At 40.9% G+C, this 268,116-nt stretch overlaps 2 protein-coding genes and 1 long non-coding RNA gene across 8 annotated transcripts; 1 reads left to right on the top strand and 2 right to left on the bottom strand.

Annotated features, from left to right (window-relative positions):
• Positions 1 to 8,640: 8,640 nt before the first annotated feature.
• On the bottom strand, positions 8,641 to 177,939 carry BICD1 (BICD cargo adaptor 1). Of its 6 annotated transcripts, XM_030237855.2 has the most exons (10): positions 177,686 to 177,939; positions 93,180 to 93,392; positions 58,462 to 58,614; positions 54,939 to 55,376; positions 47,613 to 48,707; positions 41,866 to 42,017; positions 34,914 to 35,231; positions 33,752 to 33,942; positions 20,157 to 20,232; positions 14,203 to 14,432 (listed from the first exon to the last, which is right to left on the bottom strand). In XM_030237855.2, the coding sequence occupies exons 1-10, from the start codon at positions 177,896 to 177,898 to the stop codon at positions 14,345 to 14,347; spliced, it is 2,937 nt and encodes a 978-aa protein (XP_030093715.1). In that variant the 5' UTR covers positions 177,899 to 177,939; the 3' UTR covers positions 14,203 to 14,344. The 6 variants fall into 6 exon arrangements, with proteins under 6 accessions (XP_030093714.1, XP_030093715.1, XP_030093717.1 ...); XM_030237854.2 differs by lacking the exon at positions 20,157 to 20,232 and having other exon boundaries at positions 8,641 to 14,432; XM_030237857.2 differs by lacking the exon at positions 33,752 to 33,942 and having other exon boundaries at positions 14,292 to 14,432; positions 35,024 to 35,231.
• Positions 177,940 to 202,864: 24,925 nt separating this feature from the next.
• On the bottom strand, positions 202,865 to 231,931 carry RESF1 (retroelement silencing factor 1). Its single transcript, XM_030237808.2, has 5 exons — positions 231,711 to 231,931; positions 216,254 to 216,338; positions 206,028 to 211,329; positions 205,172 to 205,246; positions 202,865 to 204,047 (listed from the first exon to the last, which is right to left on the bottom strand). The coding sequence occupies exons 3-5, from the start codon at positions 211,288 to 211,290 to the stop codon at positions 203,905 to 203,907; spliced, it is 5,481 nt and encodes a 1,826-aa protein (XP_030093668.2). The 5' UTR covers positions 211,291 to 211,329; positions 216,254 to 216,338; positions 231,711 to 231,931; the 3' UTR covers positions 202,865 to 203,904.
• Positions 227,806 to 239,426, top strand: LOC108962642 (uncharacterized). Its single transcript, XR_001991323.3, has 3 exons — positions 227,806 to 231,363; positions 232,321 to 232,406; positions 239,047 to 239,426. It is a non-coding gene; the product is annotated as an uncharacterized LOC108962642 (long non-coding RNA).
• Positions 239,427 to 268,116: the final 28,690 nt, after the last annotated feature.

Raw genomic sequence — 268,116 nt, forward strand, 5'->3', positions numbered from 1 at the left:
TCACTTCTACAGCAACAGTGACTGAAAGCACCTGTTTACCTGGTTAACCAAAACACGATGTTCAGAGGAAGAACATCACCTGTGCCACTGTGAGAGCAAGCCTGTTAAGAGCTTTGAAGTATGTCAGGGAGGTTGATGTGGTGCAGTTTGGGGCAATCCAGTAGGGAAACAGCGCTCCCACTTCACAGGGATTTCCTCACCTTTGGAAACCCAGGGTTTTAGGGCTTCCCTAAACGTGGCCTCATGTTTAGGAGCATGCTGCCTCATTTGCCATCAGCTGTAGCTGGAGGATTTCCTCACAAAAGAGGAGTGCAGTCAGCTACACTCCAGGAATGGTATCCCTTTGGCAGCAGTCCAACACAACCTTTAGTTACCAGGAAACCATGAATTGCTGGGGTTTGAGAGAATATTCTGGGGAAGTTCCTATCTGTACTTACCCTGCTCATACATCTCTCTTTGACCACTGTCAGAGATGGGAAGTGGGCAGGCAAGACCTTTCATTTGACACATAGAGCCACTCTTAGGCTTTTACATATTCCAAAATGAGATTTTATGGACTGCTCAGGCAAGCTGCTGACTTCACAACTTCCCTGAGTCCCAAGGGACAAGGACACCTTTTGTCAGCACCTACAGAGCCATGTGTACAGTGCAGCCACATCTGCAGTGGGGAGCCACAAGATGGAGCATCAAAGTCCCGTGCTACAGGGTGAGGATCCTGCTGAGTCTTTTCCAGGAGGCTTTCTTGGCATGCAGGACAGTAACACACCACCTGCTGATGTCAGGGGACCACCTGTGGGAAGCACCAGCAGTATCTGACCTCTGAGAGGCACGGCAGGAGAGAGAGGACGTGGTGGTTTTCCCATACCACACATGAAGTAGAGAAGGATCCAAATGAGTGAATCTTCTGCTTTCAGTGTCAGCAGTGAGCAGGGGAAGGAGAGAACCCGTGCAGCTGGGACATCTGCCACCATGTGCCAATGATCTCACTCTTTTGGTCTCTGTAATCATTCTCTGCCAGAAGAGGCTTGATATCTTACAGCCACCCCCTTCAGTTCCCGATAGAAATGAAGCAGCCAGATCACCTCCTGGATCCTCTTTGTCTGCTTGCAAATGCAAACATTAGATTTGACTTCTGCAAACATTCAAAAAAAAGCAGTGGCTCAGAGATAAAAGACTGGTTTATGTCCTGACTTCAGTCACCTGACTAGGGCTGGGCTTATGGACATGCATGTATCACTTATTACTGAACTTTGTACTTACCTCTTTAAACACAGAGCTTTGCTCCTGGGAGGAAAGCAGCTAAGGAAGCAAGGGCAAACACACCCTACAAATCTTATCCAAACGGTAGAACTGTGCTAATTTGCTAATTTTGCTCTCTGAGATGTTATCAGTGACTGGTAGCTTATTACAGTGTGACTCTGGAAAATAAAGGTCACCTCAGAAAAGAGACTCGTGCCAACTCCGTGGAATCGGAAATTTGGTGACAAAAGCTCCTTTTCTTGAGAAAATCCCCCTGAAGCACACTGACATATTAAAAGCAGTGAGGCCTGTGATAGAAGAAATCCAGGCAGACAGCAAATTCACAGTAATTGCAAAGCATTTGTGGTGCAGGGTTCCCAGAGTGGCTTACTGTCTCTCTCCTTTTCAGCTAGTTACACACAGACCTGGAGCAGCTGGTTCAAGCTGGCTCTGAGCTGCTGTACACCAGCAACTGCTCTGTTCTGCCTGCTTTGACAGGGTAAAAACTTCCGCCCCTTTTGGCACGACCTTCCTCCTCTTCTGTACACTCTCAATCCCTCTTGTTCTCCATCTCCGGGCACAGACAGAGTCCTTTGGCAATGTCAGCAAAAGGAAAAACACTCTAAGTGTAAAAGGTCAATCAGAGATAAGTATTATCTTGGAACACATCACACTAAATGATTAAAAGATTAGTGTAATAACTGGAGAAGGGATCTGAGAACAACAAAAAAATAAGTTTACATGTAGACAGTACTGTGAATGCTGCTTAAAATATATCAAGGTCAGAAAATGGCACTGCTTGGCTAAGATCCTTGCAGCACACCTCCCACCCCAGGAAAAGTGCAGGAGGAGTTTCACACCCCTCTGGTACCTGATCACCAGCAAGCCACAGCCAACCCAGCGTGGGCAACAGCAGGGCCATCCAGCTCCAAGGCTGTTGTGGGAGCAGTGAGAAATGCAGTGGTGCAGACTTGATTTAACTGTACTGTATTTGTTGTGGGAGCAACAACAGAAACCCTGCAGAAGCACACAGGGGTGGAGAAGGAGAGCAAGGACAGCTGGCAAGACAGCCTCAAGAATAAGTTGAAAGAGTGCTTCTGGTGTGGGAAAGTCATGGAAGCATTCATCTTGTGCTGCTGGAGACCCAAAGCATTCAGGGAAACAGGACTTTATAGGCAATCTTCTTTTAGTTTGTGAGAAAACAAATGCAGCACTTTGAATGTAAACCATTGTTTTTCCAGTAAACCTCTTTGGATTAATATTTCACTAATGGAAGCAACCTTCAGAAAAATTGATTTTCACTAGGTCCTCAAGAGAGAACATTTCTGTTGTTGCCATCGGTCAAGACTGTTTTTTTTCTGCTGGAATTTAACTTTATTTCTCCATAGTTGCACTATAAATCTGTTCCATGATTCAGTTCAAGGCATCTAGCTTTGATTTCTCTGAGTACTATTTTGTGCTGTACCCCACAGAAAATCTGTGTAGTAACATATTTTTAGAGCGTTAATCCACAGGACCCTGAGAGAGAAGATGTATGAACTCAGCACAAGAAGATTTCTAGAACTTTCTAAACATGAAAAACACCAACTTGTTTATCATTTATTTTGTACTGATTTGGACAGTAACTTCTCAAAGGTCTGAGAGAATGCTGCCTTTCTGTTAGGTATGAAACTCCAAATAAAAACTGAATTAGAATATAGGCTACAATATAGAAAATTCATATTAGATACATAGGTAACGAAGCCAAGTCCTGCCCAAGTTATTCTTTAATTCATCAGACAGTTTGAATTTTCTGTGAACTGCATTTAAGCCAACAAACCAGTTCTGCCAGCAGGGAAGTATAATGAAGAACAAGAACCGGTAGAGCAGAAGATTGAGTAGGATACTAATTAGAGAAGAATTTCACTCATCTCAGACCCTCATGCACATTCCAGATGAAAAGTCTCTTCCAATGGCAGCAGCAGCTACAGTGCACAAAGCCACTGCAGTGTGTGACACTGATACACAGGCCAAGCAAGAGAATTTGAGGCAGATACTTGACCTCCCCCAAAAATTGTGATGCAGGCAAAGGCAGCACCCAGCACCCAAAGCCACAGTGGCACTTTTAGCCTGAGGCTGCAGGCTCTGCTTCTTAGCCTGGGGAGTGGCTCACTCAGAGGAGAGGGACTGAGAGCTGGTGCTTGTTCCCTGCACAGCACCCAATGTGTGCGTGTCAGAACAGGCTGGGGAGCCTCAATGTATGGCATTATGCTGGTTTCCAGCATTAAAAAATGCACTTGGGCTATTTTGTGACTTTCTGCCATATCTTAGGAAGGAGCTGCAGGGTCAACAGCGGGAATTGGGGTCAAACATCAGAAGTAACCCACAACAAGAAATCTAAGAGGGGTCAGACAAATCCCAAGTATTAACTGCTGGAACAAAACTGGATGGGTAGATAGCCCTCAGAAGAAAACCCATGGCAGGCTTCTTTTGTCCAAAGCATGCTTCTAATACAATATAATACAATACAGATCTCTGTACTGCCTTGCTTGACTGGGTAAGAGGGAACAGTATTGTGTTTAATCTCTTTCTCCCTGTTGTCATTTTGGGCCCCATTGAAGATAATGATGGGGACTATCCAGGAGCAGGTTTTGTCCACTTCCAGCTACTGCAATTAAGAATCCTATTTATATCCCCCTCGAGCCAAGATTTCTCCCTCTATCACACAGATGGGTGCTAACATGTAGCTCTGCAAGAACAGCAGTATGATAATTAAAGGAAGAAATATCCCTACTACATATTGCTTTGTTGGTAATTTTGTCTCACCCCTTTTTTGGAGCACAGAAGCATTTGGTATATTGCAAGCAAATTCTTGGAATTTACTGAAAATAGGTTGAGTTAAAGGTATCAAACCCATCCCTTAGTTTTACTGAAGGATTGCTGCTTAGAGGGAGTAATTGCTCCCTCTAATCAGTTTTGTTAGGGAAGTCTTGCAGAGCAGCACTCATTTAACAGAGACTGATTGCTTTTAGAAGTTGGAATATTCTTCATTATCATCGCCAGGGATTAATGAAATGTGTCTCACTGTCCAATTGATGTCAGTCATTTCAATTCCATTAGCCACAGGGCTTTAGCTTTGACTTGCATTAACTACAGGCAAAACCAAACTTCCATAAGGTAAAGTTAGCAGAAAGGAGAGAGAAAGAAAGCTATGCTCCAGAAAATGTTCTACTTTTCTATTTCATCTTTTATTCTGTAGTGACAATCAACAGCCAGGTTGAAAAAGAAAAAAGGGAAAAAAAAACTTAAAAAGACCTGGTCATTTGAGACACTTTAAGTGGGGTTTAGTGGGAAGATGCTCTAGGATTTCCTTGGAGACTTCACTCCTCCAGGGTGAACAACCTCACCTCCCTCTGTCTGTCTCCATAGGAGAGGTGCCTTATTTGAAGAGTCATGTACTGCTAAGGTGCTGGATACATTAAATATTAACCACTGTCCCTCTGTGAATGCTTAACTAAAGAGTAAAGCAAAATGTTTTGGTTCTCTGCTTAACAAATCAACAAAGGTAGAGCATATGGCTGATAAAACATATTGTGAAAATAACTTCCAGCTCTGGAAGAAAATATACCAGTCTCAATATTGCAATACTGCCCTAACTTTGATGTTTTTTTTTCTTGTTGTAAAAACCAAGCTGTCAGGTACTTCGTTTTACTGCTAAAAAGGCATATGGTACAAGCACAGGAGTTTCAGCATACTTCTTAATAATTTATGGTGACTTAAAACAGAAAGACTTCAAAGCTGTTGCTGCATTTGCAGACTCTTCTTAAGTTTTCCTCCCTTGTTTTCCTCCACTCTGTTCTGCATTCCACAGACTCCCTTGGATGTTTCTGGGATAAAATTTTATTATATGACTGTGAAAAGGATATAAATGTTACTCGTATTCAACTTCAACTTGCTGTTTTATCCTGAATCTAAAAAAATAACATTCTATTCATACTTATAATTTTTAACTTATTTTTACCCCCAGTATCTAAGGTTGTCTAATTTTGGAACTTATACTTCAAACTATCTTTATAGTGTATACCTATGCTGGGCTTTATGCACTGCAAATAGCTGTACCTTTCCATAATGAAATCCATGTGTTTATATTCCAGCAGAGATAAACTAAGCACAATTGCACAGATGAGGGGTCTGAAACTCCAGAACCTCTATTTGTGCTTTGTCACAGATTTGTATTCATGGTTTTGAACACCCTTTTAATGGATTATAGTCACTTAAAAGGAAATTCATGTTCTTAACCAGAATGAGATCATCTATATTTTACTGTGCTATCATTGTTGGGGAAAGAAAAGCTTTCCCATGTTCAGGCATTATTTTTGTCTTGGGTCTGGTGAGTCAAATTGCCATTTTGGTTTACAAGCCTGGCAGACAGTCAGAAGGAGGGCATAGGTCTACAGAAATTAAAACCAGCAAGAGGATGTTAAACTCCAGCTATTTATAGTGAATCTCCATCCATACTAAGCACAGCAGAAATAGGAAAAAAAGCTCTGAACCAACTCCAACCCTTGAGCAATGCAGGTTCTGGGGCAGTGTATGTAATAACTCACCTTCCAGCCCACTCTAAAACCACTTTGGTGTTTAGTGTGTGCAGGGTGAGGTATGTGGAGAGGTGAAGGATTGCAGGTAATCACTTCATTGAGTGTTGATGTCTTCCCATCACACGCTCTTAATTTGCCTATCTGCAGGTGAGAGATAACAGCACCCAATTTGCAGAGATGTTTTGGGAAAGAATTAATATGCATAGAGTGCTCTGAAGATAAAAAGAGTTACCCTGCATTTGTCTAAGATAACAAAAACCTTTGAAAGCCATGGTGGCTTCACAGAGGCATTTTCCTTTTCAGAAGTGTAGGAATTTGAGATTGTTGGTATTTTTATGGAGTGTGTTTATGTAAATTCTGATGTTATGGTTTGCAAGGCTGAAGTTGAATCACAAACTGGTCACCAAATATTGGGCTCACATCCTCTACATTTGGAATTTGCTCTTCAAGGAAGCTCTGCACTCAATGTCACTTCCCATAACATGTTTCCAATCTGAGTAAATAGCCTCAGTTTTAATACTTCAACCAATATGACAGGATTGAATAGCAAAAATCAATTTCCTTGAGAGACATAATCAATGTTTAAAAACATTAGAACCCTCCACAGGTAGGAAATCCTATGAAATAACATAAATGGAAACAACTGTCTCATTATTTATTTCCAAAGTTCCCTGATAACTCAGTTAAAGGATATGAAATTCCTTCTTTCCTCCCCTCATATAGAGCTTTCTCACAAATAATATTTTCTCAATCATAAATTGTTATTACAATAAATTAAACTTTTTTTCTCTAAAACCAGCCAAGAAATCATATTCTTGAAGTTAGATACTTCCACTGTGATACAAGAGAATATATAAATAATAATGAAGGAAATATGTGTTTTCTAATATACCACTCTAGTCAAGAAGGAAAGAAAATCCATCTTGCAAAGGTCAATATTTTTTACTGGTTTATTAAGCTTCTGCTGATTTGACAACTGCAGCACTGAGCCTCATTTTTGTGCAAAGTTAAGACTTTCTTCTTCCATCTAGGCAATCACTCAAACCTTCTACTGAAAAGAAAGCAATTGTGCCTGTGCCTTTACCATAAACAAATAGATGAGAATTGGCTTTATTCCAAATAATTTTTCCCAGGATGCACATAATTATGACTATCTATTTTAGCTCCATTTTTCCCTTCCATCTTGTTCTATATAAAAAATCTTCCATGTCTGTCATTCATGGGCTGCTAGAAGATGTGGCTGTCAGGCCCTCTCCATAATTAGTATCTCTGTTCTTATTAATGGTCAAATGAACCCAAGGTTTCAACACTGTTCAAAATTATGGTCTGATCTTTTTCCTGCATACCTCACTTGCCAGTGTCCTGTCAGTGTTTTATAGTGTTAGGAGAGTCAAACCACAGCTCCTGCTGCCCTTAGGTACAGCTGGAAGTGCTCTGCATTTCTTTATGCATAACTGCAGGATTTATTAAGGGAGGTAGCTAGAAACCAAGAACTGCTGCCACAGTCCCTGCAAACTTTAGCTTCAGGATCTTTCCCATTAAAATCTGGTGTGTATGTAGAAGAAAATCAACAGTTCAATGGTCAGAAGTTACCTCCTGCTCCAGAATATGGGGTAATGCTTCTTCCCAAGGCAGAAATTACACAGACATTTTCTTTGGAAACAAAAGTTACATTTTTTGACGGTTTTTTCAGTTTGTTGGGTTTTTTCCCCCCAGTTTATTTCAATGACCTTACTCATACCATTGTCTCTCAGAGCTGAAGGGATGACACAGAAAAAGGAGAAGGAGCAATATGGATTAGAAGTTTCTCAAACCATCTTTGCAAACAGAACATTCCCACAAGGGGTAGTCCTCTGTGAAACTGCATTCAAAACACACTGAAGAAGAGAGGCCTGCTTCAACTCACAGAAACTCTTAACTCAAAATTGAAAAAAAGGAGTAGCCAGTGTAAAAAATTCTAGCAGTCACACTTCTGCTAAATCATAGTGGAGCACTGTTGCCCAAGGCATTTCTGCAATGAGAAAAGGTACTGTGGGAGAACAACCCCTGCTAGGTGAGAAAAAGGAAGAGACAAGGGGGAAGAACCCAGCCAAACATGGCTCTTGGACTCCATTTCTGTCACCATGCACAATCTGTGTTTCTTATCCAAAGCACCTCCCCAGGCAGCCAAAAACCAACCCAGCCGTCCAACAGTTCCCTTTGAGTCAAACACCACAGCAAGCTGGGAGATGCAATCCTTCCTCTATAATCTTCCTGACCCACTTGTAAAAGCTGGACATTTTCTACCCCTCAGGGACCCTAAGGGCAGCAAGGTTCACTGGAGGAGCTGCAGCAGCCACCTTCCTGCCAGGGCTGAGCTCCTGGATCAGTGTGGGGGGATTTTCACCTCTTTGCTTTCAGAGCATGGCTCTTCTGCAAGGGAAAAGGATGTTTCTTACTGTAAAATAGCAGGTATACTACAGCATTCCCAAGCAATATTTATGCTGACTTCAGCTCTTTTGCTCCCACATCCCCTGAGGATGGAGGACTGCATCTTACTGTGCATCCTTGTGCTGAAAGTTTGTGCAGATGTTGCAGCATTTCAGAGATCACTCAAATCTGCTGGAAACACTACATGGGGAAACTGTAATTTAGTATCTGCCTCAAACTCAGAAAACAAAGGAAGCAACTGGCTTTAATTCTGATTCCCTTTTCCTCTAATGTTGATTTCCCTTCTTATCCTCTTTGATACCTTTGATTGATCTCTAAGAATGAAATGATTGTGAAATTCTAAGTCTAAGCACTGCAAACTGCTGTAAGTAGAAGTAGACCAGACAGAACAGTGTTAAATGAACAAAAATGGCCAGTTTATTCACTGGAACAGTTATGCATTACACTGTAATTTTAATTGGAACATAAAGATGTAAGAATCAGTATATCAGGTTCTTTTAATTATTTTCTTCAGCACTAGAGTGTTTTTCCCAACCATTTGACTGCATGATCATATTACACATGTACAAGCACAGACTTTATGAATCCCTCACAAGGTATTAATCTAGGATTGTCTACAAGGACAAGGAAAAGTTAACATGAGAATTACTTCAATTTTAAAAATAAATGATGCATTTTTGGAAACAAGAATTATTTAACTTTTTTGCTTTTAGCATAAAGTAGCAACAAGAAGAGTTTCCAATATTCAGTCTTTAGCAAATGAACATATATACTTTTATATTCTTCACCACCTAGAAACACTTCATCATTTAACCCCAAGAAGGCAGGACAACATAATGTCAATTCAACATAGGAGTAGCTGAGTTAATACAGCAGTAAACATACAGTATACAAATTTGTGTTTGTCACAAACTCCACCAATGCTAAAACTCTTGAAAGGAACACAGCAATCTGTATGGTTCATTAAATACAGAACATCATGCAAATGGAGACATTCAATAGATTACAAAAATCACAAAACATCGGTTTTCTTTTTTTTTTAATTGTTTACAAAGGATCAATTTAATTAACCCTTTAACAGTCAAACCACAGGGCTGAAAATCAATAGGGAAATAAGTAATAAAAAGGACTTAATTTAACCACTGGCATAGCACACATAGCCATATCTGTGAACAGGAGAAATAATAATAAAATAAGCTAGATTACTCTTATTTCTTGTTCATAGCTGATAAAATACTAACTAGCTATCAAGCCAGTCTACTTGAAACTTTTATTAAATTCTTCATTGATTTCCAAAAATTCTTCAAACTTCTCTTCATTGATTTTCCAAAATATTTTTGAAATCAAGCAACCACCTATTCAATAAAAACTCAGATTACTAGCACTGAGAAAAAACATACACTCTTATCCACTCGTTTACAGCAAATCATGATCATCAAAACAAATAGCTTTGTAGAAAGACACTTTTGAAATACAAGGCTCTGTCACCCAGAGTCTGCCCACACATTAACTCCAGTAATGAAATACTGGATTTTTCCTTTACCTTTTGTCACATTGTCACTTGGTTGCCATTACATTTCACAAAGGGGATTTTCAAGAACTCCACAGGAAACAGATTAAAAACCAATACGGATTTAAGCCGTGCACCTCCAAATGAAAGATACAGACTCCCTGTGATAGTTCTCTTGCCCTTCTAGCAAGAGGAATATGCATATCACACAAGAAATAAGAATTTTCTAGCTTAGTTATGGATATGGAGAAGCTACATGATGTTAACAATGTCATGCACACAACTTCCATTGCATATTTTGATGTATTTGTGCCTGAAGGCGAAAGGCAATTGCTTTTTTATTTCTTTTCCACAGGATGCTTAATTACACTAAAAAAACCCCTTAATGGTTAAAAAACGTCTGAATAGTATCTATCCCTTTCAGACTCACTGCACACACAGCAAAGGAAAACTGAAGAAGAAGTGATGACTGGAATTTTTAAAGAGGTAACTCTAGCAATTATCATACTTCAAAGGTAAAACATCAGTCCCTGCCATTCTCAAACGAAGATTTCCGAGGAACGAAAGAAAGAAATTTACTGTCACTTCAGTGGATATGCATCTTCTGCCAAAGAAAGGAACAGACCTCAGAAAGGCTGATGTCATCTATACCTTATGATGATGATGGTCAGTCCAGCCATAAGTGGAGCTGGCAGCACAGCTACTGACTTTGGCAATGCAGGATGAACCATAAGGTTGGAACCAAAATTAGGGCCTGGACTCTGGGTGCTGTTCCCAGTGGGATAAGGACTGGGTCGGATTTTACTAACAGATTACTTAAGTAATTCCAACATAATTATGGTGAGCAGCCTTCATAGGTGAGGTCTACTTCATAAGTGAGGTTATATTTCATAACATAATCTCCTTTATGTACACACATTAATATGGTAAATGGCTTAAACAACTTTGTCATTGTTTTTAAAATAAAAAACAAACTGAAAATCCACTTGGCATTAAAACTTGCAGCATTAACTACAGTTTCATTCTATGAACTCTGCTGTACAGCTATGATTACATTAATTTACTGTGAAAAATGTGGATAGAGAAAGCACAGAGATGCCAACCTGTCAACCAGATCAATCAGAAAGAATATCACTACTGCCCCCATTTAGAAGGCAGAAAATTCTATACAATTAGCATGAAAAACAGGTATGTCTTCTTTCTTTAAAACCTCCATATACGTTCTGACTGATAGAAAATACATTTTTCCATACTATTACATTTTGCAATTTATTTTTCATCTTTTTCTCCTTTTATAATTGTTTTTTTTTTATTTCTTTCATTTTCTTCTTTTCCTCACACATTTTCTAGAAACTGGATTTCCACAAGCAGATCATTTCACTGAACAAGGAATAATTTTTCACTACATCAGAAAATAAAACCCAAAGCAAAATGCTCCTGTTTTGACCTACATAACCCTATTTTGAGTAGGCTATTTCAAATCCAAAGTAACTTCAAGGCCATCATAGAGAACAAAAGCTGTGTTTCAGACACAAAAGTCAGAGCATGATTTGAATTGCCTCCTTACTGAGTAGAACACATAGTAGTGTTTCTAAGTATACTCAACCATTACAAATATATGTATCATTTTTCTTAATCCTTAAAAATCAAAATAGATATCAACACAACATAAATTAATTTTAAATGGGCAAAATGTAGTATTTTGCAACCCTTAAAAAACCCCAGGATTTTGTTTCTGGTTTTGTCTGCACGTAAATATTTCCTACAAAAATCTCTCACAAAGTTTTATATTATCAACCAATATATAACAAATAAGAGGTTTTCATCTTAAGTTCAAGGTATGTATTTTATTTTATTTTATACTGGTTAACTGACAAAAGTTGTCCCAGGGACCTACAGAGTTTTTAAAGTTACAATGCAATAACTACAACCATTTGTACATCAAAGTTGATTTGTTTCTAGTTCTCTCGCATTTCCAACAATTACATTTTATTGTATATTAAAAAATGTAACTTGAAAACTTAGGAATTAAAAATTTAAAACTTAAGAGAATAAAAACATTTATTTCTATAAAACAGGGCCACAACTTCTATACCACTGGATTTTCTTTCATAACTTTTGATCCACATGGACATGCATATGTTTCTAAAGTGTCCTGATACCATTTTTTTTCCAAATAAATTTGTATCTATATAGAAAGGAAATGTATTTCACTGAACTACTGCTTAACTAAAATTCAGGAAAATGCCTTTGATTTGGATATGAAAATAGGAAAAACTATTCCAAGTGCAGTCAGTGGTAACTGCATTCAAAGTGCTATGCAAACTCCTTCTCTTATAGTAGTATACAGTAGCTGTCTTTGTTGGATACAGATATTCTCACACCAGTCAGACAAGGTCAGGAATCTGGAGATGCTTTTTGAAAGCTGAATTTGCCTTGGACAAAATACTGTGGGGATTTTTTAAAAAAATCAAACTAGCAGCTAAACTTAGAGTCAGACATCATGATGGAGCTGAACAAGGTTGCACTTGACCTTTCTATGACAAGACAACAGGCAGTTTAATCATGATACTGAATAGTGATGTAAAGGTACATGAGAAGAATCACATGAACCCCATGGAAACCAAAGTCAAGACACTGCCAAGTGTTATCTGTTTGATCTGATCAGAACTGGGGATCAGTTTGTTCCTATTTTCTCTATCTCTGAGTGTTTTGTTACTATAGCTCAGCTGCTTTGCCAAGGTTACACGACAGACGTTGTTGATGACATAAAATATTTCTATTTACAGCACCTTTGTTCTTGGTACTATGGTAATAATGATTTGTTAGGCACACTGAGTGGTCACTGATTCTTTCCTCTGCTGATGTTTTCTGTATTGTAACATTTGGTAAGCGCTGTTACTAAAAACACTGACTTCATTTTCTCAGATTCAGGCAGAATTTGAAAGAATTGTTCCAGCCACACCTGCAGCAATGTTTTTTCCCCAGCTGCCCCATCCCTTAGGCTGTACTGCGTTTCCCACTTGTTGGTCAAACATGTGCTGCAGAGAAGACATAAAAACATGTGGAAATAACCAAGCCTCTCTTCTGTAAATAAATTAAGGCCACCTAACAAAACAAGGAGCCTGCTAGTTACCAACAAGTAGGCAACACTGCAGACTCATTTCTCCAGCTGATGACCTGATGGGAAACCCACAGATGCTGAACCCTCTGTTTAGCCACTTCCCTTGCTGCCAATATAAATTGGCAAGATAAATTCCTCAATCAAATTTCCCTGTGCAAAATAAATTCCTCAATCCTTCACTGCTTTTAAGAAAAAAACAGGCTTACTCAGCTTTTACAGGAAAGAATCTTTAACTAGGAACACTGTGCACTGTTGCGATAGAGTCTGCGTAGTGTTGATCACCTGAGTATTTGTCATAAACTGACATGAGCTAAGGTTCTGTGTCTGTTGATTTTTGGCAAGGAAAAAATGCACTACAGTAAAGTCCTGCTGACTTTGATCCACCCCATCAACCCTACCTGCAGGAGCTCTTTCTCCACAGAATACTTCACACGAAATGCACACGACTTCCCCACTCAAACTAGCCTTTCCTGGTAAGGCCTCGAGCTAGGATCCTGAATATGGGAGTGGGAGGAAAGAATGTTCTCAATTAGCACACAGCATTTTACTTGTTTTAGATTTTCTTTCTCAGATACCAAATAGAAAGTAATCCCAAAAAACAGCACCAATTCATGATGCGAGAAGTATAATTACAATGCAAGCAAACAACTGAAAACAAATCAGTACATTATCCTTTCATCTCCTTCTTAGGCTTAATAATTATCTTTCAGTGAAGAGCTAGAACAAAACCAGAAGCTAGTGTAATAGGAATTAAAAAAACAAGTGCATAAACAATATCAGTGCAGCAGCAAAATATACAGTCATTGTTAACATTCCAATTCAACCCATTTCCAACATTTTTGTGCAATAAAAATTGGCCATATGCTGGCCAATGCAACAAGCCTTTTTTTAATATTAACACAGTCATTCTTCACCGAAGCTATTTCTGCTTGGATTTAAAAAATAAAATTAGTTAAATACAACTCTCACCAAAAAAAAAAAAAAAAGACTGTATTTTATAAACACAAAATTCTGGTGCAAATAAAGTAAGAAATAAATATCACACCCTTGAAGACAAAAAGAAATTTGAACTGGTTCCTATGGCTGAACTTAGAGGATGTGAGGGTAGGATTTTTGTAACATATTTTTTTAACATTGGCTTAAGTCTCTCATCATTTCAGAGGTAAAGCCAAGCAGCTGGGAGGAACATTTTTGTTGAGATGTTAAATTTCACTACACTTCAGTTGTGATAGCACAGTTGGAGTACAATCTGAGGAACCATAAAAAGTCTTCTTGATAGGTTGGGCTCTGTGCTTTGTGTTCTTCTTCTCAACCTTCCCTCAGTTGCCAGAGCAGGGGATATGAATCCAGACTTGCCAATGGAGCAACAAGGCAGGATTGTCCACCCACTTGCTGGGAACAACCCCAACCTTTGTTGCATGAGCTTCACTCTGTTTGCATTTTCTCTTACGTTGCATATGAAGATTAGGGGTAAGGAGGAGGCTTAGAGAGACAGTTGAGAGGGGCACACTGAGAGCTGGAATGTGGCTGCTCTTCTGGAAGAGCATTAGGACTGAAAATTAAAAAGAAAAGAGAAAAAGTGCTTAAAATACAAGGCAAACTTTTTACAAGCATGTAAATAGTACAGGGCTGGAAATGAACTTCAAAAGGGGATGAAGCCTCATCTCTAAATCCATATCCTCAGACACACAGCAAACATACAGAAAACTCTGAGTGCACAGCAAGTCAGTGAGACCTGGATGTGTTCGTGAGGTGGAGCAGATATCCCACTTCACAATTCCTGTACACAACTGCTGTTTGCATGCTGGGATGACAAAGACTGTGGAGAAAAAAAATGCATCTGTGAAATGGGAGAGCAAATTTGAAGGACAAGATGCAGGTGCCATCTTTACATGAGTATTAAAGATTTTCTATATGCAGCTGATTCCCTTTTTGAAATGAAGGACAGTGCCAGGCTGGAAATCAGGTTTCATAGCTCTGTGAAAATCTGATGTCTTACTGAATTTGACCTATTTACTAGTTCATTTGTACAAATACAGTGTAGCCTTCTTCATCAGGCCCCTCAACCATTACATATTATGTAATTTACACTCCTGAAGTGTGGGGATTTCTTGTGTTTCTTTTTCTTCAGGGTTTTGTGCTGTTCAAATCCTTTTCATTCTGTCATATATTTCTGTAATTTGACTGTTTTTCATGTACAATTTAACTGATAACAGCATTCACTTATTAATTCATCTGTCTAGAGTGCATTTATAGCACTCACTGGCAAACAGTGCAAAGAGGTCTGAACCATCCTTAGAGGGGCTGGAGTAGCAACAAAGAAAAGGGGCAGCTAACACAACCACACCCCACTTCTTGGTGCAGAGCTGTAGAAAAACAAGATATAAAAACAAAATGCAAGAAAATTTCATTTGTAAAGAGAAGGAAAAGGAAAAAAAAGGAGAAAAATACCAAAACTCCAAGTTCAAAGAAAGTGTCCGGGAAGAGTTTTTTCCCCTAATGCTTCAAATGTTCTACAGTGTTGAAGTTATTCCAAGCTCAACACTGTGATGTATGATAAAGCACCATCATTTATGTCTCTGTCTTTAAGAGAATTTGCCTTTTCTGTTTTCCTCCTTTGGAAACTGTGCCTTTACATATTATCTCTGCAGCACAGACTATTGGAGTTCTGGCTGAAGGAATGCTATTAGCCTATTGCTGGAAAGGAATCAATTTGAAATGCCAGAGGTGTTTGGGAAAATGCTACTGGAAGTGCCAGCACTACTGAAAATGTCTTTCGTTTCCACACACAGCATTTACTTAAGAATAAAAAGAGATGACATTGTGTTTGACTGAAGAAAGAAAGAAGTGTGCACTACCACCATTAAGTAACTTGATGGCAATGTCCACATTTTCAAATCAGACAATCTGGGAGGCTTTGACCACAAATACACAGGTATTCTACAGGAGCTACAGTTCTTGCACCTCTGGGCTTATTTGAAGATCATAAAATTGCATGTTTTAAGTTAGATCCTATTTCCCAGTAATGCTCCTGAAGATGAGTTTCCTGATTGCAAAATAGGTGGTGAGAGGGTTAGAGAAGCTCAAGATCCCACAAGCTTTGTTTTATGCTCAGCTGTCTAACAGGTCAGTCCCAAAGTGTGTAGTGTTATGGACTGTGACCTCTCTGAAGAAGCAATTCTTTCCATGGCTACATCCATCCTTTTCTCCTGTCACATTCTGCCACAAGCAGATGCAGCACCCACAGAGAGATCTTATTGAGATCTTCACCTGCTCCACACCAATGACTGTGTCAGGAGTGACTGCAGATTGTCCCAAAAGCTCTGTATTTACTCTCAAACTTATCCACTCATCAAGAGCCAGCTCCTGGCTTCAGCACTTCCTAAGTTTTCAAGATAGGCTTAGGAGAAGCACTGGCCTTAATTCCTTCAGAGACAGAAAACTGAATTAGAACGTTAACATCCCATTTGGGGAAGACAAACAAGGAGGTGATTGCACAACCCTACAAAGACTGGCTTACTCTTCTTCCTTACTGCCTTGTTTCTTTTCAAACAGGACTCCTATAATTGCCAGAGAGGAACAGAAACTCAACACACACATTCCTTGCTCGTTAGCAGAGATGTGTTTGTCTACTGGGGCTTCCTTCCTGACTTTAAAAATAAGCAACAAAAGATGCTCATGCTCCAAGGGAGAGGACTGGTGAGGAAATGGCTGTAGTTGCAACTAGTTATGTACAGCATCAGTGGCCTGAAAGAACCTCCTTGAGACACATAAGATTCTCCTCTACATAAATATAAACAACCATAATAACTTCATGGCATGACCTTCAGTACAAAGCCAGCCATGACTGTAAAAACTGTACTACAGACTATCCCAAGCTATGCTCAGATTAGCAATTCTAAGCACTGTGCTTGGAGTTATATTAATTTTCTTTTCCTGGTAATTCTGCATTGCTTCTTACTTTGAAATATAAGCACACTTTGTGCACAGAAGAAATAGAAAAATTTGTCTCACTATTTCCTTTTCAATCAATAATAAATATTAAGGGCACTAGGAAGAGAAAAAAAATGTCAAGGCTATCAGGCACCTTTATAGCAGCATATATAACCACATCAGCTGCAGTTCCAATAGATTCAAATCTTTTTCTAAAACTCTGCTGTTATACCTTCCTCTCTTCAGAAACACAATTCATCCAGTTCATTAATGCAGACTGCTGTAGCAGCAGATAAACTAAAAATACATCAGAATCAGCAAGTGACACGTGGCATTCAATGTGCTTTTTATGGCAGTAGAGGTGCTGGTGGCAGCAGGTCCTGGAGCTGAGCTATCAGACACACAGAGCAGAGGATGGCAGGGCAGATTAATAACACAAAGCAAGACAGAGACATGGAAGAACTTGAGTTTTTGACTATAAACAGAGAATAAGGAAGAACATTGCTACATTCACCCAATGAGATATGTGTAGTTTTGAAACCATTTGGTTTTTACAGAATTTTCGTGAGCATCTCTTTAAATGATATCATTTGGGATGTATTCATTCAATTGATGAATAAATCTGTGCAATTTTTTTTGTCTGGCTTTATGCAGCTCTTTTGTTTTTTTCCCTGGCACACAAAACACTAATCACATATTTCTAAAATCAACTGGAAAATGGTGTGCAAAGCTCTTCAGTGTTTGTAAGTAGTCTGTTCTGGCTTAGAGATGTCATTCACATGCAACATTGTCTGGCATTGATTGTAACAAATCAGCAAAGGAAAATATAAACAGACCTATGATATTTTCAGAATGCAGAAATTTTGCATGTGTTAAGTTGCATGTTTTACCCTTTTAAAATGTATTTTCTACTTTATATCAATAAAAAGCATTATTTCATATTAAAAGGCAATATTAATTTAATTTGAGGTACTGGGGAGTTGTGGTTTGTTTTTTTAATTAATAGATAATTTGGGCCTAGAGTTTTGGCCTCTGATAATGAAAATGAGGTTTTCAGTGCATTCAACAGAAACCTGAATACAATCTAAACATGGGCATGCTCTTTTTAATATTGGATAATGGCAATATTTAGGTCTTGTCCAATATAGTCCATCAGACAGGTAGTTACAGGTGCTGGGAAGGGGGAACAGCATCCAGTAATTGTCAGGGCAGGCCTGGATTTGGTTGCTTGCCCCATATCCCTAGAAGTAGAAACCGAGGTGATGCATGGAAGGCAGAGTGAGACTTTTGTGCACTGTTGCATCAGTTTAATTTAAAAAAATCTCTTAAGGAAAGTTCTCACAGATCTGCAATCAAGTTTCAATTGAAACATGCAGATTCAAGCAAAAAGACCACTGTAAAGCTAAAATGAATTGACTACATCTGCCCTGGAGTCTCATTTGGCTTGAAACTGCCTTGCTTATCTAGTGAGATTTACTAAAGGCTGTGAGCTGGAATCACAATTACTAAAGATGCCAGAGTTATAAAGTCCTCCTTAAAAACCACAGTATAGCTAATGAATGAGGGAAAGCTCTCTGTGAATCTGCCTGTGCTATGGTCAGGTGTATTAACTGGTTTGAATACAATCAGACATTGCAGGATGTAGAAAATATCTGTGTGAAGCACAAGCCTTAACCAGCTCTTGTTTAGCTCTGGGTGAAATGCCACTCAGAGGTCACATTACTGCAAGGATTGTGTTGGAGACTTTAAAAAACAAGCACAGCTCTCTCTTAAAATGGGTGACTTCAGAGGACAAGGAACAGTGGGACAAGCTCCTGGCTTCCTTCTCTGCTGCATTTAGAAAATCCAAACCTCAGTAAGTCTATTTGATTCTTAAATGCCCTCAAATTTTACTCCAGATTTCAATTACTTTATTTAAACAACTCAACAATTTATGTCATCATGCTGACTTGCATTAATTCTGTTGTTATGCTTCGCTGCTTTACAGAGCTGAGCAGGTGATGTGGCTGAGGCAGGCAAGGCAGCAGTGTGAATATATCAAAATCAGAATTGCTTTGACTTCACCAGACGAGTACAAATCTAGTGGTAAAAAACAACAGCCACCTGAAAGTCAGTTTTTCAGCTAAGTGTGTAATGTGTGTGCTGTTTGTAGGGTGACTGATCTGAAGTTTTTAAAATATTAACCATATTTTTAATTATACCTTAGAACAAGGTAATGTTTGCAGATTTCTGAGAAGAATAATTTTAAAATTACAGAAGCAATTGTTGGTTCACATTTAGAGAGGGATGGTATTTGAGCATATTCATCACTAGGAGAGTAGCTCTGGAAGGAACAGAACAGTCTTTAACTAAATTAAATAGAGTTAAAATAAGACTTGTTGATGTTAACCATCCATGTTTCCAAAGCACCAATTGCTAATCTCAAATTGCTCTAACACCTAAAATACAGCAGCATCATTTTACTGCCATATTAAGGATTTTAAATGTAACTTGTAATTTTTTTCAGTGAGCTGTAAAACTCCAAACTGCAAATCAATAAATTATACTTTCCAGTTATAATGAGTTTACACTAACTTCTCAGTAAAATTTTCATATTCCTTTAACATAGTGAAGAAGATAATAGTACTTCCACTTTGTAGGCAAAAAAAGAGAGGCACTACCTTGGTCACTACAGTTCAGGCAAAGGCCTAAAAACAATGTAAATTATTTCAAATAAGAGCACAGACATAAGTGAATATTAGCACAGAATGTGCCATGAACAGATAAAATTATTGTAATGTCCTTTTGCTTGCTTAGGTTTGGGGTTGTGCCTTGATTAATGCAGCCATCCCAGCAGCATGATGTGGCCTTTGCACCACCTATAAGCAAGGACACTTTTAAAAGCCAGATTAAAAACTGGTTGCCTTAGGTCAGAGTTTCCAAGTCAGGGAGAACTTAGAAGTGTCTGCTAAAATCCCACAAATGCCTTTAAAATCCACCTTACAAAAGAGAAGCCTGCACCTACCCCTGAAATTGAAAGTCCCTCATTTAAGTAAACCTTTCTAGCAACAAAATAAATTCATTACTGCTTTAGCATCATTGAGAAACTGCATCAAAATATCAAACGAGGGCTGCACGATCCAGCTTGGCATTTTTTCCATATTTTTACAGGGAAGCAAGTGCATGAATGCTGTGACTCATGTTGGTACTGTCACTGCAGAAATTACCACTGTTCCTCAAGCTGTTAAAGGTTTGCTGTTAGAGAAAAAGTGAAGAGCTTTTGTCTGAGGAGGAGGAGGAGGAGGAGGGGGTGGCAGGCATGCAGGCAGCTCTGTGCAAAGAGAGGAGAGTTAGTGGAGTTTACCTGACAGTCTGGCAATCTGGCCCCCTGGCTAGTTGTGAGCCGTGTGGCGGTATGGAGGCAGCAGGCTGCTGACAATCTACAAGAAACTGATAAATTAGACATATATACAGAGAGATTACAGAGCAAGGGTTAGTAACAGCACTACACAGGCTAGGCATCTCAGGGAGAGATTTAGTGAGGAATGTGCTCTTGGTGCCTTATCTGACAGAAACACCTTTTTTCTGATAGCAGTGACATTGGCTGTTGCATTTTTCTCCTTTTCAGAAGCACTGGAAACATTTTGGTTTGTTTTCCCTTAGCACTGACAAATTTTTGTTTAGGCAGACAGCAGTGACAGGCTGTATTCAGGATCTGGGTTTAAACCTTGTACTTCTCATTCTTCTGCTCACATCTAACATTAAAAGTGTCAATAAAGCAACTCAAAATTTACCCAAAAAACTCATATCCATATAAGAACAATTATGTCATCTCATTACAACATACAAGAAAGAGCGGTAAGAAAATATTTTTAATTTCTGAACAATGCTTGTGAGATTGGGGTTTTTTGAAGGAAAAAGGGGGAATTTGACACAGTCAGTTTCACTGTTTTTTCTCAATTATTTTATCAATTCCCTGTCAAAGAAGTTGCCACATTAATCACTTGCAAAGCTGTATTGTGGTTCTTAATTTATTAAACAACATTACTGTTGTTTATTAATAATCCAAATAATCCTTTATTGCTATGTTTTCCTGTGACATTCAAAACATGAAGACAGCTTTAGACAGGATAATACTTGTGGGGCTTCATGGAAGTAGTTGAACAAGGCTACCCTGCTTTCTAAGTCAGTAGTGTTCACTGAGATTTCCAGATCTCAAGATTTGCTCTTTTTCCCTGCAGCATTCTGGCCTTTCATTCCACTGTCAGTGTGATTCAGATTGTCACACAACAGAGACATCAGGATCTTTTCAAACATTAGAATCTATGGGTGAAAATCTGACCCTATGAAAAATTACTGGAGATTATTTTTTGTTTCCAGTAGGACTTGCAGACCTATCATCCTTCCTGCCTGCTTCAACCTGATTCTCAACCTGTTTGATGGAACAGGGTTATTTTCCCCTAAACCTTAAAAACAAGACAAGGTAACTCCACATACTTGGAAAGAAATTGATTTTTTCAGCTGGTTGTTACTTAAAGCTCAACACCAATATTAATCTCTTTACAATATAGATGTGTTTCCAAACCCCCTTCTATTTTCTGCCTCGATCAGTGGAAGAACATGCAAGTAATTTGCTGTCAAGAGTGTTGAGATGACATCAGGTACTGCAGAGCAACACATCTTCATAGCACACTGAGCATCATATCCACTGTTAGAACATTTCCCTTCCATACCAGCCCACAGGGCCTCTCCCTAGCTCCTGTGAAGATCTGTGCTGACCTCCAGTGGGTAAGTAGCAAGTGTACCCAAACCACTGGTTTCTTCCTGCTTCAGCACAGAGAAGAAGGGCTTGGACCTATTTTCTAGAAAGGTAAGTGCAGAGTTTGTGCTGGCACCATTGTATGCAGCAGCAGAAATGGAGTAAGAAAGAATACTCTGGCACTCCCATTTACCAGGATTGTCACTACAGTCCTCACTGCATCTTTTAGCAGAGGAGTGCAAGAGTTGGCAATGTATTTGAGTCATGAATAGAAGGGCTATCATTTCAGCACAAAGCTCAATTAAAATAAGAGGTATCTGAGCAACAGAAAGATCAGGCTAACTCCAGACAGAAAATGATGGCAAAAAAAAAATAATTAATGCTTTATTCTAAAATAGTTTGCAGAAGTCCAAAGTAAAGTCATGCCTGACAGGTATACAAGGTCATCAGTGAGGAAAGAAATATAGAATGGAATGCTGTGTGATGAAAAGGTGCAGAAAGGTTTCACCAATACAGAAGAAATTGTTCTGACAGGTTTTTCCAGAACAACACAAATGCCTGATTTATGATCCTGTCCTAATATCTCAAACATGGCGCAAATATTTTATGATGCATCTTGATCTGCTACATTTGGCAGAATGCTTGAATAGTGAGCCAGGTTCTGGGAGGATTATGCAAGCTGGGTAATAACTATTTCAGTGAGCATACTCCCTTGGCTTTGTGTGAAACACTATTCTAGCTGGCATCAGCAAAGCTCTTGCAATCTGGCTCACGTTCACATCAGGACCAGATCTAGTGATCCACATGTCTTAAGATGACTGAATTGTCCTCCCATATCCTCCAGGAGTGAAGTTTCTGAGGATTATGCTGGGAAAGAGCTCAGCAGAATGCACATAGCTTACATAGACACATTTCAAATTCAAAGGAGCTTCTTATCTACTTATGTCCAAGTAGCTGTGCAAGAGCTAACTTTATTCCTTCTATATTTAATCCTTTTAAATATTTTTGAGGATTTATAACACCCTTCTGTAATGTCATGACAACCATAAAATGACTTCTTTCTACTAAGGAATTCCTGCCTGTATTAAGTAAATGTTTGTTTCTTTCTGAAATATTCTGCTGAAGGTTAAAAGTCTCAAAAAAGTCTTTACTAATTCTAATGTCACATCCCAGAAAGACAAGGTAAGAAAGACATGTTCATTTTTACTAAAAAAAAGTAAAAATAAATTTTAAAATCAAATTGAAAGACCCCTGTTACTTGTACTTTTCAAATATCAGGGCCTGTCAGTCAAGCTACAGAGTGAAAGGACAGTCTGTCATTTATGTAGAAGTTACTTGGGGTACAGACACAGATTATACTTTTTGCTGTGTCTTCTGACACTACCACCAAGAAAATCATCAATAAAGTTATTAAATACAAACTATCTTATTTCCCCATCACCTTCACTTGCTGTTAGGAAAGAAACCTCTTTGAAGCAGGGGATGAGTTGGCTGATCTCAAGTCCTTTCAAAATTCCATGAACCTATAACAAAGGAATTCATTTAGTGCTCATTTCAACCAGAGATGGCAAAGAGGAGCTATTGTATACAGAAATTCACATGCCACTTTTCACTGAATTCAGCAGGACCTGTGCCTGCAGAGTCTTGTGACAGTATCCAACAATACCTACCATGGGCTCTATTGGAAATGTGAGCTTTGACTTGTGCTATATGTTAGTCCTGTTTCAATTTTTTCAGTTCCTGACATTTTAGCCACTTGTACAAAGATGATGTAAAGGGCTCAGAGATTTCCTCTCTCACAGATTAGCCACTGCTGATTTTCCTTTGGAGCCTAATGCCTAGTCCTAATCAGGCTAATCAGCTCCTCATGTAAGAGCATTTAAAAAAAAAAATTAGGCTCAGAGAAATTACATCTGCTCACATGACCATTGAATGTGCTGCTATAAATTATCTGCTGAGAGCAAATCTCACCAAAAAGAGAGTATTTTCCTGTGCTTCCCTTTGGCTCAGCCACAAAAACAACACAGCTCCCTGGTGTCACAAGATGTGCTCTGCCCTCCAGTCTGTGAATTGGGTGACTCTAACCAACACAGGTCTGCTTTATTGGGTTATTTGTGTCTGAGATGGGCTTGCCTTCTGTTGACATCAGCAATGTCCTCAGTGAAAAATCTACGTGCAAGCATTTCCAGTCTCACCTGCTCAGAACCAGCTCACTGCAATGAACATTTCAGCACATTTTGACTCTCGGTAAATTCCTAATCTCTACAGTGCTCAAACAGCAAGACCACTCAGAATCCCAAGATTTTAACTGCACTTTGTTTAGTTAATCAATGATTTTTTTTCCCTCTTTTATCTGAAAGGGTAAAATTAAGAGTCAAACAGTAAATCAGTCAACAGGTACTGTTACATATTTTGCATTTCTGATATGAAAACACTGGGAAAAATCTATTCTTGATAAGTGAAAATCTGTCAATAAATGTTTATGACCAAATGTGAAACTGAGGCTTTTTCAGGATGTTAAAACAAACCTTTCCTAGCATTCCACTGATCACTTCAGGCCAACAGAAACTCCTCCTTTCCTAGGTAAAAGTTTTCAGGCTATCTGACTTTGTGTTAGGCTAACCAATGTCAATTAAACTTGCTCCACCAAGTCTGAGGAATTTGATAACATGTCTATGAAGCTCTTATTGAAAATATACTTGCAAAGAGAAGCTGTCTCCATTAATATGGCCACAAATTGTTTTCATCCCTGAAATGTCAATTTAATGGGAAAGAATGAAGGGGTAATAGCATGAGTTGAAAGTACTGGGCAAAGAACAGATCAGCAGCCTTCTAGTTGTGCAGATGTAAAAACGTGTCACATCACAGTGCAAGACCTACAAAGACAATAAATCAATCCTCTCTGCTCAAAGGTGAGAAACAAGGAGAATTTCCAAACCAAAAGACAAATGTGAGATGTCAAGAAGAATGGGGCAGAGAGTATTAAGATGCTTGCCCTCCTTGCTGAGATTTGTAGAGATGCTTTCAAGCTGCAGTCTGACAGGATGAGGAAAGTCCTCAAACTGTTTCTATACAGGAGTGACAAGAACATAAGTTAATACAATTACTTGACAGCTGTTTTCACTTATAATTTATTTTCATTTTTTCTAATGAATGCCAAGAAAACTTTGACCTTCCTCAAGGCCAAGAGGAACTTTAAGAGGCAATAGTTATCACAAAGAACAGCTGGTGAGAAGACAGCTGTGACTTACCTTCAGATAAAGCCACAAACAATGGCACAGGTCAAAGATTAGAAGAGAGTCTCCCTTCTCCTGCTTCCAGGGTCAGTTTGAGTCTCTAAATAACACAGTTACCTCTGCCCTACACACAGCCTCAGCAGATCAGTCTGTCAGCTGAAAACTGGACACAGCTCCATGTTTCTGCAGGCTGCCCTGGAAGGAGAGGGCCCTGGTGGAGCAGCCCCTGGGGTTCCATCTGGAGTCTGGCTGGCCTAACTAACTCCAGCTTGCTCAGAGCAGGATTGACTCAGCTTGTCCTGTGAGCCAAAGGAGCAGTGCAGGAGGACTGGCCCTTGTGCAGAGCCATTCTACCACTCCAAGAGGGCCAGCCCTATCCTGGCACTGCTGCACACTGGCAGCCAACTCAAGTTCACCAGGTGCTGCTTAGTTCCTGCACACTTTCCAGCACCCACATATGTGTGATTTCCCACTGTCTCAATTCTACCTCAGTTCCAATAAACTGAATAATGGATCACTGCTTGGAGATAGAGAAATGTGTCAACCAAGTGTCTTTTTCAGCTTTCTTCATGGTAAAGATAATCTACTATGAAATTCCTGTGTTGAGAGTGCAAATACACAGAAACCCACATCTTAAGCTTGCTATTCAGGAAACATAATATCTTAGATTACTTTTAATCGGAGAAGTTGCAACAACAATTAATTCTTCCACTACTTATTTCTTAGTCTTCTTAAAAACTATTTGAAGAATAGGAGATATGAGTAGGCTGCTGAACTACCAATATCTATACCTTGTCCTAAGATGCAGGAGGATGCATGTAAGACCCTCATCTCCTGTCATCTCCCCATGCCCATCTTCTTTTTCTTGCAAAGCAGGCTCAGGAATGTCCCACTGTTTCTACAATCACAAGCTCCTGACACAGACTCTCCTTCTGCTCCTCCTCTGAGCACTTTAGGACAAGGTCAGGCAGAGTTAACCCAAGAGAGGGCTTGCTGTTAAATACTCTCAAGAGTAAGAGCAGGTAGGGAGTTTCACTGCTATTTTCTTCTGGCATTTAAGGAAATGCTCTCAGTCTTGGTGATTTCCACGGGCAGACTCATGGAGCATCACTGATTTCCACAGGCAGACTCTTGGAGCATCACTAAGCACTTCAGGCCCTGCCTGGCACACAGCACAGACAGCCCTGGTTTAGTAGGTCACTGATTCAGGGGCTTTCCAGAACATGTCAGGCTTCTTGGCTATGTCCTAGTGAGTTCTTTCATCTACACAGCAGCTATGCTATATGGAGTGCTTTTACCCTTCATTTCCTTCTTCTGCTTGACTTCACCTGTATTTTCTTTTTAGACCTGAATTATCCAAAATCTAGAGAGCTGCATCAGTTCACTTGTTTCAGTGGTAATGTGCCTGCTAGCTCAAAGTATAGTGCTAAAGCCATATCCCAGCCTTGCCTTTTCCTGTAGCTCATATTAAGAATAGCTTTTAAAAATGAAATAATTGTTAACAAAATTAGTGAAATGCATTTTTCTCCAGTTACAGGCTCAGAGCATTAAGAGGTTTCTTGTCAGCTCTGTAGCCTTTTTCACACTTTCTATATCACGACGTGCTTATGTTATTTCTCGAATGGTTTCTGTGAATGCTTTAAATAATTCCTCATTAAATCTACTGAGAAGCTAAATAATGGGTTAGTAAAACAGCAGAAATGGAAATGGCACAAGCTGAAAAATATATCTTCAGTTCCTTTCTTTCATATGCAGTTCATAAAAAGCACATTTAAAAAGGTCTGATGATTCATGAAACACTTACTAAAAGACACACATTTTAAACATTTCAAAAGAGGAAAAGAAAGGTCTTAACATTACATAAATCATCACATTTCAATCTTGTTGTTTACCATGGAAACATAAGGACACATTTCAGGTCACAAAATTATCCAGAGCAAAAATACTTGCACTATTATATGGATAAAGAAGGGCCTCATCCAAAGTTTGAAGTCAGTGGGAACAGTAACTTTAGTAGGCTTTGGAAGAAATAACATAAGTTAAGATTATAAGGCTCTTATACCCCTAAGAAATGCAGGCAGGGAGATACTTACAATCAAGGACACTAGTCTAGTTTAAAGAATTTTTTTGTGTGAGCTTCCTCCAAACACCACAACATCCCAAGGAACTGCTCTATTAGAGGGCTAAAATGTCAGCATGTCTAATTTAAACAGAGACTCACTTCCCTTTTGCCTAATTTATGAGGCAAAAGGCACAATATTGAATATTCCTGTGCATTTGATGGCAAAATTCAGGAAGTCATGAAACCACAAATCTTGTCATAAAAGAGATAGAGATGGATGACTTTTGTCACCAACATTATAAGGATATTTAAATCTCTGTTTTAGTTGATTGATAGGACTGGATTCCAAAGCCTAAAATTTTCAGAGAAAGCAACAAATATCTGGTAAAATGCCTTAAAGATCTGATGTGTCATCTGTGTACTTGTTTAGCTAGATAAAAAAAAACAAAAACAAAGAGAAGTCTAAATAAGACTTCACTGGAGAACTTCAACAAATGATGCTAATGGAAATCATTCCATACAGCAATGATGTCATAGTTTAGAGAAAGAGACAGAGAAATGTCAATAACCTTTTAATGAAAATATACAGCAGTAAGGCATGGATTTCACTGCAGTCTTTTATTATTATTATTAATTAATGTCTTGTCAAACAAATTAGGGCTTCTATGAAAAACAGATTTTATTTCAAGATTGCTTTCTTTATAAAGTGAAAAAACATAAATAAAAAATAAACTAAACTTCTAGAACTGCAGTGAATTCATGCCATAATAGCTAAATCATATTGAAGTAGCTAAATTATATTGATCAGCATGAAATGTATGGGTTTGCTCTCACCAGTAGCAACTGGAAAGCTAAATGCAAGAGAGGAAAAGCACAGAGTGAAAAGGTCCTGTTCACAGTGGCACCAAGAGGTAAAAGTACATTTAGCCAGCTGAATTCTTCATCAGTTACAGCCAACCAATGTCCTTGGCAAGGACACTGTTCCTCTAATTCAAAATGGCCTCCACAGGGACAACACACCATGCCTGAAGTGGCATAAATATGCACTGCTCATTAAGCTGAGCTAAATGAGCATATCTGATGCAGGACATGGCCCTGAGAGCAGGAAGATATATACATGATCTGTATATATGCACTGACACTGCTCATCAAACAATGAACACACACAGACACAAATATGGCATGTTCACAGAACCCACAGAAAACAGGACAATGCAGAACAAAAAAGAGAACATAGATAATAAGTAATGATTGAATTATCCCTTTTGTGAAGAGCATCATATTCACGTTTAAAAAAAACCCTTACACATGACTTCTTAAAAAACCTATTAAAAAAAAAACATATAAAATCCATTTTTCATGAAGAGCAGAGACAGATTAAACCAATATTGCATGAGTCTCACAACAGCCAGTGGCCTGTCTGATTGCACAAGCTCAGAGACATCTTGCAGGAACAGGATCATCATCAACACAAGTACATTCCCAGCAGATAAAAATACAACATACTTTCTTAGGAGAATTGTCCATGGACCTCTAATGAAGCAAAGGGCATTTGTACTCAGACTAAATTTATGTTACCAGAATAAAGCTATGGGTTTTTTAAGAAAATAATGGTTCTGAAGAACTTCCATGCTTTGGATTGCTTGGATGAAGGAAATTAAACTTTCCTGAGAGAACAATTCAGAATAGACCAGCCTGACTAGTTAAATATTATATGGCTGCATATCATATATATAAGAGTAGTGGCTTGGTTAACCACCTGTTCTGCTATTCAAGAATAAACTCTTTCTTTTAATGTACAGAAAAATCCACATTATTAAGAGCTCAGTATAAAATTATCTGACTTCAAATCAGCACAGAAAGGAGTATCTAGATCCTAATCATGTTGATTTTCCTCTTCATCAATCTATAAAATTTAAAATTTATTCCCAAAAGAGAAGCAAGAAACTCCTCACTGTGTGACCTGAGCAATCACAAAGATTTACAAAGCACTCCCCTGGCAAAATTCATTTCTGAGCTGACAGTGTTCCTCAAAGGACTTCCTCCAGAAGCATTTATAAGGAAATGTGCTTTCTGTGTTCAGATTTTTGACAGTCCTGCTGTTTCAAAATTGAGACGTGCATAAAAAAGCAAAGTTGAGATATTGGAGCAATGCCTCCAGCAGCAAGGCTTAGAAATCTGTGAGGCACTTTCATTGGTACTTCAGCTCAAAAGCAAAGCTGAAATTGTTTTTGGTAAAATATTCCTAAACAAACAAAAAACGTGCACAGCTAAAGACCTTGAATGTAAACCCTTTTCATCACACAAGGAAAGTAGACACAAACCTGCTATCAAAAATGTATTTCCCTGACCTTTACTCAGGCACACCTCTCCAGACAGCCTCTTCTGTGCAGAGAGGTGTCAGCCTGAAAATCTCTGTTCATTTTCCCAACTCCTGCACCAAACAGGTGAGGGAAAGGGAGCTTCTATTCACAACACACCTTTTGAAGAGGATTTCCCATATCTTCACACTACTCAAACAAGATGAAGCAAGAAGGAGAGGCAAAACCAACAACCTTGCCCCACACGCCAAGTTCCACTTTTAGGTTATTTAAAGAAAAATACAGAAGGAACATGAACTTGTGATTACACAAAGGATAATCATTTATAGAATATTTTGGAAAGTCACACCTAAAACACTGCACTTTAAAAAAGCTCAAGACCCAGAAAGAACAAATATTTTAAAATAGCATGAGAGTGTATTCCTCATCCCTTGAGCCAAGAGGGGGTTACTCAACGCCTCACATGGCCAATCAAAAGCCCTTAATTTCCTATAACACTACGTACCACCCTACTCAGAAGACCCTCTGCTCCTTGTTGTGTTAAATTGTGTTTGTGCTACATCAAACAGATCAATGCATTCCCAGGTTTCTTACCTATTCTTCACAATTTAAACCACTCTCAGTGTAAAGTAGCAAGTAGCAAAGACAACTCTTAAGCAATTTCCATTGAGCTCCAGCTTAAAGATTTCATTATAAGACTTCCAAGGACCTCAACATTTGGGTCATTGAGATTTTTTATTTTAATTTTCCTTGTTAGATTTAAAAAATACTTTCCACCTACAGATGCTGTAAGTTAGTTCTTGGTGACACTCTAAGAATTGCCATTGGGATAGAGTTTTTACAAATGAAGTTAAATTTTATGGTAAGAATGCAAACCAACAAACAAGAGCTAGTTATTTGTATCACATTGTGATTCATAATTGATCTGCTGTAAGTATAGAGCTACGTCAGAAATTAATCTTGGATTATTTTTTCAGTAAGAGTAACTATTATATACTCTTAATTATGTATGGTAGGTGGTGAGCTCAGTGCCTGAGCAGTTGCTATACTATTATGTGGCATTCTTTGTGCTGTCTTTATCTTGTGGGAATTAAATGCCAGGCTGTAAATCACTCTTGAAAGACAGCTGAAAAGCAAGTGTGCTTTCAGGTTTCATGTGCTTTCAGAAATTAGTGACCGTACAAAACCACCTAATTTTACAGATTTGTTCTTTTTTGGGTTTTTTTAAGAGGTTTTTAGAAGAGGCATTTTATGAAATGGTTTGTAACAATGAAGAACAATTAATCTAAACCTACAAAAATACAAAATTTTGACCATAGCAAACTAGCATACTTCTGTTGAAATCCATGTGTCTATCCTGGCTTGGGTCTGACAAATATCTGACCTCAGCTGGGCTTGGAATCTGAGGAAAATGTGTAACAATTAAGGCTGCTACGTTCCTTTTTCTATTGTGATTAAATAAAATGGATATGACCATACAGATTTCTCTAAAAGGAAGGATTGCTCATTTTGATCTCATTAACTGTATTCCTTCAAAATATGAAATACTTTACTTTTTACAGTGTTTTCCTGGGTGGGATTTTAAATACTAAGCATAAACAACAGGGGAAAGAAGCATCCACCACCCTTTGTTTGGAGACGGCTCCAACAAAGGAGATTCTCAGGTGGTTTGTCTGAGTGAGAACTGCAGCCTTTGGTAACTTCTCATAACCTTTTACTTCAGGTACATCTTCTACATAAGGATCTTGAATTAATGTTAAGCTAAAATAGCAGAACTCTATATTCAACTTTTGGAACTGCCATGCTAAAGTGTCTGACAGAGAAAAGAGTGCTGTCAAGGCAGATACTACAGGAGACCTTTTTAGTCTTGTTCTTTCCTTGAAGAGGTTGAGAGAACCATATTTCATATTTGGGACTGTGGCATATTAACAGGCACCTAGTGACTTCATGTTCAAGGAGTTTAAACACAACTGCAAAGGAAAGGTCATTTTTCAGTGTTACACACTGCCAAACTTAGCACTAGGCTTTCTATATGCCCTGACTTTTTAATGTAGTTAGGAAAACAAATACAAACACATCCAAAGGTGGGCTGGAATTGTGCTGGGCACATACTGGCTGTTATCAGAAGAACAAAGACTTGAAAGTGTAAAAATACATGTCAGCAGAACAGAAGCAAAGAAGAAACAAACAACAAAGTTAAATGCATGCCATTACCTAGGAGAAACGGAACATGATACTTTGCAAAAGCACCCAGTGGTATTTTTAGCCCCTGCGGCAGTTAAGAGCCATTAGTTCAATTAGAAAGCCCAGATCAAGTCGTGCTGCCGCAGCTTTGTGTCAGAGGTACCTGCATGCTGATCTAAAGCCGAAGGCATTCAAGTGGAAATGGAGCAGGACGTGACAATCTCTTGCTTAAGAGGTCTTCAATTCAGCTGGTCTTCCTCTGCCAAAAGCATCCTTCCCTCTGCAGGTATCCAGCAGCAGTCAAAGTAAAGGCAGCCTCTTGTGCCAAGCACCGAGTCCAGAAGAAGGAGCAAGAGAAACACAGGCACAGCTCGCTACTGCACGGGGCTCATGGGGCAGAGGAACCTGTCCTGTTTGTCCTGCCACCAACTTCAGGTATTTTGGCTCTTGGTCTCCATCTCCAACCAAACACATTGCCAGTTAAAGCCTCCCAGTCCCCACATCCCTAGAAGCTGACGAAAGGACAGGGAAGCTTTCACATCACACAGGTGAAAAATTCTTGTGAAGGAAATAATTCACAAATTTAGAAGAACAAAACCAAAAGGTTTCTGTTTAATGTAGGTTTGATTAATTCTCACTCTGCTCCTTGGGACTCAGCCTCAAGCCAAACTACACTTTGCTCTACAGCGTTTGAGTTTGCACGCTACTTTTTTGCACCCTCTCTGATGAAGAAGCAGGTGTGGGTTGCTACACTTTTTGCTGCCTTGCTTGACTGCAAAAATCGGCTGAGAACAGAAGCTCTTTGTGAGTGAAGGCTTTTAAACATTCTCAATAAAAGCAGCCGAATAACCTTCTTCACTGTTCCTTACTTTCAGGAAACAGATAATTAGACAGATGGTGAAAAAATCCTACTTGGTGCATCATTCCTTTCATCTGTTAACAACAGTAAGAAATCTTCCAGAAACTGGTAAAAACAATGATGAATTATTCCCTGCCTAATCCTGAACTAACCTTGTCCTGACAACACTGGAATCTGAGTGCTCAGAAAAATCTCAGGTTTGGACCTGCCAGTTTCACAGGCTGAGACTAAAGCATATGATGATATAAAATTCTGACAAATGCATTCAGAAAGCTGAGATTGTTGCAGATTCATAAGGACAACTGTAACATAAATCAGTGACCCTGTCTCAAGACCTTTATACTTTAAATATGTAGAGATGTACCTAAAGTGACAGGTAAGACTCCAGACAAACAATTTTCTGGACAATTCTACCATTCAGGCTGCTTCATCCTTTGGTCTTTGTTACTGGACAAAAAGACTGTGTCAGCATTTCTCAGTCTGTTGTCCATGCATCTGTGATGTTCCATGAGATATCAGATGCTTCTTTCCCCCCACTCCCACGTTTTTCTCCTCATGAGAAAAAACTCAGCTCTTTGATTTATTTACTGCAACACACCCTAGGAGAATGTCTTGTTTAGACTCTCTGCAGTTTTACACTTGTCCTCTGAGTGGGTGTTACTTGCATGGCACTACTCAAAGGCAGCTCTGACACTGATGGCACTAGGTGAGAAATATAACCTAGTAGAGGGTACTGCTCAGCTTCCCAGAATAAACATTTACTCCAGCAGAAACTACTTTTATGGGTTTTAGCTTTCATATTTTCTACTTATGCTTTTTGGTGTATAATATATTATAAAACAAAGAATTAACAAAATTACCACCAGACAAGACTGTGCCCAGTTGAAAGCTAAGGGTTCTGCTCAGGTGCAGAAGATAAGAAATTATTAGCTGTTCTCTCAGGAGAAGAAAGCTATCACACCTTTGAAATGTCATCCCAGTTTGCATTTTCCTTCTATGCCTCATTCGAAGCAGATGCTACATTTTGGCAGGAAATTAAGAGCAAAACCTTCCTGCACAGATTAATTTCATGACTCAATTTGTATAAAATAAGCCTTCTGTGAGTTGAACACCACCCTTTGGAAAAACCTGACTGGATGCTCCAGGGTGAGAAGAGGGGTGCTGTGGAGGCTCCTGCACACTGCCAGCCGCTCCCTCGCTGGCCCTCACACATCTGACTGCTCTGTCCTGTGGGATCTGTGTCTTCCAGGGGGGACTACCAATGCCACCACCAGGCTAAGCTCCACCCAGGAACAGGGGTGCAGCCTCTGTGGATGCCAGTGGGACTGCACCCACTATACCACAGCAGGACTTCCCACACTGCATCTGAAACCACTTTGGGCTGCTGTGGGCAGAATGTCATCTCCTGCCACCTGTGACCCAGGAGGAGACATTTTGCTTTTCAAGGAGGTGCCCAAATTAAATTGCATCTGCAGTGCTGGGAGGGTCCCCTGCTCTAACCACTCAGCACCACATGCACCCAAGGAAAAAATGTTTACCTGGTATGGCCACGGTTAACCTTTTTTCCTTGCTGAGACGGTGCCCATGGATGAATTCACTCATGGAAGGGGGGCCCCTCAGAAGATATGATTCTGTGGAGGCGGGATGAGGGGGGGCTCTTAATAATTTCTGGAGGTAGGTCCCTGAAGTCCTGGGATGGCTCTGATCACAAAGGGAAGGTGAGAATAGTCTTGCAGGAGATCCAAGAAAAATACATATGGAAACAAAAGAGTTTTACTTTAATTACCTTTCAAAGCCTCACGAATGACAATATCATCTTAACTTGCTTAACAGGTAAAAATCAACTATAGTTGACACCCCGTGTCATTTCCAGAGCAGGACACCTTGCCTGCATTGGAAATCCTCCTTCACCTTAGGGAAGGAGGACATGAGGTTGGGTTGTATCTCATCATCCTCAAGCCAGCTTGTACAAGGTTTCCTGATTGTTCTCTTGGTTTTGCATTGTGATTAGAGCATACAAGAGAAGGGGATGATTATCTAGGACTTCTCTACAGAGTCCTCTTTATCTTCAAAACCATGGAGATGCCCACACCTAGAGAGTTTTGGCAGGGGCAGGCACAAGACATGACTTCACTGCTTGAACAGCAAAATATTTGCATTAGGTTATGAATGGCAGCCATCCCTTTGAAAAGGTTTCTTACTCCCATGTAGAAAAATTGATCTCAGTGAACACATTCATATTCTTTTCACACTGATAAAGAACAAGCGAGCACCAGAGCTTAACAAAGAAATGCAGCTTCTTTCATGTTAAGCACTAAAATGCTCATAGAGCACAATCCTTCTTTTATTTCAGATGCTCATTATGGAAAACCATAGGGAAAACTTAAAGAAAACTTGGTAAAGAAAATACATTCACACTTAATATTAAAGACATACAAGATGCACCGAGACACTGACAGAATATAGTTCAAAACACTGCATTCAGAAGGAGGAAATAACAGTGAGTAGGTGGATCAGAACCCCATGTTGCCAGCCTTTGAATTTCATACTCATATCCTCCCCGCCTCCTTCTCCCCAGTCAAAGGACGGAAAGAAAAAAATAAAAGTAAAAAAAAGGAATCATTATGTTTATAATTCAGTGAACGACTTTAATGCAAGTCTGGCTACTGCACTGTACTGTAAAGATCACTGCATGCATACCTTTTCCTCTGAGTGCCACTGCTGACCAGTAAGTTTGGTTGCTGTGGGCCCTGACTATGCAGGAGGAAAGTGTCTATGCTTGGCACGGTGGCTGATGCCTCCTCACTTACTTTAGGGCTGCCGATCTTGCTCTTTCCCAGCTTGCCTTTGCTGCGGCGCGACTGCTCGTGGTCGAACTCTAAATCCTCCAGTCGCTGGGTCAGGGCAAGCTTTTGCTGGATAGCCATGCGCAGCAGAGAGTTCAGGGTCTTCTTCTCATCCTCCGCAGCCGCCAGCTGCCTCTGCATCTCATCCAGCTGTGTGACGTACTCATCACACCTGCAGAGACACAGCGCAGAGATCTGGGGAAATGGCCCAAGAACTGACTCCACCAGTGAGCACGATCCCAGACTTCTGTTACAGAGCCAGACTCAGATCCCAGCTTTTGCTGCCCCTAATCCTGGCAGGCAGCCTGAGTTCTTCTGTTCCCACTCTGAATCAAGGATCTGAATGTCAACGCTTCCCATTCAGCAATGCAACCTGTGCTTATATTAACATTTTCTATGACAATGTAACATGTTTCTGAGGCAGATAAAAAACAATTGGAGGGGAGGTATGGGATTATTTCCAGTTCAGACCATAAATAACTATTTTGGGTGCTGCTTCTACTAGTAAGTAACCATGGACAATAATGCTACCAATTAGAAAATACTATTTTCCACAGGCAGTAATATCCACTTCAAGGGAGTATTACAAAGAAGACTGCAAGTAGTTTGAACACTTGACACATCAGATTTTGTGAAATGAGAAACCTTCCATTATTTACACTTGTTAACCACTTACTACCATGATTACCATTAGTTACCATTGATTAAAAGGATACTGATAGGAAACCCCACACCTGGAAGATATTTCACATTTACTGTTGAATCTCTTGGAGGTGTGTTCATCGCTACTCCATTTTAATCCTCAGCCTTTTTTACCCACATGAAAAATTATCTTTTCATTTGCTTTAGATCTCTGAGAACTAAAACCACCTTTCTTATGATTTTGCTCGATGGAAGACCAAGTTCGAGTTATTTTTGCTTTTAGCAAAACTTCCCAAAGTTAACAGAAAAAGCAAGGCATTTCAAAATGGTCTTAAAACACTTTTTGAAGTGAAATAGCTTTAGCTTGATAGCAATAGACCATCTAATCAATAAGACCCAAGAGCAATAAAAATAAATGTATCCCAGCAGTGAGATGCTTCACAGACAGCAGCACTGCCTGACCATCAGACATTTGTGGAAACGCCCAAGGATTTTTCATGTTGAATGGTGCAGCTTTCACCAGATCTCCTTCCCACAAGGTCTGGATGAATCTAAGTGGCTTTGCTGTGTAATTGCAATTGTGTAATGGATGAGGATGTAATTTTATCAGTATCACTTACAGAAAGAAAGCAAGAAAACTATTTTTAGTCTTCCTTATCAAAACATGTGATGCAATAAACCCTTGAATTATTGTGAACTAAGGGATGAAAGTAATTTCTCTGAAATTTTAATCTTCCCCTTGGGAAACAGAAACAAAGTATATTTTAAAATGGGTAGTTAGTTATTCTTCACACACAAATACTTACATATATATTGCACTTCCCTTTTGAACAATTCAGGCACTGCAAGCAAAATTACAGATACAGCTTCATCTACAACTTCAGTATTATCTTTCTTCTACAGGACCTTAATAAGCATGAATGCTGCTACCCAAGCCTTGAGGAAAAGAGGTACTTATGAAATGCCAGTTGGCTGAAAGCCAACTTGAACACCTATTTCTGCTCCAAGCTGTGAGATGAATGTTGATGCTTAAGTCAGTTTCCTTGACAGAGACATGAAATCAGCATTCTGAATATTATAGTAATTCCTATTTCAAATTAATTTACTTTAATGTCTATGTTATCAGAATTTTAAAGCCTCATTCTTGTAACCAGATGGGGCTTGTATCATTGTCCTTTATTCTCTCCTGCCTTCCTCTTTGTCCAGGAGACCTTATTTGTTTCCAGTCTTGTTTCCTGTTGAAAATTTTTAGATGTAACAACTGCAGCAACACCTGTGGCAAACTGCCCCTAGAGAAATGAATTGTCTTCCATTAATATGCCAATACTTCAATTTTGGGTTTGGAAGAAGATTTTTCTGATTTTTCTCAGGCATCAGAAGGTGGGTTTGGTATTTGCACATCTGATTTGTAAAACATCCCAACTAAACAGTTAAGAAATATGTGCCATGAAAGTGGATATTACTAATGCAGTCTTAGATGAACTTGCTATAAACTGTCTTGAGAAATCTGCATATACTAGATGCTATTAGCTGGTCTCATACTTGAGACAGCACCAATCTCATGAATATATTTTCCAGCTGTTCTGATTAATTACATGTCCTCATGTCCTTCCTAGAAGTGTTCCAATAAGAGCAAGCCCACTTTTTTTTTTTTTTTTTTTTTTTTTTTTGAGAAAGTTTAAAGAAAGGTTAAACCTAAATCATGCAAGTAAAGGCCTCAATTAAGTTTAGAAACTGCTGAATTAACAGCTTCAGATCTCCTGGAATTTTGCAGCAGAGAAGGTTATTCTGTTCAGTGGGAGGTAACAACTGCCTGGAGCCATACCATTTCCCTTCACTGAGATAGTCCCAGTCATGTGCAAGTGTGGGATAAAAGGAGAAGTGTTTCCAATTAAAAAATAAAAAAGCATTGCACACATCTATATTGCCCTTCACCCACACATTTAAAAATCATTCATCAAGTCTTACAGAAGGAAGAAAAAGGTTAAGGGTCTCCTAAGAGAAAAAGGTAAAGAGTTCCTAGGAAAGATGACTTCTGGCATGGCAGAGACCATTGCAGGGCTCCAGGATACTCCAGGGCTCTGAATGGGTGTTTCAGGAGGGTTCAAACAGTGATAGCAAAGTTAGGTTATGTCCTCCTGAGCCAGAACTCTTCCCCAGTTCCCCTCTTGCCCCAGGACAGGTTGTAAGCTGCAAGTGACTGTTAAATAAACAGCACCGTTTTGTTGCTGTCTGCTGGTGTACTTAGAGCAAAAGTCAAGGTTTCACCTATTTTTCATTTCTCTCATCTCAGAAAGGAAGCAGCCAGACACATAAGCCCACTTATTTTTTATGAACTGATCCAAGAAGCTTATATAGGATTTTAAGGGATTTCCGGTTCCATCTATCCCTCTCGTCTAGGAACATAAATCAGGCTTATGTGTAATTTAGGTAACATAAATCATAGCAGAGCTTCAGCTAAAACCCAGTGACACTGACAGTGACAGGTCCCTGCTCTAACTAGATAATCATAATTCTCTTCTGTTCAAAAATGTTTTCTCAGCTCCAGGATCTGTTCAATCTTCCTACTCAGTCTCTTCAGCACACATTTTTCTTTTAAAATTATCATAAGAAAATATTTTGATGGATAAAGAATAAAATCCATGCATGCAGTGTCAGGACTATGGCAATATTTCCTGCTCTCTTACACATCTCTGTTGAGGCTGGGAAAGCAGGCAGTGTAGAGACTCAGTGAAGTTTGCTTCCTGAATAGCTTGAGGATCCTGTTTGAAGGTAATTCCTTCTCTCCTTCAGTTCAGGACTTCCTCTCTCAGGACAACACCTACTCTAGATTGGAAAACTAATGTTTTAAATAATTATTTACTGTTCCTCTGGATGAGTGCTGCTCACTGCTTCACAAACACACACCACTATTACCCTGGGTCAGAACTCAGGGTGAGAGTGAGGGGAAACAACACGAGGGGCAGGAAAGGCTTCTTTGGGAATTCCTCATTTTCTCTGGGAATACCAGAAGCAGCCCATGACAAAATAAGCAGGTTAAAGGCTGCACATGGCACTGGCATCTAACAGAAACTTCAGCTCTGTTTTGCCAACCCCTTCAATCCCTCAAAAGTGGTTTTATGTGCTGTAGTTTTCTCTTTCTAAGAGAGGTGTTCCAGGAAATATTCTTGACAGGTCTGAAGCATATAAATCTCAGAAAGGGATCACAAGGCTAATGAAAAGGGAAGGAGGAAGCTGTAGAGATCAGAATCTCAGAGATTTTTTGGGTCAAATAAGCTGCTCTAGAAGGAAAAAGGGCAAAAGTAGAGGAACAAGCAGGACAAAAAGACTTCTGAGACAAAGAACTGAAAAAAGAGCTTAAGGAATGAAGGATGAATAGGGAAAACAGAAAAAGAAGGTTCCTGCTTTCTGTACAGGGGGGCTTTGGAGGAAAGTGTCAACTTAGCTGTTCAGACCAGAAACAGAAGTGCTGTGCTCTCCTTATGTGTGTGCTATGACCTTTATCTGGTGTATTTGAGGAAGGAAACACACAGCTCCATACAGCACCAGATGAACATCCACTAGGGGAGCAAAATGATGCTTTTTGGAAAGAGAAAGGATATTGTTCTATCAAACAGTATCAGCAACCATTTTCAGATCTATAATACAATTCTACTATCAGAAGGATGATCTCCCTATGGTACAAATCCAGGAGTAAGTACCATGTGATGCACTATAACCATGGAAACCACTGTTTTATTCAACTAAAGACTAAATAATTGCTTTTTTATGCTGAGGGTTGCTACTACATCTAATGTTACTGCACGAAAATCTTACAGCCTTGTATTTTCAAACAGATTTCTCCCCTTCAAAAGACTTGTAGAATGTATCAACTCTCTGTCATTTAAACAAATGCTCTTCCAAATGGACTGTTTGGAATGAGTCAATGATTTGACCATTTAGGAAGATTGATTTAATTATAAAGACCATTAAACTCCATGCTAGGGAAGAAAAATGAATGTTTTACAACAGAAAAATCTATAGGAGTATAATAATGTGGAAGACCTTGTAGTGAATAATTTTTTATAACTGTGCTCAAAGAATACTGGGCAAAACTTAGGATATCAAGGGCAGGGATATGTCTTATAGGCCATACATTGAGTGTTTAATCACTACTACATGGAGTTTACCAACAGCAGTAAATTCTTTGGGATTTATCACTACTAACATTAGAAATTTTTTAACTAAAAATGCGTAACGCAGCAGGTCACACAGACTCCTTTTATAGCTCATAGAAGAGGAAGAGAAGTTTCTTTACATCCTGCACACAAGACATCTAGAAAAGATACCTGGAGGAGTGGCATCACTGAAACCTAATTCTTGTGGAGGGGATGCTGCTGCCTCCCATCAGCTCCAGGATATGCCTCGAACCCAACTGAAGTCTGCACTCAGGATGCCCAAATTGGGTAAGGAGCATTCAGTACACAAACAATCTAACATTCCCTTTACCTTCTAAAGCTTTGCAAGCTACTTTTACCTCATATGTTGATGATGTATGGCCCACTCAAGACCCTTGTTTTGCTTTATGCTCACAATGCCACTCCTCTGCTCTGGAGTTACCTGCCTTCCATGAGCTCTTACAGAGTTAGAACATTTCTGTGTCTCCTAGAGTAAGGAGCTTGCACAGAAAGGTCAACACATGGATTTCCAACACACATACACACACACACACACACACACACACACACACACACCCCTCTCCTTTCTGGAAGAAAACCTTTAGATGCCAATGAAATCAATCAGGCTACCTTGGTTCACACCACCTGCTGAGCTGGGTCTTCATTTCCATTATGTCGCTACACGTGCTCCTCTGACGAAGGACCTATGATGAATTTGCACACAGCACCAATGTCATGACATAGAAATGCCCCTTTTCTCCTTCCTTCCCACTTCTCCCAGCTGCTGCTGCCACTGTCACTAAGCCAAAAAGCACCTTAGAAGGCTGGAAGTGGTGAGATGTCACTGCCAGCAGCACTGAAGAGATGTTGGCAGAAGGCACAAAGATGTCTTATCATTTATGGACTAAAGCACAAACAAGAAATCTGTACTGTGTTTGACCAGAAGTGGGTGGGGGAAGTCTGTGTATTTCCAAAATAAGAACTTATTGATGAAAATGCTGAAGCTTTAAAAAAGAAAGATTTTTAGGTAACCTTTTAAAAAGCAGCTAAGATGAAAAGACACAGGCTTAAGCTGTGCCAGGGGAGGTCTAGGTGGTCATTAGGAAGAATTTCTTCACAAAAGGGCTATTAGACATTGGAGTGAACTGCCCAGGGAGGTGGTGGAGCCACATGCCCCGGGGGTGTTTAAGGAAAGCCTGGACTTGACTCAGTGCCATGGTCTGGATCACAAGGTGGTGTTGGGTCATAGGCTGGACTTATTCCCAGATGTATTTTCCAACCTAGTTGATTCTGTGATTCCATGTAAAACCAAAAGCTCTTCTGAAGAAGATGTGGGAGAAGGAAAGATGAAAGTTGATTAATTATTGTCCTGTCAGCAGGAACTACGTTACAGAAGATAAGTGAAGCTTTTATCCTGTGAAGGAGAAGATAATAAATTGAATATCACAGTAGAAGAAAATAAGAATTTATGCTGGAGTGGGAAATTACAGTGGCCTTAGAATTATTAGCACTGGATTATAGCATAGGCTGGTTGATTAAATAGATTTTACTACTGGTAAGTAATAAATCTCACTGCAAGGAAAATGTGGAGTTCTGAAGATCATCATTAACCATAGGATAGCTTTACATGACAGAATCACTGCGTACTTCTGAATGGGAAAATCAGCCACATAAATCCACTATTTGATTTCCACTTTAAAAAACCCTATAAATGCAAATATTCTGTAGGCATATACGCTCATTTATAACACTTTACTCAAGGTTGTATTGACATTGCTATTCTTCAGCTTTATTTTCCAAGACACACATCTCAGCAGCACTTGAAAGCCTGCAAGTTTTGCACAGTGTGCATTCTAGGACTCATTCACCTTCATCCAAGAAACCCCTGACCATGCAGAAAATAATTTCTCTATCCTCCTAAGCACCCAACAGACACAGCTAAGTGTGCTCTCACTTAGCACACACATGTTTACAGTGCTGGGCCACATGGTGACACCTTTCCCTTACCTGGTTGCAAACATTGCTCTCAAGGATGAGAAGGTTGCTGCATCTTCCTTCAGAGCCTTTAGTTCATTCCGTAGCTTGGTCATGGTCTCAGTCACCATTGCTTTTTCATTTTCATATTTGTTCTTCAAATTGGCCAGTGCCACTTCAGCTGTCTAAAAACACAAACAAGGATAGGTGCTTATGAGACAGAGATCTGAGAACAGCTAAAATCCCATGCCTGATTTTGATTTTGATGTTATTCATTCACACAGTAAAAGAAATTAAAGCTGATCTTCACTGGACTGCACACTTTAACTTCTTCTTTTAAGTTGCACTCCATGAAAGCAGGAAAAGGAGAAAGCAGCTGAAAGGACAAAGCCCATTTCAATGGCAACTGGCAACAACTCAGCACCTCAAGTATCTCTGCAAAACTGTGCAGCTGTATGTGGAGGGCTCAGGCAAGTGAGTAAAGTTACTACCACCTTGTTTGAGCTGCAATAACCAACCAAGTGTGTCCCCTGGTACTTTGCAAACAGGACACAGAGCACATGAGGCTCAGTCTCTGCAGCCAAGTTGTCAATCACCGTGTTTGGCCTCAATCTTCCTGCTGGCTGAGGCTTTCCTTGGGCACAGGGATGGCCAGGACCTGGCAGCCTGATTTATGCCTGAAAACTGGCAATGTTCACTGCTGTGCAAACCAGCATTACTTTAGCAGTTTTAACCACTAAAAAAATAAGTGTAAATTACAGTTTTCATTTGACAGGAAAGCAAATCTTTGCATTTGTCTGATTCCTACATTTTTGCTGCACCCTTCTTTCTGTTTTCAATTTCATCCATTAAATTTCTTTCATTTACTACTGTACTGTTTTTAATTGTTACTTTTGTCTTATATCGGCAGGACTTGAACATTCTGCATTACTTATGAATTTAGTGTCATTTTGAAGTTATTCAAAAGATATAGTTTTATAGAGGCTTTATACCTGCTGCTGCTTGAGACATTTAAAAATATTGCCTTTGAATAAAATGAAGAAAAATATGCTTTCTTTTACATTTATTCAGAGGTTGTTATGGTTGGTTTTTTTTGCACTTCATTTAGTGCATAATAAGTTGCAGCAATTCACACAGGCAATCAATTTCATCTGTTGATCTTATGGGCTCTTGAGCCACCACCAGTGGAGAGAAGGTTAGAAGAACATTAGGTTGAAGCAACTAGCAAGGGAACAGGACAAAAAATGGTTATGACCAAACCTATTTCAAACCCAGTTTTCCAAAACTCAATACATTTCCCACTAACAATGCCTCTTAACAATAGGGCACATTAGAATCTCTTATAAATTAAAACTTTATTCATTTGTGTCTTGTTAAATAACAGCGTTAAAATAATTAATTTTTTAATTGTATACTCACCAATAATATTTTCTTACTTTCCACACTTTTCTCTTTACATTAAGAGAACAGATTTTCAAAGGGCAGTAGCAACCACCTATCATTTTAAATAGATGCATTTTTCCAATCCAGATTTGAAATCATCAGCATTACATGTTAAAATTATCAATCACTTAGGGATCTATTTAAATCGACTCTGCTTTTTTCAACCTTGCTGATATATGCTTTGGTGCAGTGTAGGATGGTGGACACCAGCCTAGGTCTTGGCAGGATAAAGCAGAAATAATCAACTTTTTGTCCGTTTTCAGCTGTGACCAAAAACATGGACTCATAAATTACAATAATTTACACATCACTGAAACTGTGCACAATGATCAGACAGACCATGATCCCCATGTTTTAGTTTGGATGTCTGGGTAAGTTAATGGATGTGCAACACTAGAGATGAAAATATAGTTTGCTTGGAGAATAAAAGTAACAGAGGAAGGACTGGGTCAAATCTTCAAAACATTTTTTCTTCCTATTAAAGTTTCCTATAAAACAACATAGAGAAAACAAAGCATAAGTTTCAAATCCTATGGTAAATACTTCATGTCTCTCCATGCACCAGCCAAGCTGCTCAGGATCTCTCTCCTGAAAGTCTCCTAAGTGAAGAACAAATGGGCACAAGTGCTCTGCTAGAGAAGAAATAAAACTAAAAAAAAGGTGGGTTTAGTAGCAAAAGAAAGAAGGGGAGCACAAGCTGAGGAACCTTCTCTTGGAAATTTGGGGAGCCTGAAGAGACAGGAAACTTGCCTGAATCCTGAGAACACCCTGAAGCCTGAATGTGCAATGGAGAGTGAGAAAGGGGATAGAAGAAGAACTCAGCCTCCATGTATCAGAGACACTTAAGAGTGCCTGGTCACCTCAGCTGGACTGTCACACTGTGCCAAACTAACAGGGACAAAATGAACTGAAGACACAGCTTCATGTTACTCCTCCTCCTGTGCCAGATCTTGTTGAAATTATTTCGATTTGTTCCCCACCTCAGCCAATCACCAAAATTGTACCCATTGAGCCACATATGCCTGGTGATGCCTGGTGCCAGTTCCATAGGATTATCTAGATTTTAGGTAATCTAGGACAGTGTATACAGAGCATTCTCTGGAAGGAAGGATGGGATAAATAAAAGCCTTAATCTCCAAGCAGTGGGTGCCAAGGGAAGCAGACAGCAGGACCTGGCATTTTTTTAAAGCTGCAGTTAAAGAAAAAAAAATTGAATCAGAAAAATCAGAAAATTTTTTTCCACATAAAAATGCAATCTCACAAAACACAAGTAGATGGGGAACACAAGAAAAAAGATGAATGCACAGGAAAAAAAAAAAAAGCATGAATATTCTTCAGTGAAGTAAATAATCCAACAAGACAGCAGAGGTGCTCATGACACTCTCTTGTCAGACCAGTCATGCTGAGGAACTGGGCAAGTGAAGTGCCCAGGCTCTCATCCAGCCACCTGCAGACATGGGATTGATGGCTCACTGTGCATTTACTGCGGAGAAGAAGTCACCTGGAACTGACAGCAATGCCAGGAGGGAGCAGAGAGCTCCAAGGCCTGGACTCCAGCAGGGTGTGAAATAGCAGTGAGAAAAAGAGAGCTGGGGAACACCCAGATCTCAGCTCCCTTCCCAGCCCCAAAGCCCAGCCCTGGAGGTGAATAGGCTGAGGTCAGCACACACCTGAGCCCAGGACCTCTAGCACTGCCAGAACTAACAGGGTCCTTTCCATCCTCCTCTGTATCCTTACAGAAGAGATGTTTGTCCAAACTCAGCCCAAAGGTTGCCATGCTCATCCTGAAATCTGTGAACAAATCTCATTTTCTAAGGCAGCTTTGTATCCCATTTACTTTTTATCAGCAGTGTGAGAAGCAGGCCATCTAAAATAATTGTTAACAAATATTAAATCCTACACTGATAGGATTTTTATGTCACATGTGGAAGCAGAAAACTAGCCTGTATTTTTAGAGCAGAAGTTGTACATGGTACCTTGTCTTTTCATCAAGCCTTTCTTTCACAGTAGAAATTCTACTGTGTTCTGTGCATATAGCATCAGCATTAGTTTATAGATAAAATTCTGTCTGAGGATAAAAATGTCTGAGGTTATCAAGGTATTTTTTCTGAAGGACTTTAATGGGTATTGCAGTTATGGAAGCTGCAGACACCATAGTTAATAGCTAATGCAGACATGAAGTTCCTGCTGACTCGATTCTGTCTCATTGAACTATTTATCTTTGAAAACAACTGATCAGCTTTCCATCAGAACTTCAGGGTATTAAATTCCCCTCATAGGCAACTTTGCTTTCTAATTAGAAATCAAAATCAAACCCATTATTGAACCAGTCCTGAAAGTTACTGCATCATTAATTTGATTTTACTTTCTCATTTATGCTGCTTGTGAATGTTTATTCCAGCAGTCAGGTGCAGACACGGTAATTTGGGCTATGAACAAATGGATACATAAATCAAGACAAGGTAAGAAAGTAAGCCAGCAAGATCTATGTGTCTTGCTTTCTTGGGCTATTGATTTAATAATCCATTTTCATGGACTTAGGTTTGCACCTTCTTACACCAAATCTTTCTCTCTTTCCTGCTAGAGCTTTGTGATAATAAAATAATATTTGTAAATAATATTTATTTATAAAATAAAAATGCTTATTTGCAAATTCTACTGACCAACACTACATACCAACTGTGCTTCCCTAGTTAAGGGTGTTTCTTCACTAAAGCACAGTCCAAATACCAGACCCAAGGAAGAGTCCCATAAGGGAAAAACTTTTGCTGCTTAGAAACTTCCTCTTTTGAAGGGGAAGACCTCAAGAGAATAAATTTTAACTTCTGGTTTTTTGAACATGAGTCAAAACATGAATTTGGGTTCTGGGATACACTTGCAGCTGGCACATAATGAATGACTCTTTCCCTCTCCAACATTAAATTTCTCCTTCCCTTTACATTATTATGTCTTTTAGCTTGAAAGTTTGAGGAAGCTGATATCAGGTTTGCATGAACAAGTATTGCAAGTTTCTGCACCCAGTTGTACAGTTACCAATATCTTTGCTGTTTTCTAATGAATAAAAGATTAGTTAATAGCAGCTCCTTAGTCAGCAAATCTATCTTTTCCATTTCAGTGAGCATGCCTTAGGATAATGCATTATTTCTGACAGCAATAAAAGAGTGAGACTGAGATTAGATCTTCTGGTAGCAGCAAAAAATAAATGATAGCTCTATGCTAATGGGAAAAATCTTTAATTCGGAATCACAGAATGTATACCCACATACATCAATTCCATCTAAATTACATTTTAATTACATGGAAAATTTACATATAATTTCTCAGAGCTATTATTTCTTAGCTAGAGATGGTATTTAATTACTTGAGTTAATATTTAACATGTGTTGTATCGGGGGGGGGATACTATAAAAGACTCAATATGTGTTGAAATATTGCTGCAATTTAAAAATCCCCAGTACCCTATGCAGTTACAGATACACCAATCAATTAAACTTGAAATTGTAACTTCAGAATAGTTGACTATTGGGAATTTTGACACTGAAATCCCACCTCTGTCAGCAGCTAACAGAGTGCCAAGCTGTGAACCAGGATTCATGCCCCCATGTGGTGATCACTGCACTGTTTTCAGATGGGGAATGTGCCAGGCAACCTAGAACAAAACCACTGCCACTGCAGCCTTTTAGCATTCAGATTTAATTCTGGGCAAAAGGAGATGCATCAAAGTAAATAAAACTGTTTGCATGTTTAAATTTAGATTTTTTTACAGTGTTTTCAAATCTGGAATCTAATGGATACCAAGTAGATATACTACACAAAGAAAATTGACAGTACTCTTGAAAAACATAGCAATAAGATGGATTTCTTTTGGGATTTAATATCAAGAGCTATAATTTTTGGCATTTTTTGCTTGGTAAAACATCAAAAATAAAATGGTTGCATGAATTCCTCTTAAGATTTGAAAAAAACCCTCAAAATAATTCCTTGAAGATTTTTATTTTCCTAAATAGAAGAGCAGACCACTGACAGCCTCTCCAGGGACGTTCTATTTTGCTTTCCAACCAAAAGTTTGTGATAACACCAGCAACATGCCTGGGCAGTAGCTGGTCCCTACCTACACCTCTGATGAGTGAATGGTGGGAGCCGAGAAAGGCAGAACCAAAGTGTTTAAAGAGGAGGCTGGGAGGGGAGGGAACAAAGGTGTGTCCTTGGAGTGAGTGAGTGAATGAGTGGCTAAATAACCTGTGACTAAAACCTCTCCACCAAAATACCCTCAGAAGAGCTTTGTAATTGACCTGTATAAATAACAGGCTTTCCTGAGTGCTTTAGGAGCCCCTTACCTGCTTGTTGGCTTTCAGCACCGCCCTCAAGGTCGCGATCTGCTCTCGCTTTGTACTCAGGAGCGACTTGAGCTTCAGGATCTCCTCCATTAAGGCCTCCTTGTCCTTGTCGATCATGGGCGCCAGCTCGCGGGCCGCGGCCCGCTGGCGCGACAGCTGCAGCGACCGGTCCACAGCCTTCTGCAAGTGCTTGATTTGGTCCCTTATTATGGCATTGAGGTTGTAGATGTTCATAGGCTCTTTGCGGATGTCACTGGTGTCAGAGACGGGCGAGGAAGGAGGGGCTGTGATGACAGGAGAAATGGAAGGTGTTTTTGTGGGGCTCTGCTCCTTGCCGGGCTCTGAGGCCTCTTTTGTCACCTGCTCGGTCGGGGTCCTGGCTTCCACGGGCGATGCCACCCCCCGCCTGGCAAGTCGTGGGGAAAGGAGACCTCGAGGGTCATCGGGCCCCTTCAGGCTCCCGCTGCGGGTGACTCTGCTCTGCCTGTAATAGTCCAACATGACCCTGTTGGGCGTCTCGTTGTTGCACAGGCAGACGTGGTGGTAGAGCTGAGCCAGCTCCTCGCTAAACGTCACCAGCTCGTCCTGGGCAGTGTTAAGGGTATTGTGGTTTTCGTTTGCTATGCTTGTCATCCTTTGTAACTCCTTCTCCATGTGGACCACTTTTTCCTGGCTTTCCTTGGTCGACTTCTCCAGGCTTGTCACCTGCTCGTCATACGTCTGGATTCTGCTCTCGTACTTGGCCTTCTCTTCAGTGTAGTTTTCCACATACTTATTATATTTCTCCTTTAAGGCTTTGATTTCTGCTTTAAGATCTATTACCTCAGTAACAGCTACTTTGTATTTACATTCCAGGATCTCCAAGCCATTGATGTCCACTTCGTAGTCGTGTGCCTCCTCGCTGGAATCTCGGCCCTTCTCACAGTCAAGCTCAACTTTCAGCTCCTTGTTGCTCTGCAGGCCCCTCATGGCGTTGACATGCTCCGTGAGCCTGTGAACGCGCTCGTGCTGCTCTGTCAGGGCTCCCTTGGTGTGCTCCAGCTGCGTCTGAGACTCCTGGAGGTTGGCCAGCAGAATGGCCTTCTCCCGCTCCACCTGCAACAGAGCCGGAGTGAGAAACCAGGATCTCATCCTACCCATGCTGAGCACCAAACTCTGCAGTCCCAGTCACCTCTTCCATCCCACCACTGCCTGCAGCTTGAGGGCTTCTGAGAGATTTTAGCCATGTACACCTAAACCATAAAATTAATTTATAGAGCACCGTGTAACTCTCAGAGGGTTAGGAAGTCCCAGCCTCTGTTACAACTTCCAATATCACTTGATCACAACTTTATATGTTGCCCAGTGAAGAATTACCAAGTGCCCAAGCACTGTCTCATCAGCTAGAGTGATGATACAGGATTTATTAGGATATATGTTCCCTGAACACAGAAACTGCATCACTGTCAGCTGTAAGCCATTTCTCAATAGAGTTTGAATTTATATTTCCTTTTAACAGTTCTACCAATCTTTCAAAATACCCATTTATATCTTTGAACTGCTGCACACTTCCATTAATGCAAATGCAGTAAAAAACTAGCTGTGTACATTTCCACAGACTGAATAAAATGGAAATGTAGCACAGATCACACAGTTAATACTGAGCACAGGCAACTCGCAGGACTGCCCTTCCTCAGCACTTATCTTTAAGCAAAATCCATCTACTTAAATACAAGCCAGAAAAATTAGGACTTGTAGTGTAACTAACAACCCACTGGTTGTGACCTAGTAAGTTTCCTTCCAAATATCCACATAGAAAAGTGGACATTGAACAACAGAAGACATCATGAAAGACACCTCTAGAAGTTTTAATACACAGCAATTTTAAAGCAAGTGAACCAGACAAACGTACAAGTTTGATCTGCTCAGGTATTTGCTACTTATCACAACACCCCTGAAAGACTTCCAAGTTCTAAGTGTAATGCTCCAACTTTTTCCTGTGCCTTTGTCCTGTTCTGAGGTGCCAATTGAGAAGCAGAGGAATGCTTGCAGAGATAAGATCCTTCTTCCTGTCGTGACTTCTACAATAAGACCCTGAGCCTACCAAGTTTACTGATCTTCTCTCCCCCTGTTGCAGTATCTCAGCACACGCAGTGAAAATAGCACTTCCCTTCATAAGTGCTGGAATTAATTCTGAGAATTTAAAGTTTTCAGTTATGAATAAACCCTAAAAAAAAAAAAAAGAAGCAAACACAAACTTTCCTTCCCTACCAGTAATATGTGAAGAGAATCAAATTAGCCACCACAAATCTTAGTAAAGGAAAAGAAAAGCCTTTGAGAAACTGAGAAGGCGTTAATACCGTCTCAAAAAATATTCTGAGCAGTGCTTCAAACTCTTGTTTCCTCTTAACCAGGCTTTTGAGCCATGGCTGCTGCTCAGAAGTACTAAGATACTGGAGCACACAGCGATCCCTTGGTTTCACAGACAAGCTCTCAATACGTGGACTCCACTAGGATCTGCAGTCAATTGCAGACAGAAATGTACAAATAAAAATAGAAGCCATGATAAAACATCTAAAAAAATCAGCCTTCTTTTCTTGTATACAGGGGACTGATGCCTTAAGAATTAAAAAAACAGGGCCAAACCTCATTATTATTTTATGATCCAGGAAGAGTTTCTCTCTGTAGATAATGAAGTGTGCCACTTTTGGCACTACATCATCAGTGCAGAAGAGGACAGCCAAGAACTACAAGTATTTTGGCATCCTTCTCCATTTTTCGTTCCCCCAGTATGTCTGCCACCCTCATTGTTGCTCAGCCCCCATTTCAGCCCACTCTTGTTGAGAAAATCCAAAATAGGTTAAACTTCCCTTTTGCCAAGTATATCTTAAAAGTGACCACTTTCTACAGATCTCCTGGTCAGGCCTGTCCTGGGGACCCTCAGAGATTAACCCAGCAGGAGCCTCTTTACCAGCTTTCCTCTTTTTTTCCACCAAGCTGCCTGCCCCAGGACTGCTTTTCCTAGAAACCTTCAGCTGAACTCCAGTTGCTACCACTTGGTATTGCAGGCTTCAGTGTTAGTTACACTGCCCTCAGCAGATAAAGGTATTTATTCCTTCAGGCTGGTTAGGTGAGCTATCCATATGCACAAAAAAATCCGGTTTTTGGCTGATTAAAGGATCTTCTCACCTGATAGTGAGAAATTGTAGTGATAATAAAGAACCACATAATATTACACACCAAGGGCAGTTGGCTTATTAAATTGTATGGGTCCACTGTGGGCACATTCACACCAAAGAAGCCAATTCACTGTAGATTGCACCCATGTAAATATAAATATTTATTCTTAATACTATTTATTATAATAAAGCCTTTCCTTTGAGAAGACACCTGTGTGTTAAAGCAGCACAGTGCTTCAGTGCCTGCTTAAATTAATCAGACAGAATTGATCCTGCAGGACTACTGATCTGAGCTATTATACCCTATCAGGAAGAAAAACTATAGCAGAGCTAATTTGGATCTTGATGATAATTTCTCTTCTGAACATAAATGTGTTCTGGAAACACTAATTTCAAACAGAAAGGATTCTTTCCAAAGAAAACATTTTAAACTTTTAAAACCCATATATCAACTTGCACAGCAAGCAAAAGGAAATACACAGACCTACTCAATTTTATTCATTCTGGACCAGCAGTAATGGATTAATCTAATCCCCTTCTGTTTAAAACCATAAATACATGCTTCTACTGCCAAGGGAAAAACCCCAAAGCTCCAGCTCAGTCCTGAGCACACCTTTTGCATGTTAATGACTCTGCTGTTCCCAAATATGGTAGTAATATTTCCTGTTCTAGACAATACTATACTCTTATTTCCACCACAGCAAACTTATGGCAATTCCAGGTATTTTTCAGCCCAGTTGGTGCAATTTTTTTTGACACTGGAATTGGTAGCTGCAGTAAGGATTTTTATCATCTTAAAATGAAAATAAAAGCAATTCAAAAGTAGCTGTCTCCTATTTTGCGATGCATCCTTCCCTTCAGAGATTTCAGCTTGAGGAGATTTCCTTCCCAATTTGCATCTATAGTTTGCAATTATGGAAAGCAATTTAACCATAGCCATTTATGTCCTCACCTTTTTTTTTTTCCCTTTTTTTTTCAACATCAGAATTTCAGTGAACAATTCCTGGGGGAGACTGGAACAAATTAACAGGAGAACTCATCTCAAGAACCCTGAATCTCAGCTATAGCATATTTGCAAGGCAGCTGAAGAAGAGCGTCAGAAGGTGAGCTGCAGTTTTGGTTTTCTGCCTTTTTAAAGAGAATTTTATCTAAAGTTTTCCAAATATCATACTGGCCTCAGAAAAAGGGAAAGCATGACCACGGGAAGAAAGTCCTAGACTTCAAGGATGAGATAAATAATTTTTTCTACTTGACAACAAATGGGAAGGAAGAGCACAAAGCCCTGAGCTTTTCTAAGAAAATCTCAGAATATGAAATTCTTCAGCAGGACATTTGTTACACAGCAGATATATATATGGAAAGGGAACAGGTGCAATTAAATCTCTTCAAGGACCAGCACAGCCCATGAAGCAGCAGCATCCAAAAGCTGTAGAAAGAATTTTATTCGTCATGCTGTTTCAGTGAAGTCTTTTTTACGAGATAGAGCAGCAAAAACAATTTGCCAGACACCCTTACAAAATGGCAAATCTGAAGTTTACTTTTATCCCAAAAAGGAACCTCATGTCCTATAGTTATAAAAATAGTTCCCAATAAACGATCAGTTCCTTCAGAAACTCTGTCCTAGTGCAGCATCTTCACAGAAAACAGGAGGAACTCACACCAAATATTGAGATACAGCTGAATGAGCACCCTATGGCAAAGACACTGTAGAGGGGAAAAAAAAATCCAATTTTGCTGATGATTTACCTTTTGTCAGCTTTTTAACCTGATTAAGTCTCACATCTACCACACAGAAAACTTTTGGCAGAATTTTTCACATTTAATTTGTATGATCCAAATTTAATTTGAGTGACATGAACTGATGTAACTCAACAGAGGAGATTGCTTTGTAAGCCACCAGCATTTTGCAGTGACTCTTTATGGTATCTAAAGGAATCAGGCTTTCACTGAGGTCTAGTCTGTCTTTTTGAACCATGAACCTTTTAACAGGATGTAAATACCAAACAATGGTGGCCACCATTGGCACAGATGTGCTGGGGCCCAGCACCAAAAAATGCTACAACCAAAAATAGTTGTAATTTCTTTTACAGGCTCCTAAGTTTGTTCCTAGTGACTGTGAGAAGGCTGCTTCTTTGTTTAAGAGATATAAGTTTTTAACTCAGAGAAGATAAAGACAATTATAGTATCCTTCAAGCAGAAGTTTGCTAACTCATCATGCTCAGTATTTAATTTAATAAAATGAACAAAAAGCATACTCAAAGCAAGCCTTTTTTTTTTCATTTCTAAGCAGCTTTCACTCAAAATTTATATTGCATATATTTCATTGTAAATTGTGGTTTAAAACACTTACAGTGTGTTTTGAAATGTGAACATTTCAAAGCATTTCTTTTGAAACTATGTTTTTAAAAATTTAACACTGTATTTCTGAATCAAATAAGAAGCTGCATATAATGTATATATTATGTATACATACATAAAATGTGATATTCACATTTTCTGAACAGAATGAGACATAATTCTTTCTCCCAGGATTTTTCCTGGGGAAGGCAGTGAGAAGCTCAGAGAAGAAGAGAACACAATTCTTATCTCTACTTGCTGCTCCTGATGTTTGGCACATGTGGAATGTGTTATGGAGATTGTTTACTGAGAGTGATTTGTTAATTGGATTCTGCTGATGGTTGTTTGGACTGACTGACCAATTAGGTCAAAGCTGTGTCGTGACAGTCTGGAGACAGTCACGGGTTTTTCTTCAGTGTCTCTTTAGTATTGCATCTCTTTAATATAGTATAGTATTAGTGCAATATAGCATAGCTTAATAAAGCAATTGTTCAGCCTTCTGAAATCATTGGAGTCAGAGCACAGTATTCCCTACACTGGAGTCATTCTGCATCGATACATATATATATATAAAATGTATATATTATATATATTCAAGTATATGTTCTTCCAGGCGCATATATATACAATACACACTCTGTGTTTACTTTAAAACTGGAAAAGTTTAACAGAATTTCTCATGTAAATGAAATCCTGTATTTGAAGCTTTCACACTCAAATGATGTATCCTTTGTGTCAAAGTTATTGGTGCAAAGCACTAGATATCATCCATGTTTACCATGTCACAGCTCAGATCAAAACATCCCACAGTGAATTTGGCAATGAGATAAATAAAACAATTAACTCTTCATCAAACAGGACAGACCACATAGGGATTTGTTGTTCTCTAGCAAGCACTGAAAATTGGTTTTGCTCTACTTCACTTCCAAACAACCTTTCACATTTCAAGCAGTAAAGGGCTGATATTTCCTCTCCTTAGAAGAGGTGCTTTTCAGAAGCCCGAAGCTAGAAGATGCTGGGTGTTTCCTTGACAGTGCCAAAACCTTTCAAGCTGCTGTGGCAGATGAGATGCTCACCAGCTTGGGCAGCAGGACCCTTTCTCTGCATGGCACCACACCCCTTTTGAGATGATGCCAACACTGGGGCTGGCAGCTTGCATTTTCCTCTGGCACACATCCCAGGCTCCTGTTCTGGCTGGGCACGGATGAACACGGAACAAGCGCTGGCTGGCCTGGCCCGAGGCACCCCCTGCAGCCCGCACATCACTGGGACTGCCAGCGGGACAAGGGCGCTCTGTGACAGCCCACACGCCACATGCTCCCGGAGCACGGCTGCGAGAGGAGCACTCCCCTCATTTTGTTCTCCCTGACCGCCTGCCAAACCTTGCTTGAGCCGAATTCAACAGCAAAAACTCCCTCTGACTTGCTAGGGACCATAATCAAATCTGTAGATGCAGGTATTTTAATGAGGTTTCATTCCAGATAGCTTTAGTCATATTGAAGAATACCTTATTTCCTTTGCAATTTCAAGGATGTTTACCACTATGAAAGCAGGAAAAAAGGAATCCAACCTTCTGTAACCCCAGCATCTATGTCCTGTTCTCCCCTTTGCACTAAATATCTGCTCAGGTCACACAGACTTTTGTGCAGGCATGTACTCTGTTTACTAGGTGTACTTCTGGCAATACCTGGATATAAAAAAACCACCAAAGCAGAAGTCTGGAAAATGGTCAAGAACATCACCAGGAACGATTGCTGCAAAACCGGCACGAGAGTTCATAGCTTGGGTCTGAACATCTGAACACTCCAAGAACAATAAATTCAGCCCTTACCTGCATGAGCTGCTGCTTCAGTTTCTGTATCTCTGATATGTTGAGCTCACTGAAGAGGTCAGAGACGGGGTGCAGAGACTCTCCTTTCCTGCTTGTGGGAGTTCTGTAGTCACCGTTGAGTTTCACGAGAGGCCCGTGGATGTGTCCGTTCATTTTGTCATCATTGTTGGGCTCACCCCCGTCCTCTGCAAACTTCAACCCATCTACTGATATATTAATATGGTTATTATACATACTATCATTGAGGTTGATATACTGGGACAGTTCCTTTCTCAGGTTGTTCTTTTGCTCTCTTTCATTTTTTAAAGTTTCCAGAGCTTCCTCCAGCTGATGCTCAGCAATCTCCTTCAGCCGGATGGCATCTTCTAGCTGGCTATTAAGCAACACTGTCTCCTCCTCAAATCGTTTAATCTCATGCTTTAAGCCTTCGTATTCAACCTGAATTAGACAAGACAAAGAACATTCATAATACTAAAACTTGAGTTGTGGAAACCTGCCATTTATCAGCCCTGTTGAGATAAGTGTTAGAGAAACTATGGTTTGGAACACCAGACATTGCCTGCTGCTGCAAAGAACTGAGTGAGCAAAAAGTGCAAGTGGAGCTCTCTCTGTTAAATACTCCAGTGCTCACTTGTTCAGCATGTGAGACTCAAGAAATAAAAAACCTCTTTCTGAATAACTTATGATAAGCAATGAAATTTCATGGGAAGAAAGCTGTTTATTAGCAGATGTCGTGGTAATAGCAGATTTACTATGAATTGCCATAAGCAATGTTGGTATATCATGGTATTCATACAACTTAGGTTAATATAGCCTGATATATGATTTACAAATATTCTGATGATGACCTCATATCTCAATTCCTACTGGAGGTAAAGTCACTCAGGCACAGCTAGTCTCAAGTATCTTGGTAGTTTTCAAAAATACAGATGGAAGGTACAAAACCAGTAGAAGAGCCTCAACTCTCTTCTCTGTACTTTATAGAGTTCTCCATTACCCCAGAGGCATTTAATTTTAAAAATTAAACAGGAATCTATTTGTACAGTCAGTTTAAACTCTAAGATGCCCCCAAATTGCTAGAGATTTTTAAACTACCAGAAGAATGCAGCAAATAGCTCATTCGGCTCCCCACAGTCCCTGGACTGTCCCTCTGGAGCACACAGGAACCTGTTGCTCCAACCACAGTGCCTGGAATGTGTCCCAGTGACACCCCTTGGCAGCACTGGAGGGGCTCACTGTTCTGTCCTGCTCCACACCAAGGTGTGGTATTTTATCAAGGTATTTATGGGCATTGTGACCTGAGCTAAACAGCAGCTTCTCCTCTGTCCTTTGCAGGCAGCTCCCTCATTCAGACCTCTCCATTTCACCTCACAAGAAACAAAGCCTGGAAAAACCCAGCCTAGTTCAAAACCAGTTCCTCATCAATACCTAGACAGTGCAGGTGACCCCCACTGCAGAAAGCTTCCCCTTTGCTGTCCTTCCTCATCTTCCTTTTCACTGCTGGAAAACCCCACAGCAATGACAAGAAGAGCTTTGTTTGTCATTGTCCATGTCTACACTTGACCAGCATTCCTGGTAAAAATGATGACACTTGGGATTTTTTTTCTATTTAATTCTAATCATGTTAGTCATCTGCATCTTAATTTCAAAATAAAAAAAAACCAAACTTATAATCAGGTGAAAGAATTCAATGGCTTGGTGAAAGAGGGGGAAAAGATACTGAATTTTCATGTTTCCATAAAAAGCCCCAATTTTTTGCAGTTGATGCTTTTATAATTCAAACACAATACTATCTGCAATTTTATAGAATTTTTAATATTTGACATATATGGATTTTAATCCAACTAAAATAAGGTTCTGGCAAAAAAAAAATACCATTCCTATTGAAGTAGAATATTTATTAGCCTGTCAAAAGTCTTTGACTCATGCACCTTTGGAAATGCAAACTTAAAAACCAAAGCACTAATCTTCAAACCCAGAAAGTGGAAACATATCAAACAACAATGAAAGTATCAATGTCATAGTGGCATTCTTAAATAGAAAAGGAAAATCCATGAGAGCTTCAAATCTACATCTGGCAATTTAATATCTTTTCTTACTGGAGGAACAAGTCCATCTGGAAAAACTTTGAAATGCAATCAAGTAACTATGTTTATAACATAAATACATGAAAAAAAGCCAAACCCAACAAAACAACCAACACTTTTTCAATTTTAAATACACATGAAAGCTAAAAGTCTATATCTCTATGGTTGCCTTCTCATAGACTCTTACTTTAAAAAGCTACAAAAAACCCCAACATGTAGATAATGACATTTTAGCACTAAGATTTATAACATATGGTTTTGTAAATTCAACCATTAAAATATAAAATGGTCTTAAAATTTTATCTTGTAGATTAAAGTAATTTTAGGAATCATAAGTGCATGGATCTGTGATGCAAAATGACTGATTTTTAAAGCCCTTCAAAATGTGGCAATGCTTTTTCTCTCCACAGACTCTTGGCATTTGGTTTCAGTTAGAATGAAATATTATGACAAATATTAACACCTGCAAACAGATTTCATTTTGGGGGAGCAACAAGGACAGTCCATAAAGGGGTCGTTTATTTCTTGAAAATGTGAAAATGTCTCCTATGAGGTTAAGGAGAAAAAAATCCATGCCTCAAAGGAGGAATTTGGTGTCTGGGTAAATAACTCTGGCAACAAAGGTGATCTGCTATGAATTCCATTTCAGGAGTGTGAAGGATTAAGCATCTTCCTAAATAAGGAAATGATGCACCCATTTCTATTACCTGTGTATTCCCTGCAGCACAGCTCTGTTGTTTTAAGTGTTTCAATCACATTTGTGCTGCAGCAGTAAAAAAGCAGTAAAAGAGAGCTGAAATAGCACTGCTTATTCCTGCAGGAATAAGGCAGCTTTGTTCCCAGGCTGCCATCAGAAACTGTGACAGGGCTGGCTCTTCCACAGAAGCCCCAAGAGCACCAGGCAATAGGTCAGGACACAACCAGGAGCTGCAGTGCAGAGTGACACTCTCAGGGCAGGTGAGGAGAGGGTGTTATGAAGTGCAATGTTATGATGGCCTAGACAGCATCTAAAAGGCAGAAAGTGTTATACCATCCAACCTGGATATTTTAATTTTCATCACCACAAGTTAACTCTTCTGACAGGAGACCAAATCTCTTTTGCTCACTTTAATTGACAACTGACTGCTGGGCATCGAGTTCCTGAGAGACAGGAAAAGCATGAAGTAAAAATATATCTCTTTTAATAATTCCTCTCTGATTCCATAGTTCTGCAATGAAGTATTCCAATTTTTCAAAACTGAGATAAGAGCCTGCCCATATTTCAAAAATGGGCAGTAACATCATTTTAGAATAAGTGATTAGCAAAAACCCAACTGGAAAAAACCCCCAAACATAAAAAGGAACTTCTATCAAACTGCCCTACGGGATCACATAATGGAAACTGGAGAAAATAGTGACAATTTACAGTACAGTGCCTTGAATCTTTCCAGGCTTACTTGATTCTGCTTCAGCGTGGACACCAGTTTCTGTAACGTGATGTTTTCCTCTTCCAGCTCAGTGTAGTCCTGCAGCAGCCTCGCCTCTCGGAACTTGTACTCCCGAATCTCATCTTTCATCCGTATCCTCTGCAGCTCCACCATCTCGTTATTCTGGCAGGAGAGAACACAAGGACATTACAGTCCACACACAGCCACTTTAATGCTGAACACTGCCTTGAGAAAAGGCCAAACAGATATCAATCCTGAAATAGACATGATTCAACAGTGCACATCAAAACACCATCACCTATTAATCTGAGGCCAAGCAATCATTTCAGGTGGGTGCTGGCAATGCAGAAATGAGAATGTCTGATAAAGAAGCCTGATTAAAAGAGTTTCAAGCTTACAGGCTTATTGAAATGGAAACCCTGGAAAGGCTGTAGCATATCTCGTTAGTTTCACTGCTCTCCAATACAGCAGGATTTAAATAAAATTACCACCTGTTTTCCACTGTAGGATGCGTTTTACAATCATACAGAAAAGCAGTGAGCACTGACATCTGTTCTCCAAAGACATCTGCTATGGAGCAAGGTGCACTCACATTTGCATCTGCAGGCACTAGAGAGGCTCACAGGCAGGCACAGAGTGGAAAGCACTTGTCAAAAGCTGGCCAAACGCCTGGCTGTGCTGAGCAGGATCACATCCAACACTCTGGGAATGCACAAAGTCACCATTTTATTTTCCCCATTAGCACATACAGAGCCCAGACAGAGAGAGAACGTGAGGGATCAGTTTCACCAAAAATCAATTCCATCAGAGTCCAGCTCTGAGTTTGTCATCAAAGGTCAGGTTATTCTGAAAAGACTCTGCTGTCATAACCACGATGGAATGGGCACTACAGGAAGGTGGAGTTAACACACAGCTGGAAGAAAACAGTAACCAACACAGCTGGTTGGGAGGAACAACCTCCTGCCCTGCTTTGAAGAGAAGCCTGCATTTGTCTGATTAAGAGAAATGGGCATGGTCAATCACATCTCCTTTCCTGCAGGAGGATTCTGAGCATTGCCATAGCAGAGAGACCTGACTGATGGGGCAGAGTCCCCTCACTGCTGATGTGTCAAGAGCACATCTGGGAAGCACTAATGCTTTTCTGTAAAAGATTCCAGTATGGAGAGGGCAAACCACTGGCCTGATGGATACCTGAAAAAAAGTCAAATGTTTAAGCAGAAATTGTAGTCAGGGAGCTTTAAATCAAGAAATCTGCACCACTCACTCTGTAGTACATGAAGGATAAATCCCTACCTTCAGGGATAAAAAAAACTTCACTTAGCATCTTGGTTAAATAGGTACAAACCCCCAGAAAAGAGCTTAGCAAAGCATGAAAAAAAATATTTTCATACAAGACGTGACAAAAGAGTTTTCAAAACTGAAAACTTTTTGTTAGAGAAAACTAAAAACCACCACCCTCCTCCTAGCAGCTGATTAAGAAGTAAAGAAACTACCTGATTTCTGAACTGAAAACACCTGAAAAGATTCCCAGCAAAGAGTCACAGAGCATTAGCTAAAAGTAAATATTGCTGTATCCATCACTGCCTAATAAACTCTGAACAAATTGTAAGAGCAAGACCACAGATTATTTCAAAATGTGAAGGCATTTTATACCCCCAGGCTGCCTCTATACCTTTTTCTTCTGCCAGCCCAGCTGCATTCCCAGCTGAGGGGGTGTGTGTCACTCTGAGGCAGTATGGGGACAACACCAAATGCTCAACTCTACTGTGTCAAGGGTAAATTAAGCTGCTCTGCAACTCTCCCAGTGTTTGAGGATGATCAGCCCAGGGAATGAGCTGGCTGGCATCCATCCAACACTGCCAGGAGCCCTGGGAGAGGGAGCATCCTGACAGGATCCCAGAAGAGCTCAGCCATTCCCAGTGGCACTGCCTGCACCTCACTGGGGTGAGACCACCACCACCACCAGCAGCCAGGACAGACCTGCTCATGATCCAAACTACCTCTGCCATCTGCACTGCTGAGGGAAAGGAGGACCTCCCCAAAAAGCCAGGCTGGATGGGGCCTTGAGCACCCTGGTCCAGCAGAAGGTGTCCCTGTCCATGGTGGGGGGGTGGGGGGGTGGAACTACAAAAGGTCCTTTTTAACACAATCCACTTTCTGATTCTGTGATTCTAAAAGGGAAGAATGAAAGAGGTGGCCAGAAATGGAGGACATGAACAAGGAATTTTTACAGAATCTCGTTACAGTAGTTCCATGACAGACTACAAGGTGGGGTAGCTTGAAAAAGCTTTGAAAATTAATTCTGCAAGATAGGAGTACTCTTTTGTCCCTCCTGTCATAGCAAACTGCAACAGAAAACATGAGCCATTACCTTGCTGGAGTGCACCACTATTTCTTTAGAAGAGATACCACATTTCTCCACCATTTATAACTGCTGCTTCCTACATCATCTTTGAGATATAAACAGAACCTTCTACTGGTCTCCTCTTCTTACACACAGAGAAACTCTTTCTGCAGTTCAGCCTCTATTTGTCCTCACTCATGGCATTTCATCAAGGAAGAAAGAGCAGGAAAAAGGAAGACTTGCCTGTTGGAGCATCCCACATGCCATGTTCTGCCCAAACACTGTCTGCTATTCTTCCCATGGCCAGGGCCAAGGCCTCTACTGGAAGCAATCCCACTGCTCTGACACAGGGGCAAACCAACTCAGCACATAACAGAATAGATCATCCCCTTTTCAAAGCAATATAAAATGTGTGTTTTGTCACTGCAAACACCCAGATGTAATTCTCCATGCTTCAGATCCCTCTCCCTACTTGCAAACATCTGCATTATGCTGGCAAACACCCAGTTTGCCAAAGCAGTCCAGTGCTCTCTCTGCCTGCCAGGAAAGGCAGTGATTCCCAAAACCCAGTGTTTCTGTGGCTTATGAGTGAGTAGCCACAGGGAATGTGGAGGGCCATTCTGATTTCCTTTCTGTAAGACCTCTGTGTATTTTCTGGAAGTGAATTAGTCCTGAACTTATTTAAAAAAAAAAAAAAAGGAACCATGTGTTGAGTTTATTCTCTTTTACTGTTGGTATGAAGGATATATTCATTTTTATCAAATGCTTTAATTAAATATATTAACTTCTCCCAATCCTATTGTTATTTTGAACAATTCAAAATACACAATTATTAAGCAAAATATTTGCAGTTTTAGAGGAGAGTACTTGCTGTACTGATACAATGGCAAGAAGAAGTAAATTTTTTATCAGGTGGACTTGTATGAAAAGAATATGAGAGGATTTAAAAACACAAGGCAGAAGGATTTTGCCAGCAGGGCTGTTATCTACATGAGCCACTAGAGGACAATGTAACCCAAGTTATCAGCAAAGTAACTCGCAATTAAACTTTGCTACTCATCAAGCACTGAACTTGCAGGACAAAGCAATTGAGCCAGATGCTTTTACTAGGGCACTGCCTCAGGACTTTTTACATTCCCAGAGAGAATTCCCCTATGAACTATGTACTGGGTCTGCAAAAGCCAAATTAATCCAAGAGGTGGAGCTGATGACACACAAGCAAAGTTTTAATGGCTGGAAATTATTTTCAATCCCAGCCATGCAGCTGAAGATGGTGCAACAGCTTTAATGGATTGGTGCCAAAGAAGAAGGAAAAGGCCTCTCAGTGAAACTATAGAAAACAAGAGAGTCCTTGTCAGCAATGCATCTCATTATACATGAGCACTAATTGTGGAAGATGACAGCCCCACAGCACCTCTAATGAATGTACACATCACAGAGCAGACCAAGGCAAAGGAAAAACAGGAGGCTCAGTGGAAACAAAGTCTGTTCAGGTCACTGCTACTCAGATATATTTTCAGAATTGCAATATATGAAAAGGGAAAGACACCTCTAGGTTTTGCAGAGCCAAGGACCATGTCCATACACTACCAGCCATCAATCCTGGCAGGTCTCTGAGTATCACATGTTTGTACTTCTTAGCAAATTAAACATAATACATGCTCAGAGAATATTAAATTGCAGAAGTTTGTACTTCTTAATCAATTAAATGTACTATATGCTAATATATTATTCATTTTTGATTCAGCCTAGACTTTCATATGCCACATACAAAGCTTTTCACAGCTTTATTTCATATGCCACACACAGAGCACGTTGGATTAATCATGTGTGGATACATTGCAGTACAGTGTGTAATACCCAATAATTGCAAGTGAGAAGCTACTTTAAAATGAAGGAATGGAAGTGGCTAATGTTGAAGAGTATGAAAAAACACACAATTTTCATGTCAGAACACTCCTAAGTGCTACCCTAGGAAGCCACATGTGCTCCTTTGGCCTATCAATTCATATAAAAAAACCTAACTGGGCAAGGAAGAGCCCCTAAAGCTAAGTACTCTCATCTCCAAGGTGAGAAGTGAATTGTGAATTCCAATGGTTTCTGGTTTCCTGAACTGTGAAAAAATACACTGAATTTCTTGGGAAAGTGATAGCCTTCTTGCCTTTTATTTTTTTTTTAAAGCCTTTTTTTTTAAGTTAATGCATTCTCATTAACTATTTTGGTTCCCCCTATGCTGAAGTACTTAAAGGACTTTTTATTATTTTGTTTTTATTTTGCCTACTGCTTTTTACCCCCCACAAAAATTTGTGGAAGTAGTGTTTGGGCTTTTTCCATCCACTCTGTCCAAACAAGTGTTCAGAGACTTCAGGTCCTTACTGCAGTAAAACATACTGGTTTTCACATTGAAAAACAGCCTTATAAATCATCCATTAATTATACACCCTGAACTACCCAGACTAAATCCCTGCTTATCTATTGGAACATGCAAGCCACAGCATGATGCTGTACATAACTTTTTAATTTTTGGAACTCACAAGAGAACAAGAGAACAATGGGATATGGTATAAACCCAAATTGTCCCCTTCCAATTTAATGGCATTGTTTTCTAGCTGGTGAAGGATAAAAACCCATTTGATCTGATGACAGTTTTATTGTACTAGTAAATTGAATATAAGAGAATAAGAATAGTAAATTGAATATAAGAGAAAGTTTATGCTCAGCCTAATACCCATGATCTTATGTGTTTGTTGACAAGTCTCACAGTAAATTTGTCTTCCATGTTTACTTTATTCTGCAGAGGAAAATAAAATATGTATTTTTTATGAAGAACGACAAGAGTGATAGGGCTTGAGAGAAGAGAGACTGTAAGTGACAAAGGAAGAGCAAAAACATTTTCTTTTTTTGTCATCAAGCACTGTAAGTCCCCAGAGTCCTCTGCATTAGCCCTAAAGCTTCCCTCCTTCATATACAGGAAAACTCAACTTGAACTCATAGAATGGTATTTTCCATGCTTCCAGGTATATTTAAAAACATAAAGGGATTTTGTGGATGACCTGAGGTGACCTCATCTGACCCTTCTGCAGAATTTGCACCCCAATCCTCCTGATTCATACATGCAGATAACCAGCTAAGCAAGGCTGGAGCATCTCTTACAGAACTAATTTTGCTATTTCAATACATCCCAATCTCTACACCCAAAAATAAACTATTTCAAAGATATCTTCATGACTGTCAGAAGTCTGCATCCTCCTTTTGAACCTGAATTTTTCTGGTCTCATCCTTCAAAAAGCTTCATTTGGGTGGCTTTGTTAGACTTCATGATATTGTATCTGCTCTAAGCAGCTGTATTGGCATCCTGCTTTAAGAACACAAATTCAGCTTCTATTGTCCAAACCCAGAAATTACTAACTTGAAATTATATACAATTCTGACATTCCTTGGCTTTAGATACATCACTCATGGTCTAAAAACCAGGAAACAAAAAATGTTATTGTGCACAAGATATTTTTGAAAATGTATCTGTGGTATAGCATAAGTACTTACAATCTTTCCTTTCTGTGGACATTCTTACAGAATGACAGCACTATCAAAGGGAAGGATGAAAAAAAGCCATTTATTTGTTGGCTATAGCACAGAAATTAGAAGCCAGATTATGATAATGTATGTTTCAAGTTCCCTCACCAGCAACAGATCTCAAATAAAGCATTTAACATATATCTAATAATTTATTCATCTGAAATGCTCAGTGCATTTAATTGGAATAGCTAAATCTAAAGAAGTAGGGTGAATTTGTATCAAGGGCAATTAAATGGCCCTTTTATGTACTTATAACAGAGTTTGAAACCCATCGTATTTAACATTGTATTTAATATAAATCCTGCCCCATATAAATCCCTACAAAGTAGCTATTTTATTGACTTTCATGTATAATTATATATAAAAAGATAGTAATGCTCTGGTGGTTCAGGTATTAAATTTTCCTGCTGAGTATCATGGCCACATAATATTATGATGACTTCTTCATAAGATGGTATGAACCACAAATTATGCATATTATCTGAAAAATAATGGTTTGATTTGACTGCATTTAGTAATTAATGCATTACTCTTAGTATACTCATTATACATAATGAGTAATACTTACTATTACTCATTATACATAAATTATCTCTTAATGCATTAATTATATTTATAATTAATATCAGCAATCTGTTACAAACACTGCTATAATATTCTTCATTCTTTCAAAGAATGAGAAACTTCACCAAATTAAATTTTATTAAAACTGTGTGAGAGAAAATTCATACTCCAGGGTTATAGCACTGTTCAGTTAATATGACTCTTGTAAATCTCTGTGGAATAGCTTGATGCATGAACACATGATCATTGCAAATAGCAAATTATCAATTAGCTGGAACAAATTTTGCCATGAGGAGGACATTGTGGATGCTACGTGAGCACCCAGACAGATCCTCCTCCTGCAATTCCCACCTGATGTACTCAGAATAAACCACATGGCCTGTCAGGGATGGCAAGGGAGAGAGCCTGCTGGAGGAGGGAGGATGCACATGAAGACCAAAGATCTGACAAGATCCTGTTCCACCACCATCACATCAGGCACTGCCAAGGCCTCTGCTTAACCACCTCCATAAGTGCAACATTCACAGATCTTTTAATTACCTCCAGCATTTGTGACTCAACCATTTCCCAGAGCAGTGTGTTCCAGAGCTTGACAACTCTTTTGGTGAAGAAAATTTTTCCTAATATCTAATCTAAATTGGTGCAACTTGAGGCCATTTTCTTCTTATCCTATCATTCTTTAGATGGGAAATGAGCCTGACCCTCACCTGGCTACAACCTCCTTTCAGGTACTTCTGGAGAGCAATGAGGTCTCCCCTGAGCCTCCTTTGCTTCAGGTCTGCACTCTCTGGAGCAGGGTTGCTGCTCACTCCACATCACCTTACAGCAGGATGAGTAGTACTATAAAAAAATACCAAACCTAAATTGCTCTTGACAGATTAGTTAAAAAAAAAAAAAAAAAAAGAAGAAGGGGTGGATCTGGGGCATTTTGGACTGAATGGATTTTTTTTTTTCCCAGTTATAACCTTTCCTATTACATTGTCACTTTCTATACACAATTTAAGAAGACAACAGCAGTGATTCTACATGACAATGCCTCAAGGCAGGCTTTTGGATGGAGAAGCTGCACAGGCCTTTTCAAGCTCATCAAGAGGCCAAGAGCTGGTTTTAAAGCCTAACTGATCACTTAGGAGAAGCATCTGCCAGTTACATGTATCTCTTTGAGAGGCCATCTGTCAGGTCCAAAATGCCAAATCTCCCTCCCGACCCAAAAGGGGCAGTGGCTAACCAACAAAAGAAAAGTTGTGCTAACAGGGTGTGGGGCTGTGATCAGTTTAAGCTCATCAGTCCCACAGCTGCTGTTCCAGGTCCTGACCCTCCCCTGGGCCAGTGCTACCTTCCATATCACCAGCCAGATCAGGGCAGCAAGCCACTCCAGAAAACAAACAAAGACAGTTTTAATGGTGCTTACAGTCCCTGACTTTGCTGACAGGCTGGAAACACAGGCACTGGTGCTAGCAGGAGGTAGGGAATAGGAAAACACGTCATTTCTAATTTGGGTATGCTGGCTGCTCAGCAACAACTGTATGACCCGCTCCAAGTTCCAGAGGTGGAAACCTGGCCCTGTTGCTACAGATTATAAAATTTTAGGCTTCATTATGCTTGGCTGGTATGGAAAAATACATCCTTGCTTATTGGATCCTTGCTTTCTTCTGCCTTTCCCTAACTTTTGCTATCAGGATGGACTCAGAGCTCCCTGTGGTAACCTGTCTCCACGTGTGAGAAACAAGGCTCACTCCTTAAAATTTTTAAAAGCTTAATAAGGGATAAAAGGGACAGTAAACAGCACTCTGGGTGCTTGGCAACTGCCAGAAGCATGTCACTTTGTTCTTCTAAGTTCTTCTAAGCCTTCTGAAGTTTACATTCTTGTAATGAACTTTCTCACACAGTTTTATGTAAATAATTATTGTTTTACATTCTTTTCTGGAGGAGGAGAAATTTGATGGGCTGTTGGTTTGTCCAGTGTCATTGGAGAGGTGGCACTGTCACCCTCCAATCCACTGTCACTTCTGGAAATCTATAAATGTTGGAGTCAGAAATTAAACTTCCCTTCTTTTTACCTTGGAGGTTCCAGTGTCTGTGTTGTTTTATTTCATGCCAACAGCAACATCAGCACATCAGTTAGCTTAAAACAATTTTCATATATATTTTTTCATTATATTGGTTTAATGTCTATTCATGCAGATTATACATATTCAAACATTCTTTTGAGTTTATACATTCCAGGAATTCTTTTGCTTGGTTCAACCTTTGACTTGTGTTCTTAAAAGACATCTGCCATAATGCAGATGAAATGTATATATTTTATTTCTTCATGCGGCCCTGTTCTTTGGTTTGACAGTTCTTGATAACCAGAGGGAAGGTGGTAAATTCCTCCTTGCATTCTTTCTTTCAAAGTTTATTTTCCTAGTTCTTGTCAATGTTATCTTATCATACAGATAAGATACTTCACAAGATACTTCACATTAAATCAATATTATCTAATTTATTCTTATCATTGTCAGTTACACAGTACACAAATAAAAGCATTAGCTACTTCTGCAAAAGTTAACATTACAATGCACAACATATTGTCTCTATTTTAGTGTTTTGAAAAAGCCTAAACTATAATAAATGCTTATCACACTAATATACCTGCCACAAAAGCTGACTAACTATACTATATTAAAGCAGTTAAAAGTGATTACAAACTGTACTAGATCAAAATTATTGTGATTAATAATAATTTGCAAAAGCCAATACATAATAGCAAAACCCAACAACTCCAGGGTTATTTATAACACAGGCATGCTGGGCAGTGGCTCCACTGTCCCATGTTTCAGGCACAGAGCTCTGCTCCTTGCAAGTTTTCCATTCCCCACAGTGACTGCCTCTCCTCCTCAGGACTTGGAGCTATTTTAGCTCCAGCTGGCTGCCAGCTCAGTCCTACCTTCCCTCTATTCCTCACAGCAGTAATCATGCTGTGCTGCCGAGGGATGCAGGTGCCAACTCAGGGCTCTCAGCTCAGCCTCCCCAACCTGCTCTGCCTTGAAGTACTACCCAAGCTCTGCTTTTCCCAATTTACACACCAAGCCAATCTTTGGTCTTGTAAACACCAGCTAGGCATTGCAACATCCATGTCTGAGAGCAAGTGCCTCTGCTCTGCCCTGCTGTGGGCAGGCTGTGCTGGGTGAGAGCACAGAAAGATGAGAGAGGTGACATGCACAGCCAGGGCTGGCCAGCAGCACCAATAAATCTGGTCCCTGAGTTAAATTAAACTGAGTGCAGTTAAATTAGTAGAGGGCTGAGCTCAAATTAATCAGATATGTAACTAGTCCTGATCCTCAGCTTACCAAAGATCATAAAAATAATAAAAACTGGATCTCAAAAGGGCATCATCTAATAGCCCATCTTTTCCAGGATAAGAGCAACAACATCTATGCCATTGCTGATATCCATCTAATCTCTTGTTAAAGACTTCCAACAATCCCATCACCTTTCCCAGACACTTGCTTCCTGGCTTTACTTTTGCTTTTCTGACAGATCTATTCTGAATTTTGAATCTGAAAGACAAAAACAATATTTCTTCTCCTACCCACAGAAGGCAAGAAATAAATGCATCTGTTCCTCTCTGCAGGAGACTTCCATTTACCTACTCTATTCATCTTCAGCCATCTCTCTGTCCCATAACCAGAAGAGCAGGTAAGAAATGAGGATTCCAGATAGTTCCCACCACAGAGCAAACTCTTTAGATGCCCTTGCATGACATGCAGGGAGATGGGCAATGATCTACAATAAAAAGTAAATATTGGAGGGGGGAAAGAATAGGAGACCCCAAATAACAGAGCATTCCTTCACAGTTCCTCACACGGGAGGAGAAATACATTGAAAGCAAGCAAAAATCTTCAATACATTATAGAAAGTGGAGTGGAAAAGTGGCTAAAGGAGACAAAAAACCTCTTCACAGGTACAAATCTATTTCAAGGGGTCATCTGCTGGCATATTCTCTATTGTGCTGCAGAGGAGCTGTGAGAGCTCAACATCAAAGGAGCTCCCTGCTCATAGCAGAGCATCCCTCAACAGAATTATTCCTGCAGATCATCAGCTGCAGAGGTGTTTTAAAAGCTCTGTGAATCAACACCCACCACCCTCCCCATGACAATAGGCTCTTTCAAGTTCTCCTTGAAAAATATCAAAACAGGAACAACAAGAAAGTTAAACTTCACTAATTATTCTTCTCCAGATGGGCAAAGACATGGCATCTTTAAACAAACACATCTGAGCCACAACATTTAAATATAATTACATGGCCAAATCTGTCATTATTAAGGGAGAGTACTTCCTCAAAGTCAGGAGCAATTGCAGTAATTAAAGTCCACGTAACATTACCCATCTGCTGCAAAAAGCAGCACAGCATTCTGCAGCCTATTTGACCTTGTGTGCAGAGCACCCACCCCCACTAATTCTTCTGTAGCATGAGCAGAAACATCAATTCAGAAACAGCAGCTGATTAATATTAAAAAGATGAACATGGCTTGATGACTAATGGCTTTTTTTTCCATCAGAGGCTTAGGGTTTTTATTTTAGAGCATATATTTGAATGACCTAGCTAGCAAATAAAGTAAAAGGTAAGTACCTCCCCTGTCTGTAAACCACAACTTTTACGACCAAATTTTACACATAATTTTTACTCATTACAACACACATGGTGATCCATGAATACAAATACCCACATAAAAGATTTGGTCCAGTAAATTACACTGAAGGTTACTTGAATTTATTTATGTCAGTAAAAATACCTGTACTCAGGAAGTGTGGCTGTAACAGTGCAGTATTCTTTACTATTCAATATAAATTGGTTTGAAACCCAATCTTGGCTTTATAATTTGCCCTTTTTTTTTTATTCTAACATAGACCATAAGTTTCACACACTTATTTATACATATGTGTATGTGTATATATCTTACAGTCAACAGCAATCATTTTCATGCTCACAGTTTTCTATCTTTTCCTTTAAAGGCTGCACAAAGAAGATCTTGCTGCTCAGCACGCAGGACAAACACAGATGTAATACATGCCATAAGAACACAGTGCAAGGACTGACTATTAATGCTGCAGTTCTCACACAGATTATTGAAGCATGTTGCCTATGGCTGCACAGCCTCAGAATCAAATTATTCCTTTGGGAATTGAATAAATACTGAGTATCATTAACTGCCTGCAATGCATCAAAATGGAAAAAAAAGCCATAAAATCTGTATTTGCTCAGGGAGTAAAATATCAAGCAAGTTACGGGACTGTTTAGCAACGGGTATAAGAATTAAGTTTAAATCTATTTTTTTCTACTCTCTTGCACTCCCCCTTAAAACCACTGCTGTTTTCCTTTCACCATTTGTTTCTACTGGACTTTCACCCAGCTCACAATGGGTGTTAGTCTGACAGCAGAAGCCTTCTGCTAAAACAGATCATTGATACAGTAATAAAATACAGATAAAAATAACTGGGAATACCCACAAAAAACCCATGCAAACAGCCCTTCAGAAATCTAAAGATAAATCCACCTAAAGCAGTGTTCATTTTCTATAAATACACTGTGGCATGAGGAGGACAGTGGCAAATATCAAGTAATCTTGATGATCATAATAGCACATGTGAGCAGAGGGACTCAGCAGCTCTGGGGGCTCAGCTGCAGCAAGAAAAGGAAGGAGTTTTCTTGTCCTTGCTGAAGGTGTGCTCAAGGACCTTGATAAATGAAGAACTATTTTCTTTCCAGATTTATGGAAATCTAGAAAAACACATCCATATGAAAAGCAGAGGGGAAAACACTGAATTTCAAAGACATGTTCACCTAAGCCTCACCTATGTCAATACCAGAGTTTCCAAATTCTGAACTGAGCCTTCTCTCAAGACTTCCAGCCTGTCAGTGACAGCTGGGTGAAATGGGGGTGCCAGACTGGCCCTGCTGGTGGCCTGGGGAGATGAGGGCAGTGTGACAGCTTGGCCACCCAGCCCCCAGCCATGCCCCCGAGGTGCAAGGGCACCCATGGATAACAGGGGAGTGCTGGACTGTAAATCTCCAGGTACTGCTCACAAACTTCTTGGCAGTGAAGGATTGCAGTCCAAAGTCTTAATGACTCCCTCTGCTTCCTACCATCAGACCACTGCTGATTGAAAGCTTAAGCTCCCTTTGGTTTTTTTCTAACTTATTTTTAATATAAAACACAACAAAACATTAGAGGATGGCTCCAAATTCATCAGGGCTCTTAAATTTTCTCTAAGTTCTTAAAGCTCTCAATCATGGCCTCAACATGCCATCATTACTAATGAAATTCAATACCACTCTGAGCAAATAACTATTTCCATGCAAGTTTTTTAGTTCTGATTCTGTTGTATGCCCACTGGGCTGATATGGCACAACTGAACTCAGTTACACACTGCAAATAAGGGCAGCAAAATAATCAACCTAAAAATGACAGCAACCTCAGAGAGAAAAAAACATCACACTTGAACCAGGTCAGAATTCAGACAAGCAACAGGAATTAGATGAAATTTATGAACTCCCCTTTGTTAACTGATCAATATATTCTATGTCATACCTACACAACTGTGGGCTATGGTCAGGTTTTTCATCACTGAATACTGCTACCAGGGTCTATAGGGAAAACAATCCAGGCTGCAACAATTCCTTGGGCTCTTAATTATTACACTGAGGGTGAGTTTACCCAGCATATCAATCAGAGCATTGACTTGGCATCTTCCTGACCCTGTGTGCTCCATACAAATGTATGTATGGATCATGGGATGCACAGCACACCTGCACCATGCTCTCTGTGCAGGGTCATGTAGGACATGGCCAAACACAAGGGCAGAATGGGAAAAATCCCCCAACAGAACTTCTAGTGTAGTCACAGCTTTTGGCAGTGCATTACCCCTTGTTTAATAGTCTCTGCCTTTGATCACATCAGAACTTCCATAGCAGCTGGTTTTTCTTCAGCCTGTACAGATCTTCTTGTGAAAGACAGAAAAAACAAGGAGAAGAAATTAACCCTGCAGCCACATCTGTCTGTTCTTTTCCTTCATCCTCCCTCAATTACTGGAGGCTACTTAAGCTCAAGTAGCCAAACTGCCCCAGTATATGAAAATAAAGTGCTACCCCCATTTTAATATTCCAAAGTAGGGTGGCCATTGCTTTGCAGCAGTTTGGTGTCTGCTGCAGGAGTGCTGTAGCTGCAGCAAGCACAGGGAAGAAAGCTGAACTGCTCTAGGAAAAGAAATCCCCATTACAAATCAGAGACATTGATTATGCACCTTGAGAGGTACCAAGTCAAAACCTCTGCATTTCCATAAAGTAAGGAATTCTTTCTATGTGCAGTTCAAAGCTTCAAGTTTAAGCTAAAAATCCATTTCTGGCCTTGGTCCTCAGAAAGTGGGAACCATCACTTTCCCTGAGGACCTTCCCAGCTATCATCACCAAATAGGAAGCTTTTGAACACAGCTCTCACAGAGCAACAAAAGGACAAGACATGAGCCTTTGAATCCTAAATTATTTCTCACCCCACACTCCTGAGTCCCTCAGAGATCAGCTGAGATTCAGGAGCATCTAGACAGAATGCAGATGTGCTCTTGTTAACTGGCCCAGCACACTTTGGTATCACAACCCCTTCTACCAGGACCATTTCTGTAAAGAAATGCAGCAGAAAGCCTGACTATTTTCCTCAGTCCATCCCACTAAGAGATTGGAGCTGCTGTTCTGGCTTTCATTTTCTTTTTTCTCATTCTCTCAGGGATGTGTTTGGGTGACCCAGAGAAATTCCAGTAAACCTTTTCTTAAATCTAAACATTGTACTGAAAGCTTTTCCTGCCCAGATTTGTTCTAAACTCAGTAATAAAAACCTACCACCCTGTCTAAAATCACCACCAATTCCATTTTTGCTCTTGCTACCACTTCTGGTCCTTTTTCTTCCCACTAAAGATTGTCAAAATGTTTTCTTCTTTTGCCCCTCCAACCTTTACTTCTTATTCACCATTTTTTCAACAGAGGCATCAGTGTGCTGAACTTGCATCAAATACTAATTTCTCCCCAGTATCTGACATTTGGGTTAAACAGTGCTTTAACAAATAATATTTAATAGCTAAATTCAAAGTTGCAAGGAAATAAAAAAGGATTTCTAATCTTGCAAGCTGATCCTTTGCCAAACCTGATCAACAAAATGCATTCATTTCTCAATCTGGTCAAATGTTTAAGCTGTTTATTCATTGGCTAAAACAGAACAAAATATGCCCTAGTAACAAAGACCAATAGCAGCAGTCTCTGTCACTGTTGTCTGTCCCATGGGCAGAGAGACAAACCATTCTCTAATAATCCTAGTGAGCCTCAGGATATCTTGTGGCAAAACCTTATTATTTAAATTAAAATTTTCTCCCAAGTTCTCCTTTAATTTTAAGATCATGTGTGAGAATACATACTTTTAACAGATACCAGCCAGTGTGTGTTAATCAACCCACATTAAAAGCATACAATGGAAACAGTCAATCATAATATCATATATATGACATATGATAGATATTCTTTATATATATTATAATAGGGTTGGGTTTTTTTACAAGGCCCTGAATGTTTGCTTCAGATGAAGGGTAATAAATCAAAACTAGTCAGAACCTGACTAGTCACAAACAAATTTTATTTTCCCTTTATTGCAGAGCTCCCTTCACACATTTCGCTTCAGTGTAACCAGCTGGGGTAAGAGACAGCCCATGCCAGCAGCACCATCCCCTTTCTTCTACACAGAAATCCTAAGTCTGACCCAAATCCAGAACCATCAGGAGAGGAATTCAAATAGGAAACTTTCACACACTGCTGTTGCCCTGCTCTTCTAAGTTTTCTATGTTTACATTTTTGTATTGGAGTTTCTCATGCACTTTTCATGTAAATAAGGATTGTTCTGCATTCCTTTCTGGAGGAGGAGAGAATTGATGGACTGTTGGTGTGACCAGTGTGGTTGGAGAGGTGGCAATTTCATCCTCCAATCCAGGGTCACTTTTAGAATTCTATAAATACCAGAGTTGGGAAATAAACTACCCCTTTTTTGCCTTGGACATCTCAGAGTGTGAGTGTCCTTCATTTTGTGTCGTATTGTGACATCTGGATTACAAAAACGTAAACATCAGAAGGCTTAGAAGAACTTAGAAGAACAGGGCAACACAGCATCAGTTTGGTGTGCTTTGAACACCAAAAAGGATCCTGTGTTTCAGATGAGTGCAGGACTGGAAGGAAAGGGTAGAAAAAGCAGCAGGTCTCAAAGCTGGGCACAGCAACTCACCAGCCTGGGCACAGCAACTTTCCTGCACGGGCCCAGAGGTCAAGCACCAGCTCTGTACAAAGCCCGAGGGCTTCTCCCAGCCCTGGCCAGTGGCTCAGAGATGGCCCCACTGGTGGCAGTGCCATTTATTTCATCACCACAACACCAGGGCTGAGTGTGAATCATGCTGATAAGGACAGTCGAGGCTCTGGACAAAGCTCAGCACATCTCTCTGAAAACACTGAAATGCCACAGTACTTGTTCCAGACAGGAACTCTTCTTTCTTTTCCAAGGTGAAAGGGGACTGTTTTATATAAGGCAGTTTCCATCAGTATGGGCTTTCACAGGAGAACAAAAGCCAATGATGCAACTTTTCCTGCCTAGAATCTCAATTAGAAACTTGGATTTAGCATGGGTAAACAACTTTGGAAGCAAATGGTAAATGGAACAGAAGAGCTTATGTAGAAGGGCTTTCCTAAAGTGAAAAAAACCCCTGTCTTTAAAGAGAAAAACAGTTGTAATAACCTGTAATTGAATACCAAACAAAAAAAAGGATGGGAGATTCTTTAAATACTCCATCAGGGAAAGTGCTGAGTGTTGCTAGTGATTTCCATGTTTAAGCACACAAGATACATGTGAAAGAGAGTTGTTACATGACAGAGTCTGGGTCCTCCTTTGCAATACATAAAGAATAAACAAACAGATTGATACTAGCTCTGTCAAAAGCTCTTCAATATTAGGAACACTAATACTGAAGAAAGAAGATTGCAATTTTTGAACTTTGGATAGGGTAGGCAGCACAGTTCAGGGTAGGCAGTCAGTGTTAGGGGTACAAGAATCCCAGGAATTTCTGAGCTTTAGGATGCAATCAGCATCCTCTTCACCCAAGCCTCCTCCCTCATCTCACATAGATCACCAAGTGTCAAAGAAACCAAAAAATGTAAGAGGGCAGCCACTTACTGAAAATGGAGATCAGTGCCTCAACATCCCATTACAGGAAAAAAAAAATCACCTCATTATAAAAAATCTGTACAAATTAAACAAACTAAAGCCCTTTCAAAACAGTGCAGATTTTCTATTAGCAGTCAAAACAATGCATGCATTTATATAAAGAGGTGAGAAATTGGCAAAACATGTCCTGGTTAAAAAAAAAATAGTATTATTTCAAACAGAATTTATTTCCACAGTATTTTATCCCTCATATGAGTAAGAGAAGTGTGTGCTATAGGAACAGATTGGAAAAATTATCTCACCAAGTAGGCAGGGAGCTGAACAGATGGCAGCACCAGGCATCACTAGACCTCACTTATAGAGATGATCTTTATCACTTCCATAAGATTAGAAAATTACTCTCCTATGAAATACAACATTCTGAGGGTGAGGCAAAAATCTTTTTTTGTTTTCCATGGAATCAAAGATTATGGACTGCCCACCATGATAAAGTCAGTGGTTCTAAAAGAAATCCCTAACAGAGACAGCTCATTTCTACTAATTTGTCTGCTGGTAGCAACTTGGAGTTGGGTTTCTTTGTAGGCAGGGTGTTCTTTTGAAGAAGATTATCTTAAGCTGCACATACACCTTCATCTAACTCATAAAAAAGACAAGTTTAGAGCATGCTCAGCATGCCCAGCCACAACATGTGTGACAGCATTTACAGGGAGCAAATCTCTTTTGTCACAGAAGGGAAACTATGGCTGGTTTAGGCACTTTTTGAATTTATAAAATTGCTTCTCTCTCCAATCAAAGCACTTTTTCCCACTGTGTGTTTCACACAAAGCTTCCTCCCTTCCTGCCTGTTTATCCCATCCTGCCATATGTTGCAAAGGAGAAAGGTTTTAATTACAGCAGTTACTGAAGCACTTCCCTGCCTACAAAGCACTGCAGAGTCTTTTCAGAAAAAAAAAAAAAGGTTTTATCACTATTATCATTAACAGCTAAAAAATGTTAATTTAGAGCTCCATTTGTGAGCTCTAAATGAAGGGCTGCACACAGATGTCAAAAAAATTCATTCAGTTCTATAGAATGGAAAAGAGAAGCACTGAGGGTTTGGGTGAGTTTTCTCCTTTGACTTAGCAAGCCATCATGCAAATGGTTAAACAGCAACATGGAGCAATTTTCAGTAGCAATTTTCAAAAAATGAGGCAAGTATATGCTAGATATGGTTCAGCTGATGCCAAAGAGGAAGGGGGGGAAAAGCACAAACACTTAAAGTCTCAAAAACTTATCCCTCACATAAACATTAGAAAAGTAGAAGTCAAATAAGACCACAGACTGGAGCAGAGCTTCTCAAGTCTGGTCTGGCACCAAGATGCTTCTTGTAGCCAGCTGGCTGTACCTTAAAGGAAAAAACACCTTCTGGGGTAAGTCTCACAACAAAAGGAGGCTGGAAATGTTTTCTGTGCTGCAGAACTTTAGACCAGTGCAAATCTTGCATTCATTTTTTGACAATAACTGTGAGTTTTAACAGCCTTGAATGGGGGGAAGTGCACAAAGCTGAGGCATGGTGATTTTTCTATAATGGCACAGGGCTGGAGGGCATAACCACTGCATTCCTGGAATAAGGAGATTCTTGTGAAATACAAAGCTGTGGTTTGTGTCAGTACATACAGACACGTGTGTATTTGTGATTGTGATATGTGTGGACAGCGACCATGGGACAGTTACAAAGATGAATTCTAATAAATAACGAGGAAAGTAAAGCATGGAAGAAGGCCTTTGAACCTTTTGTTTGCAATTAACCTTTATAAGTCTTAAGTTGATTTAGGAGCACTTGAATCAAAGTTTTAAGATGTTGCTTTTTAACAAGGACTTTCTGCTTGTAGATAAGCCTTAAAGAGTTTTGCAATAATAACCTTTTGAAATATAATTTTAGAATATTGCTTGTAGTAAGGATCTTTGAAACTATAGGTTTAGGATATATAAAAAGGAAGCATGCTTATCTCGAGGCCCTAACAAAACAGTGAAAAGCAGCTTGAGAAAGGAAGATGGACATCAACTCAAGGATTGATAGTTTTGACCAAGGGAAGCTGGACGTCACTATCATAAGATAATAGTCCTTGAAATTAAAAGCTGGACCCACGTCTGGAAGCTGGACCCCATCATCCAGGACACTCCTTTTGGGATGTACATCCTGAGAAGACTAAATCACAATAGTGTATGGGAATAGAAACTGCTGAGAAAGCTTATGAGTACCCCTATAAATATCTGTAAGCCCCAACCATCAGTGTGCAGTTGGAGGGAAAACTTGCCCCACTGTACCCAGCACTGTATTGCTCATATTTACCATATTAATTAATAAATTGATTGCTGCTTGAATATTGGCCTAGTCAAGCTTCTCATTTATAAAATTCTTAATGAAGTTGAAGATGCAGTATGTAACAGTACATGCCCAATTTTGCCTTCAGGCTATTTTTACACCAAAAATAGTTGAAATGCACTTATCTGGCTGAGGAAGGCATGGAATTATTAAAAGTATAAGGCTGTAATATACACTGAAAGTCAATAATGCACAGGTAAAGAAAGGAAGAGAGTCCTCCTGGGAGGGGATGAAGAGAACAAATGTTTTGAGTCCACAAGAGAAGGCATATCTATAGTTCTCTCTTTACTCAGAAACAACAGCAAGTGACATCTGCAAAAGCCATCTCCTGGCTAAAAAAAACACCTGGAATCAGTTTTAAATGTTGTCTGTTTTTTCCATTAGCTCCCCCTAAAACAATAGCTCCAATTCTACTTACCTTACACAGCAGCAATCTTGACAAACAAACAAAAGCCCAGCATCCCATCAGTCCAGAGACAAGGCCCAGACACAACCTCTTCATGTTCATTATCCTCATCAGGAAAGATGCTCTGTACTTTTGGTTTTCTTTCATATGCATGTCCCCTCATAAGTCAACTGCTGTTCTGCTTATCCACTCCCAGAAAATTCTCCTCTGGAGCCACAGGAAATTCATCCATCTCCTCTGGGAGAAAAATCCTCTTCAAATAAGTCCTACGTGCTGCCAGTCAGCCACTCAACAGCACAGGAAACCTCTGCTAGCACCACATTTCTGACAATCAGTGCCCTCTGAAAGCCCTGCCAAGCACAAGGGAGCTCAGCACACCCAGCCACATCCTCACATCACAGGTAAACCTCTCAGGACAGCTACATCTTAAATCTGGCTGGATTTCAGGGGTGAGACATGGCTTGGACTGTGTGACAATGATATGTGATGAACAATTTGCTTTAGAGGCAGTTTGAGGCCCCTTTTGAGAAAAATTAAGTAGGTAAGTACAGAGAAAATGTTCACCTTGGGAAAACTATCACTGCTATTAAAAGCATTTGATTATTCTTTATCTAGCTGCAGAAGTTTTTGAAAGAAGTTACATTTTTATCTTTCAGCAAAGGTTCTCTCTCCAAGGTATGTGAAAGTTCTGGACACTGGTACTGCAATGGGCTTGCTGTTCAGCTGGCCCAGTGCAGGAACATCACTCAAATCAGCAGGAGCTGCAGCACAGGAGGAAAGCTGAGGTGAGAGACACTTCATCCTACACATGCACCTTGCTGATGGCTCAAATTACTGCTTCAGTGCTTATTCGTATTTTCTAAATGAAAAGTAGTTAACTTTCTATGAAAATACTAAATAATTTTTTTTTAAGTCTATCTTCTGGAGAACAAGAATGTGCTTCCTAAAACCAAAATCAAAGGTCTACCTCATATACAATCTCTCTCAGACCAAATTATTTTCCTCACCCTTGATTGAACAATAATAGGCTATTAAGGCTGTGCAATAAAACCCCACATGAGAAATTGAAAATTACAGCAAGAAAAAAAAAATCTCAATCTAGCTGGAGAATATCCTAGCTGAAAAAACAGGTTCCATCTCTGTATTCATGAGAGAAAGCAGCAATAAATCATGTTTAGAAGTTAACCCCAATCATGCTGAAATAATGAAAGTCTCTAATGGATTACAGACAGGACACAGAAAGAGAAAGCCAGAAGAGGAGAAGGCACATGGCTCCTCATCCCAGCAGACCCTGAATTATGTGCTTCAGTGGAGGAAGTGACATGTGTGTATTTTACTTTACTGTTGTTTTCACAACCCATTTTACCATCCCATTGAATTACACCTTTATAGAGCCTGAACTGTTTTTCAGCTGCAGCACTAGACTTAGAAACATCATGACCTTCCAGCCCTCAGATGGGAATGATGCTTGGAGCTGCCTCCACTATTACAAGGCACAGCTAAGAGAAGTGATTCCCTTAGAAAAAATCAGCATTTAAAAAAACACAACCTGTTAAAGAAAAATGTTTAAACACATGTTACAAAAACTGACTGTGGTTTTAGGTTTCAGCAATAAGACAAGTATTGCAAGATGGTGTAGCTTACAAGCTTTGCTGCAGTGTTGGACAGAAAGGAAATAGTCATGGCTAAATTTCCTTAAGCAGGGGCATGAAATAAAGAAGAAACCAGCCTATTTTGGTTTTAATGTCCTGGAATTGCTTACAACCCCTGAGGAAGAGGTCAGTGCAATATGATATGAAAAACAGAATGATAAACCAGACCTTGCATTTGCTTCTTGACAGAAAGAAAGATTACCTATCCAGTTCACTCTGAGTTATTGCCAAGATTTTTAATGAAATGACAACAGGGATGAAAACAATCTCCAGCATTTCTGCAACCTCACAACTGGAAAGCAAGGAGCTTTCCAGTTGCAGTCAAAACCCAACATTTTTTGCGAACTATCTTGTCTTTCAATATGTGATCATGACTCTTTCTGCCTCAAGGCACAGAGTTACAGAGGCTGTAGCAGTTGTTCTGACTGTGAAAGAATCAGTATTTTTGATATTTCTGAATGCAGCTGAGAACAAAAATATAGACTGCGGTAGGGTAATTCAGCATTTCACCTTGCAACATGCAATTAGGGGGCATGAAAAAGAAATATAATTCCCCAAACTATATGGTAAAAGAATGATTAATTTACATAAATGTTGCTGAAGCTGAGCTGATGGTGGATTTGCTTTGCCTTTCTGATAGCTGCAGTAAAAAGCTGGGCAATGGCTTGCATTGAATTCCTGAAAACTGGTCCTTAGCTCACCCAGGCAATCCACAGCCTGAACTCAGCACAAGGCAGGTGGTGCAGCTGCCCTGTGCTAGAGCTGACCACAAAATAAGAGTTCATTACTCTTGATAACATGCTAAAAGGTGGAGGTTTTCCTAAACAGAAACAACCCCAAGGCTTTGCATTTCTCATTTTAAGTTTAAATACCCATCTAGTTTTATTTTTCCTTTCTAATACTCTAAATTTTTTCACTTTTTGAACTTCAAAACATGTACGGTCATTCCTTTTTCCCTTGAAAATGCTAATACAATTTCAAGTGAACTAACAATACAGAAGTGTTTTTAAATTCTATTAGCAATTTGAGATTAAATTTTACTTATAGCCAATAAAGTGATTTATCCTAAAACAGAGTTTTGGCAGTTATGAGACTGGCATAAAGCTCCACCTCACAACAGATTTGTTTGGAAGAAATTAGGTAGGTTAAGAGGAAGAAAGAGTAATTGTAGAGGGCAGGAAAAGTGAAAATGCAAAACTCATAATTGGCTTTTTAAAAGTATTTATGATGGGTAAAAACATAAAGATGCAAACAGAATACATGAAAGCTGTTAAGGGGCTGACTTCAAATCACCACTGACATTTACAGAGCACTGGCAAACCAAGTTGCATAAAAACCAGCTGTACATCCTAGCCTCCAAAACTCAAATATTCTGATAATGACTCAAAGATCTTCAATAAAATCAGTACCAAGAACACACCAATCATATAAATCTACATCTCTAGCTACATCTTATCTGCTTAACAACTTACTGTGCAATAAAATGGCAATGGGAATTGCTGCCAAAATAAGATCAGCTCCAGCTCTACAAAGTTCCTATGAACATCCTGCAAAGTGGTCTGCAGATTCAGAGCTTCTTCCTCACTGCATTTCCGTCTGTGGAGCGCACCAACAGAGTGAGAACACCAGCACTGTGACTTGATATAGACCAAAATACCATGTTTTCTCTTTAATATATTCCTATTTTTTTGACATCCATACCTATTTCTTGAATTTTTTACTTTTTTCCCTGCTTTTCTCATGTGTCTCTCTGTGTGCCTTATCTGTGAAGGGCAGATAGTGATGGCATATGAGAGAAGCTGCTTGTGAAAGAAACACTTTCCTCCCTCCACAGTGACCCAGAATTTTGCCCTTGCCACTTTAATCACATCCAGCTACCAAGCAAAGAACCAGAATCCTGTATCTTCTCACTGCTGTTGTGTTACCACTTCTCTTGGGGAAACAAGTGCAAAACCCCTGCACCATGAGCCAAACCTCACAGTGTGGCACTAGTGAAGAAGAGCATTGCCTCTGGATGCCCTTTTCGTGACTAGGTGTGCAGGACTGCTGGGAAATGACCCATTTTTAACCCACCTCACTGTGAGCTGACTCTGAAATGCCACAGCCACTCTTCAGGCAGAGTTCACAGCGAGTGTCAGAGCAGGCAGCCCAACCATTTCACTGAAGTGAAAAATCACAGCTCTACCATGCCTTCAAGGCACATTTAGCTGAAAGAGCCAACACACTGTGCTTCAGGAGGAGAGGAAAGGCCACACAGGCAAAATGAAAGAGCAGGGAAGGCAAAAATTGCATTCATATCTAGTCCTACCTATTTGATGGGGATTTTTTTAACAATAACATCATAGAAGCAGACAAGCTCTGATTATGTATGAGCATCTGCACGTACACATCTAAAACATTTGCCAGCAAAAGTGCATTTCTCTCAATCCTGAAGCTTAAGAGTGGATTTGACCATCACAATGAAAGGGTGATAACACTGTCTGACCTCTGCCTGACTTGCTGCCCACCTCCTGGATGCTGACTGGCACTGACTGTTGAGAAAAACTAAAAATAACCAGCTTGTGTCATACATTGTAATAAGGGCAAAGGGAAAAAAAGAGGTGGCATATTTGAGGCTCTTGCTGCTCACCCTTCTGTCACCTTCCTCTTATAAATTCTCCCCTTGAGAACAGAGTTTGTTGTAGAAAGCACAATTAGTACAGATGATGGGAGCCAAGAACTTATTAACAATTTCATACCAATGACAACTGGTAATGAGTTTGAGGTTTGGAGGCAGAAGTGGGAAACTGAAGAGAAGAACCTGCCCCACCGAGGACCACATTTAAGGACAGCCTCAGGCTGCAACACAGAACAGACTTCAGTTTTGTAAGATGTACTCTGAATGAATCCAAATGAGAAAACACCAGCATAAAGAGCACAAAAATATAAACCCCAAAGATGCTGACTTTCCTCATACTTTCCAGGGTTTCATAGGTTTTGATTCTACATGTTTCTTTTTGTTGGTGGAGGATTTTTACTAAAAGTAACTTAGTAGTTGCTTACAATCTAAAGGCATAATTTAGATGCGTTTTGCTCCATCTCACTCTGAAAGCACCTCACAAATCATGCACTTCTGGGGTCATGTCACAGGCAATGCTCCATGCCCTGGCAGCCAAGACATATCCCCATTTCCCAAAATTACCTACTGAAATCCCAGGACAAACCCTTACAAATAAATCAGCATTGATTAAAAGACAAGAAAAGAAAAATGGACTGAAAATAAACATGGGTTTTAAACAAATAAGAGCAGATGTTGAAGCTCGAGCACCTTGTCTGGTAATTATTGTTCACATGGGAGTAGACCCTAAGGTCCAAGTAACTAATCACAGCTCCAGTAGAGATCATTGGGTTTTTCAGTTTTGTTTGGTGGATCTCATCTCTGAACCAATGACCAGTCAGTGCCATCCTTTCTGTACTGCTTAAAAATGAACAAAAAAGTTCAGGAGGAAGGAAAACAGGCAGTGATGCATCCATATGCAGGGAACAGGAGAAAATCAACAACAGAAGGTGCAATCATGCAGGGCTACAGTGCATGTGTGGATTCCCAGGAGAGGAGAAGTGTGACCACACCACTTGTGTACTGATGGCTGGGAATACAAGCAGATTACTGGTCTGTAATCCCAATCAGATCCCAATGAGTACTGAAGGCACTCAGCAATTGCCAGGCACATTCTAACACTGAATGACTGGGAAGAAGTCTCTTAGGGAAGCTTTAACTATCTATTTTTTATTTTTTTTTTAAACTGATCAGGATATTAATTTTAAAAAAATCAAAGGAAACTAATTAGAACAAGGGCAACAAACTTACCTTCATTTGTTGTTTAATATTCTTTATCAGTGACACATGTCATCACAATTCATGCCCTCAGGCAGTGAGGGCTTCCAGCAAAAATTTTATCCTTTTCCTTATGCCTTTACTTTATCTGGAAGGCTGCTTAAACTTTTGGACTCAAGTTCCAGAAAGTCTGGCACCCAGGGTATACTTCCTCTCTCACTTAATCCCAGGCTAATGAATGAAGTCACAAGGTACAAGTCAACACAGCTCCTGAGCTCTTGCTCCTGAGAATCCAGACCACATTGCAAGGATTCTGTAAAAACTGGCAACACAGCTAAACCCAGCAATGCCAAAAACCATCTTACTCCACACCACTTGAACAGATAAAAGCCCAAGTTATTTTTAACCAGCAAATTAGTACTAAAAAGAATGAGTCAGCACAAGAAGTTCTTGAGAGGGCTTCCTCATCTAGAAACAAAAGCCAGGCAGAAAAGTTACAAGTTTTAAAAATGTAGAGGCCACAAGGAAAACCAAAATGTTTTGAAAAGTTCAGAGAGCTGCTAGTCCAATATTCAAGCAGCCACTGGTGTGTGATACCAGGGAAACAGGGATATTAAAGGAAGATGTTTTCCCTGGATTCCCCTACCAGCCCTGGGCACTGGGACTGGATCTTCAGGTGGCAGCAGTACTGATGGCCCAATCCTCCATGAAATGTGCCTCCCTCTTCTTTAAACCCAGGTAACACCTCTGGCTTCCAGCACGTGCTCACTCAATACCCTGCACAAAGGGAGACACAAAGGGCTTGGAAACACCACCAAGGCACAAATAAGGGGTCATTCTTCCAAAGAATTTATGTAAGACCCAGCACTGCCAGATCCCGATTTGATTAATTACTGCCCAAAGATTACCAAGGGCAGCTGAAAGTGCACCCTCTTTCATTTGCTATTTGAGGCCCCTTTTCTGAAAGAAGGAGCTGGGAATTTGAGTATTTTTAATAAGGCACTCTGTATTTATGCAACAGTCCCTTGGTTATGCTCCATTATCCCACTTGGCCTTTTTTTGACCTCCCTAGTGTCCATTGTTTGAGTCTGCTATTCCCAGCGGAGCTAAATGCCTGAACCTTGCCAAAGAAAACAGTGTCATGAATGTGTCAAATCCCAAATTTGTATCCAAAATCCTTCTTTGGGCTCATCAACTGGAAACACAACCACCCAAAGATGCTTTTGGTAGCTTGCAAGTATATTTGAGGGTAAGAGCAGCAAAACAACAAGCTGGTTACCCTAAGAAAACAGTGCCACAACAAAATGCATTTATCCTGAACTCTTGACCTTCCTGTTCTATTACAGTTGGTGCTTATGAGGAGTATGAACTTAGAAACACAACCATCTTATGAGTGATTACAGCAATTTAGGATCACGAACTGCATTTCAGGAAACAAAAAGGTGAACCTTACCATAGCCACCTTGGGTTTCACCTGAGTGGTTTGTCAGCCAAATTGTGAAGCAAGAGCCCAAAGAAAGCATTTGGTGGTAACCAAGTCAGAAGATGGAGCTGAATGGCAGATCTGTAATTAAATCTTTGTCTAATAGGAACACTCAGAAGCAGTTGACAGTGGTTTTGCTGCCTCTATTCAAAGCTCTTTCTCTCACAGAGAGACAGCATCAGGCCATTAGTATACCCATTAATTTCACAGCATGAAGAGAGATTTGGTAGGATTACAAGTCACAGCTTGCTGTATTATTTTGTCTCCAAGGCAAAGAAAATTATTTTGTTTCTTTTCAGAAGTCCTGTGAACAGGGAAAGTACATGTACAGAGCAGAAGAAAGCATTTAACAAGCTTTCAAACTAAGCCCCATCCGAAACTTTTCTTGAAAGCAGAGGGGAACAATATATTTTTAGCAAAATTTTCAGCCTCTTAAGGCAAAAACATCACCTATTAACACTATCAGCAAAGAAGAGAGAAACATTTTTGAGGGTGGCCTGGCAGAATCTCCCTCTGGTAGACTTTTCTTAACACAGGAGAGAGAAAATAAAAACACCTCTCAGTGGGCAAAATAACACACATTATAAGCCTAATTTAGAGCTGGTTCTAACCAGTTGACAGTAAATTCCAAAACAAAGGAATGTAAATACTGTCAACTCTACTGATTATGCTGAAAACGCCCTAAACTGAGATGTGAGCACTCTCCTGACAGGAGGAACAGCTCTGCCATCTCTCTATCGCACCCAGCTCCACTTTGTTTCCCAGACACCTGACATCCACCCCAAAGGCATGTCCATGGGCTGCTGTAGCAGCCCTAGAGCTTGCTCTCACTCCTACAGCTTCTTTTCAAAAAGCAGTGCTTGCATTAAGGTCCATTAAGATCAAAACACCATTAACAACGTCCATGTTGAATACTTCAGCATATTTTCTTAATTATTCTCCCTCTAAAAATCATAGGATCATTCAGGTTAGAAAATACCTCTAAGATCATCATGCCCAACCACTAACCCAGCATGGCCAGTGCCACCATTCAACCACATCCACAAATAAAACATCTATGTATCATTTAAATGCCACCAGGGTTGGTGACTCCACCACCCCCCTGGGCAGCCTGTTCCAATGCTAGAGCACTCTTGCTGAAGAAATTTCTTCTTAGTATTCAATCTAAACCCCCCTGCTTGTTTCCTCTTGTCCTACTCCTTGTTACTTAGGAGAAGAGATCAATCCCCCCTCACTACAACTTCCTTCCAGGAAGTTGCAAACAGTGATAAAGGCTCCTCTGAGCCTCCTTTTAGCCACACTAAATACCCCCAGCTGCTCCTCATAGCACTTGTGTTACAGACCCTTTTATCAGACCCATTGCCCTTCTCGGGACTTGCTCCAGCACCTCAGTGTCCTTCTTGTCACATCCTTCATGTCACAAAACCGGACACAGGAACAGAGGTGTGGCCTCACAAGGGCTGAGTACCAGGGGACCATCACTGCCCTGCTGGCCACATTGCTGCAGACACAGGCCAGGTGCCATCGGCCTTCCTGCCCGCTTGGACACAGCTGGTTCTTGTTCAGCTGCTCTCAACCAGCACACCCAGGTCCTTCTCCACCAGGCAGCTTTCCAGCCACTCTCCTCCAGGTCTGTGGTGATGCATGGGGCTGTTGTGGCCCAAGTGCAGGACTCTGCCTTGCTGAACCTCATTCTGTTGTGCTCAGCCCACCAATCCAGCCTGGCAAGGTCGCTCTGCAGAGCCTTTCTCCCCTCCAACAGAGCAACATTTCTGCCCAGGTTGGTGTTGTCTGCAAACTGGCTGAGAGTGCACTTGACCCCTTCATCCAGGTCACCATACAAGGCCCTTGCTGCAAGTGCCACCTTAATATTAGCAAGCAGATAAATATTTATAATGCAAGCTTTCTTTAACTGGTGTAGATGCCAAAGCAAACTTCCACTCTGGAGTAGATTGAGTGGGATAAGGCTGTGGATGCAGACACTGGAAAGCAGGGGACAACACCACAAGGGAGCAGATGAGATCATGTAAGGATCTCACGTGTGAAAAATGAGTATTTTATGATTGGCTTTTCACAAATATTAAAATGAATATTATATGCGTTATGTTAGAAAGTTACGCTGTACTAATTTTTTTAAGTAGCGTGTTAAAAAGTTTTAGGTTATAACATAAGGTTAAAATAGAAACTATGCTATGTAGGATACTTTTTTCTAAAGAAAAGACTCACACCGAGATAGCAGCCACAGGACACCTAAATCTTTCAGAGAAAGAAGATTTATTGCTCCCTTATCAGTAGAAACAAACTTCTTCCCACCTTGCTTAGCCATGATGACACTGTCAGGATTAAGAGGAAGAAGTTGACACTGACCAGACAGAATCCTTTGTTTGAATGCATCATGTATGAGGTGTATGAATATGCAACAGGCTATTGCTTTTAAGGGTTAATCCTCTGTTAATGTGGGTCCTTTTTCAGGCTTATTTTGCCTAGAAAAAGATACCTGGACTGTCTGAAATCTTTGTTTTTATTGTCTCCTATTGTCCTAATCCAAATTGTCCAAATTACTCTAATCATATTGCTATTTTTATAACCATTTTATCATTATTAAGCTTTTAAAATTTTAAAAAACAAGTGACTGGCATTTCTCACATCCCCTCACTTGGGTGCCCAGAATTCCCTCCCTCCAAGAGCTCAGCAGTCAGGGCACCCACCATGGCAGAGCCAGGCTGCAGGCCACGTTCTCTCTGAGGGATGGGGACAGCCTTTGCTGAGGGCTGCCACCTCACACAGGAGAGGCTGGGGTTCTGCTCCCTGACCCAATTAATATTGGAGTATTTCTTACCCAACATTAATGAAATAGGGACTAAAACTTGTTCCCTATTCCCATCTGAGCGGTTTAGCCTTTAGGCTACAGTCATTCTCATCAGCTGGCTCAGTCCCACAAAACACCACCTCCCAACAATGTGGAACAGCTTCATCTGCAGGAACAAAGAACCTGCCAACCAACTGCTAGGGCACTTCCTTCAGAGAAAGAATTGGATTGACAAATCCTAGGACAGAGAATCAGCTGGAGCCCCAAACCTCGCCACAATCACAGAACCAGAGAGTGGAAGGACATCACTGGGTGAGGTGGCCAGCTGGGAAACCTCTCCTTGGAAGACCCCAGTAGCTCCTACAGCAGTGCCCAACATGCAGCAACAGGGCAGTGACAGACCTCAGGCCAAGCCAGACCTTCAGATGGACAGAAAACTTGACAACAGGTAGAAATTGAAGCAGGTAATGTGTGCAGAAACTTCCAGCAGTAGATGACAACTGAATGTACAAAGGACCTAAGGACAACTGTGGCATTCACATTCCCTGGAAAAATCCCTTTGGCCCAGGATTTTTCTCCTAGGAAGCTGAAAAGCCTCAGAGAAAAGAGACAACAAGAATTAACTCATTTGCTTCTCCTGTGTTGTGCTCACATGTGGAATGTGTTTGGAGACTGTTTACCTCCAGGTGATTTCCTGATTGGATTCTGGTGTGAGTTGTTTTGACTCTTTGGCCAACTGGGGCCAAGCTGTGTAGGGACTCTGGAAAGAGTCACAAGTTTTCATTATTATCTTTTAGCATTCTGTAAGTATCTTTTCTATATTCTTCAGTATAGTATAGTATTCTTTAATATAATATAGTATAAGAAAGTAATAAATTAGCCTGCTGAGAACATGGAGTCAGATGCATCATTCTCTCCCCTGGTTGGTGGACCTGCACTTACCATACACTCCCTACGTTATACAGATGCACTATGTATCCAAATCTAAACCCAAAGCAGCAAAACAAGAATCTGAAATTGGTGTGTTTGCCCTGCTTACACCATGACAGGGTTTTGGCTACAGGTGTCCACATTTGAAGGTTTTAGGTTTTACTCAAAATTGTAAAAGAGAAAAACCCCTCATGTTTCCGACTGAAAAAAATATAATTCCTAAATAGGAAACAGCAAATTTTGATTTAAAGCATGTTTCATATAGGAAGTCCAGTTTTTAATATATAACTTTTTAGATGAAATCCAGCTTGAAAGCAATGACTCTAAATTTTTTCTGATTTCAAACATCAGTTCCCCTCAAAAAAATCCAGGCTACCATGCCCACACATTATCCAATTAGCATGAAGTGCAAGACTTTTGCATGGCAGAAGCAAATAATTGTTTAGCTCTTGATTTCAAGGGCGGGACAACTTCACCTTAGACATTTTTTTTCACCTGCTTTCAGAAATAATACATCACAAATTTCTATTTTTCTCTCCCCCAACTCTTCCACCACTGCCCTCTTTCCTGTTTTTGCCCTCCAGACACCCAGGTGTGTGCTGTTTCCATGGCCCATTAATATTGCCATCACATAAACCCCCCTGTTCATCTGTTATCTCATGGGCTGCAGGTACCCAGGTGCCAAGTTTTTGTGCAATCCCCACAGCTGTGGCTTTTTAGTAGGGAGCCTGTGAGTTTTAACCCCTTTCTTCCTGGCTTTCTACTTGTCACTAGTTTTAATGGGAAGAAAGAGCTAATCCATACCTGCCAGCCCCTTCAGGCACCAAGTCACTCACCTACCCACCCCATACAGCTCATCAGCCTATGCTGTAACACCTACAAACCTTGAACCATCACTCATCTCCATTTTCTACACTGTCATCTGCTTCAGTCTTTGCCTCATTCTCTCTCCCTTCCATTGCCACTTGTTTTGAGTCAGATGCCCAGCTCCAAGGTATTCAGCCTTCCCATGATGGAGTATATACAGACATCACCTCTAAATGGAGATTTCCTGTCTGTGGGCATGGAAATCTTCCTCCAACTACTGAGCTGGGTCATCTGGGCTTTCATGACCCCCTTTGCCAGTTATCAGCTTCCCAAGGTGGTGATTACATCTCTATATATCAATAAAATACTTATGGTTATCATGAGAAGAGATTTTCTCTACTGCTACAAATGAGAAAGTTATTCATCTCCCAACTGTAAGTGAACAGTGCTTTTAAATAGGCAAAAAGCAGACTCTGGAAAATTAGAAAAGGGTAAAAGATTGTTTTAAAAAGATTTTTTAAAAGAAAAGTATTTTTTAAATATTTATAATAAATGAGAGCTATTTGTACACTGTTAGAGAAGGTTATATGATCTAATAACCATAATGATCTCTCCATACAGAGAGGCCACCACCATGAACTGTATGATGCCTAACATAAAAATTTTGTACATCTAGTCTCTGACTGCTAAAATATTATCTCTCTGGTCTCAGTTTTAAAATCTGTATAGTTTTGGTTCAAACTAAACAGCCTACATTCCCTATCTGAGGTCTTGGTGGGAGAAAAGAAATCTACCAGCTTCTCAAAATGTATATTTTATTTAGTGAGGTGATAGTTAATAAGATTCCTATCCAACTCTAAGGATTTTTATTTTACATCAAAAATAAAGCTGTGTTTTACTCTTTTAATCATTTTAACATGAAGTAGAAATCTATCTATGTTCAGAGACTGCTGGTTCATTAATGCCTGTGAGGGTGAAGCACATGATCAAATTCTCAGAAAACCTCTTTTCCAAGATAGAGGTACTGAAATCAGTTTGTTTGGTTTTGCAGTCTGAGGTGCATAATTCTGCAGAGATCTGAGCCTGATACATTCCCTTTTATAGCAAGGGAGATCCAGGTCAAGCTGCCCTGCAGACATCAGCTGTGACTGCAAGGCAGATACTTGCTAAAAGGTATGAATTTTTAAACTCCAGGGCTATGGAATTCCCAGGGTTGCTAAAACCCATCAGCATTCATGGGACTGTATTCTGCTGGTTCAGAAAATGCTCATAAACATTCATAGGACTATGGATTTCTGTGCAAATTCAGAGAGCACAATGAATTCATCAGATAACTCCCAGGACAGGCTGGAGAGTGGAGAAGCACTGAGTGTATTATTTACCAGTGTGATACCAATAACAGAGGTCATTTTTCGAAAACTCACCTATCAGTCTTCAGTATCCTAAGTGGATGAGTGCATGGAGAAACTACCATACATTTGTGTCATCCATGCAAAAACACTGTTCCCAGAACCACACAGCACTTATTCAAAATCTTTCTATTAAGACTGAAGGTGAAAGGAATTATTTTTTTTGCTTGTTTGTTTAGTTTATAAAATATCTTATTAAGGCCTAAAAAAACAGCCATAAAGCATGTTTTTCTTGAGGGGAAGACATAAAGGGCAGGAAGGGGAAAAGACAGGATACAATCAGGTAACTTCTGTCCAGAATCTACCCATCTATCTTTGCATCACTCAGTACAGAGGCCCACGTAAAAATGATATTTTTTCTTTTTTTTCCTCTAATTAGATTCCCAGATTAACTGCCTAAAGAGACAAATTGCTTCCTCATTGTAGCAATCCACCCACACAGCACCTAATTCTGGTTTTACCCCAAAACATACCAGATATTGCATACTTTTTTTCCCCTCACCTTTGTAGCTGTCAAGATTTGGGATAAGTTTAGTCTGCTTTTTCCTGCTTGCAGGAGGCAGAAACAAGCAGACAAATTCATAAACACTCAGAGGAGAAGGTCATGTCCTTTCAGCAGGCACTTGGACATCACAGCCACAGGACCAAGGGATACCAGGCTGAGCACAAGTGAGACTCCTTTGAGCACAAGGTGAAATACCAGCATAATTCAGTGTGAAAAGATCACAAAGAGACTGAAGTAGATGCCAATCACCCCCTATCTCTTATTACTATTCAAGTAATTAATGATAATAGCGTGTGGTGTAATCAACTGACAGCACTAATTCCATGTATGCTTTGTACATTGATCGTAGTAACACAAAATTAAAGTTCCACCTAGTCAAGGACTTGATACTTGGGGTACAACATCATCTTAGTAATAACAATCAGTTTCTCAGCCTTATTTTTATTCAAGTAAATTCCTTTATTGCACTTTAATTAACCACTATGGCTCGATTCTATTTAGCATTAGAGCAGGAAATAATTGCAGCTGGCTTCACACTAGCAGTTACTATTATCACCAAGGAAACGAGGACAATCAATATTCCAAGGGAGGACAGGTACTGAAACTGCCTCCTGAACAAACTGCAGATCAATAACCACGATGGAAAATGGAAGGGAGATCTGCATTTGAAGGAGTCTCAGAGGGAAAGAATGGAGTACAAAGACAAATAAGCATTTTTTTCTAGCTTGGTTGTTCATTTGTGTCTGAACCCCAAGTCATCAGGGCCTGCAAGCTAAACCAAACAGGTAGGGCTGTTAGCAGCTGGTTGTCTAGCAACAAAAAGATTTTAGGACAAGCAGATCAAAAATAACTAAAAATAGATTTTATTTTCTTTTGTTAACAACTGCAATAGCAATCACAAATTTTAATTGGAATATGGGAACAGCTGGCACGTGTGTACTTCTTCCTGAAACCTGACCTGTATTATGGGCAAATGCAATAAAAATGTTCAATGGGATTAAAGGCCTCAGTTCCAGGGATAGCCTACAGAAAGCCCTGGAAGAGGGTAAGAGGATGCTATTCCACCCAGCTACAAAAAACATGTTAACTGTTAATATTAACGAATTAATGCATTAAGTAATCACTTTCCAGATTCACATAGGAAATATCTCTTTCAGCAGCTGGACAGTGGGGAGAATCCCTATGTCTAAGCATTCCCAGGGAATGCAGGCAAGATGTGGGCTCATTTCCAAGTGCTGCCTTCCCCTGCATGTAGTTGTTCTACTGCATTCCATAATTTCCAGATTCCAATGGGAAAAAGGCAAGTTATTAAATATTACCTAATTCTCCATCAAAATTATTCTATGTCTCATATGATCAATTACTACATCTGACTTCCTTACTGTTACTCATTTTCTAAGCATGAGCATGCATTTTAATTTTGCTTTACAGTAGAAGAAAACCAGCAAAAGCTTCATCTAATTCTAGGCAGTCCAGAACACCTGAGAAATTACATAAATGCTGAGAAAGAGAAGAGATGCATGAATATCAGAACAGTGCAGAAAATGTGTTTATGTAAAATTCAGTACTATAAAATACAATGCAAAATGCTAAGGGTGCTTAGCAATTACAGCTTCTTGAATTGGGATTTATTATATTTTTTAAGGTGGTGGTGGTGTTTAAACCCAACGAAAGTTATATTTTATAACATAACTAAATTGTAGCCTTCCCAAGCCATGTCTCTGTTTCTGGGAATATCACAGACTGGGAGGTGAGAATTTTAATTTCCTGTAATATTTTGTTTACTCAGAGCCACGTTATCCATGACACCCTAAAGAAATTCAGCCCCCTTTACCTCTTTCAAGTCTTGGACAATAGCAGTGAGCCTCTCATTCTCTGCCTGAACGTTGGTGACCACAGCCCTGCTCTGCTTGAGCTCGTTCTGCATCTCCAAAATCTTGCCCAGGTAGTAGGCTTCCTTTGATGCAGACTCCTGGAGAAGAGTCTCTTCCCGCGTTTCCCCATCTTCGGCCACTTTGCGGTGAACGGAGAAGGACTGGCCAAAAGCCTGCAAGGGGAAAACAGAGCCCAGTAAAAACCTCCTGAAGCCACAATTATCAACAGTAGAACAATTAGAACAATTATCAACAGTACAGAGCAGCTGCACAGCCAGCAGGAACGGGATAGATCTGCAAATCCCAAACTCTGACCTATTAAACACTGTCCCAGCAGCTGAGGCCACCATCCTACCTAGCTGGAATGAAGCATCTTGAGGCTGCTCCCGTTTGCAGTCTGGATTTATGGCCCCCATCCAGCTGACCACCACTGAGCTCAAGATGGTGCTCTGCTAAATGGCCATTAATTAGTGCCAGTGTTTAATCCTCCTGCACAAGGCCAGCCCCTAATTCATCAACTCCTTTCCTCTCTGGTTCCACAAAATAAACGCAAGGTTTGTTTTGGCTTCAAGAGCATAAGTAGCTGACCAGTCTCACTGAATTGCTTTCCATTTCCAACAGCCTTTTCCTATAGGAGCTCATCTCCTGGTATGGAAAAATGTTCCTGGAAGAGCTGAGAATCAAGCAGTGGCCATCTACACCTCTGGGATGCTAAACACAGACTGTGTGAACCCTTTCATTTCATTTATACTCAGTGGTTTTTGCTTCTGTTGGATATTTAACTGTTTGAAAAGTGTTTAAATAGAGAGAGAATTTCAGTTCTTGTCTTCTTGTTACCGGCTTACACTGATCAATTTAATAAGACAGTATTCCTCAGTGACAATTTCTGATGTTATTTTTGACAGCTCTGGAGAAACCTGGAAGAAAGCAAACTACAAGCCATGATAATAGACATGATGGAGGTATCATTTAACTACAAAAAAGGGGGGGAAAACCCAGCAATAATACAATAACATTAAAAAAATGTAATAAAATAATAGAGACAAAAAATAAAAATAGCAATAAAATATAAAATAAAATAAAAGCAAAACCTGATTTGAGTGTATTACCTTTTTAAAAAAGACACTTAGTTGAAAATGACAAGACCTGATTCTGGAGAAAGACAAAAGAGGGATTCTAATATGAGGAATATTTAGCCTAATACAGGCAGAAGTTCTCTCATGTATCTTAAATCCAAGTGAACACACCCGAAAGACCACCATTATTTTTTTCTCCTAATATGTGAGAGAAATTTGAGTCATGGTAATATGCTATTTCAGTGAAAAATTATCCCTAAAAGCCTCATTTCTACCCAGTTCTGCAAAACCATGGCACACACTTGTACCCACTGTAAGCTGTGGCCTCCTTTGCCTTACCAAATTAAATCCATTGTTTTACTGCTGCTATTTATAGACATTCAGAACACGTTCTAAGCTTTACTGGCACTAGAAGTGAAGCAACCCTTAGAAACTTCAAAGTAAAACTCTCTTCAAAAACTTCTCAGCTTTTAAGTCTACTTCACTTGGAGAATCCTGTGAACTCAGCATTAAAGGATTCTAAAAATATTCAATAATGTATTAACCCAGCTGTCTTCTCAAAAAGCTCTAAGTGACTGAAATAGCAAGCATCAGCAACTTGCCAAATAGGATTTTCCAAATAACAAGAAATTCAATTTAATGAAACTTAAGCTCTGATATCTGTGGATCTAAAACAACTGTTTTGGGAACACTGCTAATAAATTATCTTCCTCTACATACTTACGGCTCACTTTTCCTAGTTTGAGACTGAGCAAAAAGCACCAGTCAAATAAAGACCCTACAAGACAAATGTAAAGGGGTAAAATCAAAACACAGCAGAAGAGCAGGACTTGCAGGGGTGGAGAAGCTCATGAATAAATGTTACCTGGAGCCCTCTCTCTATCAGAGAACTACAGTTCAACACCAGTACACAGTGATGACAGCCTTCCAGATGCAGACCAGGCTTTCCCTAATGTACTTTGAAGGTGCACTTTTAGCATGTGTGATGTTTGAGAACAGCTATGAATATAGATTCTGGGGACAGTCCACAGCATAGTGGAAAATTAGTGCGTACTTGTCACATTCACATTCTCTGAAAAGTCCCTTTGCCCAGGATGTTTCTCCTGGGAAGCTGAAAAGCCTCAGAGGAAAATGAAAACAGTCCTTATCTCATTTGTTCTCATTTGCTTCTTCTCTGTTTTGCTCATGTGGAATGTGTTTGGAGATTGTTTACCCACAAGTGATTATTCCATTGGTTTCTGCTGTGAATTGTTTGCACTCATTGGCCAGCTAGGCCCCAGCTGTATCAAGACTCTGGAGAGAGTCACCAGTTTTAATTAATAATTTTTAATCTTCTCTAAGTATCCTTCCTGTATTCTTTAGTATAGTTCAGTTTAGTATTCTTTAATATATTATAATATCATAAAATAATAAATTAGCCTTCTAATAACATGGAGTCAGACTGATCATTCCTTCCTTCATCTGGGGGCAACCTAAATACAATATGTACTCCACATTTCCTTTACCTATGACCACAAAAAACATATAAACTTTTTTTTTTTCCTATGAAACCAGATTGAACACTACTGTATCACAGAATGGGTCAGGTTAGGAGGGACCACTATGTGTCATCTAGTCCAACTTCCCTGCTCAAGCAGGGTGATCCCTGAGCACATGTCACAGGATTGCATCCTGATACTTCTTGAATAGCTCCAGTGACGGAGACTCCATAAACTCTGGTCAATCTGTCCCAGTGCTAAGTAACCTGTGCAGTAGAATTTCTTAATAATTTCTTTGATGGTCAAGCCTATCCCAACTCATCCATATCAGAATACTTCTTTCTTAAACTGCTATCAAGATGTTAAAATAAGAGGAAGGAAAGCAAGCAAACATAGTTCACTTTTGATATTGATGGTAATTATGCAGATCAATTCAAGAAGGAGATGAACATGAAATACCTTTTAATTATAAGCAAGCAAAAAGTTCTGCTTCTCTATTTCATAGCCTGTACAGAACACCAAAAAGTTTAAACTTTCCAGACACGTCCACTTAAAGTCTTCCATGAGATTGATCACTTTTAAATTAAATCACATATCAATACTTTTCAGCTGGTAGCCAAATATTTGCTCTACTTTGATTTTATATTTTAACAAATTGCTTAATACATTTACTTATCCATAAGACCTTACAACCTTGTTATGATGTGAAACTTTTCAAGTAACTGTGCTCACATGAGAAGGCGATGACCTGGACTCCAAGTTAAAGGAGTTCACTTGCAATTGGGTCATGTGCTGGATACAAAATGGTTGGCTGACCAGATCTTATGGTGCTCAATATATGGGAATACCAGCCTGCCATGGAAGCCTGAGTGGAGAAACAGCATTCCTGTGACATGACACCAAGGGAGAGGAAAAACAATGCAAAAGCAAAGCAGATGCTCTCTGCATTCACCACTGAATTAGGTCTTGGTATTTTCATGGAATGGACTCAGGTATTCTGAGTAGGTGCTGTACTATGCAGTGCAGATGTATCAGTTAATTACCACTGCACTTTTCTGCATGGCATTGCTTGCTGGGACTCCTCATTAAAACCACTTAAAAATCACTATTGGTCCCCTGTTGGCTCTTGGTTTCAGTAATCACAGCGTGGGGATTTCCTGACATCTTCCAGATTCAAGTTTGGACCCAGAAGGGGCTGTGTAGTCCTTCAGGGCTTCTGATTCCTTGAGAAACCCCCTCCCAGAGTGGGCACAACTCAAACCATAGGCAATCAATAGCTTGAAGACTGAGGCAAGTTTACTGCTTCAACAAAGACTGTCCTAACAGAGAGCTGTCAGATTTTCACCTTACACTGGTCCCATCAATCCTCTCAAGATTTTTGTCTGGAAAGATGCTCTTGAGTGAGTAAGAATGTTTTTTTTTGTTAAATCAGTTGTAAAAGTCAAGTAACAAGACACCATTAAACTATATACACATCTATCTCCTGAAACCTCAGAACTGTGTAACACTACCATGACTTTTCAAAGGCATCTTAAAATTGGAACTTTGAGAACAATAAAACAGTGATCACTATTTGAGGTCATGATAAAGGATGGTAAAAGTGAGTGCACACAAGGAAGAGGTCAAATTTGATCATGCAGAAAGGTGTAACTTTAGAGGAAAAATACCATTTACTGTTGAACTCTAAGTAACCCCAGAAAGAAATCCCAGTGTCAGAAGCAAACAAGTATGACAGAAATAATGCTGTGAGCAAAATGGGTGCAGACCTACAAAGGAACAACAGAAAACTGACTGCTCCAGACATGTCATAGTTATGTGATAAATATAAACAGCAGTATAAAGCTAATGTGCAGTGACATAAAATGATGTCTAAAACAAAAATTATATTTACCACTTCAAGAAAGAAACGAAAAAGAGAAGCTAGATTTCTAATTTAGGTGTAGAAAGCAGCACACATGCAAAAGATTAGTTTAAAACTTAGGTAGGTAATAAAGGCTGCCATTTCTGAATTTCACTTTTATTTTTACTAAAAACCTCCTGGGGCTGGAATTCTGAAATGCTTCACAGAAATCCATTCTTCTACTCTGGGATAATTAATAAGCAGCAAACACGACCTGACTGCTATCAGGACAAGCAGGCAGCCTGCCTCTATGGCTTTGACACTGACTGTAGTTTTTTCTGATGCATAATGCAACAGCACTGAACTTGTTCCAGTGATTACCTATCTGAGCTGCTAACTTGCTGCAAAGCACAATCATGTATGTATTATGTATTAGTTACCTCCACATTCATAGCACAAAAGCAGGGAAAAATTATCCAAGAGGGCAGCATGTTTCCTAGTCAAATGTCAGTATGGCACCACAGATGCCAAATTTTGCTCAGGATGCTATGGGTTAATTCCAGGAACAGGCCTTATTTTGTTGCACAGCTTGAACGCCCATTTATACACAAATATTCCTATAGTCATTGGCAATCCTGTGTCCCTACCTAAGACTTTTTTTTTAAGTTTACTATGTATGGGTATTTTTCTAAGTTTGTTTTTCTTTTTTTTCAGAATTCATTGACAAAAAGCTCAAGATTTCTTTGAATTTTTTCTGCTAAGGACCAATCAGTGGCAGACAGGTCTGTGAGAAAATCCCCTCTAGGGAAGGCTGAGCAGTATCTGAGTAGGATCTGCTCCTTCCCTCAAACTCAGTTGGTCCAAAGCTGCTTCCTCCTCAACTTGTGATGCAGCACTGAAACTAAACCCAACATGTTTCTCAGCACTGCAACAGCAAAAAACACCCTTGCAGAGGTGACTGATGGGTTCTAGTCAGAAAGCAGATTATATCTGCTTTCTTAAAACTTCAAGTTTTAGACCTCTAAATTTTGTCATAATGCAGACTAAATCTTTATGCAGCTAGCATGACCTTCTCATGTTCTCATGTTCATTTAAGATGGCTGAGACAGGTCAATAGTTTCCTTTTGGAAGCCAATACTGAAGTTATTAAAGCCCTGAAATGCAAATACTTGGCACATGGCAATCAAAACACAGGCAGGTGCATGCTTAATGATGACAGAAGAAAAAAATTAATAGGCATTGTGTGGATAGTGCATGTGAGATGGACAGCACATGCAGGGAAGCAGATTGAAAACTCAAAACCAGACTGAGAACACAGCCTGAATCAGCATGGGCTTATAAGCAAGAAAACTAGATCATGAACTTCTAGGTTGACAGGCTAGCTGAAAACAGCTAATTGTCCGATTCCTCCTGTGTTCAGCAAAGCAGGATACTGAACTCTTCTGCAGAGGCAGAAGACTGAGCAGCTACCTCATCACTAATTTAGCTTTCAGCTAAGAACATGAAATGAGGTTCCTAGACTTTAACCTGTTCCCCAGTCAAAAGGAATGAGACAATTGATCAAAATTCCATTGTACCCAAGCACCTGGCTAAGCGCTGGTAGTTTCAAAATTTCCAGACTCAAGATGATCAGTTTTATGCTCTATAGAACAAAAGATGAATGAGATTTTTGTGTGTTTGAGTTTTATTTTCTTAATGAAACAACATACCTTTTACTTCACAGGCCCCATCTTGCAGAAAAAAAAAAAAAAGGAAAATATTTTGCAGTCAATATGAAGCAGGCTAACAAACTGGGGGTTTCTTATCTGTTCTCACACCAGCAGTCTGCCTTTTGAAAATTGTGAAAATAAAAAATTAAAGGACATGGTTTTTTCAATTTATGCTTTGCTACAGATAATTGAGGAAGCTCAGGTTCCCGTTTGAAACATGTAGAGGGGAGCATCTGCTGCTGAGTGAAAAGGATGTTAGAATAGATCCATTAATGATCTGAAATAAAAGATACTATGGTTATGACAGGACAAGAGGAAACCACCCCAAGCTGTGCCAGGGGAGGTTCAGATTAACCATGAAGAATTTCTTCACTGAAAAGGTGGCCAGGCACTGGAACAGGCTGCCCAGGGAGGTTGTGGAATCACCACCCCTGGAAGTGTTTAAGAAATGACTGGACATGGCACTCAGTGCTATGGTTTAGTTGATATGGTGGTGTTTGGTCAAAGTTTGGATTTTACCTTAGAGATTCTTCTCCAACCTCAATGACTCTATGAGCATGGTACAGGCAACTGAGAAATCTATAAAGGATGCTTGAAGAAGCTACCACCTAAAGGCAAAAAGCATTTAGCTTTATCTCCAAATACCAGCTTATTAATTCAACTCTATCCAATAAAAATGCAAATGCTGTTGCAATGATAAAGTCACACAAGTCAATATCTGCATAAAAGTTTTCCCTTGCAAAAGGGACTTGCAAGCCAAGGTGATGGAGGTTTTACCCCTGCCAGAAATGCTAAGGAGATCAGATACATGGAAAACATAACTAATCCTGAGTCTATTTACTGATGTAGAGCAGTAGGACAAATGTCAACAATTCATAGGCTTCTCCCCAAGGACTATTTGGGTAAAAGAATGAACAGCACAGATGCTTCTGTTTGCTCTCAGTGGATCCCTTCAGTATCCACAGTCCTCTTGAAATTCTTATATCAGATGCTAATCAACAAAGCCCTCAGAAAACACAGAGAGATTTATATTCAGCTCAGCTGCAGACACAGCCATGCTTCTGCAGTCCCAGTACACAGTGTGCTGATTTCCATCAATATGTGAGGCCTCAGGCAACCACTCTGCCTTTTTATAAATAAGGAACAAAACCACTCCTAAATGTGATGGTTAGGAAATATTTATAGAGAAGAAGAAAGCACTGCCATGAAAATGAGCATTCAATGCCAATATCCATTGTTCACCTGCAATCCAGCAAGAGGGGGAGTGAATAAGAATTTCCATTTAATTGCCTTTAACTGCACTCTAGATGAGGATTTCAATTCCCCAGCCCTAAGCATTCCCTCCAGGCACAGAAAACACAAGAAGGGGGTAGCTTGTAACAAAAAGCACCACTTATCTACAAGGCAACAAATTAGTTTCATGCTGGTAATTCTAAAGCAGCTCTGTTCAATATCCCTATGGCCAATAATTAAATTATTTCTATAAACAAAATAATTCATATCTTGTTAATGAAACATAAGGAAGCTTACAATTTTGCACAAATTACTATCAGACCAACATCAAGCTATTACAAAATTTCAATTAAAACCAGGAGAAGCACTATCAGAACAAGCATGTAAGACTATCAAGAGATTTTTAATTTTTTTTTAAACAAAATGTGCCCAAAGGCAGAGGTGGAAACCAGCCTTCCACTGAGGCTTTATTACATTTGCACTGAGCACCAAAATCCCATTTTTACAAAACCTTAATTTTTTCTTTTCTAACCGATTTTCTTCTCTTTTTCCAAGTATGAAATGGCTGAAATAATTGCAGTTCTCTCTCCTGTGCTTGCTTGAATAAAGCAGCAAAGAATCAATGCCAAGATGCAGTTCTTTAGGAGCTGCCAGCCTGCTGGGACATTCCAGTTAGTTCACATTAGCTCCCCATATGTAAACTCAGATTCCATAGTCAGACCACATTAATGGAGCATTTCAGGAATGGTCTAAGCAAAGTCATGCCAGTAGTGAATAACAAAAACAACCCAGTTGCTTGGTGAATCACCTGAAGGGGGACAGAATAGAGAGGCAAACCCTTCTCAGCAGTGCACAGGAAAAGGGCAAGATACAAGGTCACAACCTGAAACCAAGGAAATACAGACAAAGCAAAGGAAAATCCACCCTGAGAGTGTCATGGCAGCAAAATAAGCGCCCAGAGCAGCTGTGTAACCTCCATGCTTGGAGACTTTCCAAACTCAGGGTCTTGTCTTTGAACTTAACTTTGACCCTCAGTCAGGTCATGGACAAGATCACCTTCAGGAACCTCTTGCAAACTAAATTCCACTCTGATTCAGGGAGCAACTCTCAGTGCTGGAAGGACTGGCAGACACTAGACTTCCCATGGACCATGCAGCTGAAAGAGCCATGACTCACAGCTGGCCATTTCCTTAGGTATCTTCAACACCAGCCTAAAATTGGAGATGACCAAAAGCAAGACCAATGTGGTTTTACTGTAATAATCAAATCTGATTATTTTAATGGAGCATACAGATATGAAGTTTTAAGGCCAAGAGCACAAAGGGACCTGGAATTTTAACTATTTGTGCCACCAGCACCCTCAACCAATTTTATTGCAGCAGTCATAAAAATCTGACCCTGAGAATAAGGCTCCATCTAAGCCAAATTCACAGTAACAAGGGAGGATGAGTCTTGGGCCTATAACTTTTTCTGCCTTATGAGTCAGGGCAGAAAAAGGTCTGAAAAATTCTTATTTTGGAAGAATTCTCATTAACAACCATACTTACAGAATACATGTTTTCTGTATATCCTACTAAAGTAATCACACTCATTAAATTTAAAGCCTTAATTTGCCTGGAAACCCCAACACTCCTATTCTCTGCAGGTCTTCATGTGAATTGCCAGTACAGCAGTTCTGATTACTCCATAGGCAATTAATGAGAATTAACTCTCTCTTTGTCATCACATATGACTCAATGTCAGCATGTGGAAACCAGAGTTGTGCTCAACAAGTACCTTGGACAATGGAACACAGGGAAAGAGCTGCACATTCCAGCTCCTGGAGATGGAGTGTAAGCTGGCAGGAGGCACACATTAACTTTTGGAACAATAATTTTTTAAACCAAACATTTGGATGGAGAAGGACTATGCAAAGATTTCTGCTGCTTCAGGCATTGACAGAAACTCCTAAAAAGTTAAGTTGGAAAAACCTCTAAATAAAAGCATGTCATTCAGAACAAGAAGGCAAAATTACAGACCTCTCACTTATTTTCAAAGGAAGGTTTCATTAGAGTGCTGCCAGCCACAGAATTACCATGGGGAACCTTATGCTTCCATTGGCACTGATCAATGCAGTGCACACAGCTGTTTCAGAGAATGCTCTTGCAGTGGGTGCTCACTGCAAGTTCTGGATAATCTCATGTCTCCAGAGCAAGTGAATTTTTAAGGTACAAAGTGATACCTTAGGAACCAGTGATACCAGGTACTGATAATCATGTTGCAACAATAGTTTGCCTATTCAACCCCTCAAAAAAGTGAGACTCAAAGAATGGGATTGCCATAAATTGTTCCACTGCAATCCTCAGAGAGCTCTAATTAATTTTGCATGGACTAAGAAGAAAAAACACAAAACAAACACAAAATACCCAATTCAAAAAAAACCTGTCCATTTATCCAGCCATAGTTGGGACAGTGACGAAAGGAACTTGGTGCACAGTGCTGGCCAGAAGATCTGTTCAGGAGGAGAGAGGGATGTGTCTGACACAGGAGGCTGCGTGAGAAGGTGGAATGCCTGGCACTGCTCCAGGCACTGCTGCACCCACACGTGTCTGTCTCAAGCCAACCCAACAAGAAATTGAAGAAGACAGACTGTGCCCCATGCTGTGCATTTGTAAACCTACATGTCCAACTGCAGCAGGGCTCCAGACTGATTCCATTTGTCACCCCAACACAAGCAAAAGGAAGTCATCCAACAAAGATTTGGCTTTACAAGTAAGAAATCTGCAACCCAAGCCATGTGTCCAGCCACAGCTTCCCCAGTGCTTTTGCTCAAGGCTCAGCTCTCCCTGCACTACTTGCCTTTTCCTGCATGAACACAGAGAAGTCATCTGCAGAGAGGATGGGATTTGAAAACCACACACAGAACAATGAGACCAGGAATCAGAGGCAACATCCAGGGTTGCACCATGTTTATCTGGCTGCCTGTTTTAGGTCAACTAAAATCTTAAGTAGTTGCCAGCCTCATTCCCTGACAGTGTCAAACACATAACATCACCTGATGATGAAAACTCTTGTTTGTGAAACATTGTCTCCTGTGAGCAATTTGCAAAGGATAACAAGTTTAAGAGGATAATATGCTTTTGCTTTGTCAGCAGCTTTGTCCCAGGGTGACCTACCCTCCCAACAGTAAGATAACCACAGAAGCCTACACAAACTGAGCTTCCATGACTTACCCAGTTCTACTGAAAGAGTGACCAGAGATTTCACTGGCTTCAGTGAAACCCACATTTTCCCCTTGGGTATTTATTTCTGAATGATATATTGTATTCTGGTCCTGATTCACTGTATTTGCTCACGTGGAAGTTGCCAGCAAATTACAAACCTTTTAAACAACAAACTTTTGAAAATCAGCAAAACCTGTCACTCTGAGCTCTTTCAACAGCCGCTTCATTTTCACAGAGGCTTTCAAACCACTTCAGCATCACCAGGATTTTCCCTCTAGAATCTTGCTTTTTCACAGCAGCAGTTTTCATTAAATAGGAAGGCTTCTCTCCTCCCTTGACACCTATCCACGGGAGCGTGGCTGGTGGATCAGTGGCACAAACAGGAGAACACCTCAGTCAGCAGCCACCAGGGAGTGCTTAGCTGGCTGCCTAAATCTGTCCTGCCCAGATGCAGGAGCTTTCCCTTTCTTTTCCAGAAAGGAAGGTTTCACACGTCCCTGAACCTGATACTTAGCACACATCCCAGCACGGGGTGATGGCCATTTGCACAACTGCAGCAGCAGAATGCAAATATCAACGCTCCCTACAAATGGACATAGGTGGTTTCCTGCTTTTCTAACGAGATTTAAAGCAAAACAATTAACATCAGCACCAATGAAATACAAAAAGACTACTTAAAGGTGTCTGCACATGTGCTCACATGCACACCAAAGGAAACAGCAGAACAGGGGTTACAAGGAAAGTTTGCAATTATTTGCTACAATATCATAAATGTGATTTCACATTAAAGAAAATGATGAACAAGCTGACCCAAAGATATGGTGCTAAAATAATGAAGAACAGGAGTGAAACCATAAAATAGCCAGTTAAAGAAAACTGTGGAATTCACTCTTCTGGAGGAATGAAATAAAAATATAATGCACAATACCAAACCTGCCATACACTCCTAATGCACAAAACTAGTTTGCCATAACCAGTCAGTAAGACACATGCTAAGGACCTGATGTCCCCTGTCCCTTATCACAGAAATGCTCCTGATGTGACCACCTGTGCACACACACATGTGTTCTTGAGAGTAAGAATGCATAAAAGTGTGAAAGAATGAAATCTGTAAAAAATAGGAGTGCAGGTAGGTGGAAGTCAGACATCTGATTCATTCTGCAAAATCAGCAACACCTCCACACTCCATAAGGTCTCCAGAAGGACAGTTTGCCCCACTTTGGATATGACTTGTTTTTAAGTTTATGGTTAGAGAGGCAAAATATTTTTAAAGACCCACTGTAAGACCTCTTCATATTACCAGAAGTACACTGGCTCACTGGGCAGGTAACACAGTGAGCACTTTGTCAAAAGCACACCTCACAATTCACAAGTTTTAATTCATTCTCCAATGTTGTAGTGAGTGTGAAGCTGAAAAACTGCAGCCTGGAGTCAGTGACACACAACTTTTCTTCCTTTTCACATGTGTGTGGTCCCTGTAGCACATCAACCTGCCTGCCATGGCAGACCAACCACCACTGATGCCCCTGTGCATGCCTCAGATACTGTGTAGCTGCTCTACATAACATTATAATCAGGGCATGCAAAATCAACGTGCATATGTACAATATATACTCAGTTCTAAGTCCTGAAAATACACTGTCATGTTCTTGAAATATTATATGCACTCTGAACAAGAGCTATCATTCTATTGATAGAAAATAGTGGAGCAAATCATCCCAAAAGAGAATTTTCAAAGCAAAGCCCATCTTCCAAATTTGACCACTATCAGTGATTGATGAACATGTGTTATGATCAAGACCCTCTAAGAATTCCAGGTGAGCAGAAAGGCTGGTGACACTGACCACGGATGGAAGGGACACAGGATGCTCTGTGCCCTCCTGGCCTCACCCAATGCCACAGCAGGCAGGGTCCCAGCATCAGGAGGGATGTAAGATTCCTATCTCTCACTACAATTCCCATCTGCCATTGGATAACTTCGATACCCAATGGCTATTTATATTTCTTACCCGGATCCCAAAAGAACCAGGATCACCTCAGTGCAAAACAAGCTGTAAGCAATTTCCATTTATTGTTAGCCTCTCATACCCTGAGTTATGAAACACTTCTATTACTGAAAAAGCATTTCTAATCTACATGTGTAATCTATACTGTATCATATCTGATGACTCTTTAGATTAAAAAATACTATTACAACATGACACCTGACAGAGATGCAGCTTGCTATAGGGATGCTCATTTTCAATTTACTGCTTTACAAAGAGCTTTTCAAGAGAGTCAGACAAATCCACATTGGAAAGATATGTCAGTTAATTGAAGTATTTCACATTTGAGGGGAACAAAGAGCTCCCTGTTGACTGCCACTTTGAGGCAATTCCTGAGAGATTTGATGGTTTCTTTTCTGTTTGTCTTAAACTTGAACCTCTGAGCTGCGGCAGGTCTATGAGTTAATTTGTAGGGAGCACACATCACTGGAAAAAAAAGCACTAAGTGAAAACACAGTGTCATCAAACAACAAATTTCTTTTGCATTCATAGATATGAGTGGATTTTTTGGATTCATAGATACTCCCTTGAGTCAAAATTGCAACCACTTTTACTATTGGGAATCTTAAGCCAGACTTCTAAAAACAGTGGTAACTTCATACAAAATCTGTGCAGATGACATTTCAGTCAAACTTCAATCAGCATAGCTTAGAAGGAAAAATCAGGGAACAAAGAACAGAATGAACTATTTCTCATAAATTTAAAGTATAAAGTTAGCATATATTTCTGCCCTAATGCAAATTTAAAAGGCTGTCAATATGGAGAATCCAGACTTAAAGTGCTAGATCTCTGAAAATAAATCAATTAGGACAGAATTCCAAGGGAAAAAAATGAACTCAACACATCATGACTGCTGCTTAAGACAGAAAGAGCACAAAGACTGTGCTGTGTAATTACCTGCACATACACCTAACTGCACACCAGTGATGGTGATTCCAGAACACTCCAAGATGCAGATTGATTTATTGCCAGATGAAGAATTGTTTGTACCTGGTAGGTTAATACAACAATCATTTTGCAAAATCATTAGCCTGTGGAACCATACTTATCATACATCAAATCTATGATAAACAATGACCAAGGAAAGGAATAAAACTACACTTCATTGATCTAAGGACCCACAAATTAATCAACTACACCACTTATATCAACTTTTCTCCTAATTTGAAAAGAAGCACTGCATTCACGGGGCTATCAAAGTATAAATTCAAGGTCACCAGCCACCAGGAACCACTGGAGGGATCCCTGGGAAAAGGAACACATGTGCCAATAGGAGGAAATATATGCTAATAAAATTACTCTGGGGAAATGGTTATCATAGAAATCTTTCTTCCAGGAAAACCTATTGTGAAAAATGCCAATCACTTCTTTTAAAATTTTAAAAGTTCAACAGCAATAAAATAGTTTAAAAATAGTAATAAAAATCAGAGCAATAAGAATTTGGACAGAGTTCAGACAATAAAGGACAATAAAAAACAAAGAATTATGGATGTCCAGGTGTCTGGCACTCTGCAATAGAAACACATTCTGCTAACAAAGGATTAACCCTTAAAAGCAATAGCCTGTTGCATATTCATATACCTCATACATGACGCAAACATTCCTTTCAAACTAGGGATTTTTCTGTTTATTGTCAACTTCCCTCCCCCCCTCATCTTGTAAATCAATCACCTTGGTCCCCACAAAGTCTGGCCTTTCCTGATAAGGAGGCAGTAATTCTTCTCTTAAGATTTTGGTGTCTTGTTGCTGTTATCTCTATGCAAAGAATTTCTTGGTTATCTTATCCATTCCTTGAGCTAGTTACAAGAAGTATCTTACATCACATAGGCTATAGCATAATATTAAAATAGAAACTAAGAACTATACTTACCACACTACTTAAAAAGATTATTACAACCTAACTTTCCAACACAACACATATAGTATTCATTTTAATATTTGCAAAGAGCCAATAATCTAATATCCTTTTTTCACACCTATGAATATGTATGTAAAAACCAGCACAGGAACAGGAGCCTCTTCTGTCCTCAGCATGCACAATATTAGAGAGGAAATATTCCCTTGTGCATCCAGCATTGAATAAACAATTCCTGCTTCTTAATGCTACATTGGTGTTAAGGAGGAGTTCTTTTTACCAGTTTTTTTGGTAACTATTTTTTTTTTATTTAGAAGACTGTCCAAGATTCTAAAACTGCTTTGAAAATAGCAACTCATTGGGGTCTTTTTAGGGTTACTCAGTCCATTTTTGCTAACATGCTCCAAGTAAATTCATGCAGGTCTGTTTGGTAGCAGCATGTTCCAGCAGAGCCATCTCACAGCTGAGAAACACAGGCATGTGACAAAACCATGCCCAGAGATACCACAGGAACAGTCACAAAGGGGAGAGAAATCAAGGATCCAGAACCTCCTCACAGCCATGTCTAGGGTAAACCCCACCACTTATTCTAATGACAGAGAGATGAAAAAGATAATGGAAAATAAGCCAAAAAAAAAAAAAAACAACCAGCCATGTAGTATAGTAGAAGATATTTGAACTTTCCTGCCTTAACTTCTTCCAGACAATACCAGGCACGCTGCAATTTATGACTCTAAAACTCATGTAGATACTAAGACTCAAACTGAACACATACAAGGTTTATTAGGCTGTGCTCAAATAACACCCCATCATGTAGGGGGATTAAAAGAAAAGCAAAATGTTCATGTATTTAAAATATCTGACTTCTTGGAAACACAGCAAACAATTGAGACAGCTCTGCTGTCTTAGCAGTATATTTATTATGAGGCTAGTCCCAAGGGGGTGAAAAGGTTAAATGTCTGAGCCACTGTGAGAATTACAGGACACAGGAAACTATTTCATTAGATCCCAAGATAATCATGTTTTATTGCTGACCCTGGCAATGCAGCACAGAACACAAATATTAGAATGACAGCACACAGCAACCCTCACTGACAAATAGGTGCATTTGGAGAAAAACAGGGATTTGAGCTCTGAACTTCAGTGAAATGTTAGAGAAGAAAGTCGGGGGTTTTGTCAAGATCAGAGTAAGAAGATAACTTATTTTGTGTAGAAATACTATAATGCCATTTGTTGAATGTTCTGTTGGGCTGGGCTTCACATAACAAAAAACACTGAAAATCACAGAAAACGTGGCAAGATTTCATCTTGTGATACCAACATAAAATTTGCTTCTATTCAGGCTGAGATTACGTGCTCAACATAGAGCAAGGTTTTACATGCCCCATGCTATGAAGAAGATTAGACAAACTTTTGAGACAATTACTAAAAACTGAGTGATTCTCAGTTGTAACCTACATTGCTGGAAGCATTTCCTACATAAAAGATTACAAATGGTGGCACAGAGAAATGCATTTCTAATTAAAAAGTCATTTATTAGCTTACTTTTAGAGGGATCACCAATGACAGCATGCCTGTCTAGCAACACTAATTCCTTGCTGTGGAAGAAGGTAAGTTAAATACCTGGGAAAATGTTACTCAATCTAAGAAACAGCAGCACTGCACAGGAATTACCAGCCTGCTTCAGCAGGGACCTGGCCAAGTCCCTTAAATGGACTGAAGAGGTCACTCAGGTCCTGTGACTGGCCACCTTCTTGGTCCATCACACCTCTGAAAGAATCCCAAGCTTTTCAACTGTATTGTGACTACCACTGAGTGAAAAAGGGAATGAAAAAAAAACAAAAAAACAAAAAGACAAAGAAACAAATAAAGACAAGTCCATTTTTAATTTCTGCTTTGATAGAAGTAGCTAGTTATAAACTTTTGCTTGCACTGTTTCACTGCAAGGTAGTTGGAAACATTCAAGTCATCTATATGATTGAGTGCTATGAAATTACCCAGGGGATGGTAACCTGACCAGTAATACCCTGATAACACAAACTGAAAGGTCTCCATCCTTTCTCTTGTTGCCTCAGAAAATGAGCAAAATAAATCCTCAGTTAAAAGCACAGACACAGAAGTTGAAGGTAATTCAAAGAGCTAGATAGCAACACCTGTACATCACATCTTGTAGGACTTTAGAGCATACTTGTTCTCTCCACACTGGAACAAATAACCCAGATGCAAAAATTTTGTGACAGAGCATTTTATTAAATACAGAGAGCCAGGGATCATGAGCAAAGCAGAAACAAGCAAATTACTACTGAAATGAAATTAGATGCCAAGCCAGTTAAAACTGTACCAAATTTTGTTAAGCATTTAACAGGGAGACATGAGTGATCTGCAAGGGAAGGGTAAAATACAGATCAAAATCAAATTGCTCAAGGAACCAGAATATTTGATGACAGGGTTGGGCTCAATTCAGAACTACAAGCTAATCTAATAACTAAAAATGAGCTAATAAGATGGATTTGATGAGTCCTGCAGTGCTTTAAAGGCTTGGCTATAATATCAAGATTGCCTTAATGCTGTACATCCCTCAGATCTCACATTTTCTTACTGCTCTTCACAAAAAAAATTACTGCTGGGAACTGTAGCTGCACTTGTGCTCAAGAACAAGAGGGAACATAATTAAAATGAAGACAGCTTCATACCAACAGTGTAAAAAGGATGAAGTCACCTTTTAAAGGTGGCCATTACCCCAGCAGATAAAAGGAGCTCTCTTGGGTGAACTTGCAGATAATTTCTGAAAGACTGAAACTTCTCACAGGAAGACTGAGATGAATTTTCGTATGCTTTTTTCAAAAGGATGAAGAAGAGCTGGTTCAAGTGATAATCTACTATAACAGATACAACAGATCCTGTGATTTACTCAAATTGGGCACTAATAGAGCCCAACCCAAAAGAAATACAAAGGTGGGAGTGTCCAAGTGGATTTATACTTATCACAGTCGAGCCCCACAGTGCCACTACAGATACCTGACAGAGCTGCAGGGACTGCAGCTTAGCACAGAAAGCAGCTCAGGCAGCAGCTCAGCATCACACACAGCTCTGCAGTCTGGTCAGTGCTGCAGCAGGCAGGAGACTGAATCCTAAATACACAGAATAGTCCCAAATCCAATAGAACAAGCCCTAAACCTTTCCACTTCACAAACAGTTTGACTTGCAGCTAAATCATTAAGATCACATTAGCCAGACATAAGCTTTTAAATTCAATAGAAAAAAATTACCATGAAATGTTATTGCCTGTATTTGATAGCAAATTGAGAAAATTGATACAACAGTCTCTTCCAGCCTACAGACTGCTTCATCTCTGAGCAGTCATGGCCTTTTAAAAACATACCTGTATAAAGCTCATTAACCTTTCTCTTTTCATAAATTTAGCACTGAAGAACCTATACTGGTAACTCCTGAGTTGATCCCAGTTAACTGAAAGTAACAGTCTAATATAATTATTCTGACACTGTTGCTATCCTCAAAAGCCTATCTTAGCTGAGATATTAAGATAATTCAACAGCAAAGAATGCTTTCCATGTAGAAACCAGTTGTCCACGAGTTTCACAGAAGAGAAGTAAAAGTTAGGAGTTACAAGTTCAGTAAAAAAGAAATATAAACTATACTATAAATGCAGGAAAACTTCCTCTGTAACCACACTCATTTTTCATCACCTCTGTGTGCATCAGTCCTTTCCACTACTCGACTAAGTTAATTATTCATTACCTAACAAAAATTCTTCTTCCTCCTCAGATAGCTGAAACTTACAGATACCCCTTCAGTATGAATAAATGATAAGATATTGACAGGAATGTGGTGTTCACAGGGCCAGGAGGATGGTGGAGATCGACCAGTGCCTAATTTATACACTAAGTAGGTACCACAGCAAGCATGGCTTTATACATCCCCACATCATTTTGATAATGGCTTTCAATGCTGAAATGAAGGCAATACCCAACATTTTCCAAAGAGCAGCAGCAAGTACCTACTTTGTGCCTCAAAGGCCTTTGAATTTTAAGGCCAGGCAGTGAGTGCTTTCTAAATATCAAAGTCCCCTGGAACCTGGTTTCAGACTGGGCACTCATAAGTAATTCATTGCTGCTGTTATTTTGGAAGCTTCCTGGAAAGGTTAATGCTAGTTAATATTTCCCCTCAAAAAATGGAGCAGAAACCCTTCTCTATCTAGGACACTTCATTCTTTTAAATGTGAAAAAACACATTAACCTTTCACTTTGAAGAGTCTGGGATCTGATAAAGGGAAAAAAAAAATCCAAATCCTTTCCCTACACTCATTTTGACAATCTGTTGCTGTGTAAACATTTCCTTAGTTCTCAAAAGAGGTGATACCATTATCATATACTTGGACTTTATTGTTCAAATTATCAATTAGGATATGGCAGGGTTAATGTTTTCAACCTGGCTGCTTAATTTGCTATGGAACTTCTGTTAAGGGCAGTCCTTAACAGAAGTTTTTAGCCTGTTTTTAACTAGACACATGCTGTAAAGATTATTAACAGCAGTGACAGCAAATATTTACACACTAAAGGAATAGCTCTTTGTAAGTGGGATAGCAAAAACCATTTTGCTTAAAAAGAAAATAAGCCAAAAACTCTATGTTCCCTTTAACTACAAAAAAATTTTACTTTGTAAATACTTGGTGTGCATGTCATCAGTTGATGCTGCAATTGTGTATTTTTACTGACTTATCAAAATGTCTCAGAAAAATCCACAAATCTTTGAGGGTTAATCACATATCAAGAAAGACAGAAATGCTATTGTGAATCTCTGCTGAAACAGCTGTGGTCCCAATAGGCAAATAAAAAAAAAAACCACAACAATAAAATTATACAGCCAATTTTAATGCTGCTGAAATAGCCTCACAATTTGCAGAAAATATCCCTGATTTTCCCCCCAAAGTACTGTGCATGTCATCTGTGACTATTACTCAAACCATAAGGGCTGGTGCATTTCTGTACACAGAACTCCAACTGGCAAACCCCTACTACAGAGAGCAGTTCTGAGATAAAATAATTAGATTTTAAGCTGTTAAAGCACTGACAGTGAGTGATGGCTGGGGTGCTTGCCCTATTATTTCTGCTGAACCAGAAAGAAACCCTTATGTTAATAACAGTACATTACTACAAGTGTTTTGAGATAAGACAGCACCTGTAATAAGGAGGTCCCATTAGAGCAATCTCAAAGTGCTTTACAAAGGTCCCTGAAAGACCAGGAGATGTCAGTGTGTGTTAAAAGCCAGTACTGGTGACATTCACTCAGCTTATTGGGAAGGACAGCACTGAAATTACAAAGCTTCCCAAAAACTAGGTAGAAACTGGTAGAATAAGCAGAAATCAGTTTCCATCACTGATCTTTGGACATTATTCTATAAAATAAGACAGTATCTTCTTCACTAAATTTCTCTTGCATTAGATTGCTGTATTTTCATTTCAAATAGTTCACCAAGAAGGCAATACATTACAGTTATGAGGAAAGCAGAATGGGGCAAAAATAAATTCTATTTCATACTTAAATGTTTTATCAAAAGTCTCTGCCATATCTTCAGTAGTTACAAAATTAGAGCCTAAAAAACTATCATTAGTTTAAATACTAGATAATGCTACTACAACATGGTATTTATATACACACACCCCCATGTAAACATATTTCTATTAGGCAAAAAAAGATGTTAATGCCAAAAGCCTGAACCTATTAACAGGACAGAGTTCTAGGGGTGCCACCTACAGATGTGCCTCACTTTCTTCACTAGGATTGCAAATAAATTATTTTTTTTAAAAATAGGGTGCTTGGCTGAATATCTACATTTTGACTGTTAGCTTCTATCTCTTCATGGACAAGGATCAATAGTTTTGGCCCAAATTTTTCCCAGTACATGTGACCATGGCAAGAGAACCCAGATCTCCTGGTCCCATGGGACATTATCTGTATCAGCTGTAAGGTAACAGGAAGGATAACAGACAAATCAGCAGGAAATGCTATGGGAGAGAAGAAATGAACCTCAGTACTGCAAGAAATATCCTCTCAGACCCTTACCTTTCCCACTCCTGTGATATCTGCTCTGACCAAGACTAATCCTAATTTTGGAGTCCCAAGATACACAGTGCTGTAATAACCCCAACTGAGCTTTGACTTCAAAAGAAAAGTGCACTGAATTTACAGATATTTTCTCCATTTTCTCACTAATAGCACATCTAACACCCATTTTGTGAGAAGAGCAAGCTGTTTGTCCAGGACACACAGGCTCTTCCATGGCAATAGCAATTAATCTCCTGACATGGCAGAGACAGCAGCATATTTGTGCATCCTAACAGCCTGATCAATGTTATTGGACAAAGATGCTGCCCCTTCCAAAACTGCATCTGAAGGAAATATCCTGAACTGCTTCTTTACACCAGATCCCTCTTCAGCATAGGTCACACGTGATTTTTGAGGCAAAATAAGGAACGAGGCTCACACATTTAAAGTAACATTTCTTCATCCACTAAAGCATCTCAACACTTCAGAGAGATGGGGTGCTAGGCAGCTTCTTATAAGCACAAAAGGTGCTGACACAGGCAGCTAAAGGAAATTCAGTTTCAAGGCTGGTTAGATTTCAATTTTGATTTTAGCCTATTGAAAAGCACTGTAGAACCATGTTTCTGAAAACACCAGAAGAAAAAAAATAAGGAGAAAAACACTCAGTAATTCTGAGCACATTTCTAACAATTGCAGACCAATTCTCTGCTTTTACTGATGAAATGCCACTTAATTCCTGCATGCCAAGGACTTTGTATGAAGCTGAAACTTAAGTCTGGAATCTCACAGCACACTAGGTAAAATGAAAAGCTTCTACAAAGATGATCATTCCTCTGCATTAAAACTGCACCTGCTTTCTGGGTCAGATGGAAAACACATGCCCACAGTGTCAGCATGGTGGGCAAGTGAGTCTGTAATCTGTCATTTTAACACTAAAAATCAAAATGTCTTTGACAAAAATAAAAAAGAAAAATCAGGTATTTTGCTCTCTATTTACTGTCCCTTCTTTCCTTGCTAGGAGACAGTTAAAGACCCATCAATTATATTTTCAAGCTGCTTTGTGATAAGTGATAAGTGTGATAAGTGTACTTTCACACCTAATTACTCTGCTTACTCTATCAGCCAGAAAACATCTCATTTCCTTTTGCAGGTACCCTCTGGGTTTATTCACAATATCTTCTATAATGGTCTGGGACTGAGTTTATCTTCCCTGACTAAACAAGCTGGTTTGAATCACCTGTGCCTTTCTAACTATTACTTCAAAAGGTCTTTCCTATTATTCCATGGAGGTTTCATGCCTGCACAGCCTGTATTTTCTGAGCATCAAACTGACAGCATCAGATTCTTCAAGGTTTAGGAGTATTTTTTGGTTTCCCTGTATACATCAGCAACATCCAAAAAAAAAAAAAAAACCACACTCAAAAAAACCCCACAAAACAAAATAAAAACCCCAACCAAGCTGAAATGCCATAGTTGCTTTATGACAATGGTAAGGAATACTTTTCAGTATTCATAGATAGTGTTCTGCATGGATATGTATGCACATGCAGCAATTAGAAATAGCGACATTTACTGCAGTGAGAGCATGCAAGCACATTTTAAGTAGTTGGATCTTGTACTTCATTGAGATGGGGGAGGGAGGCAGGGGAAAGGCTGCTTTTAAGAACTCCCCCCTGCTTGGATTTTGTCCAAGTTGACAGCCTGTAATATAAAGTAGCCTAATGAAATACTAAAGGTTATTTTCTATGCATATATTAAGAACAGATTGCTTTTAACTTCTTTTGGAAAAGGAAAAAAAAAATCATATAGCTTATCTACAGAACAACCATACTTGGATATTATATCCTGCACATTTCAAGCCCATGCTGTAGCTGGTGCTGCTCACTTCCATAGTTATTTGCTTTGCTAGTTTCAAGAATACATTTTTCATTAAAAAAAAAAAAAAAGCCACAACAAAGAAGAAGTGTTTTCCCTCCCACTCACTCCCCTATACAATTTATTCATTCAGCAGTCCTGGAAATTCAGTGGGGAATTGTAAGCCTTCTGTTCAGCTACAGACCAGCTCTAGGGACACAAGTAGGAGGGGAAAAAAAAAAAAGCATTTGTGAATTGTGGCTGCCATCAACAGCAAACCTGACTGAATGACCCTTCTGACAAACTGCAGAAAATAAGATCAGACAAATAAAATTATTTTCTTTACTGATAGATGCTTAAGAAATAAGATGACAAAATCAACCTGACACTTCAGTGAATTAGGCAGTTTAATAAAAATGAGCCCTGTATGAATCAGGAAATCAAACCAATTGTTCTAAATCAAAAATGCTACAAGTGACTACTGTACACACCCTTGTGCTAAAGGAAGAGAGGGCACAGCCTTCCATCTGCCAGGGGAGGAAGGCCAGCCTGTGACATTTGCCAGTCCCCTGCTGCTCAGCTGCTGCCTTGGCCACGGGTGGAATAAGAAGCCCACAGGGGGGTACTGGCTGCACTGCTTACATCTCCAACAAGAATGGTTTCAAGAAGAACAAGTGACTGAGCCTAGAGGAGCTCAGAGAGGTGCCTCCTCAGGTGGGCACAGGAGACCCATGGTCCAAGGAGCAGACTGACCCTCTGCACCGGCAAGAGCTGCAGCCCCCAAGAACATTCTCCAGGCTCCAAGGGAAGAGTGAGCACCAAGTGCCACCCACAGATAAAAAACTGGCACAACACCAATATGCTCAAAGTACAGTTTCTTAGCTAGAAGAAAAGTCTGGGCAAAAAACACTTGCTTTTTTCTGCTTTGGGTTGGGTGTTTCATTTGCTGTTGGTTCTGAGATTTTATATTTTTTTACATTATCCCATGCCAAGATAAAAGCTACCTTGTGAAAGACACAGAGGCCTCTCTTACAGCTCAAAGAGAGAGACTGTCCTTGTATCAGCAAATATATATGACAGTATCACTGACAGCACACAGCAAAGTGAGATATAAAACACAGCCCAGTGTTTTAGATGCACCCAGTTAGCTGGGAAAGAGCTAGCTCAGGTACCAAACTGAGTGTGAGCTTTGCTTGGTGTACTGCTCCCCTTCCAACTCTCAGATGTTTCCAGGTTCTTGGCTAAATTAGGTTTCAAGTAGAAGATAAATCCTACAGTTTTTCATATCTACATCCTGCATTTACAGGGCTCAGGGTAAGGAATACATGGATTTTGAGATGCCTAACCTTAGAAAAGGAAATGCATCTGGCCCACCTGAAGTCATCAATGCTACAGAGCAGCTGAAGGTAATGGCAAGGAAAGAACAAGATAATTTCTAATGATGTCTCTAACAAAGCTTTTCCAGCTCATTCCAGAAAGCCAAGAAAGGAGGTAAGAATTAAGCTAGGCAACTGTTGTTCCTACATGAGAAAACATCCCTGCCAAAAAATGGATTTCATAGTCATATGAACTTTATCCAACATGAAAAACTAGAATAGCTGCTTATGTTATATCTTCATTGCTTATTCAAGATTATTTTTACAATCCCCCATATATTGCTGTCTTGGAACAGAGATTTACCCATATGATTGAGATTCAAGAGAATCAGTTTAGATAAGCAATTTCCTGCATTTCTCTTCTTCCAGGTACCTGTAAGAAGTTTGCTGTGGAGTGAATTTAAGTCAATCGAGAAAAAGACTATATTTAGGTTAGTTACTCACTCACCTCTAAGAGAAGTAATTTCAGAGCTGAGGCATCCCTACATCATGCACTCAGAGGCTCTCATTTAGGCAGTTGAATTATGTGAAACATCATTACGCAAATCTTTAAGAGTTACTGGGATCCACAGATTTTATCATGCTATGTTTTCCTTTAGGTCATGAAATAAAGTTTGATTGAGTAATTGTAGGTCAGGTAACACAACCTAAAGAAGGATTAATTCTGTTCCAGAGGCAGGGTCTCCCAGTAGGGACAGATCACTTTTACCTCACCCCCTCCAAAATATCTCCAACCACAAACACACACACCTTCCCATCATACAATTTCCCATTAAAGATGTTCCTTCTGTATTACAGAAACTGCTAACAGCCTCTATTCTATAGATATCATTTACAGATATATGTTCTGTGATACAAAAACCTCATTCCTAAAGCAAGTCAGATGCAGCAATTACTACTCCCACTTACACATTGATCAAAGTCTTTAGAGGAAGCTGGATTCAGCCCACTGCCTTGGGCCCAGCATTAATCACAGGTGAGGTCACATATACTGTTCAAAAATCTTGACTAGGAACTCTACTTATGCTTTGAATTTGCATAATGAAACAGCTGCTCAACTCCCTAGCAACTCAAGAGATAAGAATAAGTATATACACATTAATCTTGTAAAATGTTGTCCTTCAGAAGCACGTTAGAAAACAAACATTCTTTATTTTCATCTGTCCCCCCTTTTCCTCTGCCCCAAACACAACTAATGTTTCTCTCAAACATGATTTTTATCTTCACCTGGACCTAGAGAATGACAACTATCCTGAAGCATCTCAGGACTAAAACGGATTTTAGAAATTTAAAATGGAAGCTCAAAACATCTCAGCTGATGTTTTAAGATGCAGATTTACTCTCCTATCTGATAAAATATACAAACTTAATGGCCATATGAAGGGGTAGTGATTTTATTCAGCATGTAAGATGAATGTAAACATCACAGAAGTTCCCTGCACTAACACTGTCAGCAATATCATTGTTCTTAAAGTGTAAGCAAAGCATGTCACCCTAAAAGGATTGAAAAAAAATAGGAATCAGGTTCACTTCAAGTCACAAAGAACAATAAAAGCAGTGCAAAAAAGATTCAGCATTAGTAGAGCAAAAGCAGCAGCACTGCAAAACCTGTTTTAGGAGCCAAAAATGGTAATAAGATTGATCCAGTTGTTTTTTAAGTGGATTTTCAATAAAGATGCAAAAGAATTCTCAATCCAGGAAATCACTTAACACGTGATAACCTTAGCATGTAAATAGCCCTCCAGGTTTCTATGGCACTAATAACAAAGAGATGTTTCATTGGATTGGGACAGAACTCCTTATTTCCTCCTTGCAGTTACTCAAGTAATTATTTCAGGCTGGATGAGGTCTGGGTTATTCACAGACAGATTCACTATTACTTGATAAAAAGACCAGTCAGAAATACCAACCAGTCTATTATCCTGGGTGGTTTTCACAACCCTAAAACTGGAAATTTCTTAGTTATTACAGGGGATAATCAAGCTTTCAGGGAAACTCACATCATCTCTAAATATACCAGTAATGCAGAATCATCTATAAACAATCTTTTTTTTTTTCAATAGACATTTTAAAAAAGGTGGTGTAACACAATTCTGGGTACTTCTATTATATTTAATCTACCCAAGCAGTATTTTGGAAGAATCAGATAATGGGTGACTACTTTCAAAACAGCCAATCTTCCAGCAATGTTTTAGAGACAGTAATATGCAGAAATGAGTATTTACAGAAGAAATGGGTTCTTGGTCTGTTTTACCCAGTGAAGCTTAGGGTTCAGTTTAATACAGAGAAACAAAGGCATGTCTGCTTTGTAACAAAACTCCATGCCATTAACAAATTAGGGAACCATCTCAAAAGATTATGGTATCTTTTTTGACTAATTGAGTTTTATTTGCCATCTGCAGCAGCAACAAAAGCATAACTTAGCACAGCTCCAATGAAAGAAAGAGCTGAAGCCATGAAAGCATAAAAATTCATAATTTGTTTTCCTCCAGCAGCAGCAACAAATTTAGGAAACGTATAATCCTGAGCAAAACATGCACTCAAGTTTCTACCCACTCTGTCCTACTGTGCCATCACAGCCAAAGCCAAGCACTGTTCCAGGGTCCTCACTCTGCTGACCTGCTCCAAATAATTTCCCTCATGCAGTTCTCTCCCAAAAACCCACCCAGGTAGTTTTTATTGCCATATAGCATATCTACTAAATGGAAATAAAAGTGAAACAGATTTTCTTTAAAAACTTTATCATGAGCTATGCTTAATTAGTTAGGGAAGATTTGAGTGTTATTTTAGCTGGTTTTGATTTAGATCTGTTTGCCAAGTGTCAGTAGAAAACCCTGAGAAATTGCCTCACTGTGCCTGCAGAAAGGAACTCTATGGACCCATACCCCATATTTAATATTAATTTATAAATATAATATATTAATTTCTAAATACTTAACAGCCAAAGAACAAAATTCAATAAAGAATTGTTTAATGGTTGTCATGTAACTAGAGATGAATGAGATATCATAGAACAAGAGAGATATCTGGAGACAGATGGAGTCCATACACCCAGAAAACTTGATTAATACACTGTAGGTACAGCAAGGGAGCCATTTCATAGGCTTGCACACCTCAGAAAACTTAATAATAATTGTCTAATCAGGACAGCAAATTTAATAAAGCACTGTTCAGCTGGATAAAACTTGGGATATCCATTAAACAAAGATAGATGAGATATTCTGGTAGTAACTAAAAGAAACACCTACACCATGGTGCAATAAACTGCATGGACTTTGGGAGTGTCTATTAAAGAAACTTGGATGTTACAGTGTGTATAAATACCTGCAAATTGTTTCTTTGAACATGGCAAATAAATTCTATGTTCCCAAACTTGACTCAAAATTGTTATTAGGAATGTTCATCTGACAGGTTTGTGCTGTTGGATTTAATCTAAACCAACTTCTCTTCAAATTCACAAAAGGTTATTTTAACCTCTGTACTTTGCTCTCAATAGAGGAGAGAGCAGCACAGGATTTCCTCTATGGCTTCCTCCAGTGAAAACAACAAACAAAATAAAGTGTTTTGAAGCACTGTATGTAACAGAAACAATTCCAAACATTATCAAGAAAATATCTTAATGTGAGTATTACGTATTTACTGAGAGGATCCAGAATAAACCCCTAAAAAAAAGCCACATCAATACAGCCAATGAATGTTTTCTATTTCTGATGCAATCCAAGCTTGTTTATCTCAGTGAAACTTCCTGTTTTCTGTGCATAACCTCAAATCACTTCTCCTGTTAAAAAAATACAAAATAAAATACATCAAGTTCCTTATTTTGGTACATTCATCCATTTACTCCTTCTACAGGCCAAACTACAGCAGATTCAAAGTGAGCAATGTGGAAAATGTAATCGCTCTGTGAATCAATGAGTATAAAGGACAGCCACTGCCTGGAGATCGTGATCCAAGGATTCTTTCTGCTGCACCTCTCCTTTATCTAACACCTACCTGTGATGAGAGCTTTTCCCTGGGACAATTTATTCTTTTGTACCTTCTCTGGTGTTACAGTCAGCTAAATTACAGAAATGGAGGCTACAAGAGAGAATAGCATGAGAAATATATTTGCATTGATTTTGCTAATCACATCCAGCAGGATCAGAGAAAGCCTCTGGTCAGCTGGCAGGATGTTTCACCCAAGTTGCATACTTTTGGTACATGTCTACAATTCCCATTCTCCTTCCTTGGTTAAAATTGCAGCAAAATACATGAGTGAAAGCAAATTTTTTTGCAACGTCCTTCAGGAGAGACACAATATGTTTGACAGTTGCCTAATCTGAAAAGTTTTCTCTTCAGAAAACACTTAATGAATCACCCTCCCTCACTATATCCAAGGAGGCATATGCAGAATAATTTGCATCTTTAATCCAGGAGTGTAGAGCAAGTAACAGGCGAGTTGCAGCTGCTGCCTATGCACCCATTTCTCTTATTTAGAAGTCACATGTACTCAAAAAGCATCTATTGCATTTCAAATACTCTTGTATACTTCACCACAAGACTCAGGTTAATCTGATTGCAAACATTTTATGCCTTTATTAACATAACTAATATTCACTGTATTACTGGTATGGCTCATGGAAGGGAATGAAGCCTATACTGCTGTTCTTAACCCATCTTTGAATTCTGACCTAGGGTTACAGCCAGCCAGCTCCAGCAGAGGCAATGGGCGGGCCCCAAGTCTGGCCACAGCCAACAGCTGTGCGATGACATTGATGAGACATATGAACAACTGAGATCCTACTACTTGCTAGTAAGGAGAAGTTTGGGGGATTTTGGGGGTAGAATTAATTTCAAAGTCTAGAACACAAGTTTTTATTAACTCAAATATGTTAAGCATTTTATGGAACCAAAATCTTCTGTACTTCAAAGTGATACACATCTGTATCAATAGTCAGTTTAAGCTAAAGAAAATGATATCCAGGTAATCTCTGGAGGAAGAGGCTAGTAACATGAGATTTATATAAAAGCACCACAAAAGAACCCCTCCAGTGCCTACAATATGTTTGTGGAGCTACCATCCATGAGACACACTCAGTATGACACCTGTTGATTACAAGGAGTACACATTCTTTTCCATCAGTTACTTCATAAGGATATAATTCAATTACAGCAGAAAAGTGCCCTCTGCCTGTCAGATTCTCTCTGTAACAAGTCTAAGCACTAGACAAAAATAAGGATGGAAATATAATGCATTCTCATGAAGAAAAAGGATTTAATTACAGCACCCAGAGCTCTGTACCAGGTCTACACATAAACCTTGATTTAATTGGCAGAAGTAGAAGATTTAAGAAGCCATAATGGTAAATATAGAGACATGAAACAAGAAACTCCTAGGCAGTGCTTCTGTCTGGAAGAAAAAGGAAATTAATACACAAAATAATGAGCTTTTCTGTTACCAAGGTTTTGATGGTGACATAAGGTTATTGCCTTGTCAGCTATTTAACAAACTTAAGTGTCCAAACCCATAGACAGCAAACAAGAGGGAAACAGCGCAGTAAAGGTTTTACAGCCCAGGTGAAGATCCTTGGGTTAGCCTGAGCTAGCACAAACCTGAGCATGCAAGGAAGAAGCCTTGCAGTCTTTGTCCAGGGCACAGATCTGCCACAGCAGCTGGAGTGGCTGATCAATATTCCCTTCTATAATTGGGATTCACTTCTATAAGGACAGCACTGATGGGCTCATCTCACACACACTGTCTTGCATAAACTCCTGCCTTAAGTGGGTTGCAGCCCAATCTGTCTTGAAGTTGAAAGACCGTCCTTGAATACTTAAGTTTGGAGTTATACAGATGAAAAACTAAAACAAGCTATTACCTTCTTGCACAAAAATCCCCCAAGTTACTCTTATTGCAGTTAGTTTATGGATGAGGAGCTGGGTATTTCATTCTCTCTTCTACGTGCTTCAGGGGGCCATGACAATGGAATATAGCTGAAGTTACTCTCAAAGCCTGTTGTTTTCTCAAAATGATTCCTTCCATCACAATACAGACACGTTTTCAGCCTGTTGGTAGGGGAGAGGGCTCCATGTTCATTATCCTCTTACATCTAAACTCTTAGTTAATATTTCTGAAAAAATTCATAAATTATACTATCTGCAGCTCTGACAGCTCTGTTTTTCTCTCACCCTAAAGACAAAATTAAAATTTCTTTTTTATCCTGAACATCCTCTCAGAACTGGTATTTCCAGTACCTTGTCTGAGACACTCAAAGGCTTCAGCAGAAGTTGCATGATTTTTCCATCTTGCAAACAGAGCTGATAAAAATCACATTTAGTCAGTAGAAGAGCCACAGCACACAGATCATATCAGATGGATAACTCCCAGCATGACTGGAGTTTTCAGTAAACACAGCAAATGACATACTAATAAAGCAGATGATAGATTTGGCACTCAGAGGGCTTTTTTTTTTTTAAAGTCCCTTCTTGTTCTGCTGGAAATCTTTTCCTCTATAGCATATAGAAATCAGACTAAGGAAAGAAAATGCTCTACCAAGGACTGTTCAATGACGTGGGCAGGCTTCCACCTGGCTCTTCACTGATCCCTCAGCTAAAAACATTAATTACATCATCATGGAAAACCATCTTGAAGTCCAACCTAAAATCCAGCCATTTAGTTCTTTAGGAAATATTTTTATTTTCTCCTGCACACCCTCCACATCCCAAGTCCCAGCCATCTTCACAGCCATAAGGACTGCAACCCTGCAATCTCACTAAAGACAAAATGCCAGTCTGATTTCAGCTCCTGAGGCTCTGCACTGATGGCTTTTGACAAAGTAATCCAGGCATGGCATGATCTCAGGACCTTAGATCTGAGCTGGCAGCCCTGGGTGATGTTAGCTCTGCTGCTCCAAGCATCTCCAGAGAGAAGGACACAAGCATCCCTTGGGTGCTTCCAGTCCTAACCCTTGCCCTTACCCTTCCTGGAGCTGCCAATATCTCTTGCTTGCTCTGTTTGCAGATCTGTCTTTACTCTTACCTGAGTTTGAACCCTGACCTGCAAGTTCACCTATCCCCAGGACTTCGCTTGTCACAAGAGCACCTAAAGTGCTGCTGCTGCTTCAGGGATTGCTCCCCATGACAATCTCAGTCCTTTGTCCTCATCCTGACCCTTTTGTCCTCCCTTTTGTAAAAGCATCTCTGACTGAACTCAGGCAAAAATAATTTTGATTTAAAAAGGCAGGAGAGATGAAAATCAGCTCTTTGTACTCACTCATTATCAGATTTTGATGATAATCCGTTTGCTTCTCTTCAGATCAAGAGATTACTTTTTCCTTTTCAGGCTATGGTAATAAAAATGTTTCCTCTTTCTTTTAACCATTTGAAAAACATCAGTAAAATTTAAAATAAGGACTCAGCTACAGAACTTGTCTGTTCAATTTAGAAGCATTTTTAACTGGACCCAGATTCTTCAGTTTAAACAGTATTGAGACATGCAATAGTCTCTGTGCACACGTACACATAAAGACAAAACCCACAAAGCCACACAGAATAAGGTGCACTCCAAAATGCCACTGAAACCACTGATTTCACCTAAATCTAGAGCACATCATATATCACTACCACTCCCATACACCCTGATGAAGAGATTGTCAATGCCAGCAGGAACCCTTTGATTTACTCTGGAGGATTTTAACTCAGGCCTCAGTGTTGTCCTTGCAAATATCCTCATTTGCTGCCTCTGGCCAGCAGGTGAGCTTGAAATGAAGATATCTGGATATCAGATGACAGATAAAAACATCTACTCAGAATACACCCAGAAAAAAGGAATTTATTATGTTGAAAGAACATACACATGCAAAATGTATATTCACCTACAGTCAGTCTCCTGTAGCTCCCAGCTTCCCCTGAAAGAATAATTTCCATCTGCATTAACAATGTCTAAGATCAAAGACTGGCTTGATTGCATCTTCTCAGCATGAGAACATTGTGACACACACAAGAAAGTCAGAAAGTCAAATTTGGATTTTAAGCTCAAAATAACTGTCAAAGCACTAAATCCTGAAAGGCAGCTTTTACCTCAGTCCCATCACCTGAAGCTGTCCTCAGAGGCAGAGCCAGTGAGAGTGGTGGGTGGACAAAGCTCAGCCAAGCACTCCCACAGATAGAGAGGAAGGGAAGCAGGACTTTTGTTTCCCTACTCGACCATACCTGAAGGCATGGGATAGCATTGTTATTGACCCAAAAGATAAACCATTCCATTCTTGACAGAAGGAATGAATTCCCATTAATTTTATTCTTTGCCATTACAGTTTTAAATCTAGGACTGTGTCATGGTTTAACCCCAGACAGCAACAAAATCCCAAACTGCAGCTTTCTCACTGCCCTCCAGTGGAATGAGGCAGAGAATTTGAAGGGTAAAAAGGGAAAAAACCTCATTGAGATTGAGATAAAAGACAGTTTAATGACTAAAGCAATATCCATACACACAAGCAAAGCAGAACAAGGAATTCATTCACCACTTCCCATTGGTGGCAGGTGCTCAGCCATGCTCAGGACAGCAGGGCTCCACCACACGTAGCTGGCTTGGGAAGACAAATGTCATCACTGTGACCATCCTCCCCCTCACACTGCTGCTGCTCCCCCCTGGTTTATACACTGAGCCTGATCCATATGGCCTTGGGTCAGCTGGGATCAGCTGCCCCAGCTGTGTCCATTCCCAACTCCTTCTGCAGCCCAGCCCACTCACCAGTGAGGGTGGGCAAGCAGCAAAAAGGCTTTGACTGTCTGTCAGTGTAGGGGGATAGAATATAAGAAAATAAAGATAGTGTAGAAAGTAATCTTACCCCTAAGGAGCTGCAGCTGGGCCAATTACCAAAGATTAGGAACAGGCCTGACTTTAACAGGCCACAGCTGTAACCAAGGAGAAGAAGAGTGCTATAAAGGAGTGGGGTGGCTGGTTGAGAAGGGAATTGGGGTCACTTGGCTGCTTTGTGAACAAGAAAGGGTCAGTACTCTAGGAGCTACCCACGAGAAGCAACAAGAAGGTGTGAAACGTTTGTGATAAGGAGACAACAGAATGGAACCCCTGCAATAAGATGACAACATGTCAGCCCTGCTCAGCAGTAACCAAAACATCCCTGAGGTATCATCACTGTTTCAGTCACAAACACAAACAGCCCCAAACCAGCTACTCTGAAGAAAATCTCTGTCCCAACCCAAACCAGGACATTCTGTTTCTGCTTAAAAGGGAATTAAGGACACGCATTAAGCTTACTAATAGAACAGTTAATTGCCAAGAACGATACTAATGAACTTTACTACGGAGGAAAGAAGAGGAAAAACACAGAAAATTAACATTTCAAACCTTATAATTACAAGAAGAACAAATTCTCATGTTTAACTAAGGATACAAGGTTTGAAGTAGCAGGAGAACATTATCATGAAGTTGGAATAACAGCCAGACTTCCTCCAACCACATGGTAAAGCACAGTGATTATATCATAGATGGCAGAGAACCAAGAAGCTGTACCTCACCAGCAACACTTACATATAGATCCTTCAACAGGGTAAATTTCTCATTCTACTTCTCCCATTAATTGTATTGCTGTATCCCCTCATTTTTCCATAGGACTCAAAGCACTACTTTAGGAAATGTATTAAACAGATCCTGACACTAACTTCTTCACAACTTGCTTCTTGAATATGCTTGCCAAAATCAATTATTAAATAAAAGTCAAGAAGGTGCAAACACAGAAATTTTCTGCTTATGAGATTCATTCTCCACTTGCTTTAGTGGATGCAGAACTAGCCCTTATTTTCTGTCAGGACCCAGGACATCCCTCTGGCTGTCCTGAGCAGCCAAGACCCCGGCACAGACCCCAAAACTCCTGTGGTTTTGATTATGACCCGTGGAGCAAGTTACCAACCTTAGATGAATATCTGCAAGCCACGACAAATTAAGTAGAATGAAGGTGAATTTATCACGGGGTGAAAGAGTAGATTTTTGGGTTTTTAGAATGGGGACTCAGAGGGGCAAGATGGAGGGATCTGGGCATGTCCAGCCTTTCTTCTTGGCCTCCATCTTCTGCTGTGATGTTGGCACTTTTACATTGGTTTAGAGTAGAAGCTCACTGTCTAACATAGGTGATAAGTATTGGAAAGTAATTGTAAACATTGTACACACAGTTTTTATACTAGTATAAAGACATAACACCGCCCAGGGGCAGGCAGAGTGCCTCTGACTGTCCTGCTGAGCAGACCACAGCAGGACAGGAGAAAGACTTTTATAGATAAGAATCAATAAACAACCTTGAGACCAAGAACTGAAGAACTCTGACTCCTTCTTCAAGCGTCGAGCTGGGAAAAGAGACTTTCCAAGTTTTCTTGGGGTCACTCTGACCAGCTGGAGACCCTGACAATTTTCCAGGAACCTCCTGAATCATTACAGTGAACAAGTTACAGACATGTAGTACTGAAAACAAGCTGATCAACTTTTCTTTAATGATTTGCATGTAAAAGCATACAAACCTTCAAAGTGCACGTTCCCAAGACCTATTAGAATGCTAAACCCAGATTTCTGGCAGTTCAGCATCTGTTTTTCCTCATCTTGCAGCACATCACTTTTTTGCTGTTAGAAGATCAATAATAGCATTATTAGATCAACACTGTATTTCCTACATAATTTCTCTTCTGGACTATTTCAACAGAGGAAGTGCTAGACAGTCTCTAAATGGGAGACTACTCAACTACCTAGATCTTGTCCCAGTCAACCTGTAGGGCTGGCCATCAAGACAGTGTTATCCCTAAATTCATACCAAAAACCACCCCCCATGGAACTGTTCTTGCAGACTGCAGTGCCCATGACACACATGATGTCCTCCCTAGTAGGAGGGCTTAACCCAAGAAGGGATTAAGCACCCCAAAGCCTGGAGAGCACTTCACATCAGAGGAGTAGCACAATGCAAGGACAGATGTAGGGGAGCAGGTTCTTGCACACACAGGGCACCAGCCTGCCCTGTAGCCCTAATTAGGCAGGGGGGAAGTTAAATACACCTTTTCCCTTTCCACAGCCGCCTCTTGTTTTCTCAAGAAGCAGCTTCGTTTTACAGACCTTAAACAAAACACACACCTTTTCTCTGCCTCAAAATCACCCATTCACATCAGTGAGGTCTAAAAAGATGTGGCTAAAGAGCATCAAAAGAGTGCAATTAGGAGGAGCAGACAACAGGTTCTGTTTCCCTTGATATGGCACTTGCTGCATTTAGGATCATCTTTAAAAACACAGATCAAAGAACAAGGAAAAAAATCTGTAAAAGCCCTCAACTTCATCCTCCAAACTCACATAAATTCTGAGCTATCATGTTTTTGAAGTCTTATGCAAATTCCCTTTTTTACTGCAGTAGAAGCAAAAACAATAAAAGGGAGAAAAGCATACTGGTATCTTCCAGAAAACATTCTTTTATATGATTTTATATGATCTAATATTCCAAGTAAAAGTTTTTCCAGCTGCTGAACAGAGCATTACATCCTCTGCATCAATGAACTCCAATTTAACTTTTGCTCCATGTCTAACCACGGAAGCAGAGCAAGACCACAGCATCTTAGGTTCTTAGTTAATGCATGCAGGGAGCTGCAATACCACAATCATCTGAGAACTGGAGAGTGGAAATAGACTCCTACTAAAGCTGTCACTGAAGCACAATATATTAGGTGTTACCATGAATGGAGTGTACATCAAGAGAGTTTCATTTTATATGACATGATAAACTTCCATCCTAGTGAATTAATATGGTGTTAAAGGTGGTGTTACAGAGCTCCTGCATCTTTCCACGTGAAATTCATTTATAAAACCATCTGAATATCATCTGTCCCTAAGAAAAGAAGAATGAAAAAATATTCCAGCAAATAAAGTTGCAGGCTTGGCAAAAGCAAAGTATGAAGCTCACATTTATTAAAAAGAAACAGCTTTTCTTTCTAGTACTTACATTTCATCTGCTTCAATTCTGCATCTCAGAGAGCAATAAAACAGAAACCAAGTATTTTCATTTTACCAGCTACCCACAGTTACATGTAGTAAGTGAAATGAAACTTCATTAACACTAAAAATTGCCCTTCATTAAATATTAGCTTAGAGATGCTGATACAAAATTTTCAAATTAACCATATCATGCTATACTGGGATGGAGTTGAGTTCCTTCACAGCAGCCCAGATGCTGCTGGGTTTTGTATCTGTGACTAAAACACTGCTGGTAATTCACCAGTGTTTTGGCAAATGCTGAGCAGTGCTTGGAGAGCATCAAGTCTGCCTTTTGTTCCCCAATCTCCTCCTCAGTGTGAGGGCTGGGCAAGAAGCTGAGAGGGAATACAGCTGGGACAGCTGACCCCAACCACCCAAACCAGTAACCACAGAACACCAAACTGGGATTAAACTGGGGACAGTCTGCCTCAGGTAGCCATCACTTACCAGTCTAATGCTGGGAGGTAGTGAGTGATTTCCTTTGCATCCCAGGGTTATTTTTCTCTTCCTAACCAGAATTCAGTAAACCAGCATTCCTTTTCAGTTTGTTGTCTGGTTTAATTCTTGTGGCAGTGTACAAGAGGCCACAGAACTTTGTTGTGCCACGGAATGGAAGAAACTCAAAGGACAGTCAAACAGGAGCATCCCCCAACACCCCCTAAAACCCTGCCCCAGGAAGTTAGGGAACATCCATTTCAGGGAACAAAGCCTGTAATTTAAATCAGAGGAGCCAGCAGCTCAATTGCAGACAGACTGAGCAGGGCTGCTGCAGTTCAGCAGTCACAGCCCAGGCTCCCCTGACACTCTTCATGCCAACCCCATGAGAACCTGCCTTCAGACAAGGCTATCAAACAATGGATTCCATCAAGGCTATCAAACAATGGATTCCATCAGAACACGAGTCAAACTGAGCTCCCAGCTATTCCTAGTCCTCATCAAGCTGAAGATTCCTAAGTGAATGAGACTGAAAATTCAGTTTCCTTCCCAGCCCTGCCTCTGATCTGACCTAAACAGAAACTGAAATCCAGGAGATCACGACCAATTAGCAGAGGAGCTTGCACTGCCACAGCCTCACTGCTGGGTTCCACCTCCAGCACTGCTCCACCTCCTGATGCAGGTGTGAGACTGCCTGGGCAGGCTTTAGGTCTCTGCTTGGCTACTACCAGCTATCAGATCCCCAGAGCACAACATAATTCCCATTGATTTAATCTTTAAAGCCAGAAGTAGCAGAGTAACACATACTGCTCTCCAAAATCACAACATCAGGGTTTTTTACTTTACTGACAGGCAATTTTAAAAAAAAAAAATCAAACATCCCTTTTACTACAACAGAAAAATGTTAGTAAACAACTGTTACTTCATATCAACATATTATGCTTTATCTTGATTTTAGGAAGCTAATGCTTTTGCCTACAAAAATAAGTAATTGTAAGCAAAGAACAGCAGAGTCCAGGTCCTCCATGTCTACTTCTCTGCCTTCACTTCACCTTGTATATTCCATTTCTGTCTTGAAGAGATTACTACCTATTTTATATAGCACAATAATCTTGCACAGAGATGCCAGGACCCAACAAAAATAAATGCATTATTAATAATAAAATAGTAACTTATATCACAGTCAATCTTCATCTGAGCAGTTTTTTAAACCTCTTCTGCACAGGATTAAAACCTTCTATTTATTTATATACAGCATATGTACATACATATTTGCATAACTATGCATCTGTCTATATAAATACTTGTATATATACACCCCAGACACATTTGACAGATATAACCTACAATTTTATAAATATTGCATATTAGAACGTTAAAAATTTACATAGATATACATATGCTTCATATATATTCTACATATTTAATGGTGACTGGTCACCTGCTTCCTCCAGACTGTAAAATCCATTTCTCTGTAGAGAAGCAATTCCTTTTTCCAAAGGAAAAACCCCTGAGGGTGGTGCCAAAAGCAGAAAGCGACAGCAAAGTCCAAGAGGTGAGAAGACAAACAAGCACACTTGCCAGCAGGAGGGCAGAGGCAGCAGGAGCAGAGGCCCAGAGCACTGGGAGTCTGTGTGGATGCCACCCCTGCACCTGGGAGCCCCAGCCCACACCCTCCCTGTGGAGGATGACAGCAGTGACTGGGAAGCCCATAGAGAATGCTCCAAACAGAACAGCAGGAAAGAGTCCAAAATGGACTGTTCCAGAAAGGAAATTCTGCCTTAATAACTTTCCCACCAGCCTTACTACCTCCCTTTTCAACTTGCTGCTTTATAAGCCAAGGATGAGGCACTAAAATGGTGCATTTATGGACTTGGTGGTGCTGCATAAGCTTATAATTCAGCAGACTTTATGACTGCGAGTCATTTGTATTGATTTATTTACTTCATTAGTGAGGGGAAGATGTAATTCTGCACTGATGGAGAATCAAATTGAAGGAGGAATAGCTGATTAGGCATTTTAAAATCACATTTCGTAGTCAAGTTTTATAATAGTGCATCCAAAATTAAATACTAAGAGTATAAACAATCTAAATCTAAAGTCAGAAACTTAAATTATTGATCTGATCTGTAGACTAAAGAGTTATGCAGCTGCTTCACAAACTCTCACCTCACCTCCCCTTCTTGACCAAGTTTTTCAAGATGTGCTAATGTAATTATGAAAAGTCTTTAATTACATGAACAACACTTCAAGTTTTAACTCCTGGGCTTTGAAGGTACTTTGTTGATTGAGACCAACAGTCTCCTCTAAACAGAGCTGGGAAGTCCCTTCCTACCAGCCACTGTACACAATACAGTAAAAAACATTGTGCCTTTGTATCCCAAACCATTTTGGCATTCTCCTTTGATGCATGTTGGAGTAATTATCATTAAAGCAATGATTTGGCAAGCACGAAACATCACCTTGAAGTGTGAAATTCATCTTCCCAGACTAGGACATGTAAATATTTAATTGTAAGCAGCAAGAGTTAATACAAGAAGCTGGAAAAAGATGCGAGTCTGTGAATAACAATACTCACCACCTTTCTGTTGGGCACCTCAAAGTAGCATAAAGAGATAAAGAAGCATTATTTTCTCGATTTAGCTATGAGGAAAGTTGGGTGCAAACTGCTCAAGGCCACAGAGAGACACACATGGCTAAGGAGCAAAGCTGAGGCTCTTCAGTCCCACCCCAGTACCCTGCTATTGTACCACCGTGCAAATAACACAGGCAACAACAGAGAAATCCCCTGTCCTTGATCTCCCCAGCATCACCCTTCCACTGCTGGCTCTCTCCAGACCTCTTCCCACCTACCTTCTCCTTTTTAGCTCACTCAGCCACTTGGCAATGTTGTCATCTTATTGCAAAAGTTCCATACCTTCTTGGTGATTTCTCATGGGCAGCTCCTCACAGTTCTGACTCCTCCTTCACAGCACAGCCAACAAACTCCAGCCCCCTAACCCACTCTTTTATAGCACTCATCCTTATTGGACACAGCTGTGGCTTGTTAAGGGCAGGCCTGTTCCTAATCTTTGTGATTAGTACAGCTGCAACTCCTCAGGGGTGAGATGACCTTCCACACCATCTTTATTTCCTTACATTCTATGCCCCCACATGGCAAGGCCAGCCAGGAGCATCCCAGGCAGCACCATGGCCAGGGCAGGCAGCAGTGCCAGGACACCCCCATGGCTGCAGCCTCCACCAGGCAATAGCACTGCTGGGGACAGCACCATGGCAGGAGATCTCCCGAGGGACTGAACTTCTCAGGAGGGCTGAGTCAGCCCCACCACTGCCTCCTGGAGATCCAGGAATGGACACAACCAAACATGAAGTCAGCACTCAGGGAAAATAATCTGTCACACCAACCTAATGCAGCCTGAATCTTTAATGCGGTATTGATTTCGCTAATGTTCCTCCATGCTGCCATCTGGAAGCAAAACACTTCTTTGTTATACTCTAAACTACACTCAGGGTCATGCAGGACAACAACCAATATCATTACGAAGGTTTTGTTTTGCTGCTGGGGTTTTTTGAATTTTGTTGTTGCCTTTTTTTTTAAGGAGCAAAGATATTTTAAATCCTGCAATCAAAGGCAGTCGCTAACACTACTGGCACTAAGAAAACAGCTGGTCATGCCTAATTCCAGTCATTTGGTCTTCCATCACCAAAGGAAAAGACACCTCCACATGGCAGGCATGTCCTAAGAAAGAGGGCAAGGAAGGCTGGCAGAGCTGCAGGAGTTACAGAATAAGGTGCTGCAACACTAAATCAACATTTCAGTTCTCCCTTCAAGGGCTCCTGTGGTCAGAATATTTGTTCTTTTTTTTCCATCTCTTCTCACTGTGCAAGTTAAATACTATTTTTCCCATCAAATGGCTAGTCTTACATTTTAAGCTCGCTCCATTTAAATATGAACATTTACCACTTTCCACTGATTTGGGGAGAGGTGAGTTATTTCTGTCACCACACTGCAGACACAGGAAACTCAGAACTAATTGCAGAGATCCAGCAAATTCTGATGGCAAAAGGTTTTGCTACTCAACTCCTTCACCAAAACCCAAACCATTCTCTTCCCAATCCCATGTAGGACCAGGACAAACTTAAGTACAATTCCTTTCCCTCCCTCAAATCACAGCCAACTCTCAGCCACCTTCTACCATCATTATTAAACAGAATTGTTTCTAATAAGGAAAAGAGAGGTTAAACTTTTTTTGGATGCAACCCTGATGGTCTAAATAACTGTCTTTTACCTAGGTCTTAAAAACAGCAGCATTTTTGATTATTCTTCTTTGCCTTTTATGCTGTAAGTGCGGGCAAATGAGTTTGTTATTCACCTGTTTTCTGCTAAATCCCCCCCATCTCATTATGATGCATTTGGGGCTGTTCTCTACTTCCTTCCCCACATTTGATACATGCTTCCCCTCTCATCGACCTTCTCAGCAAGCTGCAGAGGCCACAGCAGGCTTGAAGCTGTAACAATGCACCCATGGTCCACCTGCCTCTTTTTCTGACATCCAGAGCTGGCCCCAGAGCAGGATCCCACTTAAACTGGGGCAACTATTCCTTTAAGTGCTGAGAAAAATCTTCATCTGGCAGACAGTTGTGATAACTCCTGTCAGTGAATAAATTATGAAATGCCTTTCAGAAAAGTGTTATAACTATAGTTAGAACTTACAAGATGACTCAAAGCTGAAAAATGATACCCCCATCTGTCAGAGTCAAAAAGCCAAGAAACTTCATTTAGAAATCATACAACTTTCCTGCCAAATCTCTTCTAAAATTGTACCCTGCCTTGTCCTACAGCTCAGAACACTATTTTTGGATGATGCCTCACTACAAATTCAGATTATTTTGTTTTCTTTACACTTTACCTGGCTGCAAACAGGTAATAGCCTGGGGGATAAAAGTAATTATCATCAGTCATCAGTAGAGGGACCTCTGCCAGATGGCAAAATGAAAGATGCACTGGGTTAAACACATTTCACCTCTGAGGGAAGTTAACTATGTTAATGTTCTTCTACTTCTGTGTACTTAAAAAATGGCATTCATAAGCTGCCCTATTTTCTTCAGAAATGCATGCAGAAAAATAATCTTGAAGAATAATGATCAGGTACAGTCAAATTTTAACATGTTCTCACAGAGGACATGGATTTTTGGCTATCCACAGGGAAGTTTTGGACGTTTTTTTGCTTCTTTTTAAAGGTGGCAAATGCTTTTAAGCAAAGAAATCCTTATGGACATCCAAGTCCCACTGCTCCCACGAGTTCCTGCTGTAAAAGGATGAATATTGATACAGTACACTTCAGGAAACACTTAAAAAAATAGCTACTTTGCTGTTTAAATGCTATCCAAATAGTTACATTATCACTGAACTGAAGATGCTGAAGAGAAGATACATTTGAGAAAAGTTTATGCTGCAAGCATAAGACCTGAAATCTTAGGTATGACAACCGCAGATCCTCTGTGATGTTCAGAAAAATTGATTTTATTGAACCAAGTTACTCTTTTTTTTTCCCCCTTAGACGAAAAATTTAAATCTCAAAAACATCCTAACATTCACAAAGTACCATCTCTGCTTCCAGGATCTGGGGTGACCTGAAAACAGTTTAGTGCTTTGATTTGGGCTGGGTTTTGTCAGAGCTGTGCAGGAGACAGCACCAGTGGGTCCTCAGATGCCCTCCACCTCTCCATTTTAGTTACACCAGTCAGATTTGCTCCTCCTTTGTACCACAACTCAAGTGTTTCAAAGAGACCACTTCTTTTTCACTGAAGTGAGCACAGAAAAAGAAAAATAATTGGAATATTTTGGACAAAGGATTGTCTGGGTCATAAGAGTCAGCACACTTAGAGGAAAATGAAGCCACTCATAAAAAAAGAACCTTTATTCAAGAAGATTCTATAAACAAATTCAATCCTTCATGGTTTATGAAGCTGAGTCACAGGGTTTCTATAGTAAAGAAAGTTTAAGTCTAACTTAAAAAAAAAAAAAAAAAAAAAAAGAATCCATGTACTGCAGTACCAGCCTTCACTCCCACCTTTCAAGGGATCAGGTAGCTGCTGCCTCACAGTACTTAGATTTTTATTTTTTTCCCATTTTACATGCAACCAGATTAATAATAATTTTTTAAAAAATCACAATTTCAAGGGGAAGCAAAAAGCAAAACTGAACACATTTCCAGTAGTTTCACAGGACAACCTAAAGGGAGCAAGAGAGCTTGGATAGGCAGAAATGTCAGCAGTGTAATTCTATCAAGATGTACTCTGCAGCACAAGTAATGTGTTTCAGGGCACCTTGCAGTAGTAAAGGAAACCATTTTAGAAAAGTCCCCTTCACATTCCAGCTCAACAATGTAAAAAGCTTCACAGACCTTTGCCAAGGGTGGAGTTGATAAAAGAAATTGAATTAGCCATGCTAGCTCAATTAAATATACACAGAATTAGGCTAGAAGAAGTAGTGAAAAACCACTACAAAGCTGATTATATGTCAAGCATTAGCTACTAAGAACATTAACATCATGAATTACTATAATGATTATTTTAAATCTGGACAATTAATATTTTCTTCTGTAGGTCTCCATTATTGGCACTACCTTGAAGTAAATGCTATCAGCATTTATACATTACTTTGCAAGTTCTGCTTCTGAAGAGATACATATTATTTTCAATTGCTTTCTTTTAAAGAAAAAAATATGGTGATGAGGTTAGTTCAAAACCAGGATTTTTAACATGTCCATTTTGCACATACATACCCTGTAACAGGCCAGTTTCGACCACCCTAAATTTCCTCATGCCATATGAGCAGGATCAGACTTCTACCACATGTTTGAGGGATGACAACTTGCTTTTCAATGCTGTACTGGAAAATACTTTGCTACAAAAAACATGATTTCATACACCACCATTCCTAATGGGCTGCTGGCAATATTTGCATTATTTAATGCAAATTGTTTAATGCTAAGCACTATGAGGTTCAGCAAATCATGCAACTTTGAGAGAGGAAGGCTGACAGCTGGTCTTTGAGCTAAATTAGCAGAAGAGGAGGTAGATAAAAATTCATGTTTACCCCTGAAAAGAAGAAGAAAAGGTCACTCACACATAGGAACCAAGAGAACAGAGATAAGTAAAAGAGATTTGCAGTTAGGGAAACCAAACTAACACGTGCCTCCAGGATTTTTGTAAATGCTTGCCCAATATATTCATGCAGATTTTGCTTTGTACCAATGAAGACAATGAGTTTTTAATTGTGACCAATGATTTAATTGCACCCTTTGTCAAGAAACACATTTAGTTAAGGAATGTATAAAAAAGGAGAAGAGGCAGCAATAAAAAAGCCTTTGCTGCATTGCTCAGTGTGTCATTTCTGTCCATCTCAAATATTAAACTTTTCTTTAAGCTCACCACTGAGCTTCCATTACCCAGCACCCATCCTCAGATGAGCTTCTCTGCTTCCCAGCCACTCCACCCCCTGGGAGATGCACATTTCACACCCTCATCCCTCTGCAGCTGATATTCTGGGGCACCCAGAGTTACCCCAGGGCAGTGGGGAATGCTGACCTATTTTGTATGAAGGGCCTGTCTCTTCCTGTATTTCCTGGTGCCAGCCTTATTCTTCTGATCTGCTCTGCAAACACCCAAAATAGAAATCATTTAAAGAGTCCAGCTCTTTAAACGGTTGCTAGGTCACATTCTCAAAGAAAAGGCATAAAAGATTTCTAAAGAAATCTTCCTGAAGCTTCTGAGCCCTGTGGCAATACAGACACAAAGTGTTTGCAACCTAACAAAAAAAATTACTTATTTTAAAACTCCTATTGTAAAGCTGCTGCAAAGCCTCTTGTCATTAATTATAACTTGGGGTTTTTTAGCCATGTTTTAGTGATATTATTTACTAATGTAAGTTAAGCCAGTAGCCAACAGCTTCACAGAAGTTTAATAAATCCTGCTTGTTATTTCATACCAGTTTTCAAAAGAAAACATCAAAGCAAATTTTGATTGAATAAATACAGCTTTTGAGCAAAGATTATGTTTGTACCTTCCACAAGCAGGCCAAGGGGTGCAGCTTAACAGAATAAGCCAAGCTCAATCTGCTTCCATGAAGAGCCTTCCCTGGTCCTGCTCCTTCTCTTCCCCTGCCTTCCACAGCCCCATCATCAGTTGGATGCATGGAACTGTGCTGACTGCCAGATCAGGGATCCCAAAGAGCCAACCCAGTACACAACTCAAAAAAACCCAAAAGAAAGAAGCCTTAAATTCCCTTTTCAGTCACCAGTGATCCTGTCTACTGTTTGCTGAGGTCAAATAAGCTGGATCTAGAGCCCTACCTGCTTTACCTATAAAAAAGCAGAGCTCTCACCTGTTTCTTTCAAGGCAGCAGCTCTAAAGTAGCCCTAGAAACAGAAGGGATGGCAAGAGGATTTGTTGGCCATTACTACTGTAAACCACAAAGTCTACAGAACAGCAGTGTAATTCACAGGTATTTGTCATCCATTCACTTGTTTTCTGCTTTCAGTGAGATATGAAAAGCTGTACAAGCCAGGCAAGAGCCCTCTTTTGCTCTCCAGCAGCAGCAGAGCCCCAGGGAATTTGCTCATGAAGAGGCAAAGCATGCAGCACCAGGTCCTCAGAACACACTCTGGCTGGTGAGGCCAGGGCTTTGAGCCAGAAATACCCTTTCCCTATTTAACAGCCTTCAGTAGATGTTCCTGAAACCAATTCTGTCACTGTGTGAACCAATGCAGAGAGCCATGTGACAGCTACACAGCCCAACTACCCTGTGCAGAAAAGCATTTCTTCCCTGTGCTTTAAACCTGCAGCCAACCAGTCACCCAGGATGCTGCCAGCTCTTCTGCTGGAGAGCACAGCAACACTCACTCCCCAGGCACCCCCTGCCTGGCAGCCACAGACCTCCATCAGATCTGTCACTGCAGCTCCTTTCCAGCCTGAAAAATTATACTGCAGTTCATCCTGCCACTTCCAGCAGCCATTCTTTGCTTTAATCACACCCCTGTTGCTCTTGTCCACATCTCTTCCAGTTAGGCTGTGTCATTTTAGAGATGAGTACTCCTCTTAATTTCAGGTTTGGGGTGGGGTTTTTGCCCACTGCTGAGAGGCTGTTTTCATAGGAATGTCTCTTACAATCTTAAGGCATTACTGCTGAAGGTAAACTGGCAGCTCAAATCAATACATCGATTTTCCTGTGACCTTCTGCTGCCCGGTTGCTCAACCTCATAAAGCCTGTCTGCAATATCTCAGACAGGTCCCATCTGACTGCCCTGCATGCTTAAGTATCAGCAGCAGCTCATTCACTTCACTGTCCCTGTCTTTTCCAAGTTACCCATCAATACCTCGAGCTGCACAGGCTCCAGCAGAGACCTCTGCAGCCCTTGACTGGTGGCTTCATTTCCACCATGAGATTTGCCCATTTTACTGATACCTACATTCTGTCACTTTCATCCATTATTAATTCACTTGATTTACCTTGCTGGTCCACTGCAGTGTTGGGAGGTTTTTTTAGTTGGTTTTTTTTTTGGGTTTTTTTTTGGTTTTTTTTTTGTGTTTTTTTTTTTTTTTATGAAGTGTGGTTGGTGATTTTGTCAAATACCTATGGAAAACCCCAATATATCACCTCAGCTGACAATCATCTTTGTTCACATGTGCTTCAAAGAACTCCAATAAATAAACAGGGCAAGCCCTGCTGTGGCAAAAGCCATGCTGACTATGCTGCCATCTATTATGTTCACCCAAAGGTGAATTCTGTTGTTAAAAGTAATCTCAGTCCCCCAGATAAGGACAATGGGCTTGCTGGGCTTCCCTGGAAACCGCCTCCCTCTTGCCCTTCACCATCCTTTCTGAAAGTGCAAAATCATATTAAGTGAATCATATTAAAGTGAGCAGTTACATATCACAAGTAATTTTTTCTGTCCTTCAAGGCACACCACACTACAGTGATGACATGTCATAATCTATTTTAGTTATGTTATTCCTCCAGTCACCTTTTCTACAGCCACCAAAACAAATCCTTTGGTACCTGCCTCCCTCTTCAGGGATATTTCAGGGCATTTAAAACTCCCACATTGTCCACTGGGATGGCAAAAGGGATAAAATAATTTGACTTTACTGTTGTAACTTACTTCTTTGGATGTGTTTGAAACAACAATAGATATGCACATCTCAGAAAAGGGTCTGTTAGATAAATCATTCTCCTTGAAGTCTCCTGCACTATGTCTTTAAACCACCACAAAAATTTGACCCTTAATTACTCCTTTCAGTATTTGTTTAGAAAAACCAAAACAACCAACCAAAAAACCAAACACTACTAACCAAAACCAGCCCCCACAGCAAATATTCTCCTTTTCTGCTCTCTGAGTTGTGTTTAACTTCTGGTGGGGAGTCTTCTCACTTCTGTTGCCCCTGCAGAGATGCTGAATTTATGCACCCTGTAGTTACCACCACAGGGCAGCTTTACTGTGACATTTTGAAATTGCTCTGCATGCTCAGGAACCAGATACTGTCTCTCCCTTACAAATCCCCTCCCAAGTTCATCCATGCAGCTGGCACTGACAGTGTTTAAAGCCTATTGGCAGCATCCCATCCCAATATGACACAGCTGTTGTGCCCCATCCCTTTACAGTCTCCCCCATTTTCCTCCACAGCACTGATGGTGATAACACAATCCTATTACCATGGTTTTTCTTGTCTATGCCTGAACTCACCAGGATTTTCTGTTTGCTACAGCAGGCTGCTGATCTGATTTGACTTTAAACTTCAAAATACACAGCACAGCTTCTCTGCCAGCTCAACCTACTCCAGCTCTCTGTGTACTTTGACACTGCATTATCCCAGCATTTTTCACCTCCCTCTACATTTAAGATGGATTTTATATCAGTATCCTCTTTTAAAGAGAGGCATACAGTTGTGCATTTTAGTACTTCAGTTTATGGGATTAATGCAGAAATACATAGGAAATGTTCCAAAATTAGTTGATTTTGTTTTCCTCTGGGCATGTTTAAGCAGCACTTCACTGGGTTCCACCCTTCCCTCCTGTTTCCTACCTAGCTACTGATAAAGGACAACACAGCACCTGCACAGAGCAGGGCTGAGGAGTTACTGCCTAAGGTTTGTTTCCAGAACCTCTGGATTCACTGCACCATGGACACAGGCAAGATGCCTTTACCACTGAGTGCTCCTCCTCCCTTTCCCAGGAACCTGTCCAAACACCTTGTCATGCCCACCACCACCCCCATGCCCAACAAGAACCTCACCAGGCAGTCCTTACTTGAGTAACACAAGCTGGCTTTAATGTTTTTCCCTTAATTTAGCATTTCCTCCTACTTCCAAAAGCCTGGGAATATATTTTCAGTGCAATGGCAGATGCTACAAGGAGAAGAGCTCATGATCACACTCAGTTGTCTCACCAGCCTCCTGCTGCTGCTAGGGCTGCTGCTTTAGGGAGAGGACTGGCATCCCTCAGCCCTCACATGTTCCTAAATGAGCTTCTCTGCTTCCTTTCCCCTTCCCTCAGGAGCACCAGCACTGCTGACCCAAAAGCCAACTCCCCCCAGAAACAGCAGTGTCAGTGAGCCCCTCCATTCCCCAGCTTTCCTTCACAGCAGCCACCCTTGGCTCAGGAGAGCTTTGGCTCCCAGAGCCCTGAGCTGTTCTGAGGAGCAAAGATAAACCATGTTTTGCAAAGTCAGAGCAGGAAATTGAGAAGCACAAACATCAAAGTGATTAAATATCCCCACTTCTGCCTGGCAGCAGATACTCCTAAATCCCCAATGACACCCTACACTGAACATTTCATAAAAATTACAGTGGCCTTCCATCGTTGTGAACAACATAAAACCACCCTAAAAGTCCACAGCAACACATCCTCTACACATCATTCAGAGCAGCAATGTACAGACAAGGTGCTGTGAGAAAAGCCACAGCTCTCCACTGGCACCAGAATTTGGAGGAATAGGGAAGGGAGTGGACTTTACTGTCACTGCACTTCTTTCTCCACAACACTGGCTCTGCAATGGTGCCACCATCAAAGACAGACATCACCTGCATGTAAGTCATCTTGGGGTGCAGCAGGAAAGCCCAGACATCAAGAGTAGGAAGTGAATGTAAAGGAATCTTTGAAAGCAGTTCTTACTGACATTTACAAATAACTCAATTATTCATGCCACTGAGTGCAGAGGAGGTGCTGACACAGGTGATTGCTTGGATGAGACATTTTCCAGTCTCCATGAACCTCTGCTTTTAGATCCATGCAAGAGGCCTTACCCCTGGATAGATGGTGCATGAAGTGCTTACTTATCTACTCTATATCTAAATTGCTTAAATTTTTTTAACCCCTCCAAGACTCTTGTGTGCTTATCTGATAAAAAGAGCAGACTGCCAGTTGTTAGAGAGCTCTTTAGTTCATCCCTGATACTCAGTAACACCCTCCAGGTACCAGCAGACACATGCATACTGAAGGAGAAGTTTCCTTATTGATTTATCCCAGAACTCTGATCCAATAAGCCATTTATCACTGCCAATAGGACAGGGACAAATACATTTAACATGATGTGCTAAACACAAAGGCTATAAAATGACTGAACCTCATTTTCCAAGGGGCTTCTGCTCAACCTAAGAAGTGTGGAAGCACAAGCTGCACCTCTATGACAGCCATACTACAGTTCACCTATCACTTCACACAGGAACAAGTTGCAGGCACAGTACAAAAAAATTATTTTTTAAAAAGAAAAATAATTGGGTTAAAGTCTCTTGGTAATGTGCTTCCAGTGTTGACATAAAGCCATTTTTTCTGAGGTATATGGCTCTTTTGCAGGTGGCTGTAATATCCTTGGAAAGCCTAGGAACAGACCTAGTGACAAATTTGGAATTTCACAAATTACATGTATTTGTGGCAGAAATGTAAGCTAATGGAATTTTAAGACATCTCTAAAATAAACCACAACAAAACATTAAAAAAAACACACCAAGAACACAAACTATGCCTTGCTCTCTGCCCAGGCTTTATTATATACCTGTAAACCAAAATGTTTTATCCTAGAAGCCCATTTTAAAAAGTCCCTATTCAGACCAATCATGGGTTCCCCAATTAACTACATGTCTAAGCATAACATTATCCAATTCATCTATGGACATGATAAAAACTGCAACAAATCCAAAACTCTGACAACTTCCTAGGTATATTAGAATATTTAATTTTATTAAATGAACGCAATTTAATAAATTCACCTATTTTTATAAAGGTATTACATGAATTTCAGCTAAGATCAAATTCAAGGCCACACAAAGGCAGTCTACAATAGAATACAGCACAGCTCCTGATTTTGCCAGAGCCCTACAAAATATTGCCAGATGCAACAAGCATCTTTCTTGCCTTGGAAGGCTTCTTTACTTTTCACCATTTGTTCTTCTACTCTTTAATTAGAGTTATCACATTTCCTTCCTCACCTCACTTCTTACAGCCTTACTAACATAACCATTACTTTGAAAACCTACTAAAAAAAAGTTCTAAGCTTTTTTTTTTTTTTTTTGCAGCTTCCAAATCCAATAATACTGCTGTGGTCAGGATATAGAGTGCACTCATGGCTAATACCAGAAGCATATGTGGAATTACTTATTTTTCAAGACTACTTATAAAGTTTAGCTTCACAGTAACAATTTCTTTGCCACACTTCCTGAAAATCAGAGGAATTCTATGAAGCTGCATTCAGCTATTACAATTCTTAAATAAATAATTGAACAGATGCACAAACAGATCACATCACCTGCTGTGTATCGACACTGCAGCAGGATGCTCTGCAATTCTGATTAACATATTTTAGTCTAATCATCATCATACTCAATTGAAATAATTTCTATAAATGTATTTGATTTGCCATCCTTAATCCTGCAGGACAAAGTTGTATAAAGGTTCAATTATACTCCATAACTCCTCAGATATAAACACTGACTCAGTCTGGAGCTAAGTCTGGATCCAGCTGCACCCAGGCTGCTCTGTGAGGAGGAGGTGTTAAGAAAGCAAGAGGGTCTTTCTGCACCTCATGATTCATGGGAGGCTCTCCCTGACTAATTTGTGAAGCTCCCACTCTGCCTGCCCCACACCCATCCCCAAAAAAGCATTTGGGGTTCCACACACAGCTGCACTGAATGCAAACCATCAACCCTCAGCCAGTTTGGACCAAGCCCTCCATCCCTGACACAAAATTACCCAATTCCATTTTAATTGGAAAATAAACACAACCACTTCGAAGAGAACAGGGAATAAGAAGCAGAGAAAATTTTGCCATGGAAGAGTTTTTTGGCTGGTAACAGAGAAAGCAGCTCATTTGGTAAAGTCAACGCACAACTAAAAGTATATTAGGTATGTCAAATCACAATACAAAGCTTTAATTATTGTTTCCAAATATTTTTTTGCCCTTCAAATGCTGTAAAGGTCACTTCACAATAACCCAAACATGCACAACTTGGATGGATTAGTCACAGCAGTATGCTTCAGATTTAGCATTAATTAGATTCTCTCTCTTAGTTGCTCATTATATTTTCAGTCTTTTAGTTTAAAACACCAGTGTATATCAAACCTTCAAATCCCAACTCCAAATACTGCAGATATCCCTATTTAGACAGCAAACTAAACCCCACCCCTAAGGTTCCTGCCTTGCTCTTTTCTGATGGGCAGGTATTCCATATTCCAGCTTGGAAAAGCAAAGTCACTTATCCAAGAGGAGCCAAGTGCAGATCAACAAGTCAAGAATTGTTTCATCAGTTTATTTTATTGCCACAACAACAACAATTTACTCATTGCAAAGGCATATTATATTAAGAATAATGGAAGGATGAGCCATAAATGAGTTTTTAAAAGGCTCAGTGTCTCAGGGCATTTGGAAGAAGGAGCTGGGAAAAACCTCAGGAAGTTTTATTAATTGTTACTAGCTGGATCACTGTAACACAAAAGCTCTTGCTATGCTAGATACTCTAAAAATACTAAGCTACAAAGCATCCCATGTTTCATTATGAATTATCAAAATATATAGGCTGACAGAATAAAGCAACAATATTACATCCAAGAAGGATCATTAAATCTTTGTGTTTAAACCAAACAATGTTTTCTGATCACTGAAGCCCACAATTCTCCTCACTGCACAGAACAATACCCAATTTCAGACATGCTGATTCTTGACCATGAAAATGCCTAAGAGCAAACCAGGTTTAACTATGGACAGAACACAATTAGAGTTGAAACATCTTGAAGTGGCAACTCCTGGAGATTTCTAAGAGATTTTTCCAAAAGGCAGAGGTTTCCCTGACAGCCAGCATTCTCAAAGATACATTTTCTAAATTAATTCACTGACTGAGCTGTATCTTCCCCCTCTCTGTCCTTTCAGCAAGGTTTGCAGGCTAAGAGCACAAAGGCAGTAAAAGCACTAAGCAATCAAGAATCCTCTTTAGAGCTAACAAGCATTACTAGAGACCCTCAGAGCCTTTAGAAATGCTGTGTTCAGCTGAAGGTGGTTCAGCAGGGTTTATTTTGGCACATCTGAGATGGCTGTGGAGCAGACTGAGCTGAAGAGGGCTACAGGAGCAGCTGTGCACCTCAAACCACACTCCAGCACCCCCCCTGCAGCACCAGGCTCATCTCAGGTACCACACAAAGGAATCCCAGCTCAGGAGGAGATCACACAATGCAAGCATCTGGAATTTTCCAGAGAACACAGGTGCTGTGCTGCCTGTAGGATTCTGAGGTTCTCCAATTCTCTTTGCAGGTGTTGTCAATAGCAGCAGGTAAAGGATTCACCCTGCAGCCCAAGGACAGGACTTGGAGGCAGAGGACCAAATCCCATACAGCCTTTTCCATGAGAGCTTTTAAATTTACAATTACAATTCTTGTAAACAACTCCAAGACAATTTAAAAATTTACTGTGGGTAAGATTGGGCTCAAATTTTCAGCTCGACCTTCAGATACCAAGACCTGGTTTCCTATTTCCAAAACCCTTATCAGAAAATTCCTGCAGCAATCAGGTGTTACTTCCAAACAGCTTGGATTTTCACCTCCAAATCAGCCTGGAAGATACAGGTGATAACAGTTGTGAGTACAAATCATCATTAACTATCCTCCAGATCAGGTACATCAAAGCATCTTAGAGGGTGACTGGAATTCAAACTATCTAGTATAACAGGCTTTTGTAGAGGATGTGAATTAGAAGTGAGCATGAGCCATTAATTTCTGATATTTCTTAAAATTCTCTTAAAATATCACACAGTAAAGAACTCCTTATTGTAATGGCTGATGCTGGAAAGTTCTCCAGCACTGTGGAAGAGCCAAAACTATTGGATAACAAGCTACAGAAGACCCCAGCTAATTAAGATCTGTGCTTCCCATTCAACCCTCCCAGTAGCATTGATCCCCAGAAATACTATTTCCCATCAGTTCAAGGTACTCATTCCTCTGACTCCCTGTGCATCTCTCTCATTAGGTCTTGGCACATTTGTCCCTTGGCCTCTTATTTGGGAATGAGCAGCAAGTGCACACAACACCCATCCTGCCACAAGCATTCCTTTCTTGCACTGAGGTAAAAATCAGAAAGCAAGAAGCTCTGCCTCTTCAGGTGGCTTTGGTGCAGAGACCCAGGCTAGGAAGCAACACGCAGCCTTTGCTCCCAGCCACCCTCCTCCAGGCTCATGGGGGCTCTGTTCCCAGACCCCATTTCTCCCTTCTGGGATCTGGATATCAACAATTTCCAGCAGGCACTCCATGGTGTCTCCCTCTGCCTCCATAAGGACAGACAAGTTGGTTACAGCAGCAGCAGCAGCTCTGATGCATGCTGGGATTTTACTGTCATCCTTTGTGACCAAACACTCACTAGCACAACTACTTCTGGCAGAGTTTTAAAGCATTGACAAGTCAAACCTTTAAGGAACTGAGCCCAACTCTGTTGCTGCAAACAAGTACTTGCAGATATCCTGGCTGTATCTTCAAGGCTCAGGCTTAAGAAGTTGTGTTTTGTCACTAAAACCAGGGTAAAGACTCAATTTAAAAGAAATAAATGAAAAAAACCTTCACTGTTGCGAGATGGGGAATATGTAAAAATTTTCTTAAGGATGTTCCTTGATATTTGATTGGTGCATACTTTCAAGCCTGATCAACAAGAATGGAGATCTAACCAATGAAACAGCAGCTAACAAGGAAGCTCTAAGTGACTTCCAGGTGTTAGAAAAACAGAATACTTGTTGGAAGACTTGCCTTGTTAAAGTTCTGGGCTTGATATGCTTCTGTGATCTCAGACCTAGGGGTAGGTTAACAAACCTTGGGAAGAAGGATGCCCACTGACAGCAGACAGGAAGAATGCAGAATTTATGGGCCACAAAGTCTTCAGGCAGAATTCTCAATGAAGAAATTGATAAACCCAAGAAAGCAATTGTGCTGAAATCAGCTTCAGCAGGGTAAAAGGTAATTCCAGCAGGGGGAGATCAGGACCATCAGCTCAAGAGGACTGAAAGACTGAGCATGAGGACTCATCAGCATGAGAAGCAAGAGAATCAGTAACTGACAGAAGACAGGAGCTACTGTTCATTGCCTACAAGTTACATAGCTCTCCGATTAATTACTGGATTTCCTTGCTAAAATGCAGAAGTAGTAAAACATGTGGATAGCCAATGTGCTTCGTTTGTGGAATTTCACCAAGCACCTTGGATTGCACAACTCTGAAATAAATAATCCATGTTTCTCTCCAGTGTGTAATTATTGGCTTGTTCCCCACCACAAAAAAATCAGATTTTTGCAGACAGCACCATCACTTAAGACTTTAAACACTTTTGATAGTATCCTTAATTTTAAACAAACATGTTATTTTCCCACTTGTCAATCATAAGTCACATCCTAGTATCCATTGCCTAAGAACTAATTACTAATTAAGTTCCATAAAGTTTTTTATTCCTTCTTATGTGGATAAAGACACTTGAAATAGTGAAGAGAAAAATCAGGTGTTCTGATAAACATGCACCAAAATCTCATTATTTCCCAAAATGACAGGTATGAAGTGAATCTTACACAGGTATTTAGATAAGGATTTACGAGCTTCAGAAGTTCTCCGACTCCTGATTGGTATTCCAGCAACACTGCATTGTCTGAGGACAGAAATACTAACACTTCAAGAGAGCAGCAGAAAATAATGTTGGCATTTCAGTGTGGTAAACAAGATTCAGCTGGACAATGTGGTTTGCATACATTCATCATCCTCCTTTAAGCACCTCATTCACCAGATTGAGTCTAAATGGCTTAAACCACTGGATACACAAATCCTTTTTGGTAAACAAGGCAGGCATTGCTGAATTCTCCTTTCCACAAGCCAGTCTGTAAAAAAGCAGAAGGCACATGCTTCAGGGAACAAGCTGCTGCCATGAGACAGAAGCTGCTTTTTTTCCTTCATGTAACCCTGTGACTGGCTCAGCTGGCATCACAGGACCAGCATAACTGCTCTGTTCCAGACTACAACTTGGATTGCAGTGTCATGGAGCCATCCCTTTGTGTGGCAAAGGCCTGCTGAAAGTGTGGGAAGCAAGGAGTCATCACTGAGGACTCCAGTGCCACCACCACCACTCTGGTTAATTCTGAAGTGCTTGCTTAGGGTAGGGCTCCTTTCCAGAAGCATCTCAGCAAGAGGGCTGGAGGTGGCTGGAACAAAACTGGAAGCATTTTCAGGAAATCAGCTGTTTGGATGATGAGCAAAGAGATCCAGGCAGAGCTAGTGAATTATGTAGGAAACACAGAAATAGAAAACCTACTGCCAGGGTAGGCTGCCATGGCTGCTTTACCTTTCTCCATTTCCTCATGCACTCACACAGAACCACTGGCTCCAGCGTCACACAACCATCTGCTGCTTGATTAAAGGAGTTGTGAGCAGATTTGTTCTCCCACCTCCCATGAATTCAGGCATTCCTCCTGACTTATCCCTTCTGTATCATTTGCATGGCTACAGATAGAAAGGGGGGTACTTCCACAGAGGAGATGGGAGAGCAAAAGTCTTGGGGAGGAAATGGAAGAGTACAGCTAAGCTGGAGAAATAAACCATCCATTGAAAGGTGTTCAATGCAGAATAAGCTACAATAAGAGATGAGGTTTAACTGGCAGAGATTGATTCCACACATTCTTTTCTTCATCTCTTTCATATCTTGCTGGAAGGAAAAATTATATTTCAAAGAACAGCTGTTACAGTTTCTGCCTTTTCCATAAGAAATCTGAAGCACTCAATTCCCATTATGATCCATTAAGCCAGTGTCTGACTGGAGACATGCTCATTAGAGCCCATTTCCTCTGCCTGGATGCATGAGGACTTACAGCATAGAAATGATACAATATCACCCACACAAAAAAGATCATCTTGATCATCTGTCTTGATTAAAGTAAAAAAACAATAAACTAGTTAAAGCATTTGTCACTCAGTCCTGTAATCTTCCACTCCATTCACACCACCCTTCAAAACAGAGTCACTGCCCAGACTCACAGACCTGACTCTTTCCTGGTGCTGACAAAGACACCCACCTGCATGATGATGGCATGGTCCTCATGGGCTAAAAGCTTTGAGTTTGGCCAAAGCCTGAAGAAGGAAGATCTGGAGTTATGTACAAACCTGTTTATTTAGGTACTGCCACCACGACCACACCAATGTGCAATTCTCTCCTTTCATAGTACCAAAATCTCCATTTGCTCTGCAGACTCTTTTTTTTATTAACTTGCAGTATACAATCTGGCATGCAGCTGCTTTAATACTTTATTTTTATAACAGTTTATAGTCTGCCTCAAGATTATCCAACCACAGATTTCAATAAAAGCCTACCTCTAAGCAGATAAACAGTCCCAACAGAAGAGCTTGCAGCTCTTTGTGGAGGTTTTGGCAATGCTACTGATTTCTTTTGGTCAAAGCAGGGCAACAAGAAAAAGCTCACAGTAGTTTTGCCTAACAAGTATTTGTAAGATCAGCCCTGCTGATGCAAACCTGGCAAATAATCAAGTTCTGTACTTAACTGCATAGTGGATTGCTTAATAGGCAACATATGTCTCCATAAAAGAAAATTGAAAGGAAAAATAATTGGAACTGCAGAATAAAAAAATATAAACTATAATCACATGGTCCAGTGTTATCACTCTAATAGACTGTGCAATGCTATTAGTCATTGAAATAACCATGTTATTTTAAGAGCACTACAGAAAGCTGCTTGTTACTACTGGCAAAACATTCCATCCCCTAAAATCAAAATTAAATCAAAATATTGTGAAGTTTCAAATCAGCCAAGGTGAAACCCCCTTTTGCTGCAGCTGAACCAAACAAAAACAGCAAATGTGCTACTTCCATTTGAGATAATCTCACCTGAAGAAGCTAATGCACCTCTTGTTTGTCACAACAAAGGAGTTAAACATATCAGGGTCTCCTGTTTGCATGGCCAGGAAAGTCCTTTGAAGCTTTGTGGTACATCAAACCTCATCACCAAAACCCACAAAGAGTACTTTTCCACTCAACATTATTTTTTTCATTAAAGTATGTATGCAGCACTCACCTGTAAATTATATTTTAGGAACAATGGATACATTAAGAACTACTGGTGCAAAAAGGTGTACCCTGGGTCACCTGCACTTCATCTTCAGGACATCAGGGAGCAACTAAAATGTAGAGAAATAGCAGCACTTGGATTGCCAACTGATCAACCAGTAACTAATTAGTTTCCAATTAGACTGTTTACATCCTTACTGAAGCAAAACAATTGCAATATTTTATCCTGTTTTAGCAAATAACCATTTACAGGCTATACAGAGCAGTGTTCTAGTTAACATTCTATGCTTAAATTAATGACAGATTTGAATGTTAGATTTAAAAAAAACCAACCAAACAAAAAGAATCCCATGAAAATACCCACAAGACAACATATTTATGTGATTTAAATTATGGTCTGATTGCAAAGCTCATTAGCTACAGAGCTCAAGACATACCAGGGTTTCCTGGTATGTTTTGATTCCAGGGTATCCTGTATGTTTCCTGATTTGTTAACACTGTGTTAACAAATCAGGCAGTTATCTTTAGACTCACAGGCTAAATTGCACCTGCATATAAATTTAGTGGGTTGCACTGTCAAAGCTGAGCTATGCCAGTACAGAACTACCAGGACTCAAAGGGGTAAATAATCAGGGGGTTCATAAAGTCAACAGATTTATTCACACTTCTACCCCCTTCTACAGCTCAGGCAGGGAAGCAATTGCTCCTGTGCAAACAGTCACTTAGAAAAGATCTTCCCAAAGGGCTCATGGCACTTTCCAATTAATTTCTCCCTCTCAAGCCCCTTACAGGAAAATTCCCCTGGAATCTGAGCCAAATAATTCCTGTCATTCCTTTCCAGCTGTGCAGTCCCTTGACAGGAAGCACAATGGAGTTGTTATGCCTTCATTCTATCCAAATGGGAATTCCATGAAGACTGAGCTTGTTGTCCCCTTCACCAAGTACATTTACACCTTGACTAATGATGGCCACAAGCCTTTTACCCCAAAAAATTGTCTTCTGAACTTACACAAGATTCTCCCTCTTTCTTCCTTCTGCATCAGATTGCACAGCCCATTTTTTTATTTGTAAGTTTGCTAAGCATCAAAGTTGATAGTACAAATTTACACACCCCTCTCTGGACAAACAGGACAGATGCCTCGATGAAATTCCTGTGATAACAAAAGAAAAACTACTTTCTGATGACCTGCAAGGTCAGGTGATTCTCTACAGCTCTCCATTCACTTCTTGTGAGAAAACAGTATGGCTAGGGAAAGTGATACTGGTGATGGGTAAGCAGTGACATTGCAACTAAAGTATCAGTTTGAAAAGGTTTTTCAACAGAATTCCTACCCCAACACCTGTGTGCTTGCCTGTAAAAATACATTTATTCTGCTGCTAAATCAAATGTATACTTGAATTTGTTTCCAAATGAAAGCACATTTTTCTCTTTAAGTGAGACTCCTCTCAGCTTCCAGTTTATCCAACACTACAAAAACTATTTCAACAAAATTTAAGCATTTTCATACAAAAAACCTGAGCCATTAACAGTTTCACCACTGGTTCATAATCTGAAGAGCCACCCTGGTGAGGCCCCATGTGGGACACTGCATCCAGCCTAAGAAAGAGGTGGATCTGCTGGAGCAGATCCAGAGGAGACCACAAAGGTGCTCAGAGGGCTGGAGCAGCTCTGCTATGGAGCCAGGCTGAGAGCTGGGGGTGTTCAGCCTGGAGAAGAGAAGGCTCTGGGGAGATCTTAGAGCCTTCCTGTTGTGCTGTTGGGTCCCCAGGAGGAGGTGAGAGATGAGAATTTGACTCCCTGTTCTCAGAAGGCTGATTTATTATTTTATGATATTATATTAAAAGAAAATTATATACTAAAGCTATATAAACTGTAGAGCAAGGACACAGACAGAAGGCTGGGAAAGAATGAATAATAAAAACTCCTGACTGACCAGAGTCCCAACAGAGCTGGCTGTGATTGGTCATTAAGTGAAAACAATTCACATGCTGGGTAAACAGTTCTCCAAATCACATTCCAAAGGAGCACAACAGGGAGAAGCTGAAGCTTCCCAGAAGAATAATTTCTGGCGAAGGGATTTTTCACAAAATAACACAGTGACACCTTCCACTGTCCAAAGGGGCTACAAGAGCTGGAGGGGGACTTTTTACAAGGGCCTGGAGTGACAGGACAAGGGGTTGACTGCTTTTAACTGAAGGGAGGGTTGGATTGGATGTTAGGAAGAAATACTTTGCTATGATTTCAAGGACGTGAATGATCTCCTAGCCCTTTGCCTGTGCAGGGTTTAGATCAGTGAGGTGTTACTCACCTCTGGTAGAATCCTGACAATCACCTGAGTTGCCATAACACTGATTGGAAGTACACAAGCTGGCTGGGGGTAAAATTAGAGGAAGCTGAAAAGTTAAATGGCACTGGAGGAGTTCAGTGCAAATACAATGCAAGTTGTGCACCTGTTCATTTCTTCTCAGAAAAAAGCTGCTTAAGAAAGTGTGATTCAATTACCATCATTTTTACCTTGGCAGGCTTAATTTGAAACAGATATGGTGCCAATGAAAAATGACTTTTGCATCTTAAGAGCACTGAGACATCTGCTCTTCACAAAGTTGCTCATTAAAGACCTGCCAGAACTTCTTTCAACCCTCAGCCCATCTCTGCTCCTCCTCATTAAAGGTGATTCCCACCCCCAAAAACCACAAAAAAAAACACAAAACAACAAACAAACAGAGAAAATGAAAGAGAATAGCTATGGCACTTTGCTTAGTTTTGAAGTGTAGCACTCCAGGCTTTTCAGATCACCTGAAAGGAGTGATAAAGCCATGACAGCATTGGCTCATTTGACACCTTCTATCCCAGCTGAATAAATTTTACTGCTCAGAAAACTCAGATTTGTTCTGATTTAAGCTTCAGCATTCCCAAAATGGAATTCTTCTGTCCAAGATAATGTTCATTATTTTAGACTCACATTCAAAGGCATTATATGAACACACAGATTTAGATACACACCACCACCCCCATCTTAAAGGGGGTTTGGTTAAGAAGTACATTAGTACCCAAAAAGCTGTTTCTCTTCTTAGCTCAGGTAATTAACTTAGTGTGATACACTGTCAGTGATATAATGGTGTAGATAAATACACCATTATTTTGGAGGAGGTTAGAGGGTTGGTTTGTGGGTTTTTTGGGTTTTTTTTAATTCATTGTGTAGCTTTACAAAAGAAACTCTGCAACCTTTTTACAATACTATTTTTTTAAAAAATCTAAAAATCCTTATCTGCAGCTATGGAATGAGGAAGAATGAAGATATGAATCAGTCTTTTTCATGCTGCTCTTTGAAAGATTTTACTACAAGATTCATACCATTATATCTCAGATACAAAGCAGTTCTGTTCTTCATAATTCAGTCTTTTGAAAAACAACAAAAAGATCTTGGAAATTAGCTATCAAAAAAAATCTTCATTTTCCCTCGATTTTACAGTATTATCCAGGGAAAATTGCATAACTGCAGGCAGATGATATACAAGAGATGAAACACAGGGTCAGACATGCTTTTTCATTTAACTTTCCCCATTTCCTATTGAAGGCTACAGGCTGCAGAGGCTGTTCCTAATTAACAAGGCACAGGTCTGGTGCTATTCAGTATTTTTATGAATAATGTTAGCAGCTGCAAAAGCTCTGAAGAGAAATGAGACATAGCAGAGGATGAGCAAGTCAGCATAAGTCTCTGTATGGTTCTTTGTCAGGAAAGAGCAAACATAATCCTCAGATGTATAGAAAGGAATTAGGAAGCAAGAAAGCAATTTTTCTCCCCTAGTAAGGTATTAGTTGCACAGATGTAGGATTAACCAAGAGTTCCAATAACTCACTTAAAAGGACACCAAAAATCAGGAGATGATGCAGAGAATTACAATTCTGTCTCAAGGTTATATGAAAACTCAGCATTGAGGGTAAGGAGCTCACTCTGTTTTGGAGATGAAAGCCAATAGCTGGGTGACATGACTACAACATTTGGTAAAAAGAAAAAGGAAAGAAGAAAATCACCTCAGACAGAAATTTAAGTGTCCTTGAGGCTTTTTATTCAAGCAAAGAAAAGCAAATAGAAAGGAAATTTTCAGCTATAATTTAAAACCAAACACATTGAAATCTGAGATTAGGTACAGAGTTTTTAATCAGAGGGAGTGAACTACTAAAATGAATTGCCTAGGAAACAGTCAAGCCTGCCTTTTAATTTCTTCACATGCAGACTGGATACCTTTTCACAAGATGCCCACAAGACAAATGCAAACCATAGGGTTCAGCACAAAGCTAAAGCAGAGTTACACTCCAGCTCTTACTGCCCAGGCTACACAAGCCCTAAGCACTTTTTAACCCTTGCACTCCATGAATTTGTTCACCCAGCCAAGAGCAAATCTGAATGGTAAGTACTTCAGATGGGATTTATCTTCCCCAACATGAACTCATCTCAAAGCCTGCTGCCCACCCCAAACAAGGCAGGAGCTCCTCATAGCAGGAGCACTTCCAGAAGTGACCTTGCAGTCCAACTGTCTGTCCCTCCCTTCTACCTCCATGAGGTAAGGGGGCAGCCCCAAAGGCTACCCATGTAACATCAGGGTGGAAGAAGGTGAGCAAGAGGAACAGAAGCTTTCATGACAGGATGTAACACTATTAAAGACAAACCCATTAATTGGTTACTCATTTCAATCAGAGCTCGTGAAGACAAACACAAAAATTCAAATACCCCTTTACATACATAAAATTAACTAGTAAAGAAACATTTCCTCTTCTAAAACAATCCCATTAATTTATTTGCCACTTAAATAGTCTCTGAATACAAGCCAAAGAAATATTTTGGAAAATCTAAATAGCTGTTCATTTAAATGCAGTTTTCCAGAGATTTACTCCAGACACTTGAGAGAAAAAATCCTAGTAATTGGAAAAAGAGGATAAAGGCACTAAAGAACAGGAAATTAGAGAGACTAAAGTGGCACAGCAGGGAGGACAGACAGATAATACACGTACATCAGCAATTATTTGTGATTTAAAACATTCAAGAAGCATGTTGTGTATGATCTTTAGAAATTATTTCAAAGGACAGATGCAGGGTATTACAAATTTGAAAAAGAGCATGCTAGAGGTCGCTCTTTGGCCCAAGGAACTTACACAAAGCAAGGTTTGAAACATGAAAATTACACTTATCCATTAAGCCCAGTTCTGTTAACAGTCCCCTGGTTTTGAGGGCACATTTCTGCACTCATGCAGGGAAGGCTCTTGAATTCCAGTCCCTGAGTTTTGGAACACAGCTACAATTAAGGAAAAAAAAAAAAAAAAACCCAGACAATCTCACACCCACAAAAATCCACACATTCCTTAGAGTCCTTGAAAATACATTTGTAGCTTGAAAAGAATGACAAGATAAGCTGACACTGAGCACACAAACTCTCATCTTTTGAGAGGCAGTAAAAAATTCAGACAATGCAGCAAACAACAGCGAATACTGTCACGCCCATGACTAGAAAAATTGCCTGCTAGCTGGTGTTTAGAAAAACCTGCTACAATGGAAATTAAACCAGTATGAATTTACATCTAATTCATACCTCCAGCATTAGTGGCCTCCATAGTGCCCCCTGACATTTAAACCTAAACAATAATTTGGAACAATCACATTTTAGGTTTCTAGAAGTAGTTTGATCCATCCAGGCAAGCAGTACGGACATGACTAGAATTTCAAGCTTCCCTATAGACTCTCCTAAAACACAGGTCTCTCTAATGGGTAATAAAACAAAACCATAACCTGGCAGTATAACTTCTACTAGGAATGCCCTGTCTCATCAAGAATTCTTTTAATAAAAAATGTGTTAATATGACTGCAGAAAATTATTATTTTCAGCACAATTTCCATTTAATCAGAGCCAGTAGCACAGAGACTTGCTGCTGGGCAATAACCCTAAATATGTGTAAGCATTCAACCCTGTTTTATTTCATAGAAATCATCATAAACTTAACAGCCTGTGCTATCCTTAAGGCAAACCTTACATATTTAATATATACACATAGGCAGAAACAAACAGCACAGAACATAAAAGGTTGAGGCCTAAAAACCAGGCTACTTTATGTCCATAACAAATTTTGCACCTTAAACTATCAGCTAAAAATCTCTTTGAAGACCATCCATGATGAACTGAGGGCTGCATCCAGCAACGTCTTCAGGCAAGGGGAGGTGCACAACACAAAACCCTTAACACTGAACTCGAGTCCTTTGACCAACCTATCCAGCACCTTACAGAACACAGAAGCCTCATCCACCAGATCAAGGCAGGTGGGAAGGGAAACACCACCAAAAAATATTTCATTTCACACACTCACTCCTGCAGAGCAGGCTTCAAATGTTCATATCCATCAGAGCAGACATCATGACATCACTGCCTGACACCACTAAATAGTCAGCTAACAAGCACAAAAGTCAATCCCTATTTCAATTCTATCACATATCTGACACTTGGTTAGCCCAGAGGATGAACTCAGACTGCAGCCAAAATAAAAGCACAGTTTTGTGCTGAAATTACTAACTCCTCTCTTCCACTGTTGTATTTCTTTTCCTCAGAAAAGAGGATAAAAACTTTGACATTTTAGGATTCTATGCTTAGAATTTTATGGGAGAGCTAAGAAGAGAAAAAAGGACTTCTCTAAATACCATTCCCGACCACTCACCAACACATAAGAAAGTCACAGAGTTCACCCCTTCCCACACAGCCTCAGAAAAAAGAGAATTCCAGAGGCTTAGTTACCACCCCCAAGTTACAGCTCCACTGCTGAGCTACTAAAGCTGTAGGACAGAAGAAATAACATTACTTAAACCCCTACTTACCCAACCAGGGCTGAGAATATTCTGATACCTTTCAGGAGGCACCAGAAGAAGCAGCACATCCAAGACAGACACACAGCAAAGAGAAAGGCAACACAGAACCAAGCAGCTCCCACAGCCAGCATTCCTGACCACACAGGAAACAATGCAAAGCAAGGCAAATATACACTGATAAAAATGCAGACTCTCCTCCCAAGGTAAGCAGGACTCACAGACCTGATGAGACTCCCCAGATATCCCAGCACAGCCAACCCCACTGCTCTGGCACTCACCCACCTGGCAAGCTCTGCCAGGCCAACTCTCCTTGGGAGCTCTCCCTTCTTCTCTGGTGTTGCATTCACATTCTCTGAAAAATCCCTTCACCCAGGATTTTTCTCCTGGGAAACTGAGAGGCCTCAGAGACAAATGAAAACAATAATTATCTCATTTGCTTCTCCTGTGTTTTGTTCATGTGGAATGTGTTTGGAGATTGTTTACCACAGGTGATTCTGCTGTGAGCTGTTTTCACTCATTGGCCAATCAGGGCCAAGCTGTGTCAGGACTCTGGAGAGAGTCACCAGTTTTCATTATTATCTTTTTAGCATTCAGTAAGTATCCTTTCTGTATTCTTTACTATAGTTTAGTTTAGTATTCTTTAATATATTATAGCATCATAAAATAATAAATTAGCCTTCTGAGAACATGGAGATTCATCAGATTCATCACTCCTTCCCTTGTCTGGGGGCAACACAAATAGAACAGTCTGGCAGGGAAATGAGCCTCCGTAGGACAAGCACAGCCAACCAACACACCCTCCCCAAAAGCCCCAGGAGCCCTCCCCCAGGACAGCAGAAGGCACAGCCCCCCTGTCAGTGTCAACCCACCTCCATCTGCAGCAGCCCAGGAGTGCTGCTCCCTGCCCAGCAGCATCACTCCAGCACTGGGAAGCTGAAGCCAAGCAAAGCAGGCAGCTGGGGACATGGTCCATCTCATTTCTTCACTGCAAACACGGCAGTGTTGTTTATTTATTTGTTTCAACCTCCCTGAAGCATCAGAAACCTTCAGAATAAGCACAGCAGACCCTAAGCCACAGCTTAATGACAGCTCCTCTGCTGGCCCTTATTGAGCTGGCCCAGCCTTCAGGGACACACAGCTGAAGCAGACAGACTGCCTGAAGCTCTCAAACCCAGCTGCTCTCTACTTTGCATGGCACTGAAAACATACAGATCAAAGCACTAGTTACCAACTCTGGTGTAAAAACTAAGGGAAGTAGTTCCTTGAATATTACTTAGGATCAGTCTGTAGCTTTTTAATCAGAATCCCCATGACTTCTCTGTTGTAACCACAGGACATCTCTGCCCCAGGAGACCTATCTCTTTTCCCTTCTCTTTTATAGCCTATTTAATTTTGCAGCCAATCCTGTTGCTAAGCCATGCACCAAAATAACCCCAATAGTTAAAAAAAAAATCCCCTACATATCTCTTTTCCACACATTACTGAAAATTCTTAGTTAAGGACTGGAGACTTTCCTTTTCACATGATGTTTCCAGAATTGCATTAAAGAACAATCAGCAGTGGGCAATGAAGAAGACCTCCATAGGTAAGGGTGAGTAAGTAAAGGCAGTAATTCCTTATTTTGGCAAAACAACAGCAGGAATAACGTGTATGACTGCAGGCTTAATTATTCTTGTGCTCTCATGGTGGGACTTCAGGGAGAGTGAGACTACCTGGTCTCTTTGAATTGCTGTAAATTCATTCCTGTAAACGCCAAATGTGCAGAAAAACTGGGTCAGCCTGGTTTTCTTCAAACACTCCAAAGAAGCCTCTTATCCTGAGGTGCTCTCCCTGGAAAAAATGCTGTCAAAATTCGATGTCTCTTTAGTTATTTCTGCATGCAGGAGATGGGGGACCCAGCCCTAGCAGCACACAAATGGCTTCACCTCCAGTAAGGCACCAGCAATGCAGCATAAGCCCCCATCAGATTTCATGTACCCATGTGCAGAAATTCTCCTGTCTCATGGCATGTTTGGCACTAAAACTGTCACCTCACTCAGTACTGAATCCCTGTGAATTCAAAATGAGCTCCTTCTTACCTGTGTACAGCTCAAATCAAAGATGGTGTCACTCAGGACTTGTGGGAACATCTGTGTCATTCATAAATTATGAACTAGACTTCTTTAAGCCGTGGTAATTACTACAGGTATGCAGCACTGCACAGAAATGTGATGTTCACAGAGCAATGCCTCACTAAAATGTCAATATTATAAAGCCTGTAACTGATTAAATTATTCTGGAGGAGAACTTTAGCAGATATGAAACAAACCAGCGCTTTTTGATGCTGACAGAGGCAGCACAATTTACCAACTGTAAATTACAGCTATTTTTCTGCTGCTTTCTTGCCCTTTGTTGCATCCATTACAGAGCATGATCACCTGGACATCTGATGAAGACTATCCTAGAAAACAGCCTTGCAATGCAGTTCACTTTCCTCCACAACTCTCTAAAGGTATTAAAGACAGGAGAAATATTTTGGGAATGTGCTACATTATTATGGCCAGAAAAAAAAACCCCAACCAAACAAATAAAAACTGTTGCAGAAGATAAAAATAATAGTTTCATTTTCAGAAGAAATATTTTGGGAATGTCTTACATTATTATGGCTTCAAAAAAACCCAAACAATCAAATAAAAACTGTTTCAGAAGATACAATTAATAGTTTTATTTGAAATTCATACCTACTGCAACCTTTTCCCCACCCCATATTTTTTCAAACCACTTTGTACTGCTATTGCAAAGAAGGTAGAAACCCACCAGCTCCAAATGACAAATATATGTGCACAAAATTGATACAGCCTGGGAAATAAAAAAGGCTTCCTTTGGAATTGAAAGGCAAAACCACAATTTATTTTAAATTGCTTTAAGCTTAATTTTGAAACTGTTTCATTTCAGTCAGTTACAGATGCAAGCCTAACTTGGAAATTATGGCCAAAGTTATTGTGAAATACAACAGCAATTGCTGCAAATGAAGATTTTTACATTTGTTTGAGATGCCACCTCAGCCAGTTCCTGCTGACATTTATAGACTTCCACAAATCACTGTGCATAGAGGCAGAGAGGACTGGGGAGCTGCTGTTTATTTACTGCTGCTTGTTGAGGGAAGAAGAACCAACATTGTCCATTTTCTCTCCTGGCAGTGGTGGCTCACAGCCCTCACAGAAGAGCCCAAATTACAGCCACAGCAGACCCAGCCCTGTGTGTCTCAGGGGGAAGGATGAACATTTTAGGGATCCTGCTGGTCCATGAGTATCTATCTGCCCTCTGAATGCTGTTTGTTCCTGGAGGATAAGAGGCCTGCATACATCCAAGTTTCATATTTAGATTACACTTATTACTGCATAACAAGGAAAAGTGACACCCTCAGCACCCTCCATCAATATATGGTTAAACAAACCTTTAGCAATGAGTTCAGAAAAACAAAACAAATTAATTTACTGAGTTCATCTAATATCAGAATCCCAGTTCCAGCTAGTTCAGGAGGTCTTCCACAGGTACTAAAAGTTAATTCAGCTAGGGACAATCCAGTATGCAGCCTTGTCTGGTCAGATGCTCCTTTTGTAAATCTGACCTCTTGTTCTACATTCCTTTACTTCACCTTTTTGGATGGGATGAGGGAATTCAAACAGAGAAGCAAAGATCCTCCATAGATTTCACATGTAGACAGTGAGTTTTGAAGCCACTTTTAAGAACTCCTTTACTCAGACTCACATACCTTGAAGAGGAAAGGACATCTGGAGGTCATCTGCATTTCAGCATGGAAAGTGAGCCAAGTTCAGAAACAAATTTAGGCCTAACTGTGCAGGGCAAACAAGGAGCAATTCTTTCCCTGTTTCCTATGGAGACACTTAAAACATCTTGATGGCAAATTATGATCAAATTTGACTAAAGGAACACAGATTGCAAAGGTGATTAATCTCTCCTACCAGCTCTGTAAAAACAGGCAGCCAACAGTAGCTATCTTGATATTAAAAAAAAAAAAAAAGCAGCAAGAATATTAATTTTCCTTTTCAAAAAGTAAAATGCAATAATTTCATGAAAACAGAGGGGTTTATATCTCATAAAAACAACAAGAAAACCAAACTACATACTGCAGTGCCAGGACACCAGGTCATTTTTGACTCAGAAGACAGAGCACCATGCACTGAGTCACCAGTGCTTCCAGTCTGCTGCCAAGTCCTCCCATCCAAACGCCTTATATTTCTGGGAATGCCATAATGAAGTCACTGTCAGAGTTGTGTGACTTGACACTATGAAGAACCAAGTTCTTTGCCAGCATAATTCTGTTGATTTCAGGAGAGGTGCTGCAGCAGAGAATTCAGATCATAATTCACAGTGCTGTCAGGCAGTCCAATACTTTTATTGAAAAAAACAGCCTGAAAAAATACTCACTGTAACTGGCTCTGCATACCTAGTGAGAACAGGTAAAAATCACATTCTGTATTAGCATCAGTGCTTTTGGCTGCAGGCCACAACATGACCTTTATAAAAATAAACTGACCACCAGAAGAGATTTTGGGCATGAATATGTTAAAACACAAAATTCCAGTGTAATTACTATGGTTACCAGAGTAGAAATAAAACATTATTTAAAAAAGCAATTCAGGAATGAATCTCCTCCTCATTAGATACAACCTACCAAGGATACTTGCATTCTTGCACTGCTTAGTGGGAGCCCAGTACTCTAAACCCCTGGATCATGATTGACATTGTGAGATTCCCAGTCAGTCATCTTCACCATCGTGGCACCAGCTGTCAGCTTCCTGAAAATGTCAGCTTTGTGCTCACTGAAGGAAGAAGGTTCTTTTCAGTCATAGTAAAAAATTTGGAGGAATAACGTACCCTTGGATACCTAAGTTTAAATCTCAGAGTCATTGCCATCTTTTTTGGCAGAGGTCTAGCAAAGAATAAAAAGAAAGTTGTGAAAGAAGTCTCTGAAGGCCTCTACAGTTCAACTTCCTTGACACCTGGGTATTGTTTTTGTGTTCCCCCAGACCAAGAAAGCAATGATGAATCTGACTCCATGTTCTCAGAAGGCTAATTTATTATTTCATGATACTATATTATATTAAAGAATACCAAACTATACTACACTAAAGAATACAGAAAGGATACTTACAGAATGCTAAAAAAATAATAATGAAAACTGGTGACTCTCTCCAGAGTCCTGACACAGCTTGGCACTGATTGGCCAATGAGCCACAGCAGAAACAATGAAACAATCACCAGTTGGATAAACAATCTTCAAACACATTACGCATGAACAAAACAGAGGAGAAGCAAATGAGATAATTATTGCTTTCAGTTTTCTCTGAGGCTTCTCAGCTTCCCAGGAGAAAAATCCTGAGCAAAAGGATTTTTCAGAAAACGTGAATGTGACATCTGGGAAAGAAGATGCACAAGAGGAGCTTTCAGAGCTTGATGAGGTGTGTGGACAGGAGGATCTGTGTCACACTGTTCCTGGCACTGTGCTGCCACCACTCACAGCCCATCTCCCCGGCCAGATGCCAGCGCTGCTGCCAAGGGGATGAGGAACAGCTGCTGAAGGACTGTGATGTGACAAAGCAACCAAATGCTTTATCCCACCTCTGGGCCCCAGATGGCACATGGGTGAAGGCAGGGTTCAGATCCACCACACCTGCAAACAAGAGCCTACCTCTTGCAGCTGCAGCAGCTGGATCACCCTGGTCCAGCACAGCACAGCTGATTCTGTGTGTGCCACACATGAACTGGGTGAAGAGCAACCAGATCAGTAGTTTGCTTTACTTCTTTTTACCTTATTAAAAATCTGGTCAGCTGAAACCCACTTTTTGTGAGAAGAGTCTTTAATCAAACAGGGGTCCATTGCATAAGAGCTTGATGTTACAACAAAAGATGCACAAACCAGTGAACCATCCCACAATTTAGTTTTGTGATTTTCCACCACTGCCTAAACAAACAGAGCTAAAGGTTTGTGACAGCTGCTTGTGTTTCCACTATCTCTTTCAGGATCTCAAAGTTCAAAACCACATTCTAGAGAAGCAACTGGCAGAAGGAAATTATTTCTAATAGCCTATCCACAGAAGAGGCCCCATTTTATTATTAATTACTCTTATTGCCATAGAACCTAATTGTCCCAGCCAAGAATAGAGGCTCACTGTGTTCATTCAGCACAAACAGGAGGGCAAGGGCAGGCCTTGCCCCAAGGACCTTACCCTCTACAAACTGCTGCTCCAAGCTCCATGTTAACCAATGCCAGCTCTGCAAGAAGCCTCATCTAGTGCTCTACACACCCCAGGAGATTTTAACTGGTCTGAATTCCCAAAGAACTGCAAAAGTCTCACCTCACATATTTAAATCAAAATTTCCCATGTATTCCCATTGTAAAGGTCACCCCACATGCTGGATCTCACTACAGTAAAGCCTGTCACTTACCTTTTCTCCATGCAGCAATAGCAACAAGGGGTATTTTGTGGGGTGAGGCTACCCACAGATAGCAGGCAAGGAGAGGCAAGATGCATTCCTTGCAGGGAGAGGTGGCTGGAATTCAGTTTCTCCCACCAGCAATCAACAACTAGGTGTATGGAAAGAGCAAAGGAAAAATTAAGGGTTTCAACCAGCTGCTGGGATTAGTAAATGCTGATGTGAAAATCTCAGTCCCAGCAGAGAATAGTTGTGGTTCAGGAAGAGATAAGTGGGAAGGAGTAGGAAGACTGTAACAAATTGTGGGATGGCAGCCAGGAGCAGCTTCCAAAAGGGGAAAGAGCAAAGCAGAAAGGGCAGCTGGGGGTGAGAGATGGGGATGTATTCCTGGACCCCAGGTACTCTGTACGTGCTCTGGATAAGCAGAGTATGTGAGAGAGGGACCACAAAGGGATCCTACAGCCCACAGGGGACAGGGTGCTCTGATGAGGTGCTGATGATCTCTAAGGGCTTTTGCCACTGAAACACGGCCAAATAATGAACTGAGAAACCAAAGAGGTTTATCTGAGTTTTTCTCATCCTCGTTTTTCCTTTAGCTTTGATTGTGATAAAGTAGCAAAACTACCATACCACCATTCCTAAATGGCCTTACTGGTCACCCTGGCACCAGTGGGTGACACTGCCAGTGCACAGCCTGGTCAGTGAGCACAGGGCACTTGACTGCTCTTGCTTTCTGGCTGACTGGCTTTTTTAAATGGAAGGATTTGGAGGATAAATGATTGGACTGAATCTGAGAAAAATCCATGTTTTCCTTGTGATTTAGTCACAGATTTCCTTTGAAATTATGGCTGAACAACCTACCCACCATAGTTTCTGCACATCTATTATTTGTCTGTAAATCCCCCTTATTATTCCTTAATACCAAACCCCAGACAAAGTCCTATTTCCACAGTAAAAACTCTATTCTTCTATTTACACACCTGCACCTCCTTGTGCCAGGCATTGCAGAATCCCCAGGTGTTACTGTCATGAATAAATAACAATTTATCCCACCCTGCTGGGACTCAATGTGCCAAACTGCAGCTCACTGAACGAGCAGCACTCTGAATTTTCAGGCTGTTTCTGCTTTCCCGGAGTGCAGCCTGTGCTGCCACAGGGTAACAAAGAACTAGACCTGCTTACTAACAAAACCACTTTTGAATAACTACAGCTGGCTTAAGTTGATAACTTTTTGCACACTAGTCTGTGCAAGTGGCACTTTTCAGACACACAAGTGTGGCATTCACATTCTCTGAAAAATCCCTTCACCCAGGATTTTTCTCCTGGGAAGCTGAGAAGCCTCAGAGACAAGGGAAACAATTCTTATCTCGTTTGCTTCTCCTGTGTTTTGCTCAAGTGAAATGTGTTTGGAGATTGTTTACCACAGGGGATTGTTTCATTGGATTCTGGTGTGAGTTGTTTTCACTCTTTGGCCAATTGGGGCCAAGCTGTGTCAGGACTCTGGAAAGAGTCACCAGTTTTCATTATTGTCTTTTAGCATTCTGTAAGTATCTTTTCTGTATTCTTCAGTATAGTATAGTATATATATATATATATAATATATATATTCTTTAATATAATATAGTATTATAAAGTAATAAATTAGCCTTCTGAGATCATGGAGTCAGATGCATCATTCCTGCCTTTGTCAGGGCATTCCCTGCAAATACAAAACACACAAGCAGTGGTTAATTATTGCAGTGGATTTTATTTCATCAGAGTCACTTTCCACTAAAGACCCCAACCAATGTCAGCGCCCCTGGAGGGCTGGATGTGATACCCTGGCAGCAGCCAAGGTCATGCTGACTCACTCCTCTGGCTTTTCCCTGCATCCATCCAGTGCCAGTGCTCTGGTAAGTGCTTGACTATTCATTACACTGCCACTTGCAAAGCTGCAATTCCTTCCTCCACAGACAGCACAAACCATCGGACTGCAGGCTCCTAAAAGTGTTGGTTATCAGATTTTGGATGCCTTTTCAAGAGGTAGATTACTTTCTGCTATAAAAATAACTGGTGGCAGGAAAAGAATCTTTGCTGCTGGGTTTTGGGGTAGAATTCAGGATCCCCTTTCCCAAACCCACTTCTTCAGACTGGAATATTTGACAAGCACATCCTTGAGGAATGGCAACAAAGCAGCAGCTCTCAGTACCCAGCCCAGCATCAGCTGGGGGTGCCCACCTCAGGCTCTCACTGGTTAAGAAACCAGGGCCCCCATTTCAAGAAACATCTTACAACTGAGAGACTATTATAGAATAAAAAGTGAGCACAGCACGGTCTCCACCTGCAATTCTGCCTGTTATACCCAGGGAAATGGTTATGTATACCCAAACAAGGCTCATTTTAGGTTTAAGTGTTTTCCCATCAGTCTAATCTGCTACAAAAGCAAATTCAACAACAATAAAAACACAGGCATGACTCTTGAGTGTCTCTAACATCAGCCCAGGGAACTGTGAGTAAAGTACTTTTCAAACACAAGTGCTAAAACTATGATCAAGGTATCACTGCATTTTCTGTTCTTGAATCTTGACTCTTTCCACAAGCAATAGACAGAAAATACTTTAAATTACAAATCATTATGCAGTATTAAATAGCTACAGCAAAAATATTTAAAGCCAGGAGCCTATGTGTGTATCACAACAATCACTCAGGTATGTGATCTGTAATTTCAAAGTATGTGGGCAAGAAGAAGTCTAGAAATACAGGTTTCAGTGCAAAGCTGCTCAGCCTGCTTCATAAAGCAAACTCATTGTTTTCCAATACAAATTAAATACAGACTTTGGGGAAACACAGACTTTCCAAATCAGATCTAAACTTGATAATTCAGTTCTGTTAGATTTTATTTTGTGAATGCAAAGCACCTAACAATCTACAGCATCACTGTAACATTAAATTCAGCACATTTGGAAAAAATGTTGTCCCTCAACTGTGTTGTTCCAGATTTGCTACTATTTTCACACAGCTGAGCTTACAGCATCTTAAGTGAAAGTTTTGTTATTATCAGATGGCAACCATCAGCCCTTATCTGGCAGAGAAATGAAAAGCTTACCTAATGCCCAAGAAATGGAATTACCTCATGCCCAAAGTAATGTACACCTAACAATGCACAAGACTCCATTTCCCTTATTGGTATACACAGACAATTACATTCCATCTAAATTCTGTTTCTCTTCTCTAATGTTATATATCATACACTAGAGGAGTCCTTGGTACCATATCCTTACAATTTACTTTAAAATTTGTCACCAAACACCCAGATTTATGACAGAGATTTTATGGATTAGTAATTGATCAAGTGCACATTTTTAGCTTACTGCAGATGGAAGATCCATGTCAGCTGAAAACTCTTTCCTTCAGATTTCTGCTGTGTTCTGTGTTTGGCTGGGGGTTTTTTTCACCTTGTTCTTACACATTTGGGGCTGGTCAAGTGCATGCACATGAGCAGTCACAGAAGCTCAGCAGAGTTATGACAACTCATTAAACTGCAAGAACAAAATCACATGCTTGAGACACAATAATTATAATTATGCCAGTTCTTCCCACTTTGGTGGGAAGAAATCTGAATTCTCAGTTTGTAACACATTTTATCCCTTGCATCTTGATGACAGTGCTGTTTGCCAGCAGGTGGTAGGCAGAGATTCAACAATAAATCATTGCCCTCTTTTATCTTTGACTTACCCATGGAGGCAGGACTTCAGAATTGGTCTTGGAGTCAAACCTGCTATAAATGACCCTTAGGCAGAGCCCTGAATAGAGGGTATATTGTTAGACATAGCATTCTTCACAGGGGATGCTTAAAGCCAACCTTTCCTCACTGTTTGTAGGTGGAAAGTTATCAAAGAAAGAAAGGAAAATGCTAATGTTCCCTTCAACTAAACTCAGGTGAGTTCTGCATGTTTGCCATTGCTGTGCAGTCACCTGGAATTACCCAGAACCAAGCAAACTTTTAATGCTTTGTAAAGACTCTATGAGGTATTCAGGGTATGAGCAAAACTTTTCCTACTCACCTTAAAAAAAAAAGCCCCACAAACTTGTCTTTATTAATACTATTTATTATAGGAAAAGCTACAAGCTACTGAGAGCCCATATTTAATAAAAAAGAATCACAGATACAAGCTGGACAATACAGTTGTTAAGTATCTTGGCTTAGCCATCAAATTGAGAACCAGAGGCCACACAGGCACTTTAACCCAACTGTGAACTCTCCATCTGCCTCCAGACCAAATGCTCCAGTTCTCTTAACACCCAAATGCCAGAAGGTTGAGTTCTACCTTTCTGGGCAGGGCCAGGATGCAGGGCAGTTTGGCATCCTGCACCTTGCCTTGTGGGTGTGAGTAAACAATACTCCAGTCCTGAGAAGACAAAATCCAAATCATGCTGTGTTCATGTTTGGCCAAGAGCCAAGCTTTTATAAATTAATTGTTTCACTAAGCCACCTGTTCCCTTTGCCTGACCCAAATTCCTATCTTTATCCTTAAAAGTCTGCTTTTGTCTTCCCATCTGAGCTTTACAACTGCTAGGAGCTGGGTTTCCCCCTCCAAGTATCCAAAACAGAAGTTAAAACTGCAGCTATTAGCAGCTTCCAGCTTCCTCCATGGCAATCAGTCATTAGCCAGTGATGACAAACAACAGCACTGTGCAGCTCATTCTCAGTACACTGACATTTAAATCCAGCCAGAGTGACTAAGGCATCCAAGGAAAGCCTGGTTGCTGCTGACAGACTACAACATTTTTACTTCCCAGAGTACAAATCAAATGCACAACACTGCCCCTGCCAGCTGTGTGTCACCTGTGAGCTCTGAGAGATCACAGAATTAAAAACAAACAAACACAGAGTGAAAAAACCCAAACCACCGGGAAGAAAAGTTTATATAATTTAGCTGAAACATCCCCAGAGGTGACTGACTGAAGTGAAAGGTGACCAGCTCTGCTAACTGAGGATGTCTTTGATGCTTCTTGGCTCAGCACAGAGTTGTCTCTATCAGCTGGAGAACTACTGGCTGTGCAGAGGGGCTGAAGACAGTGCAGGGGTAACTCAGTGTGATTCAGGGGAGCAAGGGTGTGGAGAAGGTATGGCAGCCCCATGTGGATAACGGGCCCCATTCCTGTGCTGATCAAAAGGTCTGAGTGTGTTATCTAACCTCACTGAGCATCAGCTGTCTTGTCTGGGCTTAAACAAATAATTCCAGAAACCATACAATTTTTTTTTTTTTTAAAGGGGGTTGAATTTCCTAAAGCCTTATGGAAAGGTGTCTTCTTCCTTTGCATCCACACAGCCAATCTGATTTTAAAGCTGCCCTAAAAGTGATCTTTCCAAAGATGATTTTAATGGTGAGGCTGCTACAAAGCAGAGTGGACAAATCCTTGGTTGCTTCATTTTCAGTCCATTCTAAAACAACATTTCAAATTATTTCTAGGAACCCCTCATGTCCTTACAGTATCTGAGCATAGTATGGAAGGTCTAATCTGCCAAAAATGGCCAGATTTCTTACATTCACACAATGACAAAAAGGCTCTTCAATATAAAGAATTCAGTTCCACAACTTAGAGAGCAGCAAACGAACACCAAGTAAGATATAGGGCAAAGATTGAAAAAAAATGTCAAAGTACATAAACCATCATGAGCAGGAGACAAGCACTGTACAAGAATGAGAATCAGGCTGCAGACAGAGAGGGAGGAACCCCAAGAGAGATGAAGAAAATGGGATTGGACACATTTCAGTCTTAGTGAAAGCCTTTTGGTGTCTCATAGGTCTGTCCCAAAACCATAGATTTAGGACAGTGGCCTGCTCCTTCTTTGAATAATCAAGTTAATTAAACTTTGATAGGGAAAGAAATTCAGAAGCATAAAAATTATAATCTCAAAATTATTTTTAATACTACTCTCTGCAGAGAAGTAGAGACACCAACAAAACACTAAACTGCAACCTGGCTTAATTTCTACCTGCCTACCTCAGCTTTAGGCACCTGCCCTTGCTCAGGCACATTTTTCACCTTCTGATTAGTCCCAGCTACTTCCATCTGTAGCTGGTCTGTACTCACAGTCTGCATCCACAGTACAGTACAAAAAATTGCTGGTTTCTCCTCATAATTATCTGCTGTGAGAGATGCAAGTGATAAAGGGACAAAGGGCACATTCATGTCTCTACATGCTATATCAATTGCTCTAAATTAGGCAAATTCTCTCTCTCCTCCCACATAAAATGAGTGGTTTTGATTTCTCAAGGAAATGAAAGAGGAAGGCTATGAAATTCACAGAAGGAATGTAAGACAATTCAGCAGAAATGAATACAGTCTCTGTCATTATAATTTAAAATCATCCCTCCCCCCCCAAAAAAAAAAGTACAGTACAGAATTGTACTGAATTAAACATTATCCCCTCAGGTATCAGACAAAGAGGGAAGGGAAATCTGTAACAGAGGCAAAAGGGAGGCAGGAGCAAGTGGTGATTTGGATTTTACTCTCATTGTCCATGTGGAGAAAACACTGATGCAGAAACATAAGAGAGAATGAGGTACTGAAGAAAAACCCAATTCAATCTCAAGAAGAAACCTCTCCTTCTAGCAGCCCTCAATACAGAAGAACACATGATCTTGCATGTATTTTCCTCCAACTGCATAAGGTATATGAAAGTTGCCCAGGTGCAAATTCACTCTCTCTGACTTTGAGAATGCTCCTCATTTTACCATGATGAATGCTCACAAATTACTGTTTTATGCCAAATCCTATTTTCTGCACCATTGTTTTGCCCCTCTTGCACTTTCAATAAAGGCAGGTGTTCACCCTGAAGGCTGTTGTGGACACAGACTGCACACACACACCCTGAAAAAGAAAATCCACTAGGCAACACAGAAGGGAAGGGAAAAGTATTTCACCTAAAGCAAGGTCAAAAGATGGTAGTAAATTATTTCTTTTCTAATCCACTATAAAAAAGCCTAATTCCAAACAGATGGGGACCTTCAGATTAAAACCTCTCCTGTGACCCCCAATTTTACATTCCTAAGCCTTACACAGGAAGTAGTTCATAATGATAATGTGTGGCTCACCCATTAACACCTCAATCAGTCATATTAGATTTGGTACTAATCCGATATTTCCTAGAAAATCTATGGAAAATTTACTTTTCCGTGACATAAAATCCAGTTGTAACTTCCATTTATCTCTGAGGAGTTCAAGCCAGATGACTGATTCAATCAGAATTGCTCAGATTAGAAAGAGATTTATTTGATGAAAGAATAAAATGAAAAAAATAACTATTGGGAGAAAACAAACTGAAGATTTAGATTTGTTTTGTGAATATGTGAGCCTCCAGTGCTGAAAGCTGACCACCCCTGCTAAAGGGCTGGCTATCATAGGAGGACTAATATTGCATGTTCATCTGTACTGGCTGCTAAGGATAAAACACAATTACTGAGAGCAACTGGGAATACAGGTTCCTGGAAAAAAACCCAAAAGCTTCATCTACATTTTTCTTTGCGTGCTGCCAAAGCTCCAACAATAGTTCCAATTTCCCCTAACATGATTTCAGCTGCTTATGTTTTCTGTAGGCTAATGCACAGGATTCATTTCCTCTTGGAGGAAGCAATCCTGATGTAATTTGATGAGCATCTCTCTTAACATCAGTATCCCCCTCTTCCCTCTGCATTCACTCCTCTCCTCTTTTAGGCAAAGGTAGAGCAGTTCCCTGGGAGGTATTGGGAATCAGATGATGAACCAATCTGGGTTACAGGCAGCAAGAACCCCTCCTCAGTTATTTTTAACTGAGGTTAGTTTCCTACCCTGCTGTGACAGTATGAACAGTTGCACAGCTGAGAGCCAGAACAGGGGCAGGAATGGCAGAAGGAGGTGGAGGATTGTCTTGCTGAGAGATGAGCACATCCAACTGCGCCCTTAGTAACCCCAGGTCACTGGAGACTTAATAACAAGCAGGAGAAAATGAAATTCAGGCACAAAGCGAGGCTGTGGGCTTGCTGACAGTCACTGTTTCCAGGCAGGACATGGCTGTGTATAGGGTAACTCACAGCAACACACCACTCTAATTTAACTACACAATGGGCACCCTTAAGAGACTTTGCACTGCTCAAAGCCCCTTGCTGTGGGCCCCCTTTCTCCCCTAGTGCAACCTCCTCTCACAGCAGGACCAGCCCTGCACCCAGCCCAGGTTCCTGAGGGCTGCATCCAGCTGGGGCTTGAAAAGTTCCACGGAAAGAGACTCTCTGGGCAACACCTGTGGGACTATCCATGCTCACAGGGAAACAGATCTACCTTAAATTCAGTCTGAACCTCTGTAGTTTCGATTTATGTCAGTTATCTCTTGTCTTCCCACCCCTCACAGAATCACAGGATGGCTGGAGTTGGAAGGGACAGCTACTCCAACCTCCTTCCTCCAGGGAAGGAGATTCCACAACCACTCTGGGCAACCTCTTCCAGTGCTCAGTCACCTGCACAGTGAAGAAGGTCTCCCTCATGTTAAGGTGGAACTTGCTGAGCAACAATTTCTGCCCTTTGCCTCCCGTGCTATTGCTCAGAACCACCAGGAAGAACCTGGTCCATCCTCTTGACACCCTCCCTTTAGATACTACTGACATTGATAACTCTCCTTAGTCTCTTCTCAAGGCTGAACAGCTCCAGCTCCCTCAGCCTACCCTTGTAAGAGAGAAGCTCCAGTCCCTCCATCATCTTTGTCACCCTCTGTGGATCTGCCCCAGGAGCTCCCTGTCTGTCTTGTCCTGAGGATCCCAGAACTGGACATTGCACCCCAGATGTGCCTCACCAGGGCTGAGTAAAGAGGCAGGATCCCCCCCTCAACCTGCTGGCAATGCTTTTCCCAGGACACCACTGGCCTTCTTTGCCACAAGGACACCTTTATGGCTCATGGACAGCTTGTTGTCCAGCAGGACCCCCAGGTCCTTCTCCACAGAGCTGCTTCCCAGCAGGTCAGCACTCAGCCAGGTACATGGGGTTATCCCTCCCCAGGTACATGATCCTTCACTTGCCTTTTCTGAACTTCAGGAGGTTCTCCTGTGCCCATCTCACCCATCTCTGTCGAGGTTCTTCTGAAGGGCTCACAGCCCTCTGGGCTATCAGCCACTCCTCCAGCTTTGTGTCAGCAGTGAACTTGCTGAGGAGGCAGCTGCCCCTTCATCTGAGTCACTGATGAGTTACAACAATACTGGACCCAGTACCAGCCCTTGGGTGACACCACTAGTGACAGGCCTCCAACTAGAGGTACAGGGCACTTCCACAAAATGCCAGGCTCTGACATCTCAATACACTTTGTGTCCATGGACAGGCTGATCCTGGGTCCCTCACAGCCCTTTCTTTTCCAGGCTGAAGAGCTCAGCCCCCTCAGCCTCTCCTCACAGGGCAAGTGCTTCAGCTCCTGACCATCTTGGTGTTCCCTTGCTGAATGCAGTCCAGTTTATCCGTGTCTTTCTTGTATTAAGGGTGCCCAAACTGGATGCTGTTTTCTAGATGTGGTTTAACAACTGCCAGTTTGGAAGTGATAACCACTTCTCTAAATTTACCAGCTCTGCTTCTGCTACTAAAGGTTCAGGATGCTGACAGAATTCTCAGTGTCAGGACACACTGCTGTCCAACATTCAGCTTACTGTCCTCGAGGATTCCCAAATCCTTTGCCACAGACCTGACCCCCAGTCAGTCAGTCAGTCAGTCAGTCAGTGAGTCCCCAGCCTGTAATATCTGAATGTCCTCATCTCTGAGCTGGGTGCTGGGCAGCACATCATTTCTGAGTGACACAACATGAGCAGGCACCAAGAACAAAGTGGTGAGATCAGGATGAGTCGCCGAAAATGTTTCACCTCATCCAACACAAGCCCACAGAGCTGCCACTGGAAGGAGGTGTAAAGATATACTGAGATGGCAGCAGTTCACAGCTCCCAAGCTCCCATATTTGGAACACATTCAGCTTTGGGGAGAATTTAGAACATCTCAGTGCAATTTATGAGCTGCTTCACACTTTCCTAAGCATCCTGTGGTGTAGACAGGTGTGTATAAGAATCCACATTAAAGAGGGCTGTATTTGGGAAACTTTTTGGGAGGAGCCTCCCTCTCCTCCAGCCTTTTTGGATGCAGAGAAGTTCTGCCAAATGTACACTTCAAAGATGGGAGAGGCAGAGGTGATTCAAGCAGCAGGAGGGCAAGAGGTTCTGGAGAACAGTGAGGGAGCTGGAGGGGCAGTGTCACTTCAGAAGAGGAGAGACGGAGATTGAGTCACCCGTGCTGAAAGAGGGCAAGGAAGAGCAGAACTGAAAAGAAGCTGCCAGAGAGACCTTCAGCTCTACTGCTCAAAAAACAAAGACCAAGAATTCCCCTGGAAGCCCTATTAGTAAACCAAGTAAGTACTTCATGATCATTGATTCAACATTTCTGTCAGGTAAAGAAAACAAACACCTGCCAAGGACAGGGCTACTCACCACTAATCTGGTTTCCAAGCATTTGCAATGGATAATTTTCTTTTAAGTAAAGCAAGCACCAAACTGCCTGGAAATCAGATATCCAGGGTCCTCTGCAACCCAGAAGAGTTTGTCTCCATAGAATGAAATACATAAAAGCCAAGAAGCCAAGTGCGATATTGCCTAAATCAGTCAGTCAGAGAGGGAGTCAAGGAGAGGAACAGCTGCCATGTCCATGATTTGATTCCCAAAGAGAAATCTCTGCTAGGATTTCCCAGGCTTAACTCTTGCAGAGTTGGACACCAAAGCCTTCCATCCCCATTTAATCATGAGCAGATGTGGCTGATATTTCTCTGCTTTAAAAACTTTATGGACCAGCAGTGTCCAGTGGCTGATCAGAGAATCATGGAATGGCTGAGGTTGGAAGTAAACAGGCAAGAAGATCAATATGAAGCCATTTTACACTTCCATTAAAAGAAATAGAACAACACACATTACTCTTACAGCAAATGCAATGTGAACATGTAAGACCAGATATAATGAAACCACTGGAAGATGCTTTACATAATTAAACTCCCAGCTCAGCAAGACAATGAAAACAAGCTACCTTTAATCCCATGGCTAATACCAAATCCTAGTCTCTGAATTTTTATGGACTACAGATTAAAAGCACATCAGCTAAAGTAACATTGGTAACAGGGGCCCTAAAATGACAGTGTTTCACCAAAGATCCAAAATTCTACTAAGACTGAGATGTAATTGACTAGAGAAACATCATTTTCAGACTGGAAAAAAAAAAAAACAACCCAAACCCTTATGAAAATAATAAAGCTTTAAATAATAATAGTGGTTTTGCAATAGGAATTTATCTCATGGCCCAAAACATCAAAATCTTGGGCTAAAGCAGAGACCTCTGAACACAGCAGAAGAAATATCAGATGTTACCAAAACAATTCATATTGCAGGGTGGATAGCATACATCCTGTATACAAGTATTAATATTTAATGTAAGATATTGTAATTTGCTTTTACTTCAACATCCTATAATGGTCTTAGTTTCCCATTTCATTCTCCAATGATGGAAATTATTGTATAGCAGAGGTATTGCCATTTATATGGAAAAGGACTGCTGAAGTCCACTGGAGTTTTGGATTGCCAAGGAGAATGGGAGAAGACTTCAGATCCCTGTCTGCCAAACCATGGCTGAGTAAAGTTAAAGATAGGCTGCTCTTCAACTGAGTAAAAAAATACAATGAGGTCCTAACAACAGAACACAAGCAATCAATAATAAAACTGTTAAAAATTTAAGAGTTGTCTCAAAAAAAGTCAATCCCAGTACCTGAATCTGTTCAGAGAGGGTCTGCAGAAGGAGAGGATATTGTCCTAACACAATCCTGGCCACCCTCTTGCACCTACTCTTCCTTGGGAATGGACAAACTGCTTATTCTAGCACAAATCTGAGGCCTAGTTTCTATGTCCCAATATGGCTTCAAAGAGGATGCAAATGCAGTGAAGTAAGAGCACAGCACAGATTTCTGTCTGTCAGTCTTGGCAATCAATGTCCTACCACTGGGCAGCACGTTCTTGCAAGGGCCTGTGGAGGAAGGACACGAAAACCCTCCTCCACACATTTTGGATGGTGCTTTACTTAACCCAAAACGTGTCTTTGGACTTCTCTGCCCCTTTCAGAGCTTTCAGACAGAACCCTACAGCCCCACGTGTACACTCCACAGGACAATTTGCCTGAGCTACCTGAATTCTGCCTCACTGGTGTCATCAGAGGCACCATTTGCTTGTGTCTCACCATTACAGGTCTGACTTGTGCTGAGGGAACTGTCATAATGGAAGTGCTAACACAGAAGCAGAAAACAGGTTACAGCAACAGAAAGGGCTAAGAGAAAATTCTCCTTTGCAGAGTTCATGTGCAGTAAGAATCAGTGTGGTTTCTGCTATAAAAGGTTAAAAGCAAGAAAGAAAATTGCTTGCAGCCTAGGTGAGGGATGGAAATGCCCCACGTGCTGCTAAGGAGAGCTCTGGAATTGAGAGCCCTGGGTCTGGATTGGAAACTGGAGAAGCTCCACACCTGCCTGACATCAGGTAAGCTATGGGGTTTCTCCTGTTCCTCCCTCTGTGAATATCCCCTCAGTATTCATGCTGGGCCTGGCACAGCATGAAGGCATAGCCCCACAGGAAATATTCTGGGCTGCAGAACATGCACTGACTTCAAGGAGAGGTAAACAGGAAGACTGTCTGTGCCCATCTTTGATTTCAATTAATTGCACTGACTGACTAATCCCTCTAGTTTCATAATTTCAACTCGATTCCTTGCACTATCTCTTCTATGCATGGCCATGTGCACCCATGTGTCAGCCTGGCTTCTCATCAGTATTCTTTTGTACATGATCATGGTGGGATAACAGCTACCTGCAGCTTTGCTTATCTCCTCCTTCATCTTCTTCTTTTTTTCCCTAGAAACTGCATTGCACGTTCCCCTTTTAATTCTGTTCCTCTATTACTGTCAGGTCATTTCAAACAGCACTGCCTTCCTGGCAGTGACAAGTTGTGCATCTCTATCCCTCACTCTGTGATTACTGGTTTCAGAAGTCCTGAGCCTATTCCATAGGCTCAGGGGGCAGGGAGACAGAGATCAAGTTTAAGGAGACCAATAGGTTTTTCTGAAAAACAGCTTTATTCTTCGTATTGAAAATAAAATGTTCTCAACTCTTCTGGACACTGAACCAAGTCTGTAGCATAACTCATTTACCTGCAAGTAAAATGAAACCCTTATTTTATTAAAAAGGCTTCTAAAAGGGCATCAGTTAGTAGTTTAAAGAATAGAAAGAGAAATAATCTGTTTTTTAAGTGTATTTCCTCCATATGGAATACATTCACAATTTCTAATAGAAATGTCATTAATTCTAACAGAATTTTTGCACATTCTATAAAGCAGGGGGCTTTTTGTTTTGGGTTTTTTTGTAGAACAAAAAGATACATTCTAAATTTGGGAGAATACCTGTTTGATGCTTTACTGTTTGATGCTTTACCTTCTGTTTACAAAGCCTAGTCAGTTACATACTGGGATGGTATAAAAACAGCATGAGGCGCAGAGCTGTGAGTGCTGCATACGAGTGCACACACAGCCCTCCCGTAGCTCCCGCGTACGTGCGCTGTTCTCAGCCTCAAGTTACTTCCCTTAAGGATGAACATAGGGACGGTGATGATTTTTCGAAGCTACAGTCATGTTTAGCAGAGCTGAAAGGCAAGGTGTAACACCCACCTACTTCATACTTTGAGTGTTACAAAAACACATTTGAAAGATAACCCCAAATCACTCCTCCAGTCACATATTTCACCCTTTCAGCATGACGCAGAAGTTTAATTTCCACTGATGGGTGACCTCGAGAGTGCTGTATACCCGCCCCCCCCACCCTATGGCAGCGGTTCCCTTCACTGGCAGACTAAAGCGGGTCTATAAATAACTTCAGAAGGAATTGTCTCTCTCCTCACGCACTGCAGACAGCTGTTTACAGAGATCCCGACTCCTTATGCACCGCGTTGGCCCAGCTCTCATCCCACTCTTTCCTCTGCTCTTCCCAGACAAGCCTTAGGCGATGCGGTGCAGGTAGGACCGGGGGACCCTCCCCTGCCGCAAACGCCAGTTCGTTCCCACAAGTTGAGGGAGGCTGCCGGCGGCAGGAGCCGGAGCGCGGCCCCGGGGAAATTTCTCAGGGCAAGGGGGTTGCGATCTCGTGTAATCCGTCCTTAAGCTCCACGGTCCCGGCTGATCCTCGGCCCCGGGAATCTCCTCCTCCCCAGCCCCGGAGCGGAGCCCGCAGCCGCTCCGGGCCCGCGCGTCGCGTCCCCGCTTGCCCACCTGCAGGGCCGGCTCGGGGCCGGGCGGGGACACGCGTGGGGCGCCCCGCGCCTGCCCGCAGCCCCCGGCGCCGGGCCGAGACAAAAGCCCGGGCTGCCTCACCTCCTTCAGCTGCTCCAGCTCCTGCTTGAGACCGTCATACTCCGCCTCCAGCTCATCGTACTGCTGCTTGAGGGTGAGCTTCTCCTCCAGCACCACCAGCCCATACTCCGCCGCCTGGATCTTCTCGTGGGTCGTCTCGGATAGCTCCCGGGTCAGCCGCTCGATCTCGCTCTTGTAGTGGTCTGCGCCCTGCAGCACCTCCTCCGCAGCCATAGCCCCTTCGGCACTGCCGCGCCGCCGAGCAGGCAGCCAGGGGGCGGGCGCGGCGGAGGGGCGGCACCGGCACGGCCCGGCCCGGCCCGGGGATGGGGGTCGGGGCCGCCTGCGGCAGCCGCCGCCGAGCGCGGTCCGCCCCGCCGCAGCCGCGGCCCCCTCCTTCCCCGCCGGCCGCCCGGGACGCGCCGAGGCCGCGCTCGCCTCCCCCGGCCCTGCGGCGGCCCCGGCGGCGGGGACGCCTGGGCTGGCGAGCAGGCGGGCGAGCCCCGCTGCCCGGGGAGGCGGCGGCGCGCTGGAGGCCGGGGCGGCGAGCGGGGCGGCCGGGAGCGCGCCTTCGTGCGGCGGCTCCTGCGGAGATGCTGCTGCTGCTGGCGCCCGCCTCCTCCCGCGGCGCCGGCACCGCCGCCTCCCTTCCACACGGTCCCTCCCCTGCGCTCTTTAAGATGACAGCGTCCTCGGGTCTGGCATTGCCGCCGGGCGGGCGGGGAGGCGGCGCGGCAGCCGCGGCGGGGCTGCTCGAGCGGTGCGGAGCGGCCCCGGCGCGCCGGGATGTGGGCGCTGCGCCTGCGGGGCTGCTCCCGCCCGGGCCCCCTCCCCGCCGGTCCCTTCCCGCCCCTCGGCCGCCGTGTCAGCGCCTCTCGGCTCTGCCCGGCGTGCTGCTGCAGCGGCGGCGGTGCGGGTATAAGTAGGAAGGGAGAAGCAGCCCAGCAAACTGCAGGAGCGGGGCGGGGGGGAGGGCGGCAGCAAGTATTCCCCTGCTATTTCGGGAAACTGGGAAAGCAGAGTTAGCTCTGCTCCCTTCCTTGCCCCCGGCGAATGAGTGCGTTTGGTTCTGGTCAAGGCAACCTGAATGCGAAACAGCAGCGGGGTCGGGGCATTGGGATAGGGCTGCTCTTCCATCACCATTAGCACAAGGTCTCAGTGCCACTGATTAGACAGCAGGACAAAACTGATTCAGCTCAGATGCGGTCACACCATTGTTTCTCTGTCAAATTAACCGGGGGACCTGATGCATAGATTATGTCAGTTTTATGCTGGCTTTATGCTGACTGCAGAAAGACAGATGCTACTTGTCCAGCATAAAATTGGAGTGGTGCAGACAGACAGGAACTGATCTGTTACAAAGCCTGCCAGTAAAAAGTTAACACACCAGATTAGGCGCATTTCACATATTTGAACTGGAAGAGTGAATTCATCCTGGATCAATGTCACAGCCTTTTTTTTTTTATACCCAGGGTCTTAGGCTCCAGTTTACTGTTTCTTCAAACTGTGGCCTGCAAATAGACTTGAATTGATATTGGTCAATTTTTGCTCCAAGTACTAGGAGGACCTGTTTTTCACGTTTTACTGACTTTTTTTACTTTTACATTTAGTCCTTTAAAGGTTGAAAACTGGGTTAGAATTTCCAAATTGAGGTGTTTGTTTTAAATAGGAGTTACCTGTAAGAAGATGGATGTCACTGCCCACCAATGCAGCGCTGTATTGGAAATCAAAGACAGAGATTTGTTTTCTTGCTGACCTGATAATGTTGTTTTAAACAATTCCCTTTCCACCATGGCTTCCCCATGACTAAGAAATAGGTAAAAATTATTGGACTGCTCATCAAAGTTCTTTGAGATCTGCAAATGGAAGCACTAACACTAATTATACAATATATGCATACAATATATGACATATATCAATTTTGTAAATATATGCACATGCATACATAACCAATACATTGTAATCCAGCCTGCACAAACACTTCTCATTGCCTAGAGAGCTTTCGTGGAAGAAGCAAGGAAAGTGATGGAAGTTCTGTCAATTTTTAGCTTGAAAACCGCTTCCAAAATGCACATTTTTAATAAATTCTACTGTAGAAGCAAGTGTGAATATTAATATATGAGAAGAGTGAGTGGCTCTCATTGATGACTGGATGACAAAAGAGAGGAGAACACCAGTATCCCAACTGTAATTCCCATGATACAGCTAACCTCAACACTCTTTTCTTAAAAGAAAATGAGGGATTCCACAATTTTTTTCAGAAGAAAAAAAAAACCAATTTCAAAGGAGAAGCAAAATGTTGTCCCAAGAGCTTTTACAAGTTCTAGTCTAGTTGCCTTTCTCAACTTTGCACCTAGGCCACTGTGCATGGAAATGTTATTGAGCACAGGAATGGATCAGAAAACAAACATCTTTGAGACCAGTGCTAAAAAGTGGTTGGGTGAAAGAATAGTGTGGAAATTGTTTGACACAACAGGAAGCCTACAGCTAATCAAGCCTTGGTGTAACTCCACTTAGCCTCATTTGGTTGACAATCTCGCTCACAAGCCAAGGGCAGCCTCACCTCTTCAGAATATCTGCACCCCAGAGGGGAAATCTGGAGTTTTACAGTGTGCCAGTGTTTCTGCAACACCCCAAAAGAAAGTGCAGTGTGAAAGGCAGGTGTGGTGCCCTGTGCAGCAGTTTGTGGCATTCACATTCTCTGAAAAAGTCCCTTCACCCAGGATTTTTCTCCTGGAAAGCTCAGAGAAGCCTCAGAGAAAATGGAAACAATTCCTATCTCATTTGCTTCTCCTGTGTTTTGCTCATGTGGAATGTGTTTGGAGATTGTTTACCTACAGGTGATTGTTCCATTTGATTCTGGTGTGAGTTGTTTTGGCTCATTGGCCAATTGGGGCCAAGCTGTGTTGGGACTCTGGAAAGAGTCATGAGTTTTCATTATTATCTTGTTAGCATTCTGTAAGTATCCTTTCTGTATTCTTTAGTATAGTATAGTATTTTTTAATATAATGTGGTATTATAAAGTAATAAATTAGCCTTCTGAGAACATGGAGTCAGATGGATCATTCCTGCCTTCTTTGGGACATTCCCAGCAAATGCAATAGCAGTGCACAGTGACTGTGAGGTCCTCAAGCTACTCTGAATTGAAAACACCAAGATGCCCATGATTTTCTGTGACTAGTGCCCATTTATTCTTTGGTGATATTTGTCTTTGTTTTAAAATTCTACTTCTTTAAAAGTCTTCTCTGAAAAGTGCCCAGCTGTCGGGGGACTTGTTGTCAGTTGTCAGTTTCTCTGCACTCTCTGGGCTGGGCAGCACACACATGGATACCTTCAGACATCCATATTTAATTGAGTGAATCCCACCTTTCACTTCTCTGTCTTTTCTTAGGCCTAGAAGCCAGCACCTACATTCTGTTGTCAGGATCCTCCATCTGTATTTATAATGGACTACTAAGGTCACCGATGGACCTGGAAAATATTCAAGCTCCTTTCCCTGTTACCAGGAGCTCTGATTTTGCCTCATTCATGACTCTGTGGAGATGAGGAAAGATGGATGATTTACAATATAAATAGCATCTAAGTTTTAGCCAAGGTCTTCATTAAAGAAGGGGATGCTGCTGTATGATTCAAAGGTGGTCATTCCCTAGGGATTATCCCATAACAGAGGCAGTGGGACCTCCTCTGATGCAGATCTCTGGCTTTCTGGAGTGCCTGTGATAAACTATGGATTCGAGTTACTGCACAGTGGTGCCAGCAAAGCTCTGTCCTCAGTCACAGTTCTGGTACCTTTAGGAGCTCACTCATGAGTGCAGATAGCCCTAAAACAATGATATTGGTATATTAAATAATTCCACTGCCCTGGTGTGATCACCTCACATTGGTTTAAGGCCTGCTGCAATGCTCTTAGGTTTTCTGCCTCCCCAAGAGCAAAAAGCATACCCTGGTCTTATTAAATGTTGGCATATCACCCTGCATTGTTATGTCTCCTTCATTTTGCCCTGTGCACCACCTTCACATGAATATTTCAAACAAGTCTCAAGTAATTTCGTCTACATGTCATTCCACATACTTTAATAAAACAAGCTTTCTTCTGACTGCATTCATTTCATGGGCATGAAACTGAATTCCTTTGGATTCCTGACATGTGATACTAGTGGATTCCTAAACCAAGGATAATAGGTTTCAGTACTGATTACACATTTTTTTAACCAATCAGATATTCAAGGACAGGGTAAAGGATACAATTCAAATCTTACTCAAGAGATTATTAAATTTCAGATCATTTAAGAAGCATTTAATGACCTCTATGAAATGAATTATTGGTTCTGTGCCTTAGTGACAATGCAGCTGTAAAAGCAGCCTGGAGTGTGTGGCAGAACGCTGAATCTGCACCTGCAGCCTGCACAGACATCCCTGTCAGTCCATTTGTATGGAGCATCTCAGAGCAGCAGAGCCCAAACCAGCTAAGCAACTGCTAATTACAGTGTTTGGCAGGCTCACCAGAGTGGCCAAATGGGGGAAAAAATACAACAAGCAAAAGAAAGGGATGAGGACCAATCTGTCATTGTTAATGAAAATGGCATTGATTTCCTGAATGGGAAAAAAGGGAAAAGCACTGAGAGAAGTCTCTATGGGAACTGTGCTGGTCTGGTTTGGAAATAAACAAGCGGCTGTTGCACTGCAAAAGCTTTATCTTTCTCCAGCACTGAATGTAAACATCACCTATGTAATGAATGGTCAGCCTAGAGATAAAAGGGAGACACTGGGAAGAAAATGAAATTTAAAAAGATATTATGAGATCCTAGTCCAATAGAAATGGTAATTGGTTTTAAGAAAATTAGTTTATGGAGAATGTTCAGAGAAACTAAACACAGGAGCTAATAAACAATAATGCATATAATAGAAAGTAATGATGTTTCTATGATTAATGAGTGTCAGCATTCAGAAGAGAGGCTTTCAAACAGCTGTGCCCTTATGTGAGTCCTCTGTGAATTGCCTTTAAAGGATCTGCAAAGGTAAATAATTTTAATTTTTGTAAGCCTATTATCAGGTGGAGTTAAATGTGATAGACAGGAAACTGTAATTTCACCAGAATAATTTTGGGCTGCAAAAAGCTGGAGGTTGAAAACCACTTGTGTAGAACATATGGAATCTGAAAGGGAAATGGAGAAAAACAGAACACTTTAACAAGGAAATCAGGGAAAAGGGCTGCACAAAAATGGTTGGCAGGATGCTTTGTGTGTAATGAGCAGGGGTTAGAGAATCAAAAATGAGTTTTACAAGAAAACTACAAAAAATTAGGTATAAGAACATTTAGAAAATACAGTCAGCAACAACTAAGCAGCCAACTGATACTTGCATATAGAAAACTTACAGACTGCAGCAGAGAATGTGAATTATAACTGTTATATTGAATAAATCATTTCGGCCTGAAAGGGTGTTGCTTTCAGTGAGTGTTGCACATGGGTCTTGGTTCAGCTCCACAACTGTAAGCTGAGTCTTTTAATTGACAGCATTGCCCTCAGGCTCAAGATCCAGGACACTGCTCTTCCACTCTGTGCAGAGACTCAAAACACAAATAAAAAATGGCTGAAAGGAGCACAGAAAGGATTATTACGCCTATTTAAACTACCATGCACTTTCCTGTGACACAAGGAAGACCTGCCCACCAAGAATCCTTTGTCCAAACAACTTGTCAGCAATTCAGCCTAGATAAATCAGTGTCACAGTGTTCCTTACTGAACAGATGTAAACCTGGGAGGAGAAGGGAGAACACAGTTTATCTCAGATACACAGCAGAAATACTCCAAAAACAGCAAGCAGCTGGAGTGCTCCTCGGGGCTGCCTGCTGGCCACAGTCCCTGCTTTGTAAGGGCCACTCCCTCCCACTTCATCTTCCCTCAGTCCCCATCAGCCCAGCTACAGCCTGGGAGCTGTGCCCCACTGACATCCCCCAGAGCAGTGATCGGAGAGCTTGGGGGCTGCCCCACTATCCCCCCTGCTCCCCAGCACGCTGGGCACAGCTGTCACACTGTGGCCAGGCTGTCAGCCAGGACCCTCCTGAGGCAGGTACAGCACCTGTGGGGATGACCAAGGGAGTTTTCTCTCTGAACACCTGCTCCCTCCGCAGAGCAGAGGCTTTTTGCTCCAGCAGAGATGCTCAAAGCCTCTCATGGCTGCTTACACCCCCAGCCAGCTGCTGTCCTCAATGCCCAAAGGCACAGGACAATGCCCTCTTTTCTTGGCAGCTCTATTCTGGCACTTTTCAAACCCTCTCATTTGTTGTGTTTTTTCCAGACTCTCACAAATCAATTTCTCAGTCATCTTTAGTGTGTTTCTGGGAAGTGAAATGAGGTTATACATTATTCCTTCAGTCTCCTTCTTCCTTTTATTATGTCAAGTCAGCGCCAACAGCTTTGGAGTGAGTGGATGGGCAGAGCTGCTCAGTTCCTCAGCTTCCTTCTATCACCACAGCATGGGCAAAAGCAGCTGGCAAAACCAGCATAATAGGTAGATGCCACATTTGAAATGTGATCTGACTGTAAAATAAGAACCAGACTGCAGGTGATGATCCCATTTTGACTAGTTTTTTTCCTCAGAAGTCATTAGTGTGGGATAACAAATTTCTCTATAACAATGTGCCTTGTCTTGAAACTGACAGCCTAGAATCTGCAGTGCACCTATTAAAGATAGCTTCAAAAGGCACTTAGTTCTGCTAAAGCTAGCATTTGCCTTACACTCCTTATCGTGCATCAATGACTAAAAACATTTACAGACAGTGATCACTGAGAGAGAAACTGAAATTTTTATGTGGAATCTGATTGTAATGCTGTGTTGATAATGTGAAGAAAATTTGATTCAGATACCATGAAAAGCATATGATTTTGTGATTATTTTCAAGATCTTTAAGCTAATATTTCATCACTCAGCTGCTAAAAACACATTACCATGAATGCAGAACACACAACACAAAGAAAATCACATTACATTTCTGTTAAGTGAGTGTGGCATTTGGGAAAGATGCCAGGTTTATGACACTATACGATAAACTTGGATTTTGTTAGGTTTTTATCAAAGTACCTAATACAGAATGGGTGGTGTGTATTCAAAGCACTAAAAACAATGGAATACAAAGAAGGCATTTGGATCAAAGCTACAATTATTTTCCTCAGCTAAGAGAGGAGTCAAAGTCCAATTAGGAGATTAAGATCTTGAACCGGAGACTGACTTCTGTGGGAATTTTCCCAATCACTTTTGGTACATCTTGGATTAAATGATTGTTCTATCACAAAGCAGGGTACTGCAAACTTAACTACTTTAAAATCCTCTCTGGAACTTTTTTCAATAATTATACTAGCATTTTTACTATAAATGCTTCTTCTTATAGTAATCACATTATTCAACCTACAGACACAGATTGCAATAGCTGAAACAGGTACTACATAAAATTATTTCATGTGAATTCTGTATTGTGAAATCTAACCCTTAAAAAAAATTGAAACCCATAAAACTTTCTAAGGCTATTTTCTTCATGTTTTGTTTTGCTGTAATATTTTGGGCTATTTTCATTTGCCTTATGCTTTCTGAGCCAGATCAAGACTGGCTGGTACTTTGTTCCAGATTTTCTTACAATCAAGAGCTTTGTTCTTACAAAACAAAGCAAAACCAACCAAACAAACAAATAAAACACCCCACCACCTCCAACAGATTATTGAATGAACTTATGAACTCTTGAGGTCCAGGAGAGATGGACTCTAACTAAACCTGCAAATTGGAAAAACATCATGAGCATGAAGGAGTTTCCAGCCCTCACTTTATAGTCCCCAAAACATGACTGAATTCCTGGAGGTCTCCTGGAGGAAAACATGGTTAGGTTTTTTTGCGTGAAACATTTTTCTTTCAAAAGAAAGTCTCATCAATGCAGAAATGTAGGAAGGTTGTGTTGCATTTTCACAATAGCTATCTGAATGTATCTAGCTGGGAAACATTAATACAGTGTAAGATGACAGTAAACCAGTCCTGTAGTGCCAGAGCCTTTCCTGATATGTGCTACTGTTTGGGAGGAGGATAAAGTTAATTGGGAGTTTCTGTGAGGTTGTCTTGCTAGGCTTTTTTTATTCCTTCTCAATGATCAGGAGATTCTGAAGGCACAGCAGATGGAGCTTGGCGTGGGGAGTATTTGAAGTGGGGATACAGCCACCTTTGGGTGCTGGGTGCTACCCTTGCTCACAGCAGTTCCTGCTACAAGCAGGGGAAAAGGCAAGAGGGATGCTGCTCTTTGCTTACCTTTGTTTGCCCAGCTGGGCAGCAGAGGATCAAGGGAGAATAGGAGAAGCAGTCAAATTCTTGCCAGCAGTGCACAAAATTGAGAAGAGAAATAACAGATGGCAATTCCTTTGATGCAAGGAACCCATCTGCTACTGCTCCCCCCTTCGAGCTGCTGGAGACACTGTGTGGAAAACTTCAGAAACAGGCTGTGAGAGGCAAATGTGAGTGTGGGTTGCCTGGGAGAAGATGGAAGAGAGAGTAGCTCTGCTTGTGGAAGGGGACATTACAAGAAGAGAGCTGTCCTTCTGCTCAGCTCTTGGTAAGTCCCAAAATAGGCTTGTGAAAAGTTGAAGCAACTCAGTTATATAGGACAAGATGCAAAGCAGCTGCTCCCTGATGTCCCACATTGAATTCACCAGAGAGAATAGCTTGTGAAAACCTGGCTGCAAGGGAAGTCCACACAAAGCTCATGCAGTAGCTGTGGTAGCAGGGTGCACAGTCCTGCAGAGCAGCTCACTTCTGCTACTGACATCATCTCTGATCACCTCTCACTCTTGCCTGCTTTGATGAGCAGAGGTAATATATCTTGATATTACATAACGCTGATGCCTGACAACTACCATTTATTATTCCTTTTAAAATTAATAAGTTCATGAATCTTTCTGCTTTTCAGGCTGTCTGAGAACACAGACAGCTGCTATCATCACATTTATCAGTGTGTTGGATATGAATGGAACAATGTCTGCAAATATGGGGACATCAACTTCCCTGTAAGAAAGATGGTCATCTGGAGCACTTGGTACAACCACAGAAAAATAAATGTAGGCACCTGATTGCCTTCCTGCTTCTTCCTGACTGACAGCTGCTCTGCTGTCAGCTGCAGATCACCCAAGGCTGTCACTGACAGGCAACTGAAAAGATAGGAAACACCTTCCATAAGAAGGCTCACCACCATGGAGAAGAAAACATAAGTGCCCAGCCTAAAGGAGAAAACCAAATACTAACCCTCCTCTCCTTCTTACTTTTCTTTAAGAGCAATCCCTCTCCTTAATATTGTGAGAAAATGGCAGCTGCTACACTTTGAGGGATTTGACAATTTACTGATAGATGCAGAGGGAAGGCTTGATTTGCAAGCTTGTCACAGATTCTCTCTGCAAGAGAGAGAGTCATGTCAGAGTAGAAACATGTTTTGAAAGTGAATGAGCAGCATGAGGGAATTGTTCTGAACATTGGAATGGTCAGGGCAGTCAAGTCTCTTGAATGACTTCTGTTGCCCATAGCTGGCATCCTTGAACACCAGTCCACAGAAAGCTGGAACAGACATGCACACACATGCACTTCAGGGTTATCCAAAGAAAAGGGCAAGCAGAATATTTTTTTCATTGTCTTTTACAAAAAGCAGTTGAGATGTGATGTTAAGAAATACTTAAACACCCACAAATAAACATTTGTTCATACACTTGTTTATAAATACTGATAATTCAGGAGAATCATGACTGCCTTGATTGAGGGCAGAGTTACCGAGCATCATGGGCTGTGGTTGGTAGGATAACACAGATATAGTGAGGTGAGACTTGTAATGGGCCATGGATCAAAAAGCCATGAAGAACAGTATCTGAAACTGCTGGGAAGGTGGTATCATGGAGAGATTTGCTGGTGGCCTATGTTGGCATCCAGCCAGAAGTCCCTGAGTAGTGCAGATTTCATTGTTCTGAAAACATCCAACATCTCGTGGAAGCAGATTTCTCCCAGTGGAACCATCACATTTTGGCACTGAGGTGCTGCCCATCGCCCAACAGAGAGACAGACTGGGCAGAGCAATTTCATGTTCTTCCAGGACTGGCTGTGCCAGCTTGTGGCAGCAGCTCTCTTCATGGAGAGCCCAGGCACAACTTCCCAAGGATTTTTCCTGGGGAAGGCAGTGGGAACCTCAGAGACGAGGAGAAACCAATTCTTATCTCTATTCACTGCTCCTGTTTTTACACACAAGTGGAATGTGTTATGGAGATTGTTTACCCAAAGTGATTTGGTTATTGGAAAGTTATTGAAAGTTTGAGTGATTAGCCAATCACTCAAAGCTGTGTCTGGCTGTCTCAGTCAGTTATGGGTTTTCTTTAGTGTAGTATAGTATGTCTTTAGTACAGTTATAGTGTAGTATTAATGTATTGTAGTGTAGTTTTAATAAAGCAATTGTTCAGCATTCTGAATCATGGAGTCAGAGCACATTATTCCCTACATTGGGGTCAGCTGGCATCAATAGCAGCTCACTGTGCATGGTGAAGATCCCAGATAATTCTCATGTGTGAGCCCTGTATGTGCAGTTTTTCCCTGTGCAGCCTGTCCCTTGCTTGGGGAACTAAGTAGGTTGAGCTTGACAGAATCACATTGGTGTTTCTCTTCCACCTGTGATAGATGGGAACTAGAAAAACAGGGCTGATGGGGGGAAGAAGAAGAGGGATGGAACGATATCTTTGTCAATATGACAATAAGAAAAAAACCAAAATCAGAAAGTGTATGGGAAATGTGTGAGGCTTCAGTCACTGGCTGAGAATTGTCAGTGCATTGGAGACAGAACCAAGGGTGAAAGGAATTGTCCTCAGAGATGGCAATCTGCCATCTGATCCTTGTCAGTAATGTCTGGGGATATGACCACAGAGCGAAACAGGTCCTCCCTTCCTGTCCCTTCGGAAAACACAGCCAACAGTACCTTGCTGCTGCCATTCTTATAGGAAATGGATGTCAAGTAATGAGCTGCTAGGGATGACAAGCCAGCTGCCTGCTCCCCTGTGCAGCTCTCTCTTCAGTCTGGATCTCTGTGTGCTCCAGATTCTGCTGTCTTGATAGAGGAGCTTGAACAAAAATATCAGAAGAAAACTTACTTGGGTGACTAAGCACTAAAAAATGAAGTAAAAGACTTATTATAGCCAGCCTGATAGATGAAATTATGTTGAAAAATGAGATTATATATGGGAAAACTGTTGGCAGCCTAAGGGGAAAAGAAACCTCACTATTAAGCAAAGTTTCTTTTCAATTATTGCTATTAATAAGCTGTGGTGGTAATGATTTGATCCAATAAATGTAGGTAGAGGTTACATTAGCTGCTCTGAGACTCCTGATTTTCCTTCTAACCAGTGATCTGCTTAAAGAGAAAAGCAAAATGTATTACAGGTGCCCAAAATTTGCTGGTGGATTACTTCCCTGACCCTATTCCGTGCACAGCATCACAGCTGCCAGGCTGGCTCAGGGAGCCAGCAGGAAGGGATGCTGGGACACTGGGATCAGGCAGTGCCCGAGGCACAGCTCCCCAGACACCCTCCCACCTAAACTGACAGGCTGTCCCAATTCTGGATTAGTTTGAACATGGCTAAAGTGCTTCCTCTGACTGCAGTTAACCTCTACATGAAGAAATGCTTCAGTCTTTGGAGCGTGAGGTACTGACTGTCAGTGGGAATTTAAAAAAACCCTTCAAATATAAAGGTCTCTGCAGTCTTTTGTTTCATTTTCTGCACATCACACAGATCTGTTTTCAGTGAATGCCTCTGAATTAATGGTGTTTATTCCTTGAGTTAGGAATGAGATCTGGAATAAATGAGTAGGTCTCCAAACAATCCTTCATGCTGAATGTTGCAGACCTGCCAATACATGTGGAAAATCATATTTACCTGCTCCACAGACTATTTCATCATCTTAACCACTTAACCACTAACACAGCTCCACACTGACACACAGGGACAGCAGAGCTGTGCAGTGCTCAGGGTGTTTGGTCTCTCAAAGGCCAGGGCAGGTTTCTGTAGTGCATTCCAGATGTGTTCCTGCACTTCCCACTGCATCATTTGCAGACATTTCTGAACAGCAGGGAGCAGCAGGCAGGACCAGCTTATCCCTACTACAAGAATTATTTGCCATAGGCATGGATGTTCTACATTTCTGCTCTCTGTTCTTCCTCACAGATTTATATGTCAGTAGTTCCCAAGAAGCTTCAATTGGTTCCCTGGGAGTGAAAAAAAAATTCTTTTTGTCTTTGAGTAGCTTTGTTTTTCTTAAATGCACCTTCAACACTATGTAGCATTCTGTTCTGCATATTCCTCTTCTTTTTGTCCTCTCTCCATTCCCCTTTATATTTTCTGCTTTCCTCAGAGAATATAAAGGAGAATTTTTCCCCTGCCACCCTACCACTAATACTATGAAGGTGCACAACAAAAGCTACACTTCTTTACATGATTTAATTTCATATTTATACTGCAAAGCCATTAATAAAGTGAAAATTCACAGCATATCTATATACAAACCCTAATCTACATAATACTGTCATTGCTGCTGGGCTCAGCTGCCATGTGCTGACAGAGCACTGATAAAATACACATGTGATGTATCTCCATCCTTAAAAACACATATAAAAGAGCTATATACCAATGAGACCAATTATTGTTCACTCTGTATAATGAAATGTGCCAAAGCCAGCAAGGACTCATTGTGAACAAATTGATCCCCTGTCTCAGGCTTTTCTGGTTGCAGCATCAGAGGAGTTCTCAGACAGACCTCCCACTCCCAGCAGTTATTCTGCCACTCCTTGCAGAATATTCTGCCACTCCTTGCACTCCTTGTCTTTATAGCCTGGTCTTGAAAATTTTGCTCATGAAGACTCCACAAGTAGATCAGGGAACCTACCTTTAGTCTCTCTCCTTCAGTTTATAACTGAAGGAAATGGTTTGCCTGAAAATCTGGAAGGCAATGTATGTTGGAAAAAAAAGAATTCTTATGTTTATTTTTGTTTCTTTCATTCTAGGGCGCTGAACAACTGGAAGCAAACAGAAGGGGAACAAAAAAATCCTTCAAAGAGATGTGGCATGTAAACTTCTATCATTTCTGGGTTTGGGGTTTTTGTCATCCAGGAGGGCTAATTCTTCAGAGAAACAGCATTTAACTTGCTAGCCAGGAGTCACAGAAAGGTCTGGCAGGACTGCCCAGCTAACAAAGCAGCAAGAGAAAAGCAGCCCAGATGAATGCAGAGCAGTGCACACGGTGAAGTGACCTTAATTCTACGTTCTCAACAGCTTTTGTCACAGGTGTGCTCCGACGTCACTGCAGACAGTGTTTGCAGGATGAACCTTTCTGTCCCCTGAGCAGCAAAAAGACAGCAAGGGAATTAAACTATCCTTAGGTACTCCATAAGGCTGTGGTGTACCCAGGCTTCTGAGAGGCTCTCCAGCAAAAATGAGATTTTCCAACTAAAAAGGGTACAGAGATTGTTTCCTATTTCTGACTCATTTCAGCTGTAGAAGAAAGTAAAAAGATTTGGTTTCCTCATTTTGAAAAAAGAGATTAACTGAGGACATGATAGAGGTCTAGAAAAACATAACTGACATGGAGCAGGTAATGAGGGAATGATTAGTCATTTTTTTTCATTAGATAGAATCATGGGGCACTCAATGAAACCATCAAGCAGCAGGTCAAAGCACAAATAAAAAAAAAAACACTGGCACATATAGTGCCTAATTGTATTGCAGGACATAACATCCTGTTATTTTATAAAATCCTGATTTGTTTGGATGCCCCAAGTATAAATAAATTCTGAAAGCTACTAGATGGCTTCCTAGAAGGAAAGGTCTGTTAAGGACAGTTAGACAACATTATGCAGATACAATTTCTAGATGAGAAAGCTTCTAAACTAAAACTTGCTGGAAATTGGAGAAGTATCTTGCAAAAAATATGAATCCAAGATTGGTTTTATGACTTTTTCTTTACTACCAGTGCTGTAGTAGAAAGACAACACATCAGATTAGGTATATGTATACAGTACAGCTGTTTGTCTCCCATTTCATCAGAATTACTATTTAAAAATCTGTATATAGTCAGAAATGGGAAATTACATTAGAGTAATTGGTACTGATTGTTTCCATGAGAACATCAAACATACAAAAACAACACTACTTCTTAATCTATGGATCTTGAATCGTAAAGAAAATGCAAAGTTTTAAAGCTGGAGAAGTGGAGACATGAGAGCAATAGAAATTTATACAAGTGAGGGAAAAAATGGAGAACACAATGAAGTAGTCCTCCTGTGATGTTGATATCTGATCTCCAGTAAAATTGTTAGCTTTTCTGGTTTTTGCAGCATTGTTTTCATGTGCAGGATTAAATTCTGCAATGAGTCCACAGGGCAAAATGATGACATTTTCATATTTGTCATTTTTCTCCCTCATCAGGGGTAGGAGGAAAAATTAGACTTTTTTTCCAAAAGCTGATTGAACTCAGAATTTAGTAGTCAAATCATATAAACTCAGGAAATGCACAGAAATAAGAAGAAGAATAAAAGCACTCATGTACAACCAGTCATTTTTCTTCACATTGTTTCTAAAGGTGATGCCAAGGAATTTAAGACAGGCTTAAATCAAAGTGTTGCCTTAAGCATCAGGATTTAATTTCCTTCCAGCTCACATCCCAGCCAGTGCCAAAGATAGATTAGGAATTTGATCAACAAGAGACCCAATTTCCATTTTGATAAGGAACTATAATTACTAGAACCATCTTGACAGATAGGTCCTGTAAGAAATTAGTATTGCTGGAAGAGAAATTTGTTTCTTCAGCTACAATAATGAACTGGTTTTACTGTTTATAGAGGCACTGGTTACCTCAGTGCCTCTTGAACAGATTTTGAGAAAAGACTCTTCCAAGTATACATGCCCAGGAAAGATGATAATGTTCATCTCCAATCACAGGACAACTAGATTAATTATTTCAACCTAAAAATTATTGCAGATTATTTAGGTACATACTAGAGATTCTTTATATCCCCACTGAGTCTTGCAACTTTAGAATATTGTTGTTTAAAGCTGGTGTTTGTTTGTAATTTTTGGTATCACACATCTTGCTGAAATTTAAATCACATTACCAGATATGAAGATCTAATTAGTGTCTCAATACAATGCAGCATCAAGTTAATTGGCCCAGATACAAAAGACAGTTTTGCTTCCACTTCATGTCCATATATCTTTAAATCTTTTCAGAGTCTAAAACTGAGGCATAGGGGTCAATATTTTATTTGGGTTTCTTTCAGCAAATTTCAACTGAAATGTTTCAGGGTTTTTTTCTTGGGACGATGGGCCATGTATACCTTTTTTTTTTTTTTTTTTTTAAGGGGGAATCCTAATAAATTCCATCAGCTTTTTTTCATGGGATTTTTTGCCCCCAAAGACCTCTATACTGGGAGAGAGCTTCCCCTGGGAGTTCTCAGCTTTTAACCCTCCTGTGTTCTCAAAGGTGTAACTATGTCCTCAGTGCCAATGACACCAGGTGCCAATATTCAAATCTGAGCACCTATTGGTTTGACCACAGCATCCCAAAAAACTGATTTCCTCTCAAACCACAACACTGTGCCCAGACAGAAGGGTATATGCGTATACTCCTTGGAAAAGGAAGAAGTTCTTCTGAAATAATTTTTTTCAGCTGCATTTTTCTATATTCCTGTGATTTGCATTGTTATCAGACCTCACTTGTGTCAGAAAAGCAGCAGGAATAGCTTTTATTTTTCCAGCAGAAATTTCCATATGGGTCAGCCCTTTTGATCTTGTAATATTCTGCAGCACTGGAGAACAAATTCAGACAAATTATCATCAACACATGGAAGCTGGAGATAGATGACTGGAAGTTTTTTGGCCCCATTTTTTCTCTTATTCAGCCCAAACTACTTTATTTTTAGATTATGCTACTTTGTACCCCTTCCATAAATACTCCACTCTTCCCTTTGATTGCAAGTTCATAATTAATTTATATTAACACATTTAAATCCAGAGCAAGCACTCATATAATGATTTGCAGATTTTAATAGTTCTTTGCCATCTCCTGTCTCTTCCTCCATTGATCATCTACCCCACTGTTTCTTACCAGAATTAATAAACTTTAATCCAATTGGTAAAGCCCTAGATAAGCTTCACGTGCAAAAGTTACAGTGCTGAGCCCAAACTTCCTTTTTCTTGTATCTTGTACTAACAGATACAAGAAAATAATAATAACTCATGAACAATACTTGTTCATGAGTCCTGTGTCCTTCAGATCCAGTGCTCTCAGGTCCTAAGCCAAATAAATGGTCTGCAGCCACCAATTTGATGTATTTCATTTGCCTGACCTAGAAAACAACTCCTGGCTCATCCATAAACCTGCAGTTTCTGCACAGCTCAAGGGGGCTCCAGGCTGTGAACACAGTCTAGGTCCAGTTTTCTTGTTCAGGGGGGATGTGACAGAGCAAGTTGCTCACAGAGCCCTCAGAGGAGTGTCTAAACACCACATTTACTCTGAAAAATTATCAGGAAATTATACAAAGCTAAGGCTTGCTAACAGCAAGGGCTGCAAGCAATTCCTCTCCTCAGCATTTTTCCACATTCCACCCCTCCAGTCCTCAATTTCTGGGCAGGCTGCTTCAGCTTTGTTCCACCCAGTTCCAGGCCAGATCTCCACCTTCTCACTCTCTCCAGAAACTGGTCATCAAACAACTCCTTTTTTAAAAAACCCTGCCTTCTTCTACCAGATGGCTTTCCTTGAGGACTTCCATGACTTGCCAAGTAATGCAAGGCTTGTTACCTGCTCCTCAGATAGGAGACAAAGTTATTCAGATTACTTTAACTAGAGCTTTGTTTATTTTCTCCACAGAAAATATTAAAGCAACACCCAAAGATCCAAGGTTCCAGTCAAAAGTAATTTATTACCACCCTTTCTGCTTTTGCAGCTATGTATTTTTCATCAAGCACCATCAAAGTGGCAATTAATGCATTTCTGCCCTTTTTTTGGCCCATCAGAGCAGCACAGTTACTACAGGCTAGTTTCCAAACCCAGATGCTTCACTTTGTCATACCAACCTTACTTTGATTTTCCCAGCTCACATGAAGAAGTGGCTCTCGATAACTGGGTCAACAGGAGGACAACGTTTAATTACAGTTCAGAGTAGTCTTGATCATGTGTTGCCTTCTTTTTGATGAAACCCAAATAAGATCAAAGACTACAGGTCTTCTTTTCTGCCATATGGACTCTGTACTGAACAGCTGATTAAAAGTCTTTTTGGCATTAAACAGTTGGCTCCTTTCCGAATATAAAAACAACTTTTGCAGAATCAAAATTTTCCACTAAGAAAACATTCTGTTTACAATTAGAACAATTGAAGTATTAGCTTCATTGTACTCAATGAAGAAAATACTGAAATTCAAGTTCAACTTCAACTTCTTCCAAGTTACCCAAAATGTTTCATTCTGAAGGACTTCTACAATTAACTGCAAATGCCAATTGTCTTGTATGATACAAATTAGAGTGTCAATCTCCATTCTTTCTTAATGTTTTGGTATCTGTTACACAATTCAGTGCATTCTTTATTTTAAAAAACATGAATGTTTTATCCTGGGAGCCACAGGATTTTCATAGCATTATGGAAAATGTGTCTGACCAGAGAATTCTGCGTTATAGTGAGCATCAGGTTATTCAAAAGCAACATCCAATATGCAATATACCGTGTTGGAAAAGCTTCATGTGACAAATCACTCTAAAGTATTTTTAAAATTAAGAACTATTTTTCAGATAATATGACTTGGTCCTGTGAAGTTATTAATATGATTATTGCACAGTGCAGCAGCATTCAGTGGTTACAGAATCAAGTTCTGTTAACATCACAACAAATTGACTCCAAGTGGGGTTGCACTACCTCATTTAAAACCAAAATTTGGTCTGTGTTACTGTAGATGTATGAGAAGTTAAAGCAAACTGTGTTTCCCTTGCTCAAAGTCAAGCTGCTTTGTTTTCCCAGAAATTTTTAGCACTTCCAGAAGAAATCTTAAAGGGAAAACACTTCATATTTGTATTTTTAAAAGTGCCTAAAACTTGTATAAAGATCTGATGTATGTTTAATATGAATATTTTTCTCTGAGAAGAATATGCAAAATGAGATATTTCTTTCAAAATCAGGATTTTTCCTGGTTACTTATTTAACTCTTTGTTCTGCTGGACAATTACAAATTGTTTTGGCAGCATCATGCAGTCAAATATTTGTAAGTTTATGCTGCATCACAGTGCAAGGAGTTTTTTGTGCAAGTACCCAAATTAAGCACTTGCACGTTCAGGAAGTACTTACCATGGTAATTCTTAATCCATAAGTACCAAGAGATTTTACATCATGGAATTTTCTTCTGTTAAAGGGTCAGATTCTGTCCCTGCCTACAAAACACTGAGGTATGTGTGGTACCAAGCTTGGCCCAGCTGAGCTGCTGTGACTGATGCACTGAAAAATAAAAGCAGATAAATTTGATTATCAAGGTGATGAGATGTTTGTCTGATCCCTGGGCAGGTGAGCTTTTGCCCTTGACTTTAGGAACAGGCTACCCAAGAAAGTGGCTGGGTCACCATCCCTGGAGATATTTAAAAGACATGTAGATGTGATACCTGGGGACATGGTTTTGTGGTGGGCTGGCTGTGCTGGGTTAATTGTTGGATTCCATGATCTTAAAGGCTTTTTCCAACCTAAATGATGCCATGATTCTGTGACTTCAGATCTCTGATGTACAAACCACCCCCCAATCCATGCCCAGCACAATTTTGAATGTCTCCCTCATGGCGTCCCTCAGTTTCTGCTTCACCAAGGTAAGACCAGGCTAGCTGAGAGAAGACAAGCATTTTTCCTGAAGTATCCACCATAACCTTATCCTCTCCAATGAAGACTTTCATCATCACTTCAACTCTGATATCTTGTAAAGGGTCTTTTGCTGCTACATAGTTTTATGCAACAGGCAAAGAGACTCACATGCATCAGTCAGAGCATAAGCAATGGCTTTCCTGGGGCCTGACACCTTCTGACAAAATGAATTTACAGCACAGGCATTTGCAGACATCTCCCTGGAAAATTAAGAAAAGGGAGCCAGCCATGTGACAAACCCATCAGAGAAGCTGCCCCAGTCCCAGGCTGTCCATCATCCCATCCAGAAGGAAGCAGTGCCACTCCAGAGGATTGTTTCTGGCTTTGTTGGGCTGGCATCAGAAGCTCCCCGCCCTTCTGAGTTTAAGGGTTGCAGAAGCAAAGCCGAAATGTTTGACAATTTATAAAAACAAGGTTACTTTGTTTTCCATCCTAATTTTTCATTGCCTCGGCTGCTCTGCTGGCAGGCAATTCCATGAAGATACGGTCTGATAAACTGACTTTGAACACTGAATCAATTGTGTGATTTAAAGCAAGAGCCCAAACTCAGCCAGCAAGTCATAAAGCAAAAAATTCATTAGAAAGGGAGCTGCAGTAAGCCACTCTAATAAGGGGCATCCTAATAGTTTTATGTTCAAAGCAGCCTTTAATGATAAATAATACTGTGTTTGAGAAGTAAAGAGACTGAAATAATTGTTCATGAAATTGCAATATATGGTTAATTTAGAAGAAAAGAAAGATTCGCAGACAGGATGATTTTTAAATCCTTTTCCACTGAGCTGCCTGATACAAAAGCCATGAAAGACTGGTTGTTATTTAGTGAGATCACTCATGGCATTTCTTTTCCTCTTTCTAGCCACAGAAAAGGCAGTAAGGAAAATTAGACTGACAAATCTTCCCCTAGATGGAAAGAAAAAGCAGAGCAAAAGAAAATCCATCTGTTCTCACTTGTGGAATTTCATGTTATCCCATAGAAGGACCAGTTTATGCAGCGTATGCATCAAAAACCCTAAAACCCTGAGTGTTATAAAATCACCAGGACAGCTGCCAAATGCCAGTTTCAAGGCATCTGTAAGAGGCTAAGACAAAATTCAGGGCACTTTGGGATTCCAGTGCATGGTAAGCTGCACTAGAATAAATGGCACAACAGATTAATATTTCATGTCTCTCAAACTAAGGCATCTTTTTTAATAGGGGAGAGACCCAGTAGAAGGGAAGGCCTGATCAGCTGAGCCTCACTGCCAGCAATGGGATGGTTTAGTGCCCCCCACAACATTCCTGCTCTGAGTAGGCAACTACATGAAGACCAGGAGACTCAGAGCCCCATCCAACCTGACCTTGAATGTTTCCTAGGATGGGGCATTCATCACCTCTTTGGGCAACCTAGGCAAGTGTCTCACCACCCTTATCTTTTCCTTTTATCTAGTCTGAATCTACCCTTTCCCATTTTAAAACCATTGCCCCTTGTCCTGTCACAACAGGCTCTGCTAAAAAGTCTGTCCCACTCCCTCCCTGGTTGCAAGGCACAGCAGAGAGGTGGCAGGTGTCCATCCCTCAGACCACTTTCCATTACTACTCCCCAAATCCAAGTCCCTGGACCTCAAGGCTTTGTTAAAAACAGCCTGTGCCAGAGAAATGATGATCACTTCTTTCCTGCCAGTGTTACAGTACTGACCAAGACAACCTTCTCTCCACTGACAGGGCTGAAGCCCCTGGGTGGGAGCAGAGGCACACTGCAAACTTTGGGTTTCTAGCAGTGAGACAGGCCCTTAAAGAACAGACAGATGTTGCTGCAGTGCTGAATGCAGTCTCCACACTGTCATCTAGTGGATTTAGTGGTGATAGCCAGAGCTCAGTTTAATACTACCCTGTAATTTCACTGAATGTAACTGCAGCTTAAACTTTTTTTTTTTGCTGTACACTTTCTGCTTTTTATCACCCAGTTCTCCTGGGATTTCTCCTTTCTGAATCCTTCTTTTACAATAATTTTATTCTCATCATTTTAAACCTTTACTACAACGTCTTTTTCTTTGGGTTACTGTAATTCCCAGGCAGGCTATTTCCCCACTGCTAGCCAGCGACTGCAGAATGTCTTTCCCTTTCTTTTAGGAGACTATCTTCTCCTTAAATTAGGGTAGAAATAAGTTTCTTGTGTGTGCAGGGCAGCATAAATGCCCTTAGATATTTATTACGAGTGATGTAAGTGCCCTCTGATACCACTCCAGGCTTCAAAGACAGCTCTACAGGCTGAGCACACTGGCTGTCTGTGGCTACACAGTGTCTCTGCCTCTCCAGGCTCCAGCTCTGAAAAATTGCCAGATAAATTCAAGTACTACAAACACCAGGAAAACAAAATTATACCAGTTATGTTTGCCTAAACCTAACCTATCATAGTTCCTAACAAGTATGGAACTATGATAAACCTGGCAGTGTGTGGGGATGATAAATATTAGCTAAGTGGAGTATGACAAGCACCCCAAAATCCTGAGTTCTCCCAGTTCAAGAGGGTCTGCAAGATGCAGCTGTTGGGTCCATGCCCATCAGGGCATGGTGGTGTGGAGGTATTTGTGTTTGTAGCTATGGATTCCCAGACAGTGGGATTTGCAATGCTCATCCTATTTTGCTAAGCCTACCTCTTGGTATTTGATTTTCCCTTTCATCCTCTAGGTTGTAGTGACCTGTGACTTCTGTACTTGCTCATTTATGGAGCCAGATTGCTCCTCATTCCTGGGAAGTCAGCTCTGAGTCTGTCCCAGAGGCAGTCCACTATAGGATAAGCAGGGCCCCCGACACAGGGAAGAATGATGAGGACTTCATGATATCAGAAGGTTAATTAATTACTTTATCATACTATATTATTCTATACTACATTACACTACATCTAAACTGAAACTGCACAAGCACTCAACTCAACAAAATTTCTTGACTGTCTCCTGACCGACCGTCAGGACACAGTTTGTAGAGATTGGTTAAGAAAATAAAACACTTATATTAGAATTTAATTAAGTAAATTTTTTTAGGCAAATAATTTTCTAACACATTCTTACATGTTTCAAAACACAGGAGCAGTAAATGAGATAAAAATTGTTTTGATCTCTGCTGCTCTCGCTGCTTCTCTCAAGTTCAGAGAATGTGAATCCCACAGCTGCCTTCCTGAGGAGTCAGCTCCCCAGGCTTACCCAGAGACAATTGATCCCTTCTCTCTCGCTCTGCAGCTGGTTCAAGCCCTGGGATTTTGCAACATCAACCCTGTGGTCTTACCAGATGTTAAATCAGCAAGCAGCTATATATATTATCTCCAGGTCAGCAATTCTCTCACTGTTTTGCAGTTATAGTAAGTCTGTCATTTGGCCACTCTCTGTCCTACAGAAAAAATGCTAAATATGTTTGTGCTGCTTTGGCAATTTTGTCACTGGCCCATCTCAGCTCAATGGTCCCTTTTCTATGACCCTCCACTGCCTGCAGCTTCTTACAAAAACTGAGAAGGGAAAAGGATTTGTCAGAAGTTGTGAACAAAGAACATGAGGTCACTGACATGCAGCAGAAAGGAGAAATGCAACTTTAAACATTTAACAGTTTACAAACCATGCTCCAGACCAACTTTTCTTCTCTGCATCTGTGCTTTTGCATTCAGAGGCTCCATCAAAAATCTCTTGGATGAGTGCAGAGGTTATTTTTAATTAAAAAAAATCAGTTTAATAATCATTTTAATGGGCCTCTGGGAAAAAAAAAAGTAAAGGTATCTTCCACAGGCCACAGTATTGATCTAGCAAGGAAAGAAACCCATTGCCACATTCATGGCTGACTCCTAAATAAAAGCTGGGAGTGCAGGAATCAGTCAACCTCCTCTAGAGAAACCTGGATTGGCTTCTTCAGCAATTAATTTTCAAGAATTGAGATCAACTCAAATGATTATAAGCAAATGAAGGACATGACACAAAAAGGACAAAGAATTAGGAGCTAACAACTGCTGGAAATCAAGTCTGTTAGACCTTGCTAACAGGTGGCCACTCTCTGGGAGATGACAGCTAATCCACCCTGTCACCAAGCTTTTAACAGAAACCTGTCCCTGCTGAAAGGGCCACTGGAGTAACAGAAGCCAGGACAGGAGAACAGTTCAGAACAGAATTCCCCTTCTGTATCTTATCATGAATACACAGACTAAGTCTCCCAAGTAAGGAAAAACATACACTTACTTTGGTACTGGTGCTTCAGCTCATTTTTGAGGGGAAGCAATATGACACCCTGTTCTTTGTTCACCACTAGGAGCTCTCCAAATAGGTTTGAGTTATTTTACCCCCACTCCAGGCAGAGCATCCTGCTACAGGATGATAGCAGGGAATTTTGAAGTTAAATAATTTCCAATTATTAAAAACATTTGAGTAGTGATTTGGATTTTTCTTTTGAAAAAAACCAAGAAATATTTATGCACAGGTAACCCTTTTATATTTAACATTAATTTAATATTTATAAGAGGTAACCCCCATTTCAGGCCCAGCTTCTCTCCATCACCCCAGGCACCTCTCCTCCCCCTCTTGCAATCACTGCAGGGTGCAATACACTCAGTTGTTTCATTGAGGCAATGGACAGAGCAGGCCTACAAAAAGACAACAGGGATTTCTTCTGCTGGAATCCCAGGAAGACCTCTGACCAGCTCCATATAGAAAACAGCACTTGCAAGTATAGATAGCATCCATGTCTAGTCCTCATTTGGCCCTTGTGTTCCCAGCACACAGAACAACGGAGTGAGTGAGGTTCTCATCAAAACACGGCAGAACAGCTCTCTGCAGTTTCTTATCTCCCTTGCCACAAAGCCTCCCAGGAGTACAGAACAGCTGAAAGCCCCTTGCACTAACCCAGAAGAGTGCCTCCCTCCCCAGCAGCAGTGGGGCTTCTCATCTTACTGCACTTTCTAATCCCTGAGAGACTTTCCTTATGCTGTGTATGGAAACTTACCATCACAATACTGAATGAGTACAAGTCCACAAAACCAGTGAAGTTTACAGAGCCACTAAACCCTAAGCATTTACCGTGTGTATTGAACAGTCACCTACAAATGTTAAACATATCCATTTTATCCTTTACATCCTTTTTCATACTCTTTCTATGAAAAGTATATTTTTGTCAATGTTTTAAAACTGCGACTCTTGCCTGTAGCTGTTTAAGGTGTTATCAGGGGAGAAATTTGCATTGGATGTACTTGCACATCAGAACAGGTTCAACCACAGTTAGCTGCATGAGATGAAGAGCAGAAATGCTGAGAAGTAGCATCAAGCTTCCCTATGGAAGCCTTGTTGGCTCCTGTGACTGCCCATTTATCTTGCAGCTGCTGAAGATGCCCACAGGTGAAACAGGCAGTGTTAGAGACAGTTATAGCTGTCTGTCAAGCCAGCATGACCACGATAAGGCTTGGTGTTTACAAGTGACATTTATGCACATCTCCACAGCGCTCATTCTGCAGAGCAGATGGTCTCCAAGCTTTTCTCTGCAGGTACTCCTTGCAGCCCTACCACTGTTCCTTACAGATGTTTTCCTTCCAGCAGCTGTCTGAATGGATAGTGGCCAATTTATGAGCCACAGCAATTTACCAGGAAGATTCTAGTATCAGCAGAAAGTCTATCCCAAAGATCCCAGCCATACCAAATCAGTGCAGGCACAAGTCACCATGTAAAAATTGTCACAGAGCCAAGATGCTCTTCTTGGTATGAGGGAGGAAGGGGACACAGCTGCATCCACTGGGACTCAAAACTGGCATTCTTGCTTATTGGATGTGCAAGATCAGTGAGAAGACTTCTCCAAATATTTAGAACATAAACATCATGGGTCAATGGATCAAATAATTTCCTACTGAAAAAAATTCACTTAAGCATTTATGTCAGCTTCATGTATCATTGTGCAGAACAAAACTCAGATTAAATTCCTGATAGGAACTCTGTTTTGTTTGTACTGGGTACATTTAAGTCTGCAATAAATCTTCCTTCATGCAGGCAGTATAATACAGACAATTAAACTCTCAAGAAAATGAAAAACCTTTTCAGAGTTGACAACATTACTACAAAATCCTCCAGTGGCAACATCCCCCACAGACTAATAGTTTGGCATCCAGAGAGAGAAAAAAAACTAATAAACTTGCAACTACAACAAGGAAGATCCATCACTTATTTTAAAGCTGCATTTCATCTTCAGGAATATCTTCAATTCCTATTTAACTAACTGCAATAAGCACAACTTTGTATTTTTAGGAAAAAAAAGACAAGGTGTAGTCCTCAAAAGTTTATTTCAAGTATAAAAATTGTTCAGTAAGGTATCTACAGGTTTTTTGTTCAGCATAAACGTTTAATAAGATAGAAAGAATCAAGTACCAAATCTCTGTAAAAATACGATTTTAAATTTTGAGTAACAGTGAAAAGGCACTTAAACAAAAGATAGCCAATGACAAATACAACTGTTATGTCACAGTGAATGTGTAAGCAAACATAATCTAACACTTTATGAACAAAGAAATTAATCACAGTCTAGCTGAACTCAGCAACATAATCCAGACAAGAGTGAATTTGAACTCCCTGCACTTCAACAACAGAAGTGCAAAGAAAGAGAGAAAGAAATGCAGAAGTCTCCAGTAAACTAATGTTCTGCAGCACTGTGCTCAAACTGTGAACTCAGAGCTCAGTTTATACAAGCTCCACAAAAAGAAATGTAACAAAACTGGGTAGCAGCATGAATACTTCATAAATGCCCCTGATCTGTATGCTTGCATTGAGGGGTTTCTATTTCTAGTCCCAGTTTAGAAAAAAAAAAAGTTTCTACAAAAACAGAAGCATAACCATCAGGCTACCCTAATGGGAAAAAGAAGTGTAATGCTTGGGAATCCACTGCAGTCCCTTTGCAGCAGAAATATTCTTCCACTGCCAGCAATGGAAAGTATAATAAGTAGAAGTTTTTGAGAATCAGGAAAGGAAACAGGCTCCGACAGTTTAAATGAGTTTGTTATTTTTTGGTCAAGATTCAATGAGCTACTCTATCTAAAAAAAAAAAAAAAAAAAAAAAGGATCAGAAATGCCAAAAGAAACAATACGTTTAAAACAGAATTTACAGCACCAAAGAATATCTGGACAATAAATACAGAATAAGATGTAATTATTCACAAATATGAGGAAATGGGGAAGAAAATTTTCAACGCCCACCAGAAAACTGTGGGCCTTTACAATTATTCAGCAACATGAAGTAAACAGAAAAAAAATCATCTTAGTGTTGGCATTTTTTTCTCAGTGATAGTAAGACCTTTGATACAGGAGTGCTATCAAGACTTTTGCATCTTTTTTTCCAGATACATTTTCCTGTAGGTCTGAAACATCTCTTTTGAGTCTTTGACAGGAATGTGAAGAGTCTCTCCATCTCCTTCCAGGATCTGTATAGCTGTATCAAGGGGAATACTGTCCTCAGCTGCAAGACAGACAAGCATGTTAAAGCAAGAGTCTCAAAGGACTCCACTCCTTATACATGTGGTACCTAAGACCTTCCAGTGTCAAAAAGGATGCCATAAACTTCCTTCCTAAAGCACCAGGCACTTCAGATTTAAAACAATCTCCAATGCATCTTTAAGCACAAAATGGCTATTTGGGTGTCTTCACAGGAGAGATTTCTGGTGAGTATCAAGAAAAGTATGACAGAAAGCATGCATTTGTGAAAGGAAGAGAAGAAGCAAGAGGAAGAGCTAAAATGATGGCAGACACCAAAGCCCAAGGACACAGGCAACAGCAACAAAAGATACAAAGGATGCAAACTATGTTACCTGCAACACCACAAGTACCAGCATGCAAGCCCTCTGTTCTAAAGCTAAGAAGCAGGGAGAAACAAGGCAACAGAATGCATTCTGTTTCCTGTTAGACCACTAGAAAAACAAAACTAGAGCTGGAGAGGCACCTAAAGCAAAGAAACAAGGACAGCTGGGAGCAACCTCACCCAAGATTTACAAAGGATGGAACAAACAAGATCCTGAGATGAAAGTTGCCACTGTTGTGACAGTTGATTCCTAGAGAATATAAAAGACCATCCAAAAAGCAATTTGCCATTCAAGAGAAATGAGGAAGATGTCATAGTGGCCCCCCTTTTCCTCTGGGTGTCACACAGATTATCTTGTCCAGACTACTGGGTCCTGGAACTTGTGAGCACAGGTGTTATGTGTGGACAGCAGCAATGTACTGTGAAAGCCAGATTTATTTTAAAAATCACTTTCTGGTTTTGGACTAGATTCTGCTACATCACTTTCTATATTTTAAAGCATGGAAGAGTCTTTATATACAATTGAAAACTGTATTGAAATGTTACTAGTGCTACATCCAAGCCAATGGCACAGGAAATTTTCAACATTTCCAACAACATATTCATAAAACAATAAACAAATCTTTGAGACTTTTAGGTCTATTCTATGGTATCCATTTAATCAGGAGAATGAGTATAATAATTTTAAATGCTTTATTAAGGTTTACTACTGTAAAGGAATATTTAAAACCAAGCAAAGAGGATTCAACTTGTATTTCAAATGGGACACTCAGAAGTCACTTCACCTGTAGAGATCTCTTCCACTTTCTTTTGCTTCACTGGTTCACATTTTAACCAATCTTCTTTTTTACTCTTGACACCTGAAAAGAAATTTTCAAAAAATGTTTCTGATGCTCCTTTATCACAAGTTATGGCCTCTATTCAGCATTAAATTCTAACACATATACTAGCACACGCAAAAGGAAATTTCCTTTGGGTATGAAAATGACTCCAAGTGCTGATATACACAGCTTGAGAAAAATAAAATACAACATTTGACATAAATATGCTTCAGAATGCACCATGTAAAATGTTGAAAAATGGGGTAGGGAAGAAGAGAAGAAAAAATGGATGTCTAAAGCAAAGATGGCAAAGATTATGGGGACTATGGGCAGGATACATCTGGCCTAAACCCACTCTATTCCTCAATGTCACAGAAGATCTCTCCCTCCTCTGCCCAGCCAGACTGATGCACAAGCAGGTGAACAACAGGTGAACAATGAATACAGATCACATCACCTTTGATCAGATCACCTTTGATCAGATCACCCTCACTTCGCCAAGGGAAACTACTTTCCACAACCAAGCCAAGCTAACTTCTACAAGTACTTTAGAAAGCCTTCTCCCAAAGTTACTTGAAACTGCCATGCTCTAAAAGTACTCTAATTTCATCCTTTAAGACTTACAGAAAATTGAAGGAAAACTCCCATGTTCATTTTCAGCTGAAGACACAGCTGTGGTCTGTCAGAGAGCAAGTTAGGATATCTCAGCCTTCAGCCTCTACAGTCCCATGTTTTCACTGTCTGTAGCTTTGTGCAACATGAATTTAAAAATTAATACATAGTTTTTATTTACAAATGAATATTTAAGAGACCATCATACCTTCTACAACGACTTTATCTCTTTCAGGAGAATTCTTTGCAGCTAAGCTTTCTTCACCAGGGGCTGGATTCCTGAACATAAGTATCTCTGGACACAGCTTGAACTCAAGGAGTTCCTGTTTGCATGATTTCTCTGTTGAGACAGCCACATCTTTTTTTGAGTCGCTGCTTTGTGACACTTTGTTGGTTCTATGCCAGACAGGTCTGACAGGTGATGTCTCTAATTTTGTCAGAGAGATGCGCTCCTGTGCCGTACGTTTAAATGCCACTCTGTTCAGGTAGTGTTTTTTGGGTTCCTTTTGAAGATGCAGCTTTAGTCTGTTATTTCTTCTGTTTAGGTATAGAAGACTTTTATCAGGAAACATTTTCTCAGAGCACTTGTCTTTGTTTTGACCATCAAGATGTCTTTCTTTGCTAGAAAAGAAGTTTTTAGACATGCTAGAAGATCGAGCCCTTTTTCTCTGCAGTTTAAGCACAGAGCAATCTGCTAAGGAACTCCTTGGTTTCCAACCATTTTCTCCATTCAGTTTTTTAGCTTTGTCAGCAGTTAGCAAACAATTGTGTGCAAGCTGCTTAGAACTCTTCCCTTCAGATTGTTTCAGTCCTTCCTCTTCCAGCTTTGCTTTCTTAAATTCTCTCTTCCCAACCATATTTTCCTTCATCTTCCGTTTGTATGGCTGCTCTTGCAAAGGATGAACTTTCACAGATTTATGCTGAGAAGATTTTGTGTGTTTTGATTTGAAGTCTACAGTGCTACTATCTGAGAATTTTACAGCATCAGCTTGGTAACTACTTAATTTTTTATGTTTTATTTCTGCTGGTAATTTTGCTTGCACTTTGACACTAATTCCTACATCTTGCCTAAGCACCTCCTTTTGTTCCCTACAGTTTTGTTCTTCAACTGAGTTCTCTTCACAAGTTTTAATTTTTTGTCCTTGACTGACTTCAGAATGCTTAATTTCAACTGTTTCTGACTTCACAGATTGATGAGTGTCTGTTTTGGATTGCATGGTCAGACCTGGTTTGGTTGTATCTTTTGAAAGGGACTCAGTTTTGAAAACTCTCTCCTTCTTTATGGACAACTTTGCCATGTTGTCTGCATATGTATGATCAGTTTTTTCTGTTAACTCTTGGGAGGCTGTCTGGTGCTCTTTTTTGAAAGATTTAAATTCTTTACTTGACACTTGAATTCCTTTGTCAATTTGCAGATGTTCTTTCAAACTGCTGCTTTTGCATTCATCAGCATCCTGATTTTCAGAGGAATTAACGGGTCCAATTTTTTCCTGCTGTGTTGTAGGTAGTTTGCATTCATTATCCACCTTCAGCCTAGGTTTTTTGTTCATTTCAGAAGTGTATTTGCAAATATCCTTATTTTTGCTAATACTGTCTGGGATTTTTTCAGAAATTGTCAGGTCTCTTCCCACTGCACAGTTTTCCTTTTTCAAGGCATCCAATTGACCGTTTTCTTCTTCTGTCTCTGCAGAGTCCGTATTTTCAGCTTTTGAATGTTGACAATCATTTTTCTCTGAACCAGAGTTTTCTAATTGAGAGGGACAATGTGGTGTTTTACATGCTACAGCTACACCACCCATTAAAGAGCGATCTTCACTTTTTTCACTTGGATTAGAAGTTTCTTGTGGGTTTTTTTCCTTCTCACATAGCTCCTGACAAGGCTGGACACTGCCTTCAAGGTTGTCCTTGTCGCCTGAAGCCTTTTCTGACTGTTGACTCACTTCTCTCTTGCTGTCACTAGAGGGACACTGGTTGTGCCCAGGAGACAGTTCTTGAACCTGATCAGATCTTAACACTGCAACTTTAGTCTGATATACTGGGTCCTTCAAATGAGAATTCTTGTCACAAATTTTAACCTCTTTTTGAGACTGATTCTCTGTCCCTTCAGCTACTGAACGATTTTGTGCTGCTTCTTTTGTTAGCATATCAGCACCTTCAATGCCATATGGAAACTCCTTCACTAGAGCAAGCAGCTGATCTTTTAGATATTTACTCAGTTTTGCTCCAAAAACGTTCACATCCTTTTCCGTGCTATTTTTACTGGGCATGGAATTTTGTTTACTGTGGTCTCCTGGAACAGAGGGTGCATTTGTATTAGCAGTTATGCTGATAGAGGAATCCAGTGAATTTTGAGCTAACTTTTGATTTATATTAGCAAGACTTTCTAAGGAATTTTCAGGATGCTTGGAAGATGCCTTGAATGACATGTTTTGTTCAGAGGTAGAAACTGCTTTAGGAGGATTGCCATTGCTTTCTTCTGCTTTCTTCTCCGAATGACTTGATGATTCTTCCAACATCTTTAGCAGCAAGCTCTCTTTCTGGGCAGTGTTATTGCTCAGCTCAGTTTTATTCAAGTCCAGATGTTGTTCCTTTTGCCTTGCACCAGATGTGTTTCCTTCTGATGCCTGTGTCTCATAGACTGACTTGAACATGCCTGCTATTTGTGGGTTATAGAATTTATCACCTTCAACAAGAGAGCATACACTAGAAATACAAAACATGTCATTTTCCAGCAGAGGTGTGGCTGTATCTCCTGCCTCTAACACAGCCTGCTTGTCTTCATGGTCCCTTGTACCTTCCTGGGAGATTTGACTACAAAAATTTGTGCCTGATTCAGGAAGAGGAGCCTTGTTTTGTAATCCAAGCTGCAGATTTTTTCTCGCATCTTGTGCAGATTGACTAACTTTCCTTTGGTTTTCATCATCTACTTTGATCTGTTGCAAATGTGAGTCCACTATTTGTTCCAGAACACAACCACTGGGTGATGACCAAGCATTTTCTATTGTTCCTCTGGCAGTACTTGTCACACTTAAACCATTTTCCCCGTCTTCTTGCAAGCTACATGTGCTCCCTGAGTCGATCACTGGATAGGTTTTACCTTCAGGTGTTGGGATCTTGCCTGCCTGCTCACTTAGTGCTCTTTGTTCACTAAGTACTAAAGGAGAGACAACTGCAACTTGAGGTTCAAAATTTTTCATCAAATTTGAAGTCAACGTATCAAGTTTTTGTCCCACAGAGGTAGTTGTTACAGGCAAAACAGCCTCATCCATGCTATCTAGCACAGTATTTTTTTCTCCCTTCTTTGTGTTTTGGTCAGAGGGTGAAACCTGATTTGCTGTGGAGCTTTCATTTGACTGTTTATTTTCCACATCTACAGATTCTGGTGGGTATTTCCCCCACAGGCGCAGGCATGCAACCAGCTCCTCCATATAGTAACTACAATTGCTCTGGTTACAGGATGGATTTTCAGTAAATGGTGTTTTTTTCTGAGCTACCTCAGTCTGTAATTGAGCATCACCAGATGCAGTTGTTTCTGATGCAGCAGAGTTTTTGTGAGCCACAGATGCCTGCTCGTCTTTCAGACTTTCTACATTCTTCTCACTGGTGTCTTTTAGCAAGCTTCCACCTGAAACAGATGTATCAAGCAGTGGTTTTTCACTACACAGGAGATTTGTCAGTATTTTATCAGCAGTAGCACCAGCTGTCTTCTCTTTCAGGGCATTTGTGCTGCTCAATACGAACTGAAGAAATGATGAGTTCTCAGGGCCAATTTGCAGAGTCTTTGATGCAGCCCTGACAGAGCTCCCTGCTGGAGTAAAACACGAAGCACTGTTCGAGGAACTCACAGTTCCTTGAGAAGAGGCCAAGGCATGCACATCCCTTTGTTCCAAGGTGCTCTCAGGATTATTAAATTGAGCTGGAACTTTGCTCTGAGAGGGAATAGGAGTGAAGCTTGATGAAAGACTTCCCTGCTTCACCTGAGAGCTACTCTGAGTCACCTCCAATCTTCTGTTATCAGCACTGGCTAGGTTTTTGTCATTTCTTTCTTCATGTGAAACCATGAATGTGGGCCTCTCTGTCCTCACTGCTTCAGATGGGGGAGGCTGTACATTTTGTTTGGGCACACATGGAAGACAATTAAGAGAACATGGATAACTAGGAGGAAGAGAATGAGTACTTTTTTCATGATAGATTTTTTTTTTATAATTATGAACCGTTTCAAGCAGGACAACCCTTTTTTTAAGACATTTCAGCTTTTCAGCTTCCCAAGCTAGTCTCTCCTTTGTAATTCCTACTCCATGCGTTGCTGCTGCTGAGGAAAGCTGAGCATTAACAGGCCTATTCATCAAACTACTAGTCTGGCTCTCTGGAACTGAAGCAGGATCACTCAGGGGCTTTGAAGAAAGAGCTTCTATTTCTTTCACAACATCAAGCAGTTCTTTGGGAATGCCAGGAGATGACACAGAACTTTCACTAAAAGACCGATTTGCTGTCACACTTCCACTTGGATTACAGACATTCCTGATGGATTGACTGACTTCTCCAGATTGCTGCTTCTGACAGTGTTGCTGAATACTGTTAAACCCAGGAGCATTTTTTGGATCCAGCGGGCACCTCTGCTGGTTAATGTTGTATCCACTGGGTACATTTTGCATTTCGTGTGGTACACCCATTGAAGATTGTGCTGGAGGCCTTGAAACACAGCTGGCAGGCAACAAAGAGGGTGCTGAACATCCTCTAGGAGCTTCTGATGCCATCTGACTCTGCTGAAATGGTGGCAGCTGTACATTTGTCCCAGTATTTTGATTCACTGAATACAAAACTTTACACTGATTATTGGAATTAAATATTTGGGGTTGGACATGTTGCCTGGAAGTAGCAAGAGGAAAAGAATTATTCTGGGGATGAATGCCACCTTGATGCAGTGTTGCAAGTCTCATGGAATTATGCTGCAGCATTTCTGGCTGTGCCATGTAAGCGTTGGTGTTGGTGTACTGGGGCTCCCCAAGCATGTTCCTTACATTATTCCCTGTGTTCACTTGGGAGGACGGGGCGGGTACATTCCTGCAGGGATAACTGTAGGGATTAGAGACTGGCCAAGAAGTCGGAGTCATCTCTGGTCGCAGAGCGGAATTCTGAATGGGAGGTTTCAGACCTGTTCCGTACATCTGCTGATGTCTTTTAACTGAGTATTTTGACATAAAAAAATTATTACCAGTAACAGATGCTCCTGGTGAGGTTTGATCTGAAGTTTTGAATCCTTCAGCATTTACAGCAGGGAAGGCAACATTTATAGTTGGCATATACACGATCTGGTTATTTTCAGCATGAGTGCATGCATTTTTAGAGGAGTTGGCATTTGTCTGAGGAAAGCCATGTCCATTAGGAAGTAACTGAGTGAAACATGCTCCTTCACTTTGCAGGTTTGTATTTGCATCAGCATTCTGGACTGGCCTTACATTCCAGTCCATCTTTTCTTGTTTTCTTTTTCTTCAGGCAAAACCAAAATGCTAAAAAAAAATTTTACAAAAATTACAACCTTTTGATCAAGACCTATTTCACTTACTAAGAAGTGATTTATAATGCATCATCAACAGAACTGTTGAACCTAAATTACTGGGTAGGAGAGCAACCCCACTAGCACAACCTGTGGACATCAATGCTGTCAATGTCAATTTGCATAAATTGTTTCCCAGAACACTGTAAAGTATAAAAAGAGAAGCAACTAACAACTCTATTGACTATCTAATGACTAACAAAACCTTCACATTATTCTCCTAATTCTATTACCTATCAGTCTTTTAACAAGAGATTGCTGTATTTGCCTTCTTTACCCAAACACAATGGGAAAAACCCACAAGGCATGTGTATAACACCATACAATAAACAATACTTAAGAGCTGAACAAAAGAAACGCCTGTAGAATAAAATGCAGACCAGGGTTTTCAGACAATAAGACTCAATTTCAATTGTACCTTTAAATACAACAAAATTAATGGAAAAAAATCAATTTCAGTTTAGTAAAAAACTCTCATACTAATGTGGCCCACTAGTTTAATTTTGAGAAATATGATTGTGCCTCTAGTGAGCTACAAGCAAAGAGCCCCTAATTCTGTTGGCAGCATTAACTTGCTCAGCTGGGAGAAGGCATGGAGAAGCATGGAGACACATCTCCATGGCACGAAGCATGGAGATGACAGCAACACTTCAGAAGCTGACAAAGTCACATATCCCTAAGTCTTCATGTGCCATATTCCAGAGTGCACATGGATCACCAGCTGTAGGATATGGGGTTATAATTATCAGAGCAGTTAAGGTTTATGCTCACCAGAAGGCCCTGTGGAGAGGCACAGCTGCAGGCCGGACATGTGGAAGTCCATGGAAGGCCAAGAGGAAGTTAGGAGCGAGGAGGGAGCCAGTGAATGACAGTTGGGAGAGAGACTGTGATTGGCTGGAGGAACACATGGACAGCATACGAGCAGGAAGCTGATTGGCTGAAGGAACACATGGACAGCACATGAGCAGGAAGCTGACTGGAATGTAGAACACATGGACAGCAGCAAGCAGCTGAACCAGCCAATGGGTGCCTTCTTTCTGTTAAGTTCTGTTAGGTCTCCGTTTGGTTTCAGTTATGTCAGGTAGAGATTAAAGGTATAAAAAGGGTGCGACTTCTACAATAAACTGATCTCCTTCAGATGCTTAAGGGAGTCTGTGTCCCTTTGCTTCCCACTGCTACAAATGGCTGGCCCAAATTGGGACATATAAGGTGGTGCAGGGTGTGCAGATCGCTCGGGTAGCAACTCCCACTAAGTCAAGGAATCGGCCAGGAAGAGTCCAGAAAAGGATCTAGGGAAGGATTTGGGAAGAGTTCGGGAAGGAACTCAGGAATTTAAAAATGTGCACACCTCACCTGGAAGGTGAATAGACTACTGGGAGCAAATACAGGAGGTGGATTATCCCAGGAACAAAGCAGAAGCTTGGGCCAGGTACAGTGGCTCTTCCATCAGCAATCCATTAATATGGCTGATGTGAAACTAAGCACCCTGCTGGACTGGGTGTCTAATCATGGTAAAGATTTTCCCTTTAATGGACCCCTTCAATCAAAAACCTGGCAAGCAGAAGGACAGAGACTTTTCCCTACATGGGGGACAACCATGGCAGGCATTAAAGGAAGTCACATGAATGTTGGCCATTACACGGCTTTGGAAGCTGAGTCCCCTGAACACTCAGCGCCACCAGAACCCATATACGACCCCAAGAGGGACCAAAATCCTGCAGAATTGCCTTATCCCGAGATTAACTCAAGCCCTGCAGAACTGAATCAAGTTGGGAAAATTCCAGACAGGGAGTTTAAAATAGTGGTCTTATATATGAAATAAATAAGGTTTAATTGGAACATAACGCTTACTTGTATAACACAAAGCTTAATGCACCACCTGCCAGGTTATTCAAAGGACAGTGAAGAAGATGATGAGCCTTCCTCTGAAAAGACCACTGAAGAGCCAGAAGACCCCTTGGAAACAAGTGGAGCATGCACTGTGTAGTACAGTGACATAGATATCAGGAATTGAAAATAGGAGATTTACAGAAAGTATTAATGAATATGTATTAGCATACAGTATATAAGTTGTGTTTGGAACCTTTTGTACATGAGGCAGGGCGGGAAGCCCTCCCTGTACCCCCACTGATGGGTTTTGCTTATGCTTTATCCGAACCACTGCCAAATTTCTTTTTGTAACTACTGGATTATATTTAATCGTATTATTTTATCTCAATTAAAACTGCTGCTAAATTTTAAGTTTGTAGTCTATTAAATTAGACATATGGACTCATTCATAACAAAACTGATTCTAACAGCAAGGCAGTTTGCAGTCTGGCTAACCAATTACCAAGAGCTGTGTACAGCCCAGGCAGAAGCACTGCAGGACAGAATTTCACCCATCACCATTGTGCAGCTGACCAGAGAGTGCTTTTGCAGTCCCTGCGGCACAGGCAGGCTATTTGCATGGTGCATGTGATATCATTGCTCACCTAGCCCTGTGGTGACTCCTAGAAATGGGTATCAATCCTAATCTTCTTTTGTTGAGATTTTACAGGGTCCAGCAGAGTCGTTCGTGCAGTTCCTGGACAGACTCAAGCCACGCTCTCTCGACAAGTCAACAATGATGAAGCCAAAACTATTCTGTTGCAGCAGCTTGCTTTTATAACGAATGAAGATTGTAGAAAAGTATTGCTTGCTGTTCGTAACCCACATCCTTGTGACATAGCAAATACTGGTTAGAGCATGCGAAAATGTAGGAACTGCTGCTTATAACACTAACTCTCTCTTTAGCCGTGCTCTTCCAGGTTCCAGACACACATGCAGGGGTCAAGGCAGGCCAGCCCCAGGATGGGGAATGGGGCAGGTGGGGGGTCCTGGCGAGCACATTGGCAGTGCTTGGCTCGCTGCAGGTGGCCCACAGCACTGGGAGCCCCCCCGGGCCAGCCTCTACTGCAGCCCTACTACCTCCATGGCAGCTCAGCCCTTAGCACAGCCACAGGCACATCAGAGACTGCCAGCCCATCAAGTATAGCAACCTCACGCACAAAGCATGGCCCGGTGACAACAGCATGGCCGGCCTGTGGCTGTCAGCAGAACGTTCGTCTCGCACACCCACCCAAAAGCGGCAGCCAGAGCATGGGGCCGCCAGCAGTGAAAGCAGCCAAGTGGCACTCTGCCGAGGGAACAGTGCTCTGCTGAGGCACAGGGCCACCGGCAGCAGGTGGGGGCTCCCCAGTGCAGGCACTGCCATAGCGCAGCTGTCACTGGGGGGCCAGGCCTAGCGGGGGGACAGCACTGCCAGGGCAGCTGAGTGACAGCTGGGACTGAGATTGTCTGTGGCATCGTGTGTTTTTTAAGTGTTATTGTTGGTTCTGATACTAAAGACAGTTATTTTCTGTTAGTTAGAAAATGGTTTGATCCTCTGTACCCCCATTTTGGTCCCTCAGAATGGTTTCTCCCTAAGTTGCTTACTCCCTGCTTTTCCTGCCACCTGACTGTCCCTCAGAGTGACTGATCCCCTGCTCCTCCCCTTATGTCCTTAAATGCCTATGTTAATCCTAGTAGTACTACCCACTGCCCCTGCCTGTCATCATAACCACCCCCCTTTTCTTTTGAGAAAGTTGTGTCAATCATCCCCAATTCAGTAGATGATTCGACTCCAGGGCGTCTTCCCTCCTCTGCATAATTCCCATGGTTCTACCACATGTTGTACCCCTCCCCTTGCCTTCGCTCTTCAGTTGCCTTGTGTTTCCACCCCTCACACCCACTTCCTTTATAAGCGTTCCCCAGACGCCTTTTCTTTGGCACTTGGCCCTGGCTCCACTTGGGACTAAAGCTTCCACGGTATCTATACAAGTGTCCCTTCTCTCATTCCTTTATCTTGGATCCTCGCAGACTGCACCTGCCTGCGTCACCCACACTGGAGCCTTCACCACTACCCGGGCAGTCTCCGTAAGAGCCTGTGAGTGGCCACTCTCGTGGCCCCCAGGTCACTCCAGGAGCAGCTAGGCGGCATCTCTGCTCCTGTGACTGCAGTGCGAGCCGCAATTATCATTGGCTGGAGGAATGAGTGGACAGCATATGAGCAGGAAGCTGATTGGATGACAGGACACATGGACAGCACACAAGCAGGAAGCTGATTGGATGACAGGATGGATGATAGGACGCATGGACAGCAGCAAGCAGCTGAGCCAGCCAATGGGTGCCTTCTTTCTGTTAAGTTCTGTTAGGTCTCCGTTTGGTTTCAGTTATGTCAGGTAGAGATTAAAGGTATAAAAAGGGTGTGATTTCTACAACAAACTGATCTCCTTCAGATGCATAAGGCGGTCTGTGTCGCTTTGTCCCCCACTGGTACAACCAACAAACCCAAATGGGTGAGCGTGTTACTCTGTGAAGTTTTTAGAGACATAGTTTTCAAAGCCAAACACTATTTCAGCCTTCAAAAAAGCACAAAAGCCCCCATGACAAAATACAAGAATGAATGCTTGTCTGCATCTCAACAGCTCTTCTCAGTATGGTCACACCCAGCTAGCACAGAACAAACACCTTGCTTTGTGCAGGGTGTTAAGATAGTCTCTAAACAGAATGTTTCATGCCATTTCTACCAAATCACCAAGGCTCCTGACTTCCCTTCCTGAGCTCTTTTAGATTTTAAGATTCTTCTGATTTCAAATTTGAGAATGAAAAGCATCACTCATATCTAGCCTATAAAAAATAAAAGATCCAGTGTTATTATTTTATAGGTGTTAATTTCAAGATTCAGTGATGGTTCTATCTTTCTTCACTCTTTTACTTTCCTCTCATAAGACACCAATAACAAAAGAAGACAGGAAAACAATGTGGCATATGAAATTCCTAAAAAACATCAACATCAGTGTCCAGGCAATACTTACAGTGATGCAGGAATCTTAGCGCAGAAAACAGGTTTTTGCATCCACAGTAAAGCTTTCAGGCTGCTAATGTTTCACTGGGTATTTCCTGAAAAATGATTAGGGATAAAACAAAATCACATCCTTGATTTAGACAAACGCTGAGGAAACTTAAGATATTTACATTTTCTGGGAACGTAACTGTGAGAGAGGCAAACAAGACTAAGATACCAACCACTTATAACTGTAAAATACTTGCTAGAGGAGGAACTTTGACTACATGCAGCACACAACTTCACTAAGAGTAAAATCCAATCATTGTCACTGTCAAAACCAAAAAAAAATTAGGAAGCCTTTGCTGAAGCCAGGATGGAGACAAGGGGAGGGGTTCATTGCAATGGCAAGTCCTATAACCTGTCCCAACAGGACCAGGGGTGGAGGTCATAATGAATATACCTTGAAATTCTTGTAAACCATAATCTGAGTTGTGTGTTACAGGAATTACTATTAGAGGGACAACACAGGATCATCCCCAAGAATCACCTGTTGTTTTAAGATAAACTACACTAACATATGCTCAAAGATGAAGGCCTTGAGATGACCAAGGTCCCCTGACAGTTTCCTGGGGCAGTCCCAGAAATTTGGGATTAAACAGAAGTAGGCTGGTTTTCAATCATTCTTTAGATGTAGCCCATGTGCCAGATAAAGTCCTATGAGTTTGTCGTCCATCTGAGGCCCAGCAGCACCTGCTAGTTAAAGAGTCCTGGCCCACTCAGAGCCCACTAGCATGGTGCCCAGCACCACGCATTCCCAACTATGGCTTCAAGTTAGAGACAGGAATGAGACAGACGAGACACTCATTTCTTAGAGCAGAATAGCTGTATCTTCACTGCACACAGGTCATTTTATCTGGTATCAGAAGGCACCATGTTGGAATCCCATAGGTCAGAAAATCACTGAAACTCAGTTCATTGCTTGGTAATGGCGAGTGTACGTGTCCATCAAACTTTTTTCTTTCTAGGTAGGTTTACATTTTTTCCTTCATGGACTCTCATGGGATAGACTCCTTATTTTTGCAGGTGCAAACTGTTCTCTCACAAAAACAGATTGTTATGCAAACTGATTCTCATTCTTATGATTCTTTTCTCATGAGAACTCAACAGGCCAGCTTAGCCAGGATAGCAAGGCCTAAACCATGTTTTACGAGGCCTTTATTTTATAAGGTTTTACCTATATGTACCACCAACTATTTTCTGCTATGCTCCTTCTGTCATCCTGCCTCCTCTGTCAGGATGCAGCCACAGTTACCACCAAACCCCTTGTGTCAGGGTACTTAAAAATCTCCTTAAGCCTGTGCTAAAGGGTCCTGACCCAAAGAATCCTGAAAGCCTCTTCAGACCCAGGTATTCCAGCCAGGCAGCACACAGAGCCCCAACACTTGTTTCACCAGCTTTTGCCAACAAGCCCCTATGCTGCACCTTTTCCCACCAGGGCTTGAACAAGGGCCCTAGTGCCCCTCCCATCACTTCATCAGCTGGAAACACCCCAGCCCTTGGTTACCCAGACTTACCAGACACACAGCACCCTCCACAGAACCTGACGATCCTTCTCAGGTGCCATGGAGGGCGCATCTTACAGAGACTTCCCATTTGGAGGTAGATGCCACCATCAATGGCATCATCATCTGTGTGTCCCCATGGACAGTCAAAATTCTGCCTTCAGTTGATCACAAGGGAGGGAACACTTCTCTCACCCTCTGCAGTAGTCCACAGTTTACAGAAGCCCCTTCAGCCCTTCCCAAGGTCAGTCAAGTGTGACTTCCCTAAGATCCAGCCAGCCTGAGGATCTGTTTTTGAGTTTCTAACCTCCGCTGTGGAGTAACTCCTATACAATTCTAGTCAGGTCTGCACAGCAGCAGTTTATCACTGCATGTAGCTGCAGAGCTATGCACCACAAAAAACAGGCAAGTAACAGCCTCTGCTGAGTTGAACCTTGCCTAGCTGGGTCAGTGACATAGTTTATATTTATACCTCTGTGTTACATGCTTTTTTTTTTTTTTTTCCACAGGACTACATGTCAGATAAGCAAGATACAGTAAGCTACCAGCAAGAATGGTAACATACAGATTGCTTCAGATAAGCTCCAGACAGTATGTTCTTTTACAAGTATTCCACTCCAATAATTTGGCCACTCTCACTCAGTGAGACCATGCTGCAGATATTTCGAACTAGAAAGGCCTACAAAGGCATTAGCTTTTTTACTTCCACAGACAGAACCACTCAGAGACCAGACCTTCCATGATGCTCCAGGGAAGGTACAGTCTCCTGGTACTTCTGAATCAAACTCCCCCTACTTTGGGGATTCTGAGAAGCACCTTCCCTACCTCCAGTGACCCATGCTGTTAACACCCTGTGATGCTGCAAGCCCCAAAATTCATCATGTCTCTGTAGAAAGATTCTTAGCAAAACAAGGCCATGCTATTCTCCTACAGGAACTGGACAACCCTGGCTTGCAGATTACTGAGTTACTTTGAAGACCATGTACTATCCTTGGAACAAGGTAGACCATGTACTGTCCTCAAAGAGATATAACAAGGAAGAATGAGCATTGTGCCAAGATGAGACCAGATGACCATGTACCAAGCATGTTGTGGGAACTGCTAATTTGGCACACCTGAACTAAAAATGCTTATAGCATGACAACCAATCAATAATTAACATTTATGTGTGAATATAGCTATTTAACCAATGAGCTTTAAGCATTAGTGGCTTGAGAGAGTGTAGAGAGAAGGATAAATATGCCAAAGTTGCTGAATTAAGTAGGATGACATGTAGCCATATTGGTGTGATTGTCATTACTCGGCCGACTCTCTGGACAGGACCCTCTTCATGTCTCTTTTCAGAGAACTGAAAAAACAATGAGCATTCATTTGCACCCACTTCCCCCTTTAACAGCCCCAGGCAGTCAGCTCACAAGTCCAGTGGGTCCTGGCATCTGACCAGGGCTACTGGAGCAGGACACTCTGCCTCCATGGGGGTAAAGCAGCTCGAACAATACCCTGATTGTACAAGTTGTCAGTGATGGATGGAGAAGGGGATCATGCTGCACTTGGTGTAGAACAAGGCTGAGGCCAGCCTGATTTAATAATCCCAAAGTTGAACATTCTGAGGATGTGAGGAACAATGTTTCCTGGCAGAAATTGGCACAGGTGAGAATGTAAAAAAGTTCCTGATAAAGCAACCAAGAAGTGACAGTATTGATAATTTACCTGACACTGCTGAGCTAAAGGCTGCTGAGCTGGAACAGTTGGCCCAGAAACATCTGACTGACAGTGGATCACTATAAAAACCCAGTCCCAATTTTTAACAGCAGAGACTTGTTATGAATACACAGCTGAAGGCCTGGCACTGGGTGCTCCAATAGTCTATTTGCATTCAAAAGAACCAGCCAAGTTCACAAGTACTATGGTTTACTAAATGCAGCAGACATGGCTCTTTTGGAGTGCCAGCAGTATCTGAGTAAATTGCAAGGAAGTGAAATATAGCCCTGACAATACAATGGCAATCACAAGCTCAATTTCTCACATCAAAACACTCAGCACAGCCGAGGACACAAAAGGTCTTACCAAAAGGTGCCCCTTCTGCAGAGGGCGAGGAAAATGTGTCTCTACAATTTTCATGTCAAATTCTCATCCCCCAGCCAAACACAAAATCAGGGTCCTTTTATACCTTATTAGCCATTATTGTGGAAAGTGCTGTGGGTGGTCAAACTTTCTGTTCTTAGCGGTTGTGTCGTATGCAGTATTTCTTGGTAGGAGGTATACCTGGTAGCAGTTGTACAAAACATTTCCTGGTATTGAGACTGCACTGCTCCCTTCCCACTTTACATTCCTACCTGATGCCATGGCAACAAAAACCTCCATCAGGTTTCCATGTCTGCTCTGATCACTGATGCTCTGAGGTGTGGGGCCCATCTCATATTGAGCTTTGCTATTTTCGTTACTGTTTTATGGTTCCCACACTCTTAACATACCCCCTTCTAGAAGTGTGTGTGGAGATTCCTCCTCTTTACTCCAAGGTTTTTTCAAGGTAACCTCCAAGGTTATTTCCTGAGGCTGAGTTAAACAGCTATGCCCACAGACATTAGTAGAGTGAGCAACATCAATCTCTACTTGATTATTTTGCCAGCTTTATTGTCACTGTAATTATAGTTAACTATCAGTACTGTGTAGTAATTAATTCTGATTAAGGTCCTTTAGCCTAACTAGTATTATGATCAAGATCATCAGTATTAGCACCATATAAATAAATATTTTTTCATATTGGCTTGCCTTCCTTTGTCCTGTGGGATGAATTTGTATAAAGATTCAACTACACCTGTGGAATTCTTCAGACATAAACCTCTGAGTAAGTCTGAGCTAGGACTGGATCCAGCCACACCCAGACTCCTCTTTGAGGAGGAGTTTAGAAAGCAACAGGATCCTTTCTGCACCCTGTGACTCAACAGGAGGGCACACGTGATAAACCTTGGGTGAAACTTCCATTCTGCCTGTGACAGCTACCTAGGCATAAATTTTGCCCCCCCCTCTGCCTCACACTGCACAAAAGCTGCCAAAACCATTAATGCCATTTATCTTTCCTCTTATCTATGCACAGTCAGTTTGGAAATTAAAGACATTATGCCAGTGTCCCACCCACCAGACCTACCAAGCTCACTTGGCTTGCACTTGGAATTGCATTAATTATACCTTTACTCATTTACCTTCAGGCTATGGCTATAGTCCTGCCATTGATGCTGAGGTAGCTCCAGCAGTATTAGCTGAAATTTCCCTCACTCCTGATGTCTCTTATCACCATTATCTTGCTGACTTTCCTACAACATATAGATGGGAATCTTACACATGAAAATATTCCAAATTTCAGCCCTCAAAGAACACCAGAAACTTTTTATCTTCCTGGTAAATGCCAGGATCCTGCCCAGAATGTGAAGTGTTGGAGTAATTTTTAAAGGAATCTTTTTGCATGCCAGTAGCAAAGGTATTTCTGAAAGTGTCTTGAAGTCTTTTTTCTTTACCCAATCTACTCCCTCCTCCAAATGCAAATATCAAATCTTCTAGGCTCTAAATTTTTGTCATGAAAGGCCCAGGTTTTAGTCAGCTGAGCTACTCTCTCTATTCCTTGCTGTGCACACATTCCACCTGGGACTGGAGTATGAGCCACTTCCAACCCTTCTCCAAAAAATATTCCATGATATCAGAATCTGTTTGTGCAATGGTACACAATAAGCATTAATTATAATTATTAAGCAAAGCAACTCATCAAATAACTGTACCCTCACCACTTATGTGCAATGCAACACACACTGATGACAGAGGCAAGAGGTAACTGTACTACTATTCTAAGAGTCAATAAAGTGGACTGACTGTAGTCACAGGAATGAGCTCAACTCCTTGACCAAATTATTGACAGTTTGGCTCAGGCTCATAAGGAGATAAAGGCCTAGGCCATGACCAGGTCAAGCACTTTCCTAGTTCCAACCTATTCTTTGAAAAGCCACATAGGAACAGGGAGACACAAAGAGCTTTGCTGCATACGAGTTGGGAACACCAGCCAAGTGAATAAGACATCAATAGCAGGTAGTTCTTCCAGAACTAATTAGTAAGGAACAAATGAAGTTGTGGGTGCAAGGAATTTCATGGAAATTCCATGGCATTTGACTGCGAGCCAACCACTTTCTTCCAAAATATAAAAGCCCAGGTGAGCTTTTTTTTTTTTGATCTCTCCAAGCTGCACATGTAACCTCTCCTTGGGCTGGGTCACCTCAAAGTTTCTCCAGGAGAAACTTAGGTCTCAGGTGATTGATATTGTGCATAACTTTGTTTCATAGAGCATTAAGATAATGTATTAATACTTTTTGAATTATTATTGTTAGTGTATCTGTACAGTAAGATTAAACCTCACCAGGGCACTTTCTTAAGCCTCACTTTTATATCATTTTACTTCAATGTAAAAAAACCACTTTTCCAGCTATCTATGCCAGTAGTCTAAATCTCCTCTGCAACAAGTGTAACTGAGGCACTGACAATAGCTCTAAAATATTCTTATTAATTGCTAAAAGCTCCCTTTAATAGAGTCAAAACCTTATAAAATATGCATTTCAGTGGCAGCCACTGTGATCACAGCTATTTTGTACCTCTGCAGAACGTAGTTCAGCAAACAGTAGATTCTAAGAACTGAAAGGACTAAAGTTCAGCTGCAGGCCAGCAAAATTTTGCTCTCTCCTGTTTGCTGCTTCTGGACTTGTAGTGGCATGTCTCATTTAACTCAAAGTATTTAAATCTAATTCAGCATGTCTGATTTATGGTGTTATAGAAAAACAGCCTGAATCAACTAAACACACACAAAGAAAGGAGTATCCATAATAAACATCCATAAATCTCATTTTCCTCTCTTTATAACTGTATTTCAGATACATTTTAGATATGAGAGTTTGGATGTCACAATAGCACCAGCACACAGCAGTTTTCTGCCCCAAAATTCTTTGCAGTTACATAGGAGATAATTTGTTGGAAATTGCCTTAATCTCAGATTGCCAATCAATCCCAGAATGTTTACAGTAAACTTAAGCACATGTAGACCAGTAGTCACTTCTCTTTGCAAATTCCCATTCCACCACTTCCAACAGTGTATGTCCTCCTTTTACCTATTGACTTCTGACAAATTCTGATGGGATTCATCCAATAGTGCTTTAAGAGCTGCTGATGTCATCACAAAGTCTCTCTTGATGGTTTTTCAATGATCTTGGGAGTCTGGAGAAGTCCCAGCTGACTGGAAGCTGGCAAACGTGTCCCCAGTTTTCAGGAAGGGCAAGAAGGAGGACCCTGGAAAGTAGAGACCTGTCAGTGTCACTTCAGGGTCTGGTAAAACCACGGAAAACATTTTTCTGAAAGGGACTGAAAAACACTCAGAGGACAACAATCATCAGTCACAGCCAGCAGGGCTTCATGAGGGGAAAGTCAGCTGGTCACACCTGACTTCCTTCTACAACAGGGTAACCCAACTAGCTGATCTAGGAAAGCCAGTACATTAATCTTTCTGGACTTCGGTAAAATTTTTATAGGATGGTTTTGTTTTACTCCTGTAGCCTTCACGTTGCATCAGGCTGTCCTTCCCAGCCTTCCTTTTTGTTTTTAGCATTGTCTCCTCCCAACACCAGGACTCTTAATGTGATTTTATTCAGTGTTATCCAATACTGAATAAACAGTATTTCTCAAATTGCTAGTGGGGTTTTTGTTTGGAGATGAAGTGAACACACTTCATTCCCACAAGTCTTTAAAAGTCGATGTGCTCAGGCAGAGCTTTCTCCTGCCTTTGGCATGCCTTTTGGCTCTACTGGCAACAGTGGCAACTCCAGAAGCTGCATTTCCCAATCAAAAAGTGTTTGAGTGAATTTTGCAACACCTGCCTGCAGCCACGCTGTTGAGCCCAGAGAAGCAGAGCAGCCCAGCTCCCTGTGTGTGCAGGACGTCCCTCCCTACCACACATGGCTGGTTCATATGGAAGAGAGAACCCCGGCAAGGCCAAAGGCCTGGCAGGGGGCCATCGCTGGTGCCAGAAGGGCTGAGACCCCAACTAAAAATCAACATCTTGGTCTTGAGAGAAGATGTGGGAAGAGATTAAGAAAAGCAAATGTCATTGACCAAGACACTGCTCTTTACAACTATAAAAGCCACACTAATTCTTACAGAGATGGAAACCTCTCACACATTCCCTGGAAATGTGCAGGGCGGCTTCTCCTATGAAGCCTGGACACATTTTTGTAGATATTTTTCCAGAAATTGAGAGGAAAGATTTCATGTAAGATTCAATGTATCTTACCATCAAATCCATCAGCAATTGGATGGTGAAGTCCATTGAATCCTAATCTATATTACTTCTTTGTTAGCTGTAATATAGGTACCTCAGTCACACAGTATTGCCTATCTACTAGCAGTGTCTCTTTGTTTATCCTGTGTGGTAACAAGTCTGGTTTAAGTCTAATGTCTGCTTTCCTTGGTCTGTTCAACAAATTATTCATTTTGTAGTAGACCTAATTGGCCATTTTTAAGAACTTGCAAAACGAGAGTGAGTTTTGGGGTGTCGGCCAATTCAATTCAGTTACTGTCTACTGTCAAGGGCTGGGCAGAGGCAGGGCCTGGGTGAAGTCCCCTCTCCACTGGTCACAGCATGGTGACCCCAGCCCACCGGCAGTGCCCAGCCGAGGCCAGAAGGCTCCGAGTCACACCAGCCTAGAGGCTTTGCCTGGCTGTCTTCTGCCCAGGAGAAGGCAAAGTCCCTCCACAAGCTCCAGCCCTTGACAGAGTACCAGCCACCAGAGAGATAAAGGGAGAGGAGGGGGCTGCTGCCATTTTCCCTTTGTCTCCCTTGTGGTAGGTACCATCCTGGGGAGGCCATCACTGACATTTTGAGTTTCTCTTTGTTCCCTGGGAGTCTGGGAGATTTCAGCAACTTCCTAAAAAACTGGTGCTCTTACTGATATGTTTTGTATTTTGGGTTTTTTTTAGTAAACTGTTGTTTTTCCACTTATATCTCCTCTATTTGTTTTTCCTTCTTGGTGGAAATGGATTGGTTAAAACTAAGGGGAAGTAACTCATTTTAGAGTGTTCCCCTAAACTGTCTTAAACCAAGGTTGGTCGAGAAGGACCTGCCTTTCACAAGCTCATGCTGGCTGGGCCTGATTCCCTGGTTGTCCTATAGGTGCCATGTGATGTCATTCAAGATGATCTGCTCCATGACCTTCCTCAGTACAAAAGACTGTAACTGCTATTATGGCGCACTATCTATTAAATTGGTATTTTCAAAACCAGCTTAATAATTGTCAAGAAGAGACTGGTTTTGGTCATCCACCAAAACCAATGACCATGGGCAAATCTCTTTCACTCAGCCCCAAGGAGTTACCACAAGAAGCATCCCCACTTAGAGGAAGAATGTCCACGCATTCTCCTAATAGGAATGTGCTAGAAATCCCTACCACAAAAAAGACAGCTTGGGCTTTTATACAATAACATGATTGACTGTCATGACCTACATTGCTAGGCTAGCTCAGCAGAGCATAATTCATTTAAAATACATGGTTAGTTCTACCACTCATTGGTTCCTTTTATCAGGAAACATCTGTCTCTCACATCCATGCCAGTGCCAGTTCCCATCAGGAAACACCAGTTTCTTAACATCCTCATATTGTTTAATTTTGAGGTGTTTCAGTCAGGCTGATATCAGCATTCTTCAACATCAAAAACAACATGGCCACCCTCCCTCCATCACTGGTGATTTTTGCAAGTAGGGTTAAGTTCAAGCTGTTTCATCCCCACTTATACATAAAGAACATCCTGTTATGCTCACAAATTTTCAGTTTTAGTACTTATGTCAAAAAGTTTTGAAATTCCATTTCAATAAGGATATTTGATGCAGGACTACAGATGCAGATTTCTACTTATTACACTTCATGGTAACAACAGCAAAATGTTGAAGAACTAAGGCCTGAACAACAGACCTTGAGCCAAAGCTGACCTCTAGATGAACCTTCCAACCAAATGTTATATCTGCTCATTGGCAAAACATGGTTTCAGTATTTAGAACCCCGGCAAGGCCAAATCTAGCCTTGGTTGGGAGTACAGGATCAAAGACAACTCCCTTGGTTCATCCTTGAGCCCTGCCAGGCTTTGGAAGAAACCCAGCAGAAGAAAAAATCAGATATTCCTGCACTAGAAGTTATGGTAGCAGATATATTTAGCAGAATAAAAATGGGACTCTCTCACAGCTACGTCGGAAGCCTCATTTCCTGTGGGTGGAAGCACCTGCAGGATTTCCCAGTTACAAGGAGTGGTTCTCCAGTCCTTTGCTGTGACAGCAGCTTCCCCTAGCTGATGCTTATCCTATCTTTTTGTAATTCTTTGCAGTTTTGTATTATATTAAAATACTCTTATTCCTTAAGTTGGTGTCTGTGTCTTTTCTGACTCTGCCCACAGCAAAACAAATTTAGAAAAACAATGAAATGAGCATCAATCGTGCCTGAAATCTTAGTGGGAACACAGAAATTCTGCAGTTGAGAAATTACAATTTTGCAACTGCATTTTAGGACTTTTTCAGGAGATAGTACAAAAATCAAAAATCAAGGAAATGCAAGCCATAGCATCTGGCAATGTCCCAATCCACTGTCCTAAAGCTACAAATTGCACCCAGCAACCCTAAGTGTCAAGGGAACCCTGGTCATAGTCAACGGGTCAAGAATAAAGAAGTCATTCTTCTCACCACAAATGAGCTAATGGAGATAAACACCATTCCACATATCCACAACCTCTAGATACAGAAAAATCTGAATTTGTCATAAGCAACATTTAAACTGAGCTCCAGGAGGTTATTCTGAAAGGTAAAAGGGACTCTTCTGCAAGCACTGTGGACACATCAAGCATTTGGAGGAACCACGTTCACAAGGAATTTTAACATTCAAGTTCTCCATGGTACCATACCAAGCAACACACCAACACCAGCAAAAGCGATGCCACTGTTCAGAACAAAATTAAATCTTCAAGATTGTATTTGATTGCTTCTTTGTATCAACCAAGCATTTACTGCTTTTGAATAATAGCTGTAAGCCTGAGAAAGCAATTTTCAACAGAAAAGATTTGTGGGGAAAAGGCATTAATAACAGGGACTGGATTCATCAGACAAATTGACATCACCAAATATTCCATTTGGAATCCTACAGATGAAAGCTTTTCTAATGGTAGCATCAGACTCCTTTATACAGGAATATCCTTGCCTCTGCAGAAAAGTTCATGTATATAATGAAACACATAGCTGTAAGTATTATCTATAGCTCATGCTTTTCTAGTTGTGAATATTACTATGATGGAAGAAGATGATGGAAGAAGATTACTATGATGGAAGAAAATTACTATGATGGAAGCTAAAGATGAAGCAGAGTCCTAAGCTGCCTTGTCTTGGATGGAACAACAATTTTAGAAAATACTTACACCCCTACACTTCAACTGCAAATTTCTATTTACCATCACACTGGTCTGCCAGTGGACATGGTCAACACAAAAGACACAAACACCAACTATAAGAAATCAGTGTAATTTACTACAGTTTAAAACAGCAAAGAATTACAAAAAGCTAAGCAATGCACATAGTCACTACTACAGAAGATTGCCTATAGTAATTAAGAAAGGTACATCACCTAATATTTTATTATCATCCAGATCTGCACTTCAGCTGGGGAGCTCCAGCCACAGCAAGGACTGGAGAGCCACTCCTGGTAACTGGGAATTTCTTCAGGCACATCTACCTGCAGGCAAGGTCTCTGTCTTCGCTGTGAGAGGGTCCAGATTTAATGCTGGTGAATAAACAAGCTTCCATACCTTCTCCTGCAGGAACATCTGGTTTCATTCTCCTCCTGGGTTCCACCCAAAGCCTGGCCAGGGCTCAAGGGGGAACCAAGGGATTTGGCTTTGACCATGTACCTCCAAACAAGGCCGGGTATCTGATTTCATGGCCCTGACTGGCCTCTGAACACAGAAAGAAATACACTAGTTATCACACATGTTTCACTAATGATCATGCATCTTGCAGTAATACATGGATACAAATATTAAACAGTGTTTGGCTGGAAGGTTCATTGCCAGTCAACTTCAGCTCAGGGCCTGTTGTTCAGGCCTCAGTGCTTCACAGAAACAAACCAAACGCAGAGAAACCATGAACATGCTTCAGCCTCTGAGGAATTTCCAAATTCCTTTCAAGGCTTAATGGACATTTAAAGAACTGTCATACATCCCCAGTAGTTGTAGACATCCCCTTCTAGAAGTATTGTTCCCTAATCATCCAAAGCCTAATGACCACTCATTGGAGACAAGCTTGCAATCTATGTACAGGATACTCACTGAAGTGCAAATTAAGAAGTTAATTGATTTTCAGTCACTGAAATCTTTCACAAGCACATACTTACTAGATGAGCTCTTTGGCATATTTACATTTTATGGAGACCATTTCTATCCAGCATGAAGGCATAGCACTACCTTCAAGATCACAGGAGTGTTTTTAAAAAGTCTTTTTAAAAATCTTCTGATTGGTGAAGTTTTCTGCCAACTGTAAGTTATAATATCAATGCTTCCATTAAATTACCTTCCTTGAAATTCCTCCAAGAATTTGTACAAAATCATTAATTTGTACAGCATTTTTGCTCTACATTTCCACTGCTTTATGCAGTTTTAAACTCCTGAGAACTTGAATTGCTTGTGTTTATCACAAAGACAAACAATAGTCACAAACATGACAGTAGTGTCTAGCAACCAAATGGGTGAAAAAATAAAAATCCATTCCCTGTCAGCAATGGAAAATTACTACAGTTCTTTGAAAAACTGCATGTAACAGTATTATGAATATGGCTTAGAAATGCTTTGAGTAATGAAGACAGGTTGGTAAGTGTGTATTTTCCTTAACCCTATTTTCTTGTCCATTTCTACCTCTTCAGTTGCACTGATGCTGCCACTTGTGGTGCTTCAGGATGAACCAACTAGACAATAAAATGGCATCCACAATTTCACTTCAAAAAAAAAAAAAAAAAAAAAAGATCACTTCAGCAATCTTTGTGTCTCTTCAGACAGTTGTGGAGTGCTCACTGGAGGAGCTCCTCACTGGAGGAGCTCCTCACTGGTCTTGGCTCCTAGAAGGGACAACAGTCAATAAGCTTCAAGTGCTGCTTTTACCAAAGGAGCAATGAGCCATACCAACAATACCACCAGAGTCTCCTATGTCCTGATTACCAGTGATATATCAAAATCTGCCAGGGGATCTTTTGAATTTCAGTTTTCTGTGCAGCTCCAGCCTCCTTTCATCAGTGCACTTTAAAAGTTTTAAAAGACAAAGATTAGCATTACCTAATGCTAAAAATCATAATGGGTATTTTCACCATTTTTCCTTGCTTTTCTTTTTCTTTCCTTTTAAGTCACCAGCAGGCTCTAAGGTTCTTCACAAGCTCTCATAGCTATGCTTAGCAAAGCAGGAGCTCCTCTAGGAATCAAGAGAATTGAACTGCACCTTCTTGGCTTTCTGCTCCTTTTGCTGTGTCTTCATCCATGCCTTTTAATTTAAGGGGTGGGGAGTACTGCTCTGCCTCTGACAACTGTTAATCTTCAACACAAAGAAGAAAGGCTCAACATCAAACTAACAGGTTAATTATTACAAGACCACAAATCCTATGACAGTCTCACATCCCCAGCCACTGATATGTTGTTCATGGCTGCAGCAAATGAAACCGAACAAAAAAAGGCAAATGAAACAGTTGGGAAAGACTGATTTGTGTAAATTTTAGAAACACATAAAAATATTCTCCTACTGAAACACTTTAGCCTGCAAAAAACAATCCAAGTCAGCAATTTGTTGGCTTCTAAAGAGTCTGTGTTTGAGGGACAGTCTCCTGCAAATCAGATATTTTACTGATTTACAACTATTTTTTTGAAGATTAGTAGGAAGGGGGAAGAGCGAAAAAGCATCCGTGTTTTAAATAGAAATCAGAACCATAACAATATAAATAAAACTTCTAAAACATCTAGCAAACCAATGAACTGGAGAAAGTTTTAGTTTTTATTTAGAAGAAAACCAAAACACCCCATAACAGACTTGACATAAAGCATGCTGTAATGTTTTTTGTCTTCTGCCAAGACATCAGACAATCTATAATTTCCTACGGAAAAAAATACTGTTTAAGTTTAAACTACAAAGAGAGCTGGATCCTTGAACTCTGCCTCCCAACTCACTGCAGTAAGCCACACAAACACACTGAACTGATGGGTCCTGGTAAACATCTTGGGAACCACAGCAGTAAATTTTCCAAGACCTTGCACCTTGAGACCCAGGGGAATTTTTATGCTGGCACAGGTGTCAAGAGTAAAGGGTTTAATTTTGTGGACAGTAATAAAAAAGCAATCATTATCACAAGTCTGTTTTCTCTGCCAGGAATATCTGTTTGAATGTTTTGGGACATCAGTTGGCTAGTTCAAGGGAACAGGGTGATAAGAGCCCAGTAGGAGTTTTTGATGTTTGTAACAAGTTTTACTCCCATCATTCTCAGATGGGAATATTTTCTCAGGAGAAAATATTTACCAGGAGTCATGACGAGCTGGATTTGTTTTATTCTATTTTTAAGTCCTCCCAGAAGGCTAGTTAAGAGCAGGGAAATGCCCAAAGTTACCACGGAGCTCCTAGAAAGAGTTGAGTCAGCCCCTAACAACTTCTAGGAAAACAACTGCCAGCATTCCTATGGGCTTCTGAAACACATCCAGTGCTCCAGCAGAAAATCTGCTCATGTTCCACCCGATGCCTCCGGTTTTCATTGATGCCACGGACCAACAAAGCACATCTTCCAAAGCACAGGAAGAAAGCTGCTACACGTTGATGGGGTACTTGCACTTTTTTCTCACATTTCCATCTGCCTCTGCAGCTGGAATAAATGAGTTAATTCTCTACACGTTGATGGGGTACTTGCACTTTTTTCTCACATTTCCATCTGCCTCTGCAGCTGGAATAAATAAGTTAATTCTATCAGCTACACTACTCAGACAACCCAAAGCAGAAACAGCGAGCCTATACCTCTTTAAATACGTTCTGTTGTGTTTTTTTTTTCTTTAATAGTATAAACAGTGTTATCAGTTATACCGTAACACACGACTGCAGGTGTCCCTCTTACACAAAGCAGAGCACCGGCTCCTTACCGCACATCTTGTGATGCCTGAGAGGCTGCAGCACAAAAATCACTAACGCTGGACTTTCATCGCAGAATTTAAACACAGCACACTCGAAACAGCCAGTCTTCAACCCTGACAGCGATTACTTTTTCTTGTCAGTTTTGTTTGGGGTGGGGGAGAGAGAGAGGGAGGGATTTCCTCATTTGTTATTGTTTTGCGGGTTTTTAGTATCTTTCAACCGCATCTCCCTGCTTTGTCATACCCTACGGAGAAACACAGCAAAAACAAACCTCTGCGTCCTTAAGGTGATCGGGGCGGGGGATGCGTTCCGGAGCCTGCGCATCGCATTGTCCTTGTTCAGGCACTCGCAGGACTCTCTCACTAATTGACGGTAATGGGTTCTGCAAGCCGAGCAGCGGCCCCGCGCTCCGCCAGGCCCCCCGCGCCGCCGCCCTCCGCGCCCGCGGCCCCCGCTGCTGCTGCTGCGGCCCCGCGGCCTCCCCGCTCCCCGGCCCGGCCACCGAGAGGGCTCCGCCCGCCCCGAGCCCGCCCCGAGCCCTCCGCAGGGGCCGGCAGCTCCCGGGGAGCGGCTCCTGGCAGCCGCCTAGGGCCGGCCCCGCGGCCGGAGGGAAAGAGAAGGGAGGACAGGACAGGCCGGCCCCGCCGCCCCCCGCCCCGCTCCCTCCATTCCTTCCTTCCTTCCTCCTCGCCGCCGCCGCCGCCGCCGCACGTCCTCACCGAGCCCAGCCAGCGACTCGTCCGAAGCCCCGAGTGTCGGCCCCGTTGGGAGACGGAAGGAGAGCCCGGCTGAGGGCAGCGGGGCGGGAGCTGCGGGGCGGGGGCGGCGCGTCCTGCCCTGCCCTGCCCCGTCCTGCCCTGCCCGGCCCGCCCGGCGCGGCTCTGCGGGATCGGGGCCGCCGGCCACGGCCAGCGCTCTGCCCCTGGGCTCACCCGCGGATAGCGGCGATAGATTGAGCCTCCTGGTCCTCAGATCCCTCCAGGCTAAGCTCCTCCTCCCTGCCTCCCTTTCCCTGCCTCCCTTCCTGCCTTCTCAGCTCTCCAGAGAACTCCCACAGCTCCCTGCTTCGCGCGCGTCACGTTTTTTTAAGAAAAATAGTCTGGTTCTTTCACATTCCCCCACGGACTGAGGACCTATTGAGACTTCAGTTAGAAGAAATGTTATAAATATTCTGATAAAATAATCTATTTAATAATATAAAAGAGGTGGCTATGATTACAAGTAGAAAATTGTGAAGTGTATGGTACACGAGTGTCAGGAGTGCTGTGTTTAAAATATGCAGCGGAAACCTCGCCAAGAAGCTAATGAATGTCTTATGTTTTGTTCAAGAAACTCTGGAGAACATCATGCAGAGCAGTTATGCTGCTTGGAAACCCCCTACCCTTCCCACCTTGATTGGAATAACAAGGATTCCAGTAAGTAAAGCTCAATAGAGATGCCCCAATTGTCTTAAAGTAGGAATATTAATTAAGTTATTTAACTAGCAAAACGAGTTATGGTTAAGGTTAAATTTAAGAGCAGGCATATTATGCACAAAATGTAAAAGAACTTATGTAACCATGACCCAGCAGTAATCAAATGGATGGATTTTGTTTACTAAGTAGAACATGCCAGGAGGAGTAATTCCCTGTTTTCCTGGCACCAAAATAAACATCTGCTTATTCACATTGTTTGGAAAAATCAGTGTCTGTAAAGGAGAGAGAGGAGTCCAGCAAATTCCAATACCGGGAGAGAGTACACTGGGCAATGCCCCTGTGAAGTGTTTCTTGAGGGTTAGGAGGGTGCAGCCTCCTTTTATCCTGAACTCCTGACCGCAGGTTGCCGTGTTCCTTTCCCCATTGGGTGAGGTACTAGGAAAGCAATTACTTCCTGAACCACCTACTACAGATTCCCTCTGGAGCATGGATGATCATTTTCCCCTCAAGTTTGGAAGTTCAGGCTGAGTTCCAAAACAGACTTTGTGCAGACCCCTTTCTCCTATTACTCTCAAGCTCAGATAATCAAACTGTCTGGGTTCTGTAACTTGCTCAGCTTGATGTTCATAGACATGAAGACCCATTTCCCCTAAAGGCCTCCACAGCCGTTCTTCCAGAACCTGACTGGTTCTTTCAGTCATTCCTGGAAACAATAACACCCTATTTCTCCTATCACTAGTGAAGACCCCCACCCATCGAGTGGTTTATGAAGATATTAGTATATATTTTTCCAATCAACATAAAATTGATGTTGGATAAGTTTCTTTCATGCCATTTGCTCATACAACTGGAGACTAATAATAATTCACTGGAGTTATCCCAGTGCATCCTGCACCATATGAAGTAATGCCTGCTTCTTAAAACTACATTGGTGTTAGGGAGTTTTATTCCTGCATTTTGGTGACAACTCAACAATGCTGAAGTCCAGCATTCCTTGGATGTGAAGAACAATGGTACAGGTGAGGATGTGGCAGACAAATTTCCGTATAAAGCAGCCAACAAGTGATACTACAGATAAGATATCTAAAGTTACTGAGCTGACACAGCTGGCCTATGACTGGCCATCAGTAGCTTCATCATACAAAAGCCTGGTTCTTTTTTTTTTTTTTTTTTTTTTTTTTTTTTCTTTTTTTTTTCTTTTTTTTTTTTTCCTAAGAAATTTTCTATCACAGTTTTGCTGTATTAGAAAGCAGGCATTCCTTATTGCATTGCTGGTCACCTGGAGGATATTTCCTCTAATTAGGAACTCTAAAGTTCATGACACTTTACAGCAAAGCAGCTATCCCACCATGCTCATATGTATGGATTACAGTGTTCTTCCTGGGTAAGACATGAACATCACTTTTCCTAGAAATAATTTCCATGTATCTGCCTCTTACTGGAAGTGCTCTTATGATTGTAGAGGGTTATCTGAAGGGGTTTCTGGTGGTCCTACTCACCAAGTGCCCATGGTGTTACAGATGACCTTCTCTTAGGGCATGTGCTGTTACTTCTTATTAAATGGCTGTGCCACAAAAGCCACTATATCCCTCATTATGTGTTTATCCACTGGTTCCAGCTACACTTAGCATCTTGTGTGTATACTTTTACATTCTGTTATCTGCTCCTTTGAGATACACTGTTCCTTTCTTTGGACTGGTAAAACATCCTTGTGTCCTGTTCCTGGCTAGGCCTGTGCAGAAGCCTGGGCACCAAGGAGTTCATGTTCTGCTGTGTCTGAAACAGCAGCAGTAGCCACTGTAGTGCCAGTGGGAAAAGTAGAACAGGATGTGGCAGGAGAGGAAGTCTGCATGTTCCTCTCCCCAGAACCAAGTTTCTGGGGCCCACTTCCCTGCTCTGAGACTACACCCACAAAAGGCAGTGCAAGTGCCAAGATGAGGTCAAGAAGCAGGCATGACCTGTTGACCAAAGCATTGAGACCACCAAAGATCCCTTCAAAATCCCCAAACCCACTTCTAGATATATCCTACAGAAAGATCTAGATTGGCTGGAGAGCTTTGGCAATCATCCAACTCCATGAATATATCAAGAGCAAGTGCTGGATTCATCACCTGGTTATGTGTGCAAATTGGGGACTGTAAGGAGTTAAAAAGCACAGTTGCCTGTCTGAAATACGGTTTAAGGCTAGGGAAGGACTTGCAATAGGATAAACACAAAAAGAAGGAATTTACAACAGGAAGGCTCCCATTCCAGGCTTGGTGGAGGCTTTATCTGGTTAGCACATCCTGGTCAATGCATCCAGACACAAATTTATGCTGTGGCAAACTGTGTGAAAGGAAGCAACCACTCATGCCACTGGTCAAACAAAGATCACCCCACATTATGGACACACAGTACCTGTGACCAACAAGCCCCTCAAAGCCTTGGAGGAAGCATTCTGAGAAAGAGGACCTTGCCTACCCTCACTTCTGCATGCCATGAAGACACACCCAGCCTCACTTCACCTGTAAATTAGGAGCACGAACACACCTCCATTGATACTCAGAACTTGGACTGTATAAAGATGGGACCACCAAAAGAACAGCTATCATCCCGCCACTGAGAAGCCCAGGGTGAGGAAGGACCAGTGGGACACCCCTGGCTCCATGGATGGTGGATCTGCTTGATCTCTCTCTCTCCTTATCTCTCTTCTCTGTTTTCTAGTTCTTTTTCTATCTCCCTACCTCATGTTAAATAAAGTTCATGCAGTTGACTCCAACATATGGTCTCATTTGCACCTTAATTCAGACAGAGTCATCTCTCACTAGTAACGGGGATGTGAGGCTGAAGAAAAGGCCCATGAAAAGAGATCTGCTGATTTGGATTGATGGCAGGTTGGGTACGAGTCAACAGTGTTCCCAGGCAGCCAAAAGGGCCAGCCACATCCTGGAGATGCACTTTGAGCCTTTTGAGGGAGGTGATTGTCCTGCTCTGCTCTGTACTGGTGTGACCTCACCTCTGTCGAGAGAGTTGTGTGTGAGTTTTAGGCACCTCAATATTAGAATAACATCAAATTACTAGAGAGTGACCAGAAGAGAGTCACCAAGATGGTGAATGGCCTCAACTGTAACCTTTACGAAGAGTGGCAGAGGCCACTTGATTTCTTCAGCTTGGAGAAGACTCAGGGGTGTCCCCATGGCAGCCTACACTTTCTTGAGGGGGATGTCATGAATAACTATTTTGGCTGCTTAAAGGTTCGTCATCATCAAAGTTATTAGTAAAGGAGGTTTTAATATATATTTGTGAAAGCGTGGCTTTCACACTGAAAGAGTTCAGTGGCAAAGTTTGCTACCATATAGAATAAAGCATATGAAGAAAGACTGGATCAGAAAATGTTTAAAATAATTTTCAGAGACTCTGGGTTACAAAAGGACCGGAGTGCTAAAGGGTAAGGGAGACATTCCCATTGAGTCACAATGTTCAGAATGGATCCACTTGCCAAACTTAGCCTCAGGCTTGCTCAAGAGTTTTATGTCTAAAGGATTCAGAGCACTTAATCATTATTTTAACACTTACAAAATTATTCAATAGAGTTTGCCATAAGCTAAGTAACTGAACTATAAATCTAAGCTGGCAATATTCATACAGCACTTGCTTTAAGAGACCTAGAGCCATTCAGACTCTCAGACACACAGACAGAAGGCAACATGTACAAAGATACCTGCTAAAAATTGCCCCCACGCCGAGGTCAGTGAAATACTCATGTGGAATGCCTTGGCATCTCAGCAGGCTGAGCCTTGAAGAGGGGTGTATCAACACAGGCCCCCTTGTCAGCTTTCAGAGATAGTTCTCCAAGGATCAGTGTGAGAGCTGGCAGCTCTGAGAGGTGTCCCACTCGGAGTCAGAGGCTGGGGCACAAAGCCTGCTGACATCCAGGAGAGCTCTGAGAGTCTCTCTTAAAACTGCTGCTCACAGGGTTACAAAATGCATGGCTTCAATCACCTGTCAGTCTCCAGGATGATTCAGGCAGGTAACTTCCAAGGCTGTCAGGGCATGGCTGATTATCTCTTGTCCTTTGTTAGCCAAGAGGAGCTTCTGCTAAGGACAGTGCCTTCCCACCATAGTCATGCATGAGTTTCTGATAAGACTGGGGGAAGTTTCATTGCCTAAGTCATGCCTCAAGGCTTAGTCCTAAAGAGAATTGCTGAGATCATAGAGCAGCCTGAGGAGGGATGGAATGCACCACCAAAGGGAACAGTGGAGGAGGAGGTGCTGATCTCTTCTCTCTGGTGACCAGGAATGGGAAATGGAACAAAGCTGTGTGAGGGGAAGTCCAGATGGGACATTAGGAAAAGGTTCTTCACTGAGAGGATGGCCAGTCAATGAAAAAGCTTCCCAAGGAATTGCTTGTGGCTACAAGTCTGTCTGAATTCAAGGAGCACCTGAGCAACACTCTTTGTCATATGGTTTGGTTTCAGCAAGTCCTGTGAGGAGCAGGACTTGATGATCCTTATGAGTCCTTTCCAGTTTGAGATATTCTATGATTCTGTCATCTGAAAATCAGTTGCTACTGAGTTGAGAATATCCTTCTCAACATTCCAAACAGGTTTCAAGGGCCTGTGCAAATGAGGAATTAAAACTTGTTTCTGAATTAAAACAAACTCAATATCATGCTACCTTTCTCTTACCCTTGCACACCCTCACAACTTCCCACCACAGCAGAGATATCAGGAGTCTGTTGCACTAGATGCACTTGGGATGCTCATTGTGTATTGGTTTACTTGTTACCCAAGGCTTTATGCTTTCCTTACCAGGCAGTGCCTAATCTTTTGGGGATCCTTGACCTTTGCATTCTCCAGATTCCAAGCTGTCAGAGCATTCCTCCCAGCCTAGTGCTGTTGGGGAGGCACCCCTGCCCCTTCCTCCACTGCCAGGCAGGCCTCTGTAAAGTATGTACACTTGCTCAGTATCCTGAGCAAAACAGGAGCTGGAACACGGTGAGGTGTGACCGGCACTCTGTGAGTCAAGGTATCTGCCCCCCAGGCTGAATTTTCTTACCTTTTGTAAACATTACTGATGTTGTCAGATAACTTTTACAATAGAAGTTGCTTAAGGAAGAACTTTGTGGTTTTTGTAACTGATAAGATTCACCCAAATCACTTAAGCATTGTGTAAGATCACGTCCCCTAATAGATATGCATTAGGTAGGCAGAAACTGTGCATTAGCTGGGTTCATGTGAATTTTGCTTGGTGAAAGAGATAACTTTTTGTCCATCTGTGTGCTTGATTTATGGAAATCTACACCTTGTAGTCTGCAGGAATTTGGTATACTGAGCCCTGGTGTATGCCACAGCTGAACTGTGGACAGGAGAGCACTCTGAAAAAGTAAAGGAGTCCATGACACATACCACCATGAATTAATTATTGGAAGGTGGTGTCAGGATGCTTTACTTGAAGGCTGATGCAGTCCAGGAGATATATGCATTATTCTGCATTGGGCCAAGGTAAAACAGCGTTGGAAACACCAGGTTGAGGAGGAACATCAGCAGTAGCAGAATTAAGGTAAATTAGAAAGAATTACTATGGGGAGTGTTGGGTTTCTTGGGAGGAATCTGGGCAGAGACAGTCAGTCCTGTGCAGGAACAGTGAAAAGAGCAAATGGATAATTAGATATAAATGAGGTAAAAACCAAAGAATGGGATCTTTTGGCAGTAGGACTGGGAATGATTACCAATGGTGGCATTTTAAAATGGAGGTACTATGGCCTAAACATGTTCTGGTTTCAGTATCCATTCTGTCTTGGGTTCACATGCAGTCCATGGCATGTCTTATTTGTATGTTTCAGCTCATCTACCTGCTTAGATTCCATTTATAATTGCTCTACATTACATTGATTTTTGACAAGATTAAGTCTGAATAAACTGGTCAGGTCACTATGATTTGTGGTCCTCACAAAGTTAATTTTATTCCAATGAAAACCCACCATCAGTAACAGTATTGTTCCCTGCATCTTGGAACGCAAAAAACATTACTGAACCATTGCACTGACTTTCCATAATTTGCAGAATAATGAAGGCACACATGAATTCTCAGAATAATGAAGCTCCCAGACATACTCCCACACTTGGTATTTCCGTGATATTTACTAATAATAGGTGAAGATTGTGTTTTCACTGAAAGAAACAGTGTTTTACTTGTCACAGAGATGCTGTCAAACAGTATCCATTTTTTATTACCTGTTTCCACATCATGGCCCAGCTTGGGTCCATCTTGCTGAGACACCCTGAGACTGTGCCCGACCCAGCAGCCAGCCTTGCCCCACTGGCCATGGCAAGAGCAGACAGCTAGGGAAGGCCCCCCCGCCGAGGTTCAGCTCAGTGTTGTCCCTGCCCCCAGTTACACACTCCTTCCTTTTTGACAGCAGATTATCACACCCACACAGTTACACTCAACCAATTCAATGTTGCAGGAATTAGAAGCTGGGGTCACTGTGAGCTGATGGCTGTCAGCCGGCGCTGGATGTTCATATTTGTGAGCTGAGACTGGGTCGTGCACACTAAGCCCTGTCCTTGACTCCTTGCCAATATTTCCAAGTCCTCCTCTTGCAGTAAATAACATGGCTATTGTCATAAACACTCATTATAATACTGGCTTTTTGCAGATATTAAAATGGATCCTCTATGATATGCCAACTATCAGCACCCACCATCTGTAGAAAGTATGGACCAAAGCCCAAGCTGGAGGTGATAACAGGAATGGTGATAACTAAAACCACAGCCAAGGAATACTCATGCTCCAAAAAGGTGGACCAAGGAGGAGCCATGCTAAACAATTCTTGGAATATGTAAACTAGTTTGGGGAAATGTCTAAATATACATAATTGTTTATGAATATGCAATAGGCTGACACAATGGAAAAGGTATGTAAAGGGTGTCTCTGAAATAGCAGGTGTGCTCTTGGCTGAATGCCAAGCACCCAGCTGTTAAACTTTGCTTTATCATCTTTGTCTCCTACTGTCCTTTATTAAACTTTTAAATTTTACCAGGAGAGTGAACCTCGTTCTTCACAGCTATCAAAGGGATATAAACCAGCAGAATATTTTTTGTAGTCTACCTGTTTTAACTTTGGTGCAAGTACTCAGTTTTCATTATGGCATTTCAATGATTTTATATGACAGACAACCCTTCCTATTTATAGTCACAGCAGAACCTTCACCTTTATCCTTAAAATTGTGTTCTGTCAAAAACTTCAAACACAAAGCTGCATATACACGTATTCAAAAGGGCACCTCCACTTCCATCATTTCTATTCTTGCATTTTCCTATTTTATTTTGCATCTCTGACCATTCCTGATGCAACTCAGTTATCCAGGTTAAAATATCTCACTCTGAAGGAGTTTCTAGTGAAGTTGAGTGCATAATGAACAGCATCTGCATTGCAGAAAAGGGTTTCAAAGAACTAAATCCCCAAGTGCCCATCAACCTGATTTTCTTTAAACTGTCAAGATCAGGGATAACCAGAAATTTCAGCTCTTCCCAGTCCTGTCCACTTTCTTGGTACCAACTCTGTAACAGTTTTTGTGCATCACTTATGCAGTCAGGACAGCTGAAGGTCAACACTTGCTACTGTTGCTTCATCCTCAGACCTGGAGGCTGGTCATGGTCACTAAACCCTTGAAGCCAGGGCCTCCAGCTGAGTCAGTAACTTGCAGAGTCACAAACACACCCCAGATGTGGGGTGTATTTCCAGTTTCCAGTTTCCTGTTTTCTTAATCTTCCTGTTTCTGTTGGGCAGCAATGTTTGGTTTTACTGACCGCATCACACGCCCCAGGCTGGCAGTCTCTCTAACAGACATACTCACCATTCTTTCATTCAGTTTCCTAATCCTGTTCCTCTGATGAGCTTTCACATCTGATCCACAAATGACTCCTAGACTGATTCACCCATTTATGAATCTCTTTACAGGGATCCTTATTTAAATAATCTTCCCATTTCCCATCTCTCCGCCACATTTTAGCTCAAGCAAATATCCAGAATCATAATCCCTGCACTCAATAACCTGAATCTCAAACCACTCATCCATCCTTTTATCACCTCATGACCTCTAAAATCACTGTCAGGCCTGCATTCTGGGATCATCTGCCCAGGAGTTCACAGCTGCACATCCAATGCACTTAACACTGAACTTCCAGCCAGCCACATTTTGCTTGTGCTGAAATTATAAATTTGTGCTCCAAAGCCTTCTACCCACATGATATTCTTTCACAGTGGTTGTGCATTCTTGTTTTGGTCCTTCCTTTCTAAAGGCATGGAGTCATAACGTGACCAGAATCAAATTTAAACTCAACCAGTAATATGCCATAATGAGACAGATATTAAGGAGAAGCAGTTAAAAAAGGTGTTATATGTATTTACTGTATTACCATTAATAAATAAAGTGAATTTTAAAGGTTGTGTGTGCTAAGACTATTAAAACTCTACACCCAGATAAACCTGTCAAGATAGAGTATATCAAAGCACATCAAGTTGTATCAGAAAAAACATGAGCAGTGCTGCCAGGGCATTGTATGTCAATAGATGTAAACCCACAGAGTCACAAATGGAAATGCTGTCAGGACACTGTATTTTGATGGTGTAGCCTTGAAGCCCAGGTAAATTGGTGTTGTGTTTGCTGGTACAGAGGCAGGAGGCTGCAGTTTATTTCTGTACTGCTTCAAGGCTGAGATTTGCCAAGAGTTGCTTTGTCTTAGCTTGTTTTGGCCTGCAAGGGACTCTGCATTTGTTTGTTTAGCTGTAAGAGCAGTTGCCTAACAATCAGATTACATATAGTATTATCTAACTAGTTTTGACATTAGTTAACTTTGTGCAATTTTACACTAAACTGTATTAAAACTTTTTAAATGAAACTATGGTTAGTGCAAATAGGTCATGATTCTGTTTCTGTGACCTAGAATTGCCTAGAAGAGTAGGAGTGCAGGATGATAGCAGAGTCCTTGAAAGTCCAAGCACATGATGATACCAGAGACCCCAGGGTCATAAACACATTACTGGCACTCAGTTATTGGTCACTAAAGGAATGTAACCTTGGGAGCTGGATAAAACCAGTTTTAAGGGGAGGGAAAAAAAAAAAAAAAAAGAGAGAGAGAACAAAGAGGAAGTGTCTAACATAAAATAAAATAAACCAGACAGTGAATTTTGTTATAATAAGAAATTGTGAAGCAATGAAGAAAGAGGAAGGTGTGGTGTGTGTTACAAAATATATAAAAATAAATCCAAGCACAGACCCTAGAGAGAGGAAGTTCCCACCACCAGCATCAAATTTCTCCCAATGAAGAACAAGAGACACCAACAAATCTCCTATTTCATGGTCAACCTTTGGGGCCAGAGGGGTACTGGGAGAGTGATTCTGACACCAGAGAACACAGACAGCTACTAGGAAGTTTCCATACAGCTGTTTTAACTGGGAATTAATGTGGCTTTTTCAGTAAAAGTGTGAAATACAAAGTCGTGTTTCATGTCAGGTAAATAAGGGTAACCTGTGCAATTGTAGTTGTGAAATGTGTGGAACATGGCCATGGGACAGTTATAAAGATGAGTTCTGATAAATAAATGAGGAAAGCAAAGCATGGAAGGTCTTTGAACCAATCTTTTGTTTGCAATTAACTATTATAAGTCTTAAGCTGTTTTGTAGCAAGAGTATTTGAATTCTAACTTTAGAATGTTGCTTTTTGATAAGAACTTTTTGCTTGTATTAAGTACTAAGCTGTTTTGTAATAAGAACCTTTGAATTATAGCTTTAGAATGTTGCTTTGTATTAAGGATTTTTAAACTGTAGCTTTAGAATGTATAAAGAATTTAAACAAAAGACAGAAGTGAACCTATCCCAAACTCCTAAGGAAATGATGAAAACATCCTGAAAAAGGAAGATGGACATCAACATTGCTGATTAATGATTTCAAAAAGGGGAGCTGGACATCACTATCATAGATTAATGGTCCTCGAAAATAGAAGCTGAACCCCACATCTGGAAGCTGGACCCCACCATCTGGAATAGACATCCTGGGATATTGAAACCTGGAATAGATCCCAATAGAGTATAGAAATTGGAAAGGAACCAAACATCACCATCATAAATTTACGATCCTGAAGTATAGAATTGTGACATAAAAATGGGAAATCGAAACTGCTGAGAAAGCTCATGGATATGCATAAATATGATCAGTAAATACCAGCAAGCCCAGCAATCACTGTGCAGTTGGAGGGGAAAACCCCCACCACTGTACCCAGCGCTGTTTTTGCTCATACCTTACCACATTAATTAATAAATTGAATTACTGCTTGATATATTGGCTGAGTCAAGCTTCTCATTTCTAACAAAAATTATATTATTTGAACTACTCAAGTTGCTAACATTGCCACCCGACCGACAGCAATGCTTTGCTGCTAAGACATTAGTTATACAAGCTGTAATAAGTAGCAATATGTTTGTTCATTAATTAAATCAATAGCTAAATAATTTTACAATATAAAAGCAATAGCTAAATAGCTAAAACTGCTTGTTCAGCAGGATACAATACGTAATTATGTGCAGCCACATATGGTAAAGGCTGTTACAATCATTAACCTGGCAAGAATTGCTTAGCTTGCAGAAAACGTATAGTGCCTTGGAGAGTTTTCACTTTATAGATATGCCTTATAAGGGAAAGTTCACCCAGGGGTCAAAGAGGAAGACTTGGGCCTTCATCCCACGACCACCAGAAGTCAGAAAAAGACCCCTAGCAACCGGAGGAGCAAGCACAGAAGACAGAACATGTCATCCATGAGCCCGGGAGAGGAAGGCAATAAAAGGCGAACCTTGGGGATGGAATGGTGTGCGCCTTAGGAGAGTGAGACTCTCGGCCACCCAACGCTGTACTTTGCTTGCCACTGCTTCCTTTTTAATCAAATAAATTCTTATTAGAAAAAGAGATTTACATGGTGCGATTCTCATTTATGACACAAGCAATAAATTGTACTAGTAGAACGTATTTCTTCGGCCCAAAAAAATGGCACATGCTGCAGCTCAGTGTCAAAGGAAACCACAACCCTGTAATTCAAACATTGCACAAGGGACCTGCAACATGACCACGTGTAGGGTCTGTTGAGGATGTGGGTGACTGGTATCAGAACAGGATCCATCTTTAGATGTATGCCTAAGACTGGAACAACAACAACAAAGCCCACATGCCACAAGCAGGGCAACAGTTATAACTCCAATATAATAATGAATATTGATAGCACAGGCACCGTTGTCTCAGAATCAGATGTGCAGAACCAATCACTACCATTCTATAAGCGTGCTGTCTATTTCAGTTTTACCTTAGTAAAGGCAAATGCACCTCTGAGGTTTGTGTTATCTCCCATTACTTCCACTTGAAGCCTGTTGTAATGTGGATGCAACTGTCTGGGACCAGAGATGAATTTTCAGAAGTATTTTTTTGTTCAGGCAATACCAAATCCAATAAACTTTTTCCTCCCAGTCAATCAGATAAGCTATGCCTTAAAGCAGACTTCAGGATCTCTGACCATATATACCCAGAATGTTTGTTTTGTCTAAATATTTCCAAACATGGACTGTATTACCTGATTTGCAGCCAATTGCTTTTCTGGAGGTTGTAGCTGGGATCAGATTGCATTTCTGATGGGGTTTTTTTGTGGCAAGAATATTGTCTTTGGCAATGCAGTTGGCATGGTGACTAAGAAGGATGTGTTGAATCTGGCATATTTAGTCTTGCAGCTTGAAATGTTGCCAATTTCAGTTGTCTTAGAGCCTCTTTCTGCCTTGGACCTGTCACATAATGAGTGGTTTCGCTTGCTTAAAAAATCACCATCAAAGGTTTTGGTGAAAAACAGATTTCAATATGAATTTGCAAAAGCACAACAAAGTTTGATGGCAAGGTTCACCCACTACTCATTACATGCATAATACATATAAACAAAAAGTAAAATAGAAGCAATTTAGAGTGATTTATGTGGAGGGCAGGGATGTAAAAGGAGTAAGGCAGAAAAGGGTTAGGGTGACCCTCTCTAAACTCCTTCTCAGAGAGGAGTCTGGGTACAACTGTACAAACTTGGGCTTGCTCAATGGTTTAAGTCTAAAGGATTTAGCAGCCCTTAAATGTTAAATTAACCAATAATCAATTAATTACAATCATGACAACAATGACAGTTATGGATTCAAGATGATAACATGTCTACTATATTTGCTGTAGAATGTTCAAGTCAATACACACACACACACACAAAGATATGTGTATTTACAAAGGCACACCTATCAGAAATTTCCCTCAAGAATGAGTGAAACATCTACATGAAATGCCTTTTGGTGGTTCTCAAAGGCAGGGGCTGAGCCTCAAGTAGCTGGGATATTAGCCCAGGTCCCATTACCAGCCAAAGGTCCTCCAAGTTTCACAAATTGGGAGCTCACTCTCACCTCAATGAGAGGTCCCACTCAGAGAGGGATGCTGGTGCAGCCCACTGCAGTTCAGAATAGCTGAAAGGGTCTTACTTAAGAATGCTGTTTATAAGGTCATGAGATGGTTGGCTTCAGTCACCAGTAAATTTTCTGGCTGCAGTCCAAGACTGGCAATTACTGAAATTTTCAAAATTCCAGTAAGGATAGTACTGTTCCACTCAGGCTGCAATCCAGATAAGGGGTGTTTCTGGGCGGCCAGGGGATGATAGATTATTCCTACTCTCCTCTTCCACCTTGGCCAGGCAGCAGCAGTTCCTGGTAGGGTCAGTGCAGTCCCCACCCCAGCCTTGCAAGAGTTCCCAGTACAGTCAAGGGGTGCCTCACTGCTCAGCTCTTACACAAAGGCCAGGGCCACAATTATTGAGATCACAGAGAGATGCAAGCAAGCCAGAGAGGAGGGAGTGAGGATGCATCCCCCACAGGCCCCCATTCCCACTCATTAATTGGATTGAGCAAGGGTCACATGGTGTTCATGAGCTTAACATGTGTAATTTGAAGACTGTGTAATTAATTAATCAGTGTGTTTAATCATGAGCACATGTGCAGCTTATTTTTCCGTCCATGGGAAACACCACGTGTGTTTGATCATCAGCTGCATTTATTCTTCCTAGGAACTGTATGATTATTAATATAATGAGGATATTAGCATGCAATGCCAAGGGAGTTTTCAAAGTTAATCCCAAATCTGATTGCTATTGTGACTGAAGACATTGTGAGCAAAGCACTCACTACAGGAGGGCACAGGTGACCACTGAGCTGGCCCCCTCACCATGGGTAGGGTCTGATCAGTATGCCATGCCATCATCAGTCCAATGACCAAGCCCCTGTTCTTCAGTTATATTCAGGTGGGTGTTCCACCACAAAAATTCTGTTTTCTCCTTTTTATTTCTACCTATTTCTTATCAGCCAACACCTATAACTCATCCACCCAGAGCTTTTGCTTTCCTTATTCAATAGGCCACCCCTCAGTCTGTGCTGCTGATAATGCAGCAAAATGAGAATGAGAGAGTGCTTTTTGTTTTAAACAATATGATTTAACGCCCATTCGTGGTCTTATAGCATCAAACACAGAACCACTAAGAATATCTGTCATATTTCATTTGTCTTGGCCAGATCACTAAGAGAGTCTGTGGTCTGGCCTAGATCACTTGGATATGATGAGGGAATATCAGCTGAAGAGTGGTCATCATGTCTCTTTTGACTGGGGAAAAAAAAGTGGTTTTTGAATGTGCCTTTCACTCTTCAAACTACTTCTTGAGTTGGCAGTGACTGTAAACATTTTTTTCTTTCATCCTGTCCAACCTTCCTGAACTACTGTTGCTGATCCAGTCCTCCATGTGTCTCCCTCTGGAGATTTTATGGATCAAATGGCAGGAAGATAAACAGTATTTGATCCATAAAATGCTATAAGACCACGAATGGACGTTAAATCAGTATTGTTTAAAACAAAAAGCACTCTCTCATCCTCATTTTGCTGCATTAGCAGCAGCACAGACTAAGGGGTGGCTTATTGAATAAGGAAAGCAAAAGCTCTGGGTGGATGAGTTATAGGTGTTGGCTGATAATAAATAGGTAGAAATAAAAAGGAGAAAACAGAAGTTTTGTGGTGGAACACCCACCTGAATATAGAAATAGAAAGCAACTTGGAATCCTAACCTGCAAATGAACCCCAAACTTTTATGAGGAACTTATGCAGACATTTGCATCATGAAAACTCAGGTTGTTCTGGAAGTGAGAGTGGAAATGTGCTTGGGCAAGTGGAAATATGAGAAGAAACAGTAGAACAAGTAATAAAATATTGGCATATTTTGTTATCTAAGGTCAGAAGTTCACCTGGATCACAGTGCCACATGGGAATGGTTTCATTCAATGACCAGAGAACAAGAAAATGAAACCATGAGATAAGATGACAGGAGGGTAAAGAAATTGGGCTGGAGCCAGAATGGAGCTAGAAAAGGAAAACAAAAGCCAAACAATGACCCAGCAGTGTTGTCTGAGACTCATGTGCTAAACTAAACACCAAGATCATAGTCACTGTTGACTCTGGAGGACTAACCAAATGCTATTTGTTTTCAGCAATGAAGAGGAACTTAGGAAATGTAGACAGGATGCAGTACTGGCATGTCCTGTCCAACATGTTGTGCACAAACTGTACTGGCCAGATTACCTGGACACACACATACTGATACTTCTGCTGCTGAAAATATGAGTAAACAGAGCCAGCTGACTTATGAAGTAGAAATCACTTTCCTTATCTGATGAGTCTTGAAGTGAGTTTTGTTTCATTAACTGCCATATAAGTTGGCGGGGAATCCAAAGTGAGAAGGCAAGAAGAGATCTTTCTACCACTTCATTGTGGAAGGAAGTGGTTACACTCATTCATTGGAAAAGAAAAAAAAGGTAGGAACCACACAGAGTGACTGATAATTTAGACAGAGCATAAAAAAAGCTGATCTCTCTATAGTTGCAGAGTCTGTTGATGCAGAAATCTGTGGTAGGAACATTAAGGTGTGCAAATACAAAATGTGTCTGAAAGCACCAGCAGAAACAAGTAAAACAGAAGGATTAAAAGAATTGTGACTGTTGACAGCACAGCAATCAGATTGTTACCAAGACCCCAGAACATCCCATCACATGGGAAAATGAAGGATGGAACTGAAGATGTTTTGTTTTTTGTTTTTCTTTTCTAGCTCCATTCTGGCTCCAGCCCAATTTCTTTACCCTCCTGTCATCTTATCTCATGGTTTCATTTTCTTGTTCTCTGGTCATTGAATGAAACCATTCCCATGTGGCACTGTGATCCAGGTGAACTTCTGACCTTAGATAACAAAATATGCCAATATTTTATTACTTGTTCTACTGTTTCTTCTCATATTTCCACTTGCCCAAGCACATTTCCACTCTCACTTCCAGAACAACCTGAGTTTTCATGATGCAAATGTCTGCATAAGTTCCTCATAAAAGTTTGGGGTTCATTTGCAGGTTAGGATTCCAAGTTGCTTTCTATTTGAGCACCATCAATCACTAACATCATGTATATAAGTTAAAATGCTAGTTGTATTTGTCTATTCTGTTGCCAAACAACTTCTAGCTGGACTCACCATAGGAAAGCTTTTTGCTTCTGAGGTGCATTGTTTGTTACACTTTCCACTTCTTCTTTTTAGTAAGGGTGCTTTCAGTATAGGTTAATACGCTGTTTTAAAAGTGGATAAAGCATATTCAGTATTTGTGGACTTAGCAGCCCAGGACTGTGTAGTGTCCTAAGAACAGAACTTATCAAATGCCCTAAAAGCAGTCTCACCTCTCTGGAGGATAGGTGTGTCATGCACAACACCGAAGAGAACTTGAGACCTTACAGAGCGTTTTGTGACACAACAAGAGCAAAACCAGGCTAGTGACTGCCAACTACAGCAGTCCCAGTGCAACCCCAAACACAGGGTCTACCCAGCATGCAAGAAGCCAATTCCCACAGAGTCCAGATATTTATTTCATGTCTGCTCAGAGATTGGTGTAAATGGTGAATCCAAAGCTAGCATCCACTCAGTAGACCAGCTGCCTGCTTTTATACATTCAGACTGATAAAACCTCACAACTGGTAAAAGTTGTAAAGCAAGGTAGGTGTGTGTTTATTCAGCACTGGGCACCTGTGGGATATCTCCACAAAGACATGAGAGCCTTCTGAAAAACGAGTAACCCTCTATTTATTCCCTGAAATGTTACATATGCATCAAATTTCGCAATATACTCATGCATATTCATTTCTTAGTCCTGCCTAGCCCCAAAGGCAAACAAGTTTTCCTCATCTTCAGAGATGAAGTTTTCACTTTCTCTTCTTGCTCATGCTCTCTGGTCTCTTGGTCAACTGTTCAAGCCACAAATCTTGTTTAGGCTGGTTTAGGGTCCAAGGAGCCTCTCCTATGTCAATAGCCTTGCAAGTCTGGCATTCCTTCCATCCTGCATTTGCAAGCAGTTCCTCCCTTATCAGAATATCTTTGCATTCTCTCCTCCTGTCTTAGCAAGGACAGCAAATGTCAAGCAATAAACATCCTCTAAACAGCTATTCTTAATCAATCACCCTGTAATTTCTAACCCTCTTGCCTCAAGACTGTGAAAGAGAAACATTTTCCCTACACAACAGTCTAAATCTACATTCATAGTGGGCATATCTTCCCACCTTCCTGTAAAAACATAGCACCATTTGTTTTATCATGCATGCTTTGTGGGGAAGGGTCTTATTTGAGTAAGGGGATACTACTTGTATGTGTATTTTACCATGCAAATAACTAAAGGTTAACGCAAAAGTTCAACCAAAATTCTTCTTTGGGCTTATCAATTGTTTGTTCCAATGTAATCTCCTTGTTTGGCAGATTTATGGTGTCATCTTGTTCTCACTTCTCCTGAAGAGGGGCCTTAATTCTTGGGTTCTGATGGTTGTCTTGCAGAGATAGGGTTTATTACAACACCAGACACCATTTGTTCAGCTCCTCTCTTGAGTTTCCATAATTTTCACAGGAGTCCCAGTGACAATATAGTCTGATGGAAATATTTAATCTCAAAGCTCGACTGGTAATGCCCTGCCTGTTCAGGGCTAGGTTTAAAAGGAATTCAGAGATCTGTCCCTTTGCTGACTACAAATCCTCTATAAACACATTTCTTTTCTACCTAAATGCTAAACAGAATGCTGCCTTTCAAGGGCTAGTGTGCAGCCCTGTTTATTGGTAAATTGGTCTCTTGAGAGAAGAGTCTGAGGTTGCCTGGAGTACCCCAGAGCTGAAGGGGGAATCTTTGCCATTTTTGATTTAGCTGCAGCTTTTGTAGAGGATCAGCCTCTGGGATCTGTGGTAATTTAAATGCTGCAGTTACTGTTTCCTTTCAGGTTTCTCCAGTAGTTTGATTTGATTTCTCTGCATCTCCATTAACTTGAGGAGTTTCTACTGCTTTGAAGTGTGTTTTATAACCTCTTTTTTTTCCCAAATCAGATTAACTAATTCCCTGAAGCATGAGTGGATTTTATGAAAGGATCCTCTGGAAACCATGTATTTTGTCAGGTATGGAAGGGCAAAAACCTCCATGCTGTCCTTTCCTGGGAGAATTTCAGTCTAGATGGTTAATGACATCAACGAAGACAAGCAAATACGTTATTCTCCTTGCTGTAGTTTGCAGGAACCCTGCATGGGTGATGCAAAAGTCATGGTGAAGACCCTGGGTTTTGTGGTACTGAATCTTGATTCTCCTTTGGTTCATTAAAGGTGTGGCTTTTCTGATTAATTAAGCCGAAGGGCACTGGAGTTTCTTGTGGGTGTTTTTTTTCTTATCCTTTAGTATAGGTATTTTGTGCTGGTTTGTTTTGGGCTTTTCTTTTTTCCCCTAGTGTAGGTATTTAGTGCTTGTTTGGAGGATTGTCAGGACTGTTGGATTAACTCCTATCTGCCATGACCACTACAACCATCTTTCTGCCTCTGTAAATTACCTGCACTTCTGTGGGGTTTTAGAACCGTGTGCACATACATTATGTCATACAAAACGTTTATGATGAGCTCTTTTACATCATTTGACTAATCTTATGGTGTTTGTCACAGTAAATTTAGCCACCAAGCATCTGCTTTAACCACATAACTTGAACAGATTTAGGCACAAAATTCTGAGTAGATAAGCAAGTGGAGGTTTGTGTGGAGGGTGTGGAAAGGTATTTTATATCTCTTGCTGTGCTAGAAGTTGCATGGAAGAACCCATGTGGTGGTGACTATGATTTTTCTCTCCCCTAAATCTCTTCCTATTTCTATCTGTCTGTCTACCTCACATTTATTGTTAGGTAAAATTTGTACCATTGACTTTGGCATATGATCTTGTTTGCACCTTAATTCAGGCAGAGGCATCTTCTAATTATCGGGCCCTAATGTTATTCCAGAAGTGGGATCCTGACATCATTCTGGTGGATCGTAACACTCCTGTTCCTGAATCAAAAGCAAATCCACCACTTCCAAGAAAAGATTCTCCTTCCCACAAATCTTTTTAAGCAGCAAAGTAAATTTTGAGCTCACTCTCCCTTGAATATCATCACTGTTCTAATTTTGTAGACACTGCAGTTCCTCTTCCAGGCAAGGTACCACAAGTGTCTGGAGCTAGAAAGAGCTTTTATCTTGCTGAAAGAGCTGTTAGCTGCTCAATGTCTCTGCCCTGAATGGCCTTTCAAGGGAATGATTCTCCCTTTTGTTCCCAGGACAAGCAGCCATCTACCACTCCTGACTCAGCCCAGGACCTGCGTTCTCTGCTGGTGCTGCCCTAAACACTGAGTTCAACTGAAGAGCCCCTTTCTGTTAAAGCAAGTGTGATAGATGAGTCATGTGATGATTGACTCTCACAATTAATAGACAAATATCATGCATATAGGTTAGAAAAGTTTTATAGATTTATAGTTATGTTGTACCCCCTCACGTGGTTGTCAAGGGACAGCTGGAGTTGGGACATCTGGGAGGGCTGGCTTGTCACTGTGGTGACATCTGACCTCCAATCAGGATTTGAGGAAGAGATCTCCACCTCTGGACAGGGAAGAAGGGGTTGATGGACAGAATTTTGGGAGGGGTTAAAGGGTTAAAAAGGAAAAAACCTCCATTGTGAGAGGACTGAGCACATGGCGGGGAAATTCAGTCTTCTATTTTTGATAAGGTTCAATAAACCTTCCTAAACTATGAAAAGTGAGTAGCTGTTTCTCACACAAGTAAACCTAAAAAAGCTCCATAAGAATCAATGTAAATAGCAGAAGGTAGCAGAGCAGGTCTGCCCCATCCCACACAATGCACCTTGACTCCAGTTGTTCTGAAATGAGGAGCTAGAAGGGAGGTGAGCCCCATTAGTGGTCTGGGTGCGTGGGCTTGCTCACCAAGCCCTTATCAGGGATCCGAGGATCTCAGCTGTGTGGCTGCAGACAAACAGCTCCCTATCAAACGGGAGCAGGAGTGTCAGTTACATGACTGAAGACTCAAGTTGGGTGCTAGGAGGTAATTCCACAGAGCTAACACACCATCTGAAGAATATATGCATAACTGTGTGATATATGTTATAAACTAATTCGTGCTAAAGGAAATTAAAACCACAGCATCTCCTTGCTGTGTACCAAGCCAGTGTTGGGAACAAGCAGTAATAGACTATGTGATAAAGAATAGAGATTCAAACACCAGGAGGACACTGTCTCCAGAGATGCATATTTCAAGGGATTTCTTTCCATCTGACAAGACCCCAGAAGGAAGCATTTGATAGGCATCATCAGAAGTTTATCCCAGAAACTTTTCACCTGACAGGATTCCAGGAATTATCCACCGATTCCAGGAAATGGGCAGCAAGAAAGAAGAAGCTATGATAATATGCTATAATATGCTAAAGGAAAGCCCCTTCCAGAGACCAAAAGCCTGAATAAAACAGACTCCTTTAAAATGACATTTCGAAGACTGTGAAATACAAAGCTGTGTTTCGTGTCAGGTACAAACAGGCAACGTGTGTATTTGTGATTGTGATATGTGTGGAGAGCAATCATGGGACAGTTATGAATTCTAATAAATAACTAAGGAAAGTAAAGCATGGAAGAAGGCCTTTGAACCTATCTTTGGTTTGCAATTAACCTTGGCTGATTTAGGAGCATTTGAATTAAAGTGTTAAGCATGTTGCTCTTTGCTTGTAGTCAAGCCTTAAAGAGTTCTGCAATAATAACCCTTTTTTGGAAGTATAATTTTGGAATATTGCTTGTATCCTTGAAACTATAGCTTTGGAATATATGTAAAGGAAGCATGCTTATCTCGAGGCCCTAACAAAACAGTGAAAAGCAGCTTGAGAAAGGAAGATGAACATCAACTCAAGGATTGATAGTTTCGACCAAGGGAAGCTGGACATCACTGTTATGAGATTTATAGTCCTTGTAATTAAAAGGTGGACCCACATCTGGGGAGCTGGACTTCACCAAATGGGATTTGTCTTTCTTCTCTTGGAAACTGCACCACCACCATCTGGGGGTTACTCCTTTTTGGGATGCATCCTGAGAAAAAATCTAAATCTAAACTAAATCACAATAGTGTATAGAATTGTGACGTAAAAATTGGGAATAGAAACTGCTGATGAGTAAAAATTGGGAGTAGAAACTGCTGAGAAAGCTTATGAGTACCCCTATAAATACCTGTAAGCCCCAACCATCAGTGTGCAGTTGGAGGGAAAACTTCCCCCACTGTATCCAGCACTGTATTGCTCATACTTTGCCATAGTAATTAATAAATTGATTGCTGCTTACATATTGGCCTAGTCAAGCTTCTCATTTATAACAGAGACCCACAGGGAGTTTGGTGTGATGGAGGCCAAACCCTGAGTGTCCCTGACCCTGATCGCCTGGCTCAGAGTCAAATCTCTTGTGGCTTTTTCCAAATTTATACTTTGATAATTTAATAAATTTCCTTAATTATTAAATTGGAGTATTCCTTTATAACAACTGTATGCTTTGGATCTGCCCTTCTCTCCCTATCTAATACCTGTTCATTGTTTGCTAGCTGGTCCTGCAGGCAACCTAATTACTGCTCATCTTTTGAGTCAGGGGATTTCTTGAGTTGGTGGTCACAATCACCTGCTGCTGGAATTACTTCTTCTTTAAGGACATTGGTTTTGAGCCAAAGCAGTTAATTATGTAGTTCATATTCTTGATTTGAGCTGGACCTTGAAGCCTAGATCTTTAGTCTGGCCTTTAAAGTCATTGTTCCTAGGTATGTTTTTGAATGCTTTACTGATTCTTTAGGTCATCTTGACCTTCTGGCATAACCCAGCAATTTTGGATGTACACTAAGCAGCGACTCTTAACCCATAAAACCAGCAATGATTTTAAAGGAGCCTGGCAGCAAAACATGTACACTTGTACATTGATGTTCCTGTATTTGATTCTGTCAAGTAAGAGTTGATTTTGACCATTGTGGTTTGTGAGTCTCACTGGGAATTTGGACATCAAACCTGCAAGCTTGTTACCCATGACTTTTGAGATCCCAAGCATGTAAGGTACCATTTAAATAAATTTTCTCAAACCAAGGGGTTTTTTTCACTCTCTGAATGTACTCATGGCTCTCAGTCCAAGATCATCTGCTGGGGAAAGAGAGGAATTCAGAGGATTTGGTGGGACCACTCTGTGTCAGCAGTGGCTCTGTTACTGAGCTGATGTTTTCTGCAGTGCTAAAGACAGCAGTGGACCTGGCTGTGATTTCTCATGAGTGAATAGCTGTCCTTTTGCCAGAATATAACCAGCTCATTAAAGGACAACTAAGCTAATTCATACTTAAATGCTATCTCCAAGCACAGTGTAAACCCTTCTGCCTGGATAAATGAAAAGCAAGGTGGGGAGGCAAGGTCACACAGAGAAACTGTGATTTACTTGCATCTAATGGGAACAAACTGACAAAATCCCATTGTTTTCCTGGGTACATATTGTCACTGGATGTATTTAGGGAGGCCCTTCTATCAAAATAATACAGATCAGTAGCTGGATATTTTTCTCTTGCAAACAGCATTTGGTCATATCAGGTGTAAAGGAGAAGCAGCCCAAGAATTTAAACATAGATTTAGTAGCCAATTATTCTATGCTAAACTGTGTTTTCTGTTCTGTCCCTGTACTGATAGCTTTTGCTTTTTAACCCTGTTAAATCAAATGTCATGCATTGCCAGAATGCCTGGCACATACATTAAAATCACAGAATCAGAGTGGCTTGGAAGGGGCCTTTAAAGATTGACTAGCCCAATCAAAATGTATATAGAATATTCTCACAAATCTTTTACTCCCTCATTTAACTAATAAACAAATTATTGGCAGTGTACAGTCTTGTACACTATGCCAAATGAAGAATCTTTCCCAAAAAATGCATTACATGTTCTCACAGGGATGCAAGCACTGAATAAAAACCAGATTAATTTCTCAGGGCTGAACTTTCTAAACATGAAAAGGCTGTGATATGTTTCATACATTTATACAGGTTCATGCCTTAAGAGAAATAATACCAGCAAGTCCAGTTATTTATATATAATTTCAAGGTAGGGAAAGGTGCCATTCATTTGTATTAGATATTTGTCTTTCTGATAATTCCCAAAGATCTTCCCTTCCACTTGGATTACACAAATGGCAGGCTGGAGGACCTCCATCCCCACACATTTTCATCACTTTCTGAAAGGGACAATAAGCCTCAGGAAGGCACAAGCCAAGATCATTCAACTTTTTATCCACTGTGGCCCCAAGAGGAATTCTGGGTTCTCTCTACTCTCTGGTAAGAAGACTCAGCTCAGAAAGGGCTTGCTGGAAATCCCTTAAAAGTGCAGCTTATTGCATCTTAGAGTGATGCCTCAGGTTTTAGCTTTTGTATTTTTCAGATTCTGGGCTGCTTTAGTGTGTAGTTCTGAGCTTCATGTTGGGGGATGGTGAGCTCTCTGCACAGAGTAGGGAGACAAAGCAATTCCTTCTCTAGATGGGGACCAAGGACAAATGATCCAAATCTCAGGCCCAAGAGCAGAAACAACAGTGGACTGAGGAGAGAAAAACAAGGAGGATGGGACTTCATAAGCTGAAGCTGTAACTGGACAATTAACTCCAATATAAAATGTGAGACCCTGTGACCAGTCGTGCATTTAGTGACCATTTTGGTTCATCTTGGGTGTAGCCCTGGCTGGGCTCTTGTGCTGCCCAAGGTGCATCCATTGAGCCTTCTAATAAATACCTGCTTTATTCTTTAGCTCTGCCTAGCCTCTGTTCCAGGTCAGCCTTCTCAAGGCTTCCAGAGTCAGAATATAGAAAGGGTTATAGCGAGGGCTGCATTAGCACAGTCTGCTGCAAATGCTTCACCCTGCGTGCACAAGAAAGCAGCAGATCCTGAGAGCTGTTTTGAGGCCAAGTGGGACTCACACTCATGCACTGAGGAGCAAAGCTCTGCCAGGTACAGCTGCAGTAGCAGAGCCTCACAGACAAGCAGCATCTCAAGGTACCCATCCTCCAAGGACAGATGCATTCACTGTGCAGGAATGGAGCAGATGGACACAACACCAGCACACTTCTGTCCCTCAGGTCCCTACAGAGGTCAAGGGACTTTTCTCTAAAAGGGCTGAGTCTCTTATTGCTGCCTGTGAAAAACGCCAATCACTTGTTTTTAAAATTTTAAATTTTCATACTAATAAAATGGTTATAATAATAGTAATAATATTAGAGTAATAAAAATTTGGACAATTAGGATTAGAACAATATGAAGCAATAAAAACAAAGAGTTACAGACAGTCTGGGTACCTTTTCTGGGCAAAATAAGCCAGAAAATTGACCCACATTAACAGAGGGTTAACCCTTAAAAGCAATAGCCTGTTGCATATTCATAAACTTCATACAGATGCATAAATTCCATTCAAACAAAGAATTCTGTCTGGTCAGCTTCTTCCTCTGAATCCTAACCCTGTCATCCTGACTGAGCAAGGTGAGAAGAAGTCAGTTTCTTCTGATAATGGAGCAATAAATTCTCTTTCTCTGAAAGATTTAGATGTCCTGTGGCTGCTATCTCAGTGCAAGTCCTTTCTTCAGAAAAAAAGTATCCTACGTAGCATAGTTTCTATTTTAACATTATGTTATAACCTAACATTATGTTATAACCTAAAACTATATTTAACACACCACTTGAGAGAATTATTACAGCATAACTTTCTAACATAACACACATAATAATTCATTTCAATATTTGCGAAAAGCCAATCATAAAATACACATTTTTCACACTGCCTAAAGTCTGAGGGGCCTTCCCAGATGGAGGACAGGTAAACAAGCCCTCTCTGGAAAGCTGTGATCACCCAGCCAAACACCACTTCAGAAACTTCAGGAAACACCTCTGCCTGGGCTTCTGCCTGGCTTTTCCCATGACACCATCAGCATGTGTCTGTAGGATGATATGAGCCTGCAACACATCATGAGTTCTTCCCATTCAATTATTTTCAAGTTCCTGACTGAAAAAAATTGTGTGGGCTGACTCAGCTCTGGAGCTGTCATTGATCAGGGTTCCCATCGAACCTCTGCTCTCAGGCCACCCATACCTTTTCCTCTGCTGTCAGCACAAACAATGTATGCTGCTGCAGTGCACCACAGAAATGCATCAGCAGGCAGCAATGCAGGAGGTTTGTCAGGAAAAAACAAACTAACTTTTCAACACACGTTTGTTGAATTTTCATCAGCAAAGCTCTTTCTTGTTTATTATTTCTGAAGATAAAGGCTGGATGACCAGGGTGGAATAGGTTTGGAAGGAAGGCCAGACAAACAGGGTTTTAGAGGATTTAATTTTCTGGTTAATTTTCCCTGGCTTTAACAGCTTTGTTTGATGAACTTAAAAAGTAAAGAGCAGATAAATATGTTCAGTAGGTGGGTAAGGAAAAGGAACATTTGTATTTGCCAGCCATTTGCAGCCTAATTTGTAAACTAAATAATAAACCACCATGTAATTGGAATATTTGGGAACCCTAAACTGCTATACAAGACAAAAAAAGGTATTAGGGCTATCTGGAACCACCCTTAGGAAAATATGATGCCTACAGCAACATTTGAAAGACTCTTAGTTTGCATCTGAAGTAAATAAACTTATCTTGATCAGCAAGAATGCATGAAGAATCTTAGCTACTCTCTTCTCCTGGGTGATCTACAGATAAGCAGGATACCAAGGTAAAGAAAACCCCAGTCTCCCAGAGAAAAATCAATCATTCCCACTGCAGAGGTGGGAGTGCCTCTAGAGTATGGGTGTGAGACTGCAAGAAACATTGCTTGGATTCCTGTCTTCTCCAGGACTGGGTGTGCAGAACTCTGGATCCTGATCAGCATGGCTACATGTAGTAATGACCTGTTATCATTGGAAGGAAAAAAACTGCTGACATCATTCCCACAACAGAAATGTACACAATGAGTGGTAACTATAACAAAAGCAGGGCACAGCTATTACAAAAATAAGAGAAAGATAAAGAAAAGCTGAAGACCATTATGCACATTTCATATAGGTTTCCTTGAATCATGATTTTAAAGGGTTAGGATTTTAGTTAAGGGTTAGAACTGTGAAAAATGCGTATTTTATGATTGGCTTTTTGCAAATATTAAAATGAATGTTATATGCGTTATGTTAGAAAGTTGTGCTGTATTAATTTTTTTAAGTAGTGTGTTAAATATAGTTTTAGGTTATAACATAATGTTAAAATAGAAACTATGCTATGTAAGATACTTTTTTCAAGAAAGAACTCGCACCGAGATAGCAGCCACAGGACACCTAAATCTTTCAGAGAAAAAGAATTTATTGCTCCCTTATCAGAAGAAACAAACTTCTTCCCACCTTGCTCAGCCATGAAGACCCATCATGATTAAGAGGAAGAAGTTAACACTGACCAGACAGAATCCTTTGTTTGAATGGAATTTATGCATCATGGATGAGGTGTATGAATATGCAACAGGCTATTGCTTTTAAGGGTTAATCCTCTGTTAATGTGGGTCCTCTTTCAGGCTTATTTTGCCCAGAAAAGGTACCTAGACTGTCTGTAACTCTTTGTTTTTATTGCTTCATATTGTCCTAAATCCTAATTGTCCAAATTTTTATTACTGTAATTTTATAACTATTTTAATAATAATTTTATTACTATTAAACATTTAAAATTTTAATCACCTGTTTTAAAAACAACTGATTGGTGTTTTTCACAGAACCAATTTGTATTGGAAGTTAGATACACCAACAATGCTTTAATGGTTATTAGGTGCTTGAGCTAAAGCTAATTGTTATGAGTTCATTTGTAGAAGAAGTGGAGCAAGTGAGCCATTACAGGAACATACTGAAACCAGTAGAACAATGCCCAGCACCTGGACTCTGTGTCAATCCATCAAACAGCAGGGGCCTTGGATTGTGCCAGAGGGTCACAGAGACGTTCCTGACTTCATCCCTGGGACCACTGACCCAATTCAAGACCACCAACCCAGTTTGATTGAATTGTGCATGTGTGAAGGACTAATAACCTCATTTTAATACAAAGTGGGGATGGGAGGTACTGGGGTTATGCATATGTATTATTGGCGTAATAGGCATACCACTTTCTAACTTTGACTAGTTAGAGAGTCTTTGTCCGTGATGTTCAGTTTTAACCATTCATCCTCAAGTGGCATAAGTACACTGGCAGGATCACTCTTTTGTTAGAATATTGAGGCTTCTTAGTTTCTGTCAATACAGCTGTGTCACTCAAAATAAATAAAACCACCCTGGTGATGAACACTGCTCTGGGTCAAAGGGAAGGAATTTAGGCCTGGCCTTAGGTCTTATCTTTGCAACATAATTAGCTGACAACGACCATGCCCAGGAGCTTAATGGTGAGAACTGCAATAGAAAGGCTAAAATTTGTGTGAATGGGACATAAGTGGGAATGTCTGGGTGTGGAGAGAGGCAAGTGCACCCATCAGGGAGAAGAGCCTGTGTTAACAGCACCCATCTAGCAGCTCATCAAGAACCATCCAGTTTCACAGGTCAGACACGGAGACAAAGAACTGTAATGACTCCTGATGATGCCCAGAGACAGAAACACAATTGGACACTGTGAAGATACAAAACTATCCAAACATTGCCCAGGGTCAGCAACTTAACAACCACCCAGGATCTGAGGAGTACTTGATAAATAGCATCACTTGTCCTCCCTGTCACAGCAGGTGTTGCACATGAGACCTGGATGGCGTCACGGTGCCCTCCTGGTGGTCACACAGCCTGGACACCCAGGCCCTGGTATGTGGAATCTGGGTGGCCTCCTTGGACACCACACACCTCTGGTGCAGGTGTGGAGGACTGGAAGTAGGTTTGTTTCGGTTTGTTCCCAAAGAAGTCACCCCCACAAATTCTCACCAAGCTGTTTCCTACACAGTTCATACAATGCTGCACGAGCATTTCCTGTGACCAAACCCTCTTCAGGTCAATCCAATCTTTTGACCATCTCCAGTTCAACTGACTTGAGAGCATCTGTGAAAAACACCAATCACTTGTTTTTAAAATTTTAAAAATTTAATGCTAATAAAATGGTTATAATAATAGTAATAAAATTACTATTAATAGTAATAAAAATTTGGACAATTAGAGTTAGGACAATACGCGACAATAAGAACATAGAGTTACAGACAGTCTGGGTACCTTTTCTGGGCAAAATAAGCCTGAAGAAGTACCCATATTAACAGAGGATTAACCCTTAAAAGCAATAGCCTGTTGCATATTCATACACCTCATAAATGATGCGTAAATTCCATTCAAACAAAGGATTCTGGTCAGTGTCAACTTCTTCCTCTGAATCATGATGGGTCTTCATGGCTGAGCAAGGTGGGAAGAAGTCAGTTTCTTCTGATAAGGGAGCAATAAATTCTTTTTCTCTGAAAGATTTAGGTGTCCTGTGGCTGCTATCTTGGTGTGAGTACCTCATTCCTCTCTTAAAAAAAATATCCAACATACATAGCTTCTATTTTAACGACAAAAACTACATTTTAACAACAAAATTACATTTACCATACTATTAAAATGTTGATACAGCCCTACTCATCAATGCAACATAATACATATGATAAATATCTGTGTAGAACCCTATAATTGCACTTTTCACAGAGCCCTTTTCCATCCTCACGATACCATCATTACTCCTACACATTGAACTTTTACATTTATGCCCCTAAATATTAGTTTTAGCATATTTTTTGCGTCTTCATTGTGCTCTTATTGTCCCAAATGAAGTGGGCAACTCAATTTCATACACCAAGGAGAAATATTTATATTTCTTTATTGTAGTTTGCACAAAGTAGGAAGGAGGTGTCTGGTAACCCCCAAAGTCTTGACTCCCCAGTCATCAAAACTTTACAATATTTATACATTTAAACAAACAACCAAACAATTCAGCGTGAAGTGTAACAAATTACATGGCTTTTCATTATTGAGCACTCAAACCTGAATTTGCTAATTTGTATCTCTCACTTCTGATGCTGATTAGTCTTCATGGACATTTCTTCCCTCCATTTGCATTGGGGTGTCAGGGGTCACAATTCCCCTGCCAGAACTACTTTTCCCCCAGTTACTGCTCAGTCCTGCTGACTTCACTGCTGATGGCTCTCATCCAGACAGCCCATTCATCTCGGGATTGTGCTCCCTTTTCCTTAAAACAAAGGATTAGCCAAGCCTACAAGTTTCTATAAATTTCACAATGCTGCTGCTTAATCCCAGCTGCCTAGATATAGTTACTGATTAATAACAAAAAAACCTGCAAAGTTAGCTTCAGATAGTGAGACTAGGTGACTTTCTCCATCACTATCTCACAATTTTAAGGTAAAATATTAAGGTCAAAAAACCCAAACTAACAAATTTGGTAACACACTGAAATCCTGTATATGAAAAAAAGGAACAATAAAAGAACGCAAGGGCTCTTTTTACTTACTTTTTTTCTTTTTTTTTTGAGTGCAGGTAATCTTTAACACATTACACAAAACATTAATATTAGAGCAGCTGTATCACTTTGTTATGTCCTATCATGATCCTAAAATATTTGTAATAATTTGTCAATTGGCCTTGTCAATGATTAATCACATAATTTTCCCTCTGACCTTTTTCACTGAAACCCACTGCAAGCTGATCTCTTATCAGGGAGTCTGTTGATTCCCACGGCATTCAATATATCAAAATGTCAACATTTAATTTTTAAGAGATTTAGATGGGTTAGGAAACCACCCTACTGTGCTGTGTGCCAGAGTGGCATCTCAAAAACATACCCATGCAGGTTCATTCGTGTTGTGGGTAGAAAAGGAATACACCATGTCTGTAAAATGTTCATAACAGTTCTAAATGCTCACATCCACACTTCTGATTTGCTCTTTAGATGATACCTGAGGAAATCTGCCAGGCTTGCTGTGTCAGGATTGATAATGGCCTTGATTTGGCAGCCAAAACTCCCATGAAGGATTGACGAGGAGGGTTGACCAAAAACGTGAGCTAAGCCACGCTTGTCTTGCACCTGGCTGAGCAAGGCTCAACAACAGAACATTGTCTGTGAGGAAGCAGAGGCCTCACAGCCCAGTGTTGTCTCTGAGAAGCACAGAACAACAACAGGGTCTCTGTACCAGCCTCATCCCCCTCATCCATGGGAGCCTTGTGAAAACTCTTGTCCTTTGAGGAGATGAGGATGTAAGGACTCTCTGGGGAAGGTCAGATGGCCTTTGCTGCTGCCTCAGCTGGAGGAGGAGGATGCTGAAGTGTCATGGTTCTGTTCTGTCTCTGTTTCTCTACAAGTCACACAACTCCATTTGACCAAAGGTAACCAAAGACCCTCATTGCCTCTAATTTGAATATTAAAAATATCCCCACCAATATCAGCACAAGAAAACAGCTGTTCCTGAACTGAATCCTGCACTTGCAGGATACGATGTTCTTGAACCAATCATGTTTGACTACAGTCACATCTCCATTTTGCCAAAATATTAATTTTATATTTCAAATCTTCTACTTTGGGAGAACAAGAATATGAACCCACTTTGCAGACAAGACTTGGGCTGGCTACTCTGTCCTCCCCAGAGCAGCAACACCCCTTGTTTAGGATCTACACCTCTACACTCCAAACTGCATTGGAGTGTACCTGGGAACAACTCTACACAGCACTATACACTTTTATTTTGTGGACATAGTGCATTTATCACCAGTAATCTAACAAGAATCCATAACCTGTTGCTTGAATGAAATACTTTTTTTTGTTAATCTGTGATGATGAAAGTTTTTATTGAACACAACCTATAGTGCCAAATGGTTATAATCAGAAATTAAAACATGCCTCACTCAGGCCCTCTGATCTCTGAGGACAGGCTTGAATGCAGGGGTTTATTTTCTGCCTAATTGCCTACACTTATAAAACATCTGACATAGCCCAGTTTTGTATTATTTTAAATCTCTCAATGGGTTATCCCTGCTGATTCATTCTACACCACACAAAAACAGTATCTTCAATCCCTTCTGTTTGTGTTTATCTGAATGAGGAAAATATTCTGGTGATGGAGCTGACCTGCTCTCAGGCTTCTGCTGCACCTTAACTCTTGCCATACAGGGTTGTCACCTGAGTGCTGAGCCACAGGGCCTGCAAAGGGGGACAGCTGCAGGCATCAAACTGAATACATTTTACATACATTTTTATAGTCAGGTCTGGTGAAAATTATGATGGGGGAAAATGGGACCCCGATGAAACACAGTTTTAATTTGTTTTATTTATAATAATTATTTTGTTTTATTAATACTTGCTGCAGTGAAAAACAGTTAATAGTGATGCCCACCGTACAACTTTTCATTCTAGCATATAACAGTGTGATGAAATAAAGTCCTTCTTGGCAGAGAAGGAGGCTGAGCTCAGAAGAATCAACCCCTGAACTTGCAGTGAACTCAGAATGTCAGGAGATGGGTTCTTGGCACTAAATCTGTTCTGTGTGCTCAAAAGATGATTTTCAGACACAATCAATAAAACTGACAGCTTTTCCCCACATTACAAGGTGTCATTTGTTTGATTCAAAGTAACCCAGGCCCTACAGATCATGACTGAAAAGCAACTACCCATTTTGAGCCATTGCTACTATATATAATAACTGTTAAAAAGCAATTAAGACAAAATAATAAAAGGACTAATTATAATCCCCAATAAACCCTGCTAACTCAGTGATTGCTGTTCTATTGATTAATCTTGCAGAACTTCTTTCAGTGAAGGAGAATAATTTTACTTTAGTGGGTGAATAAACTGTTTTCCTCTACTGCTTTCATTGTGCTCATAATAAGTGTGAAGTCCATCTATTTAGAGACAATCTGGCTAGCAAATAAGATCCACTGTCCAAAATTAAGTTAAATATTTGCAGATTCTGCCATGGAAGGAGGATGCACTGCACTCAAAAGAGAGAAGCAGTAAAATGTTTTATTGAGGTAGAATAATGATTTTTCACAAAGTTTGATGGAATTTGACAAAGTTCAATGGCAAAGTTCACTTTATTAATTACTGAATGGAGGAGAAAAGAAAGAAAAATTGAGTTAGAATGGCTCAAACAGGGACTGGAGTAAGAAGGACTGTTTTGTTGAGTCAGGAGGTGCTGAGCAGATCCCTTCACTCCTTTCCAGAGCCTAGGTACAGCTGGATCCTCTCTTGATCTGAGACTCCATCAATGGTTTGAGACATAAACTTTAAGGAATTTAGAGATTTTAGAGGAGCTAATATTTTAGTTAGAGATAAGCTTTATTGGAGTTAATTAAAATAAATGGGTAGGCCTTGATGAAGTTAAGAGTTAGTAGTTAACTAATAATTGATTGCTTGTCAACACTATGTTTGGTTAGCTGATTTTATAATGAAGAATATAGAAACTGATAAGTAGCCTTTAGGAACATAAGACAATTTTAGGCCTCTTCTGTTCTGAAACCAACTGAAGATGGGGAATAGGAGTTCTACCAAGGGTTCATTTGTCATATCTGCATTGAAAAGGTAGAAAGGTCAGAACGAGGCAGACTTCATTTACTTCCTCATTTTGGAACCCCTCCCCATGAAAGGGACCACCAACCCATTTTGAGGAACAAACTACACATGCTTAATAGCTTTTGAACTAATTACCATACTGGGGAATTGGATGTACCCAAGTTATGAACACATATTTGTATTTTGGGTATTCAATACTTGTATAGATAAAAGGACTCTGTAATCACCTGTAAATTGTGGTGTGTATTTGGGGGCTATCCCACACACTGCCCAGTGTCACAATAAACATACACTTTCTAACTTTAAACTGTTAGAGAGTTTTTGTCTGTCTCAGTTGGATATCAGTACTAGATCAATATCCATATTTTTTTAATAAATCAGGTTTGCTTTTAATGGAATTACCCACACTCAAACCCCTGAGTACCTACCACAGGTCAGTAATCCTTCACAGTATGAGTTCAGCATGCTCTCAGTCCCTTCCTGAGAACCTGCCATGGGTATGGGATCTCTCAAGCCCAAGGAGTGGCCTCAGGGAGGTATCATTGCCATGCAGCCTCTGCTTCAGCAAAGGGAGCTCAAAGAATTGCATGGGCTGTCCGAGCACTGCTTGTGCACTGAAGTAGTTGGCTGCAAGTCAACAGCAATAACAAGACAAATTTCCTCTCTCAGCTCTGATATCTTGCTCTGTACCTTCGGTTATCTTGAACCTTTGGGTTTTGAAACCATCTCTTGAAACATATTTTCAAAATGCCTTCACTTCCTTGTAGGTGAGACAGGGGTTTAACAGCTTCAAGTGCACCCCAAGGACACGGGCCTTGTCACATTCACACTTTCTGAACAATCCCTACGCCCAGGATTTTTCTCCTGGGAAGCTGAGAAGCCTCAGAGAAAAGGGAAACAATTTTTATCTCATTTGCTTCTCCTCTGTTTTGCTCATGTGGAATGTGTTTGGAGCTTGTTTACCACAGGAGATTGTTCCATTGGATTCTGCTGTGAGCTGTTTTCACTCATTGGCCAATCAGGGCCAAGCTGTGTCAGGACTCTGGAGAGAGTCACCAGTTTTCATTATTATCTTTTAGCATTCTGTAAGTACCCTTTCTGTATTCTTTAGTATAGTTTAGTATACCATTCTTTAATATAATATGGTATCATAAAATAATAAATTAGCCTTCTGAGAACGTGGAGTCAGGTTCATCATTTCTTCCTTGGTCTGGGGGGAGCACAAATACAATAGGATCTGTTATTGTGAGTCTGAACCAAAGGACAGGTAGGGTCAAGTGTGCCCATCACATCTCCCCATGCCTGCAGGGTGAACCTCAGAGAACACAAGGCTGTTGTATCACTGAGGAAACTTTCCTGTCTGACCATGCAGGAGCCACGCTGGCAGTCTCACTCCCACCACCAGAGGCTTTCACTGCTCAGACTGGGGCTCCTTCACAGGCTCAGGCCTCTGGCTCCTTCAAGTAACTTAATTGTGGTGTGTTGGAACTCAGGACATCCCTCTGGGAGTCTGGAGTTCCTGGGACCCTTGCCAGGGGGCTCAGAGACCCTGGCACACAGCCCAGAACACCAGTGGGTTCGATTACGAACCACGGAGCAAATTGTCACCTTTCTAGAAAGAGATAAAAGCCACGGCAGTTTAGATAGTGTAAAAATAAAGTACTCACAGGGTGTAAATGTAGGTTTTAGGATTTTTGGTATAGGGGTTTCTGGGGACAAGATGGAGGGATTTGGGCGTGTCTAGCCTTTCTTCTTCTTCTCTACCTCCATCTTGTCTGGTGATGTTGGCACTTTTAGATTGGTCTAGAGTAGAAACCCACTGTCTAATATAGATGATAGGTATTGGAAAAATATTGTAAATATTGTACACGTAGTTTGTAGTATATAAAGATAACACCGCCCTGGAGGAGGGCGGAGTGCCTCTGACTGTCCTGCTGAACGGATCTCGGCTGGACAGGGAGAAAGAATTTTATAGGTAAGATGCAATAAACAACCTTGAGACCGAAAAAATGAAGAGCCCTGACTCCTTCTTCAAGCACCGGGCTGGGAAAAGAAACTTTCAAACTTTTCTCAGGGTCACTCTGACCAGCTAGAGAGAGAGACCCCGGCAACTGGCGTTCCCTGGGTGGGCTGGAAGAAAGACGTGACAGTGGTGCAGCAACAATTAAGTTGAGAACAAGCTAAAGTAACAGCTTGAGCTGGTGCCTCCAAGAAGGGACCCCAAACAAAAGAATCCCTGTGCCTTTATACTCTCACAGTCTAAGCCCATTATAGTCTGGGGTTTTGAGTCCTGGGCTCCTGGGTGCCTCTGGGTGTCCAGTTACCCAGCTGGCCCTCATGTCCCCATGTGCCCTTTGTCATGCAAAGGGTTGGAGACTGGTCACCTCTCATGGCCTGGGGCTCCCAGCACCCAGAGCTCAACCTGCAACTTGCAACCCAGCCTACCTGCACTCCGTGTATTCCTCAACATCTATGCTCCTGTAATTTAACAGTACAATATTTCTGGTAATTTTTAGACACAAAGCATTGTAACAGGCAATGTGGCTTTGCACAAGACAAAACTAGGCAGCAGATGAAGTAGAGTGTGTGCAAGTCTGGGGTTGGTTGAGAGTCATAAGACTAAACTTTTCAAAAATGAGATTTACTCAATCTGTCTTGAAGGAGAAGTAGCCTTTTTCCATTTCTTTTTGTGGTTAGTTTTTGTGTAAAATACATTTAGCTTCTTATTTTTCTTTCTTCCCTTCCTGCCACCACCAAGAGAAAGACACTTGAAAAAAAAAAATTAAGTTTCACTATTGTGTATGTATGCAGTTTAGAGGAAGCTTCTCCTTATTTAGGCTAAAAGATCACACGGATGTCTAAGCAGCCAAGAGCATATGTTCTCTGACCTTCATCCTCAAATCTCTCTCCTGTGGTTTCTTTCCCATGACACACTTTCCTGTTGTCTCCTATCTAGTGCATGATTATTAACAACCACATCCCAACAGCTTTTCCTACAGCAACCATTAACTAAACATTCCACAAATCTGTTTCTGCAAGCTTTTATTTTACTTTAAACAGAATATCTCAGAAATGTTGGTATTAACATCTGGCACAGAATACACATTTCTGTATGGCATGAACAGGCAGCACCATCCACCTTTCCCTGCCTTGCTGATATGTTATTTCCTCAGCAGCACTACAAGTTTGGTGCCAATTTAACAGAAACAAATCAGTCTAGAAGTATGATTTATATGGAATTTCTCTAAATTACACAACATACGTGAGTTAATTGGATTTAAAATCCCTCAGGGTTCTGTGCTGGGGCCAGTTCTGTTCAATATTTTTTTTGATGACATGGATGAGGGTATTGAGTATTTCACTGGTAAATTTGCAGATGACACCAATCTGGGAGTGTGTGTTGATCTACTGGAAGGGAGAAGGACTCTGTGGAGAGACCTGGAATGGCTGGATGGATGGGCAGAGTCCAATAGGATGAAGTTTAATTAGTCCAAGTGCCCAGTCCTGCATTTTGGCCACAATAACCCCCTGCAGCTGGGGGTTATAGGCTGGGGACAATGTGGCTGGACAGTGCCTGGGCAGAAAGGGACCTGGGGGTCAATAGCTGGCTGAACATGAGCCAGCAGTGTGCCCTGGTGGCCAAGAAGGCCAATAACTCCTGGCCTGGATCAGGAATGGGGTGGCCAGCAGGAGCAGGAGGTCACTCTCCCCCTG

Source organism: Serinus canaria, chromosome 1A (assembly GCF_022539315.1).
Source record: "Serinus canaria isolate serCan28SL12 chromosome 1A, serCan2020, whole genome shotgun sequence".
NCBI classification, from domain to species: Eukaryota; Metazoa; Chordata; class Aves; order Passeriformes; family Fringillidae; genus Serinus; species Serinus canaria.

Bases quoted from the DNA above. Each gene is read 5' to 3' on its own strand.
- BICD1 (XM_030237854.2), bottom strand. From the start codon at position 177,898: ATGGCTGCGGAGGAGGTGCTGCAGGGCGCAGACCACTACAAGAGCGAG. The intron at 58,615-93,179 runs GTAAAGGGGGCT...CTCTCCTGCCAG, and splicing joins TTGTCCAAGACTTGAAAGAG to AATAACGAGATGGTGGAGCT. The intron at 14,433-33,751 runs GTAAACATTTTT...TTTAATTTTCAG, and splicing joins GTTAACCGTGGCCATACCAG to TCCTAATGCTCTTCCAGAAG.
- RESF1 (XM_030237808.2), bottom strand. From the start codon at position 211,290: ATGGACTGGAATGTAAGGCCAGTCCAGAATGCTGATGCAAATACAAAC. The intron at 205,247-206,027 runs GTATGATGGTCT...ATTTCTTTTCAG, and splicing joins AGATAAAGTCGTTGTAGAAG to GTGTCAAGAGTAAAAAAGAA. The intron at 204,048-205,171 runs GTGAAGTGACTT...TCTGTCTTGCAG, and splicing joins AGTGGAAGAGATCTCTACAG to CTGAGGACAGTATTCCCCTT.